This window comes from Falco cherrug, chromosome 3 (genome assembly GCF_023634085.1).
Source record: "Falco cherrug isolate bFalChe1 chromosome 3, bFalChe1.pri, whole genome shotgun sequence".
NCBI lineage: Eukaryota > Metazoa > Chordata > Aves > Falconiformes > Falconidae > Falco > Falco cherrug.
Window position 1 is genome coordinate 16,183,795 of NC_073699.1, and position 288,358 is coordinate 16,472,152.

The window sequence follows — 288,358 nt, forward strand, 5'->3', positions numbered from 1 at the left end:
ACCCACTAGACACCATCCCTGCTCCCCAAAAGAGGCAACAAGTTTTCCTGTAACGCGGCTGCCGTGTGGTTTGCACTGAAATCCCGAAGCCTCCTCCTCCTCCAGCAGCTATGCAGGCAAACCACAGGCCAGCTACTTTCTCTGTTGCAGTTTTCCTCTTAGCAGAGGAGATAATAAAATTACCCAGCACTCAGGAATGCTGTAGCTTTAATTCATCAATATCTATAAGGAGCTTAAAGATCCTCAGCCATAAGGGGCTCTGGAAAAGCCAGTGGAAGCGCTTTGCGTCTTTGTTGCTGGTCTCCGAATTTCAAACTCTTCCCTACTGATTCAACCGATTCAAATAATTTGAGTTCTGAATTTTCTGACTTGTCAAACTCGAATCCGCTTTTCACAATGATACAAGGAGTAGAAACGTGCTCTTTGTCAGTGAGAGGGACCGGGGAGCAGCACTAGGCTGTCTGTATGCTGCATGAGTCAGCCACAGTCTATGCATCTGCTGTGACTTACAAGTCTGAATGCACTGAATGCACTTGGAGATGCTGGTTTTGCAAACAGACGGATTTTGTAAATCCTGTTAACGTTTCTGTGTGTAAGAGATTCCCAGCAGAAAAGGACCATGTCCACGTGAGTATCAGATCCACTTACCCTTATAGATTTCAGAACAGTAGCTTCATTTTACTCAGGCTGAAGATATAAACAGATTCATCACAGAGTGGGCACCTGGTTGTGTTTGTGAGAAGGGCAACTTTCAGGAAATTAAATTTTAAATGAGCTGCTCTACGCTGTAAGAAGAGGAGAGATGTGTGCCTCTAAAGACACATTGGCTTTGGAGGACTCTGTTCAGCCATACTCCAGTAAAATAACCAGTTTGGAGATAACACGGGGGCTGCGTGCGCAAACTGCTTGTTGTTCTCTCTCTCAATCACAGGGTTTTATTCCAAAAAAGTTACTGGAATGTTTTGTTCTCCTAAGATCTAAGCAGCTTAGGCAGGGAAAATTGCATAATCCGTTTGCTATGTAAGCTTCAGTCTTTGACATATACTGAACTCCTTTTGCTTCGTGCATATTCAGTCGGCTTTTGCATGGGACGGGGCTGGAGAAGTAAACAAGGAAGCTGGGCCTGATAAGAAGGGAAAAAGGGTCCTGGGAGCTGTTGTTGTGAATGCAGGAGAAAGCAGGGGGGGCAGCAGAAGCACAGCCTGTGTGTCAGCGGTTTACACATGAAATTGCTGAAATCCTTCCATTCACCTAGACAGGGAGGCTGCCACAGGGCAGGGCATGCACATGCCACCCGCCTGGCCGTGTACGCCATCACTAGCCAAGGGTGCTGGCTGTCCCGAGTTGACCCAAAATACACAGCAAAACTAGGCAAAAAGGAAGAGTGGCGAGGGTTAGCGCACTTCAGCAATCACAGCAGGATGCTTTTTGTCACCCTTGCAAGTGGTCTCTCTTGACTACACAGCATTCCCTGGTGGGTTTAAGCATGGCTGTACTTTGGGAGGAGGAGGAGGAGGTGGGAACCATTAAAAAACTCGCCCTTTCGTAAATTTGTCAAGAGACCCTCATAGTGGTAGGTACTAAGGTGCTCGGGCAGGGAGGTGGCAGTCTGCCCGTGACCCCACAGCCTGACTGCAAAGGAGATTAGCAGAAGTTGCATTAGAAGTTGGTGTCCAACAGGCTGAACCCAGCTCTCAGACTTGCCTCTGTTTAGAGAGACATAACAGCCCCGTGCTTCCCCACCACATTGCTGTGATCATCAGATACTGAATGCTAGAAACCCCCTGTATACTGTAAAATCCTAGCTGTTGTTATCAGAATTTATTATGTGGGCAACTAACATGGGCAATCCCATTACCGCTGATGGGCTTTATCTGAATAAATCTCACATGTGTTATTCTCCTAGCAAAACAGGCGATCAACTTTTTGGTTTGGCCTAAGTTTCCAAAGATAAATCTATTCCCTCATTTATTACTAACTACACAGCTTGTGGCCATGTGGTGTGAGTATAAACAAGCTGAACAAACGTCTAGTATGGAAAGGAATAAAATGTTAATGCAAAAAATTGATTTGGTGATCTCTTTGCAGCCAGTGAGACAGCTATTTCATTGCCAGGTCTGACTATGTAAAATAGTAATTGTGCGATTAGCAGCTAATGACTGGAGTTTCTTTCTTTTCCTTCCCAATCATTAAAGCCATGCTGATCTGCCCAGAACATATTGAAAATTTCTGATTACAGAGGCAAGCAAATCAGAAACCACAGCAGCCTACTCACAGGCTCTGTTTGTTTCTCTGCATTGCCATGCAGCAGACCTTCCAGATAATGACATCTCTTCAGCAGAGTAGGGCAGAGGACAAAAACCAAGGAGATGGGGCAGTACCTGAGCTGTTACCGCTCAGAAATACCAAGTCACAAGATTACATCCAACCAGAGGAAGATGACTGGGACAATGCTGCTGGTAAACCTGGGGGATGGTGCCATAGGCAGCTTCTGGGTACACGGAGCAGCTTCCTGCTTGCTGTGCGCTACACACAGCTCAGACCCCTGAGCACAAGCATTAACCTCATGAGACTCCTACAGCAAATCCCCATCTATGCAAGACTCAAAACACTTCTCCAATCCTTTCTTGGCCACAAAAGACTTGCTTTGCGAGGTGGTTTCCTGCTTCCTTCCCCATTACTTTCAGCAGCATTTCAAAGCTTGCAGAGCAAAGCTGCACTTCATGCAAACAGCCCGGTCTCTTTCCATACCCTGTGTAGGTGCCTTTTAGCACAGCTACAGCTATTATTTTGCTTTTGACTATGTCTGTAGCATTTCCCAGTCCTGGGAGATGTGACCCCTCACCACCACTCATGTTGCTATAAGTGGTGATCAAAGCAGGGCAGTTGGGTGCCATGGTTGGGACTTTCAGATGTGTAAGGGGGTTAGATGCCTACCTCCCGAGGTTTTTCAGGAAGGGAGGACAGCTAATTCCTTTAGTTATGCCCACTTGGAAGAAAAGAGGCTCTCTGCACACAGCTTGTGGCAAGGACTCTCTCAGGCACACTGTGAACTGATCTGTGTGAGCATTTATGTCCCTGCTCATCACTTGGCCCGGGGCAAGATACGTGTAGGCTTTGTGCCAAAATCACTGCAGAGACTCTTGGTCTGCAGGAAGAAAATTCCGAAACAGAACAAGTTACAGTTATGGAGAAATATTCATCTGGCATTCAAGAGAAATGCATAGATGCATCCTGAGTTGGTTTCCATCTGTTAGTGGTGATCCCCAGCGCTGTTACTGGAAGCAGAACTCAACTGGCTAATTCAGCCCTATTGCATTATGCCTCCAATGCCAAAACACAAAGCCTGTTTCCTAACCCCGGCTCTGCATTACCAGGCAAACTGCCTGCCTGAGTGATGGACTTTGGTATGAGCAGGGACAGTGCCAGTGCTTTGACTCTGTGGGCAGACAATGACCACAGCAAGCAGGATAGTGGTGTGGTCGAAGGGAGCAGCGCATCACTCATGGTCAGTCTCTTTGCCAAGGGATGCTCCTGCTAATGTGCATGGGCAGATGAGCCAGACCCCAACGTATCGGTTAGAAGCAGTGTTGTCACACAGACTAGACATAAAAAATGATGCTTGGGTTAAAGGAAAAACCTGTATTGGCAAATTAAAGAAGCCAGGACACTTCGCATGTTCTTAAGGGCAAGTGAAGCGATACAGCTCATGTCCATTGAGCTCTGTACCCCCAAACCAGAACAGCTTAATCCTCGCTACCTGCTGGCCCCTGCTGACCTCTGAGCTGTGCCACAGCATCCGCAGCAACACTGCTTGGGACAGGCCAACTAATTGGGAGGGAACATGCTAATTAATAATTAACAGGGAGGGTCTCTGGCGTGTGCCCTGGCCCTGTTCAGCTCACCAGCCTAGGTGTAGCCAGAGGGCCTGGCTCAGTAGTCAAGACCTTTGGACTCAGGAGTCCGAAGCTGACTTTTCTCAGCGCTGCGGGTTGCGCTGAGCCTGTGAGTCTAAACTGGGAATTCCCAATGGGACCTAAATTCCCCTGTACTTAGTAAGGGAGTCTGGAGACCGCGCACTGTCCCACTGAGAGCCCATTTCCACTGGACAGGCAGTGGGCCCAGATGGCTGGTTTTGATATAAAACATGTTTTCCCTATTTTTGTCGCTCCCTCCCTGCTGCTTATGTGTCTGTTTGCCCAGCTGTGACTCCCTCCTTCTTGCAGCCTGACTGCAGCTGTGACTCCAGATGACATGGCATTACAGCCATAAACGTGGGGCTTAACACCCGAGTTTGATCCAACACGCCACCGCAGAGCAGTACCCATCAATAACACAAGGCTGGGTACGTGGTAAAAGAAATGCACAGAAATCCCCCTACACTCAACTTCAAAAAATGGGGAAAATAACCTGCTAAAGTCACTTTATTTCTGGGTTTGTATTTCTGATGGATACTACCATAGGTGGACATGCAAAATATTGTAGGTGTCCTGCTGAATTAAATTTGGAGGCAACTGATGATGCCATGTTACATTATAAATAACACCCGTCTAAAGCAGTTGAATTCATTCTTATTAGGCTTTTTTTTTTTTTTTTTAACTTATAACCCTGGTGCCAAGCCAAATAGATTGATAGAAGAACTTCCACTCACTTTAGTAAATTTTGGATCAGGTCCTGCAGAATTAGCCCACATGAGCTTTATAGAGCAAGGATTTGCACACAGCAGTAACAGATTAATGAAACCATTTCTGTGACCAGGCATTTGCCGACAGGCGTTAAGTTTGCATGGCCAAGCACTAACAGACATAAGTCATCATCCTGATAGCCTGCACAGGCATTATATTGAAAGTGAAATGAGCACATCTGGGTGCCTAGAGATGAGAATGATTAATAAAGAAAAAGAAAGGCAGACAACTGAGCGGGTAAAGTGAAGAAACCATATGAAGAGCGTGGGACTGTCGTTCAAAGAGTCATGCTCAAACCCAGGGAGTCTGTGGATCCGATGAGTGGTGTGTGCTCTTGCACAAGCACGCCACACTGACAGATAAGCCCAATGTTTGATTTCCGCTTGAGCACTGGTGTCAAAGCCGTACTGCTGACATAGAAGTACAGTTCTTGCTCGCTTTGGTAGGAACTGCCCTTACATGATGGAGAGCGCAGCGTGAGCAGTAGGGTCCAGGTCAAACCACCTCACATGAGGAAATTGGGAGATAAGCCTAACAAGTGACTGCATGCACAGAGAAAGGGTTTAAATAAACATGCTTCGGTGCGGGGACAGGAGATATATTTGGAAATCTGAGCAGGCTCTTTTTGCCGTCTGTGTTTTGTTTCTGAATCCAATGCTATCATAATGAATAAGCTGTTTGCTCTTTCGACTGCACGCCACATGACAGCTAGTTTCCATCCAAAAGCTTTGGCCCCTGCAAGTAAACTGATCCTGTAAAGTTAACTCCTTTGTTCAAGAGGTTAAGTATGTGATGTATCAATTGGGCTTTTTGTGCAAAAGCCACAGAGCTATACAGTTACTGAGCCATATGTGTGTTGCAGAATAATTTGCAGTAAAGGTATGCAGAGAAGCAAAGATGGATCATACAAAAAAAAAAAAAAAAAGAAGTAGGCTCCAGTTCAAGAAAGTATCCGTTTAGAACAGAGCATAATTTAAGCATATGCTTAACTCTCACTGAAATATGGTTTCTAATCACATGTTTCAGGTTAAGCGTGTGGTTAATGCTGGCCCCAATAGGGAGGGATTTAGACACATGCTTAAAACCTCTGAGCTGGGGCAGGGGTTACAAAAAGGCCTCTGGAGTGTGGGCTGGCCAGACCAGGAATCCAAACTTGCACCCAGTCTCTACGAAGTGCACCAGGGAGACCCACAAGGGGAAGAAAAAGTCTGAAGAAAACAGCAGGATCATTTGGAGACACTTTAGGGAGCCAAAAGTGCAAGCTAGGTTTGATCCTAACCACAAGACATGGCAATTACACCTCCCCAGGATGCAGCAGCACAGCCAGGAGTTGATGACACCTGGGACTTCACCATTCCCACACAGATGCCCTGCCTACAGGCTCAGGGCAAGTGGATGCTGAGGACACTGGCTCTGGACTCACAAAACCCATTTGCTCTTTTGACTCATGCTCAGGACATGACCTTGGGCTGCATTCCCACTGCAACATGGTGACTCGAACATCTGTTCCAGCCTCCCACGTGACAGTGCAGGGCCAAGAGATGCTCTCAGCTATGGTGGAACACAGAAGTCCCTGTTTGTAGGTGGAACAGTAGCTCTGTCCTATGTCCTGGTTGCTGTCACCATAAAGATATTCCAGTGAGCAAAAAGTGCTTCTGCAGATATAGGTTTGCCACAAGGGAGAAATCAGAGTGAACCACGAGGGAAAAAGGAATCTTCCTTGCAGGAAACAGGACTGTCTTTGCATTGTCTTCTTCAGTGAAATCAATGTTGCCTAGGTAGAATGACGTCTCCTCTGACATCTTAATCCCTGCCGCCTACCCTGCTGGCAGTGGGATCATATGCATCTTTAGCAATAGACAATTGGCATTTTCAAAACATGTTAAATTCTTCCCTTCTGCTGCAGTGCATCCGGACACAGAACGTACTGGCAGCCTCGCTCAATGTTATCATTTTATTAGAAACCCTTGAAGGAGCATATTTGTCTTATCCCTTCAGCTTTTTGTTATTTCTCTCTGGTAGCAAGAACCAACAGCCAGCATGGTACTTTCCAAAGAAAATAGAGCCACAGCCTCTGCCTTGCAGAGCCATCAATCCCTTTAAGATCCTTTGCAGTGTTGTGAAATAAGAGAATCAGAAATCTAACCCCATCGTTGTGAAAATGTAAAGGTACTTTTAATATTTATCTTTTGTGTGTGTCTCTGTGTGTGTGTGTGTGAGTGTGTTTAACCTTCGTCTCATTAATAAGGGGGTTTATTTTTTCCAGTGTATGTGGGTAGACTGGGAAAAGAAGTGTTCTTGATTTCCCTGCCTTAATCTAGTTCCTGCTTCAAGGTGGAGCATCGCATCAGCTGTGCTGTTAAAAACCTAATGTGCTCCTCCTTCACGGCAACCCTGGATTAAACAATTCCTACGGATGCAGGAGCAAAGTCTGGAATGGCACCGGCTCAAAGGGTTTGCAGGGATTTCAGGAGCACAGTCAGGCTCTCGTCTGATCTAAACTGGCGGAGCTCCGCTGCTTTTCTAAGAGCTCTGCCAACTCGTACCAGGTGGGGATCTGGCCCTCAGCCTTTATTAATTATCATATGCACTCAGAGATGAAAAATACGTTTATCACAAAGCAGAGAGAAACCCATCGGCTGCACAAGCTGCCGAAAGAGAAGGTGTTTGCTCAGCTGAGCTCAAAGGGGAATCACCTTGGTGGCACTGGGAACATATCTGCCAGGAGCAGGTTAGCTCTTACTGATGCTAACCAGAGGCGAGGGAGAGAGACCAGACAGCTCTTTGGAGTCCCTCCCTGCCCTATTTTTCTATGATGTCTGTTATTTAACAAGGGATCAAGTCTTCCCTGTTGTTACAAAGTATAGCAGCCAAGGCCAGGCAGTATCTTGCAGGAACAGAGGGCTCAGCAGGCTGTGCAGCTCAGTTCGGACAGGATTTTGACGACAAAGTTGTGCTTCTGGGGATCGGAGATATGGAGTGGGTGATGAGGAGCTCCCGGCAGAGCTGGGCTACATGTAGTGAAGGTGGTGGATGGATTCAGAGCAGCTGAGTTTCCCTGGGCGTTTCTCTGCCTAGTTTGGGAGGTTTCACATGGATTAGGGAAGGGTTTGTCAGGCTGCGGTGCCAAACTAGTGCTTATCCACAGAAGTCTTTTTATTTTTTAATTGTGTCAGAGATCTCTAACTGGCATCTCTCTCTCCAAACCTGGCCTCAGTGGAAGTGGAAGATTTATTCCCAGCCTTTGTTTTACAGCTGGGAGTGGGCGAGGGGAGGACTGAGGTTTCTTTTGTCTCACTTTAAAGAGATACCCCCTCCTCTTCATCTGCTTCCAGCTCATCCTCCTGGCTGGCAGACTTGGAGGCTTTCCTGTCAGGGCTGGAAAGGGAGGGGGAAGCTGACAATGGCTCCCTTGGTGTGAGAGCATCGGTAATAACACAAGGCCCCCTCAGATGCACACGTGCCTTTCTGTTGACTGCTGTGGGAGTTGCTTGCATAATTTAGGAGACAATTAGGCCAATGGAGTGTACACTGCGTGTTCACTCTTCATCTGCAACCCTGGGGAGCAGGAGGAATGATTTATTAGGGAGACAGACTTAATGTCTTCTGGCTTTGGTCAGCTGTGATGTGAAAATAGCCTCATTGAAGGCAATTAGTATCAAACCCTAATTAAAAACAAAAATCTTTCATTGGTTTTCTCACAGGCAGCTACTGCACTGGAAGCACACCTTTGCAGAGGGAGGACGAGGAAAGCGGGAGAGAGGAGAAGGGGAGTTGGGGGGAGAGCATGGGGATGCAGAACAGAGCACCCCAAGCTGGCCCATCACTCCCAGCTCCCACTCCCACTGAGGGCACGTGTGGGCACCACTCAGCCCCACACAGGGGATTGCCCAGCAAGGGGGGAGTGTCTGTGTTGCTTTGCTGGGGCTGTGCGATGACCTGACAGGCTCAGGAGAGATGGTTGGCTGGTGTGTATTCAGGCAGCTCAGGAGAGACTAGTGGCGCCCCCCCCACCCCCGCCCCCGGTGACAAATCCTCACTAATCCTCCAAAAACAGAAACAAAAACTAAACAAGTGATGCAGCCTGAGCTTCTGCACAGGTTTGGGTGGCATTGCTCAACCTTTGGCTCCTGCCCAAGTGGGACTGACTAATCCCCCAGCACTCCCACAAGGTTTACACCATCAGAAAGAACATCTTTCCAGAGGCACCAGGATGAGCTGTGCACCCCTTTGTGGTGCCTTTGCCTGCCAGACCTTATGCCCTTGCTGCTACCCTAAAGCACAGTGTGGAGCCCCACATTAGCTCTCTCATTGAGATGGTGCTTGTTTCACCCTTGTGCCTGGTCCTTTGTCAGGTTTGTTTAGTGACACTGATCAAAACCATCGCAGAGAGTGTTTTATACCTTTGCATTTAAATGTGCCCTCTTTTAAGTGTCCCACCCTGAGCCAGAGCCTGCAGAATGGGCGATCATGTGTGAGTGATGGGGAAGCCCCTTGGAGTCTGGGTTGTGATGACCGGTCCCCATTAGCCCTGTGGTGGGGGTGCTCCCCATGCCCACCTGCAAGCAATGCCCTGCCAGGGCTCCTCACTACACGCAGTGCTCCGGGGGACACAGTGACTGCACCTGTGCTAGCAAATTTAACATGCCTTCTCTTATCTGGCACTGAGAGAAGGACTCTTCTCCAGCACTGAGGCCAAACAATTTAGAATACCCTGCACCCATACTCCTAAGCTTTTTTGCTCTCTAAAACAGTGTAGCCTCTTACGAGTTGTCGACCAGGAGAGGTGGTTGACCTACGTTAATTCCTGAGCTGCGCTAGGGACCTCTCTAAAAATATAACAGCACAGACAAGTTACAGTGCTTGGAAAAAACCTGTAGCACTACTTGTCAAAATACAGATTATCTGCCTTCAGTACATGCAGGCGAATGCAGGACTTCTCTGACTGAAGGAGCTGAGCTGAAACACCAGCAGTGTAGGAGAATGCTGTAGGGCTGCCGTTCTGGGGAAAGCTATCACTGCTCGAGCCAAAGCCATTACTAATCTGAGCATGAGTCTATTCAGCATGTTCATATCCGCCACATCTGCTGCAGCCAGCGGCTGCGGGGTTCTCGCTGCACACCCGCCCATCTGCCGAGCATCACACCACAGTGCACCTCTGCTGCGCTCGCACCTCCCTGCCCCAGCCCAGCTTCCTACACATGAGGAAGGATCCAGAGCTGGGGACCGCAGGTGTTTCCAGCCCCGCTGGGATGCTGCCAGCAGTGCCTCGGATGCCCGCCAGCAATGTCAGTGAGGGGATGTGCTGAACGGGCCGGTCATGCCGTCTCCTTCCACACCACCCACCCGTTTGCGCTGCTTGTGCGACTGCCTTCGTACTCACCATGCACAGGACCTGTGAACAGGCTGAGCAGAAACCCAGAGCAAAGCTGGCCCACAAGCTTTGGGCATTGCTTCCTATACTGGAACACAGACTATTCCAAACACTAGGAAAATCTGGATCTGGAGTCTGCTTCTTGGACTTATTCAGAGCTTTGTTGAAATTAAATGTATTTCAGTTAAGCATCCATATGCTTCGCCATATCTCAATAAGCCTGATGACATGTTGCAGTCAATTAAAACAACAATATGACACGAAGCAGTAATGTACAGTGTGTGGTACAGTATGCAGTAATATATACTGTGGTAAGAGAAACTCATTGACAAGTGCCTACTAAAGCAGGTGATCCCACTCAGTTCTGGTGAGGTTTCCATATAAAGAAGAGGCTTCCTTTTCTGAGGTTTCAATAAAACTTGGGTTCCTGTTCCTAAAAGGAACTGATGCATGTCATCAGCTGTCCAATTTATTCTGAGATATTTTTCACCTCAGGTCTGCCTGCATCGCTATGAATCATTTCCCCAGAATTATATGCGGATATTTAAAATGTATTTAAAAAACTGATCTAATTGCCAGTTTGGGGTTCCTGTGGAATAGTCTACCGAAAAGATTTTGAAGATTAGCTGTTTTAGTAGATAACAAGGATTAGATCTTCAGCTGTATAAACTGAAGCAACCTCATTGCAAATTCCCAGATATGATCCTTATCTTACTCATGCATATGTCTTCAGCCCTAAGCTACACTCGCTTTTTCTGCATCCTTGGAGAAATTCAGGAGGAATAACATATTATAGATCATAGTGTGGGGGAGGTGCTGTCATAGCACCTGCCCTAGAGCCCACTGAAGGCAGCAAAAAGCTGCACCTAGATTTTAGAATCAGGCCTAAGCCTGGCACAGCAAAGCACTGCTTAAAAAAGTAATTAACTTTAACCATGTGCCTCATTCTCAGTGACTTCAGCAAGACTCAGAAATGAGATTTTCCAGAGACTGATTTGAGGACATGGTAAGCATGCTGCTGATTCAGGGCCTGGCTGCGTTTGTTTGATTTCTAGAAACCAGAACAGGAGTTGCACCAAGCCATGCTGCTGCAGACCCGCTGCCTTTCCAGGGCGGATGCTCTCGCTGTGACTTGGTCTACCACATGCCACTGCCATAGCTTTCAGATGCTGCAGTTAACCTGCCACAGCCTTTGTGGAAAAGTCCTTCACAACATAATAGGAAATTCCAGCCTTGCCAATGCTTATTTTAGGTCTTTTAAATATTTTCAATTTTAACAGGAAATGACATATAAAATGCTATAGGATAGATCAGAAACCTGCTGAATTTCAGGGGGTAGTGCTGATTTTTTTCTGCAGTCCCCCAGCCTTGAAGATCCTCATGGTTGCACCAATAATAAATTCTGAAGGAGTTTTCCACAGGGGAAATCTGTCATTTATTTTCTTTCCGGTCCTCACTGAGCAAATATAGACAAAATAAAGTTTACTGTGGCACAAGGGAGACTTGAATTTGAATTCACTTTTCAATCACTTGACATTACAAATACCTGGAGCTGTGACTATATCTCATGCCCACAGCTGAGTATGTTGCTTGAAAAATCCTGTTATATGAGCAAATGAGAAGGGGAAAATATATTACTCAAAGCTTTTCACTTTTGCAGGGTTATTTTTTTCATTTCATCCTTTATCTGCCTTGATTTTAAGAGGCTGACTCAGAAAAAGTGTGCTTCCCTAGTCAAGAGAGAGCTCTATCCTCAGAATTATCACATCTGGTTCAAACTAAACCTTGATGCCTGCATGTGTTTCATCCAAGCCCCAGACTGTTTCACATTCAGGGTTGTGCTTCAGGTGCATCTTCCTAATGAAGATTAATTACATATGGGTTTCCTTGCAGTTTCAGAGACCTATAAAGGCTGCAGAGAGACCAGCAGAGGCAGATTTTTACATGAGGGAAGGCCCACTGGTGCACATACATCTTTAAAGGCCCAGTTCATATATGCAAGAACAAAATGATTGAGTATTTGTATATGCCTTTGTCTGGGAGATTAATTAGCCAGATACAGATTCATTTAAAAAAATGGAAAAAGAAGGCTGAAAAGAAGTAGAAAAGTAGATTATCAATTCCATCATATGCAATCTATGCTCCTGCATCCCAAACCCCTATGCTGTCTCCTTCCTGGTGTTGGGCTCCATCCACTCCTGCCATTCGGGCACATCTTCATGCACACACAGGTGTTACTTTACATTGCTACATTATACAAATCCAAATACCTATGTGCTATCTGCATGTGTCCAGCTTTGAAATTTGAGCCCTGCTATCAAAGGTGATAGATAATGATAACTAACGTAAAAATCAGACTCAAGTGGAGATTTTATGCCTTGAGTTATTATGGCAATGCAGGGGACCATCCGCAGTTTTGGAGTGGCTGATGCAAAATGCATGTTTTGTTTCAGTGCCCTGGGACTCTCAAGTCTGCAGCTAATATTTCTTTTCCAATTATTTCTGTGAGTGGATAAAATATATTTTAATATCTTTGTGCTAAGAATCCTATCTAGAGAGAGAGGCATTTCCACTGCACTGCAAGACCATTACATTTATTTGCACAATTCACTTAACTCTGGTCTATGATATCGCCAGAAGCCCTTGATGGAATTATGGTTCCATAATTATAGCTTTATAAATTACAGTCCTTAATAGCTTTAGGGCTGGATTCTCACTTGCAATAAATCATCAGGGCTTCATTGATTTTATTGAAGTATATGGAGGTATGTCAACTTACACCAGCTGAAAACTGAGGTAAGATCTTCACCCTTTGAAGTCATTGGGAGTTCTGCCATCAGCTTAAAGGCAGCCAGAAATTAACCCTTGATCCTCATTTTTCATAGCCACTTCACTACCATGAACTGCATCGATACAATAAATAGTTGAAGACAATGATATCACAAACCAAGATGATATTGCTAATTAAAATCTATCATTATCACTCATGTTCTAAAATGTTGGGCACTAAAAGGGTTTGATTCCCTACCGCTCTGCACCTCAGGATCCCTTTGTATAAACCAAATGCAGTAATACACCCTCAGCTCCTGCAATACCCTAATACCTTTTAATGGATGTTCTTAAATAGGCACACATAGATATAAAGTTTCAGAGTATGTCACTGTGCACTCTTAGCTAATTTATTCTTCATACATGAGCCTCAGTGGCAGGAACAGATAAATAACTGGAAGACATCCAGGATTTCAAATGGTCAGCAAACAGACAGATGTGTTCACTCGGACTCCTCTGGCAACCTGCACCACCTTCTGCCAAGAAGCCAGACAGTGAACAAGGAGGTTAAAATACTGAACATGGGGGAAAGCATTGCACCAGGTGAAACATATAATATTCGTATGTAAGTAGTGAAAGTCATTCACTGCTATGGGCCAGATTTGACCCAATATTGATCACTTGAGATGGATGCAACTATCATTCACTTAAAGAATAATTAGAATACACTGTCAAGTCTTTCCCATTAAAATAACATATATAGCACTTCTGGAGCATCAGTATATTTTAATGACCATAGTAGTTTTATGAGCTGAAATTTGGCTATCTGCATTTTCAGTTATGAAAACAGAGCTACTGAAAGTTTCAGTCCAAAATAGCCATTGATTTTTTTGGCAACTAAAACACTCACGTCTGTGCCTTACCCAAAGTCAATTTTGGCAGGCACATCAGAGATCAGCAGTTCTTAAGTCCAGGCAGCGAACTCTCAATTACAGCTTATTCCTTCTGAATGTAATTCCTTTAAAAATCAAAACAGGTCCTCCAGAGGAGGATTATTAGGGGTCTGTTAAAGATAGCAAAGCACAGGCCCAAATTTACCAACAGATGAGGCAGCTGTGGCGTAGGCGAAGGAAGGTATAAAATGTTTATCCCTTTAAGCCACAGTGACTGATGAAGGGTAAGCTTGAGGGAGTGCTCTCCTGAGACAGCTCCTGCACTGCACTCCTCTGGTTTTCCTTTCTTTTATGCTTATGGCTACAACTGTATTATTTGTCTCTCAGCTAGGTTAAACATAACTTTCCCACATTTGAATCCGTTACGACAAATTTACTGGGTTCACTCAGGAAAAAGCTATCTGTTGCTTCTTGATAGCTCCACCACATAAAGATAAGGAACAGCTGGTGAAAACATGGAGCTTCTCATAACAAGGAAATCAAAGGCCACAGGACAGGCAGGCGCTGGAGGAGCTCCTGCTCCAGGGCAGGCTGTGTGTTCCTCACGGACCGTGGGGCAGCTGGAGCAGCGTTTTGGCTCTGATGCATCAAAGGTGGCATTTGGGAAGGCGGCCATTGCTTCGACTTGTGTCAGGACCATGACAAACGAAAAACAAAGACAGAAAGTCAGGAAAAGGGTAAAGCACTGCAGGCAAACCATATCCAAGGAGCAGGTAAGTGAGAAGTTAAAGGCACTTGGCCAGTCACTGACAAATGGACATCTCAGCTACAAGGATGACATGCCGATGCCACAAGCTATACTACAAAAGCACAGCGTCTTCTTGGCAATGGGTCCTTTTGGTCCACTGCTGTACAGAATGTGATGACAATGAGGAGCCCACTACAGCAAGTACTCCTGAACCCACATGCTTTCACATGAACTAAGCCCTAAAAATAACATGACAACAATATCAAAAGTGAACTGATAAAGTCAATCCAGGGGCTTTTTCTCTCCGCTGTTGCTTGAAGGATGTTGTAAGTACAGTTTAATCTCAGCCATTCAGCACTAACACAGCCCGTGCTCTTTGTACTGATGGAGGAGAATGAAGTTTTCACATAAGGAACACAGTTACTCCAAACTACCTGCAAGACAGTGATGAATACACCCCCAGGGACTGCATTTTTCTGGGTACGGTGCATTAACAGAGCATTAACCAGGAGAACATTAATTACACATTGTCGCTGCTGCTCACCCAAAAGGAATTCAGCCTGGCAAAACACGATCATAAAAAGGAAGGCATTTGGAACAAATCGATGTGTGTGTGACATATAAATGCCATTTGCACCGTGCCTGTGAAGGCTCCGCAAGCCTTGTGGCTTGCAGCTGGCTGTCAAGGTCTCTGCAGCACCATCAAGTACACCCTCAGATGATGGTCCAGTGACTGATCTCCACTTAATAAGCACTGACAGGGAGATTAGAACAAAACCCAAAATACCCTCTGGTAACATTTCTAGATATAAAACCTCCTCTTCTGGTGAAGCTATAGGCTTGAGCTCTTTTTTCTTTTAATGATTTTTTTTTAAGACAGACGTCAACATTTCAGTGACCATGGACCAATACATCTGGGTTTCTGGGGTTAGCAGTGTGCTGTGAGGACACAGCTCCCTGACCCTCTGCCCAATCTCATCCCTAGAGCCTCCTGACCTGCTCAAATCCACAGTGTCCCCAGGGCCACAAGCCAGCCGGTGAAAAGCCAGCACAGCACACCCCAGGCGTTCAACTTACACCCATCCCCACCTCAGGGAAAAGACAAGAAGGTCCGATCTACTGGAGATGCCACAGTGTAGAGAGACAGCCAAGACTGTCCCAAGGTGTCAAACTGGCTCCTCTCAGGCATGGAGGATTACATTTGGATTCCACTCAGACCAGTTGTTTAATGGAGTACTGATCCTCCACCTCCAGGGCACTTTGACCAAAAGCATACCTATCACCACCACTGCTACCAAATGGCCAAGTCACTGTTCAGAAGAGCAAAGTGACCTGTATTTTCAAATCTATACAAGAAAGGCGGTGAGTTAGGGCCAACAGCTGGTTGCATTACCAAAATGCTATGCTGTTAATGTATGCACGCACACAGTGCTCAGCCTGGTGTGAGTGTTGCGACTTTGGGTTAAAGCCACCATCGTTTTATAAATTGTGCACAATCATCCGTAATCTTTGCAAAATACAAAGTACAGTTTGCTCTCTGTTGCCTGTTCTGCTGAGCCCTTTCATTACAGAAACATCTGTTAGAAGTGCTTTAGCTAAGGGTTTGTCAGAGTTTCCATTATAAACCCCCATATTCAAGGGGTTACTGCAACTGAGCCATAAAAAGTTGCTCCAGGCTCAAACTTGGCATAAAAGGTCTCCAGTGGGAGAATATTTTTTTTTCTAAATGCAAAATGTTAAAATACATGCAGTTAAACAAAAGAAATTCACTTTCCCTCAGAGACTGCCTCTCCCAAATCTATGTGTTAGACATACTTAAATGTACACACATTGTGCATGGGCCTTTAAAAGCAAACTATTGGTTAATTTATTAAGCTGTTTATTAAAATAGAGCCATTAACTTCACAGCCTTATTGATTTATTTAAAATACAAGTGGCCAGGTGATTTCAGATAGAAAAGCTGTAACTACATACAAAAGAAATTATCCATCCCTATGAAAAGCCTGACGGGGAGGGCAGCAATTTTAGGGCATTTTTTCATCCCCAGCTTTCCTCTTGCAGACAATGGGTTTACCCCTGGGCTGGCAGTAGGATCCAATGACCAAAATGACCTGAGGGCAACTGGAGACAATATTTCTTTTAGGAGGCAGTCTGCTCCAGCAGGATGGAGGAGATTAGCAGAAAGATGTTAAGTAGGAGGAAATATGCTTGTTTAGAGAAGATAAGCAGGGAGGACGGGTTCACTGTGCTGTACTGATGCAGGCAGTTAAGGTGATCCACAAGCAGTGGCAGACACTAAAATCCTCCATGCAGCCTGGGGACAATGAAGAGGAGGTAGAAACCGTAGGAGAGTTCAATTTGGGAAAGTCTGGTTTGCAGGTAAAGGAAGACAAAGCAAAGCTAAAATCCATGAGACCTTTGACTTGAGGACAGGCTCATTTTTGAGGCTGGAGGATACGAGCAGCGTTGATGCTCAGTGAGCCCTTGGTCATAGAACGAGCAAAACTTGTTACACCATTAATTGTGCTGCCCCTGGCAGCTGCAGCAACAGACCTCAGTGCTGATCCTGCAGGAATTTAAGCCCATGAGTAATCCCATTTAAATTAATGGGATTATGCCTCAGAAGTGTAGAGTTAAGCATATGTGTATGCGTTTGCTGGAGCAGGCCCCCAGGGACAAGCGGGCTTGCTGAGCGCCCTGCCTGTGGCAACACTTTGTGCTCTTGTCCCAGCAGCTCCGTTGGGCAGGACTGCTCCAGAGTGAGCTATAAGGTCTCTAAGGAAAAACCCCAAACTGGGGGAAGTCACACCGTGATTCACCGAGTGGCACCCTTTCCTCTGAGTCAGTACTGAACAAAAGTCCCAGCACGGCTTCAAGATGGGAAACTACAGCTGGATGTGTCGTCCCTTGGAGGAGACGGAAAACAAATATCCTGCCCGTGACCACCACGTAAGGTATCAGCAGCTCTTTAGGAGAGTTCGGTTTTTCACCCTGGTGTTTCTGGCCAGAATCCAACTGCTGTAATTTCAACTTTCATGGGTGACCCTGCCAGCACAGGCTCCTGCTCTCTTGCGACCTTGGTTGCATTTCTGAACACCAATAAGCAGCTGCTGCAGCTCTGACAGGTGAGGGAAGATGTCTCCATACACACAGCAGATGACCCAGGAACCCTCAGAGAAGGAGCATGATGTGAGGAAATGACATTGCCCCCTTCGCTTGCACTGAGGAGCACTTTGGTTTGTATTAAAATCAGGTATTGCTCAGCATGCTTGACTCCAGCAAAGTAGCTCCCCAGCACTCACTGATGTTGAAACAACCAGAGATTTCACTACATGCAAATGGTTCCCTTTAAGCCCTCAAAAGCTTCACCTCTAAAGTTGAGCTCAAAGCAGAGCTGAGAACACGGTGCGGCATTTCATGTGAGCAGGGCATGCATTGTGCTCTCCCGCCTATGGATGTAAGAGAGGAAAATTTCTCCACTGCATCTTTTTATCAGCCTGCAGCGTGCTTGAGAGGCTTCTGATTCCTGGGTGTTGGCCAACCTCCTCCTTTGCTCTGGAGTCAACACTGTCATCACCTGATGCCGTGTGGCACACCCCCTCTTGAGCATCAGGAGCTCCTAGAAAGGAAAAGCTCAGATAAGGAATCAGTCACTTAAGTCCTAGGTTATCTGAAGTGAAGGCTAGCCATGGCTTCCTTCCTTTTTCCTGTTTTCTGTAACCTCCTTCTAAGGCAGTTGTCGCAACATTTCTTAGAACAAGACCACTCAGATGACCCCCTTGCATATTATTCATAATAATTATTATTATTATGAAATTGTGAGAGTCCTTTCAATTAGAGACAATGTCCCAAATTGAAAGCTTTGACAATTTCTCCCAGCAATTCAGTTTTCAGCTTTTGCTTTATGCCACCCATGCAGACACATGTTTTGACTGGTTCAATAACTCTTTCTGAAAACATAAACAAATATTAAGAATCTGACAACAAAAGTTGACATTAAGTAGCTGGAGAGCTGGGGTAGACATCAGCTAATAGGAATTTCCTGCTGCTAATACATGTATTTCTACCTTTAATCACTGTCATATTATTTTTTTATCCCAGATTGTCCTACATGGCATGATAGAAGCTGATGTCTGACAGATCCTAAAGAAGCCTTTTAGAACAGGCCAGACTTTATAGATTTGTCTTTGCTGTAAGAAAAGAACAATGTTCACCACATGTATATACATTTCCATGTATTAAAATATTTTTCCCAGGCAGTCATAGCTAATGTCAACTCTACGTATTATTCCATTTTGAAATTTCCAACATGCCCAACCCTACAAGTCCTTTTCTTTGCACATTCTTTACATGAAAGTGCTGAAAATCATGGATTTATAATGAATGGGGATTGATGTGAATCTGTTACTTTAACAAGAAACAATCTGGTATTTCCATAAGCAATTAGAGTATGTTAATAGCCTACAATCTATCATGCCAAGAAACGACAGAAGCAACTTCTTAACTATATAAAAGTGTCAGGGGTTTTGTCAATGTTTCTTCTTTAGAGAAAAGATAACTTACATTTCCATCTGGATCCAACTCAGCTGTTGTGAAAGAGCAGCATCAGCATCTAGAACAGCAGAAACAGCAGAGAGTCAGAGTTCAGGTCCCAGTGCCATCCTGTTGTTTCTGCAAGAACAAGGCAAATGACCCTGGAAAAATACAGTGGAATGCATCACGGAGAGGTGTTATACTTGGCGGTAAAGCTCTCTCTTAAGTAATCACTGGGCGTGTTGACTTGCCTTTCTTTTATTTTGCTTATTAAATATGATCTGTGATCCTTAGCACTTTGCATGTCACACTGAAGCTTCACACTAGAAAAGGACTGGGATGGAGATTCCTTAGCTGTGGTCCACAGCGCACTGGTGAGCTCACTGTGCCTGCAGTATGCTGGCTTTCGTCCTGAACTTCAGTTGAGAGGAACAGAGCCAAGGGAAGGAGAAGAGATGAGATAAACAGCAAAAGCAGAAACCATGGTCAACTTTTACAGGAAGGTCAATACCCATATTCCTCTAAAGACCTCTTAAAAAGAGGCACAAATGCTTTTACAGTATGGTTTTCCATGTAATGTAAATTGCCACAGGGTTGTTACACAACGACTGGGAGGATAAGTGCCCATGAGGCAATTTCTTTATTGAGATGTGGAGCTCATCACAGAAAAGCTGGAAAACACCTGTAGGCGTGGGAATAAGTTTCTGCTCTTACTGGAATAAAATACACCCTGGTCATTTTGCAGGGTTTGATCCCACAGCATACAACATCTATTTCTGTCTGACCTCTTAAAGATCCTTCCATTTTTTTTCAGATGAGATAATTTACCTGGCTTCTAGCAGATGAAAAAACATTAAACTCTATAGTTAAGGTGGCCCATGATGAAGAGAAGCTGAGCGTCATTAGTGAAGTGAGGAAATAAAGCACGTGAAACACAAGAATACTCTAATCCTGAGATGCAGAGCTAGAATTGGCTTTTGATGCACTGTATGTGTTGTATTTGTCATTAATATAAGGCAGGGCACCAAATGATTCAGAAGTCTGACCTGAAGATCACAGAAGCTGAGGGAAAGTTTCCTGTTGACTCCAGTGGCCTTTGGATGACAATCCTTTGCAGGAAGCACCATCAATTACTAAAATAGCCTCCATCATACCAAAACTCTGAGAAAAATGAGTTAATTTAACTGTATCTATTCCTGCCACGTTTTCTACCTTAGCTGGCTGTGTCAGGATGATGATCTATTTGAAATAATTATTTCTTTCTGGAAGTTTAAAAGCTTGAGTCATTTGAGATGATGAAGCTGCAGGGAAAGCTCCTTTTCCACCCCCTCTCCCCGCCCCCACGTTACAGCACTGTGGGGGCCTTGTTCATGGAACTTCACTCCTTCCCTCCATTAGAAGAACTTGAAATTTGACAGTGAAATGGCTTTTCGGACAGAGATGTGCTTTCAGATCTTTGAAAGCCAGCACATACACAGACAAATCTAGGTTTCAGTGACCAAAACTGCCCAAGACACCCTTGGTACACAGGCTATGCCAGCCCAGAGGTGACTAGGACTGGTCTAGACCACAACTGGGCCAGTGCACAGACATCTGAGAGCTGCAAAATTCACCACTGCTAAGAGAGGGAGGGAAAATCAGGGATGATTCAAGGACAGAGAAACATATATCCACAAATCCATCAGGGATGGGAAGAAACTTGAAGGGCAAAGATGGGGAAGAGGCAGGTTTGCAGCAGCTCTGCCCACAAGGCTTTAAGTGACCGATCTGTGCTCCCTTACCCAGCGTGGCTATGCCATAGACTGTTCTAAAGTATACACTGAATTTTCATTTTTCTGAGCAGATTTTCACAGCCTTTCCTTCCTCCTGTGATTTTTACTACCCAAGAAGGAAGCGAGGTGGAACAAAAAGCTGCAAAGCGAAGGGAGTGTGGGTGTGAGGGGGTTTATGTGTGCTTTGGTTTTGAAGCTTTGGCCTGAAAAGAGATATTTGAGTTAACAGACTACAAAAGACGGGTGATTTGCTGTACTGAAAAAGTTAGAAACTCCTGCAACGTCAACACAGTTCATTGAAAGTTAAAAGGGGGGCGTGTTATTTTTAGGTGCTAAGTAATTCACAACATTTTGTGTTTAAAATAAAATATTCATCTGTATCATTATGAGTCATCTTTGCTCAGATAGTTTACTAAAATATTCTCCTTATGTAATACTATCATCCAAAGTACCTGGGGTCTCTGTTTTATTATAAAGTTGGCGTACACCGGAAAGTCTACAGATAAATTTGTGTTAAGCTTAATAGGAAAGTAAAACACTATTTCAGGTGTAGTCACTATTAACAAGTTGTAAAATGTTGACTTCTCTCACTGTATTTTCAAGTACTGTATGTCTTTCCTATTATTATTTTTCTTCTGCAGTTTATGTGCTGTATGCCTGCAGCCAGGAACATGTGTTTCCAATTATCTGAGCTTTCCATACCAGCTCTGAGTTCAATAGCAACGGGGGTTTTTTTAAGGTACAGCTCTTCCTCCCACAGAAGTTAATATTCCTCTCCTTTTTCACACAGCAAACAGCAGTGGCTCTTGATTTCAGGCCCATTTTAGAAATCATTTAATTTGGAGCTCCCCCAGACAAGAATGTTATTTTCTTTTAAACTTATTGTACATTTTATGAGACAAAATGAAGCTTTCATATTGAATGAATATAAAGTGTTGAAGCAAGAGAGGGAAAACTGATACCATCCAGCCTGCCTTGTACGTTTCCTCTAGTCTCTTACACAGTGAGGAATTCAATCTGACCACTAGAGTTGTGCCAGTAGAAATGTTAGCATCCCATCCTTACAGCTCATGCTTAGGCCTTACAAATCCCATCCCTGAAGCATCTGTGCAACCTGTGGCCTGTAGCGTATCCGAGCCATGTGTTGTAAGGTCATAAGTTGTGATTATCCCCATCTGTACACAGGGAATTGAGGCACATGTGTTTGTGCCTCTGTGGTGGCTTAGGGCTCAAGCTTGCATTATACTTTCCTGTGTGTTCTGGGCCCCACAATTTAAGAAGGATCTGAAGGTCCTTGAATGCATCCAGAGGAGGGCAACAAAGCCGGTGAAAGGGCTTGAAGGCCTGTCCTGTGAGGAGTAGCTAAAGATTTTGGGTTTGTTTAGGTTGGAGAACAGAAGGCTGAGGGCTGACCTCGTCGTCTCTCCGCAGCTTCCTGAGGAGGACACATGGAGAGGGAGGTGCTGATCTCTTCTCCCTGGGATCCAGAGATAGGACTCATGGGAATGGTTCAAAGTGGCACCAGGGGAGGATTAGGCTTGACATTAGAAATCATTTCATGGACTCATAGAATCACAGAGTCATTTAGGTTGGAAAAAACCTTTAAGGTCATTGAGTCCATCCATTAACCTAGCACTGCCAAGTCCACCACTAACCGTGTCCCTAAGCACCACATCTACACAGCACTGAAATACCTCCAGGGATGGTGACACAACCACTTCCTTGGGCAGCCTGTTTCAGTGCTTAATAACATTTTGGTGAATTTTTTTTTCCTAATATCCAACCTAAACCTTCCCTGCTGCAACTTGAGGCCGTTTCCTTTTGTCCTATCACTTGTTACCTGGGAAAAGATACCTACACCCACCTGCCTACGACCTCCTTTCAGGTAGCTGTAGGGAACAATAAAGTTCCCCCTAGCCTCCTTTTCTCCAGGGTAAACAACCCCAGCTCCCTCAGCTGCCCCTCATAAGACTCGTGCTCCAGACCCTTCACCAGCTCCATTGCCCTTCTCTGGACACACTCCAGCACCTTAGTCTTTCTTGTAGTGAGGGGCACATCCTTCTTTACAAAAAGGGTGGTCAAATACTGGAACAAACTTCCTAGAGAGGTGCCCGGGCCTGTCAGTGTTTAATAATGACTTTATTAACATGCTTTAACTTTTGGTCAGCCCTGAAGGGGTGAGGCAGTTGAACTAGATAATCATTGTAGGTCACTTCTAACGGGAATAGTCTATTCTATTGATCATGTACATCATTGAGGCATCGGCCTCCACTCACACTTTGGTCTGGGGAAGACCATGGGTTCACCACTCACGAGAAATTCAGGCACAGAGCTGCAAATCGAGGTGCAGTCCTTATGGACAGTGCAAACACAATCAACATAAAGCACCTAACAAGAAAATGGACCCCACCCTGAGGCACAGCTATGCAGTCAGAGAGACCCAGGCTGTATCTTGCCTGAGCAGAAGGTGTGGGGCAGCATATGAGGGGAGTGGGGTTAGTGCACATCCCTGGGTCCAGCTCCAGGTTGGAATGAAGCCAAAACACAACTAGACAGCAGTTTGGAAGTGCCCTGGGGTTTGTCAGTTCAAAGGAAGTCTGGGTGAGTTGACCAAAGCCAGCATAAGATCTTGAATTCAGCATTATCCATGAATCTGCTTATTGAATCTTCATTAACAACTCAATCTGCTACCTGGGACTGTAAAGGGATCAGAAGGGGCAACCCACACCAAACTTTACGGCCACCACTGGGGCAGAGCATGTTCTGAGCCCCAGGCAGCAGAAAGGCTGATTTAGGGTGCTAGGAATAGGTTATAAACCCCCGGCGTTTAGTCACTGAGTAAACAAAGACTGAATAGCAGATCACTCATCTGACCTCCACGTGAGGAAAAGCCATGATCCCTCATTTGTATGAGAAGCACCAGACAAACACTACTATGTGGTTGCCCTGAGCACCAGGAGATATGGGTAGCTTCTTCTGAAGTACAAAGCTACTGAGGCAGTGTGTGCTGCAAGTGAAAGGTAGGAAAGCAAGATGTTTAACCCAAGAAGAGTCACTCAGACGATTAATTAATGCTTGGTGTCATATGACCTTCCCCCATGGACGTGCTGTGTAGCCTTAAAACAGATGTGCAGTCAGCATAATACTGCAGCGTTTGTAACCTCTGATAACGGTATCAGAGTGCAAGTGAGATACCCTGACTGAGCCAGGATGAATGCTTCAGCCAGAAAACACTCACAGAGGGACTCGCAGCAAGCAAGAGTGTGATGAGGGCAGCCACTACCTCCTGCAGAAGAGCTGAAGGAGCCTCTCCCGAGGAGAAGCCTATAACCAGAACACAACCAGCCAGAACAGAGGTGTGATGGGAAGAAATATGGAAACAAGACATCTGCAGTGCCCATTCCTCCTTCAGAGAAGGGCTGCAGTCTTTCTGTGACAATAATGAGTCTCTTCTCTAACCACTATGTTTTTCTCAAGAGCTATCAGGCCTCTCTAGTGATGGTCCCAGCTGCATTGGCAGTGGAGGACAGGAGCTGCAGCCCTTCTGAGCATGGGATACAGCACTTTCTGACCCATTGGACCTAATGGAAGCAACACTGCCACCTGCTCCCCACTGTCCTGGCTTCTTCCTGCAAAAGTCCCACCTTTCTGCAGCAGTCTCTATCTTCTGGTGGGCCATCTCATTCTCATCTACAGACTTCAGGGTCATAACAGGCCATGCTTGTATTTCACCCTTCTGCTTTGTTTTTCAGTCCTGTTTCCTCATCAGCATTAGAGGATTTGGATTTTAACTACACATACATACGTATACACATAAAAATCTAAAGGCCTAAAGGATCACAGTCGGGGGGAAATTTTGGCTTTGAGTTTATCTTCCTTGCTGTAGACATGTTGCTATAATGATCATCACTTATTTACAGAAGCTGTATGTGGAATTAGAAATAACTTTTTTTTTTTTTTTTCCTGTGGCCTTTCATTTTCCAGATCCCACTAAAGCTCCCTAGGCCGGCTGTCCTACAGCCTGTGCTGTATACAAATATACCGTGCTCGTAGCAAATGAAGTTTGCAGCATTTGTAACAGTGTTGACTCTCACATGTCTATGACAAGTCTTATGGCACCCATCCATACTTTTAAATGTTCAGCTCCTTGTGATAAGGCAATGACAAGAATTTTAGCACTAATTTTTATGTATGTGTCTAGTCTTTGTAAAAAATGCTTACAATTATTTCTCATATGACTTCCAAAGACTCAGATCATGAGGGGTTTACATTTCATTTTTTAAAAAATTCCATAACTGCTAAACCAATCTGGTGATCATGTGGGTGTTTGTCACAGTGTTTATTAATGTCAGGAATTCATGTGTTGTGTTTGTCATTTAAATTTTTTGCAACAAACTAATGACAACACACCCAGGAGGCGTCTTTTTTCACTCATTTTTAGAAAGCAAGCTGAGGAAGGCTTTGATGGCAAAGGGAGATCAAGCCTGGTGTGACACTCACAGCATGTCCAAGGTGTCCTAACCCAGCCCTTTCCTCACAACTGACAGCCTGGGAACCTATAGAGAACGATGTAAAAAGACTCAGACATTCAAATTTCAGCCATTTCCCCACACAGCAGCATTTCATTACTACTGGTGTCTGTGGTGTATAATTCAACTTATAGTTGTCTCTGAACGTTATCTGAATTTTCCACAAACTCTGGCAAATGATGAAGCCAGCAAGCTACACTCACCCCATGGGGATGTCTTTAGGTGACAGCTGTTCTCCTCAGTACCCTTTACTGATTGTATTTCTATACAGCATATTTTGAGCAGAGCTGGTTAAAAAAAAATAGTTTGGACATGTCTTTGGTTTCCTCTTTTCACATGCCACCTTGGAAAAACAAAAGCGGGGAGAAAAGAGGACTATGAAAAAATTCCCCTTTTTTGCCATTGCAGCAAGAAAGAATGAATAAAAAGGAGAGGCAAAAAAGGAAATGTTTCAGTGGGGTTTTTTCCTATTAAAAATGAAAACTATAAAAACATAAAAACAGTTGCAAATGAAATGTGCACAGCTTCCTGCGCATTGGTGCAGCCTGTAGTTACCACCAAGGGTCAAGTGCTTCTTGTCAAGGCAGTTTCTAATGCCTGGACCTTTTCGCAACGTCAAGAGGTGCTATTTGCTTAATAAATGTACAAACAAGTCGTTAAAGCTGTTCGAACACAGCTCCTGCTGTATTTCACTGAATGAACAGTGGGGCAAGTGGCAACGTTTCTTGTGTAATGTAAGAGCACATGGTTTGTTGCTGGATGAAGGGGGCTCGGTGCTTTTCCTAACACAACATTGCCAGCAGGGATGCTGATCTCAAAAGTAAACCTCCTTGACTGCTCATTTAGGAAGGAGCGGACTAGTAATAAAGGTGGCAGGGAGCTCCATGCAAATGTTAGAATTTAAAGCCAATACACAAAGAGATACATTTTGTAGAGCAGCAAGAAGTCTTTAAACCTGTTAATTCCTGATGTTTTGCAAGAAAAATAGTACTTATAGCTTATGGTAAGTTGTGACAGTGTTTATGAAATCCTTTTGGTTACTGTTTTCTATTCATTTTCTCTAACATTTGCTAAGTTTTAGCGTATGTTGTTGTAAATCCAGATAGAGTCACAGTGTGAATGGGGAACTTTGTTTAAGTGTGTCGCAAAATTTCTCTGGCATCCAGTTTCTGGTAGCTAGTGAGAGGTCTGGCATTGCTAAGCACACAGGGCTGGCCATGCTCTAAAGGGAAAGTAAATTATTTTCACATGAATATATTAAGTCTTTTTTTTAAGGATATAAAGCCACAAGGTGACTGAAGGGTGAAGAATGACAAAACTGAGATATGCAATTTCTTTCTCTAAATGTTTTAATTATTCTGTTGAAGACTTCTCCAAATCCAGTAAGTAGGGCAGTGAAAATTAAAGGACCAATCCTTATTTCAAATCTGTACTGAAAAAAAAAAAAAATTCCTAACTATTTGTAATGCCAAGGCTTGTCATTGAAACATGAAAAATAACAGAGCTTGGAGACTCGTAGGTTAATAATAACTCTTTCTCGAGCATTTTTTTCACAATCTCAATTATAATTTAATGTTCTTTATCTTTCACATAAATAGCTAAACCCTTTTAATCTTTAATGAACTGATTCGTCTTAATTCAGTAGCTATAGAGTTCTTTGTGGAAGGGGTGAGAATTTCGTTATCAGCTTGAGGACTATACAACATTACACCCTGGGGATATAAAGCAAGTGAGCAGAAACCTCAGCCGCTGTGGGTGCATCAAGGGTGGATGTGGCGGAGGGGTTTTTTCCAACTTAAAAGCAAGCATCTTCACATCTGTATTGAATTAGGCCACTGGCTTTTTTTTTCTCAGGTGATGGTGGATTTTTTGCAGCTGCTGTGCCCTTTAAGGAATCTTTATCCACTTTTTAGCTTTGATAGCTCTGCTGGCCTGAGTTTGAAGTTTTCTCTCTTCCCTGTTTCTGTATGGTTTATTTTTGTCAGCTTCGTTATTCTACCTACCATGCTGTCCCTGTTCTCCCTTTCACCAAGACTGACAATAACACCTTTCTGTAGAGCTTTTCTACAGAAATTTCTCATCAAATGAAACTTTTCATAATAAGCACAACCTTTTTTCAACTTATTTTTAACTAGAAAAACAGAAAAGTGTAACTTTTTGTGGTTCTGTATGGAAATTGTTGGAACTGTTTTATAAACTGATTGTTTTCCATTGAATACACCAATGAATGTTTTTCCCACTTTGAAATTTTGCTAGACAAAAAACCCCACAGTTTTGCAGCAAGCACTTGCTCTGGTGCTTACAGCCTATTGAAGGTAGCTGGAGGACGCTGGTCTTTTTAATTATTGCTTTATCCCTTCTCACCTTGACCTAACTGTGCCCTTGCAGGGAATGTTTGCCTACCTCTAACTGATTTACAGCAGATGTTAGTGGTAATAAATTATATTCCACTTCCCCAGCTCCTTTTTTTCTAGAGCTGCTTGAATGTTTTCAAATGAAAAGTCTCTCGATGGTAAAAGGTATTTTTTAAAGTTATTTTTTCCAAAATGCATATTTTGAGTGTTTATGAGTATTTTCTCTTTTTTTCTGGTTATACTGAAAAGCAAAAGCAGTGCTTTATTATTTTCTTCTATTTTTGCTTTCTTTTTGCTACTGGAAAGTGTGGCACTAAGGGGAAAATACAAGAGAAGGGAAGGTGAAAAAAAAACGTGACAACAGAACTTCTATGGAAAAAAGTGAATAACTGAAATAGCTCACTGGCAAAGTACATGGAACAAGAAGAAAAAAAAATCCAACCTTGACATGTTTTAATTTTTCCCTGGTTTTCCACCAGTTCCCTCCTGACATCATCAAGCAACCATTTGGTACTTGTTTCATGTAGCACGTGCTCGGCAAGGTGAATGACCTCATGCCTCTAAAGTCAAGCCTTTGTTCTACCAGCTATTTGCACAGATGCGGCCGCCAGTGCTCCAGCCACACTCGTAGGGACCAGCCTCCACCACTGGCCTCATGCATCCTAAAAAGCAGTAGGAGAATGACTGGGAATGTGAGGACCCAACTTGAAAGCTCTTTCCTGACTCAGAACTGGGCTGGAGACCAGAGGAGATTTCCTGAGGCAGGCATGCCCCAAAAGCCTTGTTTTCCACCCCAGCTCTGCTGCCAGGCTCTCCGTGGCATTGCTTGGCCAACGTGACCTATCCCAGTAGACCAGGTACGATTTCCAAGCCTGGCCACTTCCAGGGAATGCTGTAACCGATGCTGGTTTGCCGGAGCTTCTGTCTTTGAAATAATAAGCAGAAATACACTGTAAGTAGTAGAAGGTGCTGAAGGAAGCCTTTTCCTATAGTGCTCCTAATTTGTTCCTGGTGGGTACCTCAACATAATGATACAGGTTAATATTGCATGTGGGACTTCTTACATTAAGGCTATTTCAGATGAGCTAATTGCCAATGCCTTAAGCAAGGGCACCAGTCGGTGGATATTACCTCTGTGTCTAATTACTTCCACCAGCAAATGGCAAAGGGAAATTCAAGCTACTAATTTTTATCTTTTTTTTTTTTTTTTTTTAATCGTTATGAAGTCCTGGAAGAACCAGAAAATTGAAAGACACGATGTTTGCTTTCCAACCTGCTTTAGGCAGGACTGTCCCAAAGAGTCAATTTTAAGAGAGAAGAAGCATTTTTGGAAGCGGGCCCTTGCCTTAGGAGAACTTAGGAGTTCAGTAACCTCTGAAAGGCAGTGAAGCCTGCAACTGTCCTACAGACAACAGGGTGCAGTCCCCACCCTGCCAACATGCAGGGGCTTAACTCTGGGGGGGGTGTGCCACAGTCCTATGGATTTAAATTGGCCAACCCTCATGTTGTATTAATTACATCTGTGGGACTGAGCGGTCAGCTCTATAACATATTACGGCTTCTTCCTCCTTTTGTAGCTGAGAGTTTTACACTAATAAGTTAACTAAGGTAGGTCATATAAAGAAGTCAATTAAGAAGCTGCAAATGAAAAAAAAAAAAAAAAAACCCAAACAAACACCAAAAAAAGCAGGAATGTTTTAAATTATGTGGAGTGAACCACAAGACCCAAAGACCAGATTCTACATTCCGGAAACAAGCCACCAAACAGGCTTCACCTTGATTTCTTTGAGACTGTGGAGTTTGATCCTCAACTCCTTGACAAAATGGCATGAAAAGAGTTTCCAAACTCCCTTGCTCCTTTAAGAAGCCTCTCCCTCTAATTTCTAAGGTGCCCCCCACCCCTGCTGCACCAGCCCTGGAGTAAATCATCCAGCCCTATAAAGGAAAAAAAAGAGGGGAAAAAACAGGTAGAAACGAATTCAGGACCATCGGGCAGGCAGGCAGCACACAGGTGCTCAGGCGGGCTGGGGGGGCAACATCATCGCCTTCGCAGGGGAGGAAAATCCTACACTTTGTAACTCAAGCATCACGGTGTAGATGAGCGAGGGGCGGGCAGGCTGTGCCCCCGCCGCTGCGCCTGCTCTGCCCGCGGCAGGGGAAGGGTTAACGGGAGCCGCAGCGCGGCCGCTCGATCTGCGGAGATTATGGCATGTTTATCCAGTGTTCAGATTTCCTGTCTGAGTGTTTGGATTTCCTGAAATCCCTGCTATCAGTCCAAGTGCTGTCCACTGAGCAGACCTTTTTCTCTTTCTCTTTTTCCACCCCCCACCCCCCCTTCTTTTTTTTTTCTTTCCTTTTTTTTTTTTTTTTTTTACTTTGCTCACATGGTAGGTTTTCCTTCCTGCTCTTTTTCCAGTTGTAGTGCCTGTGTCTCCTCACCGGTCAGGACATTTATGGATGCAGATCAACACTCTTAAGACTCCAGAACTCTGAGGATCGCCGCACATTGGATTTCCTTCTTTATTATTATTTTATTTCACTTTATTTTATCATTTTGTGGCAAGAAAACCTGAAGAAACATGCTCTTTTGCAGCTGCCCGTGGAAGAATATGTTTTAGTCTGAGATGAAATAATGGCCTTAAGTTTGAGGACCAAACCTGGAATGGGAATTCAGACTGCCCGCGTCCTGGTGAGTTGCAGCATGTTGGGGCTGAGCGTGGTTGTAATGAGCAGCTCTGAGCCTGGGACAAAGGCTGAGCACGTCCATTCAGTGTGGCTGCTGAGTAAACTGCAAAAAGCAGATGGGTGAAGCTGAAGTTAGGACTTTTTTTTTTCCCACAAAAAAAAACCCCAACCAACCAAACACAAAAGCAAAAAACCCACTGCTGAAGTCCATTTTTAATTCCTAAAAATCCATGCTGCTTTACACCCCAGATAATGTCGAGGCAAACATTACTTTAGCAAAATGTGTAAGGCCAGATTCTGTGAGTCCTTATTCACGTAAGGAACTTTCACTTATGTAAACAACCTCAGTGACTTTACAAAGAGCTCGTGTAAGAAAAGACTTGCAGAATGGGGACCCCACTGCGCAAACTGCAATGCCTCAATCTCAGCAAAAATTAATCTTAAAAGAAAAATGAGAATTTTATGAGTGTCTCTGCATGTTTCCTTGGCCTTTTATGTTTTATTGTTGATCTAGATTTCGGTTTTAAGAGGAATCCATGTGCCAGCTATTTCTCCTATTGTCTCTTAAATAAGTTTGCAAGTAGGAGTGACAATGTATTTCATGCAGCAATGTTCCAGGAGGCCAGAAAGGGGCTTTCTGTTGTTGGAGGGAAAAATGCTGAGTGCTATGCTGCTCTGAATGAACTGGAAAGCTGCATTCAGACATGAGGCTTAGCTAAGGTTTTAACTTCATTTTTGGATGTGGGAGTCTATGACGGCATTATTCGCCTTAGGTGGTTTTATTTAAACCACGGTCACACATGCAATGAGTTGACTAGTCTCAAAACTAGTGACCCAGCATTTGAAAAGAAAAAGCCTTCTTTCCAGACCTTTTTGAAGCAGATTTTCCTCGCTGGCACCCATGGAAGTGTTGCTGGAGTAAGATGTGGAAGTTAAAGCATCATCACTATTGCAACTTTTGTTCTGTCCCATAGTTGGAGGCTGTGGTTGCGCTGAACATTCCTGAGCTGCTCCTTGGAGCTGCTCCAGGGATTCAATTCTCTAATTTTAGGGGAAAAAAGTTTGATTCAGAAATTGCTTAGATGTTAGGAAACATCTGTAGGAAAAACAGCTTTCTACAGTAATTCTACTTCAGCTCTCATTTTCCTTAGACTATTGAATATGTCCTGAATTCTCATGTACAACACTGCATGTCAATCAAGAAGAGACTTTAACATTGAATTCTTGGGGTTTAGCAGGACAGAATACTTTCCTTTTTTTTTTTTTTTATGCCGATAAAGGGAAGGAGCCATCTTCCAGAGTCTTTACAGAGCTTCCATATCTGAAGTTTTAAACTAATTGCCTGATGTGCCAGCTTTCCACGCAACCCTTTGAATGTGATCCTGCTGCTCTTCTTCAGGGTTTTCTTTGGTATCAGTGGAAGGTTTTTATGAGACCAGCCAGGCCAAACTCTTTTCTGCCTGCAAGCCTTCAACTATTCGGTTTTGCTTACTAACGTGGGGCAACACTGAAAAAGATGGCATTTTATGCATTGAAATGTCAGATCTTGCTGTGTACGCAGGTTTGTACTCTCATTGCAGGGGACTGACCCTCAAAAAAATGAAAGGGAGGACAAGGAACCCGTCACCTGGGTTAGACGGGACCGTGGTGCCCTGCCTTGCAGTTAACATGGAATTTGGTGGTCTGTGGCCACAGATGCGATTAAACTGGCTATAGCAGAAATGTGCTCCTCTCAAAGTTGGCAGAAGAGTCCAAATATCACCAACGATCAGTGAACCACAGAAAATACAGAACACAGATGAGGACTCAGGGGAAATACAAAGACTACCCAAATCTCCTAGCTTTGGAAATTTTGTTGGCTTTCTGATGAGTGCGGTGCTTGGGACTGGGTCGATTGTGAGGTTCCCCCCCCCTCCCTTTTTTTGCACAACTGTCAGAACTTTCTGGTTTCAGTCAGGTTGGAAATGCTGTGGGAATAAGTTTTTCTGGTGGTATTTTGGTATTTCCTCTTCTGCTCACACCCAGACCAGGAAGTGCAGAAACACAACCTTCAGCTCATTGTGTACGTGTTTCTTTTTATAAACCTGAATTCTCTTCCCTCCCCCCCTTTTTTTTTCTTTTTTTTTTTTTTTCCCTTATCCTGTCCTTATAGCCCTCACATAGGATTAAGATTCTGTTTGATTTAGGCTGGGAATTTTATATTTTTCTTCATATAACTATACCGTGCACTAAATAGTTCCTTAATAAGTGATTACCATATTAGTTTTGAATTATCTAGGTGCAGTATTCCCAACTCAGCTACCCCCAGCTGAGGGAACGGGGGTCATTTAGTCTGGAGAAAAGGAAGCTCAGAGGGGGCCTTATTGCTCTCTACAACTACCTGAAAGGAGGTTGTAGACAGGTGGGGGTAGGTCTCTTCTCCCAAGTAACAAGTGGATGTAAGGATGCTAGAATGAGAGAAAAAGGCCTCAAGTTGTGCTAGGAGAGGTTTAGATTGGATATTAGGAAAAAATTATTCACCAAAAACATTATCAAGCATTGGAACTGGCTGCCCAGGGAAGTGGTTGAGTGACCATCCCTGGAGGTATTTCAAAGACGTATAGACATGGCACTTAGGGACTTGGCAGTGTGGGTTAATGGTTGAACTTGATGATTTTAAAGTCTTTTCCAACATAAATTATTCTGTAATTCTATGAATGATGTTAATGTACCAATAACCCCCAGTAGATGTTTCTGCTGGCATTTACCCCTGAACTTTCGGCAGCATAAGAACTAACTGCCTGCTAAGAGCTATCTACTCAGTTGCCTATGAAGAAGTTCTGAAATAGGTCATTTTTTTGGCGTAGCCAACTGGACCATTGAACTCTCTAAGATTAGACCCTTCATACTTCAATGTTCTTTGCCTCCCTCTTTTTCCCTTTCTGCATCAGTGCGGAGGTTCACCTCATGCACCCTCACTCCATGTGTCCAACTTATTCACCATCATGACTGCCAGTCCTCCTGCCTCTCTTGCTGTTGTTGGCAAGTATGGATAAACAATTCTGACAGGCAGAGTCCTGCAGAGCTAACTTCATACACACAGCAATGTTTCTCTGCTCAGATGATAAATGGACCAGAAGAACTAAACCACTTTCACTGAAGTGTTCCCCATATCCAAAGATTTTAACCCCTCCTTTTCACACTGTGATTTGCAAAAAGCAAAGAATGAAATTTCGTTGCGCACCTGAGCAAAAGGTCACATTTGAATTGAAGCTTTCCCCTCAAGACTTTTTTAGCCACCTTGTAGAGTCTTTAATTGGCCATTTTATAAATGAAAATAAACTTTAAATGGATCTTAAAGTTGTCCCATGGCAAAATAATTATCTATATTTCCACTTGGGTCCACTCTCATGAGTGCTACATGAACAGCTATGCCAACTGTGTTTGGAAACTCTCCCCATGTAGAACTGGGTTTGTGAGACAATTTCCTCCTCAGCAGCTTCATACTCCTCAAAAATAAGAGGAAATGCAAGCAAACGGAAGTTAATTTATTTCACTAAAAACCTCTGTAATTTAAGAAGATTTAAGTAAAGGCAGTGGCATTACTGAGGGGTTTTGAGCTCTGTGCTTGTTTGGGGGTATTTTTTTTTTTTCATTGCTCGTTTCTCTAAGTCTCCCTCTTGGGCTTTGGGGAGCTGCAGTGTTTCAGAGAGAGGGCACGAGGTGGGAGAGGGAATGACAGGATGGTTCATTACTGCAGACACCAGCTAGCTGCAGGGCTCAGCCTGGACCTCCTATCGCTCTCCTCCGTGTGGTACCCATGAGCCAAGCTCCATCTATGCTGAACCGGGTCCTCTCTTGGTCCTCCCTGAACGTCAAAGCCAGGTTTAGTCCCGCCAAGAGGCAGTGATGCTTTTCGTGTATCCTCCTTTATCTCGGCTGGAGTTAACAAAATCCATCTGTCTTTATGAGTCAGCAGAAAAGTATTCGGCTTTTATAAGAGTTAAGGGACATGGGATAGGGCAATGTCAAAGTGCAGAAGTCTTCCCCTGGCTCAGCATTTGTACGGCATGCACAGAGAGGTCACGTTTTCAGTTCACATTCACGAGACAAGCTGATTTACACCAGCAGAGGACTTGGCCCACAACATACATGGCCACAGCTGTTGAACAAGGCTCCTTTCATCAGCGGTAAACGTGAACAAATGTGCAAATGGCAACAACCAGCACGCACCATGACACAGCGGCTGCTAGCAGTTTGGAAAAGTCGAAAGAAAACTATTTTCTTCTCATCAAAAGCAAAATAAGGAAACCTCCCCCCTCCCCTTCCGCCCCCACCGCTGCCACCCTGGCTCAAGCAAGTTGATCCGTAGGTATTTGTGTGGGGGTTTGTTCTCGGTGGTTAACCACATAACAATTTGAAGCATGTGGCTAACTCAAAAGAAACTGCCTGTAAACGTTTGCAGACTGCAATTGTGTTAGGGAGAGCGAAGCCCTGGCCGGGGGCTGCTGGCTGCCCTGGGGGCTGCAGCAGAAAGCCCTGAACATCCCACAGCAAGGTCCCACAAAGAGGGAAAGCCCGCTGACTTTATTTATAGGAGCTTCTCCTCTTGCTGATGTTCTGCATCCAGGGCCAGATGTTCCCCACCTCCTGTTTCATGTCTTTGGTGTGTCAGGGCGAAATACCTGGCAGGAAACAAAACAGAGAGAAAAGGGGTGGCTATGAGGAGGAGGGCGTTTTGGCACACAGCTTTCATAAATACAGATGGAGGAAAAAAACCAAAACATTAGAGAAGCTCTGCTGCGAAGCCGAGCCTGACTGGGACCATTGGGCAATCCGCGGGGAAGGTGGTGCAAGGCGAGTGGTGTGGGGCTGGAGAGCCAGGCTCTGGGGAGGGTGGCAAGGAGCAACCCTACTCAGGGTGGTAAAACACCCCCTTCGAGCTCTTCCACCCCTCAAACCTGAATTTTTTGGGCAGGGAAGAAGGTCTGGAGGGAGTGTATGTGTGAAAAAGACATGAGCAGTCATGCTTGTGTGGGTAAAGACCCCAACACCTGCATGGTGCCATGGTGTCTGTTATCACAGAGCCATGGGGCTATACCAACATCCAGTTTTAAAGCAGTTTGGGCTTAAAGAAATCGATGAAACTGAAGATTGCAACATCTCCCCATGCGAGGAGATGCCTGTGAGACATTCTGCAAGTGGTTTGTGACTCCCAAAGGTTTTTTAATTTCCACCAGTTTCCAGTGCATCCTTAGTCTGTGATTAGGGGAGCTTCTCCTTGGCTACAAACAGACACGCTCCTAAGTGTTCATTGTGCAAATAAAATAGTGCAATTAATCTCCTTTGCCCATCAGTGAGCCTCATTGGTAATTCAGTAGTAAAAATACCATATCTGTACAGTCACCAGAGTGGCCCCTGATCTAGGAAAGCAAATGATTTTGGAGTGTGGCCTTAAGGTTGAAAATTCAGCCTGCTTTGGTGAAAGGGCAAATAAGGCCTTGCCAAGTCTTCTCTCTTGGTTACAGCGGCTGGAGCTGTGGCCTTGTGGCATGGGGATGGGGTAGGATTGCGGTGAGAAACCAAGCTGTGCCCCAGAGTCCTGGAAGAATCTGCAACCGCATGCATTTCTCTGTATCCAGTTATATCCAAATTATCCAGTTGTTGGAGAAAAGTAATCAGCTTTTAGACAGCCGTGGGCTTGCCACCTGCTGGCACCGAATTACAGCGTGGCCACAGGCAAGTCATGGCATGGCACTACCCAGACCAGCAGCAGAAGAAGCATGGATGGCTCCTGCTTTGGTCCTGTTCATCTCTGGAATAGCCAGAAGGGAGCACGTAAGTAGGACATGCAGGGCACATAGTTGATGTGCTCCTCAAAACTACTGGGGTAAGAAGAGGGACATGTCTCCTGCTAAGGCTGGCACAGCTGCACAGCCTTTTTGCAGCAGTTGGCCAAATGCATAGAAAGCAATTTTGTTCTGGCCAGAACTGCCAGCCAAAGGGGCAGCAGGATGTTTCAGGCCCTAGGACAAGCCATACGGTATCTAGAGTCATAATAGCACCAAGCCCTTAGCATAATACTAGGGTTCTACCTAAGATAAAACCATCTGAGCCAGCACTTCAAGATCCTGTCTCCAGCAGTGACTTGCATCCAGTAGGATGCAAGAGTGGAACAGGGAGGACATGTAGCAGTATTTCCCCAGATTATGGCCCCAGCTTTCCAGGATCTCACCTGGTGGATTTTTTGAGCCAGAGCTCGTATGTAGTATGTTCTTGTCCTGCAGGTATTTGCAACATGATTTTGTACACTTTTTTCTACTTAAACAAATAGACATTTTAAGCGTTCATTAAAAAAAAAGGCTTATATGGGTACAACAAATCGGTAGAGAAGAACGGGTAAATACATGGAGAATTTTGTCCTTAATTTACAGCTATTAAACCATTACTGACAGAAAGGGTCCAACCCTGCTCTCCTATCTGATTTATAGTAATGCTACAAACTGAATTTTGTGGAAATATTCCAGGGTTTTTTGTGGGTAAACAAGATCTATGCCAGCACCATGGAACTCTTAACGTTTATTTTACATAATTTAGTGTGGAACTATATTGCTGCTTTCTTTCTGCATTCAAATCCAAGCAGTTCGCTAGTCACCTAAATTAATATGCTTACTGATGTAATCATTTACCTAATGGTATATTTGTCACAAAATGTGTTAAGACTGCATTCTCTGCTGATGTAGGATACTGGCTCCATCCATCTGATCAGACACAGGTTGTAGTTGCATATCCTTTAATAATTATTTCAGCAGCTGTCCTTTTATTCCTGTTCATAATTAGTAGCTGAGCACTTAGCAAAGCTTGTCAGGATCAGAAACTCCTACAATTCAGTAGTTATCTGTATTCATGAACAAAGAGGATCTCTCCCTTGTTAGAATTATTTCTGAAGGTATTTTATAAAAACTAAAGAGTACCAGAATTCTACATTAAATGTAGAGCTTTCAAATTAATATCAACCAGCAGGGTATAATTTTGATCTTACACCTGTCCTAAATTAATGTCACAATCTGACTCCAGATTAAACAAATGGTAAGATAGGTCATAGCCTATCTCACGAGTCATTTAAACTTAATCATTTTTATGTTCTATGTTTATGAAATTGTGGTTGAGAAGGAGCTGTCATGTTCATGTGTTGACCAGGAAGGGGTTAAAAACCTACTTCCGACCCAAGATGATCTACAACTGCTATTTATTCTCGCTACCTAGACAGGCAAATGGGATTTGTCTCAGTTGAAACAAATTTCCTCTACCACTGAGAATATTAGACTTACAGGGTGTCAGTAGCAGCAGGAACAAGGATAAAAAGGTGATTGTAAGTCATGTTTTGCTCCTGTATGCTGGAGCCATACGACAGCCTACCTGACACCTGGTCTGAATTAGAAAAATCTCTTGGCTGTTGAGATTTATGGTTTTCTTCCCAAAGTTCCTAGGAAGCTCAGAACAGTAATTATGCAGCCCCTCCTATAGGGTGGTATATACATGTATGCACGTGGTATATCATAAACTCCTATACTTCGGCCCTTCTGTTGCCTTGAAGTGTAGGCAACAGCCTGGCTGCAAGGTTCCTCTTCAGCCAGAATCCTCCTTCCCCAAGAATCATTTCCAACACTAACTATGTCCATTTTAAGACTGTTTCGTTTCTTTCTCAAGGCTGGGATCTGCAATAAGCCCACGTCCCGTCAGACATATTGGCAGTGTCCTAAGCAAAGTCCTCCAATTGCTACAGCTTCAGCAAGAGAGGTAGACTTCCAAGTAAACTCCTACAATAGATTTGCACCATTAAACCCATCAGGCACAAGAGGGAACATGACCCCAACCAATGATACCAAGTTTAGCATGGCCCTAAGGAAAACAAAGACTCTTACACAACACTTTTTCACAATGCTGGATACTGAAGAACACATTATTATTTAAGGGAACTTTATTCATGTTGTGATTTACATTCCAGGAGAAAAAAAGAACTTATTTAATGCAAATTCAGAACATTTAAATGGAGTCTAAATGATGTGTTACTGAGAACTGTGCAATATTTGTAGCCTGGTCTCTATGAGTGAGGCTGAGGCAATTGCACTGTGTGTGCATGTGTCCCCCCAAGACTTTGAACCCCTCTCAACCAAGACAGGTGGAGGAACAGAAGTCTCAAGTGCTCCTATACATTTTGTAAAAACAGGCAGATGGCTAGAAGAAAAAAAAACCAATGTTTGAAACCTCTGACTATCTCCTTCCCAAGGGAGAAGCCACAACTACTGTAAGACAAAAAGTGAATTTCCATGAGTGCAGTGCTGTGCTCACCACGACCTGGGCTTCCACAGGCATTTGCCCTTCAGGGCTGCCTGTGTGGGGTTTCAGCGCTCCCAAGTCCTCTTGGTGTTCATGCAAACCTGCATGTACCAGCGTAGCTTCAGAAGCGGTAACAGTCAGGAGAAAGACACCTGTTGTTATTTATCCCAGTGCTTAAATTCTCTCTCCTTGGAAGAAAGACCTTCTTGCAATATCACAAGCCATTAAACTGCCATGTTAATGCAAAAAATGTTTCCTGGGGATAATAATATCCTGACATCAGTATTGCTTGCATACTAGTGCTGGCTGCTAGTACAGTGGCAACATTTTGCTTAGACAAGCGATACCAGGAGAGGACTGTTTGTTAAAGCAGGCCATTGTAGATAAAAGCTTAAATCAGTAATTTTCAAAAGCTGCTTGCCTAAAATTCAGAGCCTTAGCTCGTAACAAAGTCCTGGATAAATTACTTCAGTGTCCTTTCGAAAGTGACATCGGTTATTTCAGTTAGGGTTTTGGTAGGCAAGAGTTCTGCGCTTCCTCTTGAGTCTCCCAGTGCAGGACGGTGTATCTCAGTCTTGAGCTGCAGAACACTTGATTTTATAATTAAAGGCCCTTTCTAAATAGAAATCATCAGCTGGGCAGACAGTTAATTTGCATCTTGGAGAAAGGCACTGGGCTCCCTCCAGTATGTGAACTGAGATGGGAAAGAAGCTCAGATCCCCAGAAAGGGCAGGTTAGTGCTTTCTCTCCTTGGCACCTCCAGCCATCTGCAATGTATATTGGTTTACCAGGTTTGGCAGGAGATGAGTGGTGGTCACCAGAACTGAGTAGTGATATCCAGCTCCTACTCCAGATGCAAACTGCGGCGGGCTTTGCTCTGGTTCCCACAGATACAATGTGGGAACACAGTGACCAGGCAGCATCTGCATGAACGCTGGCAACACCCTCTGATTTCGACAGTAGTTATCACGAGAAAATATGTTTCTGCTTTGTCCTTCCCTGTGCATGACAAAAACAAGCAAGATATTTGTTTCCAAAAAATGAAATAGGTTCATTCTGGAATGTGCTGGGCAGATCAGGTTCTTCTAAGTACTGAAGGATGCAAATGTGGGATTTCAACATTTTTACGCCCTCCCAGGATATTTGTGCAATATTAATTGTGTCAGTTACTGCAGTGTTTTTGCAGCAAACAGTAGACCTGATGTAAGGAAACCTGGCCTTGTTTGTGCTGTTAAGATAGTCTTTCTTAGAAGCAGAAGCTATTTGCAAGATCATAATTTCCCTCACAGATACTATTTTTAATTGGGGAAGAGTTCTCTCAGAGGAGTAATAGTCTTACTTCTGTTCACATTTGATCAGGAGATCAAGAAAAAGAGGATGTGAGCAACTGCTTCTCTAAGTAATAATGAACAGAGAGCTGTGCAGTAAATCATAATGTGCAATACAATAAGAAGCAAAATTTGGCTGGAGATTAATGACTGGAATGGGACTTACTGAATTAAATCGGATCAGATGTTCCCTGGAAAAAATCTTGAGTTAGATTCACAGTGCTCTGTAGTTTTGGTTTTGTTTTTCACAAAGGAAGATTTAACTTGATTGTTTTGTAACAACTAACAATTTCGAGGCCTTGCAGAGTGGTTGTAGGGGCCTTCAGGAGAAGACAGGCGTTGCCTGGGAATCTTGGTCCCGCTCAGGCAGAGGAGGGAACTGACCACGGAGCCTCCCCAGCACACAATGCCACTAACTGCTCAGGTGTTAACAGGGGGCATTGTATTTTTACAAGATATGAAGGGCTGGCTTTACTTCCCACCTCCAGGCGCAGATTCATGATTACAGGTCTGCTACCGAGGCAGACAGCCCTGCATTCCCAAAGGCTGTCATCAGAGCCCAGTTGCAACTCTTGTGTTCCTTGTCAGGTGGTTTAGGTGCCTCCTTCTTGCTGTGTCTTTTTCTGTGAACACCCTTTTAAGTGTCCCAGCCTTCCAGATGCTGGATAAAGAGACATATAGGCAGCTGACTCAGGCTTTTGAATTTTCCCAAGGACTAAGGCATCCAAACCTACACTTTGCTTGGTGTTTCAGTGCCAGATTTGCTTGTGACTCCAACCTCAAGCAGCAGAATGTTTGTGCTCCTAGCACTGTTCACTGAAGAAATCAACTTAAAACTGTAAACCAATGACAGAGACTGACATTTCCCATGGCTGTTGGTGGTTTTTCCCATCAGAGATGTCTCTTGTTTTGTCAAGATCCAGATTCAGTTCCCAAGTATATCAGAGGAAGGAAACTAAAGCTGCATGACCACTGATCATGCTGGAGATACCGAAACTCTTTCCCCCTCTAATTAATTTTATTTGCTGAACTGAAACAGATCCATAATATGACAGATAGAAAGGCCCACACTGGTAGGCACAATGCTGAAGGTAACACACACACCTGCCTTCTCGTCTGCTCTCAGGCACCGGGCAGCAATTCAGCATTGGGTTTAGTGACTTTGCCTTATTATCTCGGTTTCCTTAGGCTTTTGTAAAAAATGGACTTAACAACAGTTGCCTAGAGCCAGAAGAAGAAAAGCAAGGCTACATTATTAAAACCCAGAATGCAATACCATTTTAAAATTCATCAAAGTGCTCAGAACAAGCTCTCCAGAGATTGAGGACTTAGTCATCCCAGGTTTCTCCATCTCATTTAGATAATTGCCCCTTGAAATAGTTGTTTTTCTCTTTTTTTTTTTAACACTGCCACTTGGCAAGTATTCACTGAGCAGGCAGCTCAGCTCCACAGCTGCAGAGGGGCAGAAGAAACCTCAAGATTCCCACCATGCACATCTCTGCTTTCTATAATGTGAGCCAACCATATCCGAGGGCATGCAAAATAGTCATCTCACTGTCACTTGACAAGATGTTAGCAACTCATTAGCCAGTTTAAATAATTAATACACTGGTAAAATTAATTTATTTATGAAGTGATTTGTTAAATAATAGGAGATGTTTAGAGAGTGTAATGTGTGAGTTATTCAGTATTTTTAAATACCACCAGGGCCTGGAGACACTCAGTCTCAGTACTTTCCCACCTTCTTGACAATGGTATGATTTGATTCCTTCTGTCTCAGTATAAATTCATGCTGTCAGCACAAAAGGCAGTCCAAGGAATGTCACATCAAGCTTGATCAGGAAACTGATAAAAATGAAAATGAAAAAAGGAAGTTATTTTTCAGCTGTATCATTCTTCTCTTGTTAAAAATATACTTATAGTACACCATACAATTTTGTTGTATTTTATTTGTGTAACTTCTTCTATGCAAGAAAATCTAAAGATCATTACAACTTCCCATTAGATTGCCAGCATAAAGTATGTCAGCATCCACATTAGTGCACCAATAGTTTTTTTTTTTCTAGGCATTTCCATTAGAAGTTTCTTTTTTTATTATTTGTTTTCTTCCTCCTGGCACTTCTTGAATGTGCAATTAGAGGTATGGTTTTGTATCTGCCCATAGCATGTTTCAGGCAGAAATAAGACGGCCCTGCCACAACACACTTAGGGCATGCAGCAACTTTGGGGTAGGTGTCTGCCTCTGGGCTCAGCACCCTAGTCTCTCTCTTTTAGTCAGTAGAATGAAAGAGGCAGTTTAGACTGTGATTCATCTGACCTTTGTAGACATCCACTTTAGCATCTCAGTTTTAGACATCTACTTTTGTAGGATGAGGTGAGCTGCAACCTAGTTTCAGTTGTCTGTATTGACTGTATCATCAATAATGATAGAGCCCAGGCAAAGACACTTTGTCAGATATATTCCACTTTTACAGTCTAAAAGTTGAGTCAGAGCTTACTACAGTGGATGTAAAGAATGCCATTTACATTGGATTGAGTTTGGATCAAGTTTTAAAGGCTGTGTTCTGTCACTTACTTTGAGTTGATCTCATTTTTCTATGTAGATAGTACTTATGATTTCAAAAAGCATGCTCATGGGTCTGGGAATGACTCACTGTAGGGGTAGAAACAGACTTGAAGAACAAAAGAGTATATTTAGGAACATCTTTGTATTCCTTTATTGAGGTTTCAATGTGCCTTGTATTTTGGGATATTCTGTAGAGATGCTTTGAACGTTCTGCACTCAGCTGAAGGACAGGATGGCTAGCAGTATTATATCAGCCAAAATATGTGACATTTTCACAGGGCTGCTAAGTAGGAGAGTGGTACTACTTGGTACACGTTGAAGAGGAAGGCATGTAAAACACAGCACTTTGAAGGGCAGAACAGTACCAAGACAAAAGGGGCTGGCAGAAGGCACTGTGGAGTCATCCTTGTGATGAAAGACTGGCTCTGTACTTGAGACATCAGACTGAAGATGAGCACATCGGGCTCTGGTTCGTGGCAGAAGCCACAGTCTGGGGTCTCACGTACAGAGCCAGTCTTTCATACAATATAGAGCCATCCTACAAATATCTATGGAATCTATTCATCAGGTTCTGTGAGGTGTTCAGACAAAGGGCAATGAAAACCTTACTAGTGCCTGACTAATCAATGAGGGGTAGAAGCAGGAGGTGTGCTGTTTGCTTTGCTTGAGAGCTGCCAACACAGAAAAGCTGCTGTAGGAAGGACACGGAAAGTTCAGACACACCAGACTTTTCACGCAGAGACAAGTTGATCTTCAGCACAGCTATGCCAGGTTTAGTTTCTGATTTTTATAATGACTCCTTCCTAAAAATACATCCAGCACATGGCTGATACTGAATACAGCCCACAGTCAGTGGCTATTAAGTGGGGGCAGTGACAAGAGGACTTGATGTTGCATTCAGATTACATTATTAATCTATTATTTATATACTGTGTACAGGCTATTTTGCTATAGACTATGTACTGAGTAAATTAAGCAGTGACTAACCTTACAGAGAAGATGGGAAGCACTCTCATGTGTTATTAGCCCCTGAAAGTCCTCAGAAGTGGCTTGTAAGTAACTCAGAAATGTTGGACTGTGGATGGCAGCCTTGTCATCAAATATAAAATAATACCCTTGATGAGATCAGTGAAAGCTCTCCAGAGGTCTGAAGCTGGGCAGCAGACATTCTGATTAGCTGCTCTCTCCACAAAATGAAAATTCTTCCTTGAGCCCAAGAAACAGATGATGGATACAGTCAGGAGTGATAAAAAGGTCACTCTTAAGTGGATACAAGGAGATTTAACTCACAATACGATCATCCTGAAGCCCATAGACAAATAACAAAAGACAGGCTTCAAAGACTAGAGTCCTTCAGTCTAAGTACTTACACAAATCTCTTTGCCGTATATCTGTGTTTTAAAGAAAATTTACCTTTTAATGACACTGCTGAAAATTACCAAACAAGTACACTTAAGCCCTCTGGCCCTCTACAGCAATGTGTCGTAACAACACACAGTGGTGATATATTACAAAATTTGAGTCTTAGAATTATCATGTTTTGCAGCATGAATTCTAAACCACATTTAAGCTGTCCAGTGTAACTATTCTATATCATTTGCACAGCCAATACATCTTACTGTGATCATTTCATAATCATATGATGATCATTACAGATGAGGATAGCGAACTAATTCCTCTGCTAACAGTAATGCCATCTCCTAAAACTAGATTGTTTTTTATTCAGTTGTTATTTCTAAAAGTACTGGCCATGAAACTATCTGAATTTTAAGTTGATTTTCCATACATATTCAAACACATAGGTATTTCAAGATCAGTGGAAGAAAGCTGATACTTTGCCAGTACATTTAAAAGTTCAGTGGAATGACCTGAGGATTAATAACCCTCTCAGCCTGCCATCAATCCAGTGTAAAACACTGGTATGGCTAATTCCAGGCACTATTCATAAAGAATCAGAGAAAAGTAATGCAATTTATGCCAACCAGTATGTAGTTAAGAAAAATATATTTTATTTCAAGAAAGCTATCTTAATTTTTTTGAGGTTTTACATTTTCCTGATTAAAAAATAAAAATCAAAATCTATACTATTGATGCCATACTTATGAACTTTGGTAGAACTTTGGGCACCAAACAAAATCCTGATTAAGAAATTAGAGTTATCTAAAGTCATCACTGTAATTATTTAATAGATTAAAAACTGAGCAATTGACGTTTCTTAGAAACCATTATAAATAGGGACTCATCATCAAGAGGATGTCAGTCAGCTCTTCAGGGTCACTCCTGAGCTCTGTGCTGAGTTAGTACAATTCAGTGATGGCTTTTCCATTATTGCTTCTTTCAAGATTCAGCTCGTGCCTATAGGCACACTAGTATTTTGATCGTGTATTTTTATGGAAGCGCGGAAAACACATACAGCTAACGTATGAGGTCAGGACAGAGCTTCTGTTGCTTAGGACATACTAAAATCAAGCCGGAGGTGACTTGTCCACAGGCAAATATCCTTGGATTTGCTTCACTGAAGTTTGTTAGACCACATCCTAATAGCGTTACCCAAATCATGGATTAAGGTGATGCTGAAGAATGTATGTTTCGTCACATCCTGTTTGGATTATATCAATGCAGATACAAACAGAACAAGCAGATTTTGGCACAAAATGAAAGACATCTTCTTTAATCTCACACTTATTCCAGAACACGCCAGTTATCACATGGACTGAGTAATTGAATTCTATATTTTGCCCATGAAAATAGTTTCAATAGCCTTTGAAAAAATATGATTTTGAAGACAATCTTTACATTTGTAAGATATGCTTTTGAACAGAATATAGATAGAGCAATGATTTGATTCCCTGTAGTTCAAATAACCAGCTTAATTTTTTCATTTGCAGGAAATAAGATTTCTTCTACCTGCTTTACTTTAAAACTAGGACATTGGGATATAAAGGCTTTCTGCTCAGTCATTAGCTGTAAATTGCAGAATGAAGCAGTACCCTACAGCATTTCCAGATGAAGTAGTCTGTTTATACAGAAAGCACAAGAGCTATAATTACTACATGATCACATTTGTATATCAAGGTCAGAATTCTGTGATTCACGCTATTGTTTGGACATAAAGGGAGTTGATTTTCAGCATGGTGGTGTACAACTACTATTATTGTTACATCAGTGACTGTAGAAACAATATTAACTTTTGCTTGTTTGAGTTTTTGTAGTTAGGTTAACTCCAGTTCAGGCATACATGAAAACTGGCTGGTTAATACTTGTCCTAAAATATTCGTTAGACGTGCAAAATATGTATTTATATTAATGTTATTCAGGTTGTGTATTCTATTATGAAAGCAAAAATCCTCCACAATAAAAAGCAAACTAAAATAGGTCATTAAATGACTTACGCATGAAATCACACAGAGTGTAAGCAATATCAAATGCAAGTAATAAGATTGCAAGAGTGTTTCCTGATCTTTTCCTTCCCTCTGCAAAATCCATGCATAAGGTTTGTCTTCTTACTATTATCCAGTATATTGGCGATTTTTGTATTCTGTTCCTGAGAATCCATTGGCTTTCTACACTATTTAACCAGTTCTAAAAGCTTAAAAATACAGGGATTCAACACATTATACTTACTAGTTAAGAGCTAGGATTAGTCAAGCACTTAGATTGTACCAATTATTTCACTATGATTGTGTGTATTTATCATCAGGCACAAGAACAGATTATTTCCTCATGGACTAATAGAATCTGCTATTGTATTATTATATTGTATTTAAGTGTCACCCAGCTGCCATTAATGTCACTCTGTTCTCAGTTAGGCCTCTTTCTTACCTAAGCCCCAACTAGTCTTTCTCTTTTGAAGTGTAGGTGTCCCTAGGTAAAAAGCAATCATATTTCCGCAGGTTTTCCTTGTTCCCTCTCTGTTCCGGGGTTTTACATTTCCTATTCACTCCCCACCCCCACTCACATACTGCCTTACATAAATCTGAGAGCATTACTTTCTCATTGCCAAAGATGGTTAGGAAGCACTGTTTTTCTGGGGGTTTTTTGGGGGGTGAGAAACAAAGCCAAGATGCCATCTTGACACAGACAAAATTTGTCCTTGGGTCAAGAGTTCCATGAGGCTCTCTTTAGCCTCAGAAGACTCTACCCAGACAAAACATTCACATGGGCATAAGGTTTGAGGAGTTTGCCATCTGAATGATACCCTAATAACTTGTCCAAGTTGAACCCACATGAGCATAAGCATCACCGGGCCACCTTTCTTCTCTCTAGGAGAGCCACATATGTTTCCTTTGTAGTGTTATTTCTCATCAATCAATCCTGATAACTTCAACCAGCTTGATTTCTTTATAAATAATTTTCTGGATTTCTTTCATATTTCATTTTATTTGCTAGTTGCTGTAGTACTGAGAGGCCCAGAAATGAGCCGGAGACCTAGAAAGGAAGTATAATCAACCTGATCCACTGAGATCTAACCACAAATGCTGGCAACGCTGCCTATAGCAAATGAGTAATTAAATAACATTCAGTAGCTTATTACAGGAGACATAAGGAGATTCTGTGACTTTCTGGACTTACGAAAAATAAATTACCATCAATTCAAAACATAATCTAATGTAAATCATAGTTACTTGTGAACTTAGGTCAGCATTCAATTTAGAAAGCAATAGCCATTATATTTTTTTCTTTTTGCTTTGATTTGAATAGCATAAACCTATAATCATGAAGGTGACTGTTTTGCCTAAGGAGATGGATAATATCATTAAAAGGAACAGATGTGCTGTAAAACTGAACAGCAAGCAGACATGTCATGGGTTGAGTCAGATCCAGGGTTGCCAGTGGCTGTGGTTTTGTTGTAAGACAGTGGTACTTGGTTGTCTGCTGGTGGAGGCCTTTCCCAGTCCACAAAAACCAGTGCAGTGTCCGGATCTTCTTCTAACACCTTTTTCCTGCATGTAAAGTGATATCAAGCATAATATGTTTGGTTTAAGGTAGATACCTCTCCTCTTACACCCTTGCCTTAGTATTAAATGGACACACCTCTTTCTTACAGACGGAGCCTGTAACCATTTCTTCTCCTGTGCTGCCGAGCTGGTGGCATACTTGGTAGAATCTTAGATGCTTTCCAGCCTGTATGTACAAATCTGAAATCTGCTGGTTTGAGAGATGTGTAGCCCTCCTAATGGCAAAAGAACTCCTGACCTCACTGGAAAGTATCCCGGGGGCTCAGAAACAGAAGGGGAAAGAGATACAGTAACATCCCTTCCAAAAACTTTCATGTCGCAATTTTTAATGAAATCCCGAGTGTCTTGGAGACTGGGATTATTCTATGTTATTTTTAATGTTAAGGGTTGGCAACCCTCCAGACCCACATGACATACTTGGAAACATAAAACAAACAGGACAAACCCCATAAACAAACTACAGATTCTCTGGGGAAATAGGTCAACAGAAGCAACAAGACTTCTCTTAGAGAGAAGGTTAAAAAAACCCCAACTCACAGAGGAAGAGATATGCTTTTCTTCATGGAATCAGATGGTGTGCTCAAATGGAAATGAGAAGACTAGCTAAGCAAAGATGTGATCTGGAGGTGGCCACCCTCCCTCTCCCCTTCTGCCTTGGCCCCTCTGTTTGATCCCGATCTCATCCTTATGAGTCCTTGTCAGGTCCTTGTCAGACCTCCCATTCTGCCAGCCCTGGTCCACATATCTCTCTCTGTCGTGTAGCTTGTCCCAGCTTCCTTGTTTTACCACCTCATCTTAAAAGGCAATGGCTTCTGGGTAGTCTTCTCTTTCCCAGCACCCTTTTTCTCCCCAAGATATCCTTTAATCTCACCCCAAGCCCTGATCAGTCTTTTCCCACCTTGTCCCTTTGGACCCACCACAGAGATCAGCCCAGCAGGCCCCAAAGCAAAAGGCATGTCCCAGTCCTACCCACCTCCTCCAGAGGCGGTGATAGCTTCCTTCCCCCACAGCAACATAAGTCTTAAACTGGAAATAGTATGCAATGTAATGGTGAAGTCTGATGAAAAACTCTGAAACCACTTGTCCATGTCCTGGTATGACCATTTTCCCACACCTCTCCTCCATGGAGGATTCCACCCCACCCAGCCACTTCTTGCTTCCAGTCTCTTTATCCTTCAAATTCTATCTCCATCTTCCAAAAAAGATCAGTCTGGTGCATACTCCTGATATGGACATTTTCAGCCTGAATGGCTAGACTGAAGTTATATCTGAAAACTAGGTCTTCTGAAGTGTTAGACAACTTGGACAGGTGACGTTACCAGCTCTGCAATCAGTGCTGCTGAGTGAGTAGTTGCCACATTGAGTTAAATGAAGAGTTTTCCCAGTCAGCTAAATGAAGCTCTTCTGTAGCAATTTTTAACAGGATGTTATTTTCAGGCTGTTTCTAATGGATCTGTTTACCACAGTGATTTCATCCCAATATCAAATGCAGCAATCAAATAAGATATGATAAATTGCCATCACTGAACAATTAATAGACATAGTTTCAAACTGACTGTTGGAGTAAATGCTCTTGTCAGACGCATGGATTTGGTCAGTTTCACTTACTTCATCTTTTTTCCACATCTAGGTAGGTTTCTGGTTGTGACAGATGAGACATGAGATCTTCAGCTTCCAGGCTTTCAAGTTTTTCTTCAAGAGATTCACTATGGAATCGGTAAGAAAGTAGAAAGATATAAATATAAATAATTGGTTTAAAGAGTAAAAGCAGGTCAGAATCTATGGAAAAAAAAAACAACAACCCAAAACCTAAAAGAAATTGGTTTTATCAATTGCAGTATGTGCCAGTGGGTTTTTCCTTGGCCACTTTGGACACTACTACAGGGGGTGTTTTTCAGATAAGTTCTAACCTATTGATCCTTCCAAGGATCAAAAATTCCAAAAATCCTTAAAAAAGTATTGGCTGCCTGAGCAAGTACCAGGACAAACAGTAACATTTATTAAGTATTTTGCTTTTCTTTCATAGATTTCAAAGCTGGATGGGGGGCAGGGTATAAAAGGGACGCTTTTTGTAACTCCTTTCAACTCATCTAGATCTGGTAACTGATGTTGTTTTAACTTTGAAAACAACAAATCTCTGAGATCAGCCTGAAAAATCTATGGCAAGATTTGTGCGGGGGCTTGAAAGAGGAGGGACTCTCTTCTTGTGATGTAAAGTGCTGAACAGCACACAGTTGTCTAAATATGCTTTTGTTTATTCAGTCTCTGGGTGGTGAATGCTCTTGTTTTAAAGTTTTTACTGTGTTTCACTGAACCACTAAAAGCTACGTTTGGATTGCCTGACTTTAACCCCTACAGAACAACATTGATGGTTAAGGCTGAAATTTTCTTTGTACCTGGTACACTGGCTGGAGCTGTCCTGGCACAGGTCACTGCTCCCTGCGTGGCCATCGCAGCAGTGTGGGACTTTCATCTTTTCTTCTTCCCTGGGGGAAATGGTTGACCATATTGCACTCCAGCCCAGCCAAGAAGGGTGAATCACTACTGCTGATCTTCTGAAAACTGAATAAACCTTCCTTTGGTGCATTTGCTTTCTCACATGGCTACACATATTTTTCTTTTTTAAGTCCATGATGCCTTAAATAAGCAAGAGTTCAGAAGTCAAACAATCATCTTTCGAAAAGTATGAAGCTATTAAGCTGCATATTCCTATTTGATTTTAAAACAGCACTTAAGTTTTTATGTCCTACTGCTCCTAAATTTTCTTGGAGAAATAAAATAAAACATAACCACCACCAAGTGAATAAATAGTGGTAAGATCACTGAAATTAATGAAACTTAATTTCCTACAGATTTGTGTCTTGACTGCAGCTCCTATGGAGGTGCAAACTATCAATGAAACTCTTCCCATGATTGGGACACTTACAGGATCTTTCTCATACACTGCTTACCTTGATAAAGAACAAGATGAAGGTGAGCCTTTTCTATCCATAGGGCTAATAAACATCTTCTTCCTCTGTTTTTTTTTTTTTTAATTATTATTTTCCCACAAAACTGCTAGGAACTGAAGATTTTTTACACTTTTCCTGCCCTCCTTTCAAATTTACTGAGACCCGCGATGCATTAAAAAAAAATCATTGGAGGCAGGACAGATGAGCGTATGATCACCCTCTGCTGTAGTCAACAGTAAGAGCCCGTTAACCTAGGAAGCAACAAGATCAGTTTCAGTGGTTAAAAGCAGAAGCAAATGAGAAATCAGAGAGAGGGGATGTTGTGATGGACTTCTAGAACAAAATTCTGAACTTTACTTCATTTAGTACCATGTGAACACTGACTGAACAGAGACTAGGTCCATGCAGCAAGACCAGTTTCCAAAAACTTCCAGATGGTTGTCTGATGTCCTGGGTTTTAACAGAACGCCACAACTACAACATTCAAAAGTCTACTTTAACAAAACATTCAGACACTAATTTTAAATTTGAGTAACTTTTGCTTGGTGACAAGACTTTGAGCATTAAAGCAGATATCAAGTCTTACGTATTGTTAAACTTCTTGATCTGAATAAACAAACAAACAAGCAGACAAACAAAACCCCACCAAAACCCCAAAGACATCACTCCTGAATTGAAAATTTCCTATGCTGAATTCAAGCCTAGAGTGTGGCCAAGTGATGCATCCTTGAAAATAAAGGCTTGTATAAGGGAAATGCAGATGTGCCAGTAAATTCAGTGGTTGCAAGGGCCTTTTTTATGACATCCAACATCTGCAGATTTATTTCCAGCATTTCTCTAACAAGATGAAATTAAGAAATTAAGTATGTTCAGTCAACACTATGAGCCAGTTTCTGAGTTCAATTCAGTAAGCCCATACATGTGCACGTCTGCAAACTGTCATAGAAAAGCTTGTATGAAGCCACAAATTACTTCCATGTATCTGTTCAGCATGATGGGGTCTCAGTCCCTCTTTTTCCACTAAGTACTGCTTTAATGCTAATAAATTCATAACACAGAGGGGAAAAAACCCTCACAAAACCAGATCTCTCTGCTTCATGTTGTCATATGATGAACAACCAGTAGAAAGAAACCCTTTCATTTACCTGCCAATCCTTTTTATCTAACCAGTAAAATGATGATGAAATTGTTTAGCCTGAGAGCGCTTCTCATCCTTAAGCTATTTTTTGAAACTCTTACAATAAACTGTGTAATAAAAATAAATTAGTTCTGATATAGCACTACTCAGCTGGAAAATCCCACCATGCTTTCACCTAGAAAAATAAAGGTAATTGCCTGCATTCCACAGACAGAGAAACAATGCACACAGAGCTCAAATGCCATGTCACAGCCATGAGTGGTAGCTCAAGGACGTGATCCCAGGTCCACAAAGCCTTTATTTTATTCGTAAGCTGCTTCCAAGGTTCATTTTGGCCTGAACCTCCAGTGTCACTGCAGGCAAGATGCATGCTGCCATCAGCATACATTCAGTAGCTTAGGTAGAACCAGAGACATGCCTGGATAATGACACAGCCTTATCATTTCCAGAGGGGAAGAGAAAATATTGAAATGTTTGCAGTGCGGGCTGAAGCTTTATTTCATTCTCTTTTTATTTTGGAGAGCCTGCTATACCAGCTGCCCTGCAACATGTTCATTTCTGCAGTATCACTCTCTGATTTTAGTCATTGCCATTTCTCATATTAAAAAAAAAAAACAAACTTATTCAGATACTATGATTCCTGCTTTGGAAGAATTCTTTTTTCTCTTGTTTCAGAGTACTCCTTCATGATGTATTGGTTTTGTCTTGTGCTTTGCAATCCCACTGGCATGGCCTGCTCTGATGCTAATGTGTCCGCTGTGACCTTCACAGCAATCCTCCAAGGACTGCAAGGACAGCTACAAACAGGTTTTCCCCATGCTGGTCCTCACCCTCATGACACGGCAATGGTGTGTACTGCTGGGAGAGCAGCTCCTGTGGGGTCGGCAGTCCTTGTGCCACTGTTCCCTTTGCAAGCAATGTGTGGGGTTACACTCACCAGAGGCTCCACTGACAGTTTTCTTATCCATCAGCATTCACAAGCATTTGATACCTTTGGACTGTCCAAAATATGGTCCTTATAAATGAATATACAGCTGTGGTTTTATGTTCTGTAGATGTTTTAAGGGCTGTATTTGAATCTGATCTCTCCCAACACGTGCAGTATTGCACCTTCTATGAAAGAAAGTACGGTTTTTTAAATGAGCATCTCTAACAAAAAACCTTCATGCAATAAAAATACCAATTTCAGCACACCTGTGACAAAAAAAGAGCATGCCTTTCCCATCCTCAGCCTGCTGCCTCTTGTTGCTAGTGAGCATGTTGCCATGTTTCTCTTTGGAGGATGCAGGGGTTGCAGGGGAACAGCCTGTTGCTTGTTGTAGTTACTGCGAGCCTGGAATGCCATTATGTGTTTGCCTGCATGACTCTTGATCTTGCATGACAAAACCAAAAAACAAAGGCAAAACTGAATCAGCAGATTAGTCAGCTTAATCTTGTGTAACTCAGTGTTGCACTTCATTTTCAGTGCTGTTATTTTCAGCTGTCCTTTGAGATGGCTATTTGAGCTTTACCTATTTTTCAGTCAAACTTCTCACACAGGACATTCAAGTAAATAAGATGCAAAATATATAATACATTGGAATGTTTCTGATGTTTTGATTTAATCTTTTTCATTTGGTACATATAGTGTTAAAACCTCAAGACCTTAATGTTAGCAAAATGTCATTTATCATGAGAACACAATGGGTTCTTTTTTTGCTGTCATATTAATATTGAAAGAATGCAAAAAGAACCTTTTGTTTAAGCCACTATGCTAGTGCTAAAAGGCTTTTAAACTAATACTGTAGTTTCTAAGACAGTTGCTTATGTTTTCTTATCTAATTAAAAATACCAAGTGAAGACAAATGGTCAGAGATGCCAGTATTAAAACTGAAATCATCTGATACTTGTATTCGAAACAGTCACAGCAGTAAGACACATTGTTGATGCAGCTAATGTGCTCCATAAGCCGTGTTGGTAGATACCCTTGCTTAAAAATACAGAATTGCAATCAGCATGTTTGCTGGATGTGGATTTTGGTTTGCTGGATCTGGATTTTTGTTTGCTGCATGTACAGTGATACCATTTAGATAAGAACATTTTTCTTTGACCAGAAAGTTACCTGACAATTCTGTGCTAATAACACAATAATTTATAAGATTTGTTTGCAAATGTCAAATCCAACAGCCTTCTTTCTCCAGCAGAAACACTTTGAAGTTTACCATGTAAGTTCCCTTAAAGCAAATCAGCACCAGTCACTATGTGTGATGTAGGCTTAAACGTTTAAAATAGACTTTGCCTTTTCCTGTGAGTACATCATGCACTTACGTGATCTTAAAAGTGTAAACATGCTGCAGGTTAAAATATGTAGTTGTTACATTTTGTACAAGGCTCAGTCAGCCAACAGGATCATCCTCTGAGAGGGCACTGCTCCTGGAGGTGAAACTCCTCCTGACTAAACATTTCCCACTGAAGTACAAAGTGATGATGTTACGTGCCCTTACATAAATGGGGTGGTTTTGTTTTTCAAAACAAAATCATGAGAGTTCCATTAACAGAAAACCTTTATTATGGAGTTTTAGCAGGAGATACTCCAAAACTGAAAGCCAAACTCACCCTGCTGAGATTCTTATTGATTTGAAGCTCCTTTTTTCCTCTAAGCCCAACATTCAACTCAAATGAGAATAATTGTTGTTCAGAAATATTTCTGGATATTCTAGCACTTATGGCCCTAAATTTAAATAAGTATTTCCCATTAATTTTGTCAAAAGTAGCCTGAAAATGAAATTATAATAATGTAACAACAGCAATTTAGCATATAGATGTTTTCTCAGGGAATCTGAAACCGACTATATTGGGTATCAAATGACATGGTTGCCTTATGCCGTAGTGTGATCCCATTAGGCATAGTTAGGATAGGAAGGAGGATGGGAAGCAATGCTGACTGCTGTGTTTAGCTGAAATGGATGAATATAACACCAAACTACAAAATTATTCAGAATAGTAGAGCAGCATAGCCTAAGGATATTTTTCTGATGAGTTTTAGCATGTCACTAGTTCTGTTGCTATTTGCTGCTGAACTGGTGATACTTTCCATGTTCGTGAAGATTCTAAGGGGCATAAAAAGAACAACTATATGGTTTACTAACAAAAGCATGTGTATTTCAATGATTTGATGTTTTAATTAAACACTAATGCCTGACCCATACCACTCCTATCAGCAGTAATAGTCAAGATGGGGACGTTGAAAGTAAAGAAATGAGTGTAGGTGTAAACCCAGATTTGCAAAGTGGCATCATCTTGTTCATACTGAAGAAGAAAAAACAAACGAGTTTGACATGTAAGATCCTGGCATTACTGTGTCTGTGCTAATCAAGAGGAGTCATCTGCACAGTAGCCATGTGCACAGTGATTTCCTTCTTCAGCTAACAACTCACTTCACTGCCACACTGACAGGTTGCAAACGGCCCTGAAGGCAGCTTGTCTGAGCATGCTTGCCAGCACATCTGGTGCACAGCCAGGGACCTGGGTCAAGCTTGTTTCCAAAAATCAAGCGGCAACCACACCTGAGTTTGTGTTTGTGCACTCGCTATCTGCGCAGCAGGCAAGCGTGGCCTCAGGGCTGATCCTGGGGCTGCTCTCTGCAAGGTAGTTTAATTGTATCATGCCGGAGATCCACTGGAGGCTTCAGCACAGCTGAGGCGCTGATACCCTGAAGAGCTGACTTTGCATGACTAACTCTAGACAGCCAAAAATACAGCCCTGCTTTTGGTCAGCAGGGCCACAGCCTCCTGTCTGTCTCCGTATCTACAATAGAAAGATAATCTTGCTGTTCTCTACCTCACCGCTGCATCGTTTAAACAGTTACTGCACCGAGGACATGAAGAGCTATGCAAGCGCAATGTAGCTTTTCACCTCTGGCACATACCTGTAATGTTTGAAAGTTCACAATGATGACAATAGTCATCATCACCTGATGAGTACTGCTCAGCTCTTGTGAATGAACTGATGATCTCAATCTAAATATGACTAGAGTACTATAAAATGAAAAATACCATACTCGCTATTCAGCTTATTGCCAAACACCTGCATTAGTAGTTTGTGCTGTCGTTGCTGTGTTCCTTAGCCTCTCCCTAAGCAGGGTGACTATCACCAATATTGCAGAAATATTATCAGTTGGCTGTAATTAACTCTCCTGTTGGCAATCACAGTAAAAAAGGACAGGGAATCAAATGGATTTGTAGAGTGAATCACTGGGTGGGATGGCAAGACAGCACAACTTCCTTGACTGCAGTGTGTCATCAGTAAGGAGTGTGCTTTCCAGGGCTGATTGCACGATCCTCACCCACGCTAGCTTGTCCCAGGGTGGACACAGAGATGCATTTCACATCAGAATATCAAGAGGAGTGAGATAGGCATAACTTCTGTTGGCAAGCCTTACATGAGAAAAAGGCTGCAGCACAGCCTCCCCCAGGATCTTGCACAGACTAAGATAGCGTTAGAGCAGACGCCGTGAAATGTAACTTTCACACTCTGCTGATTATTCTCTGACATTTGTGAAGTGAAACAGTGATTTCAGTTAGTGACAATTTATAAGGAGGTGCATCCTACTAATTTAGAAGTGAATCTCAGATACTGATCACAATTCAAAACAGGAAGCATGGTTAAATCTGAAATCCACTAAAAGCTATCTGAAACACTTATATAATTTGACTAAATGTAAGCACACTTTTACAGGCAAGTGGTATCATTTTTTTATTAATATCAGAGTAATTAACTAATCTTGCTTCCAGTGACCTTAAGTGAAGATAATCCAAGCCTAAAGAGGTCGTGCCCATAGGGCTATTTTCTCCACTAGCATTTGTATAGGCGAAGAGGAAATGCTGCTTCGAAGCAGCAAAACTGAGTACCATATCCTCTTTAATAAACAATTTCAGAACTGTCAAAAAACCAGACTAATAGGCAATTATGATTGGGAGCTATTGATCTTCCTATTTAATCTTTAGGTTTTGCACTGTTCTTTTTATTTCCCAGTATTCTATTTTTTATATATTCAGTATTTAAAAAAAAAATAAAATTCTCCTGATGAGGAAACATAGAAGTGCAGCTACTGTTACTCTCTGCTGTGCCTTCATTTCTGTCATTCTTCACTGCTCCAGTTTCCCTGGCCTGCCCCCTCCCTTTCTTTGTTGGACATGCTCTTAAATTCTGCAGTTGAAATTTCCTCTAAATAATATTAAAGAAATTATGTTTCTAGCAACATGTCCAGCTTCTGTCCACACTCTTTGGGGTAGGATTTGTTTAGGATACCAGATGAGGTTATTTTACGATCCAAAGGCTACTGTTCATGCTCAATAGCCTGAAGAACAATTCAACTTTAACATTGAAAGAAGTCAATTAATTAAACCAGTCTACCCATCAGTGCAATGGATTTATCCTCACTTGAAATCTGCTGGAGAGCGATCGGGACTCCTCCTAATGTGAACACCATAGCTGACCTGCAGATGATAGGTCTGGCTTAGGAATGGCTGTGTGACAGCCTATGATTGATGTTCTGCAGGAAATTACAGGGGATGACCAGAGAGACCCCATTTGGCCCTCAGGCAGTATCCCAGCTGCTCACCCATCCAGTTTCCATGCAGGCTAGGCACACTGAAACAGCTCTTTTTGATGCTGCCAACAGCTCTTGCCTAGCCTAAACCCCTACACAGTTCTTCACTCTCCTTTCCACACTGCTTTGGATGCTACCAGCCATTTTTATCTTCTTGATCTCGCCACCTCCTCCACTGCTTTTATGAGCACGATCCTCAACTGATTTCCGTCCCACCCCTCCAGTTGCTTCTTCAGTGCTTCAATTTTTTTCGCCCAAATCCATTTTTCAGTGCAACTCCCACGCAGTTCTTTTCTTGGCTTCCTCCTCCTCTTGCCTACTCTACCTTTCAGAGTCTCATGACGTTTAACAATCATCTGTATGAGCCCAGAGCCTTTGTGCCGGAAAGCGGGATCACGTGAAGCAGTAGCAGCAGCAATCACATGGCCATATGGAGGGCTTCTGCTAATGCAATGAAATCAAAGAAACATGTTCAGGCAGGACCATTTCTCAGGAGTATTGGTCATATTTTTGCTGGCAGGACTGCATGCAAATCATTTTTTATGGGTATACACAAATCAGGTATCTCCTTTTTATGCTTACTCAGGCATTGCAGCCTTTAGTTGATATTTTCAAATTTATTTGAGCTGCGCAAGCATTTTATTAGAGTTATATGCTTGGGGTTGGACTCAATGATCTTTAAAGGTCCTTTCCAACCCAAACCCTTCTGTGATTCTGTGAAAACCATGTAAAAGCCAAAGTGCATTCTAATACAGTAGGTCCTTATATACAGAACATTAAAACCTTTGAATGGATATAGCCATATAATATTGCTCATTTTCAATTGTTCAGATTTGAGAATATTTACCATTCCTGAATTTCCTGGTTTCTATGGAAAGAATCCCAAATGCAAAGAGAAGGAAAACACATAGGATGACTAAATAAATCAGACTGAAACGGCAGATGACCATAATTACTTGAGTCTCCTGAGACCTAGCTGTCTTTAGAACAGCACATATGGGCACCAAAATCTAAGCTAAAAAAACCAACAACAACCCCCCAAAAAACCTTATTAGTGCTGTCTGTCAATTCCCAGGGTTACATGATCCAATAACAGATCAAGGATATGTTAACTTATTCAAAAATACTGGTTGTGAGGGGACGCTGGACTGTTAAACCACGTGGAGCATGCCAGGGATGCAAGGAAGGTGGCAGCCTGTGCTGCTGCTGCTCTGTGGTACGAGGGTGTCCAGCCGTCTGGGCAGTAACACAGCTCTCTTTGGGAGGGCTCAGGAGCAGCATCAGTAATAGCAGCTTCAAGGGTGTCAGTGAGACATAGCAGGACTTCTCTAAACATTACCTAAGTAGAAAGAGGGTAAAAATCTACCTAGTCAGATTGCTTCGAGTGATGACTTTACCAGCGGTGGCTGGAAGAAGCCGTCAGGCTTTACGCCACCGAGGGCTTGTGGCACACGGGCTCGAAGCAAAGGGGCCGCGGCTGGCTGAGGGGCTCGGAGAAGGAAAACAACCCAGCGCCGCAGGCTTGGCCCTGGGGTGTACCCGCCAGCGGCTGGCGCTGGGGAAGGGGCTGCGGCTGGGGAAGGGGCTGAGGCGCGGGCCGGGCCGCCGCTGCCACACGGCCGCCGGCGCGAGAAGCCCCGGTCTCCGGGCTGGGGACAGGGCTGGAGCCCCTCACCCCTTTTTTTTTTATAATAAAATTAAAAAAAAAAAAAAAAAAAAAAAAAAAAGGCAAGGAGAGGCACCGCCGCAGCCCCCCCGCGCGCGCCGCCCCCTCGCCCCCCCCAGTACGCGCCCCCCGCGGGGCAGGAGCGGGGGGTTGGGGGGGCGGTGCGCGAGGCCGGGGGAGGGGGAAGGAGGAGGCGGGCGGCCGCGCGTGCGCAGAGCACTTCCTCGTTGGCCCCACGTAACGGCTGCGGGCGGGCGCCGGGCAGCGCGTGTCAGTCACCGGGTGACTGTCAGCGGCGGCGGGAGCCCCCGCCAGCCCCGGTCAGCCGCCCCCTCCCCCGGCCCTTCCCCTCCTTCCCCCCGGCCGGGGGGCGCAGCCGGAGCCCGCACAAGTTAGTGCCCAGCTTGGCGGCGGGTGGGAGCGGCGGTGGAGGCGAGGGGCGTGAGGGGGATCGGCGGCGGGGTGGGGAAAGGGGCTGAGCCCGGCGGGGTGGGGGCTGGCGGGCGCCGCTCCCCTCTCCTCCCGCCGCCCTCCCCTCAGCGCCGGCGGCAGGGCCGGGCTCCTCAGAGGCGGCCCCGTCCCCGCAGCCGTCGGGGGGCCGCAGGCAGCCGAGGGAGCGCTCCCCACCGGCGGGGCCGAGCGCGGGGCGAGGGGGCCGCGGCGAGGCCTCTCCCCCCTTCACCTCCTGCCCGGGAGGAGGAGGGGGCGGCCGGGGCAGAGGCTGGATGTAGAGGGCGAAGCCTCAGCCTGTCTGCGGCTCCGCTGCTTTGATGCTGGGGGTCTCTGCTGGCTGTTAACATCTTCCCTCTGCTTTTTTCCTCACCCCCACCCCTCCCCACCTTTTTATCCCTTCATCTTCCCCCCACCCCCACCCCCGGCGAAACTTGGCTTTCTCTCCTCCGGATCCGTGTGCTGGGCTCCTTCTGGGCTTCACCGGCGGGGCAGGATCATGCCGGACCAGATCACCGTGTCGGAGTTCATCGCCGAGACCACAGAGGATTACAACTCCCCGACCACCTCCAGCTTCACCACCCGGCTGCAGAACTGCAGGAATACGGTCACACTGCTGGAAGAGGTAGATCGCCCTCCACCTCCCCCCCCAACCCCCGCGGATTTTTTTTTGTTCCTTTTTTTTTTTTTTTTTTTTTTTTTTTGTGTCTTTGAGAAAGAGCATCAGGGCCACCCGCTCCAATCCACGGCAGCTAGAGGCGTTGGTATGCATGTAATCTGGTCTTTTAATTGTGGGACTTTGCTCTTGTGTTGAGCTAGTTACAGAAAGCTTTCCTGCCCTGGCGTCTTAAAGATTAGGGCGTAAAGCAGTTGTCTGAACTTTAATATTACTGTTGCACTTCTCGGTGGTTTTGGTGTTGGCAGTTGTTGCAGTAGAAAAAAGCGTTAATGTTGGGATTTTTAGAGGGAAGATGAAGGTTGGGTTTTGTTTGGGAGCATTAGCAGAGGTTTTCCCCAGCCACTCGTTAGATCAAGTCGGCACAGAACTCTGGCTGCAGAAACCTGCCAAAGGAGACTTCGCTTAACAAATGAGGTAAGGATGAAGGGATGAATGTGGAGTGAGGAAAATAATAAAACGGCATAGATGGTGGAAGGAGAGGAGCAAAATAGTGCAGCAGAGGCAGTTATACAGACTCGGCACCTCAACCTTGAAGCCTCAGTGTTTGGTTTGTTGTAATGCTTATTGTGTCATTTAAATGTTCATCCTGCTTTGCTGTTGAGAAACTGGAGTGTGAAAACATGTAAACTTCCAGAGCTGGTTTCTGTGGGGTATCAGCCCACTGCATCCCCTTTGAGGTTTCAGTGTGACTTCCTATGGACTGGGTCAGCAGTTACGAGGAAACAGCTTCCAAACGACCCTAAAACGAGACAGCATACAGGTCTTCTTTTGCCCTAGCATAATGATGCTGAAAGAAGACAGTTTTTTTGCTGTTGTTTCATCGATTGCAGTTAGCTGTTGGTTTTGTTTATACACTTAGTTCATCAAGTATTTGTCAGTCCTTCAGGAGCTGGCTGGTATGTAGGAGATGGATTTAATAGATTCTTTTTAGTTTTGCTGAATGTGTTGGCATGAGCAAAGCATTTGGTATGCAAGGACAGAGTATTAATCATGGCATTCTCCTGATAGTTTTGGGTATGGAAAATATAATTCCATAGGGTTAAAATTATTTAATGTTGGCTTAGTAGAAAAACAGTCAACATTCAAAATTTTAACAGCACTGTTGTTTACAATAATCAACTTGTTAATAGAGAGAATGTAAGATTGCATTTAAAATTATATATTTTATTTTTAGTATGTAACCTAGATTAACTTCTGTAACTTTTATGTAACTGTACCTTTTTTTTTTTCCTCATGTAAGCAAGCCATGGCTGCTTATAGATTTGTCAGAAATCAACCTGTTTTGGTTTGTGTTTGACAGTATTGCTGCCCCCTGGTCTTAACAATGTGGAATAGGTACAGCCATTGATATACTTAACTAGTGCAGTTGACAGTGTTCATAGAATTAAGTAAAAATATGTATTCTGTCATCACTGGTGACTTCTAGGGTAAAAATACGGTATAGTGCTTTCATGATTTGGGAGATAAATCAGTACAGTCTGAGTGTGGTAATGCCTGTGCAAAGAAAATCAAAATATAGATGATAAATACACAGTGTTCTGTACTATTTGTGTGGATTGTGTATATTTTCAAAGCTTTTATGTTTGATTTGAAAGCAGTAAATCAGAAGAAGAGAGAATAGTGGGTGCTTCTGGTGCTTGCGTTGCTTTTTCTTGAATGTCTTCTGTTTGTATAACTATTTTATGTGCCCTATTTAAACTGTTCGCAGTTTAAAATGATTGTGGAGTTGTTTTGTATTTCTTTATTATCTGCAAATATTACAAAAAAGCTTTATTTGATGGGGAAGAAAAAGATATAAATATGCTTTACTGTTACATACTGCAAAAAATCTGCAACTCTACCAATTTTTTTTTTATTAATTTTCATGGAGAAATACAGATGGTCAGAGTGTGGCAGGACAAGTGCTCTGTTAGTCTTGGTGTTTTTATTGTAGTTGTAGTTTGCATACGCGGTTCTGCTGCTGCTACTTTAAAGAAAGGTTGGTTTCTGTACATCTGCTTACCTAAGGCTGTGATTCATATGAAGCAGGAGATTGAAATTGAATGGTTGAAGTGGCTGTTATGTAGCTCTTACTACTGCTGCTATTGCCCATGCATCGTGGATGACTGAAGAGCTCTTCAAGCAGCTCCTGAACATCAGTTTTGAGCCCACTATATTAAGGCAAAGGGGTTGATCCCATCCTTGCAGCTGTTTGATTTTTAACTTAATGTTGCATGTGGGTTGGAGCCCTCAATGGGCTTTTGCAGGCATTGTCAGGCTCCGCACTGTTATTGTGCTGCAGCCTGAAGTATCTTAGGTCATTTTAAAGCTAACTTAATTCAACACAACCTGTACCTACCTCAGTGGCTATAAGCCAGTTTGTGGATAAACTTACTATTTTCTTTATTCTAAACAAGATTGAGAACTGGAACTATTTTCTGAACAGAAATGGTAGGTAAATTAAACAGATTTAATGAAAGTTAGATTCTTTCATAGCCTCTCAGTTTGGTGTAATTCCTGCCATAGCTAGATCAGTGGTTAGATCGGAACTACCTTTTCATAAAGAATGAAAAAAAAAAAAAAAAGAAATAGACTGTTCTGCATGTGGCTGTGTCTGTCTAGTTGCATGAAGGTATTGCAGAATTGTGAATTTACTGTTCCTTAATCACAATTAACAAGTTCTCTGAAATAATATAGTAGATGACGAACTCAGTTGCTGTTTTTTTCACTTGGTTGTCCTCCAGTAGAAGTGCAGTTAGTTAAAGCGGGTGGATTGATACATATTCTCTCCTGGTTGTGACTCTTCTCCTATAACTAAAATTATTTTCAGAGGAGACTTTGGAACCACTTAGATGCAATTTTGGGATGAGTTTCAGGTGAAAAATCAGAGCAGGTATTTTTACCGATTCTGATGACTTGGCATTTTCTAAGTCTTTAGTGGAAAGCCCAACAAAATGCAAAGGCATACCCCCCAAAAATCGGAATCCTAGGAAAGATTCTCCGAAGGACTTCTCTGTGTGTTTGACTTATTTAATAATAATAATTTAAAAAGCACCACAACTACCACCCCCAACTTTATTTAAACCTATTGGAATATTATCAGAGGAGAAAATAGTAAATACATGCTGCAATGTAGCAGTTTATTGACTAGAAAGGTTTCATGCTGTGTTATTTAAACTAGTGAAAATGTTGTAAATTTGCATTTCTTTCCCTTATAAGACGAAAAATCAGATGGAAAAAAAAAAAAAGACCCTATCATCTTTGTAGTCAGGCTTGGGAATCTTGCACAATAGTTATCAAAGAACTGCAAGATTATTTTAATAATAATTTTTCTAAAGCATGAGTGTTATCTTATGGCCATCAGTAGACACAAATTTTAAGGTTCACTCTATTGCTAAAGTAATGATTTTATTTTTTTTTGTTAACTGATGGGAAGGAACAAAACCATTGTGTTGTAGTCTAGGTCTAGTTTGAGAGAAGTTGCAATCTGTAGTCCTTTATGTGTTGATTTCTTCAGTGTAATGTTATGTTCATGCAAAGAAGACATTTTTAACTTCATATTTCTGCATGTAACTGGGAGAAGTTTTTTAATAATATTCATGTGAAGAGATGGATTATTGCATGTGTAGGTGGGTGGTTAATTACTTTTTTGAGAAAAAAGTTTAAATCCTACGATTGTACACAGATTACAGCATCTTAAAATATAGCCTCTGCTTTGTTCTGGGCAGATGTGCTTTTTATATCCACAATAACTCTGTGATTTGTGTTACTCAACTAGATTTTGAAGAGTTGATTTTAATCCTTTAGCTGATATTACTGTGTGAGCTAGCTGGAATTTTTAAGGAATGATGACATCTGTTCTGAGAATAAGTAGTGCACATGTGGGATCACCGCAAGACTGTCTTGATTGCCCTTCCACTGTGTCCCAGCTCCAGCTGAATGGGCATCTTTGCACTCAAGGGATAACTTGGTTATCATGACCAGGCAGTTCTGAGTCTTTCTCCTGCAGCAGCAGATGTTTTGCAGGACTATCTTGAGATACAGAGGTTAAGCTTAAATGTTTAAATTCCCTTTAGGCAGGCTGGTAGATAAGAAGGGACAGTTAGAAGCTGATGATACAATAAAGAATAGCTGCAGTTGTTTCTGATGCCTGTTTTGCTGTTATAATTTGGTACTACCTGGGCGTCTTTATTAAATTTTATTTATTTCTTTTGGTCTTCAAGGAGAAGTTAAAAACTCAAAATGTGCTTTTTGACAATTAGCTCTTGTCATATGCATCATTTTTAAAACATAAATATTTAAACTGATGAGTATAATGAAATATGGCTACAGATATGTTTGGGCTCTTTCAAAAAAAAAACAAAACCAAAAACAACTAACAACCCAAAGCACCATTCCCTCAATGAGTGTTGCTCATTTTGTGTCTCATTGTGTTGATTTGCTCAAGCTCAGAGGTCTGTTGGTCTAGACAGGTCCTGTAACAGATGCGTGCGTGCTGTGTCAGTGAAAGAATGACTGACTGGTTCCTGCTCAGCCTCGCATATGTTTTGTTGTTGTCAGTGTAAGTCTGGTATAAACTAAGATCACTTGAAAGGGGAAGATTTCTCAATGTTTCTCACCCTGTCATGGACACTTATATAAGGTTAGAGATGGGAAAGGGGAAAGTATGTTTGTTTGTTCTTTCTGTTTTGTCTTCCTTTTTGTTTTCTTTTAAAATAAGTTGTGTATGAATCCTTTTCAGTTTCCTGTATGTAACTTTCCCTTCATGCTTCAGTTTCTAGGAATTTTTCATTTTCTGCTGGGGGAAGGAATTCTGGGACAAGGGTAAGGGTCTGGGGTTTTTCCTCCATATGGTTTTGTAGAAACTTGTGTAGCACTGAAACTGCTATGCAATCAGTTCATCTATAGTGATTTCATATGCTTTTCTACCACAAGACTGTTTTGCAGTGGCAAAGCATTTTGTCAAGAGAGACAGGTGAAACCACTGAAGAGAGCAGAAGCACTTCCATTTAAAATGAACTTTTTGTTTTAGTTGGCATATGTACAGACTTTGTTCCTTAGCTTGGACTGTGAAAACTGGTAAGATCTATTCTGTGTATGTGTCTGAAGAGGAAGAAATTTTTCTATTGATTCTATCACTTCATTTCCCTTGAAGTGTCACCTCTATATAATTACAGCAGGTAAATTGTAACATTCTATTCCTTATCTGTCTTTATTTTTTAAATTAAAATATTTTTTTTATTTTTTGTGGAGGGAATCCAGGAGACTCCAGCAGCACTGGACTTTAAAACCAGCTTTTCCTAACCTTGTGACCCGTGACTTATGGTAGTCAGAAGCAGTCTTGCATCAGAGAGCTTTGTACTTAGGAGTTGATTCTTATGTAATATACCACAAGGAATCTTCAGTTTTCAATGAAATATGCTTTTTGGTAGCAAACAGTCCTAAAAAAAACAGATAAGAAAAGTTCTTTGCCTAGTAAATGAAACTCAGGATAATTATTGCTGTTCTTACGCTGAATGGCAAATTGCACCAAAGACGTAAAAATGGGTACATGAGCATTCTAAAATTGATGCCAGTGTCAGCTCATGGGTGACTCCTTATCACGATACTGAAAATGTGATGAAGAAGGAGATTTGACAGCAATACCCTGTATTTACAATAGCATGTTTCACAAAAACACAGTTGAGGATGCTTTTACATTTACTTGCTACAGTACTTATTAATTTAGGATGTAATTGGTTTTACCCTTCATTTGATAGTAGTGAAAACATGGTTGTAGTAAGCAGGCAATCTCCTTTTACAGAAACGTGACTGATGAGAGGAAAACCAAAAAAAATACTCACTGGTACCTCAAAGTTTCAGTCATGGTAGATTGGTTAGCTTTGCTTTTTGAGAATTTGTATTCATTTAAGACATTTTTGAAAGTACTTACTGCTTTTTGGTAGCTCATGTTTTTTTAGGAAAGTAGTGCTTCTTGTTTTGAACTCCCAGCAGGCTGCTTCATGTTTGCTCATCAGTTAGGAAACTGTGAAAGTGCTCTTTGGTGTACTCTGTTCAGTATGCCATTCAGATAAATCCTAACAGAGTGTGTGCCATGTAGTCATGGGAACTTGGGCCCTGATGGAGAAGAGAGACGCTTAAAGTGACATGACTTAATGTTGGTTTTGGCGTTTAGCTTGGAGTTCTGTGGAGATACCTTCTGTAGTTAAAAAGCAATAAAAGGGAGTAAGTTGTTTGAAGGAAAAAAAAAGTATGTGTGGGGAAACAATCCACAAAGCCATGTTTGTAATCCAACATGGTATCAGTGAAAGACTGCAGATGAGTGATTTGGAACAGTTAAATTTGTTCATTTCATTTCCTGTATTTTTCTCACTCTAGTGAGCAAAACTCAATTTTCAGAACTATTTTATAATGATGCGAATGAGAGTGCTTGTTAATAATTTTTAAAAACAGATGTGAAACAAATTTATAGAGGAGAACTGTAAGAAAGATCGTAAGATCTTATTTTGAATGGAATAGTACCTTGCAATAAAACTTTTAGACGGAATTGTGCCAAGAATGCTAATTATTAGTATTGTTTCAAGTGCAGAGGTAGGCAATATAAGCATGTTCTGAAAAAGGTGCCCTAAACCAATAGTATATTTTTGTATTTCATGGCAAGATTTTCAGAATCCTGTTAATAGCATATATCATGCTGCTTCTCCTAGAGACTGTTCTGTCAGGTTTGATTGATACTGGCCAGGAGGCCTGAAGTTTATTGGTGAGTGTGAGGGAAAACTCCGGAGATAATTGTGTGAGTTTTCTTTGCTGAAGGACTATGGCTAAGTGCAGCAAACAGTTATTTTATATTTCTAAAGAGACAGTGTTGATCTGCATTTTATATATATTGGGTTTTAAATACCAGTGGGCTAATGCTGAGGTTTTGTATAAGCGTTGTGGCAAGTAAGATTTTTGAGGACAGTGGGTTTCATTGTCATCTTGGGAAACTTTTCCTTCAATGCTTCTGTGAAAAAAGCAGCAAAACACTGTTGGGATCCTGTTTCCCCCTTTATACACATAGATGTGCGTATGGGCGTACACATTATGGTTGAGCCAGAGGGTGTATGTTTTTTCTTTAATAGCCATCTCAGTCTTGATCTTACTTGTTTTATCGTTCTTGTAACGATTGTTATCGGGAGAAATACAGAAGTCTTTCTGGTTTAGAAATAGATATTTGCCATACATATAGTCTTGTCTTTTGTTGGTTTTTCCTTGCCTAAGAACTAAAAATCTGATATGATATTAGACAAAACTTTCTGCAAAATTAAAGTCTGTAGGACTGCAGGGCCTTTGACGTGGCCTGCTCTGGTAGCCTTCTTCCAGGTTGGTAAGAGATGGACCAGATAAGTGACCTGCAGGGTGGGTGGGATATTGACTGAGTTGCCAAGCCCAGAGGGCGGTGATCACTGAAGCAGAGTCCAGCTGGTAGCAGATTGCAAGTGGCATTCTTCCAGTATCAGTTTTGGGGCCAGTACTGTGTTGTGTCTTTTAATTGTCTGCATGATGGGCTGGAGTATGATCTCAACGAGTATATTTGTATGATACCAAGTTGCTCAATATGCTGGCAGGCAGGGTCATCATTCAGTGGGACCTGGAGAAAGGGTCTGACAGGAGGAGCCTTGTGGGACTCACTGGAGACAAATATGAAATCTTGTGCCAGCGCTGGTTTGGCCCTGTGCAGCGGTACAGGCTGGCTAGAAGACAGGTTTCCAGGATAGGACCTTGGACTTGGGTGGATGAGAAGTTGAATATGTGTTGATGGTGACAAAGGCCAGCAATGAACTGGGCTGTGTTAGTAAGACTGCAGCCAGCAACTGGAAAATAATGGTTCTTCCCCTCCATCCAGCAACTGTGAGGCCATGTCTGAAGTACTATGTTTGGGGTTTGCCAATACATGAGAGAAATTAGATGCTGCTGCAAGTCCAGGTGAGGATCACCAAGATGATTAGGGGCCTAGAACACATCACTTATGGAGGGGAAACAGGATTTCCTCAACCTTAGAAGAGAAGCAAAGGGAAGGTTATACTGTTTTCTTCAAGTATGTAATGGAAGGAAACTGAGAAGGCAGAAATTCTGATATGATTTGAGGGGAGTTTGTGTGTGTAGTGTTTGTGGTTTTTTTATTATTATTATTTTGGGGGTGGTTTTGTTTGTTTGTTTTGAATCATGAGTCTGATGAACAGGTGCCCAGAGAGACTGTGGAACCTCTGTCCACAGAGACATTCAGAACTCTATTTGACTGTAGAAGTAGTCCTTAAAATAGTTTGGACTGCATAATTTAATCTTTGAAAAGATATGCAGATGGAGTAAAGTGGTTATTTACTTTCATGAACGTGTTTTTTGTTTTTTTTCAGTTAAAAGTTACACTGAAGTTATTCTTGGCAAACTGGCGCATTTAAACCTAATAAAACTGATGTAATCAAAGTAGATAACTTCTTTTTTTTTTTTTTTCTTCAATGAAAGACTTCTTTAATAGAGGAAATGGGATACTAGCATTTTTACAAGTCTGTTTTTCAGAATGTTTATCAAATTTGGAGTATTGTATGAATTTTAAGAATAACTTGAGTAGTTACTGTTTGACAAAGATACAGTTCTTTTTAAATGATCGACATGCACCTCTGGAAAGTCAGCTAATTTATTCTGCAAAGGAATGACTGTATTACAGTTTAAATGTCTCTGCTGGATTAACTTTACTTCTATGAGGAAGATGATCTGAATTATAAGTTCTAGAGCTCCTGCCTTGTATTTAGTTCACTGATTTCCTTTCCTTTTGTGTTATAGTTTACTTTTCTGGTAAATTATCTCTCAAATTTTTGATTCATAAAGCAAGACTTTGGTTTTGAAGAGGGAAACAATATGATGTTTCTTGATATTAAACTTAATCTTTTCCATAGCACTTCAGAAAAAAACTTCTTTGGGATCAGAGATGAGAAGGAATAGTGTCTAACAGGTATTTTTGCCAGAAGAGTTTATGAAACTACTAGGATTTAGATATCCTATTTTGTTTAGATTCTTAAGACTTCATTTCATAGAATATCTCAGGTTGGAAGAGACCCATAAGGATCATCAACTCCCTGTTCCTCGTGAGACTAAACCATTTGACTAAGAGCATTGCCCAGATGCTCCTTGAACTCTTGGAAGGCTTGGTGCTGTGGCCACTTCCAGGAGAAGCCTTTTCCAGTGACTCATCACCCTCTCAGTGAAGAACCTTTTCCTAATGTCCAGTCTGGAATTCCCCTGATGCCGCTTCATTCTATTTCCTCATGTCCTATCACTGGTCACCAAGGAGAGGAGATCAGCACCTCGCCCTCCATTGCCCCCCTTGAGGAACTTGTAGACTGCCATGAGGTCACCCCTCAGCCTTCGGTTCTCCAAGCTGAACAAACCAAGGTGGTGAAAATCCTTTAGGGCAAGACTTCCAAGGAGTGGCTGAGGTCACTTGGTCACCTTGCTCTGGACACATTCAAATAGTTTAATGTCATCATATTGACGCACCCAAAACTGGACACTGTTCTTGAGGCGGGGCTGCATCAGTGCAGTGTAAAGCTGGACAATTGCCTCCCTTTATGGGCTAGCTATGCTGTGCTTGATGCGCCCCAGGATGCAGTCAGCCCTTTAGGCTGCCAGAGCACACTGTTGACTCATATTCAACTTGCTGTCAACCCAGACCCCCAAATCTCTTCTCGTGGGGCTGATTTCCAGCCTCTGTCCCCCAGTTTGTATGTAGAACTAGGATTACTCTGTCCCAGGTGGAGAATGTAGCACTTGTTCACGTTAAACTTCATACAGTTGGTGATTGCTCAGCTCTCCAGTCTATTCAGATCTTTCTGTAAGGCCTCCCTACCCTCAAGGGAGTCTACAGCTCCTCCTGCTTTAGTATCATCAGCATACTTAAGGTACATTTGATTCCTGCATCCAGATCATTTATAGAAACATCAGAGTGCTGACACTAAATTTGAGCCCCAGGTGACTGGCAACCAGCCTGATGTAACCCAGTTACTAAAACTCTTTGAGCCTGACCCCTTAGCCAATTGCTCATCCAGTGTATAGTGGACTTGCCTAGCTGTGTGCTGGACACTTTGTTCGGAAGAATACTGTGAGAGACAGTATCAATAAAATCCCAAACCACCACATGCACTGGCTTCCCTTGGTCAAGTAAATGGATGGTCTTGTCATAACAGGAAATTAAGTTGGTTAAGCAGGACTTTTCCCTTGTGAACCCATGCTGGCTGTGACCAATGGCTGTGTTGTCTCTCAAGTGTTTTTTCAATAACTCCCAGAGCAATCTTCTTCATAATTTTACCAGGCACTGAAGTGAGACTGGCAGGCCTGTAATTACTAGGGTCTTCCTTCTTACTCGTCTTGAAAACTGGGACAACATTTGCCAGCTTCCAGTTGACTGGGACCTCTCCAGACTCCCAAGACCTTTGAAAAATAATACAGAGGTCCTTCAGTGACACTGGGCAGCTCTTTCAGTACTCTGGGATGAATCCTGTTGGGCCCCAGAGACTTAAGCACAACCAGCTGGAGTAGCAATACGTTCAGAGTTGGCTAGTTTGTTTAAAACAAGATGGAACCCTCCTAATGATTGCATGAAACTCACTTAACATTTTTGTTATACTTTGCTCCTGATAGAGTTATGTCAAAGTTTCACATTTTATTTACATCTAATTTAGAATTCAGAAATTTTCATGTTAAGCATATTGTTGAGGAAGTGTTTCAGTAATTAAATTTCAGTGTGTATGCTTTTGATGCTATTGAGAGAATTAGGTTTTGTTGTATTCCAGTCATTTTAGAATGAGACTGTCGTGTTACTGCTGCGTGTAGAAACTTGGATTTCTGAGATACTTTGGGTTTCAGTTAATGAAGACTATTTTTGCCCAAGTAATATTTAGATTATTACACTTTTCTGGAAAAGTGTTCTTTTGCTGCGCTCAAATTTGGCTTGCATGGCATTTTTGTAGAGCTGTTTTTGGTAGTTCTTAAGTCATGAAAGTGACATGTAGCACTACGTCACATTTAGTAGCACTGCTTGCTAATAATTGTAGAATGGTTTGGGTTGGAAAGGACCTTTAAAGATCACCTAGTCCAACCCCTGTGCCATGGACAGGGACATCTTTCACTAGATCAGGTTTCTCAAAGCTCTGCCCACCCTGACTTTGAATACTTCCCATGATGGGGCATCTACCGCCTCTCTGGGCAACCTGTTCCAGTGTTTCACCACCCTTATTGTAAAAAAAAAATTCTTATATCTAGTCTGGATCTACCCTCTTTTAGTGTAAACATTCCCCCTTGTCCTATCACTACAGGCTTTGCTAAAAAGCCTGTCCCCATCTTTCTTATAAGGCCTCTTTAAGGATTGAAAGGCTGCCATAAGGTCTACCCAGGGCCTTCTGTTCTTCAGGCTGAACAACCCCAACTCTTTCAGCCTGTCCTCATAGGAGAGGTGCTCCAGCCCTCTGACCACTTCCGTGGCCCTCCTCTGGCCCTCCTTTTACAGGTCTATGTTTTGTGCTGGGGCCTCCAGAGCTGGATGCGGGACTCCAGGCAGTCTCATGAGAGCGGAGTACAGGGGGGAATCATCTCCCTCGAGCTGTTGGCCATGCTTTGTTTTATGCAGCCCAGGACACAGCTGGCTTTTTGGGCTGCAGGTGCACATTGGTGGCTCGTGTCTGATTTTTATTTTTTTTTATAACTGTCCATGAGTATTCTCAAGTCCTTCTCAGGGCTCCTCTCAATCCATTCATCCCCCAGTCTCTTGATACCTGCACCTCAACCCAGGTGCAGGACCTTGCACTTGGCCTTGTTGAACATCATGAGCTTCACTTAATCCCATTCCTTAAGCTGATCAAGGTGCCTCTGGATGGCATCTTTTCCCTCTGGTGTATCAACTGTGCCGCTCAGCTTGGTGTGATCTGCACGCTTCCTGAGGGTGTACTGAATCCCACTGTAAATGTCATTAATAAAGATATTGAACAGTACTGGTCCCAGTATGGGCTCCTGAGGGACGCCAGTTGTTACTGGTCTCCATTTGGACACTGAGACATTGATTCAAACTTTCTGGATGTGGTCATCCAGCCAATTCCTTAGCCGTTGAATAGTCCATCCATCAAACCTGTCTCTCTCTCAGGTAGTGACAAGGATGTTGTGTGGGAGTATGTCAAAGGCCTTACAGAAGTCAGGGCAGATGACATGAAAGTATGTAAATGTGATGCTCACGGCAAAACAAACAAGGCCATTTTAATAAATACTTCTACATGTCAGTGTCATTGTCTTGAAAGTACAATACTATGAAAGTAGTTGTGCTGTTGTTTTATCCAGTGTGTATCAAGGAAGTGAAGACAACTGTTAGAAAAATGTAACAGTGATGTTAAAACAGACTTTAGACACTTTTGTTCAGTGATGATAGAATGCCTGTTTACAACCTTCAAGAACTATTTATTTGTTAACTGTCAATTTATGAAACTGTTGAATTTTAATAAAGTTGAATGATGCTGGGATGGGTCTGGGAAATTTAAGTCCATTGACATGTTGAGCAGTCCCTTCCATGCTTAGCATGTTGTTGTCTGGGAACTCAAGAAAAGTGGTCTGTAAAGTATAACAGAATGTGTAAACTCTTTGCCAGCCTTTGCCACGTTGTAAGCGTGCAGGACCATCATGATGGTCCATTCCTGTGTTCTTAATAATGTGATGTACAATGGTGGTGGTAAGTGTTCTTGAGGTGAGCAGGAATGGGTGGCTTTTAATGGAGAAGCTTAAATGTAAGATATACTGACATTCTTGTTGGTTATGTTTTATTTTGTATTTTTCTTCCCTCACTAAGTGTCAGAATTCTGGCGAAAATTATAAAACCAAGAGTAATGATGCTGTGACAATGCAAGTGGGGTATCCTGACTATGTCTGTTGTCCAATGCAAGCTTTTATGCTAGAGGAATGCTTATACTATCTGTATTAGTCATTAAGATGGAACTCATAACAGACAATGAGTGTGGCTAACTATAAAGAGAGAAGTGAATGAAATTGCCTTGAACGTTTTGACAAAGCTGTTTGTGTTTACTGTAAAACTGATCTTGCACACTGTGTTTTTCTAACCTTATAAATTATGCTTTGATTTGTTTTGGAAATTGTTTTTCATGTGAGGGAGGCCTTGCTAAAATTAAGCTTTTATGATTTAATTTGGGAAAAAATACTTAGACAAAATAACCCTATGCCTTACAAAAATCAGAATTGTATTATAGTTTTTTTAGTATATTGTAATGTCTGCAGCATCTGTATCAGTGTAATTTTTGTGGGGGTGTTTTGTGGGAGTTCTTCTGGTAATTGCCCCCCCCCCCCCCCCCCCCCCCAGCATCTTCAGGGAGGGATGAAAAAAGCCTGCAGAGGCTCTTTGTTGTGAAAACCTACTTAAATTAGTTTTCAGTGTTATGATACCAAGGGTGCTGGTGTGCAGATTTGAAAAAATGGTGGGATTACGTAGCTGATGTGATTTAAGCATGCAAGGGATGTAATGTCCTGTGGGGTGGGGTCACCTGCAGAAGCTTGAGTGCCCAAAATATTGTCTGCTCACTAGTACAGTTACAGGGAAAGAGATGCTAGCCTTCTTTAAAACCTCCCTTTTAAAAATGTTTATAGTCCTCTAGTGGTGGTTTTGTTGCCAAGCTAGTGTTGCTTTCACAGGAAGTGCTTGGAAGGAGATCTTGTTTAAACTGGCAGAGAAAATGTGAGAAGAAATGCATATTATTTTTTTTTTCATTGCTGACACTTTGCAGGTTGGTGAAGCTCTTTGTCATAGGTGATACTGACTTAAACCCTCAAATTCACTGCCTGCCCTTCCTTATCTCCCCATTTCATCTGAAGTACTTCAAATGCTTGCTTACTTGCTTTGTTCCATCATGTTTAGGATAGGTTCTTCAAAAATAGTGTTGTCCCTGGGTATGATACTTTCTGGTTAAAATATCTGTAACAGTGTTGCTGTACTTCAGCAAAGCCTAGTCTATGTACAGAAATCATTTGTAGTTTAGTATAGCTTCCTATTTTTCTCAACTTTCTTAATTGGGCAACAAGTTGCAGCAAAGCAGCTTCCTTTAAATTGAGTCAGTGAATATTGTGCATATTCTAAATATGGAAACAACTAATGTCTCTTTGAATCTTACAAAATGATTGGATATTTTTCTATAGTTTTAATATTTGCATGGAAAGCCAAGCTTGGTTGCAAATAAGCAATTACCTGCCTTTCTGTGCATTCCTCTTCAATTTCACTGGATTTATTTTTTGTTCTCTGTTGCTGTCTTTTGATGGTAACAAAGAGCTGTTCTACCTTATACTTTCCCCAGTCACTACCTTTATTGCTGCATGTCATATAACTTGTTCCTACAAGTAATGGTACTACTTCATTGGTTCCAGATGTGTGTACTGCTATCCTAAGATAATTATACAATAAAATTGATGTGTAGAAGTATTTATTAAAACAGTCTCATTTATTTTGCAGTGAACATTGCATAGTGTGATTATTTTTATAATACAACTATTTCTTTGAAACTCTGTGTGTGTATGTCTGTGTTTGCCTTAAAAAAAGCAAAGGGAAATAGGGAAAGTCAGTACAGGCAGTCTAGCTAGGTGCAGAGCATAGTTCATACTATAAACCTTGGAAACTACGACTGATACGGGGATTAGTGTGAAATCATTGATTGTGAATACAAAAGAATGAATGCATACTCATGAATACAAAAGACTGAATTACTGGATGGAGTGGTGATACTCTGCTGATAGTTGTAGTGTGCTGAAAGCACATGTACAATATGTACAAAGATATTTGAACGGATGCCTCTTCTCTGGTAGAATGATTTTGCCCATTATAAACATGCAGGCTGGACCTTTGTCCGTTTGCCAAAAGTTAAACCAGAAAGCTGTGATTTATGACTTGCTCAACAAGGCGTTTTGGAATATCTTTCATCAAGTTGCTATACGAATCTCTAATTCTGAAACAATCCCATAATCTGTGGTGGAGGAAGAAAACCTGAACTTTTTTCATCATAAAGCAATGCACAGTAAAGCTGGAGCTTTGCCTGAGACTTTAAAAGTAAGTAGATGCACCTGTAGAGAACACATTAGGTGCAAGAAACATGCTATCTGTGATTCCAGAGTATGAGTGCAGTGCAGTGCTTGAAGGACTTCCCACTCAGTGTGGACATGCACTGTGCTACCAGCCTGCTGCGTAGTTACACCACATCAAGAGTTTCTGGTGCTTCTGTTGGAAGAATTTGCAAAGAAGTTACAGCTTGACCATGATTGACAATTTTTAAATAAAGATTAGATCACTCTTAAAACAACTCTAGATGAACCTATGTTTTGATAAGGTGAATTTTTAACTATTGCTTATACGGGCTGTAAGACTTTTTAGTGTTATTTCCTGTCCAGCTGCAAAAACCTGTATGCAAAGTGAGCAACTGCAGTAAAAAGAAATGAAGATGTCTTTGTTGGTTGAATGCTAGATAAGTGAGTTTCATCCCTGTCTGGTTAATGAATCTGCTTGAGATATTAGAAAAGTTATGTAAACAACACATTTTGCAGGTGACCAGTAATTGGGATTTCATAGCTTTTGAGAGTTTGCCTTGAAGTTGAGTAGTCTAGTTGAATTAAAAGAATATTGAGGTCTCCAATTGAAGACAATTTAATCTATTCATTGAACATAAAAAACTTTATAAAATGCTTGTGTCCTGTGTACTTAACGTTAATGGAGGATTTTAACCCTAAGCTGTCATCTTACTTTTGACAGGGGTGCAGGCAAATTCATTCATATTGTAAAGCTCTGAGATTATAGTAGAGCCTTGTAAAACTCCAAGAGGAAATTTAGTATTTCTGTGGTCAGAGTGGGGTTTGACCAGCATGTGTATTTAACAGGAAGGAAAAAGAATGCAAGCCTAGAAGTGTATGATCAGAGCAGGCTGAAAATGCTTTAAAAAGGAGTTCACCACACAGCCTTTATACAAGATGTGCCAGAATAAGTTAAACCAAAAGGCTATAGAGACTCATGGTCATTTAGTGGCACAGTATAGAGGTGTGTGTCTTATGGTATCATGGTAAGATGTGAATGGAGCCTGCAGTTGGGCTTCTGTGTTCTATATTAACCTTACTGTTTTACCCTTTGTGTGAGGGTGTATACACACCTATCAGTGAAAAAAAATATAAGCGTACCTCAGTGCAAAACTGTCATGTGAATGGAGCTTCTTTTCTGTTTCTGTGCTATAGTTTTTGGCCCACTAAGCAAGGCAGATGTAGCATGTAGAGAAACGGTGCTCTTTCTTTAGCAGTATAGGCATTTCATTTGAATCAAGCTGATGCATAAAGAATAGGCATTGCCCTGAGCATATCACTTCTCTGCTGAAACTTAGACAGTCGATCAGTTTAGGGTGGTATAGAATCATAGAATTGTTCAGGTTGGAAGGGACCTCTGAAGATCATCTAGTCCAACCCCCTGTAGTGAGCAGGAACATCTTCCACTAGATCAGATTCAGTGCTTGGGTTTTTTGGACTACAGTGTAGTCCAAACAGGCTTCCAGTAATCATTGGTTATATTTGTGTTGGGCTTTGATTTTGTGAGTTAATGTTCAGATCCATTTTGAGCATTCTTAGGAAGCTTTCAGTTTAGTTTGAAGAAGCCTTACTTACTATGTTGCTAAAAGTAAATGTGGTCAAACACATACTTTTTACATTGTAGATGGCCTTTACAGCCTGGTTTGGATCTACTGTTCTGCCACGCTGAGTTTGCAGCCTTTGAAGCATTTTTTTCCCCCTTTCTTTTCCTTTTAATGATAGGATTGAAAAAATGGAATTCAAAGATGTGTTGGTTGAAAAGATAGTTTGTCTAGACAAACGAAAATGCAGACAGGAGAATGACAGGTCAAAGGCAGACAAACTGATATGCTCCTGAAGTGCATATGATATATTGTGATGGATTTGCTGTCTTGGACATTTCTTTCAAAAAAATTGCATGAGCCATATGATAAGAATAAAGCAAAAGGTAGATCATGAAAGGTTATGTTCATGCTTCAGGAACTGCTGGGGACCAAATACAGTTTAGTACTTAAGCTGACGTATCCTGTTACTGCTCCAGAATGTTGGAGGCAGAAAACTTTTCAGTTTCAACTGAGGAAAGAGGAAGTGATGTTTAAAAACTTCAGCAGTATTAAACTTGAGCAGATTTTATAATGAATTTCTGCTCTGACTTTGAGCAGAACATTTGGATGGTACTGATTTGTAGCCCACAGCGAACAATTTACCTATAGATAAAAATTTACTTACAAGATTTACTTAAGATTTAAGTATATTTGCTACTGACTATTAAATTCTTACAAGGAGAAAAATCCTTTCTTTTGCTGACTCAGGTTTTACATTGTTGTTCATGCTTTCCACCCAGTTTTCCATCTTTCTGTTGTATCTTGTCCCTTCTTGAGGGGCTTGATGTTAACTGATACCAGATCTGTGTGAAAGGCTTTTAAATGCTTCGCTGCTTGTAGTAAGATCTCCAAAAGACCTGCCTAACAGCCCTTCCTATAAAAGTGCTTTTATTTTGCAGAAGTGCAGTTGTTATTCACAACTTAGTAGGTTCTGTTTTGCTGGGTAGTTTGTTCTGAAAGACAATAAATGTCCCTCTAAACCGTACTAGTTATAACTTCTATTCTGTTATCCTTTTTTTGTAGGTGTTTTAACTTAAAACTTCTCAGACTCCCTGGCTTATGTGAATATGACAGTCTGTATTGCGAAACGAGAAAGGTGGATTGGTAGAAATTGAAACACAATGTGTGGGTTGAGAAATGTAGTTGAATTATGTGCTATGGTTGAAACAGTAAAAAGTTTATTTGCACAAGATATTCTCAAAAGTTTTCTAGGTTGTCAGTTTCTTTCACCAGAAACTACCAACACATTGAGTCAAACCACAAGTTCACCTAACCCTGTATCTTGCTTTTTAACAGGCATGATCAATAGCAGCTTCCTTGGGGAGATCACTAAGAGCAGGGCAACTTGCTGTGATACTATTCCAACAATTTGCAGCTCTGAAGTTTTCTGAGCTGAAGGTGATGAACTATTAAACACACAGATGTCTTGGATATCCCTCTTATTAATTACGTGAGTTCAGAAAGAATTTTTTAGCATCCATGGAAACGTAAATTTTGCAGCTTACCTAGGTGGTGTTTAGGGCAAAACCCAGACTTTTAAATGAAGCCTGCATCCTGATGATATAATTTGTGTCATTAGTTTCAATAGCATGAGAAAATAAGTAATCAATCCCTGTTTATTTCTTCTGTCCCTTTCAACTTGTAGACTTCCCATGTTCTACATCGGTCATTTCTTCTTGATGTTGAAGAATCTTAGCATAGGTACGTTTAACCCCATCTCTCTTAGGAAATGGTAGATTTGAGGCATATGATTGAGAGGGGAGACACAGCAGAATTAAGACAAGCTTTTTGATTAGAAGATGTTTGAAAAATATACTAGGTGTTATGCATTTAGAAATTTCTTTACTGTAAGTCTCCTGTTTTGTTATTTTTACACTTAATTTGCAGAGTACCTGTGTGATATCCTTATTTGACCGTGACTTCAGCTTGTTGAAGGATGTTGTCTTTTATTAATCTCCTTTACTGGCTCTTTTGTCTTTGTGGTCTTTCTGAAATGAAAGGCTGTCATTTACTTAGGTACAGTCACTTACCATGTTATTGTCAAAAATCAGAGGTTGTATATCAAGGAGAATGGGCGAAGATTTCCTTCAATATACCTTGCTGAAACACTATAATATTAGAAAATTATATGTGAATACTAATTGGGTACAGCTACATATTTATAATGTTTCAGGAGACTGCCTCACATTAATTTTAATGTATTTTCAGAAAAGCGTGTTTCCAAATAAAGTTACAATTGGGTTAATAATGTCTATGGTAGTACATTTTCAAGACGAAAGACCTTTTTAAATAGCTGGCATCTGCTAAAAGCATGTATGAGACACTTATGGAGGAATTTTAATTAGAATTACAGTGAAGACACCAGCATCTAAATTTCCTTTTATTATTTATTTGAAGAGGTTCTGACACTGGCTGGTAAATGGGATCAGTGATCATGTTTTCCATGCATTGGCCCTGTCCATTGAGCTGATATTCAAAATGTCAGGAAACTTCCTTCTTTCCCTGCGGAAAATTAGACAACATTTCTATGGGAAAGCTAATATTAGAATATCCTGCTACAGAGAAAAAAAGTCTTAAGTGCTTTCTTACATCATATGAGAATTGGGCAGATGTTTGCTTCAAAATAATGAAAAGTACTTAAAGCCAGAGTAATTAATTCAGTAAAATGAGGGATAAAGTTCACGGTGTGCCTGCTTTTTGTCTTACCTGCTTGGATGAGTTAAATTAAAAATAAACCAAAGCCCTTTATTTTTTACAGTGTTGTCCTTGTGTCTTTACTGAGAAGATTTTGGCTGCTTTTTTTACCTCAGTACATGGCTGTCAGGCAGAGTCTTTACTGCAGCGCTGCTGGAGCATGCATTAACCACATGAGTGCCTGCACAGGAAATGGAAACTTTCTTGCATGCACTGCAAGAGAAGTTGTGGCATTGGTTGTGTAGGTGGCATGGCTGGTGTGAAGTTCTGCCTCTTGACAGCAAGAACATGCCTTCTCTGCTCCCCTCCAGAATGGGCTTCAGATGGGGGAAAAGTCAGGTTACCAAGCATCAAGTAGAGATGATCAGTTCAGGATTTAAAAATATGTAGCAGACATATTTTTAACAGTTAACTAACAGTTAGTTAACTGTTAGTGGAAGAAAACGGTAACTTTGGTTTTTCATGTTGCCTTTGGGGTTGTTTTTCTTGATATTTTTGTTTTGATCACTTGTGTAGTAGGCATGGAAGAAGTAAAAGGTGTAGTCCTCCAAGTTTAATTTGGTAACCAAGAAGTTTCTTTGTTTCAATACGCATCCTTAAATCAAGAGGTAAGAGCACCGCTGTGCTGGTGTTACACAATTCCCCTTCTACTTGCAGTGTTTAGCAGGAGTGGCCTTTGCTACTGCCCTTCTTCCCCAGCCTGCTTTTTCTTGACTTGTGTGCCCAGAACAGGGAGTGGGCAGCACTGGACTGCTGTGCTGTAGCAGGGGCTTGTTCCTTGGCTCTTACTGTGAAAAAATGAGATTGCTTGCCTCTCCTTGCTTTTATTCCTGTTGGCTGGATGTTAGTAGTTCTTTTCTAATAGGATATTTGTTTCCTGAGCTGGATGTTTTGGCTGCTGGTTTTTAAGGGTGAAAAAAATACCCGAAGGCACCTATCCCCCAGGTGGCATAGTGCTGGAAATGCAAAATGATGCAGTTCTGTGAGAAGAAAAAGGGATGAAAAGGGAGATAAAGTTCTTTATGCTTGGTGGGGCCATATACTTCTACGTTATCTTCAGCATGGGATGCTCCTCATCTTGTTTCTTCTTTTCTATATAGAGATAGCAAAATGTGTCATTAGATTTAACTAGGAATTTGTTTGAGGCCTGAAGGTACTGAGAGTATAGGGGTTTTGGGGGAGCCTTTGATGTTCATTAGGGAGTAGTTCTGTTTCTGTGCCAGGCAATGTTTACTTTATCCTGTTGCTTTTTTGTTGTTTCCTTTGCAAACTGCAGTCTTACTGTTTCTTTACTTTCTTCTGTATCTGCTAATGTTTCTTATTTCGCTTTTCTTTCCCAGAGAAGCTCTTAGGCTTTAGAAAACTTGGTTATCTTGACTTCTGTGGAATTTAACTTAATGCAAGGGAAAATGGAATTTTATTAGTGTTCTTTTTATTTTATACAAAGGACTAATTTTTTACTTAACAGCATGTTAGTATTTAAGTGGCATATGAAGGGATAGGTTATCCCCATATGGTCATTAAAGCCAGTATGTAAAATATTACAGTCTTCATGTCATGCTCTGGTCTTTTTTTTTTTAATTATTTTTATTTTTCTTATGATAGACAGTAAATTGTAAGTTAATTTTATTTCCTGTTTATGTTCTGAGTATTTCAGTGTTTCCTTTTCAGGTAATTTTAAATAAATGTTTGGGTTTTAAGTCTAATGGAATCTCTTCACAGTTTTGAGAGACAACTCCACAAAATTAGCAGAACTTATATTTGGTGTCATAATTAAACTAAATTACTGTTTAGGAAGAAAAAGAGTAGTTATTCCTTGGAAGCCATCACTATAGCAAATGGCAACTGTTACTGTATTTTTAGATTGCATAGATTTGTCTGGTACTTGCTTTTTACTGTGTTCCTCAGTCTCAATACATTTAAACCTCTCTAGAATATTTCTAGAATCTAGAAATATGAATATTTCTATATGAAATAATGCGGGTAAGCCAGTACTTCAGCCAGGTGTCATGTGTGCTTACTAAACAGATTAAAAGACACTGAAACAGAGAAAGGAGCTTGCACAGAAGGTCAGAGTATTGTGATAATAATGAAACACCTATGTAATATGTATATGAAGTTACCAGGCTTCAGCTTAAGGCCAGAAGTAAAGATTACTAGGTGTGATTGATAGGAGAGTTGCTGTTTGAAGGTTGATAAACAAACTAGATTCCTGTTCTGTAATGGTGTTATGACCCAGGCCGGTCTTAATAGGTCACAGGGCACCACTGCAGCGGCAGCTGGGAACAGTTGTTTTCAACCAGTGATACCACTGAGATGTTGCAGGTTGTCTTAAGAGAAGTCAGGTCTTCTAAGGATTCTCATTAGCCTTTCATGTGTGTAGTATTTTCTGTTTGTTAATGAACAGCATTTACTGATTGTTACAGCGTTTCATTAAAAGGGATTGTAAGGAACATACCTGAAGAGCTTTAACCCAGTTCATGGAAGTGATTAATTTTCATGCTGAAGTTGAACGAATGATAAATTAAATGAGAAATGAAATTGTAAAATATTTTTAAAATTACTCCGAAGATGAAAGACTAAATCAACAGTCCCTTATAACTAAAAAAATGTTGCCAAATTTCTTGGGTCTGTTGTCGAATTTGAGCTGGCTCTGTGCAACGTGGAGGCAGCTTGTGGTGTCTTCTCACAGAAGCCACCCCTGCAGCCCCTCTCTGCCTCCCCACCCTGCAGCTACCAAAACCTTGCCACGTAAACCCAATATGCAGAGTAGGACATCTACCTAGCAGTAAAGTTATTTTAATATTGAATTTGAAAATGTCCTTACCCAAATTGTGGTAACAACAACTGTCAGATGTGGTTGTCGATTAGCAGATAGAGTAGTGAAAGACTGATCAAAACATGCCTGACATCAGCATGCGTTTTGATAGTGTAATGCTTTTTGTAAGATCCCAACAAGAAATTGCCTAGAAGTATTTGCCAGGAACTAGTTAGACTGATAGGTGTACTTAAAGGTGTCCTGGTTTCAGCTGGGATAGGGTTAATTTTCTTCCTAGTAGCTGACACAGGCTGTATTTTGGATTTAGTAGGAGAGTAATGTTGATAAGACGCTGATGTTTTAGTTGTTGCTAAGTAGTGCTTACTCTAAGTCAAGGACTTTACAGTTTCCCATTCTCTGCTAGTGAGCAAGTGCACAAGAAGCCAGGAGGGAGCACAGCCAGGACAGCTGACCCAAACTAGCCACAGGGTTATTCCACACCACAGAATGCCATGCTCAATGTATAAATTGAGGGGAGTTGGCCAGGGGCTGCCAGTCACTGCTCTGAACATAGGTCAGCTGGTGGTGAGCAATTGTATTGTGCATCACTTGTTTTTCTTGAGTTTTATTCCACTCTCTCTTTTTCCTTTTCCTTAAAATGGTTATTATTAGTATTTATTATATTTTATTTCAATTATTAAACTATTAATAACTCAACCCACAAGTTTTACCTTTTTTTTCCAGTTCTCCTCCCCATCCTACTGTGGAGGGGTGTGGAGTGAGCAAGTGGTTGCATGATACTTAGCTGCTGGCTAGGGTTAAACCAGAACAAAAGGGTTGTTAGATCAGTCCTTGAGGATTATTGCACGTATAGCAAGTTTGACAATTTTGGGAGAACTAGGCTTTCAATGCAGTTGGTCTGAAAGAGTATAATAAATGCAATGCATTTAGGAGTTGCTGTGCGTGCCTTGTAGACTTTGCAGAATGGATGTAATGAGCAGGTGCTGAAGTCCAGATTCCTGAGTATGTACAGGACCAGCAGGAGTTTCTGCTACTTGTGTTTTGAGCCAGTACTTACATTGGGTCACAAAACCTCTGGAAATCCAGACAGCTGCAGAAAATCCTTAGCGTGTGTGGGCACAATTGCCAAGTTTCTTAGCCTGTCATACCACTTCACTGCTTAGACCATTCAGTTGTAATGGGAGCTTCTGATAACCCCTTGAATGATCTGTAGGATATAATAGGCAGCTGGAGTGTTTGGTAACATGCCCTTCTTTGGTAATTTGCTACATGGTAGAACGAAAAATTTATTATGGTTTCTTTACCTTAAAATTACACTCAACTCGAACCCAGGATAAAATTTAGTGCAAGTTTAAAGTATTCATCATGACTTTGAGAATGGACAACACTGTTGCAGATGTTTCTAAAAGATGTACAGAAAAAAATGGGCGAATAATACTTAATCGAGTTGCACCTGACTCCATTTAGAGCTATTCCTCCCTCTCTCAAGTTAGCACATGGAGTCAGCTGAAGAACTGTCTGTCCTGGACGCTTTCTTTCATCCTACCTCCTGCTGCACCTGGTAGAAAGCACAGCCAGTCTTGGTGCAGAGTGTTTGTGTGTATGGCTAATCTTTTCCTTGAAGTTGTGGGTGGAAAAGAGGGAGGGGTCTAGACTTTTAATCTTTCTCCATTTTTTTTCTTTCCTCCTTGGAGATGCAGATATGGGTCAAGGTATCTTGCAAACTAGCCTGCCATATTTGACAGGCTGATTAACAGATGTTTGCCTGAATGTGGTAAAATTTTCCAGTCTCTTTTTGTGACTTGCTAAGTATGCTATGCTGCAAAGTCTTTCTGATTTAACCTTTTCTTTTTTCTGATGGAACAGACTCTGTTTCTCTATACAGCAGTGATCATACCTCATTCAGTACCCTGGATAAAGGTGATGGCTCAGGTGATAGTATTTACAGGGAAAGCAAAATAGTGGACAGCTAGTTTTTCATCCCCTTCTGTCAGTAGTTTGGGTTGATTGGGCTCCAAGCTGACAGTTATGTTTCATCTTTGGAGTGCTTAAAAGATACCTTTAAGGTGGGTATGTTTTACTGTCTCTCCTGGTATTTTTGAAAATAATGCTTCTCCTAACAAATGAGTTGCTTGGAAGCCACTAGGGATTTGGAAAGTATGTTTCTAGTCATAATACTCCTTTGTAATCTATGGTGCAGATGCAGTTAGGTGCCTGTAAGTTAGGTTGTTGCAATGGTTGGGCAGTGCTGTTAATGGAAAGTAACTTGTAAAAATGTAGTCTGAGCTGCTTTGTGTTCGCTGCAGGCTAGGAGCACGCACAGGGGTAGTTATTAACGGTTCAATTTCACTTTACTTGTTAAGACACTATGTTGGTTATATATTTAAGGTTTGGAAAAAACCCCAGCGCTTATTGTATGGTCTATGGACATTCATACACTGTTACTAATTTATTGATTTTTCAAGACTTGCTTTTATTTTTATTAATTTGGGTGAATTATTTCTACAGGAGTTGTTTTGTTTCTTTGTATCACAGGAAATCATTTGAAAACTGCTGCTCATGCTAATAAACAACAAAAAGCTTTATACTGACTCAAGGCATAAACAGAATAGAGGTCTCAGCTGAGCATGTGACTGTTCAGGCATAACAAAATCAAAGCAGTTGGTTGAATAGCTTGGGGTTTTTTCACTGCCAACCTTGCCAAGACATCTGTGTTCTATAAGGCATTAAGGGGAGAAGTTGATTTCAAATAGTGGTATGTTTTTGACAGCTTTGCTTCTGAATAAGGGGTCTGTACAAGTTTCCATATTCAAAAAGGCAGGATGCCATGTGACTGTCCCTTCCACTGCAAACCTTTGAAATGCAAAGTGTTTTAATAAGTGTCTGTTTTGGAGTGACGGTTTTATATCAGCTGTTCTCTTACCAGGAAGGTACTCTGGATTCATTGCAACAACAGAACCAGCACTGAGTTTTTTGACTTGTGTGAACTAGGGGGAAAAAATCTTTACTTTTGAGGTTTTAGATTAGCTGATGTACCACTCAGCTGTGAAACTGCAGCACACAAGGTGTTTGTGTTTTTAGCTGTGGATTTTGGAAATGTATACTAGAAGAATATCCTATGGTAGCTTCATGAGTGCATCTTTGGGCTATTCTGTTTATAGTAGAAAACTGCCTCCAGCTAATTGTTTTGGTATGCTTTTTCTTTCAGTTTCACAAAGCTTAGAATATAACTAAGATTTATTTATTCCCTCCCCCCCCGATTCCCAAGACATCAAATACACACCTTATAATCCCATACTTAACTCTAGGAGTCTGCGATAGCTTACTTCACATTATTTTCAGATCCCTATGCATGTCATTTTTACTGTTCTACTATGGTAGGCTTGCTTTCTTGTAAGACTGAGGATTCTCTGAATTACTTCAGATTAATCTGAAGTAATTAACACTTCGTCATAGAAATAACACTTTATAAATTAAGTAACATAGCCAAAATAAAGTTACATACTACCACAAATTGCCCAGGAAGTTTTAGTTCTCAATTGTTCTACAAGGTTAAGAAGACAAGCAAAGTTGCTATGAATTGCTGTGAAATAGTGATGTTGCAGTGAAGTTCTTTCTAAATTTCACAGGCCCTGTATGTAAAAGCATGCACACAGTAGCTGCAGTAGGTGAACATGTGTTGTTACCTGAGTGACCGTGCAGTCTTACCCTGTTGTCATGTGGAGGTAACTCAAGAAGCTTAGTGCAATAAGCAATCTGAAAGAATCCTTGGAATTTAAATTTCTTAGTTATTAAAAAAAAAGTCTCACCATAAATATTAGCAGTATGCAACGCAAGTGTGAACTAATTATTTGTGGAACTCATAATTACAGGCCAAAACCTAAACCATCAATTCTTCGGTTTCACAGATAGAGTTTCTGTAGTATCTGTTCTTTGCAGGGACAGGCACTGTGACCAGGTGGAGGTGCTCTCTCTTCAGGAGCCTGAGTGGTTTGTGGACTGAGTGGTGCAGTCCGTGCCTGTCTTCTAGCCCTGGGCTGCAAATTCTGTTGTTCCACATGCTGGCGTGCACGTGGAAGGCACAGCAGCAGTATGGATTTGGGTTGTGTAACTGGGAAACCATTTACTGTATAAAATTTGAAAAATTGAAGAAATTCTGCATTTTCCCCATTTATTTAATCAGTAGTGCCTATAATGGCACCTTGGGACAGTGACTTTTTTTTTAACTGCACAGGTTTTAGGTTTGTATTTTATCATATTAATTTGTTCTAAATTTGTAGTCTATGAATTTTTAATCTATGAATTCACTCAACTGTTTGGTTACCCTGTGAATATGTGATGTGTTCTTCGCCTTTTTTGTAGTTATCTTTAAAGTGTGTTAACATGTGTTACTTGTCTGTTAGCTGTTTGGTTAGGTAGTGGAATTAAATACATATTTGTGGGTTTTTTTTAAAGATGTGAACTTTTATTGAGCTCTCAGCCAGAACAGTTGTAGCTAAATGCATTTTGTAAGTTATTTGCAAACCACTGATCAATTAACAAACAGGAAGAGAGAATGGGAATAATGGAGACTTGAGGAGAAAAGCCTTGACATTCTCAAAGGGCAAGTGGGAGGAAGAAGAGACTAGACAGAAGACAGACTAGAGGAAAGCTGGATGAGCTTAGACAAACAAGGATTCAGAAAAGAGAGGAGCCCAGAGAACCTTAGGAGCAGGCAGAGAGAAGGATGCCAAATGTTACTTGACTGGGCTGTAGATCTCTCAGGTCAGTAAGTTAAAACAAATATTACCAAAGGTGGTATATTTTTAACAACGTGCAGCAAGGCAGACATCAGGAAATCATGGCACTTTCAGAGGTGCATGAAATGCAGCATCTTGGAGCTTGTGGATCTTGCCAAGGTCCGAACTTGGTGAGAGTAAGATTCTTTGCTTTTGCAGAGATTTTTATGTGGATTTTTTTTTTTTTATTCCAGTCCTTGACAAATTAATTGATCTCTGCAATACAGATGAAGAATATGTGTTATCTTGAAGTAGTATCTTCTAGTAGTAGTCTTGTGGGAATTGGGTGTCATATGATTCCTCTAAAATAGCCGTGACGGCTTGTATGTACAGCTTCAGCTGTTTGGTTTTTCTTTGAGAGGAGGAGTAACCTTACAGCTTTCCACTTTTTCTTAACCTGTTGTTTCTTTCTTGCTGTCTTCCACTTGCACCCATCCTTGACTCTGGCCTTCTGTGCCCATTTGCTCGTAAACTTAAAGGGAGCTGCTTTGACTTCTGTGATATCTCTTAATGCTTGCTAGGGGCGCCCTATTAGTGTGCTCCAATGTTACATATTTCTCTTTCATGATGGCAGTAGAAACTTGAAGAAGAGTGCTGTATGTCATGTTATCAAGTGCTGTCTTGTACTCTTTTGTGTAAGAAAGCAGATTTGTTTTCTTTCATGTGCTGCCTCTGTCAGATCTGAGGCTTTGTTCAGTATTTGCAGAGTTCTTACCCCAAAGGACTTTGGTTATGCTTGGGCACTTTGGTAATATAAGTAAGAATACTTTAGCGTTTGCTGAAGCTGACAATTTAACTTCAATTTTATTTTATTTTTTTTAGTTGTTAGACTGTACTATCTGTGAGGGAAGCTGTCATTAATTGGTCACGGCAAGTCCTTACTGCCAGTACAAATTAATTTCTTGTTTTCATTTTTAAGTGGATGGGGAATGGCATATACATTCGAGTAAGTTTCTGATTTGGTTTGCAGGCTTTAAAATAAATCTTTGTAATATTTTTTCATACCACAGCACTTGACTCCTGAGATTTGAGGTACACAGTGTACCACGGTGGAATCCTCTCTGGCTTTACTCTTAAGTGCAGGGAGAGGTTAGGTTGTGTGGTAAAAGGCTCATCTCCATAAAGACAAAGCGACCCAGTGGAATGGTGAAAGATGGGGAAATCCTAAAAATGTGAGAAATGGAGCACCCTGACCTGGCTGTTTCTGAGTATGCCACAGAAGGGTGATCAGCTGCATGAGACTCATTACAGGATGGAGGGAAAGAGCATCATGGAATTGTTTAGGACTCATTATGCAATGTTTAGGGGAAGCGCCAAAGGCAGGGTAAAAGGAGGATTTGAGGTGGTTTGGAGGGGAACAAGCATAGAACAGGAGAATAGGGGAATAAAGGGGCTACTCATATTTTCCTGAATGAGGGGGCTCTCTTCTATATGCATATGTATATGTGGAGCACTAAGTGGCAGTGTTAGACCACAGTCCAGACTGGAGTCAGACCATTGTGTCATAGGGGCCTGCACATCTTGGGGTGCCAGCAACTGGAGTGCATACATATTGTGGGGATATGTATATCAGTGTGCAATATTAAGCAGGACTGTCACTAGGCTGATGAGTAGGTAAGATACTTGGGAGCCAGATACTGAAGCTGCTGTAAATCCAGGAGAGACTGAGTGAACAGAAGGTCTGCCAGTTGGCTGCTGGGGGGGACCAGCAGGTCCAAGCCAACAACCGGAGACATGGTGAGGTCTCAGGGTTGGTTGAGAGACCTGTTTGCATGTGTATGTCTGTGCCGGAGGTGTCGTAGACTGCAGTAATATGCTTTTGTGCTGGTCAGCCGTAGTGGAGACCAGGATGAGAGCCCTTTGTGCTGTGTGTCTCTGCTGGAAATACATGCTCAACCAGTACTGGCTGGAACTAGGAATGTGGAACCTCACCTCTTACCGAGCTACTGGAATCAGCAACCCGTAACCTACTTGGATGGAGTTTGTACCTGTGGTGGTCTGCTTTTTTTTTTTTTGTGTGTGTGTGGCTTAAAAAATAGTACAAGGTAGACTCTTGTGATATATCCAACATGGCAATGAGTCTTTTTATAGATTCTGATTAAAAAAAGATTTAATTTACCAAATTATGAGTCTAAAGATAGCAAATATTTATTGAGATGTAACAAGTATCACTCTTGGCTTTAGATTTCTGGTTTTTTTTGGTGGAGCCATCTGAAGATCATAACTAATATCAAGAGGGCTTCTTGCCTCTTCCTATGGTAGCCTAGTGATAGCAGCCCTTTTCTGACAATTTATAACCCATAGTTCCCACTTCTAAGGAATAATGAATGGATAGATTTTTGTATAAAATAAGCACAAAATCTAAAGAACTGGAGTGTGAGGAAGCATATGGTAGTCTGCCTTCTGAAAATCAGACTCATCTCTGACAACAACAAGTCCTTGATAGTGGTCTCAATTTTCAGCACTGTTGTGTTCTAGGTTGGAGCATGAGTATTGTTTTGAAGTGAATTTCCTAATTATCCCTGTTATTATGCTTTGTCTTATGTCATGAAACAGTTTTATGGTAGACAGAACTGGCTTATGTTCAGATGAAAACAATTGAAGATGCACCCCCAACTGCTACCAAGCATTCAGTGCACAGTGTGGTTTAGATCTGGTCTGGAGTAAACCTGTCTGAAATGCTGCACCTTATGTGGATAAAGTATAGTTTGTTTTACAGATCCTATCCTAATACTGTGCTTTACTTGTGGCTATAGATGTGGTCTTTATTTTGTGGAGCAGCACAGATCTATCTGGTGTGGACTAGTTGGTTGTTTGCTTTTCCTCCTTTAAACAGCAAAGATTCACCTAGGAGGAGTTGCCTTCCCTGGCTGTCTAAGGGGGCTTTGTGTTTTGTGCACCATCCTGATGAGGATGCTACAAGTAATACATACCCCTTGAAAAGATTCTGGATTGCAAATCTGCTTCATCTTTTCCTTATTACGGTGTATATTTAAATGCTTTTCCACTGTGCTGCTTATTTTGCTTCACTGTTTGTACTATTTCCTTAATGGCAATTTTTTCCTCAGTGTCTATGACTGTCAGTTGAATGCCTGTAAAATAATCCCTTGTTTATGGTCCTCAAACTCAGCCGTTCATCTTCTTGTAACTATTGTGAAATGTACCATACAATTGCATCCACCATGGGAGATAGTAATCTACAGTTGCTATCAACTACTGTATTATGTGTCCTTAACTATGACTTCTATTTGTGTACATTACACAAACTATATGTAACGTTGGCATTAAATCACTCTAGTTCCAAATTTTGGAACTCTCCAATTTTGTGATTAACAAGGGTTGCCTTTTATGCTTATTCAGTATATAACTAGAGTTCGAATATATTCCAAATGTGAATGCTTAGAAAAATAGTTCTTTACTGAACCTTCTATTTATATTCTGCATGTGAATGAGCTGAAGGTTTTCTTACTTTCTTCCTGGTATTCGGGCAGAATACAAATCAGCAATAGGATTTTTTTTTGCATCATTGCACACAGCTTCCTTTTCTGTTGCTCCATTCTATTTGTGTCCTGCCTTCAGCTTTGCTGGAATACAGCCTTTAGCATTCTGTGCAGTACTAGCTTCCAGAGAGCCAAACAATGCGACGTTCATGAAAGCTTTGAAAGACTGCAGTTGCCAGGTGTAGGATTTACTCTGTTCTGGCTGCCCAATGGTAACTTGTAATAAACCAAGACAAAAATAGAATCCCACGATATTCTCTTGTGAATTCACAAGGGAAGATTTATGGTCATGGGAATGTAAGTGTCTTTGCTTGGCCCATGGCTGTCTCTAACCAAGGTGAGAAATGGATGCTTATGGAAAGAGCGTAGGAACAGTGTGCAGTGGTATTTGTCTTGGTACACTGTTCCACTGGTTTATGAACAGGGATGTTTTGAGCTGGAGTTCCATAAAAGCTGTTGCAATTGAACCAAGGCTTTCTGACTTAAAGGCAACATCACTACCATGTCTTTTACTGTTTCTGTTTTCCCTAACCTCAATTTAATCCAAACCTGTGATGATGTAAACTGAAATTTTGTTGTGGTTTGCCTGGTAGATATTTACCAGTAATATTCCTTTTTTTTTTTTTTTTTTTTTTTTTTTTTTTTTTTTTGGTGTCAAAGTAGATGCTTCTCAAATGTAGCATACCTTGTTGTCCTCATTGGTAAAGAGATCAGTAAAAGGGCTGAACTCAACGTGGTGGATTTTTTCAGTGTCTGATGCACCAAGATTGTTTTCAAAACGATATGTATAAAGAGAATCTGTATTAAAAATGTTAATCTTAAAAGGCTAGGAGCTAGCTTAATAATAGCTCATTTTTCTGTAAAGGCTTGTAGATTTTATTAAAACAAAATGGCTTTCTGAAAAGACTATATTTTTAGTGTTTCAATTAGATGCCTTAGTTTAGTAAATTTCCATTCACTGCATAAAGACTGGATGTTCTGGAATAATGTAAAGTTAATTGAATTTCACTCTTAATGGGTATAGGGCAAAAGATACAGTATCAAACAGCTGTCCTTGTAAGACTGGCAGTAAATCACAGCTTTTCTGTGTCTGTGAAAACAAACATTCTATGGTCTGTACAAGAAACAATCGACTTTCATTCTCTTTTGAGTTTAAGACATACTGTAAAGTATACAATGGACATTTGAACAAATTTTTCACTTTAAGTTTAACCATTTTGTTTTGCTAGAGCACATCAACATAGTTTGTGAAACATGGACTAATGTCTAAGGGCTATGTACATTTAGAAACCAAAATGTATGAAGTGTTTTGTTGGTCCAGTGAATGTAATGGTTCAGTTAATACCGTACTACTTAATTATTGCTAAACCTTTCAGCAGATCCTCCCCCTTTATATGTAAACAGCTTTTGGGGGTTTTGCAATGATGGCCGGTATTCAGATCTGAAGAAAACAAAAGCTGTATGAAGGAAGAGGAAGAGTTGTCCTTGTTTGCTACAGGACTTTTTGGTTTTTTTCCACTTTCTTACTGAGGTTTGTCTGTTGCTTGGTGTTGTGCTTATATGGTTATTTACTGGTGAATTCCTTCACTTTGCTGCTTACATAACAGAAATACCATTAGTGAGTGGAAGAACAGCTGTGCTGGGATAGTCCAGAAGTTGATAAAAGCCTATGATCTTTTCTGATGCCATCTGCTGTTGGTGACAAGTGAAGAGTGTAGGAAAAGGGCAAATGTGTTAGGCGTACCTTCTCCAATGTAATCTCCCAGTCTCCAGTAATTTGCAGCTCAGGGTATGGCAGAACAAAGGTGTTGAATTTATATTTAATGGCCTTGTTGAATTTCTCCTCTATGACTTTGTACTCCTTGTTTTTGTTTTTGGGGTTTTTTTGAGGTATATAAAATTTTAGGATCCATAAGGAGATCCACAGCTTACCATATGCAGTGCAAAGCACTATACTGTTGCAGCACTCTCCAAACTAGCCGGCTGCAACATGGTCTTTTACCATCTCATACCAACATCTCTTCATGCCAGTCCCTCTGCTGCCTTCTCCTGGTCTCCCCTCACCCAGGGTGCTTGTTCTCTCTCCTCTCTTCTCTCTGCTTCTTCCTCCTCCCTCTTCCGTGGCTGCCCAACCTCTTCACAGAACCAGCCACACCTGCACCTTATCTACATTGGCCAACCCTCTGCCCCTGAAACTAACCCACAGCTGTATGTTATCAATGATAATTAACTCAGCTGCATTCTTCTACACTATACTTCTATTTTTTTCTAACTTTTATTTTGAATTTGGTACCTGCTAGTTTGTTTTAAAGTCCTCTGCCCTTTGTGTTGGAATAGGCTGTGTTCAGCCATTGGGTATCCAGTTTGCCATTAGGGGTTTTTACAGGCCTGTGAGGTCAGGCAGGGTTCTTGGTCTCTGCCTTGCCATGTGCTCATCTCCAGAGGTGTAGGTTATGCCTGCTGTGGCTTCTCTGCAGAGATCTGAAGGGTTGTGCTTTACTCTCTCAGGTGATAAGGAGGAGTGGGTGGGACTTTTGAAGGGGCTGCTCTGCGAAAGGAAATTCAAGGTAAAATATTTCTGGAAAAGCTACTGTCAATTCCTACAACTTCTGTTGCACCACTGTAGTGTTTTCTTTCTGCTTAATTGTCTATCCAGGCCAGCTTCTGGGCTTTAGTTCCAAATGCGCCTTTACTAAATAACATCTTCTCTCTGGGCAAGAAGTGTGCTGAGAGCAAGTGCTGCTTGCTTGGAGTGATGTGTGGTGCAGGAGGTATTGAAACTAGGTTACTAGAGAGTTAATAATACAGCACACTGGAAGTTGCATGAAGTGCTTTGTAGATTTTGCTCAATTGGTATCGTCAAGGGGAGTAATTCTCTGTAGCTGCAAATTCAAAACTTCAGTCCGTACTTCAGCAATGGTTTATGCACTTGTGAAGATCCTGAGAAAAGGCATAAGGAACTCTAGTTTAGATAGTTGACTGAGTTTCTGAAGGATATAACTATTTTAAAGTCAAGAGAAAGAATGTGAAATTAAAAAAGGAAATCTGTAGCCTCAGTCACCCCTGCTGGCAAAAGAAAAATTGAATTTAACTCCTACATGCATTAATATTGCAGCTTTGTAAGGCTGGTTTCTAGGGATCTAAGTTTTGCAGTCTCAAAGCGTATCTTCACAAATAAAAGTAGGTGGAATGCAAGGGATGCCAGGGAGATGGAACAGATCTTAATGTAGTTAAAATATTAAATATAATCTGTTTTCTCAGGTTATGGTCACATGGCAGTTTTAATCTGTTATAATAAACTTGTGCATCCATTGAAAGGGGTGGAGCCCCCACATGTGTAGTTGCCCTTCTCTGTGCCGGCCATAATGCACAGAAAAGGCAATTTTCATCTGATGTCATTTCTTGACTTTGTGGTTTTCTGAACGCTAGCGTGCTGGCACAGACGAGGTAGTGGGAATGAGTGGTTGGTAGAGGGAAATAAGGAAACCCATTTTTTAGGTCCTGTGGGGCAACGGAGATTTCCACAGAAGCTTGCCATAATACCTGTTGACCTGTTGCTTCTGGTCATACTAGACCAGCTGGAATGTGGAATGCTGTTGATTCTAACTTTCATTTGCTTAACCACTTCAACTTTCCTGTCCAAATTTTCACAATATTACTTACCATTTTTTCTATACATTCGTTCTGTATTCCAGAAAGTCTTTTAACCATACGTACACATGTAGCATATAGGACATCTGTTGTATTTTGTTGACATCTGAAACCGTTATTTCCTAAGAAAAAGGAGGAAAAAAGGCCTTCATTCATATGCGTTTGCTAAATTAAATTGCATTTAGAGGTTTTAAACTTGTATTAATGAGCACAATGAAGAAACTGCAGAAATGTAAAAATGAAGAAAGTATCTTTGTGGCTAAGTAGAAGTGTTCATGAAAAGGTACTGCATTTATTGGTGATAACATTAGGTCATATCCCATAACATCTAAGTCTAAGGGTGTTTGTCAAAAGAGTACACTGTTGCATAAATTTAGAAGTTTGCTCTGTTCATAGCTGCTTCTTTACAACTTTGTGAGAGCTACTGTGCCCTTATTTAATTTTAAAATAACAGCCTATTAATCTATTGTTCTAGTATCTCTGTCTAGTTTTTATGTAAAATCATTTGTCAATTTTGTAAGCTTCTTGAGTATCTTTAAGACTGATGTTGATATGTTAATTTTACTTAAGCACTAACTGCATCCATTAGGATTAGCTAATATAATTTTTAGAGTAAGCTGGAATGAATAAATTGGTTTTGAGAACCAAGGTAACTTTAATATAAATGTCATAAATTAGTGATTTTAGTATTAGTCTTAATTTTGTGCATGTGGGAGAGGATTGTGTAGTTAAAAGAAAAAATCATTGGCCTAAAATATGAATAACATAGTTTCTGATTAAATATACTTTATTATGTAATTACTGCTCTTTTGGGTGGGTTTTAAATTATGCCATTGCTTTGTCCTATGTTTAAGTGTAACCTATATTTTCTGGTTACATATTATACAAGTATGAAAAGCTTACGTGGTAACGATCAGCTTTGTCCATGCACTCTTGTTACCCTGTGGTAGCAGTCATGGTTTTCATTAGCTTTCCCAGATTCCTTTCTTGATCCTGAATCATAAATTATATTCCTTTTTTTAGAGAAGAATATTGCCAACCTTTACTCTTTCAAAGTGATATATAGCCTCTTCAGCTGTCAGTGCTATTTAAAAAAAAACCCAAAAAAACCCAACCAAAGCAAAATAAACAAATTAAAAACCCAACAGTATTTTCCTTTTCACTGGTGTTTTCTGATTCTTCCTGTAAGCAAAAGTGTTATTTCCAAACTTATTTTGCCCGGAGTGATTTACTTTATATTGTAGCTAATCCTGCCAGAAATACTGTTTGTTGATTTACTGCAGCTGATTCTACTTTCACCTTCCTTGCTGCTTCTTGCAGAAGACAGGGTCCAGGAACCCATGTGTTAGGTGTTTGTATGATCCCCTTAAATAAGTAGTAATTATCTGAAGTGTGGATGTAGGAATGCCTCTTCCAAAGAGGGAGGTGAGAGTAAACAAACTGAAAACCTCTTTCCCTACAATATCTAATATCACAAGGAAATTATAAACTGTGAGCATTTTGGAGGTTTGTTGGTTTGGGGCGGGGGTGTGTGTGTTTTGGTTTTATTGTTTGGGGTTTTTTTCTCCAAGCAAAATAAATTAAAAGTCATCTAGCATCTGGCTGTTATTGCATAAACTACTGTTGCCCTTAGTAGAGCAAGAATATTGATTTCCAAGAAGTTAATACTTATTGCTGTGTTTAAGGTCCCTTTTATCTATGATTCACTATATGTGAGTTATGTACAAAGCCTGTGTTTTATCTGACAAGAATGTGCTGAAATAATATTTTACAGAGTAGAGTTTGTTGCACAGTTGTTTGATATTCAGTGAGGATGTATGCCTGGGAGTCTAGCACAGCTGTTAGCAAAAGTCTTTTTAAGTCCTAGCTTAAGGAAGAGAAGGGTGATGGTGCGTGGTCTTCTCTACTGAACTTGAACCTTCTACTTAACTGCAGCATATCTGGGGAAAATGTTATCTTCGACTAATTTTTGCTTTTGAATCTGTGGAATCTGAATTCTTCAGAAGCCCCAGGTCCTCAGTCACCTCCCTTCTAGCTGATTTCTAAGCCTTTTCCCTTCCTGAAAACACTACTGTGTTTTTGCTAATGTACATGCATCACTGCGCCTCCAAAAATGATTAAACAATGTAATTGAAAAGTGTCATAAATCTGGGATTATTTTTTTGGCACTTATAACTCTTTTGTTAGGGAGTATTTTTGCTTGGCTAGTAGCATGACTGTATACTCATTTTATAAATGTGGCATTACTTACATTAATATTAAATTAAACCTGATCAGACCAATCAGTTGCATTTTCTAAATGGAATGCAGTGCAGCTATTTTTAGATCTGACAGTGAGTATTTTAAAGAAAGTTGTTGCTAGTGTAATTTAGTTGTATTTATAATCTTGGCTGTAAGTTATGTCTGAAGCTTAATATTGTTAAGAAAATTTACGGAATATTCTCCAAGGGCATCTGTTCTCTAATGCAATCTTAGAAGTAACATAGGACTGTTTTTAGCAAACACAATAGTATTTTAACAGGTGCTGTGAAGTAGCAGTTTGCTTGAAAAGCACTCATATTTTTTCCTAATGTACTGGAAATTACTGCTGAATTCTTTTAAGTTTCATTGTTATTTTAAAACAATACCTTGAAAATCAGGACTGTAAAGTGTTCTTCCTATGGAAGGGAAAGTGGTAGCTTCTGTGTTGTCCCAATGACTTTGTCAGGTCATAGGCACAGTTAAGGCAAATTAAGGTTACCTTTACGCGGTAGGATTTCAGTGGTGTTAGTGTATCCTTTTCTTTCACCCTTGACTGTTTGCTATAGCTTATGTGTTTGCACGTAGACATAAATTCTTTTCTAGACTTAACCAGTTTGCTAATGGTCAAAATGTGTGCCAGCACCTTCAAAATAAACCCTGGGGAATCTAACTAGATTATAGGTTTTTGCTTTAGGTTGGATATACTTTCTCATTTCACTGTATTTTACTTGTAGATGGAGAAAGCAGATCTCACTCTGGTATTAAGTTTATATATAGACTTATTCTACTAATTAAAGGATTTATATCCTTACATGCTATGTATTATACACACGTTAATGGGTTGGTTTTTTTTCAGCCTATATTGCTTTTAGAGGTCTGTTGGGTTTCTGTACCACAGTGAAGATGAGTTGTGCATCTTAGTTTTCTAATGTACACTTATGATATTTTTGCATTTTGATCAAAAGAAATGAAAGACAATGTAGGACAAAGTATTGTTTTTTAGATGAGGTTTGTGTTATAATAATAGAATTGACTATTCTGATTATATTGTTTATTTTCCTGTAATACCCTCCATTAAATTCAGTATTTTCAGAGAATATGTTTGTATCAAAGAACATGACATTAAAATACAAAATGAACTCTAATGTTTCACATCTAAATTGTGCTTTTGTCTTTTTATTTTTTTCTTCCTTTTGGAAAGGGAGACTCAAACCCCTCCTTGTGCATTCTGTAAATCTCTAGCCAAAGTCTAATCATAATGATTAGAAACAGAACTCCTGTTGTATATTATACTACTTCCATTTTTAACTTTCACCTTAAAAACAAAAAAAAAGTTGAATGTGTGCTTATTTTCTAGAATTTTTCTAGACTGTTTCTAGATTTGTTGTTCTCCCTTTGTTGTGGCCCTATAGCAGCAGCCTACTTTATACACTGTAAGAAGTATTAGATGGTAGATTCCTAGCTGGTCATTGGTGTTTAGCTCTAAATTCATAGTAAGTGGTGGTGGTTACAGGTTCAACATGATGTAAGGTGAAGTCTCAAGTCTGTCATCATAGTGTTCTCCAATAACAGAATGAAACTGAGCTGTGAGCGGTGTCCCAGAGTACTGTAGTTGTCTTCAAGGTCTGTGTTGTAATGGAAATCCCATTTATTATATTTTATTTTTAAATTAATGACACTCTTGAAATCTGAAGCTTGGAACAAATAGACACAATTAAATATATATATATCTTACATAAAACAATTTTAATGCATTAATATAGCTGCTTTTTCTCTCTGAAAGGAATAATTCTGAAATGGAATATTGCAGTCATGCATCAGTATATGCATTTAAGTATTTCTTCATGGGTTAGGAGAAGGAACATGGGTTGCCTCTGTTCTTAGAGGACCATAACCCACCCACCCATCCTACCCATCCAATGATGCAAATATTTAAAGAAGAAAGGGTTTATAATAGTAAATGGCTTGGTCTACCATGAATATATTTCTGATGTCCTTCATGTCTCTGCTGCTAGCTGATAGCAGGTATTGATAAATAACAATACTGATTGAAATGTAGAGAGCTAGGAGGTGTGAGTGTACAATGTAATTGCAGCACTGCTGTGAAGCTGGCAATGGCTGAGTGAGGGAGTACTTTATTTGTCCTTGAGTGTCACTTTTGAGCTTCTGTAACATTCATAGAATCGCTGTACAAGATTTGAAGAATTTTGCTGCTTGAGAAGGTGGTAATAATTCTATCTTAAGAGTCCTGATCTAGTGCATCTTCCCTCCTTGAGTAGAGTTACTGGGATAACAGCTTAAATACCAAATATACTGCAAAATATTTGGGATTTCAAAAGAAGAAGAAAGAGTTAACACGAGAGGAAAATACTTTATGGTATTTAACTTTGGTGCAGTAACTGGAGAGCTTTCCTGTTAGTGAAATACACAGTCAAATCTGGGGGTGGGGGGAGCAATTCTCCAGAGACTTTTGCACTTTTTTCCGGTCCAAGTTGCTAAGAATCACATTTCTTTCTAATAAATCTAGGTCTGCTAGCACATCTATTTAGTGTGTTTCTGTTTGTTGCTTGCATGTCATGTTCTCGTCAGTTTGCTTCCTTGTGAAAGACTTTACCTCAACTATTTGCTGTCTTCTGATGTGTTTATTTTCTAGAACAATAAAAAAATAATCTTGTTCTGTTTTGGACTGTTTTGAATTGCATTTAGTTGTCTTTTGTCGATAAGCTTTTTAAGTTAGATTTTTGTTGAATGGTGCTTTATAGTGGATTGGGTTTTCAAATTACAAGCATCTTCAATAAATTAATAAAAAAATTCATTTAGATGCTATTTCTATGGAACTGTATATTTGTATGCTGGAAAAAAGGATTTTGTAGGGTAGTATTTGGTAGCCAATACTCTCACTCGAAGTAATGTATTTCCACTGGACTTTGAAAAAAGCATCAGGAGAGGTTTGCGAGAGAGAGCACAGGTACAGAATAGGCTTCTGTTTGTTAGATCATTCCCTTTGTGCTTTTAAAGCAGTATTTAGTAGATTGCTAATGTGCACAAGAAGAATCAACTCGGTGTGGGGGTGGGGGGGAAGGTTGTCAATATGCCATGACTTGCTAAAAAGTAGAGCACAACAGTACTACTTATTTTTAAACACAGAAGCATTTGTAATGTAGGAAGGCTCTTCTATTTGTGTTCTGTGCAACCACTTGCTAGTGCTGTGCAGCTTTAATGCTAGCAAAAATGGTGTGTGCAACTTGAGAATCTTGGACGCAGTGGTATCTTCAGGAGCTATGGGGGGCCTGGCTATGGGTTTGCTGGTTTCTGAGCTTTAACTGTGTATTACCCTGTTAATCATGCCAGTGTGTTTATCTGCTGCTGGAGTAAGACATAGGTAAAATTGTGCTGCAGTGACCTGAAAAGTGGTGAATCTTCTTCACTGGTTTTGCTGTCTTAGGCTTCTAATTAGTACTAGTAAAGCTGACTAGTATAATCAAGTGAGTCTGGATATAGTGAATGATAGCTGTTCAACATACCGTGTTACTTCATCGTATGTTGTTGCTAGCTTAAAGGTAAGAACATTGGCACTAAAGTAACTGTGGATGCCCCATCATGCCCAGAGAAGCTGTGGATGCCCCAGCATCGGCACTGTTCAAGGTCAGGTTGAATGGGGCTATGTGCGACCTGATGTAGTAAAAGATGTCCCTGCCCATGGTAAGGGGTTGGACTAGATGGTCTTTAAGGTTTCTTCCAACCCCAAACCATTTCTGTGTTACTTATCACTGAGATTAGTTTCAACCCAGTGGCAGCTGTTTTAGACCCAGTGCCTGTGGAAGAAAATTTTATACCTGTAACTAGATGTTTTCAGGTGTTGCCACTACCTGTGGGCTTTTCAGCATCTCCTGCACAATAGAAGTTAGGAAATGAATCTGATCTGTGTCATCATCCTATCTGGAAACAAATCTCATAGTTTTATTTTTCAGTTATCTCTAAATATACCTTATGCACAAAATGAGCTAAACTCAGAAATACTAATGTAACTCAACTGACAACTTAAAGGAAGTAACTGCCCAAAATATTGTTAAATATTCCCAGATGTGTCAGAGCGTGCACAAGATCAAATATCAGCTGCACGCTCATTAGGAAGAATGCGATGCTAACTTCCTATTATCTAGGAGTAATCCTACATAGATAGCAATTAGTGTCTACATTCATGCTTTTGCAGAAAAGGAGTCTGGTTGCAAAGAAGGGTCCAATAGACCAATTGTCAAGACAATTACAATTAGCAATGCTGGATGACTTAGAGATTTTACAAGCAGTATCTCCTGGGCTTCCATTTGAGTAATATTGGAAGAATAATTCAGTGACTGTTACTTTTGCAACTCTTTTTTAGAGATCACACAAATGAGTTTGCTCATCTAATGTGACCTTTACAGCACCGTAGGGCTGATGAGTTTTCTCATGGATGCTGGTTTGGAGAGAGGCTCTGCGTTGCATCAGGCCATGTAACCAACAGTAGATGTGAGGGAAGTTCATCTGATGGGATCTCTGTTAAGCTTTGGCATTACTTGGAAAAATTATTTTCTGGAAAAACGTATTTCCTAAACTTGATTACTTATGCTATTTTCATTAGTTATGGTTAAAATACTTCAAGCTTCCAATTTTTAAGAAAATCACAATTAAAAAAATAATATCTTTTAATTTGTCTTATTTTGGGAGTAGCTGGTACATGATGGGGTTCAAAATGATGTTGGTGGCAGTTGTTACAGTGATACGTGCATGTTGATGTGGTGTTTTGGTTTGCTTTCTCTTATTTGGACCCTTTGGGTTTTTAAGTAATTCAGGACAAGTTCAGACTGTGCCTGTCTATATCCATCTTTTGCACGAAGGGATTAAGTGTCTCTAGAAAATTCTTTACTCCTCTATTTTTGTCCTCTAGATATGTGTGGAGACCAACAATCGGAAGCAGATTTCACAGTGGTGACTGGCAGGGCTGGTACAAATGGAGCGGAGAGGGAAGGACAGGAAGGGTGGTTTGAATCACATCTCCCTGTACAGAATTAAGTGATTTTGGTAGCCTGCTCACTTCTGAATAGGTAAACTACAGGAGACTCTTACCAACTCTTCTGGTTATATTTCACTGGGGCAAGTCTGGCGTTTTGTCTTGTTGCAATTTCACTGGCATGTAATAACTTATTAACCTGTCTAGCCTGCGTTTATTATCCATCCGATGAAGTTTGGATTTTATTGTGAAGAAAACTGATACTGGTGTTGAACAGCTGTAACTTTGTAAGGTGCCATTGCTCTACTTTGTTACATGGATATTGTGACCAGGGCTTGAGCAGACAGCAAGCCTATTTTCTAGCACAGACAATAGTAACTGTCAGTTACTTCAGTGCCAGGTTAGATTAGTATGTAAACTGATAAGTGAAAGACTGACTACTTTTAAGGGACTTTTAGTCCCTTGAAACCAATATATCATCCATGTATTTTCTGTGAAATATTTAATCTTGTATCTGACAACACATGCATGTGACTACCAAGCATTCATTGTACCTTTGTGTATATAACCTCAAATATTTTATACTTCACATGGATTGCTTTTTAACATACAAAAATAATTTCTTAAAATATATAGAGGCAGTTTGTCATGAGTGGGTAGGTTGTGCATGCTCTAATAGCCTTCAAGCTTCTGTCATAGTATTTTAAACACGACAAACCTGTGTTTAAAACATTTCTCTTTTGGTATAATTTTTGTGGATGGGTTTTGGTAGTGGGTAGGACATGGAATTTTTTTAGAGAAAACCTCCTACAAAGGGGGTTAAATTCTAAACTTTCTCTGATATTAGGATGAACAGTTTGTTCCAGTTGGAAAACTCATCTCGTCTGGATGATAATCTACTTGAAGGGATGAATAACATATGTTGGCATATTAATATGATTGTCAGTGTCTTGAGCCCCTCTTTTTTTATTGTAAGGCTGAAACAGAAATCAGTGGTGTTTCTTTCCTCTTCAAATTTTGAAGGTTTGAAAGGTACACAAAACACCTTTGATATTTTAGTAGATCTAGTGGACTGAAGGGGCCATAGCATCCTCTGAGCAAATGTGTGCCTTTAGGATGATGCTGATTACTAGAAGACCTAAATTTAATATGAAGACTAAGCACTTCTGTGATCAGTTTCTGTAATAGTAGTTTTATATCAGTCAAGAAAGGAAGATTTTTGTGTTGCTCAAACCATGCTTTTCATGTTGATCAGCAATTAGTATATCAAATATTAAGTATGTTCTCCACTATATAGACTTTTACATAAACACACATGCACACAAATACATCTATAAGAATAAAAGGACACAAGGTTCTAAAGAAACAGTTGTCTATCTAAATGAGTGTTTGGCCGTTTTTAGTACATTAAAGACGGATAGCAATCCAGAATCTAGCACTTAACACACTACATAGTGGTATAACTTCTGGTTTAAAAATTAGTAGCTATTAAAACAGAGAAATAAAATAGAAAGAAATAAAAACAGGCCCAAACATAGAAATACCCTTTACTGAGAAGGGATCAGGTTCTAGAGGGTTGAAGAGGGTCTGTGCGAACTGCAGTGCACAGCTCTGCTTCTTCTAGTGGAGGGGACTACGGTGTGGTTATGGGATGTCAACATAAGCCCTCTCTGACCTGATACTGACTTGTGTGCTGTCTTATGCTGGTAAAAGTGTGTGTGCAGCTACCCAGTGATCTGTATCAGTGAAATGAACCATTGGGAGGACTCACCTTCCCTTCACCCCAAAATTAATTTGGTTTCCTCAGGTGGACAAGTTTTGAAATTTTTATATTGGTATGAATAGTTACTGGTAAATGTACATCTTATGAGGGAGGATGCTGTGAGAAGTCTTGCCTCTGAATGTAAAATGGTAGCTGTAAGTACCAATTTCTGTCAATGTGCCATGCACTGAGGGAAGGTGAGCTAGATCCAGAGTGCTTAAAAGGAACCCATGGTTTTCATGGAGCTGAGGTCACCGCAGCAGCTCCTGAACTGGTATGAAGGAGACACTGGTTTCTTCAATAGTATAGATTTGAACTAGGTTGGTGGTTTGGAATTGCAGGCTGGGTCCAAAGTAGCTAAATTGCAGCAGAAAGGAGAAATTAAATCTGGGGTGCCTGTCTGCAAGATTCCAAACGGATTGGTTAGAAGAGTTGATCTTGCGTGATAGGGAGGTTTTCTTCTTGAGCATAAGCTTGAATACAAGGGAATGCAGGAACACAAAGCCTTGACAGGGCATATGTCAAACACCATGCACTGCAAATCTGCTGAGTATGAGAAGCAAGGAGCTTTCCTTGTTTAATTTTATGTAAAACAGATTACATATGGTGTTGGCAGGTTTTTTTCTTCATTTCTTCACTAATGCCTCAGGTGTTTTTGTGAACACTAATTTTGCATTATTTTGAATCAGGATGGAGCTTGTCTTCAAAATGACCATTTTCAAGAATAAAGCTTTATTCAGCCAAGGAGGCAGCAAATGTGTGTTGCAGGTACCTTTAGTAAATAATCTGTCTTTTCAGAATGCGTAAGAAGGTAAGAAAACATTCTCCCAGGGAAGTTAAAAAGGCCTCCTGGGAGGTGGTATTACAGGAATGAAAAAAATAAAAAAGCATTTTCCAGGAATGAGTGATGAGGAGGAAGAGTTTAGTATGTAGGAAAGAGTGCATCTGAGTACCTAGAGATTGTCACAGAGACTCCTGGGTTCTCTGAGGCATTGTAGCTTTCAATAATACAAATGTATGTCACTTCTACTGAAAGATCAGTTTTTGTGTTTTCTAAGATGGGAGTAAAAATATTTAGTACTCTAAAAATTAACGAATACTGCAAAAGCATGCTTTTACCTGATGGGGAAAAGCAAGGCTGTTGCTGTCTAGTTTAACATAGTTAAAAGGTAATGTTACTCTGCAATAATAATTGAATTGGGTATTGAGTGCAGCTTAATTCCTTTACAGAAGAGTACAGCTAAAAATTATTAGCTAAAGACATTCAAGAGGAATGTAATATATTTGGAAACAAACTACCTACAGTTTTATAAAACAAAAAAAAACAACCAAAAAAACCCACGCAAAACCCCTTAGATTACAGTTTTTGTGTACCTAGAATCCTACATAGCATCGGGTTCCTTGTGCAGCAGGCATTTTGAACTCTACCCTGGTGTACAGTTAAAAGTGCACGTGGATTTGTTTTATGTAGAGTTTTGGACTAAGTAGACTAGTTCACATAAAGCTCGTATTTGCAAATATAAAAATACAAAATTGGACTGTGATGTCATTCTGACTTAGATCACTGGCTCCTTCAGGCAGTGGATGTCATCTCTATATTGCTTTGCTCAGTGATTGCTCTCTTAAAATAATGAATGTTCCCTCCTGCTTCCACATTAATGATTAAATTTAATTCTATATCAAATCCAATTTGGAAGAGTTTTCTAATCTCTTTGTCCTAGCCTTCTAGATTGATAACTTTAGGAATAAGTACCTCTTTCTTGGAGTTTTTGTTGGTTTGGGTTTTTTTTCCTCTTCCTGAGTGTCCAGTTTGCTTCAATATTAGAAGTTAGGTACAAAGTTTTCTCTCTGAATCTCATCAGTGTTGACCATTGTCTTTCTTCCAAAATACTGGCTTCAAATTCTTATACTATCCTACATTCAAACTCTTGATAAGACAAATGAATCATGATTTTTTTTTTTTTTTTTTTTTTTTCTGGTCATTGAAGGTGGAGGGAACTTTGGTAGAAATGTATGATAACAACTGTCTGGCATAGCATGCAGGCAGAAACAAATGTTTTTGACAGCATTCACAAAGGAACCTAAGGAGAATCACTTGCTGTGCACTGTCTTGAAAAGGAACACAGTTTTGAATATTTTATTAAATTTAGAAATTGTAACTCTTTCTTGCAAGTGAAAGTCAAGTAAAATCCACTATTTTACTGGGGAGCAAAGGAAATAATATTTGCAGTTCTGAATGTTTGAATCCATTGTTCTGGTGCAAACGAAACCTGAGATATATACGTGCTTCCTAATACTATTTAAATTCCGTGGTTCCAAACTTTCTCATTTTAGCTACCACAGAAGTGTGCTCTGAGAATATGGTGGTTTCCAGTTAAAGCACAGAAACACTACATTTTCTTTTTGTTACAGACTTTCATGTATTGTTCAGCTATAACATTTTGCTTGGTTAAAACTGGGCTGCTCCAAACTGGAACTATTACATATTAATTGGTTTATCTGTATATGGGTTCCTATTGTAAGTGCGCGTACACTGAAACACTCAGTGCTTCAAACTTAGGTAGGACCGGTACCCTCATGTATGACCATCTCCAGTACTTAACACTCTAGTTGACCTGGAACTTCTTCTGTGGGTTTTTTTTTTTTGTTTTGTTTTTTTGAGCTTCAAACCCAGTGCAGTATACTTCAGTCATCTCAGCTTTGACAGTGAAACCTCTGCTTTTTGGTTAGGTTGGCATCACGTTGTTGGTGATGACCCTCTCTGAGGTACACCCAGCTGTAAGAATAGCTGCCATTCTGCCTTTGTCTGCCAGTTTTCAGATATCAGACCCATGGGAACCTCAAGCTGTAAGTGTTTGGATGATGCAGCTACACAAGGGTCTCTGCAATATGAACTTTGCGGTCTGCAACAGCTGACAGGTTCATCTGGACTGCTATACTGACGGTAGTTCTGAGTACAGGTTCTCCAGTCTTCAGTGATTTAAATTGAATGTAATGTGGTAAACGCTTTCAGCTTCATTAAAACATGAGATTATTGATCTAACGTTACTTATATGATGGGAAATTGCCTATGATCTAAATGGGGAAAAAATACAGGAAATAATTTAAACGTATGTTCTCCATAGATTGCAGGGGAACCATGTGCAACACGTTAAGTAAGCAGAATATTCAAAACTCATGCTTAAGTGAAATTAACTGTGTCACTGCACGCAGTACCAGTATGTGTTTTTTAAGTGTCTTGATTCTACAAGTCTTGAGTAATGTTTATTTTGATTTTATTCTTTGCTTTATCATAGTAGTTCTTTTTCACGTTAATTTGATTTCTTACATTAGATTGAGAATGGGTAGGGTGAAGTTATGTTGCTTGAAAAAGAAAGTACCGAGAAATCTAATCCTAAATTCATCATTACTTAACAACATTTTATTCTGGATTTTGAAACTATTGCAGGAAATATGAAGTTCAGAATGATGGAATCCTGAAAATGCGTATTTGAATACTATTATTATAAATACTTCCCTTCAGTCACATTATGTTGCACAAAATCAAATCTTAGTTATTTTCTTTTGATTTGCTACTTTTCATCTTCAGTATTTATAAAATTCTGTTGTGGAGTTTGGTGCAAGAGGTTAATGTGATAATCTGTGTCTATAGTTGGAATGCTATTATGGGAAAAGCATAGAAGTTAAGTAATTTAGTTGTGGTAGAAACTATAGGGCTATAGTAGAAGCATCTACTGACTTTCTTGTTTGGTTTTTTTTCTTTTAATATATTACAATTTGATAAATGCTTTGTTCCTTGCAAAATGAACATGTTCTACTTTTAGCACTGTCACTACTGCTCTATTCTGCCTTCAGAGCATTTTCAGTTCTTTAATTCATCTTGAAGGGGTTGAATGACCACAGACCTTCCTGCAGGCTGATTATACTGTATCTGCAGTTTTCTCCAGCCTGAGAGGCTACTCGAGTTTGGGGGTTTCTTTTGAAATGTTATTATGTATTCTGTTAATGAATGAAGTAAATATTTAAAGTCTGTTTATTTTCTGTTATTGTAGGCGTTGGATCAAGACAGAACTGCACTACAGAAGGTGAAAAAATCTGTGAAAGCAATATATAATTCGGGGCAAGGTAAGACATTGCTTTCGGTTTTGCATGAGAACCTAAGCATTTGATTCAGGTTTCTTGCAATTTATCCTGTTGAAGTGTATAGAACAAGAGATGCTCACCTGTTTAAGAGTGTTTGAATTTAAAAATTTTCTTTGTTTGCTTCTGATTATACGTCAGTTTAATGTGCTCTCCAGTTCTTTGCCCTTGTATTCCTTCTCAAAAGCCTCTAGGAGAATTCCCATGGGTAAATTTTCCTGCTGTTGTAATATTTCAGTTACCTCCAACTAGAGCAGTGATGAGACAGTGTCCTGGACTGAATCTATGGAGTGCACTTCTAAGTGAAATAAGAATGAGAACTTGTTCAAAAGTTTAATAAATTAATTAATAAAACAGATACCTACAGACAGATGTGTCTTTTCTTTAACACATGCTCTTCTCATAACATGTAAAATAAAAATTTATGTCTTTTCCTTCTTACCTAAAGTAGTAAAAAATTTATCATTATTTTGCTTGTTTCAAGATACTGTTGATGTTTTATTGGAGCTATAGTAATAACTGAGAGGATAGGTGGCTGGAGTATGAACTGATAATCAGTTTGAGTTCAGAAACAGATTATGATCAAGCACAGATCAATATACAAATTAGATTTTTAAAATATAAAGTATAACTGGCTTCTGCCTCTGTTTCTCTTGAAGTCTAAAAACTCTGCCAAAGGCAGACAGGGTACCAGAACTGTATACTTTCCAATAACCGTCTGGCTGTAAATACTGGATTTTAGAAAAATCCCAGTTCCTCTTCCCTAGTGATAATAATCAGTTTAGCAAATATTTTCTTTATGCAGAGCCACTTCCGAGTGACCTTAGTTTCTGTGTTGTTTTGAGTGTTGTCCCGTTAATTCGTGTTTGGATGTGCTGGAGATTCTTGTCTCTTCTGCCAGTCACTAATATTGTTGCCCTATTAGCACCATGTTTTAATTAGCTTTTCTGTACTGTTGGTGGGTGATGAATGTTTTCCCAATAGACTGTGAAGACTGCCTGATACAAAAGTGAGAATAGTGTTTGGTACATGTTTGTCTAGATTTATGCTTTTAGAAGTATTCAGAACCTCCAAGTAGCTTTTCTGTTTGAAAGTACCTACTTATTGAATTTCAAAACTGATGAAAACTGTAGAACACATGAAAAATGTTCTTCCTGTTTTGAAAGATATAAATGATACTAGAGATTTTAGCTACCATTTGATTTAAGTCTTATAATAAAATATTGTAGGCCATACTGTTATCATGAGCTAGTTACGCTGAGTAAAAGCAGTAGAAGGTTTGTTAATGGTTTTAATTGGCTGCTTCTGCACTTAAAAAGGACCAGAAATAGTTAAGTAGATGGCTTTATTTTGTTTTTTTTTAACAAGTCTTGTTTCCAAAGTACAAGTTAGTATGAATTCTTTTGGCTCAAGGAAGCACTGTACGTTGTACTCTAGCTCCCTCTTCAGAATGCTGTGTGATAGATAGGATACATTCTCATTTGAAAAGCTGTGCAGTAATTAATAAATATAAACTTGGGTTAGTAAGAGCAAGACTACATGTGTTATGTGAGACCTTGTAAAAATGAATCAGAAAATCAAGTGACTGAATTAAAAATCAAACTCATTTTGCCTGCTTGTACAAAAAGAATTGCTCAGCTAGCTATATTCTTATGCTTCAGTGATGAAAGTGGATTTTGTTGATAATTAACTTAACATAAAACATAGTGAAACCAGCTGTAAAAATGCATTGTCATTTTATCAGCTAAAAAAAGAATTGGGTGACTTTTATTTCAGAAGGAAGCTTCTAACTATATTTTGACAACTCAAAATTGGAACTTTGTTTTACAAATTTGATATTTTGTTAGCAGATAAGACCGTATTTAAATCGCTAGAGTAGGAAATGGGTGGGGCTTTTTAAACTCCCCTGTTCATAATCTCCTTTTGAGAACTGTATCTGGACTGGTGAGAAACGGTTATTCAGGGCCGGAGAAATTCTTTTCAGTTCAGTAATCTAATTCATACTCTACCAAAAGTCATAGATAAGATTTTTTGGGGTTGTATTAGGGTTTTGGTTTTGGGGGGTTTGATCCCCACTCCCAAGTAACATTTGAACAGTGACATTTCACGTAATGCAATGTCTCCTGCAGAATTCTTTAGAAAACCCTAGCCCTCTGGCATGTCGGTTTGTTCCTCTTCGATGATGAGTTATGAACTGCAAGGGACTCTTACCATTACAAAGAGAGCTTAAGTGTCATCCAGATACATTTTGCTTTTCGTGTGCATTCCTCAGCCATTTGTTGTATTTAGATGTAGATCTACTGCTGTTGAAATGAAAAAATGAAAATATACCACCACAGAAATGTGGAAATCCCTTAGAAAGGTCCCATCCCTTTTTCTCTCTGTGAAAGTACTGTTTATGAAATCCAGTGAGATGTACAAACTGATACCACTTTCTCACCACTTTCTCCTTATTTGGCTTGCTGTTAATTTCTGGCATGCTAGAGTGCATCTGTAACTAGGAACCCATCTTAGTGAATGGTGCTTGAACTTAACGGAGAATCTGTTCTGTCTAGCTTTCCCATAACATTTGAATTGAATTTAAACAGTAGATGGCACAATTAGTTTTGTTGTAGATTGCTCAGTAGATCTTTTTCATTAGTCCCCTCCCAAGTACAGTCAAAAGAATGTACGCAATGGAGAAATAAAAACATAAAGTCTATATCAGACCAAAGGTACTGAGCTGGACCAGCAGTTCACATGGTCTCCTGCAATGATCAACAGCAGATGCTTGAGGTGTGCATAGAAGAACAGTGCAAATTGGAGAGAATTTTTTTTAATTTTGTTGTTTAAGACTTTCTCAGCTCACAATGATGTGAAGGCCAGGAATTACTTGAGTCATGACTGATATCATGGTGCTTGATACTTCTTAACAGACTTTTACGATTCATTTTGTCTAAGGAATCTAATTTCATGTAGATCTTAATCATTCATAGTTTTGCATCAATCTAGTTAAATGCTCCCTTGCAACGTTGTCCCGTGCATGCTCCTCGGGCTTTAAGTCCCCTGAGAAGGAGACTGGCCCTGTCCACATCTCGGAGCGTTGGCCTCAAGCCCACCAGAATGACTCATTTGATGGGAAATTGAGGGAGTTTTCCATGTTCTGGGGCATGAGAGCTGGTAGGGGGCTTTGAAGTGCCAAAGCTTGCTAGAGTAACGCAGGAGGACTTTTTGGTGGATGAATCCAAACTTGACTCAGTGTTGTCCATTCTGTCTCATGAAATAGGTTTCTGGATTGAGTTGTTTCCACAATCACCCACAATATCTCTCTTCTGAACTCAGCAGCCCTAGGGGTTTTTGAGGGTGCGGGTTTTTTGCATGATTGTTACATAAACTGTCACATTTAATCATCCTTACTCTGTTTCTCTAAAGCAGCAGCATAGACTTTCTTTTTTTAAAACAGGGAAGAGGAGGAGTGAATTTGGGGCAACAGGGACAGGAGCTGCACACGATATTAAGGGTTTAAGCATGCTATGGCAGTGCTTATCTGCTCTATTGCATGCTGTGTTTCTTAATAATTGCCGACATTCAGCTTTGGTTTTATTGGTACTGAATGTCGAGGTCCCATAACTCAGAACTTTTCTTTAGGAAACAAATGCATAACTAGACTTTATAAAGTTAGGAGTGTTTTCCCTTATGTGTTACATTACCTAATGCACATTTTCACACATTGGACGCTTACCGTGACATTCCACATCTAACTTGGGAGCTACCCAGATGTGAGCCTGTTGCCGTAGACTCTGCACAATTAAAGGATGTATGTAGAGACTTCTAGGGTGAGATACATCAGACTTCCACTGCATTTGCCTTTAGGGTAAGCTGAGCTGGAACTTTTCCAATGCTGAATGTAAGGGGAAGGGCAGACCCCAAGCTCCTGTGTGGATATCTTTGTTGTAGAAATCTGTTTGAACAGATTAATCTCACATTTAGAGTCAGATTTTGTTTCTGCACCCCAATTAATTTATAATATGGAAATTTATAGTATGTGAAAGGAACAGAGCTTATCACTGTGAATCTTATTTCCTAACTCATTTATATGTTGTTAAGTGATGACTGCTTTATCACTGTTTCATACAGGACTTCACTGGGGACCTTCCTCTGTTGAGAAAATTCTTTATTCTTTCCTCCACCCCCACCTTTTAGACCTGTCTTTCTTGTGTGAGGCTCATCCCTCTTAGTTTGATTAGCTCCTTTTAGTGTTTTGGAGTGGGACAGAAATTATCAGTAATCCAAACAGATCATTTGACTTAGATTTCCTCTCCCCATATGCTTGTTGATCCCTTGAAGGGAGGAGTTTCTTGAAGCAGAAATTTATTTTTATAAAACCTGTTTCCTGTTCAGCATTTTGTATTTATCCACATGTCCACCAATTCTCTTCTGCACTGCAGTTTCTACAGATTGCCTGAGGAATAGATAAGCGTTACTGCTGTGCTGGTGCATACTTGAATTCTCAGTTCTCTCTGGAGCGCTTATTAAAAATAGCTATTATATTTGCTTCTCATTCTTCCTGTAGTATTGAGCTTCTTATAAATAAGAGGCTTTACTTTACAACTGTACGGTTTGACTATTTTATTCTTCTATATATAGGTCTAAGTGACTTGGCATTGCTCATTTTGTCAGCTTTTATGAATTCTGCTGTTAGTACTTAGGTTTGGTATAAACCTTCCGAAGCGGAGCTGAAAGAAAATTCTTCCATGAGAACTTCTTCAAGCATGTCAGTGATGACTACAGATGCAAAAAGAAGTCATTTACCTTTCTCAGCTGGCTTATCTCTTGGTGCTTTTATAGTGTAGTCATCTAGAGGACCTTGCAGATTTGCTGAAATGCTCTTTGCTCTGGAAATCTTTGAAAGAGGGTTTTATTACTTGTCCCTTGAGCAATCTCAGTCCAGAAGGCATTGTTGTTATCAAGTCCAGATAAGAATATGGTGGTCAAATATTTTTTCCTATTATATTTTCATTAGATTTCAGCTTTGTGAAGGATGAAATGAGAAAGGATGCTTTCTGTTTTCAAATAACTTCTTTTGCCATTCTTTTTAACCTTGCCAGTTCTCTTGCTTTTTCTAAAGCCTGATTCTTTTCGTGTGTGTGGTGTGGTTTGGGGTTTTTGTTTTTTTCCCTTTCATAAATACAGCTTGGCTCTGACCTTGGTTAATTTTCTTCTGGGTACCTGGGGAACAAAACCATTTTATAAGTGCAACCTTAAAAGTGCTTTCAGGTTGATCAGGATTCTGAATTGTGATTTTGTGATTGTGGTGGTTGCTTTTGGGTTTTTTTTTGACTTAACCAGATAGGCAGAAGTAATTCTCAGTAATTTAGACATTCTGCAGGTTTCTTTGGGCATATTGTACTACATAGTCAGTGACAGGAAGGAGCTGTGTTTGTACATTTTTTTTTTTCTGTAAACTATTTAAGTATTTTTTTATTGTTCTTCCATGTTTGCAGGGTAACCTATCTGAACACCACTGCTTTAGGCAAAGGAAATTTTAAGACTTTAATGATGTGTTTTCTAGCTCCAATATATAAAGGCAGTTCTTTAGCCTTTCTTCACAGTATTTTTTTCTTCGGTTTCCTTGCATAATATGCACAAGTAGAGATGAATTTCACCAGATTCAGAAGCATATGCTAAGACTCTGGTCACTTTTGTATGGGAAATAAACATAATACATAATGCAGTGACTTCACATACTTAACAATACTTAGCATAGTACCACAAAGTGATGGTAGGCATAGACAACTTAAGGTGACTGCATGGAGCAGCAGAACAAGGTGGGACTCAGCCCTGGGAGTCCTTAAGCCTGAGCCTCTGCAGTGCTCGGTCCCTGCTTTTGGGTACTGCTGTGGAGCAAAAGGCTGCTGTAAGCTACTGTGGCTGTTGTTCCTTCTTCATTTGCTTGGAGCTGCATCTTCAGATGTATTTGTATTTCCTCTTTACACATAATCCTCAATAAACATGTTAGAGTATAGAAATAATGGATCCCGTAACTGGGCCCTGCCAGGGTTTTCTCAAAACAATAGTAAATGCTGTGCTTTTCTCAAGACTTGAAGGTGTGAGTTGTGGAGAAGATGCATATCTTTCTGCTCCAGAAAATACTACTGCTGCATCCAGTCCATCCAGTAAGTTGCTTTATACTACATCTGCCAGTCGGCAGGGAGGTCCTGAACAGGGGCTCAGGTACTGGCTGCCTTGCCGCACCCCATCGGGGAGGGGATGGTTGGTGAGGCCCCTTGCCCTGCCCGTAGCCCCTCTGGAGGGAGCTGCTCTTGGCAGTGCGTGCAGAGCCCATCCTCTATTGTCCATGATTCTGGCACCTCTTGGGGAGCTGCTGTCAGAGGAGGATGTCTGTCAAGGGATGCTGTTCTATTTTCATCACAGTACTGAGCTTTGTTTATGATATTGAGCAGACATGAGCAAGTTCTAGAAGACAAACATTATCTTTTTTATGTACTGTTGGCAGTATTTGTGTGTCGCTGTCTAGGGTTATCAAAGTCCTTCCTACAGTACTTGTAACTAAGGAAGTAAATATCATCATGCACGTTAGAGCTTTCTTTATGCAAAGGAAGTTCTTTGAGAAACTAGGAAGAAATTTGTGTGTTTTCATGAGGTACCTACAGAGAGCTTAAAGCATGTTCTTGGCTCTAAGCATATTGGTTTTCGTATGTTGCATTTTAGCGTAGGCTCTGCAGCTTTAATTTCTCATCTATGTGCCTTTAAGGTCAAGTAGGGAACTATCTTAACTCTTCAGTGGAAAATACTACGTCTTTTGCTAGATATTCATTGATAATTACATAAAAATCAAAAATACATTCTTACACAGTACTTGAGGTGTGTGTGGTAATTACAGAAGTACTCCTTTTACGTCGTAATCAAAGCCTTGTTTCTAGATTTAGGTGATTCGTAATCTGGATTTCATGAGGATTTCCTATATATTGTTTTGGGACAATGATCTGCTTCTTGCATCCTCTTTTGATGAGGAATTTCTTTTGCCTTTCCCAGCTAAAGGAAAGAGTTGTCTTCGGCTGTTTTTCAGTATCTTTACAAAATCATTTTTTAAAATCCTCTATGAAACAACACAGTACTTAAAATCAAAATGCTAGGAAGTCTCACTGGGTTAGAAGTACTCCATAGGCAAGGACAGGGGTTCCATCATCTAGCAGATGACTTCCTGACCTTGTTCCATTATCCTTCCTTTTCCTTCAGTACAGTTGGGTCCATTTGAGATTTATTAGCTCAGGACTGCATAAGCCAAAGCTCCTTCTTACATAGTCTTCTGTGTATATTTATGCAACAGCTTTTACATCAAAACAAAATGCATGTTTTATTATTATATTGTGGCTTCCTTGCTTTTAATGCTAAGCTATTTGATTAAAAACCGTATTATTTTGGAACAGTTTTATTGATAACATACTCTTTGAATTACAGCTCTGTATTAACATATGATTAAATGTTTGGCCTTTTGAAAACTTAATGTGTGATTTTAGAATGTAACTTGTGTGGTGGGGTTTGGGTTTTTTTTTTTTGGTAAATAAGCATTATGGGTGGGGTTTTTTTGTGTTCCAAGAGGTTTGCACTTTTTTTGTTGTTGAAGCTTTAGTGCACTGTTGTTTCTAATACCTGTAATACCTTGGAAGCGTTATTGTTTAACTCTTCATCAACTCTTAGGTAATGTCAAAGTAGATCCATGCATTGTGGGACATTACCCACAAGCCTTGTTTGAAATTTGCCTTTTTTTAAATTATTTTTCTTCTTTTATCAGTGTGCCCACGCACACCCACACACGCCCCCCTTGTAATTCATATACTTTCAGGCAATATGATAACTTCAGGAATATAAAACTTGTCTTAGGGGAAAAACATGGTACCTATTGGTAAGTATTACATGCCCGGCTCCCCACACCCCCCTTCATTGCACAGAACTTGTTCTACTTGTAATAGCTGTGTGGTTTTGTGTTTATGGCTTACAGAAAAAAACATAGTAAGACTAGGAAAATCATTAAAGTGTTGATTTAATTAATACCAACAACATTTCTGTAAGAGAGATAAAGGCGATAAAATGTGTCCTAAAGGGCTGTAGTGACAAATTTTCTACTTAAAGAAGCTAAAATGCAAGTAACAAAAACCATGCAAACAGATGCCAGAATGGAAGGTAATAGAAGCAGGAAAAGCATTTCAGGCACAATGGTCTATTATCAGAATTTCCTTTATCCTTGAGTTAAGGATTTTGCTTCCTTTCACTGGCTTCAGTTTCATCTTCTTGGCTCTGACCTCTCTGTATGGCCAGTTTGCTGTTAAATATATTCAAACAAGTGTTTGACTATGTACCAGTGTACGGTTCATTTTGTGGGGCAACTCATTTAAAGCTGCTGAAAAAGGAATCTTTGTCTGTAAGACATGTTTCTTCTTTTAAACTTGCGGTCAGATTCAGACTTGGTCATCTTAGTTTTGTGTCTGATACTATTGACTTGTTTGTTCTGTAAAAGTGTGCTGCATTGTAATAAAAACAAGTTTGCATTACAGTAGACAAAGAAAAATTCCTGTTTACAAAATGAGCAAATGTGTTTGTATTGTTTGATTGACCTTTTACTGATCTTATTACTTTATTTATAAACTACAGAGCTTTTTTCATTGATGTATTACAAATTCAAGTTGCTGTTTTAAAAGTAGTATACCTATTTCTATGGCTAAGTAGTTACTTTATATATTAAAATTAATGTGTTTTTCAGTAGATGCATTAACTTGTTGCTTTTTTGAAAGTACTGTGTGTTAGTTGGTTTGTCACTATGTTGCAATACATAAGCTTAAAATAACAGACTGTACAAGAAAAATTTCCTGACTTTAAATTTTTCCTTGCAGATCATGTTCAAAATGAGGAAAACTATGCACAAGTGCTAGATAAATTTGGAAGTAATTTTTTAAGTCGGGATAATCCAGATCTTGGTACAGCTTTTGTAAAATTTTCCACGCTCACTAAAGAATTATCAACGCTGCTGAAGAACCTGGTGAGGACTTTCAAATTTTCTTAGTTTTTTATTTCCAAAATAAAGTTTAGTATAACTGCATGATCCTGATGACTGATGGTAATTTTTGAAATGCTTTCTGGGGGTTTTTTGTCTGATTTTTTTTTTTTTTTAACCAACACAATTTTGCAGAGATTATTTCTAAATGATGTTATTACACACTCACTGTGTTTGTTAATTGGCAGTAAGAAGAAAGATATAAATGTTGAGACATCACATTGAAGCATCATTCTCAAGTGATTGACAGTGTTATATATCTCCTTATGGACCTAAATTTTAAATCATTCCCTGACTTGAAATCTTTCCAGTTAAAAATCCAATACAATTAGTCTTTTGTCTTACCTCAGAAAGAGAAACTTCCACGTTTTGGAGGAAAAAGAATAATTTGCGAGCATGCTTAAATGGTGTTAATAGTCCATTCTCCCTGTGGTATACAAAGCATCCATTGCTTAAGTACTAGGCTGATGAAGGTGGTTTAAATATTTGTCTCATCTGATGTTCATGCCTTTTACTTCAGAAAGATAGATAATAAAACTTCAGTCATAGCAAGTATCTTTCAACCCTGAAAGTAACGAAGCCACATTTCTAGGGAAATCATGTTTCATGGGTTTGATAGCTGTTGTGTTCTGAAAGTTGTATGTTTTAATTTTGTGTTTATCCTACATTCTTACATAGAAGCTTATTTGGTGTGTAAAGTATAAGTAATATTACAGACTTTCTTTCCTAGAGTCCGTAGCATGAACACAGCTGCTTTAGGTCACATCAAAGGTCTATGTAGCCAGTACCCTGGCTTTGACAGTTGGCCAGGAGTAAATGTTTAGGCAGGAGTGTAGGAAGAGAGCAAATACATGGAGGTACCTTCTGTACTGTGGTCATTAAAAGAGTCTTCAGCTCAGAGACATTGGAGTTGGAGGCAGTATCCCTTGCTTGGTAGTCCTTGTTAGTATTACCTCCATGAACTTGTCTTTAGGATTTCTTGAATGTATGCTATGCTTGGCACAGAATATAGTGGATTCTTCCAGAGTGCTAAAATGAACTGCTCTGTCAATTCTAGTTCTTTTGAACCTGATCCTTTCATTTGTTGTTCCCTGATTCTTACAAGATGTGTAAGAATTTCTCTTATTTTCCCCAGAAACTTGCAGGTAGCTATCACTGTTCCTTTCCCTTCCTCTGTTACTTTTCTAGCTGAGTCTTAGTTACTCCGTAACTTGACTTGGTTTTGTTGGTCCTCTCAATATCTTCTCTTACTACTATTGTACCCTTTTCTGAAATGAGAGGGGACAAACATGAAGATGGTCCCATTTCTTACTGCCTTTTCTGAAGGCTGATTGCTTTATGGCTATTGAGCATTGAGCTTGATGTTTTCAAGGTATTTTTACCCTGATCCATTTTCCTGGATGATGGTTATTTCATAAGCATGATTCTGTATGCAGTTTTTTCTCCTTGTCACGTTGCATTTTTCGGTTTTTCAGCATAGACTTCAATCTTTAATTTCATTCTCTCAGCAGTAAGTCTTACAAGGTTCTTATGCAACTCTTCATATGTGGCTTTTGCTTTACAGCCCAGAATAGCTTAGTATTAGCAGGTATTCTCACCCGACTCTCTGCACTCCTCTGAGATTCACTTACAAGCTTCTTGGACTACGAAGGCCCTAACAACACTCAGAATGGAGTGTCACTTCTGGCCTCTCATGCTGGTGCTTATTTCTGCCTTCTGAGTCTTGCCTCTTCATCACCTACTTATCTCAGGATGGTCACACTTACCCTAACAAAGCTTGCTTTAAGGGCTTTGCTCTGGCCAATTACCTGGATCATCCTTCGTTTCAATGTTGGCAGTTTTAAAGAGCGGTAGGATATGCAAAGTGACCTGCTTTTATCTGTGAAGACTTCTGTCATTCTGGGCTCTTCTAGTCTCCTTTAATCTTAATTTAGATCACAAAAAGAAGTATTTTAAGACCGGTGTTAAAGTGCATTTTGAGGACAGTTTGGGACTAGAACTCAGGTTTGTTGGAAGCTCTCAGGACTTCATCGTTCCTTGCAGAGCCTAAACAGAAATCTTTTAACTTCTTTCAACTGGCAAACAGAAAGGGGGGATTATTTATTTAAAGTAGTGCTGATCAAGAGGAAAAAACATTTTTAAATTAAGAAGCTGCACTCATTCAAAACATTATACTATTTCAGCTAGACTGTGATGCATTATCGATCTCAATTCTTGTTGATACGATCTAAAACAGGCTGTTCCCCAGTTTTTGTTCAGCAGTCTCAAATAGGCAACAAGGTTATTTCACAAATGTCAGTGTTTTAGAAACACTTAATTTCACCTTTCTTCTCTCAATGATAGATAATTCTTTGTTGACCCACTGTTGTTCTTAAGCATCGTTCTGATTAATATAACTACACTGAAAGAAAATTTTTCTATAATATCAAAGTAGAAGTTGAGATGCAGTGAAAAAGTAGTTGAGAGGACTGTATAATGTGTACTGTGGTGTTTTATCACTGACACTGAGGCTTATGTTAATAAAATCTAATACAAAAAATGGCCATAGGTATTAAGGTGAATGGCAACCTATTAGTCTTTTTTGGTTTGGTTTTTTTTACATAAAGCAGATTGCTGCCTTACTTAATAAAAGTGCAATAAAATAATGAATTATCTTGAAAAACAGGAAGATGAATAAGGAGTAGAGCTACATAGTAGCCAACAAAAAAAAACCCTTCAAAAATTTAGATCTGTTTTTATTAAACCTATTGAACTTTAATTATGACTCATTGAATATTTTCCTATGAATTGTGATATTATGTATATTTCATTAGAAGGAAGGTACAGAATAATTTTATTTTCTTGTGTGAAGGAATTACAGAGTGGTAACTTTAAAAGTCATCTTCACTTACTATGATCACTTACTATAAACTCTTGATGTTACCACTAAATATAATATCTGAAAATTAAAACCTATAAATATGTTGTATTTCTGACGGTGCGGTTTTTGTCGTTAAGATTATCTTACAAGAATGACACACAATGACAACTTCTGTAACATTTTGTAAATGCATGCATAATTGCATTGTGACTGGCCATTGTCAACACTGGCCTATGTTTTCAGCAATCTCCGAGTGTCCCATCAGAACCAGTTTCTTTGACTTTTACTACTTCTACCTCCTTTCCTGTTCCAGGTTTCATTCTTTATGCAGTAATTCATTATAATACCGTATTAAAAATTTGTATGATCCCAGTATGTGAAATCAAGTGTGTCGCTATCTTTTTGAATTAATCTGGCATTTTTGGAAAAACATTTTGAGCACTTGTGGATTATTTGGAGTGTTTTTGTTTTTAAATTATGTGTGGCACTCTGCGTTTTCCAGATGTGTAAAACCTGTTTTTTCCCGTATCTCTGTCCTGTAAATTTCCTTAGCTAATCTTTGCAGGCAAATTATCTTCTGTTCACATCCCTTCTCCACAAATTATCAGAGGATGGTGGGTTTTGTCCCCTTATTTTGCTCTAGATATGAGACTGCTTCACTTTAAGATGTGTTTCTAATTCATTTGGGTTACTGTTACATTGTCAAAGACTTGATAAAATAAATGATTCCAAAATCTTACCGTATTGGAGTAATAAACTGCTATTTAGTTTAGGGGTTTTTTTCCTAGCTGATATACTAGCTGGCTACTGTTCAGTAATTTCAAGCCAGGTATTAATGGCTTGATTTGGTTATCCTTAACAGATACACTTGGAAAAATGAAAAAAGCTACAGCAATGTATTCTTGTTCATACCTGCTTTGATAACTGCTTATAAGCCTGCCATATCCCCCATATTGCAGAAATTTGTGTTCTCTGTTCTTATGAACTAGGCTGAGATTAAAATCTCTTGAATATTGTTTCTCAAAAATCACATTTGAGATACGAATTTCAGTTTAGGTTGTTAAGTGGAAACATTCAAATGGTTGAGAATAAAGAAAAAGATAAAGCAGGTATTACCTTAATCACTTGCTGGTTTAGTATTTGTAATTTTCCTCCTCCAACAAAACTGACATTATTAAGGGCTTGTTAGTTGTGATTTATTGAGATAAAAAGCCAACAGAGGACAAATAGTGAAAAGGCATAATCCTTTATAAATTCCCTGGCTCCTTTTTATTTCTGTAACGAAATAGCGTGTTGCAGTCATATGCAAATGTTTAAGCCAAGTAGAAAGAAAAACAGAACCTAGCTCTTTAAATAGAATCACAGCTTAGACTATCCACTGTAAACTCCTTTAGTAAAGTAAAAAATCTTTTGTGGTTTTAATCAGTAAAAGCGATCAAGTTACTTTTTCGCTTTATAAGTAAAATCGATATTTGAGCATTACTTATGTTGTTGTAATTAGGGAAAAACTCCATTGTCAAATCTTGATCTTTTAAGCCATGAAGAACCTTTGCTCAGTTTTCATGTTACTGTTTGAGGCTGCAGCTCAAAGTGTTCTAGTGGCTGTCCTTCATCTTGCTTTGAATAAATTTTGAATATAAGATTTTGTGAATTTGAAAAATACAAAATATTGACACTTGAAACAGTTGTCAAGTTATCTTAAATGTGAAGATACAAATGTGTGTCTCATGCTTTCTGAATTTGAATCCATCTCATACTAAGAAGAATCACAGAATGGTTTGGGTTGGAAGAGACTTCTAGAAGTCATCTAGTCCATCCCCCTGTAGTGAGCAGGGACATCAACTTCAGCTTGATCAGGTTGCTTAAGAGCCCCATATAAGCTGACCTTGAATGGAGTATCTACCATCCCTCTGTGCAACCTGTTCCAGTGTTTCACCACCCTCATTGTAAAAGATTTAATCCTTATGTCATGTCTGAATCTACCCTCTTTTAGTTTAAAACCACTATCCATTGTCCTATTGCTGCAGGCCCTACTAAGACGTCTGTCCTGGGTCTCTCTTGTAAGCCCCATTTAAGTGTTGGAAGGCTGCAATAAGGTCTCCCCAGAGCCTTGTCTTCTCTGGGCTGAACCACCCCAGCTCGCTCAGCCTGTCCTCCTAGGAGAGGTGCTCCAGCCCTCATCAACTATGGTATCTGCAAGCCGTTTAAAAAGAAAAACACGTGAGGGGTGGCTGACAAGCTATCAGGTGATAATTAAGTAGCTGTATAATAGCCTGTGTTCAAAAGATCTGCTTTCCCCACTGCCGTTCTGAGACTCCAGTGCTTTCCAGAGGATAATGCACATCAGGTTCGAGTATCACGCTTTGTAGGACTGCTTTGTGTCTGTTAGAACAGCAGGCAGCTGAACTGTGCTCAAGATCTTTGTGGCCAGGTTTGTTGGTAATCTAGAGGGGACCTGAACAGTAAACCTTTCTGCCCAGGATGTTTGGAGAACAAAGCAAGTCTGGGTTTTTGTGGGGTTTTTTTTGTTTTTTTTTTTATTTATTTTCAGTTAAGGACTGATAGTGACTCTAATGAAGGAAAATACGCCATTTTACATATAGGTGATGTAGTTCTTGTAAATAATGACGTGATACAAGAAGTTGCTTGTAAATTGGTAAGAGCCCCTGGCTCTTAAAATGGCAGCAAATGCACACAGGTCACACCTTGTTTCATCATGACTGTATTTTATGCCTATGGAAGAAGTAAACCATGATACGAGTGAGATTTTTTGAAATTCTTTTATGTGCATGTATTTACTTTTTGTATTTATTGTTGCATAATGGCATTTTTTTGCATTTGAATATTTAATTTTTCGTAAGTGTCTTGAATATATAAGGAGTTTGTGAACGGAACTTAATACATAGAGAACCTGTTTGATCATTTTTATATTCTCTTCCGTGTAGATGACCTATTTCATAAAAATCCCTTAAAAATTAGTTTCATGGACTAAAATATGCTCAAAGGACCTTATAGGAGAGGGGAAATGTGGCCATATATATATATGGCAGATTAAAAACACTAATGTAACGCTTCCCTACTCCTTTGGTTTACAAGCAGATGGTGTGGTGTCTTGCACCTTTCCTGTTGTTCTCCCTGTCCTTCCTTAGCAAGGAACTGAAGAATTCATGGAGTATTTTGGGGAAGAAACAAAGGGAGGGATAAAGGTAGGAGAGGCAACAGACTTCTCACTAGACTGGGACAATACTGATACACATTTCTTTCCTGTGATCATGACTCTTCAGGAATCATACACACCATATGTGTTCAGATAGGGTTACAGCAGTAGGTTTTTCTGCCCTCAGACTGGCAAAGACAAACAGAATGTTTCCACAGATAAGCAGTCAAAAAGGCATGAACTTAAGAGCATGAAATTTTAACTCTCGAGAGTTTAAGGAGACGTCACGTTTCCACACTGGACAAGGAAAGGAACAGTCTTTCCAAACAGCTGGGAATAATCAAGGAGCTGGTGACTCTCCTTGCACCTTTTGTTTGTGGTTGAATTAACTTTGTGCCTTGTGCTATCTGCCTGTAGGCGCAGCAGGTTCTTGCTTCTTAGTCAGGAGGCCATTAAGAAACATTTGTTCCAAAACCTAATTTGCTTCCTGAGTAATTAAGCAACATTCAAATATTTGCTTTGAGAGACTGAAGATTACCTTGAGGTACTTTGCTTATATGCTGGTTTAATAATTGTGGTTTTGTATCACTCTATATATTAGCAAAGATTAATTATGATGCTTCTATGTCTGTGAATGCTTATTAATTTTTCCCAGACTTAAATTTACTATTAGAGATAGTATTTGGGTTGGAAGGTTACTAATAGAAATAGAAATTTTGACATGATTGCAACTTCATTAGTGAAGTTCAAGGACCTATTGGCAAATTTTATAAGATCATAATAATTTTTTTTGAATGATTACAGTTTAACGCTTTTCTTTTTAGCTCCAGGGCTTAAGCCACAATGTTATTTTCACTTTGGATTCTCTCTTAAAAGGAGACTTAAAAGGTGTTAAAGGGGTAAGTGTTGAAAACTAACTTTTTATTTAGGGAAAGGTTCAGCTGTGTTCCACTTACCCATGAGATATATAATTTCATATATATATTATATAATATATAATATATAATTATATCGGCATCCATTAATAGTTTGTACGTAGTCCAAAGAACAAATTAAAAATTGGTGTAACTGTGATACTTCTTCAGAATTTCAATGTAAATCCCTGTCTTAATGTGCACAGGAAAGCAATACTTCACAAGATTCAAAAATAGTATTTTTTCCGACAGCTCTCTGAAAAGTTTTATAAGAAAACTGTATTTTTTGTTGCTATTTATAATGTGATATCTTAACTATAAAGGCAATATTTTAAAAATGTTCTAAGTAATTTTTCTGTTTCCTAAAGGACTTAAAAAAGCCTTTTGACAAAGCCTGGAAGGATTATGAAACCAAATTGTAAGTATCTGCCCCCTACCTCACCTTTATTTTTTTGGAGGGGCGGGTGTGGGGGTGTGTGTTTTCTTTTTTCCCCTTCCTGGTCCCTAACTGTGTACTGTATCTCTGCAAGTAAATTTGAATATGAGCAAGACATCTGTTCTGTGGATCTCTCTTCTGCACTAATAGAAAGAAAATATTTTTTATGCTCTGTAAAGTAGTTAAATGACTGCCCAGTGTTTCTTTAGTGTAGAGGAGGGTACTTAATGCTTTGATACTGGACATTGTAAAGTGAATTGTGGAGATTTCAGATTACATTTACACATTCTTATAACCACATGCATAAAATTCTATCAATAGTAAAAGTTAAGAGATTTATCTGTTGCCCTGTATTGTGGAAATGCATGTTTCTGAGAGGCAAGTATTGTAGTGCAGTTGGTATGATTTCTGAAATATCTGTGGTTTAAAAAATGTTTTCTTACTATAGTACCTGTCTTCAGTGGATATAAAAGATTTATAAAAATAGAAGGTTGGAAACAAGGACTATCATAGTTGCAGGAATGTTATTGGAATGGTTCAGAATGCTCTCAAGGAAGTGATGGGCCGTTCCTTTATCAAAATTCCAGAGCTTTCAAAAGTTAATTTTGTATCCTTTCATTTATTTCCCTTTTTAATCCCATTATTAGTTCTTTCATTTATGTCTAACCAGGAAGGGGAAAAACACTGAAAGAAAAGTCAGGCCACTTAAGAACTGCTAAAACATTTATTATCAGCACTATTTTCTTAACTTAATGTAGTAATTTTTGCCTTCAAAATCCATTACAATGGTAAATCCTTGTGAACAACTGAACTGCAGATGAGGTCGAATAATGGAAAGGCAGAAAGGAGATGCCTGTCCTAAAATCGCACCATCATACTCAGTTAAACATTCAGATTTACATGCAGAATTGTGGGGGTTTTTTTCCTGTTTAGTTATTTAGTTCTTACAGATATTGCATGTTTTGGCAGAAATATTGAACAGTTTTCTGTAGGCAGCAAGCTGGTTGAAAAAATAAATATTTCTGCTTGTCAAATTGCTATATGTAATTGCTATATGATATTAAAAGTATCAAGGAATGTCTTTGCCAGCCTATTTATATCAAATGCCATTAAACACAACTTAAGAGACAGAGGTATCTCATATATACCATAAATACATGGAATCATCTGACTTCGGAAAGTTTACAGATGTCTGTTTTCTTGTTACGATTCCCTCCCACCCCCAACTCTGGTGAGCAAATTTCACTTGGGCTTACTAAGCCCAAGAAAGTATCCCTTAAATTTCTGAGAGAACCCCATTTCCCTGAACTTGTTCAAGACCAAATATCGTCAAGTTTGGTGGCACAGTGCTAAAAAGTGCTTTGTTCTGTGTGCAAACATTACCTCTTTCTTGGAGAAAAGCAGAATTCAAAAATTAATGAACTAATCCTTCTTAATTATTTTCTCCCCCCCCTTCACAAGGAGTACCAGTCTAATAACCCCACGGTGTTTTGTCACCTGTTCTACAGAAGTACAGCTTGTTTATTTTTCTCAAAAAGGCTTCAAGAGAATAAAACTATTTTTAAAAAAAATGAGAAAATTGTTTAGAATTTTCTACTCTGTACTGGAAGTCTTAAGTCTGCTTACAAATACAGTTTCCAGTTTTTCTGCAAAGTAGATACGTAAGGACAGCCACACTGTAGAGCTCTAATTGAAGTCTCAGGCCTCTTCGTTCCATATTTGCATTTCACTATTTCAGAATTTCAGTGTTGGCCTTCTCTGAGAATGTGACGACTATGAGCCTTCTCATTTAGTGTAGGTGGTAAGCTTCATATGCTGCCTGGTTGTTTTTCTTAATTCCTGTTTCACAAGCATGAAACATTTAAGTTATTCTGCTATTTTCCTGCCGAGTATTTTCTTGTATGTGTGCTTTACACTGCAGTATATAGAGATGAAGGCTATGGAGCACATCATATAGAATGAATGAGATTTCCACCGCCACCCCCAGTAGCACAGAAACTAGAGAAAAGAGTTACAGGATGAGAGGAAAGAAGTGGAGCTTCATGATTAAAAATAAATAGAATTCGGTATCATAAATGAACTGATCTTCAGAATGGCTTCTTTAATATTTCTTGATTATTTTTTCCCTAATTAATACTAGATCATGTGATGGTAGGAAAAAAATATCCTCTAAAATGTTTTCTAATTAAAATTTCAGTACAAAAATTGAGAAGGAAAAAAGAGAACATGCAAAACAGCATGGGATGATAAGAACTGAAATAACAGGAGCTGAGATAGCAGAGGAAATGGAGAAGGAAAGGCGTCTATTTCAGCTACAGATGTGTGAAGTAAGAAACAAGTTTCAGCTTTTCATTAAGACACCATAACTTGAAAGTACCTTGTGGGCCTTTCACCTGGGGTGAAGTCTGCTTCGTTGTTTAATGGGGGTGGAGGGAAGAAATGATTTAAAAGGGACATAGTACAACAATATAAAGATAATTATTCTGGCAATTCTGTACAAAACTGGGCTTCCTTTTTGAGTTATTCCTTTTCTTTGTTTTTAGATTATTATGCTAAGGTTCTTGGGCTGAAAATAAACTATGGGAATATTTCTGTTTTATCATTTTTATGGTTGAGCAGTTCAGGAAGTATTTTTGATATCTTTCTTCCAACATGCTTTCTGAAGCCTTCTAAAATTTCTAATGCAGTGATAAATGATAGTGATACGTTAGTTCCATAAAACTGCTTTTTGTATTAATAGCTCTCTTTATTTCATTTTAGTGGCAATTACTTTAAATTGCATAGTATTTGTATTTTTAGAATATTTCCGTAAGTACTGCAGTAGCACTAAAAAAGGGACATCTTCAGACAGTTGTAAAAGATAAAACTTTTTCCTGATTTGTTGTATGTTTTGGAGTATTTGAATTTTTTACGAGTGATGAAATAAACTGTTACCTGTTTTATATTTTACTTGACTGTGGTGGACTGATGGGTTATGAGTCAGCACCCAGGTTAAACACAGAGATAATTAATTCATTGAGCAAATGGTGTTTTATTGATTGAAAACTGTTGAAGGTTGTGAAGTGTGATTATCAACATGTTTTTCACTGTCTACACAGTATCTTATTAAGGTTAATGAAATCAAGACAAAAAAAGGTGTGGACCTTCTGCAGAACCTTATTAAGTATTATCATGCACAATGCAAGTAAGTGCAACGCTTTTAAGCTTTATTTACAGTTTTCTTTTTTACACAAGTGTTTGTTTTCTGTTGCTTTGAATTTGTTTTGGTTGCATCAGGAATTTTTATTATAATTGTAATCTGCCAGGTGTCTGCAACTTCATGTTAATAGGCTGTAGTCTTTCAGTGGAGTATGAATGTGAGTGGGGCAAGGGAGTGATGGAGAAGAAAAAGGCCAAAGGAAAACCTTGTCTGTTGTGTACAAAACTAATTTTAGTTCCTGAGGTATAGATCTAGATTGTGATTTTAGAACTAGCTGATTTTTTTCTATTTATTAGCTTTTAGGTCTTTATGTAAACTTAAAAACCATTGTGAAAGTCAGTAATTTCATTGAAATTCCTTGGAGTGAAACTGGCCTTGTCATCAGTAGAACCAGAAGCAAACATGTAGAAACTTGTACTTAAATACAGGAAAATGCTTTTAGAAATTACTAAGGGGAAACATGTTGACTAACAGTGATAAAAAGCTAAGCTATATTCTTTCTAATTTGATATTTGTTAAAAGTCCCAATGGTGTATCTCCACTGCTGAAAGATATCATACTTTAAAACTGCTGCAAAGGGGGGTTTGTTGGTTTTTTTTGGGGGTGGAAGGGGTTTTTTGTGTTTCTTATTGTTCCTGAATATGGGAGGAATGGGATATGCTTTATTGGTTTTGCTGTTTTTCTCCACAAGACTATATGCTATGTGTTATGAATTACATGTATTCCTGAGAAATCACAGGTATTTTTCATTATAGTTTCTTCCAAGATGGCTTGAAAACAGCTGATAAACTTAAACAATATATTGAAAAGTTGGCTGCTGACTTGTATAATGTAAGTTTACTTGGAAGTAATTTAATGTCTGAAAATAGAAATATTTTGTTTATATGAGTACATTGAAGATATGACGACAAGGGTGTATATTTCATTTGTATCTTGTAAATGAAAAGTGTGTTTGAAACATTTGAATGTAGCTAGACTGAGGAAAGAACATCTTGACTATCTTAAAATTTGTGTTCTGTTTTTACAGTTATTAGGAGAAGTAGCTTTCATTCTACTAATTTAGTGCTGCTTTAAAATAAAACTAGTTTAAAGTGGGAACCTTTGAATCAGCTTGCATTATTATCACCAATTTTAGCTACCACTTTTAGTTTTTCAAAACCAAACTGCCTGTTGATAGCAGCTTTTAAATGAATTAACTTGTGATGATCGTTGAAGGCAAGTAATAATGTGGAATCAAAGCCCACTTGTCACCCAAGTGTTTTTGTGTTTTATAATCAGAATTGCAATAATCTCATTTGCTGTTGTAGTCTGTGGCTAAATTAAACTGTATTTTCATTGCTTATTTGAGTTACTCATATTTCAGAGACTGATTTAGTTGTATTGTTTACGGTGAACCATTAAAGCCTAACAGAATAGAGCATGCAGAGTTGTACATTCATTTTAGCTGGCTCTTCAAGTAGTACATGCATAGAAGGCGAATGCATAAGAGTGGACTAATCTATGAAAATAAATATTACAGAAGCACAGAATAGCTGAGCTGGTTGTTCAGGACATCTACAATGGTGTATTGGGATGCATAAACAAATTAAAATTCAAGTTGCATCCATAAAGCGTATAATGGCAATCTCTTTCTATAGATAAAGCAGACACAGGATGAAGAAAAGAAACAACTTACTGCTCTTCGTGACTTGATAAAATCTTCCCTGCAGCTCGATCAGAAGGAGGTAAATAATTTAGACATGTTATTCTCAGAGATAATGTGAATTTATGAATTCTGTATTAAGAAATGTTCAGTTTGTTTCGTTATTGATTCAGAAGAGTTGAACATTAAACATAATGACAATTTAGAATTAAGTTGAATATTTAGAATATTCAACTACATATCAACAAATAAGACTTTGATTAATATGCTGTTTCCAGTTTGTGTGTGAAAATGTATGCCTTTTCTGTAATTTTATACTTTTTTGTGTAATTTTATATTTTTAATGTACTATAAGAACAGTTGTAATGTGTCAGATAAATGCTTAATCTAACCCAATATCCTGTTCTTGACAATGATAAAGAATACATGTTAAGGGAAAAATATAAAAGAATGGGATGTACACATCTTTCTTCTGTCCTGCCATCCTGCAGCCAGATTGTGTTCAGGGTTTTTCTAACCTAGATGATCCTCAGTGAGCCAGAATGAGAAAGGGAGACTTGCCTTTACATACAGTTTCCATACTGCTATTCAACTGCCAACTCACATGGGTTTTGTGCTGCTGTTCTTCTTTGCAAGCCCCTTTTGCTAATACTATATCATAAGCAAGAAAATTTGTATGTTAACCTGATAGCAGTGCCTGAGACAGGGCGGTTAAAAAGGAAAATATATCATCAGCTGTGCTGGTATCAGAGGCCAAGGGGGAACATGCAGTGTCCATTGCAGATGTTCTGGAGTAATCCTTGAACTAGGAGATAGGATATATATATATGTGTGTGTATATATGTATAAAAAATAATATACAGCTTCTACCTAAGATGATAATGTGACTTTTTCTAGGCATCATAGTGCCTGAGAGTCAGAGATACTGAATATCCTGTGGTGAACCAGTGTTGGGGCAGGGGTAGAGAGGTACCTTTCCTTTAGGAAAAGATAGCTTATCTTCTGTTCAGTTTTCTCTTTGGTAAATAAAACGTTAGTATTTTCCAGGTGACTACTCAGCTTATTAAATAATTATTAATACCTATGAATTAGTAGTATTGTTACAATTAAATATTAGATGCCATTCTGTTGCATGTATATGAGCATCCACATATGACTGGGCAGTATTGCTAGTATCAAATACATGTAAGAGTGTCATTTACAATCACATGTACTGGGTCATCCAACTTTTCAATAGCAATCAATAATGGATGTTTAGAGTTAAACACAGGGTAATAAACACTGATACTTCCCCAGAACATCCTCCCATTAGTAGTTTGACTGAAGTCTCTCCACCTTGCTGTGAGTTTACTGCCTTTGGATTTGTGCAGTTGCTTTTTGAAGCAGTGTAAACTATCAGCTTCTGTTACTGCTTTATCTTTCCTACCATTGCTATGTGCTGTGTGGAAAAAATCTTTTTCCTTTTATTTTTTTTTAACTTCTTAGATCTTGAGACCCTACTCAAGATGTGAGTGCTTGTATATTTACAATAGCATCATTAGATCGTTTTTGATATTTTTTTTTTAATGTCCTGACATTGACGTTTTTGACCAGTGCTTATTGCAGAGGAGGAGGTGTGTAATGTTTAATCAGCTGTAAAGCTTTAACCATATCATCCTGTTTCTGAATCTTGTTAGTCAATTCATTTTCTTCTTTTCCCCCCTCTAAATCACTTCGTATTTGTTTATGCCGAACTTAATGTGTCATTTATCGTGAAGTTACTCATTGTCATGAGGTCCTTGAAAAATGCCTCGGTCACCCTTTCTTGTGTAACCTTAAAACATTAATAATGTAATACCATCTAGCAAACTTCGACAGTTTTCTGTTATCCTTTTCCAGATTGTTTTAGTGTTAAGACGCTACATGTGGTGGCACAGCTTTCTGTGAAACTCATTTATTTTCTGCTTTAACCTGTTAGTTCATCTGATGGCTTTTCCTCTTGCCCTGCAGCAGTGTAATTCTTCCCCTTTCATAAGGAACACAGAAGTGCCAATTGAAGGTACACTGTATCAGTCTCATTTCTCATGTGTATCTACTTACTGATTCCTTCAGAGAACCCCAGGAGATATTTGAGACGTAACCTTTCTCTACAACAGCTGCACTGATTTTCCACTATATATAATGCTAAATGTGCTCATGAAGACTCGTTAATTACCCACATGAAGTTCAGCAAGGCCAAGTGCAAGGTGGTGCATGTGGGTTGGAGAAATCCTCAGCACAAATACAGGCTGCACAGAGAATGAATTGAGAGCAGCCCTGAGGAGAAATACTTGGGGGCGTTGGTGGATGGGAAGCTCAGCGTGGCCCGGCAATGTACACTTGCAGCCCAGAAAACCAGCTGTAGCCTGGGCTGCAGCAAAAGCAGCGTGGCCAGCAGGTCAAGGGAGGTGATTCTGCCTACTTCTTTACTAGTGATTCTCTACTTCTCATGTGAGCCCCACCTGGAGTACTGTGTTCAGCTCTAGGGTTCCCAACAGAAAGTGGCTATGGACCTGTTGGAGCAAGTCCAGAGGAAGGCCATGAAGATGATCAGAGGGCTGGAGCACCTCACCTATGATCATAGGCTGAGAGAGTTGTTTAGCCTGGAGAAGAGAAGACTCTGGGGACACCTTAGAGCAGCCTGCTAGCAACTAGAGGGGGCCTGGAGTGGAACTCCTTACAAGGACATGTAGGGATAGGACAAGGGGGAATGATTTTAAACTAAAAGAGGGGAAATGTAGATTAGACTTAGAAGAAACTCTTCACTGTGAGGTGGTGAGGCACTGGACCAGGTTGCCCAGAGAAGCTGTGGATGCCCCATCCCTGGCAGTGTTCAAGGCCAGGCTGGATGGGGCTTTGAGGACACCTAGTGGAAGGTGTCCCTGCCTATGGCAGGGGGGTTGGAACTAGGTGGTCTTTATGGTCCCTTCCAACCCAAACCATTCTGTGACATGATTCCACTCTTCAAGGTAGTTTTCATTAATCTGCCTTATGTGGCGTGAAGTTTACTAATCTTTACTTTTCTGGAATTCTTCTGGATTTTCTTCAAAAATAATACTTTAATAGCTGGGACAACTAAGTATTTTTATGGGCTTTCATGTAATTTTGTAGGTAGCACATTGTGATCATGGCTACTGCACACAGATAAATGGCTTGAAGTTAGTAAATTATTTCAGGTGAAATCACAGTTAATAAGGAATGATTGATTAGTTATTCCTTACAGGGTGGTGGTGGTGGTTTTCTTTTTTTTCAATACTTGCCTGTGTGTGCTTTCATAATGTAGATGTACGTTATGACAGATAAACCTTGGCCAGAAGGCTGTTCCTCTCCCTGCATCTTTAATCCCATCGTTGTGAAGGACAACACAACCTTACAACGCACTACACATGCTTTTTAGAATTTTTCAGATGTTTCAAATGATGACAGGAGCACTATAGAGCACCTTTGAACAGATTCCAGTTTATTGTAAGACCTGCCAGCTTGTTCTAGTACTCACTTTTCTCTTATCTCATAGTCTACAGGTTCTGTTTAATATATATTTCCTTCCATCTCCAGTGTGCTTGTGGACCTAATAGATCTCTTCCATAATACTTAGAGAGCTTCCCATACATGCATTACATATGTAATCTCCGTAATATCTAGACCATTCTGAACTGAACATAACTCATGCTTGTTTTCCTTAAGTTTAACAGAGAACATTAGATTTTAAAAGCTATTTGGAAATATCTTAAAATTCTAAAGTGATTTTATGAAGAGATGCCCAACACACAGCGGAGCAAGACCTGTTCTCTTCTTAGGTACCTTTTTCTTCCACAAGCTGATTATCTGGGAAGCAAAGACAAATACCTCCTCTTCTGATTGCTGTGTATGTTACTAAGTTCAAGTGACTTGGTGATCATCTAGTTCTCGGAAATAAAGTAGGATGAATGGGTTGTTCTTCTTTGGTCATGTGTATTGTACATATGTGGCTGCCTACAGTACAAGTCAAGTTTCAAAAGTTGCTCACAGAGTATTATGATGTAGAATAACTAAATGAAATACAGTGTTTGTTTTTTTCATTATTTCCTGGATCTGTAGTAAAAATTACTCTGTTTCAATGGGAAGTAACCTTCTTGAAAACACAAAAATTTAACAAGTCAAATTCTGAAACTTAGATACATGTTGTAATAAAGAGTAGCTTCATAGGTATCACCACAATAAATTATGCAATTCTTCTGACTTCATAGTATAGACAAGTCCTAGGACTCTTGAACAACTGTGTGTGTTTATTTATGATATTTATATAAAAAGTTGTCGATATAAAGATAGTTTGTCTTGAAGAGAATTGAAATTGTGGCTTAGAAGGGAAAGGAGCAATGCTGTGATTCTCAGATATTTGGGCAAATCATGGGGAGAGATTGATTTTGAAGAATTACCATTTGATCACATTGATGTTCAAGTGTTTCTTTCAAAATCACCGTGAGGCCTTTCGCTTGTGATTCTGCATGTTACATGAGCCAGAGCGTAATGATGCTGGCAGATAGAGGAGCTTGATAAAACAGTGTCTCTTTTGTTTAGATATTCAGTAGTTTAATCCAGAAGTAGCATGCAAGCATTCATTAGTCCTCAGTTAAGTGACAACAAAACTTGAAGACACACGGCCTGAGTTTCATCAGTCGGCTCTCCGTCTTTGTGTGTATCTGACTCTTCAACTCTATGAAGCTGGGCTTTATTGCTGTGACAGATGGGCCTGGTTGGTTGTGATTAAGAATACATTACACCCCCACACACCCCCTTTATATTAGTGCATTATAATCTCTCCATGGAAAATTTTTGGATTAATGGTGATATTGAAAAACATGAAATGAATGAGATTTTCTCGGGTGGATTTGTAAAGATTCAGAAGTACACTTACTAAAAATTACTTTGGCAGGGAAGCAGTTTGAAACAATAAAATTGAGGCTCTGGTTGTGTGTAGTTTTAAGTTTCTTTGCACTTTTGCGCAAGAGAAGGTATTGGTGGTTCCTGATTGTAAATTATGCTACCTTTAACCTCTGCGGAGTTGCCATTTGGTAAGTGAGGCTGCCTGCTCATCTGACTTGCTTTCACAGATGACAAAAGAGATTCCTGCATTGCTGTTAAATCTATTAAAGCATTTAGGATTGTTTTGAATCTCAAATAATATGTATGGAAAAATTACTGTTTGGCACCCATACTTTTGTTGAGGAAAACACACTAACATGCTAAATGAGCAAAGCTCATTCCCTACACTTTCAAGTTCTCATAATGCAACTTACTTCACTGTTGCCTGCGTTCGAGGTGTTTGTTTAGCATTATGGACACCTGTAATGCTCTTACACGTTTTGCTGGGGTACCTGTCCTTTCATCAGTGAAAAAAACTATTACTGTAATCTTTGCAATTGCCTCTTTTTTAGAAGAGCAGATCTTGACAGCCTTTGACTCTTGGGGTGGTGCAGAAGTGCTGGTGCCGTAGCTTCGCTACGGGAAGTACAATTTACTTGGTGGCTCTGTTATGTGTAATGTCTCTTACTGCCACTGTGTGCTGGCTTGGTACCAAGTGACAGCAGTTTCTGTTACTTTGTGCAAGAATTATCTGACTTTGTAGAATAATTGTGGTTTAAAGCTTTTGGGGAAAAATACTTTAAATGTGTGAAGTATTTATTTTGTATGTTGAAAAATGTTTATATGTAAAGAAGCTTACATTTTGAAGGAAACCAGGCCTTTAATACAGGCTTCTAGTCCCTGGTTTTATATATGAATTACTGGTACAAATGTAACTTACCAGCTTTAAGGTGAATATAGTTAAGTCTTCAGAATCATGTTTTGTGTCTGTTTTGTTAACTATTCCTTTACATTTTCATTAATTTCCCCAAATCTCCATCTGATATGCTCTTTGAAACAGGAATTACATCTCATTACATACTCTCCTATGCTAATACCAATAGGACCCTAATTCCAAAGGGGGTTTGAAATTTACTTACAACAAATTAGCTCCTTATTGTGATGGTGTTAACACTGCTGACAGCAGATTGCATGTAGCAGCCTTCATGCTGCTTCCAACCGTAACTGCCAGTTTTACCGAAGCGTTTCTCTCTAAACTCCTATGCCAAATTTGTTACAAAATGAAAAACAGTTGTAAGGACCCTAAATAAAATAGGAGGGAGTAATTGTAAATGTGTATTGGTTGTGCTAATTGTAAGAAATTGCTTTGAAAGAGAAAAGATTATTGCCAAGGGAGTGATTGAACTTCTCATTCTTCTGATTTGATTATTTTTTTTGTGGGATTTGTCAGATGTCTTGCAGATAATTTTCACAGCTACATTTAAAACTTTACCAATGTGTTCTTAATTATACCTTTTTATATAGATTTGCAAAAATTAAAAATTAACTTTGGGCCTGATCTTTTTTGATGGAAATTCAGAATTTGCTCCAGTTTGGTGGAGGACACAACATAGCTATCACTTTAGACAATTTAAATGTATTAAAGACTGGAAGACATTTAGTAAAATTTGATCCTGTAGTCAGCTTAGTTGCTTTTTGGAGCCAATGTCATATATGCAAGGTTGTGCAGAATTTTGTTACGATGTTTTGTTACTTCATGAGAAAAAGCACCAGTGTGCCTAAAAAAGTAATTCTCTTTAGTATTCTTTGTGGTAGTGTAATTTGAAAGGGGAAACATTGTTTTACTAGATCTGGGGGCTGTGAAATTTATTTTGCTTATTTATCTTGAGGAACATGGTTTTTAAATAAAATGGTAATTGTTGTTTTAAACTATTTGCTTTCTCTTTCCTCTGTTGCTTTTGCCTTTCGTGATCGAAGTCTAGGAGAGTAAGTCAATGTTTTAATGAACTTCTGGGGATTTTTTTTTTTCTGATATACTTTTAACAAGTTAATAAGTTTCACTTAATTGTTCCACTAGATCAGGCCAAAACTTATTTCAGTTGACTTTATTCACTAAAATTCCTGAATTATACATATTTTAAATTGGATTTTTAAAAAAAATTAGCATTTGGTTTTGTTTGTTTATATATGTGTGTTTCTGTATATATGCATGCTGTATTCTGTTGCTTGCTTTATGAAATTTTATCTTAGCCTTTTTACTCTTTGGTTATAAGATTACACAATATTAAATTTCTGTATTTTAAAAAGTCACTTTGAGATGCATATTTGAATCCATGCTATACTTCAAGGCCTAATGAAGTAATTGAATCTTTAATGTGCAGTTAGTTCAAGATCACATGATGTGAAAGCAATCAAATGTGTGAATGTAAAACAAGCATTAGGAGTTCCCTTTTTTTTTAATCTTTATTAATTTGTGGAGTTGTGGTAGAGAAGTAAAGTAGGATAGGCCTAAAGGTTAGGAAAACTTCCTGTGCACCTCAGGAAATGTTAATGGTGTTTTTCCCTTTTTTTAGGATTCACAGAGCAGGCAAGGAGGATATAGTATGCATCAACTTCAGGGGAATAAGGAATATGGCAGTGAGAAGAAAGGTTATCTTTTAAAGAAGAGTGATGGGTATGTTCTTGGAGCACATAATACATAGTGAGAACTATCACTGTGTTCGTGCACTGATTGTTATTGTTTTCTACTGAGTGCTTAAGGCACATTTTTCTAAAGCATGTGCGACAAGCACTCAAGGATTTCGCAGTTCGGATCTGAACACAGATCTAAATTTAATGCAGTAATTATAAAAAGCATGACAAGCAATCATAAAAATACAAGTAATTAAAAAGAAAGCTTTTGTCTTTAAGTCTGTAAAAGGTGATTAAGACCTGTTGTAGATTTCCAAGTTACTTTTGGTGAGGCATTTAATAAAATTTTGACTGCATCTGTTTGTTTCTCAAGACTAATCTTCTCAAAACGTTAATGGGATTAACGTGTTTTGGATTCATGTCTAGTTACTAAATTTGTTGATATTCTTATGTAGGTTAAGGAAAGTATGGCAAAGAAGAAAGTGCACTGTTAAAAATGGGATTCTTACCATATCACATGCAACGGTAAGTTATTTTTATACCTTTTTACTAAAATAATAACATTATCCTGTCCTGGTGAGTCTGTTGATGTTAATCTGCTGTTGCAAAAAAGATGACACTTCTGCTTCTGACTGTTGAAGTTCTATCAATTATCAGAAGTTAGAGAATGACTTACGGAAATATTGTTATACTTGCTCTGTTAAAATTTTTCCTAGTTGTCTGCTACTGAGTACTGGTGGGAACAGTGCTTCAGATTAAGTAGAGGAGTACACCTGTTCTTACTGTACCTTCGGGATATGGCATGTGTGTGATTCATCCGAATAAAATGAAGTGTCTACAGTTTAGCTGTTTGCATCAGAGCAAGATCCTGTAGGCTCCTCTCAGCCACTGGAGAGCTGGTCAGTGTAGTCAAAGGAGTCTGGGTAACTGGTCAAGTGTCTTGTTATAAGCTCAGTTCTGGCTCTTGACTGTACTGGAAGACCAATAACTAGCTCATACATAGATGTCTGTATTACAGATGTTTTATTCCTACATAGGTTTTTAAGTATTTAAAATATTTTAATGCATACACATTAAATTTGTAAAAACAATTAAATTGTTCATCTGATCAGAGTGAGAAAACAGGAGTAAAGGCTACTTTGAAATTAATTTCAGTACTTCCTGTGGACTGCATGAAGTACGTAAACTCTTCCTTAGCTTTCTAAAATTTTTCTTCTTTTCCTTTCCCAATGGTGTAGCTTGACAGTTGATTTAATACTTAAATGTATTTATCAATTGTTTGATAAGAAAATGGCATATATATATTGGACAGACTTTTCAATGAATATTTAACTGGTTTTGCTTATAAGGATTGTCACGGTATATCTGTGAAGCATGTAATTTGGAAGCTTGGGAAGCGTTTGTTATGTGTTATTGATAGTCTGACAGATGAGTGTATGTATTAATATTTTGAGTGCTTTCAACAAGTTGAAATTTTGGAAAGTTTTGGTCATGGTGAGTTCTAGGAATCGGGCATATCTCTGAAATAACTTCCTAGGAGTGCTAAATCACAAGGAAGCAACAACGTTATTGTAGTGGAGGCAGTCCTAGAACTGTCGCAGCAGTATGACACACACTTCCCGCAAACAGGAGTAACTCCGGTTACACTTGTTGAAGGAAATAGTCCTATTTCATCAACACTTTTTTCCCCCTTCGCCCCAAATTCCACTGATGACCATGCAATATCAGTGTCTAAAGTTAACTGTCTTAAGCAAGTTAAAGGGAAGTCACTACATTTTTTACTGGAGTGTTAGGGGTTTTTTTAATGGTTAGGAAGAAAGAAATTCTCACCTCCTTTGAGGAGTCAGTCAAATTTTTTATACCTAGGTTAGTAATGGTTCGGTCATATCCATTAAAAAAAAAAAAAAGTGCATTGTCAATCTCAAGACTAAGCAGTTTAGAATTCTTTGACTTACACTACTGATTGTAGTTTTCCTTTTCCTGTACGTAGCTGTGTAAAAGCAGGCCATTTGCTCTTTTCTCTTGCAGTACTAAGGGGAAAGTAGTTTTCTTGTTTTCAGTGATGAAAAGTTCAGGTCTTGACAGTCTGTTCATGACTAAACTTGGAAAACTGAGACTCCAATTGCCTATTTATTCCTTCAAGGAATTCTTGCTCCTTAAGTGTGAAAAATACTGTGGTGTTGAGCTTGTTCTGACAAACATTTGACAATGTGGGAAATGTACTTTGAGATTATTTTTTTGTGTTTTTTGGTTTTGCGTTACTTTTATATTTGGTTTACAATTTGTAACATGAACAACTTCCAAAACTCAGTTCAGAATAACTGACATCTCATGTTCAGTTTATATCTGCTGGCTGTATTAACTTTGATTCAGTATCTCTATGGTTTCTGATAAACATGTATAAACCCAAAATACTTCAAAGACACATTGATTTATCATGTCTGAAGTAACATAATTACAGCAGAGAATATTAGTAGTTGTATTTATTCCAAGTTCTAGAACTCCAGGTTCCCACTTCTTTTTAAGTTTTAGGATTGTATCTTTAATTTATTTAAAATGGGAGGAAAATTGGAATATGGGCATGCTGTAATGAAAAATTGCATAATAGTTTTACTGTTGTTTATGAAATAATAAAAAACCTTAAGTATTAGCATATTCGAAGTTAAGATTTACTCTTTTAATACCTTTCAAATAATCGGGAAGAATTTCTGTGAAGCTTTAAATTTCGTTTGGATGTAGCCATCTGTCCATTCTGACAGACCAAGTCAGACAAAGTCATGCTGGTCTCAGAAGTTTTGGGGGTGTACATGTATGCATGCCCATGCTCTCATGTTGCACCCGCCCACTCCCCAGAAAGGAAAAATAGTCCTAAATCAAGACATTTTTGAAGTAAAACAAATTTTCCTTTTAGTCCAACAGGCAACCAGCTAAATTGAATTTATTGACCTGCCAGGTGAAGCCAAATGCTGAAGATAAGAAGTCTTTCGACCTAATATCACGTAAGTAGCAACTTTAGTGTACTACTCCTCCTCCTCCTCTTGCATTATGTGGGATTTCTAAAAAATGTCATTACAAGATAATCTGAGTAAAAATAAAGCTACCATTCAAAATTCAGGCTGTATCCAGATACATGCAGTACCTCACAAATGTTCAGATCCTTCTAGCTTTGAAGATGGATTGAATGGACAAATGAATAAAGAACCTTTTTGTGTGTGTATGTATGACACAAATGCCGTTCATTTGTGACCAGCCATGAAATGCAGCGTATGTACTGTTCCCCAAAGTTCAGAGAGATGTTTAACAGCTTAGTGGAACATGCAGGAGCTATATCCACCAGGAGGTGGACAAGCCTTTGGCCTCATCTTGGTTTTCCTTCATTGTCTGTTCTGCTTTTTGAGTGCTGTTGGGGAGGGCCAGGGGGAGTTGAGGAAGGCAGGAAAGAGCCAATTTCTTTTGTTCTCTTAACCTCCTTTTAAAACATGCTTCTGTTTGTCTAAAATTGATAGTGACTTGTCTTCTCAGCGTTAAAGCTCCTGTGATTTCCTTTCTTCCTGTTTTGGTCTTGTATAACAGGTATTCTATGCAGTCTAATTTTTAAACCACTTTTGAAGTCAACGAGTCAACTTACTGTTTTCAGTCTTTGCATATATAGCATTAAACAGCAAACAGTTCCAATATTCTATATTTACAAGGACAGTCTATGAAACCTTTGAATGTGAGTCATAATACGCAGTTCATATCTCATCCTTTGGTTAGTAACAAGAAGTTTCTTAACCCAAATGGAGGGAAAAGTATATAATAGAAAAAAATACTTTTTGCTCTTTTCTGCTACTTATATTTCAGATTTGACTGAAATTCAGGGCAGAATTTGATTCTTATGCTTGTTTTTCTTTAATATTTCTAAACATAAAGACTTCTGAAATACATGCTTTTGCTGTAAATCAAAATTCACCATTTCCTCTTTCTCTGTTTTTTGGATTTGTTTTCCATAGCTATGAGTAAAGTATTAATGTTGCTGATTAAGAGCACTTGCTCTTAAAGGCTTTAGTTCCCGAATGTATTTTAGTAATAAATATGTAGATATCTTAAAATTTATCATGTGCTAAATTAAAAGATGTCTTTATTTATTTCAGATAACAGAACATACCACTTTCAAGCAGAAGACGAACAGGAATACGTAGCGTAAGAATGTTTACATTTAATCAAGTTTATTTTGCCAATAGATGTATAAAATCACACATAACATCTTAAAATAGTTTTCTCAGTTAATACAGTAGTGCCTACTGTCTGGTTTTTCTGCTGTTGTTAATCTAGAAATGCAAACTATTTTGTATCACGCAACAGGGCTCTTTGAAAACCTTGTAACATTAAAAACAAACCAAAAACCCAACCCCCCAAAAAATTTAGATTGTGTTACCCTGCCAGCATGTGGTTCGTGTGCAGTTGATATTAGCATGATATAGTAGGTCAGGTTATGAGGGTTCAAATGAAATATTTTAAAATTCTTAAATCTTTTGTGTCAACCCTCTTTTGCAGTTACTCTTTTGCAGTACTTCTTTTCCTCCTGATCCTACCTTGTCCTCTAAATTAAAAATAATAAATAGATAAAAAATCTCCATGTAACACAGAAAAATATTTACAGGTAATGCATCTTTTTTACTGTAGGCCTAGAAATAAACAGCAAAGCAGATCTCTTTGAGATTTGTACTTCAGAATCCAGTAACTTGCTTCATTAATTCATGTTTCCAACCATATTTCCTTTAAAACAATCTTGTGTCCTGCTACCTCAGAACTACTTCTTGTCTTGAGAACCATGTACCACTTCTTTCCTCCTGAATATTGCTCCTGGTGTCATCAGACATGTGTTGTGCAGAACGTTACAATCACCTGACAATTTGGGGAGTAAAGATACTAGTGAAGAGGGCAGCAAGCCTGAGCCTTCCCAGGCTGCTTCATTCTTCAGCACTGTTGCACTCTTTTGTTACATGTCCATGTTCTAACAGAAGGCTGTGTTGCTGCTCCATGTGTGTTTTAAAGGTACAGGGAATGTTTGTAGTTATTTCATGTGTTTGGTAGTGTTGGGAGGCAATGGCATTGACATTTCAGTGTTGGGAGGCATGGGTGAAATGAGAAGGCTGGAGAGTTCTTTGTCATGCAGCTGGCTCCTTCCAGAGCCTCCAGCGCTTTATGTTGTCTCTTAGAGTGCAAAGCTGACTCGCTAATCATCCTTACTGCATTCATTCTGGAACTTAATTATTCCAGTAATTTTCTCAGTCGAGAAGAAAATACAGTTCATGTCAAATGCATTACTGGTCAGAAGAGTCAGAAGTTTTTGTGTCTCTGCCATGAATTAGTTTTTACTCTATTTGTTGCTTTAAAAGGTGAAGGTTTTTTCTGTTTGTTTGGGGTTTTTTTGTTTTAACTCGTGAGCACAGTAGGGGAAGAATATGTTAATAACATTCTTTTTGTGATTGGCAGGTCAATAAATTTGGTTTAGCTGACTGCCTGCTGGAACGGTTTGAAGTGCCAGGCTGGTTTTGTTTCCCATTAGAAGCATAGTTCCTATTTGTTTACCACTGAAGTCTGGTTTATTGCTTTAAAGTCCAATGGCTGAGAAAATGATTGATACTGGAATACAGAATCATAAAATATCTCAAGTCGGAAAGGACCCATAAGCATTGAGTCCAACTCCCTGCTCCTTGCAGGACTACCTAAAACTAAACCATATGACTAAGAGCATCGCCCAGATGCTGCTTGAACTCTGGCAGGCTTGGTGCCATGACCGCTTCCCTGGGGACCCTGTTTCAGAGATTGACCACTCTCTTAGTGAAGAACCTTTTCCTAATGTTCAATCTGGTCTTCCCCTGATGCAGCTTCATTCCATTTCCTCATGTCCTATCACTGGTCACCAGAAAGAGGAGATCAGCACCTCCCCATTCCTTGAGGAAGTTGTAGACTGCCACGAGGTCACCCCTCAGCCTTCTCTTCTCCAGGCTGGACAAACCAAGTGACCTCAGGTGCTCCTCAGAAGTCTTGTGCTTGAGGCCTTTAACCATCTTGGTTGCCCTGCTCTGGACATGCCTTAATAGTTTGACATTGTTCTCACATTGAGGTGCTCAAAACTACACTCTGAACTCAAGGTGGAGTCACACCACTGCAGTGTGGAGTGTAGTACTTTTATGTTGTTGCAAGTTTGAAAAGTTCCATTTAGCTGAAAAGATAAGAGTTGCATCCAAGTATTGGAATACATACAGACAAACTAATAGATGCTAAGTGCATTTTTCTGTATTGGCACCGTAGGTCACCAACAAAAAGGTATTGTAATGCTACTCAGACAAGTGTTCTGTTTCAGAGGGGTGTACTTTGAGTGCACAACTTTTTTTTTCTTTAGGAAAATTTCTGCAGTAATTTCAGTTAATTGAAATTCATGAATCATAATGACTGCTAATATATGAAAAACTGCAATATAACCAAGTCTTCTGTTTTTCTTGTGCAGTCACTGAGTAGGTCCTAAATAGCTTTATTATCTCAGGTGTCATGTGAACAGCACCCTTTTACTTCTGTCCTTCATTGATTTAAGAGTGTTCTGCAGGAACTACGTGATGTAGCTCCTCAGAGTGGTCATCCTCTTGTTCCAGTTTCCACTTGACTTGTATATGTGTGCCTTTCTCTTGACCCTTTCTTCTTCACTTGTGTTTTGTCCACCCAGTTTTAGTGCTGCCTCTGTTCTGTCTTTTTTTTGTTTTCTTCATGCAGCAGTAAAAAAATAAATGCATAGATTCTCAAATTGCTTTCCTTCCAGGCTTGTATCTAAATAGAGGAAAAAGCAAGATGCATTTCTTCGTACACTAGTTCAACTGACCTTGCACATGTTTTCCTAGTGATCATTTTAAACTGCTTCCATAAATAGCTTCTCAAGCTACCTAAAAATAATAATTAAAATAAGCAGATGGTTTAAAATATGAATCACTGAAGCCTACATTCTGCTATAGGTTTTAGTGCTGCTTCCCCTCAAACATTTCCTTTAGTCCATTGCATTTCTTGATTTCTATCCAGCTAGCTGTCTGTTGACCTTTTAATTACTGCTTGACTGTCCTTAAATTCTCAGTGGATTATTAGTTTCTCTAGTAGATGAAGCAAGGTGTGTGCCGGGGTTAGGGGGGAAAGTGTGTGTGTGTGTGTATAAATATATTTATGTGTATATTATAAGGAACATAACCTCAGATTTCTAAAACTACCAGATTTAGGTTTTTTTAATGCATACAATAATAGATGCTTTCTGCTTTTTTATAATTGTGGATAGGGCCATACATATTCTAGATGTGACCTTTTAGTTCTTTTCTATCCTTTTTTTTGAAGGTCAAGAGTGTATCCATTTCTGTAGGAAATACCTGGATTATAAACAAAGCTAGATTCGGAATTTTTGCTATGAAGAAGCACACGTCTAACTTCAGTCTCATGTTCAGCAACAGTCTTCAGACATTTTTTACTTTAAGAAGACTGAGTTAATACTATCTGTTGCTTCACAAAAAAATTGTTTCTGAATATTTGAAAAAATATTATGGTATTCTTGTGCTGTTTATGCATTTATCTGGCAACAGCAATGTTGCAGTAGCAATTGTCAGAAGAGACAGAGATATTTATTTTTTTTTATTGCAAACCAGAAAACTATTAGACTGGTGGTTGTTCTTGGGGGAGATGGAAGGATCTTTTATTGGCTTAGAAATACTGAAGAAAAATAAGAGGAATCTGAGAGTCTGGCCACCCGAGATTAATGAAGACTTCTGTTTCGTTCGTTGGATCCAGAAGTCAACCATGATGCCAGATTTTTGTTTAGCCTATTGAGTCTCTTCAAAACAGAGGATCTCCAGCAAACAAAATGCTTTAAAGGATCACAAGAAACTGCTGAGATCCAGAAAAAGAAGTGTAGTAGAAGATTGGACAACCTGTCTTACTGTATTATATAGAAGACAGAGTGATTCTGTAAGACTTGAGTAATTTTTAAATTATTTGAAAGACTATTTGAAATATCAGAGTATTACCAGAAGCTTTTTGGTTGTTATTTTGACACTGGTGGTCTTGTGAAATAGAGCAAATACTTTTTTTTTTTTTTTAAAAAAAAAAGGAAGGGCAAGGAGGGGGAGAGACTAGTACAGATAAGACAAAGAGTAAGAACAGCAGTCATAAGACACTTGTTAATAGCTATCAACATTGAATTAATATATTGTAATTGCTGATTTTGAATTGTTTATTTTTGAGTGTACAGACTGCCAAGAAGGCCTGGTGACCAACTGGGTAGTCTTATATAATTAATACCAGTGATTAAGGATGTGTGTGTGTTAAACTGGCCTTGCTCCTGATGTTTGGGAGGAGCTGACACTGATGCTTTTTGCTGTGACTGTCTCAGAGATGACACCAATGATGGGCAGCCCCAAGGCTACAGCAAGTTCCTTTTAGCTGGGAAAATGCAAGCCAAATCATTCTTGATCTTACAGTTTAGAAACTTGTAATACAGAAATCCGTATCAAACTAACAGCTGGCTCAGTCATGTTGTGTTTATTTTAATTGCATCTAATAATTTTTTTAATTGTTACTGCATAGTTGAGTTTTATTAAAATTCTGACTTTTTAACAAACTAATCAAATTGTAACCCTGAAAGAAGTTGTCAACAAATGTCAGAATAAATGTTGTCTGTCTGAGTTTAATGATTATTTTACTCTGTGTGTTTAACCCAACATTAGTACAATATTAGAAACAAGACACTGCTGCCTCTTATTTCTTTAACATTGGATTTCATCAGAAAAATTGCAGAAGAATGCCATCTAGTGTGGGTTCTTATATTTTATCATGTAACTAGAGAGACAGAGATTAATATAAATATATCTGTAAACTATGGAGCAAATTTCAAATCTTTCAGTTTCTTCTTTATTTTTAAAGATTATTTTTCAATATTTTTAAGCATCTTCTGTTAAGTACAAGTTCCCAGATTATTCTCTGCCCATAAAAATTTCAAAAACATGTGCATATCAGGTATATAATATACAGTGCCAATGTACCAGTTCAGGATCTGAATCTGTATTACAAGATTATATACATAAATTTCCCTCAGGTCCTTTAATCTTTGCATTATTATTTCAGTGAGAAATCAGGAATTTCAGTTTGAGGTTTTCTTAGTTTGTTTAGGTGACCATAGCCGTTTTAGCGCATCAGAAGATTGAAGATTGCAGATAACTGGGATATTGTGAACAGGAAATGGATTGACACCACTGCCAATTTAAAGTATTTCTGTGTAAAACATGTGTATTTGCAGGGGAATCTAAAAATACATAAAATCACTATACCTGGGAGGATTATTTGTTTTTTAACTTGTGCTTTTTTGTAAATAAGACAACACTGCATCTGCAGTGTGCTTGTTCTTAGTGTAACTGCTTTCCTCTCTTTACTTCCACCTGTAGGGCAGCAGCCACTGAGAGGTTTTTTGTTCATTTTTAATTAAAACATTGTTGTGTAAACAAAAATCTTGCAGGGTGGTTGGGGGGGTGGGATGAACTAGTGCCTGAAATAGCATTAAAAAATCTTGATTTATTTTAGTCAACAGTTGCTCTTAAAATTTTATGTTGGCTATCAGCATTGTTACTCTGCTGTCATCTTCTCTTCTTTACCCCATTTGTTGCCATGGTAATTTTGATTAATTTGGACATTACTGTCTGAGTGATTAGCACACTGAGACCTGCATTTTGAAAGGCAACTAGACATCGGCACATTCGAAAATGTGCTTGCTGTCTTGTCTATGAAGAGAGAGATGCATGCTGGAGAAAGTAGTGGTTATAATTTTCTGCCTTAATAATGGGGTAGACTTCAGGAATATCTTGGACACCTACTTTTAAAGCAGTTCAATTTACAGGAGCTTAACTGCACCCTTTCTCTTCCACAGCTTCTGCTTATTTGAGGAACCTGAGAACTGTGCTGCTTTGGCTCTAAAATTGTTCACCAAAAGGACTTTAGAATTAAGACTTTCTCTCCTTTCTCTTTTCTCATTCTTACTTACCTTTTCTCACATCGTCATTTCAGTCTCCCCTCTTTCCCCACTTGGTCTCTCTCACAATACAGCCCTTCCCTATATTCCCACTAATATTTTGTTCCTGGCAAGCTTTCTACATTTTTATAGATTAACTTGTATTTGCAAATGCAGATCTTCATTAAGGTCTTTATCTTGTGCTAGATGGATATCAGTATTGACTAACAGCAAAGAAGAAGCATTAAATATGGCATTCCGTGGAGAGCAGAGCACAGGGGAAAACAGTTTAGAGGATCTGACAAAAGCCATTATTGATGACATACAGAGATTACCCGGCAATGAAGTCTGTTGTGATTGTGGCTCACCAGGTATCTCAATTTGTTAATGTCATCAACTTCTTGTTGGGAGCAAAGTAATTTCTTTAAATAAGTGTTTGTAGAATGCAAACTCATTTTCTAAGTGATATGTTGATCAGTCTTCACCCTGTTTTTAAAAGAACAAATACAATTTTTATACATTAGTTCCGTTTAATTCACTAAAATATTTTTGTGTTGTCTGTGCTTACTTCCAGCAGTTCAAGCCCCTCTGGAGTTTGAACTGTTCTTGTTGCACTGTCTCTAGATGCTTGTTGCACTTGAATGGAAGTTGCTTGGCATCACTGATCCTGTGCATGCTACTAAGCAGAAGTGAGTAATGCTTAGACAATGATTGTGGAAAAATTGACCTGGCCAGGATCCTACTCTGAGGTTTTATCTTGGCATAAGACTCCTGGGATTGCAGTACCAAAAACATTCAGAGGTTAAATAAGTAGTCTTGTGCAAAGAATGAGATCCAGAGTTGGAATCCTATCAGATAATATCTTCAGAAGTACAGAGTTACAGGTCAGTTATATGTCACTTAGAGTTTGAAAAGCGTCAAAATTGTCATAGCACTACTGAATTGATATGGTAGTTGGCAGCTGTTACAGCTTTCACATCTAAAGAGACACTTCAAGAAGGTGATGTTCATTTGGAACTCAGGAGATAGTATGTATCTTGAAAATGCTTACTGATGCAGCACTGATCCAAATAAGAAATACCTAGATAAAAATATAAAATGGAATATAATTATGTCAAATCCTGCAGTTGGTTCATTCAACTATTTCATCATGTAAAGCTACAGATACTGTGGATTAATAGTTCTCAATCATCTTTTAATTTATTTTAGCTTCACTCCTGCACCCAAGCTTGCTGCTTTAAAACTCTTGATTTAATGATTTATCAGTTACTATTTAAGATCAAGGAAGAGATTAATTAGAAGATATGTATGTGTGCAAAATATGTCTGGAGCTTTTTCTTTTCCATAAAAACTGGTCCTGCTTCCTATGTAGCATTCATAGTACAAGTTCTATGCTAATATTATGTGCAGATCTCCTCTATGACAGCAGTTATTTTTTCCCCATCATTCCTTAAATTTTCTACGACTTCCTACTATTTTACATTTTGGAAAGTGCTATGGTTAATCTTTTTGAAGGAATACTGTTTAAAGCTAAAAAAGTAAAGATTAAAACTTCAGAGGTTGCCAGCAGTGGAATTTAGGAGATCTGTTCCTTTTAAAAACAGGAAACAAAACCTTGCCTTATTTCTACAAGAAACAAATCCTAAATTTATTCAAATACAATCATTTATTACGGATTTATAAATCTAAATTCAGTGCCTTTGGGACTATCCCTGAATCTGAAAAACTTAATTCCATTGGTAGCAATCTGTGGTAGAATTTGCACTGCAGTTTGAAGAAAAGTATGGAATATTTCCATCTGTTAAAACATTAAATGAAGAATAGTTTCAGAATACATTGGAATTTCTTACCACCATTTGAAAACCTATGCTTGGACTTTGATTAAATACTTTGTTTTTCAATTCTGCAGATCCCACATGGCTATCAACTAATTTGGGCATTTTAACCTGCATTGAGTGTTCTGGAATACACAGAGAAATGGGTGTCCATATTTCTCGAATCCAGTCTTTGGAATTAGACAAATTAGGAACGTCTGAACTCTTGGTAAATTTCTTTAATTTGGTTTGATTTTCTTTTTTTTGAAGTCAAATATAAATATTAACCTGTGTGTAGGTAACATTCAGGTATATAATTGATGGTTAATTTTTTTCAGTTTATAGGTTTTGCAGAATATTGTCTTGATAATTTTGTATGTATCTTATGGGAGGGATTTTACTATTATGTATTATCGATGCTTTTGACCTTACTGCTTCTTGAGGTTTTGCAGAATTAATATTGACATCCATTGTGGTTAGTGCCATGAGAATTTTGCCTCATTAGCTGATCTTAACCCTTAATCAAGGCAGACTAAAATCTCATGTGATTAAAAAAAAATGAAAGCTGGTTTAACTTGAGAAGTGAGAACGACCATTGCTAACTTCGATAGAAAAATGTTGGATGAATCTTCTAATACAGTTATGGCAGATTTTATCTCCTCAGCTGTGTCTGGCCTGTGAGAAGACACTTGTTACAGAAACTTTGTGTGGGAAAATTGATAGGAGACAATTCTGGATTTGTGTGTAGGTTTAACATTAGCACTACTACTTGTTTTGAAATCTTGAGTTGTTTGCAAAGGTACTACTCTTTTAAATCAAATTTTACTAAGCATGACTTTCCAGTAGGTCTGAGCTTCTTCCCAAAAGTAGCTTCCTGGTCAGTGTACTACCACTGTTTCAGTTTTCGTGCTGCTAGTTCCTCATTCTGTTTTTGTATTGGAGGCAGATTGTCTTGAAGTATAAATAATTAGCTGTGACAGTGAAGCCTGCTGTACAAGTTCTGGGATGATAGGTTTCACACTTTAAAGTATTTTTTAATTGCTTTATATTTAAATGTAATTATCGTGCTTTAATTTTGCAGTCCTGTGTGTTCCATCTTTTATTAATAGTGTGGAAAATGCACATTAATAGCCAGTGTTTAGGTTGCTGTTAGATCCAAAAAACCACCACCTACATATATTTATATATAAATACAAAAAACTTCTTTTTCTCCTCTCATTGCAGCTGGCCAAGAATGTAGGAAATACTAGTTTTAATGATATTATGGAAGGGAATTTACCTAGTCCTTCACCTAAACCCAGTCCATCAAGTGATATGTAAGTTTTGACTGTCTAAATTCTTTAACATTAAATTTACTGTGGAATATGTATATGATGTAAAATGCCTTAAACAGTAACCAAGCCAGAGGAGGCCTGGGATGGCAGAAGACTGGGGTTTTTTACTCAACTGTGGAGTTTCTCAGTACAGTCTCTTGTCATGTGGTCACATTTTTGCTACCTCAGCCTCTCAGTGCAGAAAAATGTTACATTTGACTTTAAAGATTCATTATTTTGAATCTTTAATGTATTTGAGTTTTGTATTATACTTTTCGGTAATAAATAGAGTTGGACTAAATGACACTGTTTTCAGATACTGTCTTGAGATAGTGATGAGCTTTCTCTTCTTTTCCTTGGTGTAGGAGTTAGACAGAGCAAACAGATGTAGTTTTGCCACAGAAGACCGTTTAACCTGTTTATTGTGTTTTTAGCTTGTTTTTAATGCTTGTCCTGTTTTAACATGTAGATATGTTTCCAAGAAAAATCACATTTTGGGATTTTGTTTTTAATTTGGTCGTAGACCCCAGAGTCAGAGTAATTTTTGTATCTAACAAGAAGGTAGGATAAAATTGCATATGTACCTTATTTCAGGCTGGTTTGCAAGAAAGACATGCATCATAATAATAAACAACAGTATCAGTTTTTTCCTCTTCCCTTCTCAACTCCTGGGTTAGACAAGGTGATTTTAAATTTAAATCATTGACCCATTTTTTTCTAAAAATTTCTAAACCAAGCTCTATTTTCACACCCCACAGGACTGCACGTAAGGAATTTATCACTGCTAAATATGTAGATCATAAGTTCTCTAGGAAGACTTGTGCATCTGCAGCAGCTAAACTGAATGAATTACTTGAGGCTGTCAAATCCAGGGATTTACTTGCACTAATTCAAGTCTATGCAGAGGGGGTAGAGCTAATGGAGCCACTGTTAGAGCCTGGACAGGTAAGCTTATCAGGTAAACAAAGCAGAGTATTTTAAATAATGTGTATTTGTTAAATGTCCAGGACCCAGGGCTGCTACCTTATATGCTAAAACAAAATAAATAACAGATTAAAATGGTGAGGTTTCTTCCTCCTTTCTTTAATGTGGCACCCTTGTGGGAAGGAGAAAGGCAACTGTATCTGTTGTCATCCATTGTTCTAAAGGAGTCTGAAATGTAATATCATACGTTGGTTTAGGTGCAACTATACGTTGAAAAGTACCTGTTCTGCAGTATGTTTTTTTAGGAAAAGGCCCAGAGAAGAGAATCCTTGACTTGATAACCTGAAGTCATCTGAGATCACAGACAGTATCATACATGTTTTTAAATAATTGCTGAAGGAACACATTATGGACTGTATGCAAGTGTCTCTTCACTCTGTATTAGAAAAGAGTAAATCCGATGCTTTCTCAGCTTCTGTGGAAACATTTACAAAAACTACAATTTCTTTCAACTAGGAAGAGAGGGGGTTTTGGTGGTTATTTTTTTTTAGATGAAATTCTGAATACTTGTTCTTCCTTTTGAAGGCAGTAACAGGGTTTATTTGAAAAATCGGTCCAGGTTGACCTCAAATATCTATGTAGTAATGTTGCTTAGGAGCAACATAACCTGTTTTTATAGGTAACTGATGCTTTGTAACCACTTGGTCAGTCGTGGTTTCTCCTATTACTTTTGAACCTAACTTGGAGAGATGTCCAGAGAATGTTTGCAACAAGTTCTGTGAAAATACTAACTTGGCAAAGGACAGAATACCTGTTTGTACTGAGTGGAGGGAGCAAGTTCAGTATAGTCTCAGCACCTGAGAGATATCACAAAGTGCTTATTATGGAAACACATTACAAATTCTCTAACTAAAGGTAAACTTGCTATATTTGTCATCCATAGCAGTTACCACAGAATTAGCTCCTTAGCATTTCTTAGCTATTACAGTTGGTGATACCTAGAAAGGTATGAACACCAGCTGAAATGTGGTCTGCAGTTAGGACATTTATAGCAGCATTCTCCACTGTAAATTCCCTGATGTTTAATAAAGTTGTATTTTTTTTAAAAAGTTGTGACTTTAGTTCTAAATATAAGTACTGTAATACGCTTTTTTCCAGTGCCCTTTATGCTCAATAGGAGTTAATGAAATCTGGTTTTAGATTAATTTCTCATGCAACTTTTAAAGTGAATTAAACAGCATTTATATTTTCATTTAAATACATCGATGCATATGTTATATATATATATATATATATAAAAATTAAAGTATGATTCAGTTTAAGTTCAGGAGAAGGAAAGAGAAGGAGAAGTTAATGTGAAGCCCTGTATCAGAGGAGGAACAACCCCATGCACTAATATATACCTGCTGGGGACCACCCAGCTGGAAAGCTGCTTGGCAGGAAAAGACTTGGGGGTCCTGGTGAACACCAAGTTGAACATGAGTCAGCAGTGTGCCCTTGTGACAGAGAAGGCCGATGGTATCCCCAGGCTGCACTGGACAAACTATTGCCAGCAGGTTGAGGGAAGTGATCCTTCTCTTCCGCTCAGCACTGGTGAGGCCACAGCTGGAGTACTGTGTCCGGTTCTGGGCTCCCCAGTACAAGAGAGACTTGGACGTGCTGGAGAGAGTGCAACAAAGGGCCACAAAGATGTTTATGGGTCTGGAACACCTGACGTGAGGAGAGGCTGAGAGATCTCGGACTGTTTAGCCTGGAGAAGAGAAGGCTCAGGGGGGTCATGTCAATGTATATACATACCTGAAGGGATGGTGCAAAGGGATGGAGGCAGGCTCTTTTCAGTGGTGCCCAGGGACAGGACCAGAGACAAGTGGGCACAGACTGAAATACAGGAGGTTCTCTTTGAACACCAGGAAATGTGGTTTTTTGTTGTTGTTTTTTTTTTTTCCCTTCTGACCTTGGAGATAGTCAAAAAGATACCTGATGTGGTCCTGAGCAACTGGCTGTAGCCCACCCTGCTTGGGCAGGGTGGTTGGACCAGATGACCTCCTCAGGTCGCTTCCAACTCCAACAATTCTGTGATTCTGCAAGTGATGTAATGTGTGTAGGACTATGATATTTTTTTTTTGTAGTTTTTTTCCCCTGGATTTGTAGGAAATAAGAGTTGTGGCTGTGCATGGTGCTCACCATGTTGTCTTAAAGCGAGTACTGTAAAGTTGCTCAGTATTCCTTGACAGGATCACTGTTAGTTGCTAGTAGCTAAAATGGTTAAAGGCTCCTTGGGATTGTTCCATCTAGCTGGGAAAAAAGGAAGACTGGTTTTGAAGAAGCTGTGATCTCAGAAAGCGTGATGCCATTTCCTTTGAAGCATGTGGTCTTCTAGAGATCAGAAAGGCAATAACATTGTGATTTCCTACTAATATTTTTTCTTTTTAAAGACTTGTTGTAAAAGAGTGAGCGACATATATCTCGGTAGGCGTGATATTATAAGCTTTCCAGAAATCTAACTTCTATTTCCATGTGTTTAGGAGCCAGGTGAAACAGCACTTCATTTAGCAGTCCGGACTGCTGACCAAACCTCTCTCCATCTGGTTGACTTCCTTGTACAAAACTGGTATGGATTGCTCATTTTTCATTAAATTGTGCATGAAAAATATATGTGCTCAAAGCTATTCTTGCAGTACTTTGGTCAGTGTTTGCTCATCACTTAGAATCATTCTCCGTAGATAGTAAATTATGTTATTTTGAAACATACCTGTGAGTTGACCTTTGTTCCTAATGAGTAGAGGGAAAGAAGTGCAGATTTAAAAACACAGCAAGCAGTTACATAAAAACAAGATGAAAGGAAAAACTATGTAGAGCAAAAGAGAGCGTTATTTTAGAACACATAACATGAAACAATGCGAACAAATAGTTCAGGTAGAGGAGGGGTGACAAGGAAACATTTCAAATACAGGATGCATGTAAAGAAATCATAAAAGTAGAAAAGTATCTTGCTCAGAAAATTGAACAGAAGCTAGACTGACTTCGAAAAGCATTCTAATAGTGAATAAACTGTATTAAAGCTCTTGAGAGCATAGTCATCAGTAATTTTCAATATCTAGTTTATTGGCTGAGCTAGTCTTTTGTTGTCAAGGGATACACTTCTGACAGTGAAAACCTTAATGAAAACATATTTTTTAAAAATGAAATGTTTTAATGGTACAGCGTTATTTTTCATAGGTTTCACAATATGGGTAATGACTAATTGAGATCAATTCCAGTCTACCTGTGTAATATACCATTAAGTGAAAGCAGCAGCAGTCACTTGCTGTGTCAGATTGTGGGTTTTGCAGAACGATGAGAGGTGGGTTGGGGAAAGAGAAGACTCATCACAACTTGGTTGAGCTGGTCATGAGGAGGCTTTGAGGGCAGTTTTAAGTTTTGTTTTTCCTTTAGCATATAGCAAATCATACTTGTTACTGAAATGCAGTCAGTGAATACTTATTTCTTTTCCTTCCCCCCTCTAATAGTTGATGTATACAGGGAGTGTTAAGAGAGTAATTTGGTCTTCTGGGAACAGCATAAATTTGGAGTCATGTTCCTAACACTATCTCATGAGCTGTGTGACCTAGCTGTGTAACCTTCACATAAACTTTATTCTACCACTACTCCCTCATATTAAATGGAGTGCTGCTGTAGGGATGTTATTAAAGTAAAAAATAAAATAAAATATAAGCTACTAATATTGGCAAGCTGTTTGAGATCATAATTTGAAAAATGTTATAGAAGCCCAACTTACTATTTTGATCATTACTAAAGGATTTGTTATTTTGGATTATTATTTAAACCTATTCTGTTTAGTTAAAGCTTCATAGTTTCTTCAGACAACTATTGTCTTTTATCTGTTTGTCAGCTGTCTGTATTTCTGTCTCAGTCTCAAATTTTAGAGCATCTTCAGCACCATATGGGCTTTGCACTTACTGTTCAGTATGGGTAATACTGAGTGGAAGAAAAGCTTTTCTTTCCATTTTCATAAATGTATTATACTGATCCTAATATGTCAGTAATTTTTCTTGAGAAACATAGTTTTAGAAATTGAAAACTGAAGAAAGTACAGTTTTAAAAAGCCCTGTGAACCCCTTTGCACAGTTTGTCTTGCCTTAATTCCATGTGTATCCTTACATTCCTTCACGTGACTCGCTTGTGCATCCTCACAGCCACCCTCTTCATCGTTCCTTGAATGCATGGGACTTACTATCCTATTCAACCTGTATCAAAATGGGTTTTCAGTTATTTTTCTGTTGGGCTAACGTAGTATGTTTGAAAAAGAAATTCCAGCAAAATGGCAAGTGGAAGACAACTGGTGTGACCTTACAAAGGATTAGGTGAAAGATTTGAACCTAATCCTTTGTAAGGTCACACCAGTTGTTTTTTTTTTAATGAGCATCTGTAGATGCTTAGTCCTTTTCAGCCACCACTCAGGAATTTCCAGTATGCTTGGAACTATTCTTAATAGTCTTTGAAAGTAATGTTTAATTTAAAAATATTTTTTCTACTTCGTATTTGTCCAGTGAAGGATTTATGCATTTATTGTTTATAGGGATGCTGTAGATCTGGAACAAATAGCACAGCATAGTGTATTTTTGATTTTTTTTTTTTCTTCTGTGTTTAGTGGAAACCTGGATAAGCAAACAGCATTGGGTAATACAGTTCTACACTACTGCAGTATGTATAATAAGCCTGAGTGTTTGAAATTGCTTTTGAGGGGGAAGCCAACTATTGATGTGGGTAAGTTAACTAATTAAAACTACAATTTCTATCCATTATTTTAACCACTTTTATTTATGTCTTACTGTGTTAAACAAACTTTTAAAAGGAAAAATAAAACTGTGTTAGGAAGATGAAAACTTTACCACCAACAAGCCTAAACGAAGCATTCAGTTAAAAATGGAACTTAAATTCTTAGAATATAATAGTGACAAAAAAATTCTAATAGGAAATACTAATGGTAAACCGTAGTTTTTCTGCAGAGTTTTATTTCTGATGTGTTATAAATGTTCCAGAATGTGGGTTGTTGTTTATATTGTAGATTTTATCTAGTATTTGTATGTTATAATGCTTCCAATGCCTGGTCACATTTATTCCACTCTAGAAGTATGTGACCTTTGTGTACACAAAAGTTAACTCTTCTTTTAATATTACTATCAGTTGTCACTGCAGTGTTACCCAGCATGCGCTAGCCACCACTGCAGCTGATAAAGGAAGGGATTCGCATTCTCAGCTGCCTTTCTTCTGTTTGCCATCTAGATGTGTGAGATAGGTATAACACTTGCTGTACCTAAATCAGTCGGTTTTTCATCATGGCTTACCAAAAGTTTAATTAAAAATAGAATCTCTGTAAACCGTTTGCTCACACTTAGGATAATCTTGTGTTTCCTTGATGCTCTCCTTTCCCTGCCGTATTTTGAGAGGTAGGAAGGTATTCCGTGAATCCTGCTTGTCAGGCTCAGGAGCCAAGTTTCATCAGCTTCTGCGTTCTGTCAGTTCTTGGTATAGGAGGGAATGTTTCTGAACAGTTGGTGCAAACTGAGGAATATGAATATTTTTTTCTCCCTTTTTCCTCATCGCCATGATTTTCTTCCACTGCCCAGTAAAAAAAAAAATGTTGCATAAATTTAAGTTCATAGCTCCGTGGCAGAAGTCATTGGTTTCCGTGGCTGGCCTTTTTATACATCCTTAGAATATGTTCTAATATTATCATAAGTCAAAGAATTTTATGTGACCTTTTTTAGAAAATATGTCCCTAATCAAGAAAATGGGAAAGTTGTCTGAATAAGCTTAAGCGTGTTTATTGGTGCTTCCATTGAACTCTCTCCTAGGTAGATGTCAGAAGAGTGTTCTTACCTTTTTGGGGTCTTCTCACCCCTCCCAGTGCTTTCACATAGGAACTGCATCTTCTTGAGGCCTTGAAACATGACATTCATACTTAAATGTCAAAAGTTTGGAATTTATGTAATCTATTAAGCTATCTGTATGTTAACTTCCATTAAGAGATACTGTATTTTCATTCCTTTTCGTATTAAAACTCCTGAACGGTCTTAAATAGATCTTCCCATAAGGAGCCTTTCTTCTTCTAGGGATCTTAATACTCTCAAATTCATAGGCCTTTCTAGATGACTGCATTGTAGTTTATTGAATTCATGACTGGAATTCCAATATGTAATATTACACATAGACATGTTTGTCTATCAGACCTCAGTTTGACTGTTTTCAGTTCCCCATGACAGACATTTTTACCATCTGTATAGGATGTAGAGCATACTGTGCCAGCTCCGTGGCACTCACTGCTATACTGTAACAATACATTTTACCTAAGGTTTGTCCACATAAGGTTTGGATGTAGGGGTTGGTTTTGTTTCTTGAGACTTGCTGCTGTGCATCTAGGAAGAATTCCAGTACATGTGGTGTCAGAGAACTTTCCAGAGTGCTCAGATACAACCTTCTTTTATGATCAGGCATTATTTTTAAAACGTAAACCACTTGATATCCTTTATAAAGACAAAATAACTAGAACGTTTTAAAATTATTCTTCCTCAAATGTCATCTTAGAATAGGACTTCTGTCTTCAAATTCAGGCTTCAAACCAAGATGTGTCAATCAAAGTAAAACGTGCTTGGATCAAATTTTGCCTTTTTTTTTTTAAAAAAAAACCCAAAACAAAACAACAACTTAGAAAAGAAAACTATTCTATCCTACCTTGCTTTTCCTGCTTATTTATGTAAGCGTTTTACTGGCAAAGGAGGAGTTGAGTGGAGGTTGAAATGACTAAATTTCTTTATATTCTCTGCCAGGATGGCTAGCAGGGATTTGGGAACTGTCCCAGCAGATGCTGCTGTTCAGAAAGAACCTGATGATACATGAAATGCATGGGCACTTAGAGTGGAATCTTAGAGCCGCAGCTGCTATAGAGTAAATAGGCATTTTTGATCACTTTTAGAAGTTACTCTGATAAAAATAGTGAAATTTGATGAATTGATGCTTTAGACATCTCAAAGAATCACTCTTTTTTTTTTTTTTTTTTTTTAATTTTTATTTTCTAGTAAACCAAGCTGGAGAGACGGCTCTGGACACAGCAAAAAGAGTGAAAGCTGTCCAGTGTGAGGAACTGGTAAGAACTGGGAGCAGGAGGCAGGGGGAGGATGTTTGCCACTTTAAAAATGTGATCTACTTAAGATCATATTGCCCCTGTATCTCAAACTTGGTATTGCTGCCAGCTTGGCCATATGCTGATTCGAAGGCCCTACTATAGGTGAATGTCTTCTAACTGCAAAACAGAACAGTCATTTTCTTTGTAATAGTTCAGGTAAAAGATCTTACTTCTGTTAGAAGTACGTTGTTATTTTAACCAGCATGTTTGAAGACCTTAAATACTGGAGGGTCAGGTATTTGAATACCAATTGATGCATTGGTATTCTAGGATATTTGGGCTTCAGCACCTCAGACGTTTTATTTTGTGACGTTTCTACCAGGAGTACAAAACAACCCCTGAACTATTACATCTGTCAAGACCAGTTAGGTCTGGATCTTTGTTTGACTTTCCGTGCTTTGGCTTTTTACAGATGATTTAACGGTACAGATAGTTCAGAGATGGTGAAAGTCTTCTTACAAGGAGAATTGGAACAACTTGAATTTAAACTCCTCAAAGGAGAAAGAAGCAAAAGTTTAATGTCTGGAAGTTAGGGTATGAAAAAATGTAGAACACCAGCTTCTGTGGGACTTTGTCCCTCTACTGAACGTGATCAAAAGCAAAAGCTTTCTGGAATTTTGAGAATGTATGAGAAATGTTAATAGATGCCACTCGAGAAAATTATTCCCATTTAAAAAATAACCAAGTTAGTTAAAGGACTTTCCTAGGTACTCTTCTGAAGCAGTTATCCAGGTAGACCAACAACCATATTTGTTCTTAGCCCTCTAAGGTTCCTCTCACCAGCATGCATTTAGTAGGCAAGTGAAGGACTATCAAAGGGTTAAAAAGTCCATGTAGTGTGGCAGTTTCAAGACAAAACCAGAGGAATTTACAAGAGCTATTACTTGCTGCTTAATTCTGTTCATCAGAACTTCTTTGCCTCTTCTTGATGATCCAAGGAGCGTATCTAGTTTTGCTCTGCTCTGCAGCTGGTAATTTAGTACCTTTCTTTTGACAACGGAAAGTTCTTGTTATGTGTTAATTAATGATTGCATAATCAACAGAGCTTGTCTTTCAAAAGTCATAATTTTCTGTATTTCTGGGGGTGCAAGTCAACTCTGCTATGGCTGCTAAAGTGGTACTCTCACAGACTTCTCAATTGCTCCCATGTTTGCTCTGTAAGTAAGGGCTGTTTCCAGTGGTTTGAGTATTCTGTCTGCTGAAAAAAAAGACCAGCTGTGCAACACACCATTTGTATGGATTGCTTTTTCCTTGTAGTATATATTTAATAAAGTAATATCTGCCATTAATGTGGACCAACTGATTGTGTTGTAGAACAAACAAAACAAGTGGACGTTATCCGTGAGCTTATCTAGCAATTAATAGTTTCGATTAGAGTAATTGAAATTCCACTAATACCTCACTGATTATTTCAGTTAACTTATAATAGAACATTTACACCTTTTCTCTTGTGTTGCTTTTGAAGAGGAAAATTATTTCTGCATTTTTCTGAAAAGTGGCAATGAGATAAGGTTGAGTAAAAAAGAAGTATGATTGAGCGTATTCTTTATCATGGCCCATAAAAAAGTACAAAATAAATATCTACATGTTTGGAATATGGTAGATGTACTAGCTGGAGTCTTAACTGTGTAATTAAATTCAATTTCAACTCAAGTGGGTTCATTAATACTTACATAACAGACTAAAAATACTTTCTTCCAAATTTTATTTTGGGAAGATGGTTAAAGGCTCTCCGGAATCAACTAGTACCAAGTGAGACTGCATTTCAGAGGATGTGAAGGAATAAATAAAGATGGAAAGTCGAAGCATTGAAAAGGAGAATTCAGGTGGAATTAAATTCAAGGAATTTCAATTCAATACTCCTCAGGCTAACCATCCATGAACTGCATTTTTCTTTTGCTTTTTTTGCTGAATGTTGAAGTAGTAGATCTTTAAAGAATATGAATACATTATTTGGGCTGGCAAAGTAGAGGAATTCTGTGCTTAAGATAAATTGGCCTTGTCAAGTGAGAGGGAGGGAGATATTTAAATAAAGGATAAATACCTTTTATTTTGATTCCAACATAAGGGTTGTGATTTTAGAGGGGTAATAGTTATATGTGCTAGAATTCATAAGTAAGTTTCGCCTTTCCGTTTTGGAAAGGAGGGCTCCAGATGCATTCTGCTTTTGTGCATATTCCTTCTCTTCATTCCATCTTTTCCAATGCTTTCAAAACATGGCAACTTCTACCCATTTTGAGAAAATTTTCCGTTTTTGCCTTTTAGCAGTTTTTCTGTACCTCAAATAAATGAAGGATATTTGTGTGATTGCCCTGAAATTGTTTCTTTTTTAATGTCTGGAAAAGTTTTAAACCTCTAAATATTTCGGTTGATGGCTTGCTGTTACAAAACCAACTTCAGTGACGCCAAAGGAACAGCAAATATTTTAACATGAATTGTTACTTCTTTCAGCTTTCTCAAGCCAAGGCAGGAAAGCTAAACCCACATGTCCATGTAGAGTATGAATGGAATCTTCGGCAGGAAGAAATTGATGAAAGTGACGATGACTTAGATGATAAGGTAAGCATGAATTACTGATATGACTTTGTACAAAAACTGTCAAATTTTCTGTTCTATGGAAATTAGAGACCCACTTTAACCAATTTTTTCACTATACAGATTTTTTTTGGTGGGGGGGCGGGGGCGGGAAGCTGATTTTGCGGCCTGTATTAAAGACTGCCAAAGTGCTTTTTGAAAGCACTTGATCAGCCTAGTTGTTATGGATTTGAGTTTCAGAAGTTTTGCTTTGACAAGACATACAGTATAATATAAATCAATACATGCACTTTACTGTTGTCATTTCATCCACTTCTGACTCTAGGTTGTTACTTTTTAGCTGGAGGAAATACAAAGCTTACATACTTATTTTTTCCATAAATTAATTAAAAACCTAGTTGTTGAATAAGTAACTGTTTTTCACACTGTGCTGTGCACTTTATTGCTGATTGAAAAAAGTAACAGAAAGACAAAACTTGAGGGCATAGGATAATTGCTATCCTAGAACATGTGAAAATGTAGCCGCAGTGTCCTACTTTAGCAAGTCAGTTAATTACTCTGTGCTGTTTCTGTAATAAATGCGAATACACCTCTCCTATTTTATATGGGTTCTGTAGAAGGGAACGTGGTCAGCTTTTCATTTTCTGTGACACTTGGGACTGAAAAATTCAGAAACCAAAATAATTAACATGTCCTCAAGGACAGTAGAGAACAAAAAGATTATCTGTGCAAGGAGCCTCAGGAGGATGACTAATGCTGCACTGGAGAGAAGAGCCTGCCTGAACCGGAGCTGCAGTGAAACAGATCGTGCTCCATATGCAGCTATTCATATACAGCAGTCATAAATTGCTGTGTAAAATTTCTTCAAAGAGCAATTATATACATTTAAAAGAGCCGTACCAATGAATATATTGCTAGTTCAATCAACAAATAAATCTGATGTGTCAGAAGTGGTTATTTATTTCTAATATGCATCAATGGGGGAATATACTTGATCTTTGAGAATAACTATCTGGTCAGAGTAAAGAGCTGTTTGAACTGAAAATTACTCTGATACTCTATAAACCTTAGTAGGCTTTTATTAGTTTATTATTTAGTATGTTATTATTGTGCACCTGCTGCTTGAAGAACAAATCCTGGCTTTGTGTACGTGTTGATTTTTCAGTTAGAGGAGAGGATCTTTCAGGTTTGATCCCTGAGAAAGGGAGGAATGTGGGCTTATTTGTCCAATAAAGGAAGAAACTCTGCTCGTGGTCATTGGAATATGTTCTGTTATTTTCTTTCCCAAACGTATTAATTATATTTAGTATTTAGCCAGCTGTATAATATATTTGTTTTTTCTATTCACAGCCTAGTCCTATAAAAAAAGAACGATCTCCAAGACCCCAAAGTTTTTGTCACTCTTCGAGCATTTCTCCCCAAGACAAAATGACCCATCCTGCATTTAGCACTCCTAGAGACAAGCAAAGACTCTCCTACGGAGCTTTTACCAATCAGATCTTTGCATCTACAAGCACAGATTCACCCACCTCTCCGACTGCAGATGCTCCTCCTCTTCCTCCTAGAAATGCTGGTAAAGGTAAGTCTGTCATCAAACTACGCTTGCAAGCAGTGATCTTTCCACAGCTGTCCTTCCTTTAGCCAGGTACATTACAGTGTTTCAGGATGTAGTCTGTTTTTCTTACCGATGTGGTAATACGGTACAATGTATGTTTGAAACATTATTAAAAAAAAAAAAAAAAAGATGGGGGCACTTTGTAATGAACTCACTTGTAACAGTGTAACTGTTTTAGGAAAAGCTGATGGTGCATAGTGCTGTATGATCATATGCTGTGTAGTGTCTGGCAGAGAGGAGGAAGAAAGCAAGCTTTGGCGGAGAGGAGATGCAAGAAGACTCCTTCTCCTTGCAGTCAGTGTAGAAAAAGAAAAATACCCAGATGACCTGTGAAGTGCTAAGCAGGTTGGTATTTAAAGTTCCTTCCCTTTCAGTGCATCAGCACTCTCCTCCATTGTAGTGAGTGCTAGAGGGCTCTCAAGAAGGGCAGAGAAAATGCCAAGCCTACTGCAGGATAGTTAACAAGTCACTGACGCATGGAAGGTCTAAACTAAATACCCATTCTTTCCCGAGTGAAATAACCATGTCAGATTATCCATTAGGAAGGTTTGCACTACAGTTCAATCAATCAGTTTTGCAATCTGCATTCACAGTCGAAATTAATCAGATGCTTTTTCTTCTTAGTAATAGCAGTGACATTCTTGGTAGTGTTTGAAAAGGAAGAACTTACTTCATATGAGACTTAGTCTTGCAGCTGTAGTGGATGGTGGTTCTTTGACCTAGATAGCTACAAACTTCAAGTTTAGAGGATGCATGTATGGAACAAAACCTGTTTAAGGTAATTTGTGCAAATTTACCTTTTAGAACAAAAATCTTCTTCATCTTTTCCCCTTTGTTTACATGTTTAATTTAGAAATAGCCAAATTGTGTTTTTATGGTATACTTGTTAGAGGAAACTTTAGTTGTGATGAAGGCTATAGCATAGTTTAAGATTTCAGCAGTTATGCTGATACCCCCTTCTGTTAGCACTGCTATAACATCATACTTTGTTTTCTCAAGGGTGGTTAACTTTGTTTAAAAAAAAAAAAAAAAAAACAACCAAACAAAAAAACACCAACAAAAAAACCCCCATACACACCACAAAAACAAGAAAATCTCTCACTAAAATGTGAAGGAGTAAAAGGGACATAACAGAGTGTTGGCATCAGATGTCTGCTTTTACATGGTTCAGATGCTGCGCTTAAACTGACAGTGGAACAGTAGTTCTTTTCTCATGTACTGGCAACTTTCAAATGAAACCCTCTTCTCTCTTTGTTTCAACAGAATTTGCTCTTCATTAAGAGGCCAAGAGATTTTGCCAGGGTATACATTTTTCACATGAGATTTCATAATCCACATTTCTTTATAGTGGATTCGCTGGGGACTCATGTATTACTTGTAATTTTACTATGTTTACCTTCCTGTTGGCATTGCAAGATTCTAACTTTTTCCTTCCTCTCCCCCATCTTTTTTACATGCTCTAACATTCTGCTGCTGATTGTCAATTGTCAGATGCAGTATACTGGCTTAGATGTTCCTTCAGTCTGATCTAGGATAATTTCTTTTTGTCATGAAGTTGCAAGACCTGGAAACTAATCATGAATCCCATTTCCTTAAGAAGGCTGAGGAGCTTGTGTCTTGTATCTGTGCAGTACTTAGTATGTTGTCAGCTTTCAATGGATTATAACGAACGTTATTTCTTTGTCATTATATAGTGTAGCTCTCATATTGAGTTATTCAGAAAATTGCCTTTTTCTCTAGGAAGGGGAATATTTACATGCTTATTTCATTTGTAGTATGTATTCAAGATTCAGAAATGTCAGGTATTTTCCTAGGTGTTTGTGCAAACTCCTAGACAAGTGAACCAATACATCAAAGCTACTAGGAAAGAAATGAAGCATTAAATTCTTGTGTGGTTTCCTGTCAAGGGTTATGCAAAAGAAACCCTTATTTCTATTACAACAAAATAATATGATATTATCACAAAATACAGAGAACTGTTGCCTTTTAATGTAATGTAACTTTACATTAAAATGAGTGGAAAATGGCAGATTCACAGTATAAGTCTGAGTGAGAGGTCGAATGGAACTACTGTTATGTTGAAGTCACTAGGCTTCTGTGCTTCAAACATGCTAAAATTTTGCAGTCAGTGACTGATGCTGTATTTTTGGTTCATTTTCATTGAGTAATATTGTAAAGTGTTTAATCAGTTTTCGTAGTTTAACCCCGGCCGGCAACCAAGCACCACGCAGCTGCTCGCTCACTCCCCCCTCACCCAGAGGGATGGGAAAGAGGATCGGAAAGGAATGTAAAACTCAGGGGTTGAGATAAGAACAATTTAATAGGTAAAGCAAAAGCTGTGCGCACAAGCAAAGCAAGGAATCCATTCACCACTTCCCATGGGCAGGCAGGTGTTTGGCCATCCCCAGGACAGCAGGCATCCATCATGTGTAATGGTTATTCGGGAAGACAAACACCATAATGCCAAATACCACCCCCACCCCACCCCCTTCCTTCTTCCCCCAGTTTCTATACTCAGCATGACGTCATATGGCATGGAATATCCCTTTGGCTAGCTTGGGTCACCTGCCCTGGCTGTGTCCCCTCCCAATTTCCCACGCCCCTCCAGCCCTCTCGCTGGCAGGGCCTGAGGAACTGAAAAGTCCTTGACTTGATATAAACATCACCCAGCAACAACTAAAAACATCAGTGTCCTATCAACACTGTTCTCACATCAGCACCAAAACACAGCACTGTACTAACAAGAAGAAAATTAACTCTATCCCAGCTGAAACCAGGACATCAGTTCTAGAAGTTTCCATTAAACACTGTATTACAGTGCAATTGTATTACAGGAGCAATTTAAGACTCAAAAGGACAGGGGAACAAAGTGACGAATGCATAGAACAATTTATCAGTGTGGAAAAGTCACTCTAGACGCATCACTGCAGATGCACTTATGCTTCATTATAAACTTTGTTACACACTGTTATCTCCCCTGCTTCTGGCTCCCAAACAGATTGCTTACAAGAAAAAGAAGCAGAGACTCTCCACTTCCATAAGGCACATCTTAATATTTTGAAACAGTCTGAGTTAATTTTGTTTCTGTAGGAAAAAATAATCTTTTGGAATTTATCTGCTCTTTTGAGATTAGTCGTAATAGAGTATATCCCTTACATCAAAGTGTAAAGTACAAGCTTACTTACAAAATCCTTTTTTTGTTAGAAAAGTTCATTTTAATAGCTACCTATTAGATTTAAAATTATATGAAAACTTAGGGTACTTAGTGCAAAATATAATACTAAATAGCAAAGTGAGAAGAGCATTGAATCTGTAATTAAATTTAAACTTACCTTCTGTCCCGAAATGTCATTTCATCTTTGTCCCTGCTCTGCTGTGAGGCCCCAGCAGATACCATGGGATCCTGCTAGAACATGGAGACAGTCTGTAGAGAGCACATAGCTGGTGGGATCTGTGTTTGAGAAGGAGGCAGAGGACTTTTAAAGTTTTGTGTTTTTTATACTTTGAGGCATACAGAGAAAACTCTTTTCCAAAACATGTTGTATATTTAAACAAAACCACCTCCCTTTAGCCCTCTGTAAGCTGGCTTCATTTGCCGGTGAAGTTCCTTGGTAGCAGGTTCCATGGTGTTTGCTGAGATGCCACAGTGGACTGGAAGCAATCAAGTCTGAACTTTGTGTTGGGGAGAGAAGGTAAGTTTAAAGCAATTTACATAACGCACGCCACTCTTCCTCGTGGTTTTCAGTAGATAAGGTGTCTAAAACTTAGTTTGCTTCGTCGTTAAAATTGTTTAGGTACAATTGATGGAGAATGTGTATATGGGGATTTTTTTTTTCCAGTTTCTTCATACGGAATTACAGTGGAAGTTTAGATTTTCCAGTTTGGTAACTTCTCAAAATATTCCTAAAAATGCTGGAACGGTAGTGTATTCTATCCTAAACTAGCTTATTTGTGGATACATCTTACTTTCTGCTGTCTGCTACAGGTTTAGTTAATCCTAATGGAATGAAAAGTACAGTAGGAGTACAGTAGCTGTGTAAGCCAACCCCTGTATGCCTTTCCAGTGGGCTGTCTGTGTCTACTCAGGTTCAGCTTACTCAAGCTGTCAGTCAAGTCTTTAGTTTGTAACGTTCTGAGAATCATCTTTTTTGTTAGTCTTTCCAGTGTACATCTGTGTTATGGCTCTGGACATCTAGCAGGTCTTCTGTGTGTTATTTTACAAAAAGCTTTAAAAAAAATAATCAGTATTTAAGTAGTTGCATAACTCAGCACAGTAGTTAAATAAACTTTTGCGTAACCTTAATAGCAAATCCAATGTGAAAGCAGTATTGCTAACTGGTTTTGTAGAAACGTTAGGCAATCTAAGCCAAGTTTCTTTAATTTTAGCTGAAAGCTAATGATATTTTTTTAATGATTCTGCCTATTTCTCACATATAGGCTGAACACAGAGGTCAGGGATCAAGTTTATGAAGTTGGGCCTTCAATACGTAGAAGTTGCATATGTTATACTTTCACAGCTCTAGTGTTAGGTATGTAAACTCAAAAGTACTTGGTTTGTGGTTCCAGTCCACTGTTACTGCAGACACCATGTCATATAATCTGCTGCTTCATTTGATCGGACTCAATTTCTAACCAGACTGGTTTATCTGCGTTTACCAGTAACTTCTGGAAGTTTTCTGACTATATTGCTCACAGGTTAGAAATCTTCTCAAGTCCACTAAATGACTTTGTTCATGTACCACCATTGTCATTTACCTTTGCTGATTTGTCTGTCATTGGTGTCTGTATCAGGGCACTACCAGGAAAGCAGTCGTACAGGTCTCCACGTCTGTTTTGTTCGACTAAACAAACCAAGCATATTTCACCTTTTCTGATGGAAGAGTATTTTTGTTTTCCTGTCATTCAGGTTGCCTTTTCATCATACTAGCCCTTTTCTGTTTAAATCAGCTTTCTTAGATACAAGTGACTGGAAGTGTAGGGACAGCACTAAAATCTTGCTGTTTCCGATAGGAATGCTACATCAAAACATCCTTTCATCCTATTTATTTTTTCATGATTCCATCATACTATGGCATATCAGGCACTATGCAGACTGTACTGCAATTTTCAACAGGAGTCCTTAATTTATAATACAAATGCTTCCTTAGTGTAGAATGTTAACGTTATCCAGCATACTGTTGATTTTAATCTCATTTCCATTACCTCAGCCTTTGAGGTCATCCTGTTTCTTCTAAATGCATACAAAATACAACCTTCTTTAATATAATTTGGGGGTCTGTCTTTTTTTTTTTAACAGGACATTTTTTAACATTAATTATAGAATGTGCTTCAAATGGCAATGTTGACTCAAGGTATATTAGTTTTCTTATTCAGAATGATTGTGATAATTTTTCTTTTATGATCTTATTCTCAGTACTGAAAATAAATGATCTGAAGTAAGACAAACTGAAGAAGGCTTTTAGTAAAATCTGTGCAAAAACATTCATAAGAACGTTAAAAATAAGAACGATGCTACTTGTTAATGAAAATATCATTTTTAATATAAACTTACTTTCCTTTGCAGTACCTGTTCTACCATTAACTGGAATACTGGTTCTTCCATATCTCTCACTAAGTGGTAAAAAAAATACAAATGTGACACTTTATACTCTAAACCCACCATTTCTTAAGTGGATAGTAACAGCTTTGCATGGTTTCACAAGTACACAGATTAATAGAGACTATACTAACTGCACAAAAGCTGAAGGGCAATGCACTATTAATTGTGAATCTTTTCCAGTTACTTACCTTAGTACAATAAATTTGAGATTATTTGGTCTATTTACACATGAAAGCATGACCCTTGTAATATGAAAAAGTGATAAAAGATGACAGCAGTTTGTACTGAAAACAACTGCTCCCCAGCTAACTGAAGAAAAGGGAGCCCAATGGAAGCAAAATCCAAAAAAATTCTAGGTCAAGATAAATATTTTTGCTTATGTGAGGAAAATGTTCTTCATGAGATGTAAACTTCGCAACTATGTGAGAAGTCATTCGGATGACTGGAGAATAAATGGCTGGCTTCCTTGGTGCCTGACTAGAATCACAAAATATCTTTGATCTAGAAAAATAACTTCTCTGATTATTGCTTAAAAATACATAGCTAGCCATGTGTATTTAAAAACATCATGTAAGAATTGTTTTTGAGATTTTGTGTTTACATATATGTGTGTGTGTATCCGTACGCATACATACATACATTCTGCCAGCACAATCGGCGGCAGCCGAGCACTCCAGCATGGCACGTGGGGGGTTCCCAAACCATGGGAACCTCCATGGAGTGTAGAGACTCACTAGAAGCCTGCCGTTTGTGCCACAGCAGCTATGGGGACCTGGTCAGGGCCAGAAGCAACAGCAGGCAAGAGCTCCCCCCTGCCCCGGCCCCTTGTAAAAGAAGCCTGTAGGGGCCAGGACTGACCGGGAGTGCTGCCAGCAGAGTGGGCAAGCAGGGCCTGGCGTGGCACAGCAGGTGTCATGGCAGGGTGTCCAGGAAGGGCACTGGAGCTGGCTTGAGCAGGGAGCAATGGTATCTACCCGGCAGAAAGCCACGGCCTCTAAGCTCTGCACCCACCATGACGGATGCAGCCACCCAGACAGAGCTGCGGTGGGAACGCGCAGCCACCCAGGTGCCGGGCTGCGCTCCTGTGGGAGATGTGCCCGGGGAGGGGAACTGCTCCGATTAGTGACAGAGCTCCAGGGGAGGCGAGTAGGCTGAGGAGTGTTGGAAGAGTGCGAGAGAGAGAGAGAGAGGCTACTGGAACGGCACCCTACCTTCCCTGGGACAGGCCGGTCAGCAGACAGGATGCATTATGGAGCATTCCCTATCCTCTCTCCAACCGGCAGAACACGGTGACTTAAGGAACTGGGGGCCATGGTGACAAGTTCCTGCCTGGAATTCTGTGACCACCCCACCTGCCCAGGTGCCCTTGCGTAATAGGTATGAGGCTCTGCAAGTGGAACCGAACAGCGACGAGGATGATGGTTTATCTAGCATGAAGGTGTTGCTGAGGTTAAGTCATCCTATGCCTTGCATCAGAACTGCTTCCATAAAGAAAAAAAGGTGTCTCGTTGTCATAGGAGGCTCCCTTGTGAAGGAGACGGAAAGCTCAGTGTGCCAGCCAGACCCACTTATTAGGGAAGTGTGCTGCCTCCCTGGGACCTGGGTTAAAGATGTGGAGGCAAAGCTTCCTACCATGGTGCGGCCCTCAGGTTGTTATCTGTTACTGATTTTTCAGGTAGGCAGCGATGAAGTTGCAACAAGAGCAATCAAGAGAGACTTCAGAGCCTTGGGACATCTCTTTAGGGGATCAGGAGCACAAGCAGTGTTCTCCCCTATCATTCCAGTTGCAGGGAATGATGAGGAAAGAAACAGGAACACCCAGGAGCTCAATACCTGGCTCCCAGCCAGGTGTCGCCAGCAGAATGTTGGGTTTTTTGCTCATGGGTTGGCCTCTGTGACACCAGGCCTGCTGGCGACAGATGGGGAGTTACACTTGGATCAAAAGGGGGAAAAGGATCTTGGCACAGGAGTTAGCAGGGCTCATTGAAAGAGCTTTATTTTGAAGACATTTGAAGGGGGAAAGGGATAGAAACAGGCTCACTACAGATAAGCCTGGGGGCAGCACACCAATGTTTGAGGGATGGTGTGCTAGCAAGGTCCTTTGGCCTGCTGTCTCAGTGGAGGTAGAGAATGGAGATCCATGTGGCAGCAAAGACACAAGGGTTATTGATGTGTTTGAAACCATGGAAGTGCCTGAGAGGAATCACATAGGAATTGGGGCTTTTCCTGCAAAAAAGGTGGCAGGGTCAACAGCCCAACTGAAGTGCACCCTACACCAATGCACGCAGCATGGACAACAAACAGGAGGAGCTGGAAGCCACTGTGCAGCAGGAAAACTGTGATATTGTTGCTATCTTGGAAACGTGGGGTGACCTGCACAACTGGAGGGCTGCAGTGGATGGCTGCAAACTCTTCAGAAGGGGTAGGCAAGGAAGGAGAGGCGTGGGGTAGCCCTGTACACCAGGGAGTGTTTTGATTGTCTACATCTTAATGATGGTGATGACAGGTTTGAGTGCTTAGGTGTAGGAATCAGGAGGAAAGCCAACAAGGCAGATATCATGGTGGGAGTCTGTTATAGACCACCCAGGCAGGATGAAGAGGCAGATGAAATATTCCATAAGGAACTGGGAGAAGTCTCACAATCATTAGCCCTTGTTCTCATGGAGGGCTTGCACTTACCAGATGTTTGCTGGAAGTAAATACAGTGGAAAGGAAACAGTCCCGGAGGTTCCTGCAGCATTTGGAAGGGACCAGCTGTTGAGTGGGCCAGCTAGGGAGGGCTCCCTGCGGGACCTGTTTGCGATCTGAGAAGGACTTGTGGGTGATGTGATGGTTGGAGGCCGTCTTGGGCACAACAATCATGAAAGAGTTTTCAATTCTTGGAGAAGGAAGGAAAGGGGCATTAGCAGAGCTGCCACCTCAGATTTACAGAGGGACAGTTTTGGCCTGTTTAGGAGCCTGGTTGACAGAGTCCCCTTGGAGGCTGTCCTGAAAAGCAAAAGAGTCCAGGAAGGCTGGACATTCTCCAAGAAAGAAATCTTAAGGGCACAGGAGCAGGCTGTCCCCATGTGCCGAAAGATGACCTGGTGGGGAAGACCACCGGCCTGGCTGAGCAGAGGGCTTTGGCTGGCAGGGAAAAAAGGAATGTTTATGACCTTTGGAAGAAGAGGCAGGCAACTCTGGAGGACTACAGGGATGTGGTGAGGTTATGCAGGGAGAAAATTAGAAGGGCCAAAGCCCAACTAGAACTTAGTCTGGCTACTGCCACAAAAATGCAATAAAAAATGTTTCTATAAATACATTAGCAACAAAAGGAGGCCTAAGGAGCATCTCTGTCCTTTATTGGACTGGGGGAAACATAGTGACAAAGGGTGAGGGAAAGGCCGAGGTACTTAATGCCTTCTTTGCCTCAGTCTTTGATAGTAAGACCAGTTGTTCTCTGGGTACCCAGCCCCCCGAGGCGGGAGACAGGGCCGGGGAGCCGAATGAACCCCCCGTAATCCAAGGGGAAATGGTTAGCGACCTGCTGCACCATTTAGACACGCACAAGTCTATGTGGCTGGGTGGGATTCACTCAAGGGTACTGAGAGAGCTAGCAGAGGAGCTCACTGAGCCATTTTCCATCATTTATCAGCAATCGTGGCTACCTGGGGAGGTCCCAGTTGACTGGCGGTCAGCCAACGTGACGCCCATGTACAAGAAGGTCAGGAAGGAAGATCCAGGTAACTACAGGCCTGTCAGCCTGACCTTTGTGCTGGGGAGGGTTACGGAACAGATCATTTTGAGTGCCATCACACAACATGTACAGGACCACAAGGCAATCACGCCTGGTCAGCATGGGTTTGTGAAAGGCAGGTCCTGCTTGACTGACCTGATCTCCTTCTACGACAAGGTGACCCACTTAGTGGATGAGGGAAAGGCTGTGGATGTTGTCCACCTAGAGTTTAGTAAAGCCTTTGGCACTGGACACTGTTTCCCACAGCATTCTCCTGGAGAAGCTGGCTGCTTGTGGCTTGGATGGGTTGGTTCTTTGCTAGGTGAAAAACTGGCTGGACAGCCGAGCCCAAAGAGTGGTGGGGAATGGAGTTACATCCAGCTGGCAACAAGTCACAAGAGCTGTTCCCCAGGGCTCAGTATTGGGGCCAGTTCTGTTTAATGGCTTTATCGGTTAATTGGATGAGGGGATTGAGTGCATCCTTAGGAATTTTTCAGATGCTGACAAGTTGGGCAGGAATGTTGATCTGCTGGAGGGCAGTAAGGCTCCACAGGGTGGTCGGGGGACAGGCTGGATTGATGGGCTGAGGCCAATTGCATGAGGTTCAACAAGGCTCAGCGCCGGGTCCTGCACATGGGTCACACCAGCCCCACACAGCGCTACAGGCTGGGGCAGAGCGGCTGGGAAGCTGCCTGGTGGGAAAAGGCCCTGGGGGTGTTGGTTGACAGCCGGCTGGGCATGAGCCAGCTGTGTGCCAGGTGGCCAAGAGGGCCAGCAGTGTCCTGGCTTGTGTGTGAAACAGCGTGGCCAGCAGGGCCAGGGCAGTGATCATCCCCCTGTGCTCGGCACTGGTGAGGCCACACCTTGAATGCTGGGTTCTGTTTTGGGCCCCTCGCCACAAGAAATACACTGAGGTGCTGGAGCATGTCCAGAGACGGGCAACGGGGCTGGGGAAGGGTCTGGAGCCCAAGTCTGATGGGGAGCAGCTGAGGGAACTGGGGCTGTTCAGACTGGAGAAAAGGAGGCTGAGGGGGCACCTTATTGCTTTCTGCAGCTCCATGACAGGGGTCTGTAGACAGGTGTGGGGGTTGATCTCTTCTCCCACTTAACAAGCGATAATACAAGATTTATCTGCCTCAAGCTGCTCCAAGGGAGGTTTACATTGGATATTAGGAAAAATTTTTTCAACAAAAGGGTTGTCAAGCATTGGAATAGGCTACCCAGGGACATGGTTTAGTCACCATGCCGGGACGTATTTAAAAGACACAGACGTGGCACTGAGGGACACGGTTTCCTGATGGACTTGCCAGTCCTGGGTTAACGGTTGGACTCTATGACCTTAAAGGTCTTTTCCAACCTAAATGATTCTATGATTCTATAATACAAAGTATTTCATAATTTTACCAACACTTCGTACATCATCAGATCATTGTATTGTTTCAGCAGTTGTTCCCATAAACTGATGTAGATTTCAGAATGTTTCCCGTGTTTACTTTATTCAAAACACGGTGTGACTTTATACCTCTTTCTGAAAAGATGTTTTGATGGTTTCATCTATTTTCTGTTTATTTGAAAGTAAGTTATTTTGTATTCCAGCCATCTATTCATTAGTGTTTGACTTCTAAATTCATGTTTATTCCTTCTGTGAAATTAATATAGGAACAAATGCTAGGAGTCTGAAAAGATGTACTATCTTTAATACTTTAATACCTTTTCTCTCTTAACTGTTGTGTGCCATTTGAACTTTTGAAATCTGTGAAGTGATAATGTTTTTCAACTCTTTCGAGAAGTCTGGATTTACACCAGTAGTATGAAATCTAAAATATATCCACATAACCACATTTAAGGCGTTTTTAATCCTAGTAAACGCTATTTCTGTAGAGAAGGATTCTTCATTCTATTGGCAATAGGAAGTACAAATTTTAATTCAAGTCTGAAGTTTTATTTTTGTGACAACTGTGCAAAACTATTTGAGTACACTTCCTCCACTTTTTTTTTTCCTGTAAGCCAAGTCTGAACTGTTTGTCACTTGCAGCAGAGCTGGAGGCTGTGCTAGGGCTGTGTAAAGCTGTAGTGCAGTACAAACAGCAGGACACACGGTGGTGGTAGGACAGAGCCTCTGCCACGATGGCTGTTCCCACTTGCAGACATTTTGCAAGTGTGTAACTCCTTTTCGAGAGGTTTGGACAAGAGAAAAATACTATACGGACATACTGTGTGTGTGTTTGATATGCTCTAAAAAATAACTGTTAACACTGGATCTTGAATTTTCCTTTCCCCCTTGCCGCTGCTAGATATACTCTGAGATACAGTTTATACAACAACCTTTGATCCATATGTATTATAAGTGAACTAAAGAATTTATAACTTGCAGAAGTCTAAGGGGATCGTCAGTCAAAACTTAGCATGAGAAAAGTTTCTGGTTTTTATTTTTGGTGACAGAAACATTTCAATGCATCGTTTAATTTAGCTTGTTTTCTTAAGCTCAAGGAAGAGATTAAAATGAGAAAGGATGCAAATTGGGGAACAGCCATTAATTTGCACTAACATTTGACTTCTTGTCAGTTAATGGTTTTGTGAACTCGGAAGTAAATTGAAAGGAACAATTGCAAAATATGTAATTTGATTTACAAATGTAAGTAATTAATGGAAAGCCAGGGCCGAAATACCTGCTGGGCTTGTGGTCGAGAGATTCTCCTGTGCAGCAAAAGGCTTTCCAGGCTTGAATCTAGAAGAGAATAGATTGAATCATTAAATCATTTTGGACAATTTTATTAATCTTTTCTTTGGGGTTTAGAAGAAAGAGGGAGATAACCCACTGAAAACATCTTGCAAACATGCACATGCTTATGGCATAGTTTACTTTTTTCAGTGTTTACTATTTCACTCAAGGAATTTTAACAAAGATTGTTCTTCACTGATTAAAATATTTTTATGATATGTGGCAATTTGGGAAGAAACGCAGACTTTGGTAATTTTCAGTCTACCTATAGAGACTGGTAATAAATATTTTTAAAGAGGCAGCTCTAGTTCTGTGTGCAGGTTAGGGTTATGCTAATTAACAACATGAAGATTTTATCTAAAATACTGTTCCAAATAGGTTAGCACGCTGGTTCTGTAGTGCGCAAAATATGTGATGGTAGACTTGAAATTTCAAGTATAAATAAACTTCGCTTTTAAAATTTTTTATCTATTTTCTGGATTTATCCAGAGCTTGTGTTGGCAAAGCTCTCTTTCATGCAAAACTTATTGGAGGTCATGACTGCAGTGAAGTGTTACTTGTTGGTTAAATTTATAAAAGAAAAAGCAAACCAACAACAACAAAAAAAGACCTGGCAACAAAACCCTTAGAGCTGTTCTAACGTAATGTAGAACTAATTCAGAGAAGTGTTACAAGTAGTTTCCTTTGGTCATAATGGCAGCTGACTTGAGCAGTTGTCCCTCTCACAGCATGTTTGCGCCCTGCACTGCCTGCTTCCTTGAGCTTCTTATTAAAGACTTTTTTGATGGTGAATGGTGAAGTTGATTAGGGAAAACTCTTGTCTTTGCTCAGGATTATTTTGTCTTTTAATCTGTATCTGTTCCCATATCCTGTAAAACATGCATTGAGTTCAATGATACTTGTGCCCACGTTGGTGCAGGGGGAAATAAAGTGTTTAAGGGTAGGGGTGGGTGACTGCCTAAGTTCTTACAAGCAGTGCTACCGTTAAATATCTAATCCCAGCTTGTTCTTAGAATGCATACTCTGATGTATTTAATTCGCAGGAATAAAAGGGAAAGTAATGATATGAAAACGTACTAAGCTTACAATCCGATTTTTCAAAATGCAGAGAAAATTTGTAGGTAGATTTCTATTCCCCACCTCACCCCAGTTTATTAATAGAATTCATAGGGGATGCTCTGGAGGGGCAGGGGGAAATCCCCACATAATTGAACATCTAGAAAGCTATTTCATTCTGATACAAATTAATAGTAATTTTAATCCCACATGCTAAATATCACTTAATTTTAAGATGTCATGCCTTTTTTTTTTTTTTTAAACAATGCCTAAAATTAGAAAGCCTGGAGTGATTAATCATGTGGGTTTTTTTTAAACATAAGTACACATGTCATTCTATTGTAAAGTTGCTTATATTCCCACAGCTAAGATGGTTCAAAATGTGGTGAACGTGTCGTTTAATCTAAACAGTGTTTTGGCATGGCTTGTCTTTTTATTTTAGTCTTTTGCTGCACTTTGCTGTGGGTCTGACTGTGAATTTTTCAGTGCTGCTTTGACGTTTATGCACATGTATTTGTAAGAAGGTTGTTTGTTATTTTGCAGGCCCACCTTCAACCCTCCCTCTAAGCACTCAAACCTCTAGTGGCAGCTCCACTCTTTCCAAGAAGAGACCACCTCCCCCACCCCCAGGACACAAAAGAACCCTCTCTGACCCACCAAGCCCACTACCTCATGGACCCCAGAATAAGGGCCCAATTCCTTGGGGTGAGTTTCAAAATGCAAAACAAAAGGGCAGGGGAAAACCTTTATGATGGATGATACATGATCTCTGGTTTCTTTTTACCTGATGCTTGCTTTCCAATGATTGCAGCTTGATGTAACGTCAGCTCAGATAAATCAATAGTTCTATCTTCTGTCGCTTTGGCTTCCAGGCTTCTGTATCTGAGTCTCACTTGAGAAAATTGAAAATATTCCTTGCTCCCCTGGGGCCCAAATCAATCTCCTCTGCTGCCTCCCTCCCTCCCTCCCTCTACCCTAGCTGCCCAGGCTGCCTTCACCGCAGCCCCCTCATCTGCTGCATCTACTCTGCACCTGCCTCCTCACCCTGCTACTGTTCTGGCCAGCTCATTACTCTAGATGGTCTTGATTTGGGACAGACAGACCTCAGTGTACCTGTGTGGTTCTCCTGACGGCCGGAGGAGCTTGTTTCCTTGGGCTCTGTGCCAGGCATCTCCTGTAGCTAGTTGCGGGTGTGTTGTCCTAATATGTTCTTGGATTTTGTGATGTTGTCTGTACCTACACAAAGACTGATAGGCTTGCATCCTTCTACCTGCAGAAGTTCTACAGAAACAGCACTTCTTTTCTCTTTCTTTTTTTTTTCTTTTTTCTATTTCTTTAAACAGGATACCTTTCTGACAGAAGCTTTTTTAGCAACTATTTTCCAGACTACTCAAATTCTTCCTCTTTTCAATAAACATTGTTCTATGCAGTCAGCTTCTCCCGGTACCTATAAATCTCAGCCCCATGTGATTTTCTATAATTTTAGTCTTGGTGGCAGGATTTCCATAAATCTGTAAACTTGTGAACTGGAATCCAGTGCTTACACAGTGGGGTCATCCATACGCTACTTATATGTTAGGAGTGTCCTTTCTCTCTTCTAACATAAACACAAAATTACTAGCCTGAAGAAAAATTGCCGGCTTAAAAGCACTGGGGTGGGGTTTCCAGCAAATTGAATTCAATGTGGTAAATCCTTCAGTACTCATGTAGAATATGTGATTTAAATCTATGATTTAATACGATGAGAAGTACAGAGTCCAATGAAAAGCAAAGTCTTTTTCTCAAGGAATACAAATAATGGCAGTCTTTTCAGTTCTCTGCTTTTCAGATGTCTGGGATATGGAAAAAGTTTCCTGTGTTCTGGAGACTTAACGGCCCTGTACTATTTCAGAGGTAGTAAAGACAGTTTTAAGAGTTTGGACTTTAAAAATTGAAAAAAGCCCAAATATTTAAGTCCTAACCAGCACCTAAAATACCATATACTAGTATACTATACAATGTAAAGTAGTAGAATGGAAAGCGTGGTAGGAGCAGATTCTAAGCTAGTGCAGACTTTTCTTTTAAAACATAGATAGATAAAGGAAAAGGAAAACATGGGAAAGGTGCAGGTGCGGAGTTGAAGATGTGCTACCTTATAGCAGTAGAACACCTTTCCAAAGCAGGGCCAGAGAAGAACGTTGCTTATTCTGTCTCTTTTCTGCTGTACCGTGCAGTCAAAACTTCAGTGGGTGGAAGAGGGGCCTCTTCTCCCCTTTTTCCCTAGCTGAGATCTGTACAAAAACTTACTTCAAAGTCCATTTGGATTTTAAAAGAGGGAGTTTCTTCTGTTTGCCTTTGTGTTTTTAAGAATATTGTCAGATGTTCACTGTTTTGCCTTTCTGAGTCTTTTTTTTCTGTGTTGTTATATTTCTTGTTCTGTTGAATTTTAGCATTTGTTTTCTAATCTGTGCGTTAATTGAAGTTTCAAGCAAAGCAACCCTTAGCTTATGTCTAAGCAAATAAAGTTACTATTCAAAGATGTTCTAGAAAAGCTGTTTAGATTATTTTGGATTTCCATAGCAACCATGATGTGTTTTTCCTTGCTTTATCCACAGGATCTACATGTGAAGGGTTTGCTGTTTCTCTTACCTTTATATTTCCCACACACACACTTTTAAATATAAACATACTTCTAGCAAGGCTCAGCATAAGCCTTTTCTGCTGTTTCATTTAGACTTCAATGCACTAAGCATGGTATCTAGGCAGATATGTCATTCTTTTGCATGGGAAGTATTTTGCGTTCTTGGATCATTAAATGTCACTTCGCATCTGTTTCAGTGACAACATTTACGAATGGTTGTGGAAATTGTTTCTAAGATTGTTTAGACATGCTGTAATAGAAGACAGAAGCGGGGGAATGGTAATGGTAGTAACACAAAGTAGTTAGTGTACTTGTACCTTGGGAGTGGTGATGGCTAATGAAAGAGAAGCCTTTTGCTGCAGGAGCGGAAGCACTTGGGTTTGGATTTTGCTGCCTTTTGACAGAACTGAGTATACCCAGGATCTTCACCAGCAGTTAACATTCAGGTTATGGTAACATACTGACTTAGTCATTAAATCAGCAAAGGCTGTTCTTCATGTAGGATAAAATAACAATCCTTAGCAATGTGATGTTTTGTGAATAAAATTAAATTCGTGGTGGACCTAAAAAGATGTGTCACATAAGGCAAAATGTAAACATCTGTGATAAATTTATTTGATACTGGCCTGCAGTATCTCCTTCTATTCAGAGAAAATTGAAACACTATATTCCAAACAAATGCCCTACAGCAGTAACTCAGCAATGTTATTTAATCTTTGTTTGCCAGCAGATGTGAGCTACCAGTGGGTTGTTTTAAAATGTGTTATACAAAAGGTCAAGCTGGATTATTATGGTCCCTGCTGCTTTTTCGGTTACAAATTAATAATGAATGATCTTTAAAATCCTTAGACATGGTGTATAGAGGTTACTTGGAAGAATGTGTACTTCACTTTAAGTTGCCTCCTCTTCTGATTATATTTCAGCTACCCTAATGATATTATTTTTTTTAATTGTGCTTTTTTTTCACCTCAGGTAATGATTTGGGCCCACCTTCAACTAAGGCTGCAAACAAGTTTGAGGGGATGTCTCAGCAGTCAAGGTAAAATCTCTGAATATGAAGGCAAAGATGCAAATGTATCTAAACAGAACTAATTTGTAAACTAGAGAAAAATTGCCTTTCATATGAAGTAAAATCCTAGCTATGTTTCTTCATTAGTTTTATGCATGCCTTACTACCATACAAATACTTTGGCTTCATTGAGCCTCCTACGCTTTGTTCATAGCTGTCCATACACAATTCATCCTTTGAGTAGGATGGACAGAACAACTTGTACCAGAATCTATCTACCGCTCCTACAGAAGTGCTCTCTGAGCTGCGGAATGTTGCCTCAGACTACAGTCCAGCAGGACAAAAGTTTTATTTTCATGTCTCCTGGCATTTTATTTTATCTGCTTCAGCGTCAGGTCTTGTGCCTGTAGCTGCAGAACCGTCACTCTGAGTACGGGCTGGCATCAAAGACAGCTCTGTAAGGGAGAGAATTCTTCTCGGTCTTCCAGCTTAACTGTTTTCCAGTCTGTCGAGCTTACATGCTGACACACAGTCATATCACAAACTGCTGTTAGCTCGTAGTTCATCAGGTCAATACATTACAAGTCACTTTTTCAATAGCTGAAGTAGTAAGGATAGCCATACCTCCATGTCACTGAGTGTTTCACTGAGCGTTACTCCTTCATCTGCGTTGTGATTCCAAGGTCCCGAGGTTCAAAATATGGTAATTCTAATGAACATGTGCCTCAGGCGACGTAACAAGAGGCCTTGCATGTCCACTGGTGTGTGTGATGTGGCCATGGCTGGCGATGGAAGTGTAACATCACACCAATCACAGTAGAAGGTGTGTAGGCAGTTTCTGGACACTCCTCAGTCTGTGATCAGGACAGGCAGTGGAAGTGGTGCTGGTATCACAGCTGACTCACCATGTTTGCTGAATCCATCCAGGTGGCACTGGGTATTCAGGGAAAGGGTGGTGATGTTCTACAGCACAAAGAGCTGGTCCTGTAGTTGCTGCTTGTAAGGCAAGGGTAAAAGTGTGGCATTCTTGCTTCATGGCATGAGGTAAAGGTTGAGGTAATTATTTATTGAATTAGGATTGAGCTTGGCTGTTCTTTCATTTTTCTGTCATGATATTTTTTGACTATTTATAAAAAAGGTAGGAAATTAAAAGTCTTTCGTCATACTAATTTTGAAATGTTAGCTTCAGAGGCAAATAATACCAGATCAAGGCTGTTGATGTGGAACTCGCTCTGCTCACTTGAATATACTCTAGCCATTTCCTCACTCATTTTATTTTGAGTAATCATTTTGATGTGATAACTGATATTTGATTATTTATTGCTTGATTTTTATGCCTTAAATCAGTTGGCTTTCTTCTTTTCTGCCCCAATCCTTTTCTAGAAAAGCAACTTGTGTGTGTTTTTGGTGGAAAAAGTTTGATAGTTTTTTGTTGAAACTTGTAATGTTTTGTCCTCACATGCCATGTTTGCAAATTTGAGCCAGCCTGGTGGTAATTCTGAAAAAAATTGTCTATGACAGAAAGCATAGATAGAAAGTTTTGGCAATATGCAACTATCTCAGATTTTTATGCTGTAATTAAATTACAAGTGTCCTGTTTGTATTCTATGAGTAGCTAACACGGCTGTAACACAGGTTGACAGAGTAAAACATGTTGTTTCCCCAGAGTCATCGATATTTCCTTGGAGTAGCAGGGACTTTGTCTCCTAATGCAGCTGCAGTTTGTATGTCATACAATTATCGTGCTTATGCAGTAGGCTACAAGGCATAAGCTCAGTCCTGGAAAACTTCAAACCAGACATAAAGGACAGACTATGTTTTGGATGCTTCAGTATAATTACTTTGAATTTTCCTTAAAGTTTAGGATATAACCCACTGAGCTGGTCTTTCAGCTTCACTTACTTTCAGAGTACATTTTTGCACATTCCATAGTTCATAGAATAAATCTGCCTTGTAGCATCAAAGCTGTGTGGGATATCTATGTCTTTTTCTCTGAAAAAAGCAGTTCATTCTCTAATAGTGCTTTGAATTTTGGGATTGACTCACAGACAAGATGATTATACAAAAGAAGGAAAATAAATGTGCATTTTATTATTTTTGAAATTGTGGATGTGTCGAGGGGAAAAGTGAGAAAGAAAAAGTGTGTTTTGTAACAGTTGTTAGCGCTAATAATTCACATCTGTTGATTTAGCACTGGGACTGCAAAGACTGCACTTGGCCCTAGAGTTCTTCCCAAACTACCTCAAAAAGGTAAGAGTTCTCTTTATTCTCATAATGATATCTTTCAAATATGTGTGAAAGTAGATACTTGCTTTAAATATATGGATCTTCTCAGTAAAAGTTTTATTTCTAAAAGGCCACAAACCATGGAAGTTTAGCAGAACTGAAAGGATTTTGGAAGATCGGGAGGGGTTTTATTAAACTAAAAAACCCAGTCAGATCTATGGAACATAAGGAGGGAAACAAACAAACAAACCAAAATAAAACCAAAAACCCAAAAACTAATTGAAGCTGGAAGAAGCCTCAGGTCTCTGATCCAACCCAGAAGAGATCAGCAGGTCCAATCCACCGCTCAGAGCAGGACCAACTTTGTGACGTGAGAGCAAGTTGCTCAAGGCCATGTCCAGCCGCGTTCTGAGTATCTCCATGGATAATCACTCTGGGCTTCCGTTTCTATCTTTGACCACTCTTGTTGGTAAATTCTTTGTTTTCTTCCTAATACCCCTAAGTCCAGGTTCCTGATACCCTTGAAGCAAGTTGCGTCTATTGCCATGTTTTGGTGATCGGGGTTGTTGTCCTTATAACTACTTTGACAAGAATAGAGTACTGTTACATGCTCGCTTATGTATCAGTGACAGATTTGCTGAGAACATCATCCCAGTGACCGCCTTATGGCTATTTCTTTTTGGAAATGTGGGGTTAGTCTCTCTTCAAACTCCTACAGCAGGTTTTATTTATTTTTCTGAGTTCTTGCAGAAGTTGACTATAAAGTTGAAAGTAGACCCTACCTTGTAGCTCTGTCTGATGCAGACTGGATTAAAGATACGTTGTAACTGAGTGGATGATCACTATAGAGCCTGAAGATCAAGAAATGATGCCTGACCAAACCTCTGAAGCTAGATGACTGAGAGTGCAGATAATTTTAACAGAAAATGCAAATGTGAAATTCCAGCTTTATTGATTATTATGACATGGTATTATCCTTTGAAAGAGACACCAGTGGCGCAGTAAGGTACCACTGTAAAGGAAGTCAACACTTCCTTGATATATTATATAGGTGAAAATTTAAGATGGGCTCAATCAAAGCATTTTGATAAGGGCTACGATCAGTTTTTTCATATCATTTACTTAAGCCTGAAACCAATGTGGATGATCAGTGCTTGTACATCTGCTACTAGGTAAGTCTAGGAGACAAAGCCATGTACAGGTATCAACACAGACCTTTTTTTTTTTTTAAATGGGGCATCTGATAGTAGCTATACAATTTCTTTCATGGAAATTACGCAAAGTTTTCTTTTTTTTTTTTGTTATAAATAACCAATAAATATAGCATGGAAATGTTACTGCAGTAGGTGATATTCAAGGCGACGGTGGTCGCTTTCATAGTAAAATTTTGGCTGGTAGAGTATGATACTAAAACAATGCTGAGTACAATAGGAAATGATTCCTTCTAGTCAAAATATGTTCTTTTCATCATGGGTTGTAACTTTTTTCACTCCTGTACCCCCTTCATCTGTTTTAAATAGGGTGGTTTGGTTTAGGGTTTTGTGGGGTTTTTGTTGCGTTCTTATGGTTTTGTTTTTAAGGCAGATTTCTGTCAAGTTTTCTTTCGGAACTTGGCAGTAGAATCAATACATGACACAGAGAAAAAAGCACTTGAAAAGATATATTCAATTTTCTTCCATAAAAATCTGTGAAATACACATTTTAAAACTTCTCATGTTTACTAAATTGTAAATTTTTATAATACTGTTGGATTAGGTTTAGTTTGAATGTCTATAATACAGGGTTTTATACACTGTATAAACATATATATTCACTCACTCTCTTTGAGACTTTACAGATACTAATCCTGAAACTCGGGGGTTTTTTTAATATGGAGTTTAACTGTATATATGAATAATTGTCATTTCAGAGAATTTTCATTGCAGTTACATGAGTGGGTTGCAAAATATGTCTTATATTTGATATTTTTTATTTTAGGTCCAAAAAGCAATCACTTTACATCATTTTAAGTAGCTAATCTCTATATTTCGTTTTAATTAGTCGATCCATAAATTGACACCTAGTAGCTGTTAGATTAAGCACTTTTGGCCTCCAGGAGGAGCAATGAAATGAGACCTCAGTGAAAGAGGGTTACATAAAGTCGTATTATTTAGCATTTTTCATAGACTAGGAGGACGTATTGGCAGTTCTTGGGGCTCGGTGAACATGTGGTCATTTACACAATTACGGTTTTGATATGTGCCCAAGTCCTTTAATACTAAAATGAGATTGTGAAAAACTATTCTTATGCTTTTGTGTTTTAGTGGCACTAAGAAAAATAGAAACCAGTCATCATCTTTCAATAGATAAATCCCATCAGCACACGGAAATCTTTCAGAAGCCCTCATTGTCCATCGATATACCACAGAAACCACAACCTGGAGACTTGCCCCCAAAGCCTCTGCCTCTGGAATTAACTCAGAAACCTCAAGTGGGAGATTTACCTCCAAAGCCTGGAGAACTACCCCCAAAGCCTCAGCTAGGAGACTTGCCACCAAAACCACAACTTGGAGACTTACCTCCAAAGCCGCAAATGAAGGACCTTCCTCCAAAACCTCAGCTAGGAGAGCTGCTGAGTAAAACTCAAGGTGGAGAAGCATCACCTAAGCCTCAGTCCTCAGAGGCAAATCAAAAATCTCACTCCTTGGATCTTTCTCCAAATGTACAAGCTAGAGACACCGTCCAAAAGCAAGCATCTGAAGAGTCTAATGACATAACACATACCCTGCCAGAAACCCCTGTGCCACTTCCCAGGAAAATAAATATGGTAGGTATTATGCCAGCTAGCTGAAAGTACCCATGGGCAGTTTTGAAGGTACTGCAGAACTATCTGTGCAAAAAAAAAAAAAAAACACCAAAAAAAAAAAACCAACCAAAAAACCAAACAAACAAACAAAAAAAAAACCCAAACCAAAAAAAAAAAAAAAAACCCACCAAAAAACCAACAACCCACCCTTGTGCTATGTACACAAAGCAACATAATGTTATGGGCTAGGATGGGGCTCTCCTTGTGCTCCTAAGCAGCTTCAGCAAATGGTGGGCATTTACAAGGCCTCTTGCACGCTGGAACAAATACTAGTAATGTAAAACGATAGCCTTGGGAGCATGACAGCCTGTTTAGATTTATTAGGGAGCTCAGACATTTTTATCTGTGCCAGTTGTAATTCTGAGTTAATTGGTGGTTTTCTCTGTTGTCTTTGCTCACTGCTTTGTATGCCTTAGATTACTAGAATATTTTTATATTTGACTTCTGTAATCTTTAAGAAGGGTTGTTAGCACCTGTTGTGAGATAAAAAAATTGAAGTCAACTGTGACAGACTAGTAAATGCTCCTGTCGTGAGTATTTAATGTCAGCGTACTTAAGTGGTTAACAAAGGTTCACATACATATTGCTGAAGTGGCAAAACTGATGTTACTGGATGGTGTGTAGTAGCAGAGTTGGAACTATAACTCGATTCCAAGTCTCCTTGTTCAAACCCCAATTCGTCTTGTTCATCTTGCTAACCAGTGCAGTTTCTGTCCAACGGAGGATTCTTCATGCATATGCATATTGAAATAATTTTGTGAAACTCCAGAGCTCTCTTAAGATTTTCACCATTAAGAATACATCAAAAATGAGATGGTTTTGCTTGTCAGATTGGCTATGCAGGGCACTTATTTAGAAGTAAATAAGACTTCCATTCTTGTAGTGAAAGCAGAGAGTCTCCTTTCTGTTTGTCTGAGGACACTCTTTCTCTGGAGCCATTACTCTGTCCTGGAGTTGCCTGTAAACTCCTACCTGGACAGAGAACGGCAGGGTTGTTGCTTGGGCTTCCTGAGTGTTCTGGAGGTTACATAAAATAGTGGAGGGATCTGGTCAAAAGGTGGCTGCAACTACAGTTTGTTGACTTACATACTTTTTAATAAAATGTCCAGCATCATATGCCTGCTTAATCTCAGCTATTTCTCACTTTATTTAGAAGGAAAGAAAACAAATAGTGGATTAGTTGTTTGGTTGGGGTTTTGTTTTGTTTTCTTTAAGCTCTCACCCTCCTTTACACAGAAAAATTGAGGGAAAAATCGGTATCCTTCAAATTCAGCCATTTTCACATGTGCAGTAAATTAAATAGTTCCACTGTTTTGCAGTGGTATGATATATATCTGTGATAATTACTTTCCAGTTTTCTACAGACACGTCATGGCATGCACACTTATATCTCTTCTTGTTCGCTGCAGTCTTTCTTGCTCAAGTAATAATGTGCAAGAATTCCTCTTAAATGTATCTTGCCTCCATTTTCATCCTCTGGCTACATCCTTTCCGCAGAAACTGGTGAAGTGCTGCATCACAGTGCAACAGTAAGACCCCTGAGAGCAGACACTGGTACTTGTGGGTGCTTCACTCTTGGGTGTGGCTATTTAGCCACTAAATAGATGAGCGCAATGTTTTTAATTGGAAGTTTTAGCAAATCAATTGCTCAGAATTCTTAGGTTAAAAATTATTAATGCTGTTAATGTATAAGGACTCAAAAGGGTATTTTTAGAGAAATGAAACTTGCTCCGAGTGCTTCTAAAGTCACACAGAGAGCTTGAGTGTTCTTTTGTGTGTGTGTGTGTGTGAGTGTTTTCTATAAAGGAGACAAAATACTTTTTAAACAAAAAAAGTGTTGAACATAAATAAGAGTACGGAGGGATTATTCATGACCACAGCAGCTGATTATTAGTCAGTCTTAAGCATAAAAGTCTCTTCTTAATATGTAGTAATATTGGATACAAGGAGTTGGGGGCGGCGCGGCAGAGGGTATTTGTTATATAGTTACAAATTACATTTCTGGAATTGCTTCTATTTCTTTACACACCAGTGCCCCAAACTGTGTTCTGGAAAATATATGCTCTCTTTAGAGGTATCCTTCTTTAAACTTTCCCAAGATTAAATACACCTCAGTCCTGAATTCGGCTTTTTACCACTCTCTGAAGTGAAAGGAATAGAATATGAAAATGTCATCAGTGGTACGAATCTGAAGGAACAGGAGCAATGGCTGTAGTTTTTCATGTGTTCTTACCAGCTGAGTTGCATACAGTTATCTAAGTATAGAGGAATTTAACTTTATTTAGTCTTTATTGAATGAGACAATTTTTATCTGGCAGAAGTAGTTGCTTCCCTTCATGACTGGAGAATTGACTGGAAGTGCTCTTAGTTTGTAAAGGTTCTCTGGAGTTGAAAGCTGAGGCTGTCCCCAAATACCCATTCATATTGAATTCCAGTCCCCAGTGATAGCTGAGATTCTTGCTTAAATTAGATAAATTTGTTTAAAAAGAGAAAGCATTATTTGAAGTAACTTCTTGCTGCAGCAAACCCTTGCGGCAAAAAACCCCCTTTGATCTCATATGAACTTCACTTCAGGTATTTCTGTTCATTTGCCTTGAGTATAGGGGATTTTTAGACTTCAGTTGTTAACTGCTTTGTCCCTTAGATGCATCTGTAATTGTTATTTTTATGTACCATGCGTTTAGTATCAGTGCTCTTTGCTGTGTCTGTTCAGTCGTTGATCTGCAGGGAATTTTTTTTTTGCCAAAACATGGAGGAGTTTCAAGTGGGTAGGGTAATAGCAAAGAGAAGGCTCCCTAGGAAATTTCCTCTGTGAAGTTACTTTTGGCTCAAATTCCTCTCAGCCTGCTGACTTTTCCTTCATGGCCCTTCTGCTTCTCATCTCCTTGTGCCTTTCTTGGTTTTTTGCATTCTTGCTACCGACTGCTTCTGTTCAAAGAAGGACCTGTAGTTTTGGAAGAAGTGTGTGTATGAAAATACAGGAATATAAAGTTAGCAGGAGCGTTTTGCTGTGAATATTGCTTCCTTACCCTCTTTGGAAATAATTTAAAGCATTTTCCTTGCCGTGAGAAACATATGTTTGGGGAGGAGTCCATGGCTCAGGCTTTTTCATATGAATTAGCAGTATGCAGCAAGGTATGACCTAGAAAATATTTGGACTCAGAACAGTAGAGGATATCTGTTGTGAATTATCATCACAAAATAGTACTGAAAATAGCCATCTGAAATTAAGATTCTTCTAGTAAGAAATTGCTAACATTTTGGATGAAAAAAAATCACACAAAAAATAATTTCAAGTCCTGTAAGGAGATCTGAAATCAAAGGATTTCCACTAGATCCAAAACCAAAACTGTAAGGAATACTGGGATTTCAAAGCAGCATTTTCCTCAGCCCTTACCTCTTTTGTAACATTCAGAGGAGACTGGCTTTCATTTTCTGTTCATGGTGGCTTTTTAAATGAAGCGTGTATTAAAGGAGAAAGAGGGTGTTTGTGGACTGGAACAATGTAAAGCTGCTTCCACTGGTAAAGGAAGTTTAAACAACATAGGTAACCTAAGCTGTGCGCTACACGTTAAAGTCCCTTGGGAGTTCTGAATCTTGGGAAAAAGAAAACCTACATCTGTGTAGGCATTTTTTTTTTCCTTAATATCCTTGAAGGAGATTTTTGATTTTATGCCCCTGACTGCAGGGAAAGCAATTTGATAGTCTTCACCTTCTTGTAAAATAAAACGTAACTAAAAGGCAAAATGAGTATCAGATCTGTTTTCACTGTTCCTCATGTCCCTCATCTAAAACTTCATTCTGTTTTTAGGGGAAAAACAAAGTTAGGCGAGTGAAGACCATTTATGACTGTCAGGCAGATAATGATGATGAGCTCACGTTTGTTGAAGGAGAAGTAATTATTGTAACTGGTGAAGAGGACCAAGAGTGGTGGGTATGTATCTTTTCCTTTTAAAGGAAAGCCTCTTATTCCAAATTGGGGTGGTGGGGGGGTGGTGGTGGTGGTTACTTGGTTTCTGGGTGGTGGGTTTTTATTTTTTTCGTTTTGGGGAGGGATTTTGTTTTGTGGAGGGTTTTGCCTGAGCTAACATCCAGCTCTTAAACCCGTGTTAGAGAAGACCCCCTTTCTCTGGTAGGTAGGTGGGGTCTGGCTCTTCCTTAGAGTCTGCCAGAAACCTTCCTGACTAGGTTTGGCTTTATTACTGGCTCATAACAACATGTATTTACATGAGTCACTCTTTGTAATGCACACTAACCTTTCATTAAATGAAGAAGTGGTGAGTGGTGATTTTTACTCCGTTTAGCATGCTTACACCCTTCATGAAAAATGAGAGATGTAATTATCTTTAGTTCACCAGAAATGTGAAGTTATACCTACAGGGGTTGCTGGAAATCTGAAAAACTTTCTAATTGGGGCTGTAAGCTGATGGCTTTCCTCTTTATATGAGAGGTAGTTAACACTGTCTTTCCCTTCTTCCGTCCCATGCCATTGGTTTGTATCATACTCCCCCCCCACCACCACTCTGGACTGCGTATTGTCTTTAGTTCTTGAGTCCTAACACCAGGTTTTTCCCAACCCCGCTTGAAGGCTCCAGCCATCCGTTGACACACTACTTCTTGCCTCCAAAGCCCTGCTGCATCATACTTCCCTTCCTAAGAATTTTTACTGGGGAAAATGAGACAGGTTTCATTTTGATTAAAACAAATTCTTATCACAATGCTGCCTATGATTTCCTAATCCAAGCGCAGGGCAACCTTTGCTGTTTTGGTTCTAGCTACATGGTTTCTTCTCACTCCTCATTTAAGTGTGGAAGATTTTCAACTGAAAAGATGGTGTCAAAAGAGCAATGCCCAGTGAAAAGCTGCTGCATTAACTGTATCGTCCAGTCCCTGATCATAGTTGCATTAGTTGCTGAATCTGTTTTGTAAAGTGGCTTTTTAAGATCCTTGGGTACATGCCTAAAAGTTCCATGAAGTGTTCCAGTCTGAGTATTTCTGAGAAGGGAAACGAGGGCTGTTGACTCATGTGCTTCAAAAATTTGGCTCTGCAAGAGGAAATGGCCAGCCCTGTATGCTTCCCCTTCCCATTTTGTTAGCTTGTGGAAGAGGAAGGAGGCACGCTATTATTCTGAAAGTGGTGATCAGCGCTGTAGCAGGATGAGGAGAGCATTATGTGGTCAGACAAGACTGCTACTCCAGTGCTGTCAGTTTGACAGTTGTTTGTAATTATGTGTTTTAAGCATGTAAAGTTCATACAAAAGGTGCCATTATTCCTAATTTTTTTAGGGGTTCCTTGGCCATTTCTTTATAAGTTGTTATTATTATGCAAAACATGTGAGAAGCTGTACGTGAAGGATACCTAATCAGACAATATTATGACTTGTTATAAACAGTGGTATGCACATAAATCATTAGGAGTCATACTAATTCAATGAGAAAATAGCAGGGCTTTTATCACTTTAAGTGAAACGTGGAGATTATCCTAAGTAACTTCACAACTGTAGCAGACGTTTCCCTTGAGTGAGTGAGATGTTTAGGGTTTATTCAGTTAACTAAGATGAATGGTTTTCAGAGATACCTGTCTTGTTGCTGAAAGTTAGTTTGTCAGGCAAAAGAAAATCAGTCTTCTGTTTGGCGAGAATCTTGAAATTCAGTGGTATATGCAGGTTTCCAAATAAGATTGTTTTCTTTAGATTTAGTTGGCTTAATTTGCCTTACTTATGTTTTTGCAGTTTTATTTTGTTCCTTTACACAAATTCAAATGTTACCCAAGGTCTGCTTTAAACCGTCCAAGAACTTGCAAGGGCTCTGTAGGATCCACACGGATCTGCTGCTTTTGAGGGAAGTAAATGCCGTCTACAAACTGTGCATACACACACACACACGTGTAATCTATATGTACGTTTTTCTCCTGTGTTGCAGATTGGCCACATCGAAGGACAGCCAGAGAGGAAAGGGGTCTTTCCAGTGTCCTTTGTGCACATTCTGTCAGACTAGTAAAAACAAACAAAAAATCCTAAACTTGAGCATTGCACATTCTTCATGCAAGACGGGCTTTTTAGCAAAAGCGAACGCTGCTGCCTCCCTGTAATCCTGTGCACAACTGTATATATAGCTGCTGTTACAAATTAAGAATTCATTTAAGTTTCACCTCATGAGGTTGAATTATATGTATTGTAAATATACTGTGTTATTCTGCCTTTGCCAGTATTATGGTAGCCTTGGAACCTGGCACGCCTTATTGGGTTTGTTGAAGCCATCCTCGGCATCTAGCACTTACATCTCTGTCTATGCTGTTAAAAATACGTATGAACTGCCAGCTTTCCAAACATAGATGGTCTCCGTCAACCATGTAACTGTACAGAAATGACTGTTCCTAATAACTTGGTATTCTCAATATACAATTAGCAGAAAGTTAGAATGGGTGAATGGTTTTGGACAATTTAAAAATCAGTCTGCAGTTTATAAGTGTATGCGTTTACAGCTATGAAACCCACTTCGGTATTTATTTAATATAGTGCTCAGTTAAGTGTAATTATGAAGACAAATATTCACTGACTTTACAGATGACAATAATGTTTTATGGCGTGCATACAGCATTTCATGTTTATATTATGTGGACCTATGCCAAACTGTGATTGCAGTTCCCCTGTGATATTACCTCACTATAAAAAGTTAAAAAATTATTTCATTCGAAAACTTATTTTAATGAAAACTAGTCATATTGTTCTTTAGTAGATATACGTAAAATTTGCTGGTTTCTTTCACTGAATCCTTAGTAACCAAGGACTTCTAGAAAATATTAACTGTTGACATTATGCATGCATTTAGACGCTTACTTGAAACCTGCCTTTGTACAAAGTAGTACTGTAGTGATATAGCTACATTTGAGGAAAAGAACATTTTAACTTAATTACTATTCAGATTAATGTGAGCTTGCAACAGTCTTTGTTTATAGTTAAATTGGCTCTTGGAAAAATGATTTTGTGGGGGTTTTTTTCCTCTGTCTTCAACCTTGCTAAAAGTTAGGTACCTAAAATAAAATTCCTTCAGTGGTGATGTAAGGAAAAATTTTTAAATTATTTTTAATTGCTCCAAAAAGTGGAAGTTAAGATGATTTCTCATGCATTTGATCAGGCTGTTAATGACAGAACTCTGATCACAAGCATCAGGCTGGTTTAAGTAGAGTTCACTAAACTGTAACTGTAGTAGTCTTAATTCAAAGCACCAAATAACAGACATACAGTTATAAAACTAATTTCTAAGAAAATCACTGGAAGGCTGCATTTGACCTGAGGTTTCTTGAAAGTTGGTGTATAAAGTTGCATTGCCAGAAAACACTTAAATGTATTACTGGAAACTTTCATTTCCTATGTGACTTTCAACATAATTTTTAAACTTCTGAAACATAATGCAGTTGTGTTTTTCTCATGGTTTGTCTGTAGCAGGTTCCATGACTTTCATATGTAGTTTTGTATTACTTGCTTTAAATGTTATTTTGGCTTCAGTACCTAGTACTGCTGTTTCAAAGCAGATTGTCTTGGCTGCATGGAGAGATTTTTTTTTCATTTCATAAAAGCACATCTCAGCCTTTCTGAGGGCTTTCATTTTTAATTCGGCTTTACAAGACTGTAGTCAGTGAATATTTAATTCTGTTTGTGGTTAATATAGAAACAAATACCAGTCTAAACCCCACATGGAAAAAATGCAAAACATTTATCAACTTTTAATGGTTTTATCATTTATAACAAAAGTTTATTCAAAGCCTGCTGGCATCTAATCTTCAGTATTACCAGCTCCAGTATTTCAGACTTTATTCTGTTTTTTAAGGAATGGATATCAGGTTTAGCGTTTATTTAGCATTCCATTTTATCCATTACTACAATGTTTTAAGTTGCATTAAAGAACAAAACCTATTCACTTCTGTGGTCAATTGTATTTTTAAGTGATCTTGAAATAAGCTGATAAAAGCAAATCATATAAAGAAAACCCTAGGCATGTAAAATTATGTAGAGTCAAATGTCTATTCTTTTCTACACTCTTTAAAATAGTATACATATGCATTTTATAAAATTAAATTAGTTCCCTCGGGAACAATAGTTCTGTTTATTCTGGCTTATTGTGGGTCATAAGAAATCTGAAAGTGTATGATATTGATTGAGTTTAAGTACAGTATTATATTTGAACTCAATGAGCCACTGTCTGCAATTTTGTATATGACATAGTATTTGGAAAGTCTAAATCTTTATGGAAAACTAGCTGATAAAGGGTTGGGGGGGAGGGGCAGGGGAAGGTGCCCCCAGAGGGGGAAGTATGCTTTGCAGATGATGTCTTATTTACTGTTGAACAACAGTTGCTATTTATTTTTTTATTACATAGTACATCAACGTGTACAGAAACCAGATCTGATCATGCCACTAGTTAAAATCTTGACTTCTCATTGAATGTTAAGGTAAAACATCAGTACACTTGTCTATTCACATGTATTTAATGTGACAGTTTTTGAGTACTGTATGTGTTAATTTCTACTTTTTTAATATTTAAAATTGCTTTTAAATAAATGTATTCAGTTGATCCCAGATATCTGAACAAGGCCCTTTTGTCAACTGGAATATCTTTTAGGGAGAAAGTCTGGATTCCAAACAGGTAGAACTAAAACACTTGAAATGTTTTCTCTTGAATATAAAGCACCCCTTATATAATGCAAGTAAATGTGTGTAACTCTTAACAGCTGTTAAATATGGATGCAATTGCCTTTATCTGGAATACTTTACTTACTAAAGTTAGCATCAAAACACTTATCTTGTCCATGAGTTTCGATTCCTTTCTCTCTGGCTTCAGTAGCCTCTATGCAAAGCCAGCCCGGTGTGTCTTGTTTTCTACAGCTGGCCCTTTGGGTTGGAAAGAACCGCTCTGCACAGCCCTCTGTCCCCTTCGCGGCCTTCCTCTGTCCGTGGGCAGGATTGCCAAACACAACGGCAGCTCTCGGTGCGACTTAAGCAGTACTAACTTCTCCTGGATGCAGTGACTTTATTGCTTAGAATTTCAGTTCTGACCCACCTTGCTGAGGTTATTCTTCCCCCTCCCCGAGTCGGTTCTTGCAAGTTTCTCATTTAAGACCCATTCACTATCAAAACTGCTCCAAAAAGAACAAGTCACTTGAAATTGCTGGAAAGCAATCAGAACATCCTTTAGCCAGAGGAAAAGCTGGAGTGTGAAGTTTATCAGATCTGGTTTGTATCAAAAACAGTAACTGCAACAGCGCAGGGCTCAGGAGACCACTGTGATAAGATAGCTTCTTGAATACTGAATTGCAAACCCATAGCCTGGGTTTGTTGTGGGATATTCTGCCTGGTTAGTTTTGGGCTTTTAAATTTACACGGACTAAACGTTTGGGGTGAGGGGTGTGTGAAATAAGGACATGGGGCAGGGAAAAGAGTCTGGTTGAATATTCTGCTCTTCCTCATTTTCTGCTTTGTCACAGTGTTTCAAGTAACAGCATTCAGGGATCCATTGATTCTAATATCCCCATTTCTCTGTCCTACTTGTATTACTTGTTCTTCAGTGGCATACTGATTTCCTTTTGCAAGTCAAAACTGAGGTGGGTGTATCACATGCTGTTTGGAGCAGAAGAGACCAAGACAAACGTGTGCCCAAAGAACACCCTTGTTCAAAGTTTTAGTCTGCTTGCCCTTTTCTTGGCAAACTTAAAGCTTATAAACAGAAGACTGATTGGTAATCAAGACCAGTGAAAGTGGTATCAAACTTAAACACCAATTAGTGAAGCTCAGAAACAGCTCCCTTCTGCCCAACAAAAACCCAAACGCTCCAACCCTCTAAATATCATGTAATTGTTTTCAGATGCTTCCCCCTCCCCAGGCTTTGTAGTTCTCTGTGACGGTTCACCTGAGCATCAACAACAACCAGCCTTCCCACACGCTTACCTATTGCACAGTTTCATGCCATTCACAGCCTAGACCAGTAACCCTCCTGTGCCAAGAAACCAGAATATGACAGAGGAGCAAATGTCCCTAAGTACATAAAGTTCAGCTTCAGACCTTAAATTCTTGCAGACAGCTTCTCAACTTAGCCTTCTTGAGTTTAAGGCTGTTGGGGGGTGCTTTTATGAGACACTTTAGCTCTTGTATAACACAGCTGGAGGCTTTTCAGATGGATACAGAATGCACACAGGACTGTAAGATGTTTTCATCTATATAGCTGCAAGCCAAAAATTTTCTTATCTAATGCAAACTAACTATTTCAAGTTGTTTTAACGATACTTTGGGGGGCTATACATAACATGATTTACAGCTCAGTCATCTGCTGAGAGAGTGCTCAAGTTTCTTCTTGAGATAAGCTAAGTGCTGTTTGTCAACTCGTACTTAAGCTTACACACACATGTGCGCACCCTGTGCTGCCGCATGCACAAAACCTGCGAGTCTTGACTAGTTCTCATCAGCTGCTGTTTGGGTAACACTAAAAACGATAGTGTGTCACGGTACAGGCTTTGCCTTGTTCCTCTGCAAAGTACAGAACAGATCCTCCTGTCTGCAGTGAGGCGGATGTCTGCTCTAGTCTCTTTTTATAATGGTGGGGGCAGGGGACAAACAATTTGTGACAGCTGCCTGTCACATCTGCTAACCATGTCAGAACAGAGGAGAAGCTGATCGGTTGTTTGCTGTACCACCTGAAGAATGTTTTGAACATTCTTCAAAGTCCAGCTTTAAGCCTACCTGGAATTTCAGTGTTAAAACTGCTCTGCAGTTCTTAGCAATGTTGTCTTGATTCTTACAGTGCCTGCTCAGAAACATCCACTCTCTTGTGCTTGTTGCTTTTTGCTGAAAGGTGGTGTGGGGCTAAGTTCATTCCCGCACAGGACTACTTTCCCGCCCCCCCCGCCCCCCCCCCCCCCCCCCCCCCCCCGACTTGAAGATGTTTCTTGTGCTTCAGTTACCACACAAAATTTAGAAATCTGATTTTTCTCACAGGCACATTGTGTAGATGAATCGCCCTTGAATACTCAAACTAGATGACTATAGAATGGCTGCATTAGAGATTGTTTCATTGTATTTACCTTGCTATTGCACTGAACTAAAGTATTAGGCTTGTTTTTTTGGTAACTAATTAATTTCCTTACTCTCTTCCCTGAGGAATATTCCAGGAGTAACTTACTACAGCTGCCTGCAAACTTACAAGAGTACTGAGTAGCGTGCAATAGCTTGTCTGAAGCTGCTCTCTAGTTCAGTAATGTTTTTCATCTTTCCCTGCTCCCACATCCCTGCCATGGTAGTAAGCCTCAACACGCTTCTGAGCTGCAGTTCTTAAGTTTTTTATTTTTATTTAAATATTATCGGAAAGGATTGTAACATGCTCCTGAACTTCAGACTGAAGACAGACAAGCTACCTCTTGAGCTGAACGTGCACAGAAGAGGTCAGCAGCTGTCTGTTCGTTAAGCAGGGGTTTTGCAGTGGTTTTCCGTTGGAGCTTGCAGACTTCCTTAGTGACCTGGTGACACCAGTAGCCACACACTGCTTCAAAGACAAAAGCAGACATTTTTTTCAAGTTAGTAAAGGTGAATACTGCCTGTAATCACCTGTCTGTACTGCAAGCCATCCCATTCATGGCATTAGACCTACACAGCCACATGCCCTAGCCTTCCCTTTATTCACTGTAGATTTTGAATTCAGAACCATAGCTCTACTGCAGGAACTCTAGGCAGGAAAGCAAGAGCCCCAGGTAGCTTCGCAGTAAGTGAGCTGCAGCCAGCCCCGTGCTCTTGTTGCAGCTGAGACTGTTGTGTGGAAACCCACCCAGGAGCTGGAAAAAAAGCCTTGTGGAACAACTCCAGGATCATTGCAGTAGTTCTGACCTCTGTGGATAGAAGCATGGGGCTGAAGGGCAAATTTGTGATCCGAGAGTTTCCTCAGTCTCTATCCTCCCTACAAGAACAGGGCCAACCTCTGCAGAAAGAAACAGGAGGACAAATGCTAAACCTGCCTCGATAGGGTGCACAGAGCTGCTGGCCTGCCTAAAAGGGAAGTTTAGCAGCTTGACATCTAGAAAGCGAGGAGCACAGAGCTTCACGCAAAGTGAACTTACGCTAAGTGACGCTGGAAGATGGGGACTTACTCTGCAGAAGATTTGTAAGGGAGCAAATCTAAACTCAACCTGTACTACAAGGTGGAGGTGTGAGAACAGCAGGGGATGGCGACAACACAAACCACAGCTCGGACACCTTTGAAAGAGTATGAAAGACTTCATCATTGATGCGAAGATCAATCATAAGCAGTCAGTGGCTCCCCAGTGAGCACTGCCTATAGGTGGGCCATATATTCACTCTGGAGCTCAAGGTGATGCAGAAACTAAAGTGATATGAAGACCCTTGGCCACAAGAAGCAGCAAGATCTTAGCAAACGATAATGGGGGAAGGAAGGCAGTGGAGCAGTCAGACCATCTGGTCAGCACTATGCAAATAGCTGGGTCCACTGAAGGAGCAGAAGGCACCAGATGTGCAGGCAGGGGTCATGCCCAAGATCCAGTGTGTGGGAGCATTTTGCTGTAAGCAAGGAGGTGCTACTGCCTGGCCAGAGCAGTCCCTGGCAGTAGCCCCATGCAGGGCCCCAGTCCACCTCACACGCGGTTCTGGCACCCCCGCTACCTACTTGGACCACGCCTTTCTTAGGGATGGATTTTGCTCAGGATCATCCTTTGACTTGGCACCTGCATTCTTCACCAGGTCTGTCTATGAGTGGGATGCAGCCAGGTCCAGCAGAAAAGCTCCTTCTGTTATCCCTTCCCTGCTGGGATGCAGGAGAAGTTGAAATAATTAAAATATTAAATGTGAGGGTGGAAAACCCCTTCTACTTAAAAAAAAAACTTTGAGAGGAGGATTTTGTTCCTCTCACCCATCCATGGCAGTGCTCTGCCTGGATTTTTTTCATGCAAAATGTGGCCCCTGGTAATGTTTATTTAGATCGGGACCTGCCGGGGGTCATTGTGTCTAAGTGTAGCAGGCACCTGGTCTGCCCACGATCCACAGCTTTAGCGGCTTGCCTGGTGGAATACAAAAGGCAGCACACACACCCTGCACAGGGGTCCCATTGCCTACGTGACATCTCAGTGCCCTGGCCTCACTGCTGCCCACATCTCCATCTGCTTTGAGCCGAAGACAGGACTTGTAGTCACCACAGCAAGGCCTGTGCCATGGCGTGGGGCTGCAGGGTAAGCTGAAGCACCACAGCCCCCACTCCAGTGACCGACGGTAAAGCCGGGCAGCAAAATGCCACTTAGAGAAAATACCTTAAGACATGCTACCCCCACCTAATCCCCATCCCTTCCTGAACAGGATTGATGCTGCAGGGGAGCAACAGCATCTGTTGCTGGAGGGAGAGCTTCCTGCTGGGCAGGCAGGGATGGGGAGGCTGTGTCCCGCAGGGACCCTCGCTGCTACTCAACCAAGATGCTGTCGGTCATCAGCACATGATGGGGGAGAAACCGAGCAAGGTGCCTCAGGGATGGTACAGCGGCTCCAGCGTGTGGGCGCCAGCTCCAGAGGTTGAAGGAGCTGTTGGGGTGTGAAGCTAAAATTCAGCTTTGATGAAGTTTTTTCTTTAGTTTGGGAGGGTGGGTCTTCAAGGTGAGGGCTGTCTGGCTGAGGTGGTTTAGCTGGCAGGCCAGGGAGCCAGGGCCTCTGAAGGAGCAGAAGGCACCAGCTGTGCACGCAGGGGTCATGCCCACGATCTGGTGCGCGGGACCATTTGGCTATACGCACAGAGGTGCTGCTGCCCGGCCGGAACAGTCCCTGGCAGCAGCCCCACGCAGGACCCAGGCCCACCCCACACGCTGAAGGGCCATGCTGGGGGCGGCACTTCTATTTGAAGCCGCTGGCAGCCCCATCGTCCCCAGGCCATGCTCCGGCAGCACCTGCAGCCCCCAGGCCGCTGGGTTTGGTGCATAACACCGTTTGAAGCCTGCTGAGTGCTCCTGGGTGTCGCTGGCACCTTCCCGCTTCTCCAAAGCTTCACTCGGGCTCTGCCCTGCCTTGCCGCATGCTTCGGCCTGCCCGAGGCTGCCCCGGTGCCGGGGACATCGCTGGCCCCTCACGAAGGGTCGGGCCGCGCCCCGCGGGCCCTGGCCACGGGCCCCCGACCCGGGTGGGGGGCTGAAGGCTCCCACCTGCTCCCCGGCCACACGGGCGTCCCCCCGCGGCTGCAGAGGGCAGGGACACCCCACCCAGCGCCACCTGCCCCGCGGGGGCTGCCCGCCGCTCCGGGCGAGGGGTAGGGGGGGAGCGGGGCCGGGCGCGGTGCCGGAGCCGGGGCCGCCTCTCCCTCCCCCCGCGCCGCTTCCTTTTATAGCGATGCGGCACCGCGCCCGCCGCCGGCAGCCAACCTGCGGCCGTGACGCCGCCGCCCGGCAACCCGGAAGGCCAGGCTGCGCCCGCGGGCTGCCCGCCGCCAGGTGAGGGGGCGGCGGCGGGAGCGGGGCGGCGGGAGCGGGGCGGCGGGAGCCCGCCTGCCTCGGCGGCTGAGGGGGGCCGGGGCGGGGCACCTGAGGGCGCCGCCCGAGGGGAGCTGGGGGTGGGCGCTGAGGGAGGTGGCGGTCGCCTGAGGGAGCAGGGCTGAGGGGAGACTTGGGGGCAGCCGGCGGCATGTGGGGCCGGGGTAGGGCTCCCCCCTGACCCCTCCGTAGGGCCGTGGAGGCGCAGCCCCGCGGGGCCGGCGGTGGGTGCTCACTGCCTCCGGGGCAGCCCGGCGCCCTCCCGGCCCGCAGCTCGCAGCACCGGGCGTCTGTCCGGCCGCGGGCAGAGCCAGCGCGGGCAGCCGGGGGAGCCACCGTCGAGCCCCGCTTCGGCCTTGTGGCCGGAGCCGCCGCCTCAGTTTCCCTCAGCGCACGGGGCCGTGAGGCCGCCCCAGCCGGCAGGTGCCGAGGGCGCTTCACGCGTGTCTGCCAGGAGCGCGGGGGTGTCAGGCTGGGCACAGGAGATCCTCTGGGACCAGGGGACGGAGGGGACGGATCCAGCGAGTGGTGTAACAGCCCTCGTGCCAAGCGGCGCGATCTCCAGCAATGGCCAGGTCGAAGCCAAGCGGCAGTGAGCCGGAGCGGTTGCCTTCAGGAGGAAGCCGCGGTTTGGTGCTGCGTCCTGTGCACCACGAGTGCTGCTTACGGCCGGCTTGGGTTGGGAGCAGCGGCAACGATGTTAGCTGGCTGCTTCTTGCACTGAGCTGTGTGCGTTGCATTTGGCTGTCCTCTGATGTTCGGACAGGTGCCAGGCCGGAGACTTTTCAGTTGTCATGGTTCATGCAAACCTTGCATCTCAAAGTTCAACCCAGCAGCCAGAAATGCTCTGGGCTGGCTGGCAAGAAGGTGAGTGCTTCTGCTTTGGGGGACCCAGTGCTTCCCCATCCGGGCAGGGATGGCGGTGTGGTTGTGATCGTGACTACACAAGAAAACTGCCCCTCTCTTAAGCAAGTTGTAGCGATTCAAAAAATGGTGAAATAGGGAGGAAATAGCGCACACCAACACGTAAACCATGAGGATTAACTGGCTGTATGGTTTAGAGCAGCGTTACCCTTTTGCTGTTCAAAAAGGAATTCTTATCCCTAATAATCATTCTTTAATATACATGACCCAGAAAGCCATGACTGGTATACTATTCATTCCATGTTTTGTTAGGTGTGTGATTAAAACAGTAGAGAGGCCCCTTTTTTTGTTCAAACAAAGCAAACCCCCATATCTGCACCCTGAAACAAGAAGCGTTTTGAAGAATGTTACACCTCCAACAAAATCCCACATTTGCCTTTGTCTCTGTGCTTGACTGAAACCAAGCCTGGCACCAGGCTGCCACCTGTGTAATGTCGAGGATGCCAGTACTGCTGCTGCGAGGAGAGGGGAAGCAATCAGGGTGCCTGTGTGAGCTCTGAGGAACCTTCCTGGGTGCACACAGGCATCCTGGGTCATTTCAGTGCTCAGTCCTGCGTAGAAAAGCTGCTTGGGATCATCTTGCCTTAGTGAGAGGCAGCAGTGCATGGCTTCTGCTGCGCCCCCCACTCAGCAGGGACTGGGAGCCTGTGCCTCTTTGGGCAGCAGGATGCTCTCAAGCTGCTGCTGCAGGCAGCAGTTCCTACCTGCTACTTGCTTTTGCTCACTTTGAGCACAGATCAGACTGAGAGGCCTTGCCTAGTGTGTTTTCTGACAGTTGTCACCACTTGCTTTCCCAGGGCGCGGCCCAGGTCGGTGGTTTGGTATCCTCCATGGCTCAGCAGAAGCACCTCTGGCACGATGGAGTTTCTGAGCAGGTCTGAGGCAGTGCTCAGCATGGAGACTAGGAAGTGCTCAGGATGCAGCAGGAACAGATACCAACAGGACCTTAAAAATGTTTCAAATAAAGTCTAAAGCATCCGTTTCTCTAGCTGAGATCGATAGTTCAGACTGCTTAGCAAGGAGCATGTGCAATAGATTTTCAATAATCTGCATGGCACAGTTCAGGCTTGAGGAAAAAATAACTGGGCCTTGTTCTGTGTCTCTGGATGTGAGTGTGCCCAGTAAGAGCAGTGGAAGAAGCTGATGCATTGAGAGTAGTTGAAAGCTTAATGCCTCCTTTAGAGCATGGGAGGGCACAGCCACTCTTAACTGCTTTTTCTTTTTACTCAGAGGTATCAGAGGATAAATAATGGCTCACAAGAATAAAGACTGGTGTTTGAGATACTTCCTGTGCTTGTTGGAGAAGAACAAGGCCAAGAGTATTGTGAAAGTAAAAGCTTATTTCCTGTGAAGAACTTTTGCTGAAGTGAAGGGTGAGATCGTTTCAGAGCTGGAGGCATAGCTGTGGTGATTCAGGTCTGAGGCAGAGTGGAGGGCACTGAGCACTGGCCAGTCGAAACCTGCAAGTGGGGAACAGGGCAGCATCATGTGCTCCTCTTGCTTCACTGGGAACAGGAAGAGAGGCTGTGTCCGTCCTCTGCCTGCAAACAGCCTGAAGAACTTGATTAGAGGCTACAGGTTGGTTTGTCTGCAGGTGTAAACTGGCCTGCTCTGGTCGACTGAATACATGCTCCAGAGGCTCAGCTGAGACCCAGCACGGGTCTCTTGGCCACGCAAGCAAAGTACATGGAGGACTGCGATCCCATCATGGGTATCAGGACTGTTTCTGTTAGCTGAAGGTCATTCCGGCAGCGCTCTCTCAATGCTGACTTAGAAAGGCTTGACTCTGAGGTTAGCTCAGTCCAAGACTTATCTTCCTAACCATCTGGTTTATGTTTTCCTTTAGTGCGTACCATGGCTATGAGCTTGCTTATCTGCTGGATCGCTGCCTTCATGCAGACCTGCAGGGTCCCACCAGGAGCTGAATCAGGCTCACTGGCTTCCAGGTGCTGTCTTTCCCCTGCAGCAGCACAGCTCGGAGGAGGAGGCGGCCTAGCAGTCTCCTGGAATACAGTTGCTGGAGCAGGGATTTCAAATCTGCAGTCAGGCTGTATCTTGCAATGGGTAGAAAGCACTTTGCATGGTGTCTGTAGTTACTCAGCTGTTGGAAACCTTTGTTCTGCGCTGCTCTGTGTGGAGCTTGATGTATCTTGGATCTTCTTTTGGTGCCTGAGTTCTATTAATGCCCTTGCTGGGTATATTTTAAAACTCTTCCTCTCAGTGGTTTTTTTTTTTTGTTTTGTTTTGTTTTGGTATGGCACACATGAATTTATTCCCTTAAGATCCTTCTACACCAGAGATCTAGAAACTGAGTGTATGTGTGACCTTGTGGTATAAGGTGGGATGAGTCTAATAGCTTTGGTTTCCATTCCCAGCAGGTTTTTACATGGTGCAAGCTGCTTTTCTATCACCAAAAATGCAATTTTAATAAAAAGCTGAGTTTGACAGCTGCTTTGCAGAAATGCTGTAAGATCTACTCCTGGGTATCTACTGGAAAAACTTTCTCAAAGGTTTGCTGGATAGAAGGGGAAAAAATACCAAATCTTCTGACCACAGCAGAAAACTAGGAATTCTATCTGAGTCTCGTTAGGACAGGCTTTGTCTCAGCCAGAATTCGGGACACCCCCCAACATCTGCCTTGTTCCCAGTCTTGAGGTTAAACCTTCTGGCCACAACTATCTCTATTTAAGAAAAAAATATAGACGCTAGTTGTAATCTGTGCTATGAAAATCTAATCTGTGACCTAATTTGTTGTGATACCATGAAGAACCTGTCAGTAGCAATCACTGTAACCCGTGGCACAGACTCACTGCCCGCTTTCCAAGAGCGCTGGCTCATCATAGCCTCAGAGAGAGCAGTGTCATGCCCAGTGTGTATATCTGGGCTACTCCACTGCCAAATTTGGGGAATAATATACAGACAACTCTCAGATCACTTCTGTTATTCTTTCAAAATGAAAGTGTCACGGGCAGTCTTACTATGTGTGGAAGTGAACCTCTTCTGCAGGCGATCCCTGTGGAACAGGCTGGTTTGAAACGTGTGGGAAGGAAAATGAGATGCAACCAGAGCTGGATAATTTTCTATGTATGTCGCAATAGCTGTTTACCTGTTAATCACCCATTCCCCTTGTTGGTGGCCACAACTTGGATGCAACCAACTCACTGGGTGAGTGATTAGAGGAGTGACTTGTCTGAACAACTTCTCACCAATGTGAGATGAGGTTTCATGGGCTGATTCTCAGAGGACAAACTGGCTGGCATCTGGTACAGCCCCTTTGGATCAAGTTTGTTGTCCTTTATGGAAAAAACCCCAAGATCTTCTGTGGTGTGTTACTGAAACCATAGTGCTGCCAATCTTGCTCTGCAAGGCTAGAGGAGGGAGGAAGGTTTTATGGTTGGGAATGCAGAAATAGGCTGAAGAACTGGGAATCATATTCCTAGTCCCTTGCACTGCTACATCTGAGAGGGAGAAATCTTAACTGAGGAACTACAGCTCTATCTGAAACAAACTGCAGTGCTGGGCTTCCAGTTTGATTGTTCTAGAAATAAGTTCCTTTTTTTTAATATAAATATTATCTTAAAGTGGTTTACTTGAAAATACTGAATTAAAATGGGTAGGGGTATGCAGTCTATTAATTACTGCTAATACCCGTCTTTGTGCTTAGTATGACAGCATCAGTCCGTTTGGACTTTGAGAGCTTCCCAGTTACTGGCTGGGTGTTCAGGATCCAGTAAGGTGCATGTCCAAAATGAGGCCATAATCTACGGTCTGATGCCTTCCCTGCTCACCCTGGAGGGGTTACCTGTGCTGCTGTTAAGGCATTAGCTCTTTCTATTTTGAGCCGCCTCTTTACTTTCAGTACTTGTACACGTCTTGTTCCCTAGCATGCTGTAGGTGTACGTTAGCATAAAACACACACATTTGTGTAGTATTTTGTAAATTCACTGTCCTTTTATCCACCCTGGGCACTCGGGGCTCAAGTTTCAATGTGGTGTTTGTTGATTTTTGTTCACTCCAGGCTTTCCCCTCCACCCACTCACTTCCTCTTACAAATGTTTCCTCACTTCACCACTTTTTCACATGCGTTTCTAGTGTAGGGTTGCTGCCTGTTGCAGGCAGGCTCAGAACTTCATGTCCTGTTCACCTCTGTGAGACGGGCAGCAGATTGGTGTGCGAGAGCAGGAGCAGAAGCAGGGGAAAGGTGCCTGCACATGTGGGAGGAAAGGTCTAGCGGCAGGGAGAGGGGGTCTGAGTGCAGGTGTATTTTGGGGCAAGAGGAGCAAAAGCTTGTAAGTAGGATGGATGTACAAGTGGAGGGAATGAAGATAGACGGGGGAGGATAGTTATATGTATGCTCAGGGATAGGGCACAGTGAGATGTCTGCGTGTATGCGGCTGGGAGGTGGCAGGGCACGTAGGGCTGGTGCATGTGCAAGGTTTGAGGAAGGTTCATGCTCCAGACTAGAATGCAGCTGGGCCAGAGGCCCTGCTCCCTTTCTCAGCCCAGCATAGACAGGCTGCTCTGCCTCCAAGACTTGTTCTTGGAGCTCAATAGCATGTTTTAATGTGCAGGGTTTTTCTATCTGCTTTTTATTTCTAACAAAAGTTTCCTATCTCCCCTTGGAGAACACCAGTTTCTCAGCCATGCAGGGTGCATCTGACAGCTTACAACCTGCTAAAAAGAGAGGGAAAAAACCTCACCACAAAAATAGCATGTCTGAAATTTCAAATTAGGCAAAGTCTAAAATTAGTAAGAACAGGCTTGTCTGTGGCTGTGCAAACCAGCAGAGAATTAATATTCATCTGATGCTGATCAAGGCAAGCAGAGATTTGCAGCTTGCACTTACTTCACCTTGTCCCATACCTGTCCTTGCAGCTTCTCTTCCCTTTAGGGCTCAGTCACTAGTTAGCAGAGGGCTGTACCGATGCCGCTAACTTTGTGCCAATACCAATGCTACTTTCAGCACCATGAAATGTTAGCAATAGCCAGAGTGTTTTTACCACACTCCTTTTATTTCACTGCTTGGCTGCCATGAATGCAGCTTTGGATGCATCGTGCTAAGGTCACGCTCATGTGAGAGCCCTGGATGTGGCCCAAGTCCCATGCTGGGGCCAGGGTCCACCCACTGTTTCCTCAGTGAGATAGGTGCCCCCAAGACACTTCTTGGTGTTCCCTCTCCCCAGCTGTGGTTTACAGCTCCACGGTAATTGTTTTGCTGTTAATGGGGCTGCAGTATAAACCAGTCGCTGAAATAATGCACATCGCAAGAATAACTATAGGTTGCTTTGCAGATCCATTTTTCATTTTACATCTTGGCATAGTTTTAATTTGCAGTGTGACCCATGCAAACAGGTTTATTTGCACAAGTTGAAGTGGGCATTAAACTGGTGGGAAAGGGTGGAAACTTGCTGGTAGGGGGGAAAATTATATGCAAAAAGGACCTTGAGTTGATGGAGAAGGGAGTAGTGGAGGGGTGACTGAGTTATTCAGCCCTGCTGGTGGAGGTGACATACGGCTGCTCATCTCTGGGCGTGATGGGTCTAAGAGAGGGGATAACAGCAAGGGTCTTTGCCTCTCTTCCCCCCTCCCCTGAGAACTGCTGTGCTAGGCCCTCTGCCCACCACCGGAGATAAATCCCTGGGAGTGAGTGGTCTTCCACCCTTATGTCCAGAGGAATTGGAGGTCAGTTGGAAATCCAAATTAAACAAGGCCTTAGTGCAGCTTTGAAAAGTTTACTCAGAGGGCTGGTGGTGTTCCAGTGCGGTTAAACTGATGACCTCCCTCTTGTAACAGTGCAAGAGAGTGGGCCCTGGTTTGGCTGTCAGCAGCCAGCAGTGACTGCACAGCTTCGTCTTAGGTGGCAGGGCTGGAGTCCTGCCCCTCTCACCTTGCTCCCATCTAGCCCAGGGAGGGCTGGACTGCAGCAGGCATCTTGCTGCCCAGCCGCTTCTAGCAGGGATCGTGCTGGGAGCTTGTGAGGTGCCTGGGCTGCTGCAGGCAAGGGGCAGTGCTGAGGGACAGTCCCAAAACGGGAACAGCCATCTGGTTGTTCTCTGGAGGACTGCAGCAACCTGAAGAGGACCTGGAGTTGGCTTGTTTCGAGTTGCCCCACGGAGGGACAACAGGCCCTGTCTCTGTAGGCATCGCCCAGCAGCGTGCTCCTTGCAGTGGGCAGCTAGCTGCTGTCAGGTTAGAGTTAGATGATGGATGATTTATGTTGCCCCCCAACTCAGTGTCTTGCCAGAGATGTGGGAACAGGGAGTAGCGTGATGGGGAGTATCTCTGCAGTCTGCAAACTGCAGGGGTGATTTGATTTTCATGGTGGTGGGTCTGGACTAATGAACAAAACTTAAAGGGAGAAAATAGGAGCTCTATTGCTAAGAGTGTTCTGCCAGTCCCAGTACTGAGGAGGGCAGATGCTCCTGCTTGTGAATCCTAACCCCCTCTCAAGGACTAGCGTATGACCAAATATGATCTTCTGTGCATTGGTACATCTGTCTGCGTCCTGCTTCCGTTAAGGAGTGAAGAAATATTTACTGTGTGCAGCAGCGTTCTCATTTTAGTGTGCTCTATTGCAGATAGCCACTAGCAGTGGCCTACAGCAGTCTGTCAGATGCGAATGAAGAAGCTAGTCACATCTCTATTTAAGGGCTGGGACCAAGTTTCTTTCCCAGGATTATCGCTTTGAAAGGAGATTGTTTTAGGAGTGGCTCCGAGTTGTAAAACTCGGATTTCTTGTGCCCAGGATCCACAGCTGATCAGACATCCTGGTTATTGGCATTACTGTCATTGCATTTATGAGCAAAAATAGTTCTAGGTCCACTTACACCTGTTCTAGGTCTGCTGCTACCCCGTTCTGCACCTGGATATAACATGAATCACACCACCTCTAAAATACATTTATGCATTCGAGGTATGATTATGCCTAGGACTTGTCGCTGCTGTTCGTACCAAAACAAAGGTCCTTTAAAGTTGTTGAGGTTCTGTTTGGTCTGTCATCTTTTTTTTTTTTAAAAAATAAATTAATCGATGTGAAAAGCAGTTGGTGGATACTCAGAACTCTTGTTCTGCGGGGGAGCGCCACCCGGGGTGGAGATTGCCAAGCCTTGCATGCTTTTGCAGGGGGCTCACAGGAGATCATGTAGCTGGTACAGGACCAGTAAATTCTTCCCCTTCCCAGACTCCTGCAGCATGTCAGTCAGTTGAGGAAGCAAGGGAGGGGAGTAGGGGCCCAGAAGGAAAATACTGTGCTGGAGTGAGCATGTAGGAAAGGACTGATCCTGATAACCTTGTGTGCCTGCTGATCCCACTGGCATGCTGGAGCACTTACCCAGAGTCCTTGGATAGGACCATCTCCTACAAGGCCACCTAAAAGGTCGTGGCTTATCAGCACGTTGCCCAGCACTGTGCAGGTTTGGAGCTGTTCCTGGGCAGTTGTTTTCATAGAGCTGAATACAGTCATTTGCATATTGCACAGCGTTTGAGCTTTTCCTCTTCCTCTTAACTCTGCTGGGCAGTGTTGTGCGTGTGTCTGTGAGGGAAGTCACGCTGTCAGTCAGTGCCCATGTTGGTGTGATTTCCCCTGGGCAATGGCTCCCAGAAATGCCACCCCCTCTCCACCAGCCCTGCTGAGGAAGTGGAAGGGCAGAGGCTGCTCTGTGGGGGGACCTCAGTGAGGAACTTCCCCTGTGTTTGTTCTCCTCCCCTGGTTCCTCGTGCATATGACCTGAATCCTCATGCTCCCTGTCATGGGACGTTCACCAGCTGGGGGCTCTGCAACAGGGGGTGCTCATGTCCACTCTTGAGGAGCCATGGGCTTCCTGTGAAATCCCCCTGTGAAATAATAACAGACACCCCATCCGAATTACTACCCACATGTCCAGCATGCCCTGGCCGCTCGTCAGCCCTGCTGCTGGGGAGAGGTCGGGGGACAGCCAGAAGGTGTCCTTGCTGCTGGAGGCAATCAGAGCCAGCCCCTACCAGCCCTGCCTGCCAGGGGCAGTATGGGGAGCGCGTGCCCGTTTTGCTCCCCTCTGTTGGCAGCTGTACCAGCCGCTGGAGAGGCAGGAGAGGTGGAAGGTGAGCCTTGTTTCTGCCCCCAGAGCCCTGCTTGCAGCCATGCCAGTGCATCCAAAGCCTTGGTCCAAGCGCAGGTGGTAGCAGTTAATGCCAAGTTGGTCCTTCTCTGAAGCAGCTCCAGGCCTGCCCTACCCTCTTCTGCAGGATGGAGCCCAAACCAACACTTAGGCTTTGTTGGGTTTCGTTAAGGTTTGACTTACCAGGAGCTTGTTATCTGTTAGGCAGTTGTGGATGTGTCCTAAACGTTTGTTTTGATTGTCTTTCTCACAGTGTGCTGAAAAATTTCTGAGCTGCAAGACTGGCCAAAGCCTCTGCCTGGGAATGAGGCAAGCTACCCCCTCTTGGCGTCTTTTGTTTTTTTCCCTGCACTGCATTGTTGGGCTTCAGTCCTACCATGAATTTCACTGACCTCAGTAAAACATTGACAACTCCCCCAGGTGGAGCTCAGCAGGACCATAGTTTTTGGAGATGAAAGCGTATCCGATAGCACGAAAGATGTATTTTCAGAGGTCACTGAAACTCGGTCCCTAGTCCCAAAGCCTCCTTTTGCCCTAGACACTGCTATTGCAAATGCAGTAGGTGAATTTAGGTTCCAGCCCCATGAGAGAACGTACCAGTTCATACAGAGAATTTTAGAAATTGCCCTTCCTTTCTCTGATGCCACTTTAAAAGGTATTTGATGAATGTAGTAAACATTCATTGCACATTTCTTTTCCAGTACCCAGCTGACCTCAAATCCTGAATGAAATTTATTTGCATTTGTTTGTTAAAGCATCTCATTTTGTGAATCAAAATGTCAACACATTTGAAAATGGTCCCACATGAGGCATTTGTATCTCTTGGAGGTTAAATTGCTGGATCAATTTCCCATTAATACTAAGGGTGTTTAAAGGACAAATTCTTTGCCTACTGCAGTGAAAATTTACCCTGAGGTATGACATTTCACCTGCCACTGACTATAAGATTCTGGAATATAATGGACTGGAATAGATGGATTTGCACATGCTGGTAATAAAAGCGGGTGAGCAGTGGATCCCATTACAGAAAACCTTTCCTTTTTTTTTTTTTTTTTTTTTTTTATCCCCCCTCTTCCTTTTTCAGCCATCAAAACTTGCATGCTTTTTGCAATTCATATTACTGTACTACTCAGACACTTGCACTTGAATTTGGGCACAGTTTAATCATGTACCATGAGTAGATAAAGAGAGCCCTGAAGAGCTTCCATTCAAAAGGGCATGAAGAAATGGGAGCGTCAGGGTATGTTCAAGGTCTTGTACCTGAGCAGCAGCTGCAAAGCTGGGCTCCAGCTTCACCAGTTCCTGCACTGGACCACAGAGCTCTCAGCCCCACCACACGCTGTTCTGGTTGCAGCAATGCCAACTGACAGGGCTTTGCCACAGCTTGTCTGTGTTCCTCAGTGTGGCTCTGTCCCAAGTCAGAAGAAAGGAGGAGGACAGTTGGCAGGTCTCAACCCCCTCCTATTCAAATGAAATACGGAGGCAACTGGAATGAGCTATCAGCAAGCTAAAGCAGACAGTATAGCTGCAAATAATTGGAACCTAGGGCCATGGTGAACCTGAGCCTGTGCTAAGGTGTGTTTACCAAAGGAAGTGCCAACATAACCTAGGAGAACATACCATAAAATTGCACCATACTGTCCCCACCTTGCGCTATCATGGAAACCAGATGCCAGGATGGAAAAGCACTAGGAGCTGAATAAAAATGCTTCAAGTGTCAGAGAGCCCTGCTCAGCCCTACCTTGTGCTGCAGGCCATCTACGCTTCCTGGCATTCCCTGGTCTCTTGCCAATTCCCATCAACAGCTGTGGTTTGTGGTTGTAATGCTCAGCGTTTGTCTCCTCTTTCTCCTAGCAGACCTGCATCAAAGCTAAATGTGCAGCATGTAGCACTCTGGGAGTCTCCCAGGACTCCCAGAAATGGCCTCCAAGCATGAAATCCAATCCTGCTTTACTCCTTTATCTTCCCCAAGGCCTGAGACACCACGAGTGTGGGTTTCTAAGTCTTCTGGGCCCTTCTGATGGAGTTTGTGTGGAAAGGTGATAACAAAGTGCTTTGTACTACATTATTTTGTTTCTTTGAACGAACAAGAAAGTGCCAGTAGTAAACTTAAATTCGGATTGCTGGCCCAGAAGCAGCCTACTTACTGCATGTAGCAGCTAAAATGTTATTCACTCTACTATGCTTATTCCCAATTTCTGTGTCTATGTATTACTGTTGAGACTGCAGTTTGAGTAGGAGCGGCTCTGAGATGTGTCTGTTAGGAATCCCGCTTGTTTCAGGAGGCCCCAGAAGTTCATTAGATGTTTAATAGCTTCCAGTCACTGCTGTGCTGGATGGACCTGAACTGGTGACTGAGAGGGGAAAGGTTCTCTCGCACATTTACAGACCCTGAGGCATCTGTTCCCCAGGCACAGATTTGTCTAATTCCCCTAAACCACTGATGACCTGCCCTGAAACGATACTCCCATTCCCTTAGGAAATCCCTTGGGCTGATACCAAGTAGATAGTTATTTTTGGGTTCTTTCCCAGAGAGAGTGCACTGTATTGCTCTGAACCCTACACACCAAATAAATATATCATAGGGCTGTAGTAAAGGTCCAGAAAGCTTCACTGAAGGGGAAACAGATTATTAATAATTAAGGGTAGTTCACTGTATTGTTTTTGAGCCAAGTAAAGCTAATAGAGCTTTTTTAATAGCAGGGATAAAAGTGTAGAATATTGAGACTGAATTGATTGCAACATTTAATGGCAACATAAAAGTCAATTAATGAATTGCAATGGTTAACTCTGCATTAAAGTGAAACATGCAGCTCACAAGCAATGTATTAAGCATTTTTAAAGATTACAGAAAGCAAACAGACAAAAACCCAACCCGTAACCCCCTATTGACAAGTAAATGCATATATTACTTTTTCCTGAGAAACTCATATGACCATATTTTCAATTCTTTTATCCTAAAGCTCTGGGTGCATGTGTTGCTTTTCCCTTAGCACCTTTCAGAAGTAAATAAGCCTTTACAAGAAGTTGATCAGTGATTAATTCTAACAAAATTCTCTCAGGGCTGCTTGCAATTTCTCATGGCAGGGATGGACGGTAGTGCAGAGAGAACAGGGTTCCACAGATGCCTTTGTAAGAAAGGCTCCAAATGAGGACAGTTCCCAACTGCTATGTGTTTGAATCGCACCATGTTGTTTATTGGCTACCCAATTACAGTTTCCTAATTTAAAAGTATATTTTCTATTTCTCTGCAATAACGGAAGAACATGACACAGAAAAAACAGGCTCATTGGGTGGAATAGCTGTACTTCTGGAGAATGAGGAAGGTTTTAAAATATTCTGCATTGAACAAATTAAAGGTTTCTTGCAGAAAAAACCTGCAGCCGTTCCTTCTTACTGTCATCATGTTGTAATTTAATCCCTCTGCAGCCTTTCCAAACCCATCCATTTCTTCTGAAACCTTTGTCCAAGCCTCAGTCTGACACAAGGTCTTTTCCTGCACGGCAGTCTCCTACTCTCTGCCGTATTTCATGGTAGCCATTCAGTCTCCAGTGGGGACACATGCCCCTTCTTTGCCATCTGGCCACATTCAAGTCCTCTGAGTGCAATCGCCTCTGTGCTAAACCCAAGCTTGTCACACTCATCCGCAAAACCTTTCACAAGCTCAGGGCCAGAGTCTGTCATCTGAATGGTAGTGTGTTATGCCTTAGGACAGAAGTGACCCCATTAAAACCATTTTAGAAGCATGCATACTTACAACTGTCTCGCTGCTTTTATATTTCTCTCTGCTCCCTCATGGTTCCTCAGGCCCTTTCACATCCCTGCTTAAGATGGTCTTCTTTGAACTAGCCATGGAAATGTTATATTCTGTACATCTGCCCCTACCATCCTTTTAAATAAAATTTAACAGATAAACAGTTAAGATTAAAATAATAACTGGAACATAATGGGAGCATGAAGAAGCAGGTACCATTTGCCTTTTCTTGGAAGAGAAGATGTAATTGAAAAAGAGAGTCCTGTGAACAGCATAACTAATGAATCCTAATTTTCTCCTGGTTTGGGTTCTGTGTGCCCTGCATTTCCCGCTGGGGCCTTCTCAGTGTGACGCCTCCAGACTTCTCCCTGTTCCCAGCTCTCCTCTTCCCTGCCGTGTTCCCCAAGCCTCCACTGCAGTTCCTCCCAGTCTTTCTCCTACATCTTGCCAGCTGGGCAAGAGATGACACGTGCAGGTTGTCTGGGCAGGACACACATGCTGTTTAGTGTCCAGCATCATAAACGGGGTTTCCGTGGGAAGGCAGGCTGTAAGTCCTGGGACAGGGAGAACTGCTGCCTGGCATGGGCCAAGGGCTCACAGACTAGCTAGAGGCAGCACTGAATGGTCAGCCTTGCTGGGAAGCACGCAGTAGAGACGCTGTACTGCTCCATCTTTTGTACTCAGGTTAGTTGGTTTAGGACTAGCTTGGTGACTGCTGTAGGACATTCTGTTTTGCCTTATGGGGACACCTCACTGCAGTGATAGAAAACCATCCTGTACGACTGATCTCAGTGTTTGTGTTTTCCTCTGATCTGTGACTTAGACTGTGAGATGCTCGAAGCAGGAATTGCACCAGTGTTTCTGTAAAGCACAATACAAATCTTTCCAACTTAGTTTAAGTTACTGAAGTTCAGCTGTATCACTTTAGGCACTTACAAGTTATCAGAAGGGGAGGTACCACTGACAGGCTGCCTAGTCATCTTGCTTAACATCATACAAGAAGTCCAAGGCCAAAAACATGGTCTAAGCTTCTCAGAGTTACAACCCATTACCTCACAAGAGAAGACTATTTTGCTTCTTTCCACTTTTTAGCATGTTCACTGCCCGAGACAGGAGTCATTTAGAGTAAGGAATATATGACCGTGTATTAAAAAAAAAAAACCCAGCACTGGTTTGTGATGCATTCCTGAGAGGCAGCAAGGTCACGGTGGGAAGCTGCTTGTTCTAGTCTGATCACTAACATAATACGCACTTAAGCTCTGACTCGGGAACCCAGGTGTCTCAAATGGGACCGTATCCAGATTGGTATAAACAGGCACAGAATGTTTCCTAGCTCATGCATGGGGTTTATCAGCTGGACACAAAAAATACTATCTTTTCATCAGTGGGGTAAGCTCTGAATAAGTTTAAGTAATTGCAGTGTGCAATGTCAGCTTTACTTCCTTTTGTTGCTAACTGAATATTAAACAGCTGCATCTGGTGCTAGATTTAGTCCTAGGTGCCATATTCATACTCAGGAAAAAGGAAGAGAAAGACGTCAGTGTTTCAGTTGCTCAGCAAAGGAAGTGTTTAAGTGCATGCCTAAACGCTTTGTTTTATGGCAGCCTTCATCTGCACCCAGTCTGTCTCTCACAGATTACAGTATGGGGAAAAGTCCTGGCTTCCCATTTCCTCTGCTAGCGAACTATTCTTTGCAGTCAGAGAGACTTTTGCTTATGTGAGCAGTAAGGACTGTTTCTGTCCTTCTAGCTACCCAGGCTGCTTAAAGTGATCACTCTGGAAGACCAAATTTGGAAACCAAATATACCTACCATGCGAGTGACAGGTGACTGGGAATTTCTTACTGCACAGAAAAGGAGTGCTACCTACCCACTTCATATGAGGTCACTGGATGGTCTACAGGAAAATGCACATACTGATGGGGAAAGCGTTTCTTTAAAGTTCTTTATGTTCAGCAATTGGGTGTGCTAAAATTAATTTAATGCCTGCTGTTCTTTGGAGCATATTGATGGAATTGCATGAAAGTAGCAGTGTAATGGGATACAGCAGATGACTCTGTCCTAACAGTGTTATTTTAAAGACTTCGATGTAGTTGGTGAGCCAATAACTAAATCATAGTCTTTTTTTTCTCCCATTATTCCGTAGCCTTGTATATCACAGATCACAAACAAAGATTAATTCAGTTTGTAATAGTTCAAGTGAATGTTGCAAAACCAGTCCAGGTTTTGATCAGCTAAATTGAATTCTGCTTTTTAGATGGGAGTAAACAGCCAGGTCCTTTCAAACCAAACTAGTGGTGCAAGGACAGAACAGTGGCAACAGTGATGCTGCAGCCCCGTGGGGTGCTAAGCACTGTCAGCTTGTGGTCGTGCCACCGGAGATTGAGGAACACATCCTATGGGATGCAGCCTGAGATGCTTATCCTTGCTCATGTCTCGCCCAGCGATGCCTAACATGGTTGTTCTGTGAAGTCGATGTTTGTTCACTGAATTTTGAAACTGGCCCCTGAGACTGACACTCTTCAGAGCCCTTCCCTGAGGTGCTTTAATTAACTTACCTATTTCCCTACTAAAAAACTGCAACATCCCCTGTGATCTGAAGAGGAAACTAAGTACCACTGCAGCAAAGGAAACAGCTGAGACAAAGTGAAACGGTCTCTTGACAATGTCCCTTGGCAACACCTAAACACAGCCCAAAAAATCTCTTAGGAGCCAAATGCAATTCTGAGGGTTTCTAATAACAAATGAATAAAGCACTTTGGGGGGAAAGGCAAAAAATAAGCAATAAAGAGAAACCCTCCGATGATTACATCGCGACAAAGGATGTGAGCAAAGTAAAATACCAGTCTCATGCTCCTGAAGTAGGCAGAATTCTCAGTGAATCAATGAATATTTGTTTCCATCAGGGCAGCACAATTGTGATTGCTCAAAAAAAAAAGAAACAAACAAACAAACAAATTTGCGTTCTCTTCCAGAGAGTAATGAAACAGGCTAGTCCTCTTAAATATTGCCTTCCCTGTTCTCTGAAACATTGATTCTGTCCATTAACAGGAATGCTATTATGCTGCTGATTGATCTGAAACATTGAGACGGGGGGAGGAAAGAGGCTTGTGAGAAAGTTCCAGTTCGGATATATGGTTTATTTCCTACTGTGGTCCTGGTGGTTTACTGTGTTTAATAAACTGGCTTGATGGAGGGCTAATGGGAGGTCAAGTAAAATGCCTGCCACTCTGCATTGCTCTCCAATTTGCAGCCTCCCCTGACTTAGTGAAGCCCTTACTTAAAGGCACTAACTGCTACCCCAAGTGAGGAAGTCCAGTGTCACTTAGGAGCTTTGCTGGAGAAGGGTGCCTTTCATACAAGCAGAGGTGACGATCCAGCACCTGCTGAAGTGTTTGCAGCTTTTCCACTACACTGAGAAAACCTCTGCTGAAGAATGGGTGCATCTTGGGTTTTTCCTTACCTGAGTGCCATAAATTTGGAAGTGTGATCTGTGGCCAGGACCTCCCGAACCTGGTAATGCTGGATTATCTGGATTGCTTAGCAGGCCTTTTCTCTCACTGCCCAGCTCACCTGTTTGCTAGCAGCATAGGTTTTGCCACTGCAATTCGTGGAAGTACTTCTCAGTGCAGTGGTGTCCATGTGGTGGTTGCTGAAGAAATTCTGTATTTTGCAAACTTTAATAAGTGGCTTAAAGATCTTGGTGTATAATACCATGTTCTGCTCTACTCTGTAACAGCTCTATTACCCTAATTTATCTTTCTTTTTTCCAGTAGAGATAAAATATGATTAAAATAGCTGCAGTTCCTCTTTCCACCTTCCCTTATGCTTACTGGTCTGCAGTGTTCTTTCTAATGCAGCCTTAATAGGCTGCCATTTTCTCTTTATTCCTTTTTTTTGCTTTTCTGTCTCATACAAGTGAGCTGTGCTGTTGAGGAAAGGCAGCAAAATGTGAAAAGAGCTTTATATTGTAAAATCACCCTTATCTTTGATTGTGGTCCAACACTAAATCCTCCTGCATCATTTAACTTAAAGAAGTGTTCATCAATCAAAAGCATGGTGCATATATTAGCTCAGGCTCCCTGTACGAAGAGGCCATGCTGATCATTTGCAGGGAGCAATTGCATCAACAGATGAGCAAACTTGAAAATAATCTCAGACTTTGTAATGGCAGAAGATGAGATGACTAATGTAATTAGTCATCTGAAGTGACTGGGGCACAGCACGAGGAGATGACAGACTTTCATCAGGTCTGGCAGAGTAAAACCAATGAACTTCTGAAGTGCCTTGATTTCCCCACTTGCCACCTAAATATCAAAGTGACCTTCTTTGGGGGGAAAGGCATTTTGAGATTGCGAGTGCCTGTCTCCCTGCAAATATAAAACATTGTAATTGTTTGGCATTACAGTATCTGGAAGCACTTCAGGCATCTTGAAAGCATCCAATGATTTGACCTTGGCTTTTTGTTTTGTCTGTGCTTTTCAACATGTATGTAGATCACTCATATTTTCTTGCAACTGTTTATATTTCTGAAGAGCTACATTTATATCAGAGGGTTTATACTACCAAAAATGAAAGCCGGAAAGGACACTCTAGTGTGAATGTGACTGCTTCTGCAGTCCCTCATCTACTAGCTGTGCACTTCAGAAAGTGGAGAAATCTGGAAGGGGGGGGGGGCAAAACCTGATGTTAGCTTTATCCAAACTGAAAGATGCTATGAACCACAAGAGTGTAACAAGGGATGTCTGCAAAGCTGCCTCTCTTTCTCATTCTTGAAATTTTGCTGTAAGAAATCTCCTCGAAAATTTTCTAAAAATTGAATGTTTGGGTACAGGATGCTTGCTTTCTATTTTCATCCATGTAATGGAAAGTTAGTGGTGTCCTCCCCCCGAAGACAAACAGGGCTGTTACCAGTGGACAGTGCGCCCTATTGTCCCAGCTGAGTACAAATGGGAGAGGATAAGGATGACTTCCTTTTCTCCTTTGGACTTTCTCCCGTAGGCTACCATTAGGCTTCAAAGTAGCCGAAGTATTCTGTGTACGGCACTTAAGGGCAGGTTTCCTTCTGTGGTTTTACTTACCTGTCTGGCCATCTATATATAAAATAAAGTCATCTTTTGTCACCGGGATATATGCACATGTATACACTACATATACATCCGGTAGTAGTACATTTGGAGCTTAATAATCTTTGCTCCGTGAAAATGCTCTGACCTGTTTTCTTTCCTAAGTGTCAGCTATACCTGCCTGGCAGCCACAGCCCTACTAACAAAACAGTCCATGGGCATTTAGCAGCACAAAAGCAGTTATGTGCTGTTACTGCTCTACTTTATGATACTAGCTGGCAAATATAATCTTTAATTTTGTTCTTTATTACAGTAATAACCTGGTAAAATAATTTTCTGTTCAGAAGAAGCAATTAAGAAATTAAAAGTGAAGGCAGAACTAATAGAAAATTGGTGGGTTTTTTAGTCATGCAACATTTTCCAGAGTGTTCAGTAATTTTTCATGCTTCAATTATTATGTGGGATGTGGATTTCTTAGTAGGCAGCTGCTGTTAAAGCATCAGTGATGTTCAGGGTCTGGCCTTTCTTACTTGTACTTCTGAAAGATGAGAGATCCAAATCAAGGGTACCTTACAATTCTGAAGAGCCCTAAAGAATAAACAGTATTATAAACCTGGTTATGGTTGCAGTAGGAAATTCCCCTTGTCTCACCCCGCCCTGCCAAGTCCCAAGCAGTTTATAATGTTATGAGCACCAAAAATCGCTCATCACTGATGGTTTCCTTAGCTCTGTGTAACAGGGTGAAGTTCTGTAGTGTGAGAGGTGAGAGCGCCCAAGTTTTTTCTAAGCCCACACAGTAATGAGTCCAGCATGAACTCAGCATAATTCTGCTTCCCTTGAATTCAGTTCAGTGGGACCTGCATCGCTTCCTGCCTGGCACACAGACTTTCAAAGGACTTCAGAGAAGAAGGAGATGTGGTAGTGACCTGCCATCATCTCAGGAAGGAAGGTGCGTCGATCCACACCTCAAAGTTTGTATCTGCTAGTCGCAAAAAGCCCTTGCCATAGCAGAAGTGAAAAGTTACGTCAAGCACTTCGTTTAGCCTACCCACTTAGACAAATCAAGCAGAAGCAGAACTGGGACTTCTTTTCCTCTGTCATTCTGCCCAAGCTGCTTCTGTGAAAATCTTCTTTGGTATCTTCTTGGACATCTCTATTTGTTCCAATCTACACAAACTTCTGGGAGCCTGCATGGCTCCCCTTTCCCTACTTAGGTGACGGCAGCAGGCAGGTATGTGGCGTACCAGCCCTGGTCTTGCCTGAATGTTACCCACGGACCAAAGCTAAAGTGCAGTGATATCCTTTGAGTCCGTCGAGCAGGTTTTGCAGCTGAACTATACTCACAAATGGCTTCTTTATATTCCAGGAGACTCTTTTACCTAGAATACTGCAAAGTTACTAGTGTAGCGACTCCATACAGCTTGAATCCTACCAACTTAGAAGAGGCACAAAGCTTAGCACTTTAAGTCAACATATATTCAGGTACAAAAATAATTAAAAAAGATAAACACGTTGACAAATAAATAGATTGCTGAGGTCTTTTCCATTTTCATTCTTTCTCAAAGTGGGTTTGGAGGAACTTGGTATCCACTAATATTTGGCAGTTACTAAACTGGTGCTAAGCATCTAAGGAGAAAGTAGCAGAAGTGGTTAGACTTTCAAGTGGTTCGTTTGCCTCTTTCAGATTGAACAATCACTTTTGCCAATGATCATGCTCTACCGTGTGAGGCTGCAAGATCTGTCTTGGCTGTACCCGCACGCTGCTGAACCGCTCCTACCTGGCTCGGCCAAGCACGGCGCAGCTGCCCCTCGGCTTCGGGGAGCCGCTCAGCGCCAAGGCCAAGGCCAGACGGGCCTTCACAGCGCAATTTTGAAAAGCGTTGTCTAGGTTCTAGGTTATTTTAAGAAAAAAAAATGACGAGCAGAACTTTTTTCGTTCTTTATTTCTGCGTGGATGTATGTAATTTTACTAAAGAAGCAAGCCTGAAAACGAGGTATTGGTGCTATCCCTCTGCTTTGGCGAATCTATCCACACCAGCAGGCGTGCGATGTCCCAATGTAATGGCACCACAATCCAAGGTGTGATACAGGCAAGGAAGAGGCGAAACCTTCATTAACAGGATGCATGCACAGAAGGGGAAGTCTGTAAGTGAGTCCATGAAATGCCCTTAAAATGTATTTTTGTGTTTCTTAACGCATTTTGCCACGGTTTGTTGCATTTTAGGGCAGAGGGAGAGCAGTGTGGTGTCAGCCATTAGGGCAGTGGGACGCACTCCCGTGCGGGGCTCCGGCACTGCAGAGCTCGCCCAGGGATCTTATTCCCACTTTTTTTTTTTGCTTAGATCTTACAACACGATCCACCTGGTACGAAATTTATGCACGTCTTTCAGTCAGGAACCCCGCATTTCACACAGAAGGAGCCTTATTTTCTTTCCCATCCCAGCTTTGCCAACTGCAAATATTTAAAGCCCCCGAGTCAGGCCTTAAAAAAAAAAAAAACCCAACAAAATCACACAACTGGCTTAAGCAACGAGCCATACTGTTAAGTGGCTTTACTGAGTCGTTAGCGGAGGCTGGGAGGCGGCGGGGGGGCTCAGCCCAGCACCCCGGGAGCTGTGGGAAGATGGCTGCCCCCTCCCCGAGCCGCCCCGGGCTCCAGGCTGCGCCGCGGCCCCTTTAAGGAGGTTGACCCACTCGCCGTCTCGGTTGCCCGCCCGCCTCAGTTTCGCTCCCCCGCCCCTGCCCGAGACACTCAGAGTCGAAGCAGGTGCATGCGCAGTGCGCTGGCAGCCTGACGCGCTTGCGCAGTCACCTGCTCGCCGCCCCCCCCTTTCCCGCTCCTACATCCGGGTCATCGCACGCCCGCCCGCACGGCCGGTCCCCTGTGGTGCTGTGCAGATCGCTCCCCCTCCCCCTCCTCCCCCCTTCCCCCCAGCGCGGGCGGCTCCGGCGCTGTCGCCATCCGCGCCCTCCCCTGCGCGGGGCTCCGGCCACGCTGCTGCTGTCGCTGCCTCCGGCCGAGCGGGGGGAGGCGGCGGCTCCGGCTCCCGCTCCCGTCCGCATCGCCCTCCGCGGGGCGGCTCGGTGAGTGTCAGCGGTGTGGAGGGCGGGGGGCCGGGCGGGGCGCCGCGCTTCATCCCGCGTTCGTCTCAGCCCGAGCGGCGCGACCCCCACCGCCTTCCCGCTGGGGCCCTGCCCGTCCCTGAGGAGCCGGAGCTTCCCCCCGCCCCGGCTCCCATCTGTTGCTCTAACCCCCCACCACCCCCCTTACCCGGGCCAAACCCGCCTCCCCTCAGCCCTCCGCAACTTCCCCGCGTCCCTGCCCTCCCCGTCCCGCCGCCGCTTCGCCCCCGCAGCGCCGTCCCCGGGGCGCCCGGCTGGGCGAGGAGGGGGCTGCCGGCCCGCCGGGGCCTCCCGCGGCGGGGAGAAGCGGCGGCCGCCGCCTGCCTCGCCGGGGGAAACCACGCGAATTGCCAGGGACCTGCCCTGTGCTGAATAACCCTCCTCTGTGCTTCCCCGGCTCTCCGGCGGGGCTCCTTCCCCTCGCGGCGGCGGGTCGGAGGCAGCGGAGCCGCTGTGCTCCCCGGCGCCCGGGCTCGGCTGGCGGGGCCGGAGCAGCCCGTCCGCCCCGGCGGCCGCCACCAGCCTCCCGCGGTGCAGCCCTGCGCGCCGGCCCCGCCGGGTGCGGTCAGTGCCGCGGGATGGAGTGACAGTGTGAATGGTTAACCGGGAGGAGCACGCCTCTTGAAGGGACATCTGCGGTCTTTCAGACTGTAGCTGAGACACGCAGCGAGTTAAGCAGAATACAGGAATCCGTGCGAATTTGTCGTGGTTAGGGTGTATCCTGCAGTTCTGTGTGCGGTACCTGTGATGCTGGGACTGCAATTACAGGTAGGGTTAAGGTGAATTCAGAAGCTGTAAGAGGAGGGTGTTGTTTCTAACCTATTCATTAAATAGCTGATAAAATCAAATTTTAATGGGATTTTAATTCTCTCCTGTGCGATTCAAGGATAAGGGCACATGCCATGCAGTTCTGTTTTGTTACTTTTTAAAATCTGGTATCGTATCTCATGCAGTAATGAAACACAAGAAGTTTCTTCACAGAAACATTTCAGATACCAAAGAAATAGTATGTGTTTTGAAGGTCTTTGAAGTGTTTTTTCTTTTCCTGTTCCATTGCATCAGCATCCTGGATCCAAATGTCAGTGACAGTATGACAGCTGTCTCTCCGCTGTGATAGCGGAGTCTTACTAACGTTTAAAATCTGTCATTCCGCATTTCTGGTAATGTAGTATGGAAATAAAAGTATTGATTAGCATGTATGTTAATCCTCACACCAGTAAAACATTTTCTAGATTGATCTAATAATCTGTATTCCTTCTTATTACCATTTCTGTTGTTAAAAACGGCAAAGTCTGTTTTGCTTATACTTACCCCCTGCCCCCCCCATCACAAAGAGATTGCTTTGTGCTCTGACTGCTTGGACTTTTAAATATATCTTTTAAATTAACGAGCATTTTCTATAGTAGGTTGTGATAGATAGGGGTGTTGGACAGGAGACATTTAGTAATTGATCTGAGGTTACTCCTGTCAAGGTTGGAATGTGAATCCAAACTTAGAAGGTTCCACCTGACAAATATCTTTGTCTAGCAAGGTGCGTTGTTTTGCAAAACACATCTTCAGTTCTGTGTAGCAAGTTTACCAGCAAAATCCTAAACCATGTGAATAAGGCAGTGCTGTTCCATAAAGTAGGATTTTTTTGTGTCTGGCATACCGTAAGTATTCCATTGTGGAAATGGAAGATTTCAGTGGGGGAACAGATAGCATTTTGTCCAAGTCAGACTGTCAGATTTCTTACTGCATATATTCACTGTCAGAGAGTAGGGGCTGTAGAAAGAAGTGATCCCAGAATCTGTTTTAAAATAATCCTGTCAAGAAGTGCTGTGGTTGTATGAAAGTAAGGAATGAATTTGATCCCATCTGTTACGCGACTTCCATTTGTCTTCAGGTGCTCTAGATTTTCTTCATTATTTGCAGTTTAGCTGGGACCACCTGAGGTGACAGATTGTTGAAGAGATGTCTTCTGAAATTCTCTAAATCTTCATATTGAAACCGTTCCTGCAGGAACGTCAGTAGACTGTAGAAATATCATGTTAGCTAGTTCTGTTCTTGCATACATAACTGTCCTGTCCCCTTATTTGAGTTTTGTGGGAGTCTTAATGTCTGGATAAAAATAAAAAATTGTTTCCTTTTTCTTATGTCTTTTGGTAGTTATACATCTTAGCAGAATAATTAATTTTGAAATTAATTGAATGCAGTAGCTGAACTAGTTTTGGGGCAGTTATGTAGGGAACTTAATTCAAGTTGTCTGTCACCAGACTTGTAATGATGCTTATGAGACACTTGGAATTAATACTGTAAAGAGACAGAAGGATGGGGAATATTTATATTGCTAACTACTAAATTATTGAGTGATACAGTAGCAGAAATTGGCTCTGTCATTTGGAAAAGCATATGTAGGGGCCACTTTGGATTTCTGTAGCTGCTTGGGCATGGGGAACTTAAATGCAGGGGGTTTTTTCCCCTCTCTGTGTATCTAGGAGAATACAGATACACAAACAGCCAGTGGTACTTTTTTTTTTTTTTTTCCCCTGCCAGCTGGGAGCATAGATGGAACTAATGCATACCCTGTAGAAGAGACAGGCAAAATTAAGGCTTATTTGCAAGAAGTCAGATTTGCTTTTTAAGCATTTAGGTTGGGGTGTGTTTGTTGTTTTTTTGTGTGTTGTTTTTTTTTTAAGAAATAATGGTGCTAGTATAAATCAAGGTTACCACTTTGCCTGCCCTACCTAAAAGCATGCTCTTAAAATTACACCAAGAGTTTTAGTCATTGATGTAGATGGGCTTCAGTTGAGAAGAATGACTCTTGTCTGTTAAGGTAATGTTAACTACCCTGAAGGGTATTATAAATCAATTTTATGAGACTTATTCATTGTAAAAGTGTTTGAAAATACATCTTCTAACGCTGAAATGTTTTGAGTGTTGTCAAATTGCATCTCATGGACTATCAGCTGTCAAGCAAATGTGCTGCAGGCGAGGTATGCAGCCCAAGCGAATGTATGTGCTGAATCCACACGAGGTTTGAATGTCAGTGCCAACTCCTGTGCTTAGTACTGTAATGCAGAGGGTCATCATGGTAGTCATTTTGGTCCATCTGAATCCCATCAAGTCTTACCAACATGGCTTCAGAGGTGGGGAGAGCAAGGGGGCTGGGGATACGAAGGAAGCTATGCTTGGGCTGAAAGCAGTGAAATGCTGGGGAACGTGAAGCATTGGCACTGCTCTCTAGCCGTGGCACCTGAAATACATCTTTTAGGCAGGATAAGATTTATTTCAGATAATTTTCCAGCTGTAAATGATGGCCAGTTGCATATACCTTTAGACATCTTTTCTTCTCTCATTCGTTTGCATGTATCAAGAGCACTTTCAAGTAAACAGGTAGTCCTCTTGCATACTTTGTAAGTCTTCCTTTGATATTATATCTATGGACATGTAAACTTTATGTAAAAGTGTTACTATTTTCTTCCTTGTGACTGGAATATTTGACACCTATACCCAGTGTGGAGAAGTCTACTTTTCTCTTTATGTGTATGAAGACAGGAGCTTATTTGATTGCCTTTAATTTCAGGATCTCATATAAATTCACCTCAGTTTCCCCCCCTTCTGTGATTCAGCAATGTTCTCTCGAGTGCCACAAATTGGCTGCTGCAGCTGGCAGAGTGTTTCAAACTGTCTAAAATTTGCTGAGAGTAATAGGCTTTCTTATATAGGTGCTGTTTTACATTTGCAATCCCAGTGCTTACTGGAAATATGTGTATTGCAATTATATAAACAGCAGAGCTTAACAGAAACCAACAACAAACAATGAGCAGTTTTAGGATTGACTAGGTAGAGCTGAAAGTATTTTTAGTTACAGCACTTTCTCCTGTGTTCCCCATCTCCTGTGGTTTTAATTGCATTCTTCTTTTTAGAAATGACATTTTGTTGTCTTTGTCACATGAAAGTCTGATGACCAGAGAATACCTTCACTGTGGAAATAGTGAAACTAGTTATAGACAAAGCATATTGAAAGGTGCAAGTAAAGTGGTGCATTCTTTTGCCTTTCACTCATGATAATTTGAATGATCATTTGAGGGGGAGTGTTGATCTGCTGGGGGGCAGGAAGGCTCTGCAGAAGGGTTGGGACAGGCTGGACCGATGGGCTGAGGCCAGTTGTATGGGGTGCAACAAGGCTCAGTGCCGGGTCCTGCACTTGGGTCACACCAACCCCACACAGCGCTACAGGCTGGGGTCAGAGCGGCTGGGAAGCTGCCTGGGGGTAGAGGACCTTGGGGGTGTTGGTCAGCAGCCGTCTGAACATGAGCCAGCTGTGTGTCCAGGTGGCCAAGAAGGCCAACAGCACCCTGGCTTGAATCTGAAACAGTGTGGCCAGCAGGACTAGCTACAGACCCCTGTAGCACTGGTGAGGCTGCAGCTCAAATACTGTGTTTGGTTTGGGGCCCCTCACTACAAGAAAAGACACTGAGGTGCTGGAGTGTGTCCAGAGATGGGCAGCGAAGCTGGTGAAGGGTCTGGAGCACAGGGCTTGTGAGGAGCAGCTGAGGGAACTAGAGGGGTTTAGCCTGAAGAGGAGGGAGTTGAAGGGAGATCTTACAGCTCCCTAGAACTCCTGGACAGGAGGCTGTAGGCACGTGGGGGTCAGTCTCTTCTCCCAGATAACAAGCCATAGAACAAGAGGAAATGGCCTCAAGTTACACCAGGGAAGGTATAGATTGGATATTAGGAATTTTTTTTTTCACTTGAAGAGTGGTCGGGCATTGGAACAGACTGCCAGGGGTAGGTGGCGGGATCACAGTCTCTAGAAGCATTTAAAAAATGTATAGATGTGGCACTTAAGAACATGGTTAGTGGTAGACTTGGCAATCCTGGATTAACAGTTGGACTTGATGATTTTAAAGGTCTTTCCCAACCTAAATGATTCTGTGAATTTCAAGGTAGTTTTTAAGTTAGTTGTAGGTGTGAGGTAAAGGCTGACAGTGTTCTGCTGTGTGTGTATGTGGCTTATGAACTTGCATCTGTTGTTAAAACCTTTGTCATCTGGTTATGCTATCATCTTAGTTTACTATTGCTACAGAATGAAGTGGTCTTGGTGAAATGTTTAGTAATTTATTTTTCTTCAACTCTGCAATTGTCAATACTGGCCATGAAACTGATTCATAAATGGACTTTTGGTACCAGACATTATTTTTAAGTGTTCTTTAACACTACTTTTTGAACACCTAGAAAAATAATATTTACATTTCTAGTACCTAGACAAGTATTGGCAAACTTGTGTGTGCATCAGGAAAGATTATTTGCCTTACTTGCACTGACCTGAAGTTCTAGTGTTGCATTTGGGGAATGCTGTGTGACTGACCAAACCCAGCACCTTTTTTCTAATACACAGAACTGTTGCGGGACTGCAGGAAAAAAAGGAGATTAATTATCTCTGAAACAAAGAGATTGTACTTGCGTACAATCTTCAAGTCTATAAAACTGGTTTACTCTAATAATGTTTATATGGGAGGATTTATTTTTATTCTTTTACTGCAGTGGAAATGCTCTGTGGTTTTTGGTCTTGTTTACTAAGTGTTTGGCCGATTCTCTGGCTTATATCTACAGCACTTGGGATTCACAGGTGGTCCCTGTGCATATAGTATGATTGGGTTTGGGACAGCTTAGCTTGAGAGGTTGAGTGCATTCAGTTTGGTGTGGCTGTAGCTACGGAAATAGCATGCCTTGCAAAACAGGGCTTCTGTCTGCCACCCACACCAAAACCTAAAGCTTGATCCTGTAGGCAGTTAATAAGTTTGTCTGGAAGGCTGATTCCATCAGCAAATGCTTTACCTGAATTGGTGACCACCAGGCAAAAAAGTGTTACATCAGTAATCACTTTCTGTATAAGAAAGTGCAGCAGAATGCTGTCCTAGATAAATTTTTAAAAGCACTTTTTACTTCAGACTATGAGACTTAACCATTCCCCAGTAGCAGGAGGCTGTCCTGTGAGCAAATTCTGTTTAACTGGTGTAGTTCAGAAGACTATTAAATTCAGCCATGAGGCAATTCTCTTTCTCCTTCAGTACTAGATTATTAAATTAAATGGAGTGTTAGCGTGAGTAACTTCTTCCTGGTGTACTATACAAGGTAATAGATGAGTTCCTAGCAGCCCTAGTTGTAAATTAGCTGACTGGAAAACCCTGTTTCTGTGACTAGTAGCTCTAGCAGTTTTGTAACTTCATAAGTTAGATCTAATTCTGTATTCTTCCAGTCAGGTGTGGCACTGGATGGTGGCTGGTTCTCCTTGAGGGAACATCCTCACAGGGAAAGCAAATTCTTTTTGTGGGGGACAACAAAGGTGTTTGTTTTGGCTTCTGATGTACAAATCAGTTTGACCTTTCTACTGCAAAAAAGAAAAAAAGGTGGTTTTCTGTATTCTAGCATTGCTAGTCAGAGGAAAATAAAAAGCTGTAAGAATTAATTTTGTTAAAAACAAAACCTTCCTTTTTAGTGTCCCTGAAAGTGAAACTTCTCAGGCAAAATGCATTCTGGGCATGAAAAGCCAGTTAATTTCTATTTGTTATATTTGCACCTTTTATGTGCTGAGACATATGGTTATTTGAAACTGTTCCTTCTTAATGTGGAAGTGAAATATGTAACCACTAGACTTCGTAAGGCTTCATCTCAAAGATAAAATTGCTGACCTTTTATACAAATGAAGATCATACAGACAAGGCAGTGTGTTATGTAAGGATTACTTATGGATAGTAGTTAATTAATTAAGAGTTTGGACTTCTTGCTTGTGTGTAGAACCTTATGTGGGGAGATGTGAATTTGTCAGCTGAACAGGCAGTTGAATTCTAATAGTAGTTCCCAAATTTTTTGCTTTGGGTAACTACTTGTAGATTACTTGCTGCTTGTTACCACGTGCAATTGGCTAAAGTCATATTCTCCCAGATACTAAAGTAGTACTTAAATGCTTTAACTGTTCTTACCTTTGCATCTCAGAGTTCAGAGCTAAATTAATTTCTTAGCAGTAGTAACAGAATAACATGACCTAGTTGGTATCTCCTAACTCGAAGTTCAGAGGATGACCTTATAAGAGCTTTCAACTAGCTGAACAAAATCCAGGTTGTTTTCTTGCCTTTTCTGAAGTTCCTGGTTTTAGCAGCATTCAAACTTGTTATGGAGAAACTATCCATTTTTCTATAACTATGACTTCTTAATAAACATGGTGTAGAATCATGTCCTGGTGAGGAACTTACTGTAGGTGGGACTGACAGTAAAGGCAGTGTAGGATACTATTGATTAAGACCTAATACTTGGAGCAAATAATGTTATATAATATTGCTGTTGTGTCAGGTTTTCAAAGGAATGTCAGTCAAACTACTTAAAAGTAGCTGCCGAAAGTGAGGCTGGGGAACACAGTGTAGTCTTAAAATTTTGACAGCTCTTCAAATAGCTTTAGTGTGGCTCAGCTTTACAGCAGAGGTTATTGCAGGGCTTGTGCCTCTTGCTTTGCTTCTCTCCCTGTCCCTAGTCCAGAGTGGGCCTCAGTTTGACCCCATTACAGTCCCGTGAAAACTCATGCTCTAATAAACATGTATCCAGCTGGGCAGCATGGGAAAAGAAACAGGTTTGGATGGAGAGGACAGCTGAGATGAGGAGTGATGGCAATTAACTAGGAGGAAGGTCAGCTTGCTTTGAGTTGAAAGCAGGAAATAATATTAATTAGAATTTGAGTTGGGGATAAGTTGTTATAAAAGTAGTGGAGAGGCTGGGCTGGAAGCTTGTTGACTGTGTGGAGAGTATCAGTCAGGTACCAAGGGACGGTGTGGGAATGATGCTACCTCATGCCCGGCATCTTGGGGACATTAAGGGAAATGGGGACTTGCTGAACAAAGAAAATACATGGAAGAGAGCTGCTGGGGAGAAGGCTGGACAGAGTAAGTCAGAGTAGAAGCTGGGATTTTATAAAAAAGGCAGATGGGTCTGTTGGACAAGGAACTTGGGATGGTAGAGTCAGAAAAACTGTGAGGAAGGGGCTACAATGAAACCTAACATACAGAGTTTCAGTCCATTGCCATTAGTAGTCATCATGTCTTCACCATCTTAGCTTGACATGTATCTAAGTGGTAGAAATTGGTGTCATAAGCAAATGGTTCTGATTCTGGTGATGTGTCGTATAACTACAAGGATAGATTGTTCGGCTAATCTCCTAGTTGAGAGTTTATACTTGGTCTTTTCTGTTAGGCTGTGAAGCAGGACTCAAAAGTAAAGAAACTGCAGAAAGAAAGCACCCTTGAACACCTAATTGTGTGCCATTTCTTCCATTAGGAACCTTGCTTTATCCCAAAGGTGGAGTGGCTGCTGCTAGTTTAGTGAACAAGTGCTGAATAGTTTGTCTTCCTTGCTTAATATTGTGCCATGCTCTTGCTAGATTGTTCCAGAGATGCAATTAACTTCCTCTTGGATAGTCTGGTACTGCTTTCTGTACAGTTTTTATTATCAGAATGGTCTAGTGAGATGAGGAAGTGGTTTGCTTCCTATTCTACACATGAGAGGCAAAAGCACGAAGAAGAGAAGTTCGGCCAGTTTTGCATGGGTTAGAAATTACTGGAAACTGAGTCTTTTTAGACTAGTTTACATATTGCAGCCACATCCCCATTGAACTTGCTGCTTTTCTCTCGCTATGATTCCATTTTAACACTATATTCTAACTTCACAGTTGTTTCTTGTGTTCATTTTTAGTCTCTTTGGACATGTAGCTCCCATAAGTGAATTGGAGAATGTGGCAATGCTCAAAGGTCAATCTGTTTATCGCAGCAGCAGAATGTGGCCATTTCATTTTGTCAAAAAGGCAAAGTTATTTCTAGGTTGTTCTTGTGTAAATATGTCGCTTGTTCAGAGAAATGAAGGATTAATTCTGGCATTGTGTGACTCTCAAGAGCTCATACCCTGGTATTAGTAATTCCCACAAACTTTTCGTATTGATGCAGATTGATGCATTCCTTAGCTGGACTGCATTCACACAGCTTTGAGGCCAGACTTAAAGGGCCAAACTGCCACATGTTATAAAACAGCACTGGTTTTGGTATGTAAATGTTATGAGAAAGTCAAAGTGGGGCTGCAGCTTTATTAACAGAATTGTGAGCAATGAATTCATTTCTCTCCTTCATGGTGAAGGAAGAAAAAATGAGCTCATTCCTATTTCAGCTGGGTGTCTCTCAATTTTTCCTGTTGCTTAGATGTTTAATTTGACAGATAGTTCTGTTCTGCTGTGGCCACTGGAAGGGAGAGGAACCATAAGCTCGTTCTGTTTTGTAAAGCCTTGTGGCATCCCAAGTTTCTCTTTGAGACAAACTGTATCAACCAGTGTAAGAGGTATAAAACTGCTATTTCTTCTGTCATTAGAAGGAAGGGAAAAAGCCTTTGCTACCCTGATGGGTTGGATTTTTTTTTTTTGTTTTGAATCCTCTTACTAGCTTGTCACTCTTAAGTTTTTCTTGGGAGCTTCTTTTTTAAGGGAAATACTATGAATGAGGCTTATGCTGGTTAGAAAACAGTATAAAAAAAGAAAAAAAAGTGTTTACTCCTGGGTAAAGAAAAGAACAGCAGCCTCCGCTGATGGAGCTGTGGTTTTTTGCCTTTTCTTGCCAGGCCTACTATGTTGGCTTATGTTCAGTTAATATTTGGCTGATCAGCTTTGCAGCTAGCAGGACTTCAGGAACACTTTTGCTGTGGATTAAATTTGGTGGAAACTTATTTTCTCTTGAAAGGTTTGCATTTGTTGATAGCAAATCTCTTTTCGGGTCTTAAGGTAGAGATATTTCCCCCTTGTTTGGGAGGGGAATGATCACAGGAGTGCTTTTGATCTGAAAAGTCAATCAGTACTCTGGGTTTCTAGTTCTAGCACAGCTGGCTTCTGATGTGATACTGGGTATGTGACAAACATTGGTGTTCAAACCTGAGGTACTTTACGTGGAAAAGGACACACAGACTTCAAACAATGAGAGCCTCAGGTGCTGTTTTCTGGCCTTATGTAGGCTTTTTGTGTATTTAGTTATGTGATCTGTCAGCTCTGCCCACCTCTACTTCTGTGGGTGGATATAAGCAATTCAAGTATCTTCAGTTCAAGTAAGAATTATAGTGACACTTCATAAAAGAACATGAAGTGCAACATGCTGAAGCATAGCTATGTGTGGGTGAGTCAGGAGAGAGCTGTGAGTAGCAGCGCTAAAAAAAAAAAAGGAAGTACAGTCATAATAAGACTTTATTTAAAAAGGAAAAAACAACAAAACCCCGCCACAGAAAAACCCCAACAATCCAACAGCCATCTGTCCCCAGAGGATGGGAATGCAATAAGGTGATGTAGTTTGCATCTTATAGTTACTCTCTATGTGTATAGATTTTCACATGCATGTGTGTGTGTATATATCTATAAAAACACGTGTGCACCTATTTACTTGCATGTGCATCCACACACTGTTAAGTATAGTTAGCTATATTATATCTCAATACAGTACTCAAGTAGGGCAGTTTGTATCCCAAGCAAATTTGAGCTGATATAGAACCCACATGCATTTTTAAGAAACTATTTTAATTGCTAGCCAAAATACTTAAGTGATTTTCAAGCCTCTGTTATGGTATACCAGTGATACAGGCTTTGCTTATGCTTTTGTTCTATCTGTTGAGGGCAGATCCTCCCTGCCAGGGGACAAGCATGCATGCTCTCACTCATCAGGGCACACTGTGTGCTGCTAACAGTTGTCAGGAAATAAAAAATACCAAGAACAATATAGTTCAGTTTTTACAATGTGTTGGCTTTACAGCACTGCCGGAAGGATTCAGTGCTGCTTAATTTTGTGTTGTTGATGTATATATGCAGTAGCTGCAGAAAAAGGACTAAAAATTACTTACTAACTTCAAGTAATTTGTGTTTAGCTTCCACAGTTACATAACTTTAACTTCCTCAGAATGTGTCATCTTCGGTTTTAGTATTTTTGCATGTTAAAAATAATAATTGAAATCCAAATGCTTTACTTAAAATAAAAAGCACAATTGTTTGCACTTAGAATTGGTCTATTTCCTGATTCTGGATCAAAATATTAGAAAAAATATATTTACTTTAGTCCTGACAAAATGCTGTACTTGGCAAAAGGATTGGATGTTTCATTTTTATCTTGTGTTGTAAACAAACACAGATTTGATTTAGCAGTTCAAGATACTTAATGATAAGAAAAATAAGCTATTTTATGTTGGTACTTAAGTGTATGTTTTGTCAAGGACAGTGTTCAGTCTTAATTTCAGCTAGTGTTACAACTCATCTTTGGAAGTCCAGAGAAAGAAAAAAAAAATTGAAGATGGTGAGTGAAAGCCTTGTTAGATACATCTGAATAGTCATCTTAGTATTTCATAAAAATATATATATTATAAATAACCTAATTCTTTAAAGTACTTGTGCTCTTACATAGTTTTATGCTTGATTTAAAGGTGGTTTAGTTAAGTTATTCTTTCCCCCCCCTTGCCTTAGGGGAGGTCCCAGAGTGCAGATTTCTACACTTCATCTGCTGCCCTTCACTGAAAGAGGACACCTCATAAAAGTTTGCTTTTTTTTCCTCTCATCAACTGGTTATTGTGTGTAACATCATCTCTTCCTTACTACTGTGAGCTGTGCTCTGCTTCATGAATTGCTGAGACTGCCATTACAGGGTAGGCTTGCGACGGAAATGCAAAGGCTGTGTCCTGCCTGTGAACATGGTAGTAGAAGTAATGGGAAGGTAGGGTTCATGCTCTTGTTTTACAGCTGATCAGCTAGTTTCACTGTTATTGCTCTGTCCTTTCTAATCCTATTTTATTTGACATTTGTGTAGAAAGCTCTTGCTCATACTTCAGGAAATATCTGACATAGATAACATTCTTTGTGTTTTCTTTTGCTTTTAACAACCGTACTTTTCTCTGCTTTATTCTCCCCTGAATACTGGTAAAAGAACAATGTTTAGAGTAGCTGCTACTAGTAGCATGTAATTCAGTAGTACAATAGCTCTGTTTGTTATCCTAAATGCTTCAGTCATTTAGCATCATTAATACATGTAATCATCTCTACAAAGTTGAGGGTAGATCTGCCTGAAAGGGAAATTGCTTGCTTGAATTTTGTCTTTGAACTTTACTTTTTTCTATACCCTCCACCCCTACTCCAGACTGATCAGGTTCGGGGATCCTGGAAGCACACTTGTTGGGATCTGTTTTTCAGCTCTGAAGGTAGGGCTAGTCATACCAGAAGTCCTGTTGGGTTTTGTTTGAACTGTGCTTTGGAGTTGGGGTGGCTTGTTGAACAGCACATGGCTTGTTTTTTATTTCTCCCTTTATGCTGTCGTTCTCAAGGTTTCGCGGTACTTGTAATTGGGGCACTCTGTGTGCTTGTTGTAGTAATCTGGTTTTCTGACAGATACTCCCCTTGGGTCTGAGTAAAGTTTACACTGCAAAAGAAAACTTATCTTTGTGAAGAGCTATGAGCACTACTCTTACCCTTTCCAAAACAGCGCTTCCAGAAAAAAAGGATCAAATTCTTACTTTTGCAGTGAAACTGATCTTCAAGGTCCATACTTCAAGCTTTTCTAGTATCATTTGAGCAGAAGTAGTAAATTCAGCATCTCCTATTATTTTTTTGTTGTTGTTGACTGGGATGAGTAGTGTTTATCATAGGCAGCAGATAATACCTGTTGAAAGACGCAACTCTCCTTTGTCAGCGTCTGTTATTGCCTGAGACTTTATCATGGCGTACATTTCTTAGTTATATGGGAAATCTGGCTGGGCTTATGTTGTTTGACTTGAACAAGTTTGAAAAAGGTGATCTTTTCTTAGACAGATGGGGTCCCCATTTCCCCCCTCCAGATTTTGTAGGTTATGAAAAGAAAACCTTTTGGGGAAGTGTCTCTGACACAGTAGCCATGTCCTCAGCCCAGAAACTTACAGATTAGTTCCTCTGTAGCACCTGTGCCAAACAGTTGATTCTGTACCTTGTAAAATAGCACTGATTTAATCTTTAAATAGAAATGGTATAGTCATGGTTTTAAAATATGCTGTGGTGTTCTAATAGCTAGCTAGTCTTCAAAGTAATTATTTTGGAAAACATTTCTGAAAGCTACAGCCCCGGAACTGTCCCATGCTTAATGAGACTTGCACATTTTACAGTTGACTTCCATGTATTAGTTTTATCTAACCTGTGTTTATAGAAAACTACAGTAAATACCAGGATTGAAACAGTACATATATTTATAATATATATTATTTTTATATATATACTTTTAGCCTATCCAGAGCAGAAGGGATGGAAATGTGTTGTCTAGTCTGCTTGCCTGGTAACAAGGGATCAGTTCTGTCTAACTATCATATTTGTAAGAAAATTACTACATTTGCATTTGTCTTATTGCTCAGCTTCTGACTCACTGGAAGGCATGGATAGTAATGAATAATCTAATGTGTAGTACATATAAGCGTAACTATTTATAATATATCAATATAGAATATGTATTTAAACAGATAATTTTAAATATTATGTGATATGTGAGTAACTGTTTCAGAATCTGCTAGATGGTGTGTGCAGTTGAAAGTTGCACTGACAAAACTAACCATACCAGCAGACCTGGGGTGTTACTTCATTGGCTTTGTTGACTGAGTGCTCTAATCCCAATTGCTTGATTGTTCTGATATACAAGTGTGTAATGTAGATAGATGATTTAAAGAGGTCCGTCCATTCCAGTGTGATGAACTGTAGTAGTACGTTACACAAATATAAGTAGTGATCTAAAGCTTGAACTTGAGTTTTGCTTGCTCTGTCCTGTCTACTGGTTGGGCTGTGCAAAACAGACTTGGGAAACTGGTATAGATTTCAAACCAACAACTTGTGAGGTTATAGTAGTTCTAACCAGGGAACTTACCCACATTCATCTGGTGGTGTTCATATTGGTACAATACAAGAAATACAGCAAGAACTGTCTCTTCTAGCAGTCATGGCTTAAAATATAATAGCATAAAAGCTTTATTTGAAGTTCTAGAGAGACCAAAGGAAACAAATACAGATATCAATTTTATACTGAAGTTGCTCTTCGTCTTTGAAGGTAGTTGAACTTTCTGCTTTATCCCATATGTGAGGGTGGTGTGTGTGTGTGGTGGTGTTTGGGTTTTTTTTCCTTTTTTTTAATACAGTAAATTAGAGGGATTTGTTTGCACTAATTCAGTCTTCATAAATGCTAAAGCCTTTCATTTATCTCTGAAATCCTTTGTCAAAGTTGTTTGGCTGTGGATAGCAATAGATTTTGCTTCTAACAGGAAAAAAGTTGTGCAGTTCTCTTGTCTGTGTCGCTGCAGAAAGAGCCAAAGAATTGAACTGTGGCCTGTGTCAGTGCTGCATGTTCTCTTGAACACGAGGCTTTCCATTAAAGATTCTTCTTCTTCTTCTTCTTCTGTGTTTGGTTACCTTTCTGAAAGGTGACTCAACCTTGCAGAAGGAAGGAGAAATGAAATGTAGGTTGTTCTCCTGTTCTGAACTTAGAGCAAACCTTTGCAGAGGGCTCACATTGTTACTAAATCAATGCAGAACTGCTGTGCTGCGCATGGAAAATAGGGAAAGTGTAGTTATGTGTGAGTGTTCTTGGCTTTATGAAAATACATTGTGGTTAATGACATCTTGCATGTAAGTTGGAGGAAAAAAGGCCAAAAAAAAAGAACACAAAAGGTAACCTGCCCCTAATTTAAATAATTTCAGTGCAAAGGAGTGTGAAGTCCAGTTCTCCCCCCACACCACCATCCCCTGACCTTTCTTGGGCTGTGGGAACAGAATGCTGTGTATCCTTGTTGGTATGAGATGGGAGTTGGGTGGATTCAGGGTTGTTGACACTGATGTGCAAACAAGTGGGATGTGGACAGGAGGCAGTCATGCTGCTACTCCTCCATTTTTATAGATACTTGAACACCTTTGTCATTTATAGGTCTGACTGTGGTGATTCCTGTTACCTGTTGATCCAAAACAAATTTGTGCTCAGTACAAGTTTAGAAGCCAGAGTGGCAAGCATCAGTGTTAAACCTCTTGGTTTACGGTAGACTTTTTTTGTCTCTAAAAATGTTGTGCTAGTTAAGGAATAGAAGATGAAGCAGCCAAACACTTTTGTCTTGCTAGTCAATTTATTATATAATTAGTGCTGAAGGGGTTTTCCGAAGTGATACCTTCAAGGTACTACTGTAAGGGTGGGCTGGGTAAGGGCCACATGAAAAAACAAGAACAAAGGTGTCATGAACACTATTAAACACCCCGCACCCCCTCCTCACCCCCAAGTACACCACCACTTCCTACCCCCCTCCTACTCCCCTCTCCGATCCCTGCTGTGGGGTTAATTTACCATCCCATCCCAGTGCTGACCCCACAAGCCCTGCGCTTCCCGGATGGGCTTGGAAGGGCGCTTTTGCGCTTTTGCCCCAGCTTTCCTGGCCTGCCAGGCTGGGGCAGTGGCACGCCTGGCCCCACATCCCGCAACATCCTGAGCCGCTGTCACGATGGTCTTGAATTGCTGTGGGCTCGGGATGTTGGTGGTGGTCTCAGGGACGCTGTGGTCTGGGCTGAGCATCTCCGCGGGCAGTGAGAGCGAGCTGATGACGAAGTGGTAGATGGCTCTGCCGGTGTCACCATCTTCCCCATACACAGGGATGCTGCTGGGCTCCTCCTGGCTGACCAAGGAGCAGTTCTGCATCATCTCCTGGAGCAGCAGAAGATCATCTGCTGGGCCCCCGATGGCTTGGTGGTGGTGGGCAGCAGCGTGGCTGAAGGTGTTGGTGCCTGGGAGGGTGTTGGTGCCCAGGGCTGCCCCCACAGGGGTGGCCGTGCCGGAGAGGCTGAGCTGTGCCAACTGCTTCTCCATGTCCTGGTACTGAGGAAGGCACGGCAGCAGCACTGAGGGGGCTGAGGCCACAGCTCTCCCCTGGAGGTTGAAGGGCGCACAGTGTTGTGCTTGGCCCTGGGGGGTCCCAGGGACTGCCCAGGCTGGGGGTGTCCCGCAGCCCAGGGGGCCCCGCAGGGCAGTGCCCAGCAGAGACCCAGCGCGATGGCTCAGTGTGGAGGTGGCTGGTGGAGGCAGGTTGGTGTCCGTCCACTGGGTACAGAAGACTTGAGGGTCAAAAAGGCAGCCACATGGAGCCATCAGCAGACCTGTGTGGGCGAGTGAGACGCGTGCTGGGCCGGGGGACTCTCCAGGGGCACCCGCCGAGCCAGCCCCGCTCACTGACATGCCCGGGTCTGTACCAGGCACGTGAGGAGCTTGTGGCCAGCATACCCCCATGGGGTGAGCCACCGTGCTGGTGGGACAGGGTTGCAGGCTGGGGAGGAAACTGGCTTATGGGAGAGATGGCTTCAGGAGAGATGTCCCCAGGTGTCTGGGAAATTCTTTGTAAATTGTGTTTACTGGGCCAGGCAGTACCCAGGTGAGGCAGGGGCATTCACACAGGATTGCTGAACCCTCGTGCCAAAAATGCTGTGTGGCCGGGGGTGCCATGCCCACTGCAGGTGGCCGCAGTGCCAGCGCTGCGGTGGGTGCACGGGCTGTGGGGGTGGGCTGCCCCTGCCTGCACGGGCGGCACAGTTCGGCTGAGCCTCGAGAGAGAGATGAGCGAGCCCTGGTGGTCACCTCCACTCACCCCCAAGAATGTCCCCAGGCCACAGGGGTCAGGGTTGGTCCCTACCTTGCGGGTAGACGGTTTTGGAGTGGCCCAGAGGCTGACGCGGCTGGGGCGTGGGGGGAGCCCCGGGGCTTCGCAGTGAGAGCTGCAGCGGCGGCAGCGCCATGGCCCGTTGCGCCTGCCGCGTGCGAAGGGCTCTGGGGTGGCCGGTTGTGGAACGCTGGGGCGTGCTGCGTTCCGCTCCGCCCCCAACGGCCTCCGCAGGGCGCTCTGGGAAGGCAACGGCTTAAGCGGGGCTGGGCTGCCCGCGGCCCCTGCGGCAGGCGGCTGTCGGGCGCTGCGCCTGCAGATGCCTTTGCTAGAAGGAAGCCTTGGTCAGTCACCAGAGCTACGATACGATGTCATTGGTGGTCGTGAGACTTCGTGATATGAATCGCAGGAGCTGAGTGCTGGGGTGGCGGGTGACAGACTGCTCTGAGGGGTAGGCAGGGCAGGCGCGGTGGGAGATACTGCCCTGCCCGTAAGGGAGAGGTTTGGTTGTACAGCCCTTTACAGTTAGCGTTGATGTGGTTTAGTCTCTGGATGAGGATTAGGGGGATGGAAAACAAAAGATGTTGTAGTGGATGTCTACCGCCGATCGCACAGACAGGACGCCAGCGCTGAGAAGCTATTCGGCAGGCAAAGAGGAGTCATTTTTTGTTGGGAAGACCCGTTGTCAGGTGTTTCTCTGATGTGGTGATTGGAAAGCGTTGGCGCTTTTTTGTGCATTCATGGTCTGAATCGCATGCTTCCACCTTGCTCTGTTATGGGCGAGTGGTTCATCAGCATCAGAAGAACAACTTCAAGCAGGTTAATTTTTGGACTTTGTGAGCGTTTTAATCACTTGAGCAGCTTTTAGCCTCCTTTAGCGTCAATAAAGAAGGAGCAGCTTCACAAATGCGTAGTTGAACCTGCTCAAACAGCAAAATTGAAATGAGCTCTAACTTTTTTCCTAGCTAAAAACTATGAACAGTTTGTCCTAATCTGGTGGTCATCAAAAAGGAGTCAGTGCATGCTGTTGAGGAAAGCTAGAATTTCTCACCTGCATATGCTAATTTTGCTTATTATTTTGTTGTGACACTATGCTGCTAGTGAAATTAGCTTGGGAAACTGTAGGCATATGTACTGTTGGCAGTTAGTGGAAGATTCTAACGATCCCAAATTTTGCTAATTTAGATTTCATTTTAAACATAAGCCTTACCACAGAGTTAAATAGGATATTCTTACATGTTTGTTTGAAAATAATTTTGTACTTCTGATTCTTTCAGAATTCTTTTCCTAAGGTGACTTCTTTCTGTACTGTGTTCATTTAAGAGCTTGTCTTACTAAACTGCTGTGTCTAAGCAAACTTTATGTAAGTACTAGCCTTCTCAGACAGTTATGACAAACTGCTTTTTTTAAAGGTAATTGGGAGGCTAATGTTTTTAGTGGCTTCACAGTCATGAAGAAACCCAAACCAAAATTCTGAGCTTAGTATAAAACTGACATAAATTGTTTATGCAACTGAAATAGTAATTTAGCAAAAGAAATATTTGTTAATGACTTTTTTACAACTTAAAAAGAATTTTGCTTGCTGAGCAGCAGCTTTTGTGCAAGTGTTCAAAGATGAGCAGGAAATGATTGCTGCTCCACATGTACAGCGGATTATTGTGCTAGCCGCTGTTCAAATAACTAGCGTACTGCTATGAATGGTGTCTGGGGAAATGAAAAAAAATTTACATATTCCAGCAAATTCTTTTTGCTGTTCTCTCTGTGCATGGACAGAGTCTTTTTTGTTGTTGTTGATATCTCAGTATTTATTAAGCACCATTTGATTAGGTCTGACTTCAGATGGCTACATTTAAAACCATCTCATGAGAGTGGACAGTGTTTTTCTTCCTGTGATATACCTGGAAGCTGTGTTAAATAGAAAGACTAGGTTCAGCCGTATGGGAAACAGAGTGGCAGGTTTAAAAAAAACAAACCAAAACTCACTGAGAGTAAATTTCTGGTCTGTAAACTCAGAAGGTAAGACAGTCACACTGCATAAGTGTAGTGTTCATAGTGGCAGAACTGAGTTTTCCAGGGAACTTTTGAGTCCTTAACAGTCTTGGTGCTGTTGCAGCCTTCTAAGAGTAAAGCAAATGGCAGACAAATCTTCATTTATTCTTAGGAGTTGGGAGGGATTGTGTTGAATAAGCATGCAAAATAAAACTGAAATCTGTTTGAGTACATAACAGTAATGTGTTGACTGACTGACATTCATTTTGCATTGGGGGCTGTGTATTCTTGGGATTGGAGCTACTCTGTAGCATGGTTATTTAGATGAATGGTAAATTAGAGGAAAATAACGTTGATGAAAAAATCACAGCTTTGACTCTAACCTGTGAACAGTTGAGATTCTTTTTAATGGTTAGACAGGGGAAAGCTGTAAGTGTATATGGATATTAAATCCTGCAAGTGCTTGACAGGCAGGACTCTTCTGTCCTAACACAGAAGTTGATGGAAGTTTGAGTTCAGTAAAGAGACAGGCTGCTACATAACCCGTAACTACAGCTGCTTTATTGGAACCAGTTACAGTTCTGTTTTCATTTACAGCATGGCTCTAACTGTTCCTGGCACAACAGGCTTCCCCTACTCCCAGTTCTTACAAATATTTTTTTTTCTGCCTTTTCTTACAGCTAACCATTTTGTCTTGAACAGCAATAAAAGATGTGTCTTCCTGTCTCCCCCGGGAGATAATGGAGACAGGTGATAAAATAGTTAATATTACCTCCTACCACTAGCTCTTTAGTCTAGTTACTCCCTCTAAGCTTAAATACATTTGTAGCAGTTCTCATTTACGTTTGTGGTTCATTATGTTCATTTTCACTTTCAGGTTTTTAAGTCAATGTATATCAATGCTTTTCTTCTGATGTTATCAGGGTTGTAAAGAAGTGGCAATAATTCTTGCTAATCCAGCTTCAATAAACTGTTGTCACTGACAAGTTACTCATGTGGGATCTGAAAGGGTTATGTCTGTAACTATCTTATGAAATTCCAGCATCTTTCCTGCTTTTAGACTTCCTAAGAAAATAAAAAAATAAAAATTAAAAAAAACCCCAACCCTGGTCATTCAGGCTAACTGATCTGTCTTTTGTGGGGAAGAGAAATGGGCATTTTCCAGTATGATAACAGAACAGGTCTTTAAGCTAGGAACCACTTACTGTCTTGCACATGCCTTCACAATTTTGATGGAAGAACATCCTTTGAAAGGTAAATGCTTTAAATAAGTTTGGAGATATAATCCTGTGATCTTTGTGACAATCTCCGCAGTCAGTATGAATTCATAGGTAACATGGGATTGATTGCATAGATGCCTGCCTTTGAATTCTGTACATTTGTGCCAGTTTGTTTAATAATAGTTTTGGATGTACTTTAGGGTATAATGGGAAACTCCCTTCACCTACAAGGAGGTATTTCATTCACATTTTTTCTTTGCAGATGCTTGTTCATATATGTACAACAAAATTCCTTTTGCAGTTTGCATGCTATCTCAACATTGAAAGCATCAAGGAATGGCAGTCGTAGATTTTTATCTCCTTTCTGCCATGGAAAGGAATAAACTGCCAAGACTAGTAGTACATTATTCTAGACTGACAGAGCAGATAGTAGAGGTCTTGCTTAACTTCCCCTTTTAGTCAAGTAACAGTGGTAGGCTGAAAGCCTGCCTGCACTTAACCTTAATGCAATACAGCTGTATAAATTAATATTTTGAATAGTTCTGAGTTAAGAGATTTATAAGAGCAAGGCTAGTAGCTGCAGATACTTCTTCATTCTCCCTAGCACCTCAGTTAAGTTCAAAGTTGACCTCATATTTGAATAATTTGCTGATGAACTTGCTTCCGTATGCAGAGATTTCTCCCAGTAGTGTATTATTTTGGCCTGGTCTCTTTTACTTGGATAATTGTAGGACAGGTTTTTTCGTCTTTCCTAGGCTGAGCATCTGGAACTGCTTGCTCTCTGCCTTCAGAAATGGTAAAAAGAAATCCAGGCATATGGACAGGTTTTGGTTTCTCTAACTTAAGATAGTTTCTATTTCAGTCTCTGAGTATCTTATTTTGTAAAGAGGGGAAAGTAGACTTGTTTAGAATTTCTGTAAGCAGAAACAGTCTTAAACGTCAGTCATTGTAGAAGTGCTTATTTTTCCTAAAAGTACAGAGTTAAGCATTTTTAAAGTGTAAACAGGCCAAAAATAAGTTTTTATTCTTCAACACAGGGCTACAGGCTAAGAAGGCGGCTGAAAACTGAATTTGCATGCTGGCATTGGTGTTTATAGTACTGACTTTGAACTGTGTTGCAGTGCTTCTGGGTGCTTTATTGATTTCTGATAGGAATACTTGCATATCGGGGAAGCCTGTTGGGGGTCCATAAACATGCAGTTTGATGGCAGATGAAATTCGCTGTCAACAGATTCAAAATCAAGAACAGTGACACAAATAATACATCTTACTAAAAACTTGTTTCTTAACCTTTCAAGACATTTTATTGTTAAAAATTCTTCTGGGGAGTTCTTATATCTGATGAAATGCAGTGATAAATTCAGATTAAAATACTGAACTGTGACGTTGTTCTGTAGAACACGTTTTTGACTGTCGACTTGTGAAAGGTATTGATGTGGCTGAGTTAAGTATCGAGTAATTCCTGTGTGAAGAGAGCGAGTTGTTTCAGGTTCTTTACTTCGCTGCCCCCCCCCCCCCCCCCATTGGAAAACTAAAATGGTGTAAGATGTGAAATGCATATCCCGTATTTAAGCATTTTATTTACTTACTAGGACACACAAATGAACTTTGATATACATAAAATTGATAGCATAAAATATTAATTCAATTTAAACCTGGAATTTTAGAGCTGCTCTTTTGTGTGTGTGAGACAGCAGCTTTGTGGGAGCCCAGTGTACTCTAGAGTACAGCGACCATACAGAAAAACTTTTCATCAACGGAAGCATTCTGAAGAGTGGAATAGATCAGGTTTACCCATCAGTGGGCTGCTCGCTCTCTCCTTTTTTCTTTTCTCCCCCTCTTCACCACCCCACCCTGTTTTGGTTTTTTGCCCCTGTCTGGACTTAAGTACACTTGTCCTTTTCAGTTTATGTGTCTTTTTCATTATGCATAGGTGTGCCTTAATTCTACTTGAGTTTGAGTGCTGGGGAATGATCCCTTTTGGCATTCACCAGCTGTTATGAATGATACAGACATCTCAAACTTAAGTATTCTGCCTTTGGCCTTACGGAGTATGGGTTTATGACTAAATGTAGAAAGAGCTGCAGCTGGAAGGAGGTTGAGAGTCACTGCCTTCTAGGTAGTAGCTTTTATTGGCTAGTAGAAGAGTTATGGTTATGTTTTCTGAAATAAGTCTGTTTCAGTGGCTTGGCACTATCCCAATGTACCTTTTTGGAATAGTGATCCTTGACATGAGTACTGAAGCAGCTCTTTCCTATTATGGGCAAAGTGCTCAATGGCAGAAGCTAAATGTCTGTAAAATACTGTTCGGTAATTCCTTATTATAATCAGAACTTTGATAGTGTGTGTACAGGGGGTTATGGTAATGAAGAAATGGCTTCAATTTCCTGTTGTGCATTGCTTTTGTAGAGCAGTGTATGTGTGCAAAGGCAGTGAATGAGGCTTGAGAAACTGCCTTTCAAATACGGTGTTTCTCACAACTGGCATGAATTGGTTCTCATCAGTGTTCTTCATGTTTGCTGCCGTTTTCCGGTATCAGTAGGATGTGATACCATCTAGGGCAAGTTCAGTATACCTACATTAAATATTAAAAAAATTACAGGTTTTGACATGTTTCTTGTGGGAATGGTACATTTTATTTGCAGGTTAAGTTGGCAAAGAGTGCAGCTGCTAATGCCCTCTGCTATCTATTAGGAACATGACATGGAACCTAAGAGTTAGAGAGATACCACCTTTCTGAACTAGCCTTGTTTTCCTGCCTAGTTTCTTGAGAAAACTCTTTTTTCCACATTCTCATGAACTGCTCAATAATTTCTCTGTTATTGTATGTGTTCTCTGTCGTGTCATAAGCATGGTGTTTGTGATGTTTGAGAAAACTCTGGCTGACCAACAAACCAAGGAGTTGGTTGTACTCTCCAGGGGTGGTTTATTCTTCAGACTCTTGGTATATGAGATGTGATAGAATTTGTGGATCTTTTAATGATTTGAGTCTAGCTCTGCATTGCCAAGACCACAAATTTGTCTTTGAATCTAAGGCCTTCCCTATGGGACAGTTTTTTCTAAAATTTAAGTACACCTAGTAGAATGCAAATTGTACTCTTACACTCATTTTTTCATCTTAGAAAGTTGTCCTAATGTTAAGTTCAATATTGTTTTTTTAACAAGTACATTCTAACTACAGTACATTTTATGACACTTGACTGTAATAATCCAACAATAACCAGAGTTGTAGTTGGTTGGCCTGGATTAAACTTGTTTGATTGTTTTGTTTAGATATTTTTTTTTCTCCTGAAGCATGTTGTGTTTAACATGTGCATCTCTTCCTTTTTTTTAATCTCTGTGAAAGGATGACTTGATCAGTAATTTGGAAAATCTGCATGGGGTTTTTTGATTCAAAATAGTCTTAATGGAAGATTTTATGGGCAGAGCTATAATCCACATACTGAAGTGAAGTTACTGTTTATTATGCCCAGGATTAGATTGGACTGTCTCAAATGATTAGTTAGCTGCTTATTATCTGTAAAGCCTAAGAAGCTTAAGTTTTCAGTAGTAAAACAGTAACTTTCATTCTTTCCAGATTGACACATGGGGGTTTAACATTAATATCTTTGCCAGATAGGAATGCAGTATCTGATTTTTGGAGTCTGTACTGGTTCAGCAACTTCCGTTCATAATGTGAAGTAGTGCAGAGATTTTCCAAGTATTCTGTACGTGTGCTTCACCCAGTGTTTTCTCACTGACTGCCTTGAAGGTCAGTAAATAGCCACTGCTATGCTTATCCCTTTCAAGATTCATCCTTACTGGCTCTTGCTGTAGCAGAATTCAAAGACTACAGACCTGGCTGAAGTCCTGCTATGCTTAGTGTTGCGTGTTTTGCCTCATTACAGATAAGAAACTGAGGTGTAACAGTGTTAATTACCTGAAAGGAAATAGGAAGTCTGTAGTTAAAAAAGGGGATCAAATGCATGTTTCTGTACTTACTGCAACATTAAACTGAGTTTCTGTAGTTGCATAACCTAATAAAACATTTTTATAAGATAAAAGCGAGGATATAATTGCCCATGGAACTCTAGAAACCACTCTGTGATGATACCTTGACTGAAAGTATGTCCACATGAAAAACTTTCATTCTTTAGATCTACCAGATCTCAGTCATTGTTGGGTATTTTTTAATTCTATTTTTGCTGGTACTTGTATTTTTAAGCAAATAACTGAATTTCCACCAAAATATGGGAGATGGAGGCCCAGAAGGCCAGCATCCATTTCTAGATTTGGGTGATAGGACACTGAATCAGTTAATATTTGTCTTCTTACTAAATCTTTGCAAGCGACATTAATTTTTACTGAAAGACAAAAAAGCTACTGAAAGCTTCTTGATCAGTCAAAGGGGTTTTGCATTACTGTTTATGGAGTTGGCCTGTTTTAATACACTTTCCATGATGCTCATCACAGTACCGTAAGGCAAGAGTAATTTTCTAGTGTAGCCACAGTGAAAAGCATAACTTTATTAATGAGATTTATTGTTATGTAAGTACTCTCACTTTCTGTCTTGTTTTTGTCATATTCCAGTATTCAAGGGTTGCTGGCAAATGTATGCTGTGTTGGAAAGGTGCTGCTATAGGAGATTCTGTTATAAGAACATCCATAAATCGTCCAGTTCTTTGGCAGTGTCTTTGCTGCATGAAATGTCCCTGATAAATTGCGTAAGTTCATGAATGGCAATGCAAATAATTCCATAGTAGGTAATATTTGTTCTAGCCCATGCTAGGTATGATGAGCCTCAAACTAAATGCTGTCTATTGTGAAAGTTAACTAGCCTCACTTACTCTGAGACTTGTCACAATGGAGATTTAGATTTCTGTAGTTGCACTGTGTGAATCTGGGGCCAAGAATGCTTGAATCAGTCCTGTTGTAGCATATGATTTAACTTCTCTTCAGTGCTCTTAGTTTGTGTGTGTGTGTAGCCTTTTCCTGTCAGCAGCCAGACACGTATGTGCGTACAATTAATCTGTGCATCTGTACTAAATCCAACACGCCCTGTAGGCACTGAATCATAGGCCTTGTACATCTCTCTAGACACTGAATCATAGGCCTTGGACAGATGAGTACTACAGCATCACGTGATAGATCCAGTTTCTTCCTAGAAGGTATGCATCTATGGTGTGTGTGCACGCAGTTTTGTTTATCACAGAATCATTTAGGTTGGAAAAGACCTGTAACAACACGAAGTCCAACCATTAACTTAGCACTGCCAAGCCCACCACTAAATCATGTCCCTAAGTGCCACATCTACCCATCTATTAAATACCTCCAGGGATGGTGACTCAACCACTTCCCTGGGCAGCCTGTTCCAATGCCTGCTAACCCTTTCTGTGAATAAATTTTCCCAAATAGCCAATCTAAACCTCCTCTGATGCAACTTGAGGCTGTTTCCTTTTGCCCTGTCACTCATTACTTGGTTAAGACACCGACTTTGCTATAACCTCCTCTCAGGTAGTTGCTTCAGGGCTTGTGTTACACAATTCATGTAATACTTTTCCACATGCCATGTTTCTAAAGAGCTCTGGAGTCTCTGCCTTTCATTTGTTGAAGGTAAACCTCAGATGTGGCACTGACTGTGCTCTGGTTGCACATTGTGGTGAGGGCCCTGTGGGCTTCTCATGAAGGAGCAGTCTAAAGCATGCTCCACCTGTAGAGCAACTCTTGTCACATGGTTTGAAAGCACTTTGCAGATGGAGTTCCTGGTCTGAATTTGGAGATATGCAGAAGCCAGGCAGCTTAATTTCAAGTCTGGTTACGCTTCTTGCTACCATTTATCCCTGTCATTCTTTTACTATTGGAATTTGTTCTTTGACAAAGCTTGAGACTTTGTCTCAATGCTTGCAGGTATGTGGAGTGCTTGTACTGATGATACTCTTGTTGCATCTGCTTGCAAACTTAATGGTAAGTGAATGAAGGGAAGCTGCCATGTAAGCATGTCTGTTGCTGGACTTTTTACTTCTGTAGAGCAGCTTTGTGTCTACTGGAATTATGCTGGACATGACTCTGCAAAGTGAGTTTTCTGTAATTTTTTTTTTGTGCCTTTGTTTCATGTGGGTATTTAACTTAAGTTTTGTGGCTGCATTTTTTTTCCATGAAAAACAGTACTTCAGATTCTGTAGTCTTCAAATCTTTGTAGCCTCATAGTAGCAAAAAAAGGGTTTCAGTGTGACAAAAAAAATTCGGATTTTTTCCCTACTTGACTGCTGTTCCAAGGTAAAGCTTCATTTGAAAAGGATGAACTGACTCCCTTGTTGCAGCCTCTAGAACATGTATGTGACTTTGAATGTTGGTGGGTTTTATTGCACTTCAGAAGAAAAATATAAGACTTGTTCTTAAATGCTTCCTTTGTGACTCAAAATATGGGGTAATAAGTAAAAATTGTTACACTCCTATTTTGACAGAGGTTGTAGCATACACATTAAATGTAGGGAAAATGCCTCTGGAGATGATGTCGTCTACAAGTACACTTTGAACAAAGATCTTGTGCTCTCTCAATACAGACATAAACAGGAGGATGTGGGAGTGTAAAAATAGCTTAAAATTTATTATATTTCCTGTGCAGAAATAGGAGTCCAGTACGCCTTTACTAAGTCTCTAGTGAGAAGCAGATGTAAAAGCTGAGATAGTCTGCAGACAACCTTGAGGGTAAGACTTTCTACTCAAGGTTTCAAACTTAAGCTCTGCAGTATCTTTTTTTTTTAAAAAAAAAAAAGTAAATATTGGATCCTGAAAAGATCATTCAGGCTGTTTAAGCTAAAAGCTTAAACTATTTAACATCAGATAGAGTAAGTTAGGTACTGCAAACGTGGCTAAGAGCTGGAAGTAATGCCTGCCTCTCTGCAGACTAGATAACAAGCTTATCTAAATCCAGCTCATTAGGGAACAGGAAAAAAAGGATACTTTGACCAACTATCAATACCCAGGACTTCATATCGCGTGCACACCCCCCCACCCCTTCAGAGTTTTTAAATGGCAGTTGGTGGCATAATAACCTAGTGATTGTAGCATAAGGGAAACAAAACTCTAACCTCTATTGAAGAGTCTTTAATTCAACATCTTGTGTGCCAGGCTGGTGCTTCACTTAGCTGAAGCTGAGACACTTTATGGATAAGGACTTGATCCAGGAAAGACCAACAACAGAACCTGATAAGAAGGAATTATTATGGAGTGGGAAAGTCTTCAGGTTTGATCTTTGCTTACAATAAATCTTTGTCCAATGGAAATCTTACTACAGTTCTTGTAGTTGGGATATGCAGCTTCTATCCTGTCATTACAAGCCTTAACGTATTGAAGAGTTCATGTAAATTGCTCGTACCTTTAATAGTAGAAGTAGCTCTTTGAAAGCAGTCCTACTGGTTTGCTGGTTCTGGTCACACAAGGTCCTCCTTCTATTGTGCCTCTGTAGAGAGTAGGAAAATAAGGATTGGCCCAATGTTCATTCCATGGGTTAATTCCTGGTTTCTGCAATGTAATTCAATCCCTTGGTCAGGTGTTCTGTATCCAAAGAGTGAACATATATTAACTGAGATACAGAGTCAAAAGATACATGGCATCTGTACTTCAGAATGAAGAAATCTTCCAAGATCTGCCTGTTTCTCTATATGGCTAAAAGTTTGCAAGTCAAAGTATACATATCAGTAATTTACTCCTGACATCTGATTGCCAAAATTATCAGAGCTTTTGCAAAGATTGCACATTTCTGACCAACTTTTTATAGGTTGGGTGAGCCAAGCTTAATTGTTCTCCTCCTTTATATTGTATCAACAACATTCTGTCACCAGGAGCAGGAAAAGATTACTTCTCTTTCAGTCTGCCTGTAACTGTATGTACCTGCCCTTTTCACCCTGCTATGGAAATGTGTTCCATAACTAATCTGGAGAACACGTCATCTGTGTACTGCCTTTTCATCTCAGAGTTGAGTTACTGTAAGGGCTTGAGTTGCTCTCTAAGGAGTAGCCCTTTTTGAAAAGGGAACTGAAGAAAATATTGGTTATGTTTTTTTCAAGTCTTGCCTCAAATATATTCTTGACTGCCCATAGTTAAACAGTCTGTCTTACGATGCCAATAATTTGACTGGCTTCCACATTTGTTTTTGAAACCAAGGAATGTGCTTGTTGTATGGTTAAATGGAATGGGTATTTAGCAGTTTCATTTTTTGTCCTACATAAGAGCTACATTCTTCCTACTGCTGCATTCTACAATAAATACAGGCATAGGTTCTCTAGCTCCAAGATGCTGGGTGAATGAGGGCTTGAAGGTGAGAAATGGTCTGATGATAGTCAGACTTCGGAAATGTGAGCAAGCTCTTCTGAATCTGGAGCACACACTATTCCCAATTGTAATTAAATAATTTTTTAAAAAGCTGATAAGTGTAGTCATCTTCTAAGATTCAGTCCTTCTGTAATACTTGGTTCTTTTGAAAGCCTGTATTTTTAAGGGAAGTTGCTAAACCATATGACACTACGGAGCTCAAAATACCAAGTCCAGTGTTTGAAAACTGAGATATGGCACTGACAGAAGTAATTGTTTGCAGTTGGAAATCCTTTTTGTGACTTAGAAGTAATTAACAGAGGAAAAGCTGGTCAGTGTTCTGTTTGGTAAATTACACTTCAATTAATGCATTGTATTGGACTGATAATTCTTTAAACCTGTGCCAAATGTTTGCTGTGGGGACAGGAGTAGGTTATGTGTGAGTCTCTTTCATCTCTGTCTTTGCAACTCTTAATTAACTGGACAATCTTAATTTACTCGGAGAATTAGCTTCTAGTACATGAATATGTTTTGAAGTTTTCGAGCTCAAGCCTGTAAGGAATATCACAGTTAAGTCGTATAACTGATCTTGTTCTAGTGAATGAAAGTAATAATTTGATGTTGAAAATTATCAGGGTATGTCTTCAGTGCTATGGTGTTACATGGAAGCAGAGCTGGACAGTCTTTTGGAAGCATATAGTTTTAACTTGTGTCATAGCATCACTGATATTAACTGTATGAGGTACAATTGAAGCTCAAACTGTTGAGTTCCAGTGTCATTATTTGAATCTTAAAACACTCCCTTTCTTTGTTGTCCTGAAAATAAAGGAATAAGAACTTAGTTTTTAAGCTGTGTAGAAGAGAACTACTGGGGGTTTCCTAATAGTTCTGTGACCACCAATTCCTCAAATCACAGGAGAATTCCCTCTTTCAACTGAAAATTAAAATTTTGGCAATATATGTTGGTAAAGGGAAAAAATCAGTCCGTATTGTTTTAAAAGTAAGGGATAAATTTCTCAAGTTTTGTTTGCCATGGAGCTATTTGTGAATTCTGGTATTTATAGGTTTTCCTTTTTTTGTAGGACACTGGATGTGTTCCTTTCTGCCTGTGGGTTTTTTTAAGCTGCCTCACTATGAAGAGTAGCCTGTCAGAAGCTCTGTGGGGATTATTTTGACTGCTCAATTTATGTGCTGCCTCATGCCTGGCAACAGAATTCTTTATAAGCTACCATAAACTTTCTGACACTTAGTTATCTTTATGGTATTTGTTTTTTTACTCATTTTGTATACTTTGCTTTTCAGATATGTCTTAACCTGTGGATGGGCTGTTGTTAACAGTCTATTGTGACCTGTGTTGGGGAGCATACATCACCTAAAATCCCTGTTGCTGTCTCTTCTGTGCTTTCTATGTTTTGTGCTAAGCAAAGTCAAGCACAGGCAAAGATGATGTGTGCAACGTGATTTTAAATATGCTTCATATCTATAAAATGGTGTTGGGTATATAGGCTAGGTGGAGTTAGCCGTAGATGTAATTTAGAGAAAGCCTTTGAGTTGAAATAACCTGCATGTTAAGTTGTGAAATCTACATTTATCTGGGTTTTAGAAAATGCTGTGTAAGCTGCCAATCACAGAGGAGATGAAATGGCATCTCAGGCCACCCCAGCTGGTCACCTTGGTGGTATCCTTGGGAGGAGAGTTGTCTGACTGGAGCAAGGCAGAGAACTGGAGTACAGGTTTATTGGCTCGGCAGCCACGGGTTGTGCAGGATTTCAGGAAAGGCTTTGACCTGTTTCCCTCTGGATCTCAGCCTTGAGTCCTCCCTGTTACCTGCTTGTGAAGACTTACAGCCAGCTCTGACACAGGGCTTTCCTGGGCTATGAGTGGCAGTCTGGCTTTGATGGTGGCAAAGACTGGAAAATTATTTAAGATAACTTGAAGCCTGTACGTAGAAGCTGCTGTACCTGGCAATAATTAGCTGGTTTGCTACAAGATTTTAGCAAACAGTCTTGCATGGAATATGCTGAATCTCTCTGTAAAACCTATTAACTCCCTCAGCAAGTTTGCGGACAGTGCTAAACTGAGCAGTGCAGCGAACATGCTGGAGGGAAAGGATTGCTGCCCAGAGGGACTTTGAAAGGTTTGAGACGTGGCCTGTATGAACCTCGTGAAGTTCAACAAGGCCAAGTGCACAGGCCTGCACATGGGTCGGGGCAACCCCAAGCACAAATACAGGCTGGGCGGAGAATGGATTGAGAGCAGCCCTGGGGAGTAGGGCTTGAGGGTGCTGGTGGATGAAAAGCTCAACGTGGCCCGACAGTGTGCACCTGCAGCCCAGAAAACCAACAGTGTCCTGGGCTGAATCAAAAGCAGTGTGGCCAGCAGGTCAAGGGAGGTGATTCTGCCCGTCAGCTCTCATGAGACCCCACCTGGAGTACTGCATTCAGCTCTGGGTCCTCCATCATTAGAAGGCCATGGACCTGCTCGAGAGAGCCCAGATGAAGGCCATGAAGGTGATCAGAGGGCTGGAGCACCTCTCCTAGGAAGAAAGGCTGAGAGAATTGGGGTTGTTCAGCCTGGAGAAAAGATGGCTCCAGGGAGACCTTAGAGCAGCCTGCCTGTACCTAGAGGGGTCTACAAGGAAGCTGGAGTGGGACTTTTTACAAGGGCATGTGGTGAAAGGACAGGGGGGAATGGATTTAAATGAAAAGAGGGGAAATGTAGATTAGATGTTAGGATGAAATTCTTTGAGGGTGCTGAAGTGCTGGACCAGGTGCTGTAGAGAAGTTGTGAGTGTTCCATCCATGGGACAGTGTTCCTGGCCAGGTTGGAAGGGGCTTTGAGCAGCCTGGTCTAGTGGAAGGTGTCCCTGCCCATGGCAGGGGAGTTGGAACTAGGTGGTCTTTAAGGTCCTTTCCAACCCAAACCATTCTGTGATTCTGAATTACTGGCTTAATCATTCTCTTCTGAGAACATAGCCATTAATAAATTTCTCAGAAGTATTCTTCCTTGAAGCTCCAATGAGTGCAAAACTTGGAGGCTTGGGGAGCAGTGGCTGTGATTCTGCCTGTTGAAACGGGTATGCCAGAGAAAAATTAACACTGTGCGATTCACAGCAGACTTTGCATCTTTATGGTTAACGCTTTTCTTAAGCATGAATTTTGTATGGTGAACAAGATTTAATCAGGTGCTGTACTTCAGAGTTTAATTCCACCTTCTCCCTAAATAAGTCATGAAGTCAGTGATGGTTGCTAAATGGATAGGTGAAGTGTCCCTAACTTCCTGGACTTTTGTAGGACACTGGATGTGTTGCTTTGTGCCTTTTTTTTTTTGTAGCTGCCTTACTATGAAGAGTAACCTGTCAGAAGCTCTGCAGGGATTATTTTGACTGCTCAATTTATGTGCTGTTACATGTCTGGCAACAGAATTCGTTACAAGCTATCATAAGCCTTCTGACACTTAGTTATCTTTATGGATACTAGTAGGTACCCACAGGTTATAGGGATATATATATATCAATATAACAATGGATATGTACAGGTAGGTTTATTGTCTGCTTCCTTCTGTTGAATTCATCATCCTACAAAGCTATGCCAACGCAGCGTGTGGAGGGCAAGCAAGGATATCTCCTGAGAATGAGCTTACTATTCTGTTGTTCACCTGCTATTTTCATTAGCCTGTCAAAGAAGAAGTGTTAATTTACTCCACAAAGGTCTATTGAAGTAAAGAAAATTAATTTTTGAACAAATATTGACTGAAAACTAAGGTAGCAGCTAATTTAGTTTTTCTCAGCTCTGTTATTTATACTACAGGAGATCCATTATTTAAAAAGGAATAAAGTTCAGGTTTTGTCAACAAAAGCAGATTAATCTAGGTCACATGTAAGGAATTGTTGCCTTGAAAGCTGGGAAGATCTTCCAAAGGGACCACGTCTGCAGCTTTCTGTGTGTGCCCCTGCTTCAGCACCCCTTGTCCTTTCGATGTGCAGTGCTGCCCAGTCGCTCCTGGCGAGCGTGCCCGTGCAGCAGCCCCTTTCCTCTCTAGTTCCTCCCGTCGCATCAGACTATGTTACATAGTTCCTGTGCATGTGGATGCTTCCATGATCCCTCCAGTCCACTGTCCCTACTGCTGTTCTGCCAGATTGACTTTTCCCATATGGAAGTAGTGTGCAGCTGTAGTTGCTGGCACTTGCTTCCCTTTCTCACCTGAAGGCCAGTCGGCAGGAATGGGCTGTCGGGGAGGAATTACAGCAGGGGAGATGCTGAGCAGCCAGGAGAGGCAGCGGTGCAGAGCAGTGTGGGACCGGAGGGGCAGAACGATCTCCAGCAGACATAGTTACTGCTTTCAGTAAAACAAAATCCTGCATGCTATGCCAGGTAGTTATGAGGAAGTTTAAACACTGAAATTTGGCATCATGGTGATATATATGTTCATTGGTCCAGTGGAAGTGTAACCCAGTTTTTCCGTTTAATGAAATGATCAGTTGTGCCTGGGGGGAGAAAACCCCAAAACCAACCCATTCTCTGGTACTGAATAGGAAGCTTTTCATAGTATAATATAGCAGGGCAGGAGGAAGTATTTTTGTTGATTGTTGAAGGAAACCACATGTTGCAATTGCATAATTGGTCACTCAGCTGACAGAACTTTCAAATACTGTTATTGGGATGTAGGCAGGGGCAGTGCTGCTCTGCTCAGCAACTTACCGAGCAGCACATGAGGATAAGACGTTGTGCCTGCCATTCAGAAATTTTTAACTGAATTGTTAAATTCATACGGTTGCTTGGCAAAAGGACTGTCAATGAATAGACTGAAACAGGGTAGTGGAACTGTTGCTAAAGCGAAGGCTATGCTTTAGCAAAGTGTATAAGGCTTTTTGGATGTTTGTTAGATTTCCTTTTCTGCAAGAGAGAGTAGTAGTACTTCATACAACATTTGCAGGGGAAAAAAACCAAACCACCAGACTCAAAACCACCTTAATTTCCCAAGCACCTGCTTATTTTAGATGCTGCCTTGACACAAACTGGCAAAAAATATTTTTGACTAACGTTACTCTCTTTTGTTTTTACTTCTGAGTGCTCTATTGCAACTATTTGCTTCAGTGTAGCTTTGAATAGGAGCCCTTGATTTTATTTGTCAACTAAATTTTGCATGGTAACTTGGAGACCTTGCCTTCTCTTCTCCTAGCTGCTGTTCAGGTTGCAAGTTTTTCTTTTGCAGACAGGGCAGGAGGGAGTGGGTAGTATGTGATAGTTTTCACTGTAACTAAAATCATTACCCAGCCTCGATATTGTGTAGCTCTTCCCCTTCCCTCCACCCTTCCCATGGTGGAACAAATCAGTAATACTATGGCCTTTGTGATTAGAAATTTCACTGCAAAGCAGAATATTTTTTGTTAAATGCCTGTTAATCAGGATTATCTGATGTAAGAGCTGCTGCTGATAGCTGATTAAATACAAATTAATGCTGAATACTTCATGCATCTCAGCTGGATCTGCAATGACATGACAGGGATTTTATATTTCTGAAACAAGTTTATGCTAAAAACAGATGCATTGCAGAATGTGCTTGACTTTTTTTGTAAAAGCAGAAAGAGAACTGCTGTACAAAATGGAAGATCACTCCTTAAAAGAAACCTTGAGATGTGATGTATTGGCAGGGTGGAATCATGACACTGGAAACAATACCTGAAGTAAGAGCAACAGTGGTTTTACCGGAGACGGGTTGAGTGACAACACTCGAGTATTTGAATTGAATTGAAATAGAAGCAGCCTACAAAGCCCCAAGTGGAAGAGGCTTATGAACCTTTCGCAACAACAGAAAAGTGGCAGTTTTGGCCAGTTCATCCAGTTACTGCATCAAAAAAAGTAGACAGTTTGCTTTATAAACCTACCCCAAAGAAAACACCCTTGGAATGCTTGCAGTAGATCTCAGTACCACATTTCCCTAGGAAATGCAGTTCTGTCTGGCCATACATATATATGCTAGTTTTCAAAACAAGAAACTTAGTTTTGAATTAGATCTAAGTAATTCTAGACTAAGTTCAGAAAGGTAAAAAACTGCCATTGGCCAAATTTGGCTTTAACTGATGAAAACTGTAGCAGTGAATCATTTTTAGCTGTGTGCAATATATATGACACTGTAAATAAATCTTGAATCCAGACCTACTTTTTTCTGGTGCAACTATGTGTAACTTGGCTCAGTAATGCAGAGATGTAATGCTCTATTTTTTTTTGTGCAGTAACTATGTGTAACTTCTCAGTAATTCTCAGATGCAGTGCTCTATTTCTGATGCTTGTGATCATGGATAGCTAATTGCCTTACTGACTCACAGAAGAGTTTGTAAGGATACCTCTATTTGCTGGTAATGTCACTTCCATAAAATCACAACTGTTTATAAAATCAGCATGTTTTATTTGCATTCCTAAAGAATTATGTAGGTTCCTTGACACTACAGGTTTAACTTTGGTTTACTCCAGCATTGGCTTATATAATTGAAATACTGTGTATCATTTATGTTTAATGAGATTTTTCTATTTGTTCAGATTCTGAAGACAAGCTGCTGCATCGGTAATCTGAGGGAATTCTCTAAGACTGCAAGAAGATTCTACCAACTGGTAAACGATTCTACCAACTGGTAAACACTTCCTTAGGTGTCTTTGCTTGTGGAATGTTTCTTTGTTTTCCATAGTATTTTAGGCCAAGGAGTACAAGGTATTTTGATCTACTGAAAGCAAGTAGTAGTTCATGCAATGTTACTGGTTTTTTGGTTTAGGTTGTTTTGGGTTTTTTTAATTAACTAGCTTACCAGATAAAAGGCTTAGTAGCAGTGGATAACATGGGTATTTAAATAGGAATACGAAGTGATTGAATTCCTTCTCTCACAGTAGGAGTAAAAAGACTAGCCTCTGCTGTAGTGGGATGTTAAACATTGTCTGTTTGCCTTTTCAACTGGTAATACAATGTGTCTGTACCTCTTACTATATAAAGACTATTTGAAGTGTGGTAGTGCAAACATTAAAACTTCAAATCTGATACTGCAGAGCCTGGAGAGATAGAAAAAAAGGAAGCTTTAACAAAATCTGGGTTAGAAGTTGAATGTGGCTAAGCATGCTAATATTAGTGTTCAGGTGCTTTGGAAGATGTCATTAAAGTGCTTGTAATTATTCTGTGGTGTTTGAGGCCTAATTTTCAGTGAAAACAATGTATGATAATAAAACTAAGGATGTATTGTGATTCACAGGTATAGATCATCAGTGAAGAGCTACGACGACTTTTGGGCTGGTAAACAGCTACTAAGTCATTGAGCTACAGTATTAGAAGGCAATCATAAGGGAACATGAGAATTTAGGATGTCTGAGTGTGTCTTGACATAGCTAAAGCGTACGTGTGTTGGTAATAGGTACCAGATGTACAGCTCACCTCTCAAATATTTGATTTTTGTAAATGAAATAGTAGTCTTTGATATGGGGGAAGACATCCATAAAGTTGTAAACTAAGTATGCATTCAGTTTTCCTCTGTGATTATACTTTACTATATACCCTCTATAAAGCTTGAATCCTTGCCTTACTATTTACTGCTACGATTTGAGGTACAGGGCTAAGTAAACTCATGTCAGGAAGGGATTCTTAGCCTGTAATGGGGTGATGCAGCTGGATCCAAGGATGAACATGGAAAGAAGCAGCATCCTAGCCAGTAAGGAAACATTAAGCATTTACAACCCAAATATTTACAGAAGCTTTGTTAATCTTCACATGCCAGTTAATTTGTCGAAATTTTATAAGTAACGGAGTGTAACTTCGTGAAGTAGTGTTGTGTAGCTGTTGCTAATAACAAGGGTTCATAGAGAATATTAAAATACTTTGTTCTGTTACTCTGCTGCTCTGCTGAACCTAGATCAATGGTAGGAAAGTTTTGAAGACTGGTAGTGGTCAATAATGTGCATCTGTCAGAAATGACATTGTGATAACAGCGTTTGACTTCATGTAGTCATTTTTCCTATAAAGATGACATTTATAGTACATCTATTTGTGAGTGATAATTTAAAGGGCTTTGTTGCCTTGGCTTTAAAATAGCAGCTCCTGAAACTAAAACATGTGAGCCTCCTTCCCAAATACCCAGTTTGAAAATGCATGTCCCTCCATATACAGGAGAAAGAACCTGTGGTGTGTATGGTATGTCACAATTTGAGGTACCAAAGCACTGGATTATCAACATGTTTTGAACCACATTGTAACTATCTGGTAGTAATTTTTAGGTTAACCCCTTGGATTATTCTGATCACATATGGTATGAATAAATAATATATGTCTGTCACTAAATCCGAGTGCATAGCTTGCACTGTACAGAAGAATATAAAGCTTGTTAGCCTAGTAGTGAGGGGTCCTCTGTCGGTTTCCCTACTTCAGTTTCCCTTCCCACCCCATCATCCCTCCTCTCTCTCTGAGAGCGAAGTTTAACAGGATCACTGCGCTGAGAAAGCAGCTCTTGGTCTGCAACTGTGGTGGTTATCTTATCAGCATTTCCTTTAGGACCAAGAAGTGCTTTTTAGCTCAGGGGTAGTGCTGCGCTAAATCAGGATTTCACTGATTCCAACATTAACCTTCGTCTGAGAATACATGAGCTAAGAGCCTGCTGAGCTGTGCCATGATTTAGGTCTGACCCAGGTTTCAGCTCAAGCTCCCAACTTTGAGAATATGCTGAAAAGTGAATGTGGTGCCCAGACCCCTCATCCCTTGGGGCAGAGTGTATGGGTCTTGTGTGACTGGTACCAAGATAGAAATATTAAACCGGCTGGACTGTGGTGTGGGGCAGACTAGTCTAAATGGTTGTATAGGACATGTATGCCTATTTTATCCAGGTGGTATTTCTTTTGTTTGTAATGTTTCAGCTGTCCATTATCACAGACACTGAAGGACATACAACACCTTCAGTGTTTGCCCTATTTTTCTTGTATTAGCTTTTCTTTTTCATTATGTTAACTTTCTTGTATGGGTTATTTTTCCAGCATATCAGTCATTTGGAAAAGATCTTGATAGTTTTCTCCTGCTTTTGCATATAATCTCTGATAATTATTCATTTTTATTTTATAGCTTTATCTCTCATATGCAGCTTGAACTTGTCTGCATGCTTAAAGATTTAAAAATCTTTCCATGCAACTTACAATTGTTCCCCTGTAATTATGATGGGGAGATATTCCAAGCAAGCTGATTTAACATGTTGTAGAGTCCCTGTTCCAGCACTGATACTGCAGTGTTTGTGGATTAACAGGTTTTGCATTTTGTGCTAATTTTAATAAATATGAAAACACCTCCAGTATTATGTTTGCAAAGTGGAAGCAAATGCATACCTGTCATTCTCTTATTAATTTTGAGAACTCTTTGTTGTGGCTAGTATGGCTCTTATGTCAGCCAGACAAATACTACTCTTATATCTTTCAATGTTCTGTTTCCTTGTGGGGAGAATCTTTAAAATCTCTTTGGTAACGATTTCAGCCTTTTAGTGCAAATTGCTTAGTATGTGTTAAACTTGCAAAGAGCAGGAAAGTTTGTTTCTATTTGTCTCCATACCTGTGTACCTACAGAAGTTTAGAAGTGAGGACCTCATTCAGAAGAGATACTGTATTGAGTAAGGCCATAATACATGTGTTAGGGATTTACATATGGCTTTGGCTTTGTCTGGGAAGTTTATGTAAACTCAGATGTACTGCAAGAAGTATAAAGCCAAGTTCTGTTTTGTTTTGACCAGTGCTAAATGTTTCTGCTAGTAAACAAGGGAACAGGTGTTAAAAAATACGCAGCATTTAATGTGTGCTTTCAGAAGGATTTTTTTGTTTGGGCAAGTCTGTTTAACCAGTGTAGAAAGCGGTGAAGTTACAAATGCTTCTGAGCAACTTGAAAAGCTTTCACCGCAGAGCTTACCAGATACCAACAGTAGGGTAATGTGGGAGCCATCAAGGGTGAAAGAATAATCAGTCACAGCGAGGATACTGTAAATACATGAAGAATAATGAATGTCTTTCTGACAACTGAAACCACTTTTACTTCCCATTTGTGCCACAAGTTAAAAACAATCTCCTTTGATAGTGTTGCTCTAAATATATTGCTGTAGGTTTGCCTATAAATTCTGTTTGCAATTCAGTAGGGCTTCTTGAATTGATTTGTCGTCCATATGAAAGTGGGTTTGTTGAAATCATTCTTAGTTTGTGGAGGTTAAGGACTTTCTGTGTTCTTGGCACTCACTGTAAAATATTTTGGTAGAAATTCTGATTATGTTAGCAATGTTCTACCAGCATGCATTTATTTTGTATTAATGCTGATATCCAAGGCAAGAAAGAAGAATAGCTGACAATTTTTTAAGACAAATAGAGCTGGCTCCTATTTATTTGCTATCTTTTGTCTTAGGGCTTGTTTAATGTGGCTGGCTGCAATAGCATCGGGGTGGATTGAGGGGCTAAAAGCTTTTGTGCAATCCTGTGTGTTTTAAAGTCTAATAGTATGTATTAGCAATGAATGTAAATAATCTGCCTGTCCTGATGCAACATAAAGTGGTATCTTTTCTACCACAGTGGACATAAAATTACTTAAAATTTTCAACGAAGGTAGTAGTAATCTGCAAACGATCAATGACAGGTGTTTTTTTACTGTAATTGAGCAGAATTCAGTGTAGAGCTCTTCCAAAATATCCTTCCTTTACACACAGTAGTCTTACTGCAACAGTTGTTAGAGTAAGTTTAAAAAAAAAGTGAGTTGTGAATCTGGTTTAATGGCTTGTTCAGTAAACTTTTCTGCTTGAGATTTCAGCCCTGCCAATTTGTTTATGAAGGTAAAGCTGCTATTTTTCTCCACCTGTAAATAACTGCTGAGGGCAACATGAGCTGTTTAATTCTGTTTGTCCAATGAACCTTCAATTCAAAGACATTAATTAAAGGGTTGTTTTGACTTTTCAAAAAGTCACTTTTAAACAGACTAGGAAAATATGTAAACTTTTCTCATCACAAAGACATTTGACCTGAAAAGCTGTGCTTGTTGAGACAGGTGATTGGACTTCGTGTGATGTTTTATGTGGTCTGTTATATTAGGTTAATGTCAGAAGTTACTTAGTTCACTTCCTGACTTACAGAAGGACTCTTAAATGCTTGTTAAAGGACATTTGTAGATTTGGGGGGGGGGGGGGGGGGGTGTTGGTTATTTTTTTTAACTTTGTGGGGACTTGGACTATTGACATATAGTCCTTCAGATCTGGTTAGTATTCAGCTTACTGCTTCACCATGTAACTGCAGTTTTATTATTTAGAATCAGAATATCTCAAGTTGGAAGGGACCCATCAGGATCATCAAGTCCAACTCCCTGCTGCTTGCAGGACTACCTAAAACTAAACCGTATGATTAAGAGCATCATCCAGACGCTCCATGAACTCTTGACAGGCTTGGTGCCATGACCACTTCCCTTGGGAGCCTGTTCCAGTGACTGACCTCTCTCTCTCAGTGAAGAACCTTTTCTTCTTGTCTCATCTGAACTTCCCCTGATGCAGCTTGCCTCCTTTTAGCTCATTGTGGAATTTAATTTTGGAACTTACTGAGCAGAAATAGTGTGCAGCTGTTGAGACTCGGTATGATTGAATTACAATGCAGGAATTAAGACTTTATTACATGTCTCCTGACCTTTCGGATTCATTTTTTTTCCTGACTGTTGGAGTACACTGTTGTGTGAGTACACACAATGGTCCCTGGGAGCTGGGCCCAGACACTTCCATGTTAGGTCTCTTACGTTTGCTACCCTGTATTCTGTATTTTTTGTGCATGCTTCCAATTAAATGCTACCCAATAAACATTTTTCCCCCTTCTCCTTTCTCCTCCTTCTTTTAATTTATCTGAAGCAAGTCATCACAGATCTCATTCTGTGTAGGTGGCACCCAAGGCACTCCTGGGCAAGCTGGACGCGCTTTCAAGAGTCTCAGTGCTATATGACTGTTACTGGGGCCAGAGCAGAGCTCCCCCGATCTTCTAGGCAGAAATTACTGCTTGTCCCAAGGCTGTGTCATGGAGTCACTCTTGCACTTGTATGGAGTCACCTCCTGACTTGTATGGAGGAGCTGCCTCTGCTGAGACTTGCTTAGTGGAGCTGTACTAGGGACTTTCGGTGGCAGGAGTTAAAGCAAACTCCTTGGGTATCCCCTGTAACCTGCTCAGCCCTTGAGTCTCTGAGAAGTGTATGGCAAAACATGCTGCTGTTGGTTTCCATAGGAAGGGCTTTTCAGGCTATTTAAAAGCTAATCTGTGTTCTGAAATCTGGAATAAATTGCCTCTGAGCAGCAGAGATGCTGTCTGTGATACTTCTGTAGCTGTAGCATAAGCAGCTTTTTTAATTTATTTTTTTTTAATTCTACAGTTTTAACTATCAGAGCATTAACTGGGGCTTCAGCTCCCAATTTCTAATACTCTTAAGGAAGCAGTTTATGGTTAGAACTTGCTAAAAACAGTAAAAAGATGTTTTAGGTGGTAAATTAGTCTTCTCTGGCTGGTTTCCTTTCAGGATTGAAGTTCTCTCTGACCTAACGTAGTCCCAAGAAAAGTGATTTACATTTACCCTAAGCATAGAAATCTAGAGTATAAGAAATAATGACTCCTCTGTTTAAGTGTCACTGAATAGGGCTATGGGGTCTTGGGGTTGCTCAGAGCTGATAGCACACTACTAATAATGCTGAATGGGAAAGCCCTTTTGACCTTTCTTCTCTTACTGTTTTTATTATGCAAGTGGATGAGTGTTGCGGCAAACTTCCTGGGATGGGGTATGGTTTCATTTCTGTTATGCTATATTGAGTCAGAACTCTTAGTCTTAAACTCTGCCATATTCCTAAGAAATTATATCATGTGTATAGCTTAGATAAAAAAGCTGTTGAATCACTTGGTTGGTATTCAGGAGCACTTCACAACTGGGTGTTAACAGCCTAACATCAAAGGAAGCATCAACTACAGAAAAATAGCAATGCTAAGTAGTCATAGGGAAATTCAACATGCAATAGACAGCAAATGGCAGTATCATTTCAAGTTGTAAAGGTATGCAGTATATCTTAGGAATACTTAAGTACTTTTTTGAGGAGTGAAAGCCTGAATGCTAGAGAGTTCTTCAAAATTCTGCTCATGTTATATGCCAGTAGTAAATCACTTCAGGGTGTAGATTTATAAAGGTTCAGAAGAAATACAGGAGATAATATGCCACCAGAAATAGCAAATTCAGTTGTTTGAATAATTGACTGCTGGACACAGGACTTGCTTCAATAATTCTTGCAGGCTTTTTTTTTTCCTCCCCCTCTCCCCTCTTTGCAGTAAAAGAGGAAGTTGTGTAGCCTGGACTAAAATATCACAGTTCTACCCACCACCAAAAAAGCAACCACCACAAACAAAAAAAACGCCCAAAACCAACCCTAAATTAAACAACCCAAGAAGTCACATCTCTGTTTTCTTAAAAGTCCTTAGTTGTCTTCTGGTTACCCAAAACTAAGTATTCTCACTTGCTTTGAGAAGTGAAAAAGTTTATTTGGAAGCATTTAAACTAACTTTCTGATTTGGTTAAAAAAATCCCTTGTATTTGGTTTTCAACTTGCAGCTTTTTTTTTTTCCTATGGAAAGCTTTGAGATGCAAAAATTAGGATTATGGTAGTTCCATTTTACTGTTTCCACTAAGCCAAAGTAATGGTTTGTTGTGGAAAACATGCCTGTAAGTGGATGAAGTAGAAATTTTCATGCTGTATATTAGTTTGTATGTGTAAACATTTTCTTATGCCATACAAGCTTCTCAATGATCTGTGGTTTTCCCTTTTTTTTTTTTGTTAGTTTTTAAAAGGGGTTTTTGTATATAACCTTGTCTTCCCCTTGTTAATCTATAGTGCAGCATCTAAAGTTCCTTGAAATATTTTCTTCAAAGCAGACCTGATGGCTCTTTGCTGTATTCCTCTTGAAGCCAAATCTTTAGGCTAAGCTTTAGAGAAACTGAAACAGTGCTTTGTGGACCTCACTTGGAGTATGCTGAGTAAATAGTTGCACTTCTACCTTAGCACGTGGAACTGAGAGTGCCGCTAGGTGTTTGGATGTGTAGTATGAAGAGCTGTATGCCAGTACAGTAGAATGAGTTATATTGGCATAAATGCATTTTAATATGTGACTAAAGGACAGAAAATGTAATGCATGCTCTTGGCAGGTGTCGTAACACAGGTTGAGAACTGTCAAGAAAGCTTTCATGTTAGATCACCATTTCTATTATTAAATTATAAACGTAAAACATGGGTTTGAGCATAGCAACTAATACAAGATACTATAAGACAGCAATGAGAAATTATGTAGGATAGGGAAAGGATTAATATGACACATAGACTTTTAAGGTACAGTTAACATTCAAAATGAATGGAGAAGAAAGATTAGAGCTGAAGCTTTCTACCGCCAGAAGTCAAAAAGGTGGTTTTATAGCAGGCAACCAGCAGACTTGCTTTCTTACAAAGAACTGAGGCCGCTTTGCACTAGTGATAGACTACCTTTGCATAGACTTAATCTAATGTTTATCATAAAGATATAGAAGAATCTTCTTTTTGAATCACTGATGCTATCCTTGGAGTTTCCATCCATTTAGCATTGAACCATGGGTTCATCTGCAGATGCTCTGAAACTTCCTTTGAAACATGATCGTAGCTATGATTTATTTTTTATAGTTGAGCCATCTTTGTTACTAAAGTAAAAAAATCAAGTTTTATTACTAAACATTTCTTAACATTCTTTTTTTTATTACCCACAAGATGTGGGATGTATTTGACTTGTGATTCTGTTCTGGACTGGGCTTGTTTTTAATATGTGCTTCGAAGAGTAACCAGGTCTTGGAGTGGTTTCCTGAAACTTAATTTCAAGTCTGTAAATGAAGCAAGAGAGCAGGAGTGTCTAAAAATTGCCGGAGCAGTGTAGTGTTTGAGCTAGGTCCTGTGCTGTTCAGCAGTATGCAGAGGGCAGTTAAGATTCATGGACTGAGAACATCTGTGCTGTAGTCTACCTCTGGCTCACGCAGAGTTCAAGTTGGTGATGCTTACCAAGGGAAATACTAGTGCGAGCTTGCACTTCAAACAAATAATTTAAACATTTGGTCTGTGAAGGCAGCAAAGCGGATTCTGATCCAAAGATTACTATTAAAGGCTGGGTGTCTGATACCTCGCATGCCGTACGTGAATCCTGTGCAAGCTTTCTTTAATAAACGTTGTAAGCTTTATGAAATAATGCTTTCTGAAGTTCCCTGATGAGCCGAATTACCAATCGAGTACATGGAAAGTAATTTAGATTTATTGCAAAGTTGTTGTAGATTTTTCTGTCTTACTACTCAATGTTTTCAGTTCTTAATAAGCAGCAGAACTTGAGTGTTGGAAAGCCTGCAAAATCACCATTCTTGCAGCAAATCTTGACTGACAGCTGCTGACAAGTCTATGCTGGTGTGTAAAGGCTTCTTAATTAGGTCAGACAGCGTTGGACAGAAGATGTTGGTTTCATACTGGAAATTAATGGTTAGCTTTTTCTCTTCTGAAATCTGTTTTCATGTACTGCTGAGTTACGAGCATCAGTTCAAGATGATCTGGATGCCCGAAACACACGGTTTGTTCAGTAGTTAGCCAGTTACTATTTTTATTTTTTTTTCAAGTTTCATTATCCACAATAATGCCAAGCTTGCTTAGCACATTTTTTATATTTGGGTACCAGTTGATTTGTCTACTACATAGGCTTTTCCTCTGACAAACTGAATGATGCTTCGTTTTCTTCTGAAAATTAATAGATGCAGCTTAGATGATTCACTGACCCTCTCTAATGGCTGTAAACATTTTTCCCACTTGTTCTTCAGCTGTTGTGACAATTCTTTGAATTGCTGTTGTAGTTGGCCTGAGATGTTAGCATATAATTTTTTTTTGTGCTGTGGTCGAGTTAGGCTGCAAGCCAAGAGAGAGGATAGGGGTGTGTGACAGAGATTCCTAAGATGGAATACATTAATCTTCTACTGTTTGACTCCATAAAATGGTATTAAAAAAAAGCTAAACAAAATCTGTGAGCTGTTAACCCATTGAATAAATGGCAGTTTTCCTGCCCAGAGCTGCTTCTCTCTGTAATACAATGTTAAATACTTGACTGCTTCAGAATCACAAGCAATTGAAGAAAATGCTTGGTTCTGTATTATTCCATTTTCACTAGCTATTAAATTATATTGTATACATGTCTCATCATGTGCCTGCTGGTATTCTTTCTATACTAATCTGCAGATCCAGACCTTGAGAATCAGTCAGAAGGAAGATCTGATGTTTTACAGATCATCTGTACTAACTGTGGGAGAACTCAAGTGATGCACTTTGAACCTGACAATAGATGATAGATCATTTAGATGCTCCTGTGTCTGAATTAAGGTGCATCCAAAGTGCAAAAAATGTTTAAGGAATCCATCACGCTGTTAATTTAACATATGGCCACTTTTAATGGATGTTTCCTGATTATTCCCCGCTGACTGCTAGAGGTCTACAAGTCAATTTCTTACCCATTTAGGCAGTGCTTTATTATATCGCATAGTGCTAACCTCTACATTTAAAGTACCGTGTGATGTGAAGTCACGTACAAAAATCAAATATCTATCAGCTTGCCAGTGTAAATCAAGTTAATAGCATCAAACATGCTCAGTCTGATCTGTTTTGCATGAAGGCATCCTCATTGGTACTAAGAGACAGGAATCCAGTTAATGGATTCCTGTGCTAACATCTCTATGCCTGTTACTGATTATAGTCCAGTTGACCTATAATTCTCAGCTTTCCTGGTTGCTTCTCTTATGCCTAATGGCTCTACTAGGCCTCTTCTCTCCTTATGCCTTCATTATTACAAGAGTCCTGGAAGACTTCGTTAATAATTAACTTCTGCTCATTCATTGAAGCCTTCAGGACAAACTACCTGAGCATCAGCACGCTTTTCTTGCAGGTGGTAAGTGCTTGTGACTGTAAGTGCAGTATTCTGTCCAGAAAGATTTGAAGAGCTGAGCAATTCTAGAGTTCAATGATTTTATCAGTTGGAAATTTAGGCATTTCTGTTTAATAATGAACTAACACCTTTAGGAAACATTTTTTACAAAATCCCTAGCCTTGCTTCTATAGTGGGTTTTTTCTTTATTACTTTCATACTTACTTCTACAATCTGGTCATTCTAATGAATTTGGACTACTTGTTGTTTATAGCTCAGTGAATGTTGGACTGTTACCCAAAATTTTAATCAGAGCTCTTGACTACCAAAACAACAACAACAACAAAAAAAAAATAAAAAAATTGGGTAGAATTTTTTAGTGTTCTTAAATGTTCTGTCCTACTTAATTTTTCTTCAAAATTTTTTCAGGAAATTGGCTTTTTGAAGTAGTCTTGAGTCTAACTTTGGTTTTGGTTTCTTTAGTCACAGTATCAGCTATGTTTATCCCTGACCTGCAGGAACCAACATTTTCTAGTGCTTGGTTTTTGTTGCTTTGTTGCAAAGCACAAATTGAGCAGCCTGTGGTTTTAAGGAAGTTGCAGCAGCTCTTACAAAGATAGTGCTGTTAACCATTTTTTTTTTGTCCTGTGAGGTAGTTGTCCTGAAGTACTAGCTGTTGTTTACTACTGAGAGAGTAAAAGGAAGTTGAAGCCAACTGGCAAAGAAGAAAGCAGATGCTATTCAGAGAAATCCTAGTCAAGGGGGAAGCCTACTAGAGAGATGCATGCACTGGAAAGAATGGAGAAAGAAATTTCTATGGTTGTAACGGTGTCTGACAGTTGTCTTTTTGCTTATGTTGAGTTCTGTGGGGTCTCCGCTCTGCTTCTTGCCTATGCTGCTGTAGATCTTCAGAGCCTTCCGTAGCTAATGTTACACTATTATTGCCAATGAAGCTTTATGAGATACTGTAGTATCCCATCTCTTCTCCTTCAAACTGTACTATTAAAATAATTATTTCACCAGTCTTAAGGTGGTGGTTAAGAATGTATATAGCAGATTGAGGCTGTCTAAGAATGCTAGTTTTCTTTAAGCAAATGGTTCTCAGTGGTGGCTTGAAAATGCCTTTTTTGAAGGTCAGCATCCAAACCATGAATTTTTTCAAGAGCTAATTTGTGTGGTTAAATTAGAAATCTTGTGTTATTATGTTTCTTTCTAAAGCAAAGTGAAACGTAGGTGGAACAACTTACTGCTAGTATTTTATTGCAACTTTGATTCTTCAGTAATTAAATTATTATGGCCTATGTGTTCTTATGGATTATCTAATGCCAGCAGCCTTTTTTCCCTAGAAGTATGTTTGTTGCCAAAGAAATGTGTTCGCTATTTATTTATACACCTAGAGACAAAACGCAGTTCTTGATTCTGTTTTCTTTAACATTTTTCAAAAGTCACAGTAACATATAGATCCAGAACTGTGTTTATGAAGTAGATCCAGAAGAATAATACAATGTCTGGAACAGATGCATGTTTGCTTTTACAAGGTCACACAGCATTACATTTAAGACTTCCAATGCAGAAGAATGAATTTTCATAATCTCTTTTTCTTTTAAAACAGACTGGAGGCCAAGAACAGAGTGCAGCACTGGCTGTAGGTAAGAACTGAAACTTAACCTGCTTGAAAACTCCCTTGACATATAAGCAGCAAAAATTCTAATGTTACAGAGCAGAAAATGGGACTGTGCGGAATATTAGCAATCTTCTCTTCAAAAACTCTTTTTTTTTCCCCCCGTTCGCTTCTACAACTTTTGAAATTTGTAGTGTTCACTAGGAAGTCCTGATCTACAACCTATTTTGTGCATCTCTGTGATGAAAGATGCTAAACCAGGTTGCAAGTGTTTGGGTTTTTGATTGCACAGTACCTTAACTCTTCACTACAGCGATGTGGAGGAGTCCCATTCTTTCAATAAAGGCATTTTAGTGTGCACAGAGTATAGTTTGGTCACACTTAAGAAACTTACCCTGAAAGATTGTGCTTAATCTTCTTGGAAGATATGAATGAAGAGATAATGTTTCGGTGGTTTTTCTTTCTCAGTCTCTTTACTAAAGTTACTGTGTAACTTTACTTCTTTTCTGAACTAGATGCCTTATGCCAGAAACGAGTAGTCTGAATCGGCTTGTAAGACTGAAGAGGTAGCATATGCTCATGTGAAGGTTTTAGCTTTTAGTTGTGTAACCTGCTGCTTGTCATCTGAGCTACTGCATAGAGTGTGTGTGTTCATGTTTATTGTGCTGTGCCAGCATAGCTAGCTATCTTCTGTCAGATTGGGAAAGTAATGCTACCAAATGTGAGGTAGGGAGTTTATTTCCTTTTCTGATTAGTTCTCAAAAAGCTCTTTGCATTCTGGGGAGCTGATTAAATTGATTTGTCATCAGGTTTTGACAACAGTAGAAAACATTTTCAAGTGCTATGTCCAAAACTCTTTGAATACTCCATTCAGGAATTAAAAGTATATGTTCATTGTAAATGCATTACTAAAGTAATTATTCTTTATTTTAGTCCATGGCTGATGTATTAAAATACTTGCTTCGCAGGATCACTGGTTTTGATGAGATTTCTATCACATTTTTTGTCGTTCCTAGAAGAGCTTATGGCAATAGTGGGTCAGACCAACAATCCTTCTAGGCTGCTGTCTTGCCTCTCTAGGATTATGGAATGAGTCCAGGAACTAGGCAAGGATGCAGCAATATTTTCCAAATTTACAATAAACTAATGGAAAAACACCCAGTGCCAGCAGTGGTAGTACTTCTTTCGTTTGGTAGCTTTTACTTCCAAAGTAATGGATAAGTGTATTTGCAAAGTTGCAGTTAGAACTAGTGCAAACTTTTATTTAAAGTGTCGTGTGCATTTTTAAAGGATACATTGTAAAGAGTCACTAAACTTAGACCATGGAGCCATCTAGCCAAGTACAGTCTCCAGAAACTGCCATTTTCCTTCCCTCTGTGTGTGTGCACTTGGTTTTGCTCATCCTTTCACATCCCCCACTTATTCCTCTACTAGAACAGTGCTGCTTCTGCTCAGGAAGGTAAGAGTCATCCAGAAAAGCTAGAAAAACTCAAGGGGCGTTGCTGGGAGTGGTACTGCCTGCAGAAGGAGGAAGGCTGCCCAGCAAACAGCTACAGCGTATGGAAGGAACTTCTCTTTCCTTTGAAGAAACTGTGAATCAACAGTATTTCAGGTATTGAAGGAGAAATGTTTATAAATCAAGGTGGTGGTGTCCACTTCAGCAGCCTTAAAATTCAGGTGTCTTGACTGCTGATGCTTTCACCTTCTCCAGCTGTGCTGAGGCAAAGCAGATGCCAAATACCATTTTAAACCAGCTGGGTGTCACCAGTGTGAAGGGTTTGAAGGGACTGACAGAAGCCCTACCCATGTGGAAAAAAGCCTAATATCCAGTAAAACTTGAGCCTTCAAGTGTGAGCAGATGCCTAGGGAAGAGTGGGAACAGGAAAAACATGTATTGGTGGTTCTGCTACTAGTATGTAAGTATTTCCAGGTCAAGTATTTTTCTGAGCCAGATAAAATTATTAAATGCATCAAGTATTTTTTAACGGCTTTGTTCTGCATATGTACCTGGTTTTCCCCAAGAACTGCTGCAAACTCCTTGTGAGATGAAATGGACTTGTAGAGTTCACAGATGGACTGGTGCGGGAAGGCAGCTGTGCATGATACTCTGCATACTTGCTACTGATCTTAACAGATTGCAGGTTGTGTAATATCACCAGAGAATACCAGATGTTCTTCTGTTTTTGCAGTAGGTGGATGAAAATAAGTTGTCTTGTGATACCTTACACTTACGGGATGCCTTTAGTTTGATTTTAAGATTAAAAGAAAATATGAGGTATGTTGGGAAGGATGGAAAATGAGATAAAAGATAAGATTTAGCACAGCTAGAGGAATTTGGACCAGTGCTGTCTGGTTTTTTTTTTTTGTGTTACACTTGCTTTCTAACAAGAAAAGTGTCCAGAGGCTGTCTGAAGAAGTAACTAGAAATAATGAAGATGGCTGTGTAGAACCTTGATCTTGAAAGAAATCTCTTATTGAAACTTTAAAAAGCAAACAACTGTAGAGACCAGTTTTATCCTGCTGTGCTGCCTAATGCCTGTATGTTTTGGTACTGTTTCTGAAAACAAATGAGATGGGAAGGAATATTATTCTGCTAGTAATTTTCTGTTGAACAGTCAGTGCCTTGCTGTGTTTCATTAGCCTTCTACGTTGCACAAACATACTTTGGCATCTCAAAAAAATACCCACAAAATAATCAGAAAGCTAACCTGAAATATGGAAATCAGCCCTTCCAGCTATGTGATTTGGAAGGCTATAGGGCTTCCTTTTTCCTCTTTGGTAGTTCAGAGCTGGTGTGTCACTAAACTGAATTTGCAGACGGACAGCCAGTGTCAAGTTCATACACGCAAGGTTTGTAGTCTTGAGACATTTTTTGTGATTTTGAGACATATTCTGTCTCAAGGGATTTTTTTTTTTTTTTAATGTCACAGAACTAGACCACAAACCTTTATATCCATTAACTTGATGACTAGGTAATTTGTCATAAACTTGTTAGTGTAGGATTTGCCAGCCGAGGCACTGAAGGGGTGCAACAGTTCAGAGGCAAACTAAAAGAAAACATTGAATCTGAGTATTAGAGCAATGTAGATGATTGTACTCCTTGTCCTGGTACATTAGATGGCAGTGTTACCAAGGCTGTTTGCCAGAGCCTCAGTGCAACTTCATCCAGCTTGGGTATCGAAATGTGTGGGAGTCTGATTCTTATAGATGAGAATGCCATTATATCGAAAGAAAACACATTTCCAAATAAGATTAGGCTTGAAGAGGAGTGTGCTTCTTCACAAGTGAAATACCAAGTAAAAGGTGGCAGATCAATTGGACTAGACACTATAGTGAAGTTAGGGATTGAAAAGATTGATTTTTTTTTTTTTTTTTTTTTTTTTTTTTTTCCCTAGCGGTTACATAGAACTTGAAGGCTTCGGGGGTTTTTTGGTGTTTTTATTCATTTGTTCGTTTATTTATTTATTTACACTGAGTTGAAAAGCTGACAGGAGAAGGACTTAATACAAATTATTGTTAGGTTTGGTTTTTTGGAGACTACCTTGACAGCTGTTAAATTACAGGCTGACATTCTTGAGATATGAAACTTACAGTGGTGTGGTTGTATAGCACAGTTTCAATAGGCGTACCATCTTTTGTTCTTTAAGAAGCTCTTCTGTAAAATAATAAAAAGCAATCTGTTACTTGTTAAATGGTTGGGGGTTTTTTTGCATCTTTATGTACCTGATGAAAATAGAAAGTTCTCAACTTACTTTGTAAAAAGACAGGCTTCACGGTCAACCAGTGTTTCCATGGTCATGTCACAAGATCATGGACTAAATGCAGTATTTGAGCTGGAAGAAAGTTGCTGGCTCTCAAGAATTGTAAAGCTCCAAGATAGTATCAATACATTTGTGACAAGCTTCCCTTTCTCTGGGAGATGAAATTGTAAGGTACTGACCTCTGTTGGAGGAGTTACAGCACTGCAAAGGGCTTTTAAGATTCCAAACTTTGGAGAAAGCAAAGTGTAAATTGGATTCAAATGTCTATGTCCCTGAACTAAAAAAAAAGTATTTTTTTCCCTGATAGTTGCAATGTAATTGAATTTAAAAGATAATTATGCAGAATTAAGGTAGAAATCATGTTGAGCTTTGAGCTTGTATCATTTTGAAATCGGAAAGTATATCTAATTATTTTTTAGCTCCAGATTCACTCTTGGAAGAATTGTGCAGTTCTCATTGAAGGGTAAATCAGAGCAGAATTTTGGAGCATAGTCTTTCCCCTTTTCAATACAAGTTCTGTTTTAAAACTAAGAGTAATTCTTGCAGACAAATTGGCGTTTATTCCAGACTTGTGTGGGCATGCTTAGTTATTTTATTGTAGCTCCTGTCAAATAAGTTATTCAGCGTCAGCTGTGCCACTAAAATATTCCCGAATTAACAAGGCTTTAAGACTGCCTCTTCTAAAGAAACTGTGGATTCTTCAGTGCCTTTCCCTTGATTTCCTCTAAGTGCAAAAATGGACTGAATAAACACTGACCTGACCGTACTTTACAATACTGGTTTTGAGGAATGTGAGCCTTTTTTCACTAGCCTGTTTTCCCTGGCAAGCCTCCATTTTCCTGATATGACAAGTTTTGAATTCAGTTTTGTTCAGAAAGGAGACTTTATTAATGATGTGTGATCTCAAAAAAAGTAACTTCAGTTTCAACTAAAACAGTTCATTGTATCAAAGTCACTTTAGCAGAAGAACTAATATCAGAGGCAGCTTCTAACAGCTTTTAAGTAGCCTGAATACTTTCCTGTACAAAAACGTTTTCTGTCTGGCTGTATAAATTTTCTCCACTATTCAGATAAGATATTGATGGTTGAAGCCCCAGGAATTAAATGGTGTATTTTTATATTTTTTTTGGCTTGTCTATCTGTTCTTATTGCTATTAATTTGCAATTAGTTTTTGTGGAAGAATAACCACTAGGTGTCAGGAGTGGAAAGCAGTGCACAGGTCTTTGCATAGGTTTAGACTGAAGTATGTAGTGAAAATGTATGTAAAAACTGATTAAATGTTATGTTTGCTAGAATAACTTGTCCAGTAATGAATCAAATTGTGTGTCTTATGCACAGCTGGTGACTGGTGTGGTAATATTGTATATGTGTTTGAGTCAGCAGTTAATGTCAGTATTTAAACTGGTACCTTTAATATTATTGTAGTTATGATGAGTCCTGAAAATGAGACCAGCTTATTCAAACTCTTAACTTGTTTTAAGCTAATAGCACCAAGATTCTCCTTCCTAAATCTGAAGTTCATAATCTTCATGTGTCTCGCTCTCTTTCAGACTATGAGTGGGTAACAGGTTTTTTTACTATTACTTCACTAGAACCATAGAATGATTTGGGTTGGAAAGGACCTTAAAGACCACCTAGTTCCAACTCCAGGGACACCTTCCACTAGACCAGGCTGCTCAAAGCCCCATCCAACTTGACCTTGCAACTACCAGGGATGGAGCATTCACAGCTTCTCAGGGAAACCTGGTCTAGTGCCTCGCCACCCTCACAGTAATGAATTTCTTCCTAATATCTAATATAATCTCCCCTCTTTTCATTTAAAACCATTCCCCCCTGTCCTTTCACCACACGCCCTTGTAAAAAGTCCCACTCCAGCTTCCTTGTAGACCCCTCTAGGTACAGGCAGGCTGCTCTAAGGTCTCCCTGGAGCCACCTTTTCTCCAGGCTGAACAACCCCAACTCTTTCAGCCTTTGTTCCTAGGAAAGCTGCTCCAGCCCTCTGATCATCTTCATGGCCTTCCTCTGGACTCTCTCCAGCAGGTCCATGGCCTTCTAATGATGGAGGACCCAGAGCTGAATGTGATACTCCAGGTGGGGTCTCATGAGAGCCAAGCAGAGGGGCAGAATCACCTCCCTCAGCTTGCTGGCCATGCTGCTGTTGATGCAGCCCAGGATTTAGATGGCTTTCTGGGCTGCAGGTGCACATTGTTGGGCCACAGTGAACTTTTTGTCCACCAGCACCCCCAAGTCCTTTTCTGCTTTCTCAGGGCTGCTCTCAATCCATTCTCCACCCAGCCTGTATTTGTGCTTGGGGTTGCCCTGACCCACATGCAGGACCTTGCTCTTGGCCTTGTTGAACTTCATGAGGTTCACACAGGCACATGTCTCAAGGCTGTCCAGGTCCCTCTGGATGCCATTTTTTCCCTCCAGTGTGTTGACTGCACCACACAGCTTGGTGTCACTGGCAAACATGCTGTGGGTGCACTCGATCCCACTGTCCGTGTCACTGGCAAAGATGCTAAACTGCATTGTCCCAATAGTGACCCCTGAGGAACGCCACTTGTCACTAGCCTCAGTTTGAACATCAAGCCATTGACTGCAGCTTTTTGAGTGTGACCATCCAGCCAATTCCTTATCTACTGAGTAGTCCACTGATCGAATCCACGTCTCCAGTTTAGAGACAAGGATGTTGTGTGGGATGGTGCCAAATGCCTTATAGAAGACCAGGTAAATGACAACAGTTGCTCTTCCATTATCTACCAACGCTAACCCTGTCATAGCAGCCCACCAAATTAGTCAGGCATGATTTGCCCTTGGTGACAGAGTACATGGCCCCACTAATCACCACCTCATTTTCCATGTGCCTTAGCATAGTTTCCAGGAGGATCTGCTCCACGGTCTTGCTGGGCACAGAGGTAAGACTCACCGGCCTATAGTTCCCCTGGGTCTTCCTTGTTTCCCTTTTTTTAAAAAGGGGGGTTATGTTTCCCCTTTTTCAGTCAGTGGTAACTTCACTGGGCTGCCATGACTTCTCAAATATGATGGATAGTGGCTTAACCACTTCATCTGCCAGTTCCCTCAGGACCTGCAGATACTGCTCATCAGGTCCCATGGACTTGTGCACCTACAGGTTCCTTGAATGGTCTCAAACCTGATCTTCTCCTGTAGCAGGTGGTTCTTCATTTTCCCAGTCCCTGCCTTTGTTATTATTTCTGGTCTGGACAGTGTATGTTATTTTTGGGGGATTTTGTTTAATGACAGATCTTTATTAATTTAAATGCCACCAGTATCAGTAGTAGGAATTAGAATCTGTCAGAAGTCATCTGTGCTTCTCTGGCACTATTCAGAAGAGAAATAAATGCACGTTAGCCTAGGAAAAACATGTTTGGATCCAGGGAAAATATTAACAACTTCCTGAAAAGGGTGATTACTGCAGTGTGGTTTACAAGCCTGTTTCCATCTCCACAGCACTCTGGCTTTTAAGGTTGAGGGCAGATACATTCTCACTGCTTGTGAAGCTTAACTGCTTCACCGGGAGAGAAAACGACGCTTGATGTGATAGGCTGTGCGCTCAGTGATACTGTGGGTTGCTAAGGGCTGCCTTGGATTCAGGCGATGTGTGCAGCCACCTATTCACTGCCTTCCACCCCACCCCCTGCTCCTTTCATGGCTTGATACTATAGGCGGAAAATGTTCAGTAAGCCTTGAAACAGTTGCTAGGCTGATGGGTTTATCCTTCTAGAAAAACAGTTTAGGGAGACGTTCAGCTAGGTTTTTGTTTATGTAGCACCACTCGCTGTTATAACACTGTAGTGGTTTACTGTAATGTTACACTTTTCATGCTATAAGTGTTTTTCACTTGCTATTTTACCAAAATACCTCTTGAGTCAGATGTTTATGCCACGTGTATATGACCAACAGAAAATGTAAAACTCAGTCCCTGGAAAAAAATGTTTTCTCTTTCATTAGATGTGCTTTCTGTATAGTGTTGTGCTTAACTTCTTCCTTCAGACTGCAGAGCATGGCTATGAGGTTTTCATGGAGTTCAGGTTTCATACTCTGGATGTTCCTATGCAGTGCTAAGCTTCATTAAAGGTTGTCTTGGGAATAGTGTATACTTTTCAAAAAGGTGAGCTGATGTTTTCTTGAAGCAGGCATTCTTCAATGGTTGCAAACACACTTTTTCCATCTGTTTAACTGGGTTTTTTTAACTAGTTTGAAAGCATGCTATTCTGATAGAACAAAGCAAAATTAAAATTGCCACTTACGACTGTCTTTGTAGTATTTAACCTTTAACTAGAGTTAGGTTTTCCAGCTGCTCACCAATTACAAGCAAAATGCTTGTTAATGTATGTTTTTTCTTTCGGGTGGGAGAGAAGAAGATTTCTTTAGTGCTTGGCTGAATTTAATTGCATCATGTATTTCTATTAAATTTCCCCTGGGCTTAGCTTAGGGAAAAAAGAAAATTGAAATGTGTCAGGGATGTTTTCAGCAGGAAGGGCATGCGTGCCAGACTTGTTTTGAAAATATGCCTTTGCTTTCCGCTTGTCTGATCATGACACTACACGCAACATCATACAACCCCATAAGGCTGTAATGGGCCAAATCATTGTAATGAAATGTGGCATTCCGTATGTCTTCCTCTGCAAGTAGGTCAAGTTTAAACCATGTTCTTGGCTTGCGCTCCGATTTCCCATAACCTGCTCCACATGGCTTGACTATTGTGCTGGAGTACAGAGCATGCCAGGAGGGACTCTGGGCAGCTTCACAGGGACATTCAGTTTTTGGACAGACTGGTGGGGTTTTTCTGCTCTGATTCTGTGGTGTTGAATCCATAGCAAGAGAAAACCTCGGCGGTCTAAAGTGCACTTTTACTGAATCTTACAGTGTCAGTTTATCTAATGAGTTGGACACTTCACTATGAAATCTTAAAATCAGTAAGGCCCCTGGGGAAAAAAAGAGTTTGCAAGTTTTGAAGTGTACTGTATTCTGAATGAGAATCCCAAATAAAATTGGACAGAGGTTGACAATCTGAAGCTGTAGAAGTACAAATAGAAAGTGACCTAAACTGTACTTAGGGCTGGGCACAGGAATATTTTGATGTTGGTGACTGCAGTATGCAGAATTCCTCTCAATAAGGTTTACAGCTTCCATGTGGGTTTTATTCCAGTTGAGCTGGAACAATTGTGGGTCAAAAGGTGTTTTAGCAGCTACGAAAGTGTCACCTCCAGTGTTCTGAGTCAGCTATTTGGCTCTGAGACAAAGCCCAGCTGCAGGATATAAAACTCAGTCAGTAGTGCTTGCTGTTGGCTTTGGTCTTCATACAGGCTTAAATCTTTCTTGAATCGGGGCTGATTGATGTGGCAAAGTGCTCAACAAGGGTGCAGTTAGTGCCGGCAGGTGTGCTTGACTAGACAATGGTATCTCAGCACCAGGGCTAGTTAACTGGAACTACATCTGACTCTGTAAACTGACTTCTACTTACTTCAGCTGAAGTTGTGGACTTCCAAGGAAATTGGAAGACTGCTTGGTAAATTGGTACTGACTGGGCATGCCAGTGTGGTGGTTAATTACCAAGATAAGTCTGCCTAGAACTACCAAAACCTTCCATGCTGGTGATGCTTTCGCAGGGCATCAAATAGCAGAAGAGGTCCCTGAAGATAACTGATGGATAGTTTCATAGACTGTTCTTTTACTACATGCAGATTGTCATGGTCTTTGGTATTAGAGCTAGTAGTGGACCTTTTTTCATGTCTTTTGGGCCCAGCAGAAATGCAAATTATGAGCTATCTTGAACAAAACAAGAATCTGTAGTAAACCTCTGAGCACTAGGCATCTCTGAACTAGGTTGCCTTACTCTAGCTTGATCCAGATATTCTGCTGACGTAGCATCCTCTGAGAGAAGTAATTTTTCATTTTGTCCTCTCTAGCATTCCACCCAAGTGCAACAGGTCAGCTCTTTTTGCTGCTTAGCTGTACCTTTTGAAGGAAAATAATGCACAGAAGTGTAGAGCCACCTAACCTGAGCCATGGCATGTTGACCTACAGTCGCTTCCTTGCATCTGGGAGGTCCTACACTGACACTGCGGTCTCATTTCTAGAAGGCCGTTTCAGACTCAAAGCTAGTGCTTAGCCTCGCTAGAAGAGTAAATTCTGATTGTCGGATCTTGCATTCGTTACCTTGAATGCTGAGGAGAGAAAAAGTGTCCTCCAAAAAAAATGCTAGATCAGTTATCTTCTCAACTTCTGTCTAAATTGAGTTTTCAAGCTTAAAGTCTTTTTGGATTGCAACCGGGAGGAGTGGTCATTTTCACAATTCTTAAAACACAGCAGATCTTCCAGTATTAAGGAATACTTGCGATCCTTGAATAACTGTTAGAATTCATCTTGATACAAGTTTCAAAAATACTGTGTTTGTCCTGCTTCAGCTGGATTTCAATTCTCTCCATAAAATCTGTGAATGTTCTGCTGCTAAGAAAGCAAATGTGAATGTGTATCTTTTATGCAAAACTATGATGTGGCTACAGTTTATGAAGTTTTTTTCGGTATGCTGAATATATGAGGGAAGAGGTCTGGTACAAACTTTTATTACAAACAAGTGTTCATGCAGCTTTGTATTCATGTAAATTGAAATGTATTCCTGTATCATATATCATCTTGTTGCTGTTGTAGTTGAATTAATCCGATCTCATAATCTTCAGTTTCTATCCTTTTCTCAGAGAGGCTGTTCACTGAACTGTTACCATGAGGTCAGTTGCATCTTCTGCTTGAATTTGTTTCCTATCTACTGTTTCACCCTAGTGCCAAACCTTTTATTGTGCTTCTCTGTTTGTTGAACTCTCCCAGAAAAGAATCCGTATGTTCTTATTGGCAATTTTTTCTGGGGGATGGAGGTCTGAATGAAGGTATTTGTATTGTAAAACTGAGTCCGTGACCCTTTACTCATTTTAGGTGGTGGTAGGGATTCAATTAAACAATCTGTTCTGCAGTGGCTAAGTGCTCTTTTGTCAACTTACCTTCAAAATATTTCAACCCTGTAAGTGTGCCCCTACTCTGACCTTCAGAAGTCATGTTCTCCAATATTTAAACCACATGCATGACCCTGTAAACTCTTAGGAAACTGGTTGTTAGCAAAACCTACATAGAGGCATTTACTTGAGGTATTGAAAATATTTTGGTGGAGGAGGGAGTGGTGCAGCTGAAGAGCTGAGACGTGGCATTAACTGTAGGTATAGTTAAGCACTCTCTTTGGGGTTAATGCCATTCACTGCTATATTTGCTACTTGCTTGTTAACATTAGAATTGAAATATGTAGTAAACTGCTCTGAGATTGATGCTTGGGTTTTAAATCTGAAATTACAGACTCGGTCACCATCAGGCAGTTTGTACTTTTGGCTTTTTATTGCCCCTATTGAAAATACTTGTTCAAGAATGCCTCTGTATTTCAGCTTTTCCCAGATCATGAACGTCCTCATTGTCGGGGAGTGGACAAAGCGCCTTACTCGGTTCTGTGTTAACAGAACATGCTTGCAAGATACGGAAAAGTAGTATCTTTGCTTTCTTATGTTGCTTGTTTACACAGCATGGGTGCACATGTAGCATTTGAAGAGTTCACTGAGCTATGGAATGGGAAGCTCTGGAAAAGCTGCCTCTTTGAAGAAACATGTTTTAATGGATTAGTTCTTAAAATTAGTGTCTAAACTGGACACCCTAATTTGAAACTTCCTTGAATAATGGGTGTTTCTGACAGGCTTGGAAATCTGATCTGACTTTCCAGAGAACTAAATTCAACCATTTAGGAAGCAGGACTTGTATTTTCTTGAGGTTCAAGGAGAAAGTTGAATGTGCAAAAAAGCAAGTGTATACCTAGTGATAAAGTTCTTTGTGCAGAATCTACTGTGATCAGTTGATTACGCTCAAAGTTGCTTTCCTAAAACTAGATTTTTAACTGTTTGGTCGTTCTGTCGAAGTTGTTGGCTCAAAGACAGTAATTTTCCACAATCTGGGATTAATTCCCCTTCCTTCTCTAGCTTTTGTTAATTGTGTGAGTTATTGGTGAATTTTGTGTATCCTAAAACATAAATTGCATGCTGTTCTTACTTTGCTTTTCCCTCACACACCAGTTGTGTTTCTCTTACGGAACTCAAGAAATCTGTCAACACAAGTTCTGAAAACTTGTTTTTCCAGAGAGTTTGTTTGATTTCACATTGCTTCAGTTTTCTTGATTCCTAATAAATTAATGATTCTTACGGTCATGCTACCTGCCTCCAGGTAAACATCAGTCTTCAGTAAAAGTAAAAATAAGAAAAAGGTCATATACTAGTAGGTTGGTATAGTTACGCTAATTTGAAACTTGATTTATTTTTTTTGGTTCTTATGCTTGAATTCAAATGTCAGACTGCTGATGGCTTATTCTTGAATAGTTTTAGATCAGATTTTTGGGTAGTGTCTTGAGTTTGTCTTGCAGCAGCACTCCAGTGAATTCTTGGTATTTCAGGGCAGTGGTTCTGAAGTATATTTTCAGCCTCTGTAAATCATGGGAGGGTCCTTGCAAAGGCTGCCCTATTATGAAATGCAGTTTTGATGGTCCTGCTGAAGAAGGTATTGATTTCTGAAAATTATGGTAGTGTTTAAAACTGTTTCCTTAATTTATCTGACCGCGAGTAATCTAATGACTGTTTAATTTTCTTCCACTTAATTTCTTTTAGCTGGGATGTGACAGCAAGCATAAGAAGAACTGTTGAAACTTGATTATCTCCTGTTTTTAGAAAAGTCTAACTTGTGTTCAACTCGTCACTTTGTGATTTGATGGGAACCATTGTTCGTTGGCCACAGATGACTATTACTAAGAAGCTTTCCAAAATTTGCTTTGGATTATGGAGAGAGAGTTAAAAATAAGGCTTATGATGACACCAATTCCATTTGAGGTTGCTTTTGTCCTAAGCAATAATGGCTTAGTTGGCTGTGGATTGCTGCAGTTACACAAAACAATTGCTCAGTCATAGGTAACATAATCTTTAAATGTCTTAAACAAGATGAAAAAATGCCAGTAATTCAGATCTTTATTTTTGTCAAAGCTATAATTCTTAATTTTTTCAACAATCGCTCCTCCCTGAGAAGGGGAGTGGAAATACACCGTATAGTGCACGTTTTCTGCTTCCCACTAGATTGTGATGAATCCAGTGTGCAAAACCTGGTGGAATCCCTGCTCCAGTGAGCCCCAGGCGTGTACGTAAAATAGGAAATGGTTATTGGAACTAAATTATTTTGCCATTTTTATTTTTAGGTTTGCTGGCATGGGTAATCTCATTAAGGTGCTAACCAGGGACATAGACCACAATGCAGCTCATTTTTTCTTGGATTTTGAAAGTAAGTCTGTCAGCCCTTCACAGCTGGTGCATTTAAAGTGGTAACAGTAGGGTTGCTTATACCTGCTGCAGTGAAGGCTAGGGGACTCAGTTGCAAGTCTGCAATTTGAAAGAGTTGCATGTGTTTTTTCCTTTCCTCTTTTTTTTTTCTTTTTTTTTTTTTTTTTTCTTCCCTCCAGTAGTAGCCAAGCCACCATCATGCTACTGTGTACGTTTTCTTTCCTTGTGCTTAGTCATTTTGGGTCGCTGTGGTCAGTGATGTCCATCCATCTGCCTGCATATCAAGTTATCATAAAATGAAAAATTCTGTCAGTATGCCGTAGTAAGCTGTGCTGAGCAGTTGTTCGCTGTAATCCTATTTTAGATGAAAGTGAGTACCAAGTCATTCCTGATCCTGGCTTGGTAATTCATGGGGCAGTTGATGTGCATTTTTTACATCCAAAATTTCAGAGTAGAATTGTCTGAGCTTCACAGATGTTTTGGGCACCTTGTGTAAAAGATCTGTGGCCTACCTGTGTTAGCACTTTCTGCACACTGAAATGATGTATCTTGATGAGTTTTTCTGTAATGGCTTTCTGACAAAATTCTAAGGGCTGACAAAATTAAAGCTCTTTCCTTTTCTTGTCCCATCAGGTAAAAATCTGTAGCATAGCTACAATGCCAATGCTTGCAAAATATGGTACTTGGCCCTCAGCGTGTGGTACTCCTGCTCAGGACACTGGTGCTAGGGTGTACCGGGACAGAATTGCAGAATTAGTCACTGGCAAGGCCTTCGGTTGGAGTTCTGCCGCTTTCTCAAAGGGGCAGCTGTGAAGATGTTGGTGACATAGTCACTTCTTACAGGAAAGCTGCATTGCATCTCTGGGATCACCCAGCTGTACGTCCTCAAGGTGGGGGTCTCCCTCCACCCATCAGGGCAGCAGCCTGAAGGACGGATTCATGCCTGATGGAATTCTCTGGTCTTCTTTCCCCCGCTGCTTCATTCAACTATATTTGGGCTGTTCCTTCTTATAAAAAGAAAATTTTCTTTTCTCTCATTCTTGTCTTGGCAGGTACCTTAACATGGGGAACCTTCTAAAAGTTTTGACATGCACAGACCTTGAGCAGGGGCCAAATTTTTTCCTTGATTTTGAAAGTGAGAAGATGATTTTATATATCTATTACTCTTTGCCTGCAGTAGACTGCATTTGTCATGTATTAAATGTATGTTTTCACTTTGCCATTCTTCTAACAGCTTTGCATGCTTGAGCTATGGATAATTGTTAGCAGGCTTTTGTAGAAAGCAATAATCTGTTTTAAAATAACCTCTGTTTCTAAAATATAGAATCTTTATTTCAGGGAGGGCTTTCAAAACATATTTTACTGTTGGGATTTGATACGGTTCTTGTTTTGAAGCAAAATTCCGTCTGCTTTTAACCAAAACTTTTAAAAGAATTTGAGTTACTTTTTAAGACTTACTGTAAATTGCAAGAACATAACATGCACCTTAGAGGAAGGACTGAATATGAAACCTGATTTTCTTCACTCCCAGTGTGCCACCGAATAATGCTGCATGTGCAGATTGGCTCACAACAGTTATTCATAGCTCTCCGACACCATCACGTTAAAGGTGTATATGTGAACCTTATTCAATTTGGCATTGAAATTTGACAGTTAAGCTCATCCCTCTTTAAAAGGGGGGTGCAGTGTAGAGATTAAATTGCTTTTGAAAAGAAGAGAGGAATAGCTTGTCTGATCAATGCCAAACATTCTGGAAGGTTCACATATTTTTAGCGTTTCTGCTTTTATTTTTTGTTGCATGATACGACATAGCCTAAGAATGGCAGGTAAGTGGTGTTGGCTGTTGCTATGCATGTTTAATTACTTTCTTTTGGGATACGCTATTGCTTTACCCAGCTGTACTTCAGCAAGCATAAGAAAACTAATGTTCGTGCATTTTGACCATGTAATAAAATACAGTGGAATAGCGTAATAAAAAAATTGATGAAGTATTGTGATATGGATAATTTGAGATTCATTATATCATCTTTTCTTCCCCCAAATTATTTTTCAATTGTGTTTGATAAAACAGGAGCAGTTGGTTATATTAGTTCTAATATGAAAGTGAATGCTTGGGGAAATAGGTTTTTGCTTCAGTGATGTTTAAAGTTATAACTTCTCTAAATCCTTATCCTGTGCTGTTGATTTTATCAATTGTCTCTTCTGAATGTATTGATATTGGAAGATGATAGCCATGCAAATTATTCATAAAGGGAAGATAATCAAGGGCTGTGTTCAAGAATCAGAAAGAAATCAGATCTCACATGGCAGAATAGGTGCGACATAGTGAAGTAGGGAGTAACTGGTATGGGAGAACACTGGAGTTGTGTAGCTCCAGCTTAATCTGCAAATACTGACCATTTCATCGGACTAAATTAATTCAGGTTAGCTGGATACAAGAGGCATAATTCTGAAATCAATTTCAATAAAAACTGCTGCTATTTTTAAGAAAATTCTGATTCTTTAGTTATCAGTTTTGTTTTAAAGTGCATGTTTTGAGCATGAACAAGATTTGGCATGAGAGTAAGCAGGTTGCTGACATGAAATGTTTACATATGCAGTCAAATTAAGTGACTTATATTATGGCTGAATTGTTAGACTGTTCTTTATTCATTTTGGACCCTGTCCTGCATTTGTTTCTGCTGCAATACTGTGTATCCATGCTTCTTTCTACTCTGTTTCAGATAGCTTGCCTTGACAGGATCTTGGCTTTGACACAGTCAAGATCTTTCTTCAAGACTTGGCACTTAATCTTGTGATACTTAACGTTGTGTTTTTATGTGGAAGAGCAAGTAAGCTCTGTATTAAAAACAAATTTGCCAGTTCAGTGTTATGCCTGGCCCAATAATAAATAGTTCAAAGTAGTTTTGGTTCTTAAATCCATATGTATTTTTGGAGTGAGCAGACTAGTTAAACATTTCTTGCACAATACCATAAAGAGCTAAAAATCTAATGTCCATCAAGCTTTATAGGGATACAAACTCCACATTTAGAAAGGTTTTAGACTGGTTTCCAAGATACCTTTTTTCCCAGATACTTACCTTGGTGCTAGATTTCAGTGATTTGTGTGACTATCAGAATACATGCAAAAAACCCTCTGATGAATGATGTAATGGGCCATTGGCTTTTCCTTGCCAACGCTGGTTATGCTTGTGTTTCCTTTGGTCATTCACATTACCTGTTTGAAACAAATAGTTGTCTTAAGCATTCTACCGAAGTCTCTGCAGTGCCACTTTTAACATGAGCAGAGGAAAAGGCACGGCTTGGTAAGGACTATGTTGTTAAAATAAACCACCACCTACAATGTGGGAAACTTACAGCTCAACTTATATGTTGGTGTCATTACTGTCACAGTGCAAATCCTTTTCAAATATACCAATAGCAGCTAATACACAGAGTACTTCTGGTTGCAGATGGCGATCTCAAGCTAGAGCTGAAAGTGTTCTGCATTACCTCCAAAGAACTTGGCTAGGTTTCAGAGGAGCCGCAAAGATTGCATTCTCTGTAATAATGATAATAGAGATGAATAAATCATTTAATCTGCAGCAGTCTGGGATTTTTCTCTCCCTTGCTTGTGAGATTTGTCCCAGACAGTTTCAGATGACTTGATGTGTTCTTCCCTGGGAAAAATCTCGGTTTAAATAGTGTTTGCTGTGCAGTATAAACTTTTAACCCCAAGTTCCTCTCCCTACTAGTTCTGTAGGCTAGCCAAATATTTTTTAAATAGTCACTAGATGTGTGTGTTCCCCACATGCAATGTTGTCATACTTTCATAGCATTTAGTTTACATAACAGTGTTCGTATATTGTTTCAAGTCTACTCTTTTGTCTTTAATACGTTAACATGTGAGCTTTATGAACTCTAAATGTAAATTGCATCTAGTGCAGCAACATTCTGATTAAATTCTAAGTTAATTTAAAGATGAACTCCCCGTTTACTTGAGGGATCTCAGTCTTCACTTTCCATACTATTGGATTAAAAATGGGAAAGTTGCCTTGAATAAACAAGGGTTGGCTCCTTTGGCAACAGTATCAAACCTCAGAACATTTCAGTGAGCAGTGCTGTGCTTACTGTATTTGTTCTTCCTTTGGAAAACTTTGCTGGGTAAAGGCAAAGCCTCATCATAAAGGTGTAGCAGGAATTTACATCTATGGAAGGAGAGAAGAGAAATCCCTGAAATTGTATGCCTCCATCCTGCTGTTTGGATGCCTGGCATTGCTGGTTGCTTTTTCTTAGTTGTCAAGACTAACTCCAGAAGTATAACTCCTTTTCCTACTGTGTGCACTCCACGCCAAGGAAAATGAGTTCCATAATTGGAGATTCTCAAGTGAAAGTCCTGTAGCTTGAGCCCTAAGGTACCTACTGATAGGTGGGAGTGCTACCTCCCATCTGTTCAAGATCACAGCAGCACTTAGGAAGAGGAACCTCTCCCTTTCTCCCCCTATGATGGGCTTTCAGAATACGGTGCCTTAACCAGCACCTGAGAAACAAATAAACCAATTGGTCTGAGCCAGCCAGTACTAGGGCTTGAAGATTTTTTTATATTGTATCTTTTAAATCTATCCTATTAACTTCCTAAATGTATTGTGAAGCAAGTATAAAAAAGTTGAGGGTTACTTTTTAAATTTGAGCTCTTTTCTAGGTGCAGAAGAATTACAAACGGGAGAGGAACTTAAGTTGCGACAAATCAGGTTTACACATTTCTTCTGCTGGAGAGGACTAGGTGCATCAAAATAAAATACTTATCAAAAGAAATAATCCAGCGCCTACTGGATTTTAAAATGTTTATATGTAGAAGTTTGGTATAATCAAAACAAAACATCAAGAAAAAAACCCCACAACCCACCACTCCAGAAAATTAAGTATAAACCATTGTTTTAGGTTTCCTGGAACATTTTAGGGAAATGAAGTACAGTAGCTGGCTGATTTACATCGTAAGTGAAACACGAACAGAGGTATTGAAGGTGTTGACTTGCGTAGCCAACTGTTCAGTGAAGACCTCTTAATTTGTATCCGAAAGGTGATTTTCATTTCTGAACCTGGAAGCTGATTGTACTACGTCTGTTCTGCTTGTTGATGGGTTTCAAAATGAGGAGGAGTTCTGGTGAGCCCTTCCGCGGTGCCCCCCTGTGTTGAAAAACGAACTCTCCTTACTAGAGAGGGTAAAGAAAAAACAGCATGAAAAATTAAATAGTCAAGAGATGTACTCAGCGTGAGACGATCCAAGTGGCAAGTCTTGATTGCATTATTTAACACCACAATCTGGAATGCTACAGAGCTTCATGTTTTAGTCTGTATTTCACTATAGCATTTCATGTTTGTGCATGAACTGCTGCCAGTCACCTGGTGCTTACCTGTCTGCTCTTTTCCCTCATTTTTTTTGTCTTCATTTCTTACAGCAGTCTTCAGCAGCTTTCAAAATTACAAATGTGACCTTTGTGATGATCTGAAAAACACTGGCCACTTTTACTCGATGCCTAATCAATGTGGTGCTCTTAACACTTTTTTTTTTTTAAAGGAGTGACAAGCTTTTTTTACCTGTGCTAATTCTTGATGGTTCTCAAAATACCACGGTTCAACTGTTGCAAGGTCTATATATAGGCATATTTTGCTAATAATGCCCACTCTATGCATTAAACCATAAAAATAAAAAGTATTATGCTAAAATTACAGCAAAATCTAGACAGGTAAAGCATATGAAACTTATTTTCTCCTAATGCAAATTTTGTTTTCTAATGCTCTTGTCCAGTGTGCAACACTAGGATACTGTGATTTTGATTTTTTTTTTTTTCTTTTTTAATGTAAGTACGTACCTAACTTCCGTTACTGTTTGTGGGAGTTATACATATGCATCATGGAAAAAACACTTTTGAAAAAACATTTTCCAGACTTTGAACTGTACAAAATCATGAGGATATATTGTCCATAGATAACTTTTGTCCCTATAAAAAAGTATCTATTGTTAATACCCTGACTTTTGGCATTGGAACTCCTGAATTAAAATATCACAGTATTTATTTCATAACATATTTTACCCAGGTAAACAGAGAAGTGGATTTTTTTGTAACACCTTCATTAACCAACTAATTTTTTTAAAAAACCAATCTAACAGGAACTAACCTTACAGCTTCCATGAGCATTTTAAAAGAAAAATTGATCCCCTATCAGGTAAACCAGGTCTGAGATATCTGTACTAGATGATTATCTTTAAAGGTTAAAGCCTTTTTGTTGTTTCTTCTCAAAACATACTTCTTACTGAATTATATTTCTCTGAACATGTACATGTAGCTTTTTGAAGTGGTGATCAAATATGTTTTTGGGAAGTCTTCAGCTTGTTACAGAAGAACTGGGAGACAGCATATATTCTTCAAGAGGATGGAGAAAAAGGAAAGAAACAAACTGAGTTTACAATAGTTCTTGTTCTCAGCTCTGATTTTGCAATTAGTGCAATAAATAATGTTTTGAGAATTAAATATATTTAGAAGTAAAAGATATGGCTCCTTTCCCAACCAGTAAAAGGAGAGGCAGGGAAGATGGAAAATAATCAGGTGCAGTGTTTCTGGATAATGGTAGTCACAAACACCTCCTGTAATATCTGCAGCGAAGGGTGTCAAAATTTTGAGCGCTTGCATGAGGTCTCTTCCATTAGGCCTGTACTGCACCCTAAAGTGACATTGATATGATAGTCATAAAGATGACTTGTCAGGATTTCTTTTCCTAACTCAATTTTAAGTAAGTCAGGAAGGATAGATTCCAGGTGGAATTTTGGGGTGCTAAATGAAGCTAAAAGACTACTAAAATACAATTACTCCCTTGGAGTTCCTCATAAATTGTAGTAGCCCAGAGAATGGAAATTCTTGATGAGCTGCTGCATGAAGAATTTGTCCCATAGGTGATGGTATATGCCTATTGAATTCCATATTGTTGTTAAATATATATATATATATTTAATATGTTCTACTGTTTAGATGCCCAACCTACAGAATCTGAAAAGGAAATTTATAATCAGGTGAATGTAGTGTTAAAGGATGCAGAAGGAATACTGGAAGACTTGCAGTCATATAGAGGAGCTGGCCATGAAATACGAGAGGTGAGCTAGAGTGTTACGATTGTGCACAACCTGTGGGTGTTCATTGTCCGATCCTAACCAAATACTGCTGGATTTTAACTTTGCTTGCAGGAGCTGTTCTGGCAAAGCATGTTGTCTATTAAAATTGCTGTCTTGAATTTCTGCTTTGGAATGTCCCTTTTTAACAGTGAAACAGATGTTGCTTGTTTCAGCAATATTAATGCACATATGTAATAGCAAATGATGCTTCTCAAACTTTCTATGGAACTGTTGCTATTGCTTTTTCTTTATATTGCCATGTAAGCTCTTCTTGAGTTAGTGGTGAATTTGGAAAGGAGCATGGCATGACAACAGTGAGTAGTGTCGACAATATTGAGTAGTGTTGACATCTTTTTGTACACTAATTGGAGAAGTCTGATGTGTGGTAATCCTAACACAAAAGGCATCTTGTTTTCAGTCCCTTTTAATTGGTTTTTATTTACTAAAGTAGATGTTTGGAACAGAAGTGAAGTTTCTGTACAGCATGTCACTCCATTTTTCCTTTACATTTAAGAAAGGGTGGAATAAATACTCTCTCAACCCCCTTTCCTTCTTCCTCAGATGCAGCAGTGAGGGCTGCTGTGTTCCTGAAGTGAGGAGTTACTCGCTCTAACATACACTTAAGAAATACTATTAGATAGGAGGAGTTTCTGCTTACTCCAGATGAATTTGAGGTACTTATAGCTATTCAGCTTTCATTAGAGTACCATGAGTTTTTTTTTCTCTGAATTTGTAAGGTATATTTAAGAAGGGTGACTGTGTCACACACAACCCTTAGTAGGGGTGATGGTGAAGCTTACTTGCTCTTCAAGGAAGGAGGATGTTCAGAGAGAGGCTGTAGGATTGGGCAGAAATGTGTGTGTCTCAGCAAGGAAGCCTGCAGCATCTGTGGAGAAAGAAGAGAGGCATTCCTGAGAGGAGGTAGACATTGCAAGAAGGAAACTTCATAGCGACCACAGAGGAGTGCGCAGCAAGTCACAGCCCAGGGTTTGACTGCAACAGATTTTGGAATTAAGGACTTGACCATGAAGGTGCAGCAGGAGAGTTATGAGCATTTTTATCTCTGTTTTCTTAGTAATTTTCAGTTTCTAAATAGTCAGTTTCTATCTGGAAAACACGGAGAGATTGAATTTAAGGCTCTATGTGTTTGGGAGGCTTACTATAAAGACAAGTTCTATGCATATATACCTCAAAGCTCTGGTTACACACCATGCCTTAGTAGCACTTTATGTTGTTGATTATGCTTAAATGTTCCTAGTCTAATATTTAGCCTGAATTTTGCAACAAATATTTTTGATTTTTCTTTTTCCCCTTTGCAAATTCAAAATAGATACCAACATTAGAGTAGGGCTTTGATCACTAAACGTTTTTTGCTTGGAGGTACCCCAGTAAAGCTGTTAATTTTAATTGATGTACATTTATGTAAATTTTCTTATTTAAGTAGTTTTATTTTTGCAGTTTCTTTATACTGTCTGCAAGTTGTTTTCCTATTCAGGATACTTATTTTCAACACAAGTTTTTAAGAGCTTTTTGGAACAGACATGGGTTAGTACAGGCTTGTATCTCAACTGGAAACTTCTCAGTAGGTAGGCTTTTTAATTACTAGCTCTTGAAACAATTGTCCTGCATAGATTATTTTTTTTCCCAGTACTGTATCAGTTATTCTTAATCTAAGCATACTTTTTTCCTCTTTCTTGTCTAATTTCAGGCAATACAGCATCCCAATGATGAGAAGCTGCAAGAGAAGGCATGGGGTGCAGTTGTTCCACTAGTAGGCAAACTAAAGAAATTCTATGAATTTTCTCAAAGACTAGGTACGTGGCATGGTACTAACTTGGGGGTTTTGTCTTCATTAGTTAGTACGTTTGGCATATTCAGATGTGATCTCGTCTGGGTCAGGCCCTTGTTAGTGGATAAAAGCTCATATTGCATAGATTCCTTCAGTAGTTTGGAATAGATCTTACTTACATCTGCATACTACCTTCTTGCATGTAAACAAACTTAATTCAGTGGATACCTTAGAGGAGAGAGAGAGAATGGGAGTGTACTTGTTATCCTCTCTCTCTACCCCTTTAATAACTCTGGAAAGCACTAGCTAGCTGATAGTTTTGAAAATTAGTAAACTAATTCATTGGCAATGAGTTCTGCTAATGTTTCTGATACTAAGAGTTCTTAAAAGTGACTGTTATTCCCACCCAAACACCAGAAGTGTTTTGGTCTTGGAAATGCCTGAGCAGGTGCAATAGTTAAGATGGCACTTCGTGCCTTTTACAAAACCAGCTTGACTGATGTGCTTAAGCTGATAAAACCTATTAGACTTGATTTGTTTTTTCACAAACCATCCATTGTTACCTCACTTTTAGACAGTTATTAGCATAGCTCACGAAAAAATGAGCTCAAAAATTGGTAGCTTTTTGCAGGTAAATTCTGCTTTGTTAAAGAGGTGAGATGTTCTTCTCAAGAAGCTAAGCAGGAAATTGGGTTATAGGTTTATCTTAAAAGAACCCAAAACAAACAAAAAAACCCGCCAAACCCCCATATATTCTACTGGTAGCTGTGTGCCTCTAATTCTGTGTTATCTTAAAGGCTGCAGTCTGCTAACATGGGTTATTGCAATATTTCCTACATAAATGTTGCAGACAGAGCTTGAATAAAACTTTTCAAGAAGGTTTTCATGGCTGTTAGTACTGATTAGACCTAGTCTTAACAG

At 40.4% G+C, this 288,358-nt stretch overlaps 2 protein-coding genes across 21 annotated transcripts in view; both read left to right on the plus strand.

The window, feature by feature from the left end:
* The first annotated feature begins 30,064 nt into the window (after window positions 1–30,064).
* On the plus strand, window positions 30,065–191,958 carry ASAP1 (ArfGAP with SH3 domain, ankyrin repeat and PH domain 1). 8 transcript variants are annotated; one of them, XM_055703772.1, is made up of 31 exons: window positions 30,066–30,346; window positions 49,144–49,230; window positions 59,804–59,933; window positions 107,129–107,201; window positions 116,108–116,253; window positions 123,110–123,184; window positions 123,568–123,617; window positions 125,833–125,962; window positions 126,734–126,819; window positions 127,590–127,665; window positions 128,472–128,558; window positions 135,910–136,010; window positions 136,423–136,492; window positions 138,879–138,966; window positions 140,101–140,149; window positions 146,190–146,353; window positions 147,892–148,025; window positions 149,021–149,112; window positions 149,868–150,054; window positions 152,559–152,644; window positions 154,685–154,800; window positions 157,113–157,180; window positions 159,671–159,778; window positions 161,105–161,333; window positions 166,933–166,986; window positions 175,005–175,166; window positions 178,054–178,120; window positions 180,282–180,340; window positions 182,620–183,122; window positions 186,973–187,095; window positions 189,084–191,958. In XM_055703772.1, the coding sequence occupies exons 2-31, from the start codon at window positions 49,172–49,174 to the stop codon at window positions 189,156–189,158; spliced, it is 3,447 nt and encodes a 1,148-aa protein (XP_055559747.1). In that variant the 5' UTR covers window positions 30,066–30,346; window positions 49,144–49,171; the 3' UTR covers window positions 189,159–191,958. The 8 variants fall into 8 exon arrangements, with proteins under 8 accessions (XP_055559749.1, XP_055559747.1, XP_055559750.1 ...); XM_055703774.1 differs by lacking the exon at window positions 123,110–123,184 and having other exon boundaries at window positions 30,065–30,346; XM_055703773.1 differs by lacking the exon at window positions 166,933–166,986 and having other exon boundaries at window positions 30,067–30,346.
* A 5,566-nt stretch (window positions 191,959–197,524) lies between these two features.
* The window catches only part of CYRIB (CYFIP related Rac1 interactor B), a 98,822-nt gene continuing 7,988 nt past the window's right edge, over window positions 197,525–288,358 (plus strand). The window contains exons 1-7 of one of the 13 annotated variants that reach the window (XM_055706531.1): window positions 197,525–197,622; window positions 253,335–253,426; window positions 265,363–265,399; window positions 278,420–278,502; window positions 279,554–279,636; window positions 285,509–285,630; window positions 287,357–287,462. In XM_055706531.1, the coding sequence (XP_055562506.1) occupies window positions 279,564–279,636; window positions 285,509–285,630; window positions 287,357–287,462 (301 nt within the window). In that variant the 5' untranslated portion in view covers window positions 197,525–197,622; window positions 253,335–253,426; window positions 265,363–265,399; window positions 278,420–278,502; window positions 279,554–279,563. Of the gene's footprint in view, window positions 197,623–218,353; window positions 218,585–219,270; window positions 219,392–243,173; window positions 243,207–253,334; window positions 253,427–265,362; window positions 265,400–266,962; window positions 266,984–278,419; window positions 278,503–279,553; window positions 279,637–285,508; window positions 285,631–287,356; window positions 287,463–288,358 lie in introns of those variants that run through there. The other 12 variants (XM_055706532.1, XM_055706530.1, XM_055706529.1 and 9 more) reach the window with 12 other exon arrangements.

Bases quoted from the DNA above. Each gene is read 5' to 3' on its own strand.
- ASAP1 (XM_055703772.1), top strand. From the start codon at position 49,172: ATGAGATCTTCAGCTTCCAGGCTTTCAAGTTTTTCTTCAAGAGATTCA. The intron at 136,493-138,878 runs GTAAGTTATTTT...TTTTCCTTTTAG, and splicing joins TTACCATATCACATGCAACG to TCCAACAGGCAACCAGCTAA. The intron at 187,096-189,083 runs GTATGTATCTTT...CCTGTGTTGCAG, and splicing joins AAGAGGACCAAGAGTGGTGG to ATTGGCCACATCGAAGGACA.